General features: G+C 43.9%; 3 protein-coding genes across 5 annotated transcripts; 1 reads left to right on the top strand and 2 right to left on the bottom strand.

The window, feature by feature from the left end:
• Positions 1 to 81,574: 81,574 nt before the first annotated feature.
• Positions 81,575 to 128,731, bottom strand: L2HGDH (L-2-hydroxyglutarate dehydrogenase). Of its 2 annotated transcripts, XM_077267336.1 has the most exons (10): positions 128,551 to 128,731; positions 112,240 to 112,355; positions 111,765 to 111,916; positions 111,555 to 111,686; positions 95,891 to 96,053; positions 95,521 to 95,555; positions 85,049 to 85,216; positions 84,671 to 84,828; positions 84,009 to 84,140; positions 81,575 to 82,898 (listed from the first exon to the last, which is right to left on the bottom strand). In XM_077267336.1, exons 1-10 carry the CDS (start codon positions 128,640 to 128,642, stop codon positions 82,703 to 82,705), a joined length of 1,344 nt encoding a protein of 447 aa, XP_077123451.1. In that variant the 5' UTR covers positions 128,643 to 128,731; the 3' UTR covers positions 81,575 to 82,702. The 2 variants fall into 2 exon arrangements, with proteins under 2 accessions (XP_077123451.1, XP_077123452.1); XM_077267337.1 differs by lacking the exons at positions 95,521 to 95,555; positions 95,891 to 96,053.
• Positions 128,732 to 128,817: 86 nt separating this feature from the next.
• On the top strand, positions 128,818 to 172,121 carry DMAC2L (distal membrane arm assembly component 2 like). 2 transcript variants are annotated; one of them, XM_077267339.1, is made up of 5 exons: positions 128,818 to 128,947; positions 148,161 to 148,276; positions 169,902 to 170,110; positions 170,743 to 170,914; positions 171,202 to 172,121. In XM_077267339.1, exons 2-5 carry the CDS (start codon positions 148,173 to 148,175, stop codon positions 171,314 to 171,316), a joined length of 600 nt encoding a protein of 199 aa, XP_077123454.1. In that variant the 5' UTR covers positions 128,818 to 128,947; positions 148,161 to 148,172; the 3' UTR covers positions 171,317 to 172,121. The 2 variants fall into 2 exon arrangements, with proteins under 2 accessions (XP_077123454.1, XP_077123453.1); XM_077267338.1 differs by having other exon boundaries at positions 128,887 to 129,003.
• Positions 172,122 to 185,074: 12,953 nt separating this feature from the next.
• On the bottom strand, positions 185,075 to 277,687 carry CDKL1 (cyclin dependent kinase like 1). The gene is made up of 10 exons (XM_077267335.1): positions 277,594 to 277,687; positions 234,130 to 234,414; positions 209,018 to 209,139; positions 200,526 to 200,598; positions 198,662 to 198,752; positions 196,302 to 196,502; positions 195,230 to 195,312; positions 194,528 to 194,584; positions 188,351 to 188,506; positions 185,075 to 187,682 (listed from the first exon to the last, which is right to left on the bottom strand). The coding sequence occupies exons 2-10, from the start codon at positions 234,295 to 234,297 to the stop codon at positions 187,578 to 187,580; spliced, it is 1,056 nt and encodes a 351-aa protein (XP_077123450.1). The 5' UTR covers positions 234,298 to 234,414; positions 277,594 to 277,687; the 3' UTR covers positions 185,075 to 187,577.
• Positions 277,688 to 288,358: the final 10,671 nt, after the last annotated feature.

The raw sequence follows: 288,358 nt of genomic DNA, 5'->3' as shown, positions 1-288,358 counted from the left end.
TCCCCGGCTACTTCTAGTGTTGGCGTTAGGAGTAGATATATGGTCAACCCAGTTACCACTGCCCTATGAGCTGGATTTTTGTATTCTGCAGACTTCCACGTTCCTCTGAGACCCTCGCCATTGGGGTCATAACAGCCAACATTCCGAGAACAATGGGAGAGTTCAGCAGAGTAATTTAAATAACGCAAACATTCTGAGAACAAAGGAAGAGTTCCGCAGAGTGAGTTAAATAACACCAACATTCCGAGTACAATGGTAGAGTTCAGCAGAGTAATTTAAATAACTCCAACATTCCGAGAAGAAAGGGAGTTACGCAGAGTAATTTAAATAACCTCAACATTCCGAGAACAATGGGAGAGTTCCGCAAACTAATTTAAATAACGCCAACATTCCGAGAACAATGGGAAAGTTCCGCAAACTAATTTAAATAAGGCCAACATTCCGAGAACAATGCGAGAGTTCTGCAGAGTGATTTAAATAATGCCAACCTTCCGAGAACAAAGGGAGAGTTCCACAGAGTGATTTAAATAAGCAAACATTCCGAGTACAAAGGGAGAGTTCTGCAGAGTAATTTAAATAACGCCAACATTCCGAGAACAAAGGGAGAGTTCCGCAGAGTGATTTAAATAATGCCAACATTCCGAGAACAATGGGAGAGTTCCGCAGAGTAATTTAAATAATGGCAACATTCCAAGAACAATGGGAGAGTTCCGCAGAGTAATTTAAATAACGCTAACATTCCGAGAACAATGGGAGAGTTCCACAGAGTAATTTAAATAATGCAAACATTCCGAGAACAAAGGGAGAGTTCTGCAGTTTAATTTAAATAACACAAACATTCCGAGAACAAAGGGAGAGTTCTGCAGAGTAATTTAAATAACGGAAAAATTCCGAGAACAAAGGGAGAGTTCCGCAGAGTAATGTAAATGAAGCAAACATTCCAATAACAATGGGAGAGTTCCACAGAGTAATTTAAATAACGCCAACATTTCGATAACAAAGGGAGAGTTCCGCAGAAAGATTAAAATAACGCCAACTGTTATGAACTGGTGGTTTAGGAGCAACATGGGACATGCTCTGTAGGAGGTGGTACCTGTACTGACCGCAGTTCCTGAGCTTAACACAACACTAGAAGTAGCCGTGGGATGTTCCTGTCACTCCATAGACACCTCGTCACAGCTGGAGGACTAACTACCCCTAAAGATAGAAACAGGAAAGCTATCTTGCCTCAGAGAAAATTCCCAAAGGACAGACAGCCCCTCACAAATATTGACTGTGAGTGGAGAGGGGAATGACATACACAGAATGAAACCAGGATGTAGCGAAGGAGGCCAATCTCGCTAGATAGACAAGACAGAATACTGTGCGGTCAGTATTAAAAACTAGAAAAATCCACCACAGAGTTTACAAAAATCTCCACACCTGACTAAAGGTGCAGAGGGTAAATCTGCTTTCCAGAGCTTCCAGCTTAACTGAATAAAACCATACTGACAAGCTGGACTAGAGATAACATAGAATGTGCTGAACGATTAAGTCCACAACAAGTGAACTGCAAAAGAACAAAGCAAGGACTTATCTTTGCTGAACTGGACAGAATATCAGGGAAATCCAAGAGAGATGTAAATCCAATCAGGAACCATTTACAACTGGCACTGGCTGAAGGACAGAGCCAGGATAAATAGCCGAGCCAGAATAGACGATCAGTGGAAGCAGCTGCTGACTGCTAAATCCAAGAAGCAGCAGTTCCAATTAAATACACAGGAGGGAGCCGAAGAGCAGAACTCACAAAAGTGCCACTTACAACCACCGGAGGGAGCCAAAGAGCGGAATTCACAACAGCCAACATTCCGAAAACAATGGTAGAGTTCAGCAGAGTCATTTAAATAACTTCAACATTCCGAGAACAAAGGGAGAGTTCCACAGAGTAATTTAAATAACCCCGACATTCCGGGAACAATGGGAGAGTTCGGCAAACTAATTTAAATACCGCCAACATTCCGAGAGCAATGGGAGAGTTCTGCAGAGTAATTTAAATAACTCCAGCAATCTGAGAACAAAGGGAGAGTTCTGCAGAGTGATTTAAATAACCCCAATATTCCGAGAACAATGGGAGAGTTCCGCAAACTAATTTAAATAACGACAACATTCCGAGAACAATGCAAGAGTTCTGCAGAGTGATTTAAATAAAGCCAACCTTCCGAGAACAAAGGGAGAGTTCCGCATAGTGATTTCAATAACGCAAACATTCCGAGAACAAAGGGACAGTTCCGCAGAGTAATTTAAATAACCCCAACATTCCGAGAACAATGGGAGAGTTCCGCAGAGTAATTTAAATAACGCTAACATTCCGAAAACAATGGGAGAGTTCCACAGAGTAATGTATATAACGCCAACATTCTGAGAACAATGGGAGAGTTCCACAGAGTAATTTAAATAACCGCAACATTCCGAGAACAATGGGAGAGTTCCACAGAGTAATTTAAATAACGCCAACATTCCGAGAACAATGGCAGAGTTCACAATTGGAGAGTTCCGCAGAGTAATTTAAAAAATGCCAACATACCGAGAACAAAGGTAGAGTTCCGCAGAGTAATATAAATAATGCAAACATTCCGAGAACAAAGGTAGAGTTCCGCAGAGTAATATAAACAACCCCAACATTCCGAGAACAATAGGAGAGTTCTGCAAACTAATTTAAATAACGCCAACATTCCGAGAACAAAGGGAGAGTTCCGCAGAGTGATTTAAATAACACCAACATTCCGAGAACAATAGGAGAGTTCCGAAAACTAATTTAAATAACCCCAACATTCCGAGAACAATGGGAGAGTTCTGCAGAGTAATTTAAATAATGCAAACATTCCGAGAACAAAGGTAGAGTTCCGCAGAGTAATATAAACAACCCCAACATTCCGAGAACAATAGGAGAGTTCTGCAAACTAATTTAAATAACGCCAACATTCCGAGAACAAAGGGAGAGTTCCGCAGAGTGATTTAAATAACACCAACATTCCGAGAACAATGGTAGAGTTCAGCAGAGTAATTTAAATAACTCCAACATTCCGAGAACAAAGGGAGCGTTCCGCAGAGTAATTTAAATAATCCCAACATTCCGAGAACAATGGGAGAGTTCCGCAAACTAATTTAAATAACCCCAACATTCCGAGAACAATGGGAGAGTTCTGCAAAATAATTTAATTAACGCCAACATTCCGAGAAAAATGGGAGAGTTCTGCAGAGTGATTTAAATAACGCCAACCTTCCTAGAACAAAGGGAGAGTTCTGCAGAGTGATTTAAATAACGCCAACATTTTGAAAACAAAGGGAGAGTTCCGCAGAGTAATTTAAATAACGCAAACATTCCGAGAACAAAGGGAGAGGCCCGCAGAGTAACTTAAATAACCCCAACATTCCGAGAACAAAGGAAGTGTTCCGCAGAGTAATTTAAATAACCCTAACATTCCGAGAACAATGGGAGAGTTCCGCAAACTAATTTAAATAACGCCAACATTCCAAGAACAATGCGAGAGTTCTGCAGAGTGATTTAAATAACGCCAACCTTCCGAGAACAAAGGGAGTGTTCTGCAGAGTGATTTAAATAACGCCAACATTTTGAGAACAAAGGGAGAGTTCCGCAGAGTAATTTAAATAATGCAAACATTCCGAGAACAAAGGGAGAGGCTCGCAGAGTAATTTAAATAACCCCAACATTCCAAGAACAATGGGAGAGTTCCACAGAGTAATTTAAATAACTGCAACATTCCGAGAACAATGGGAGGGTTCCACAGAGTAATTTAAATAACGCCAACATTCCGAGAACAATGGCAGAGTTCTGCAAAGTGATTTAAATAAGGTCAACATTCCGACAACAATGGGAGAGTTCCACAGAGTAATGTATATAACGCCAACATTCTGAGAACAATTGGAGAGTTCCGCAGAGTAATTTAAAAAATGCCAACATACCGAGAACAAAGGTAGAGTTCCGCAGAGTAATATAAATAATGCAAACATTCCGAGAACAAAGGTAGAGTTCCGCAGAGTAATATAAACAACCCCAACATTCCGAGAACAATAGGAGAGTTCTGCAAACTAATTTAAATAACGCCAACATTCCGAGAACAAAGGGAGAGTTCCGCAGAGTGATTTAAATAACACCAACATTCCGAGAACAATAGGAGAGTTCCGAAAACTAATTTAAATAACCCCAACATTCCGAGAACAATGGGAGAGTTCTGCAGAGTAATTTAAATAATGCAAACATTCCGAGAACAAAGGTAGAGTTCTGCAGAGTAATATAAACAACCCCAACATTCCGAGAACAATAGGAGAGTTCTGCAAACTAATTTAAATAACGCCAACATTCCAAGAACAATGCGAGAGTTCTGCAGAGTGATTTAAATAACGCCAACCTTCCGAGAACAAAGGGAGTGTTCTGCAGAGTGATTTAAATAACGCCAACATTTTGAGAACAAAGGGAGAGTTCCACAGAGTAATTTAAATAATGCAAACATTCCGAGAACAAAGGGAGAGGCTCGCAGAGTAATTTAAATAACCCCAACATTCCAAGAACAATGGGAGAGTTCCACAGAGTAATTTAAATAACTGCAACATTCCGAGAACAATGGGAGAGTTCCACAGAGTAATTTAAATAACGCCAACATTCCGAGAACAATGGCAGAGTTCTGCAAAGTGATTTAAATAAGGTCAACATTCCGACAACAATGGGAGAGTTCCACAGAGTAATGTATATAACGCCAACATTCTGAGAACAATTGGAGAGTTCCGCAGAGTAATTTAAAAAATGCCAACATACCGAGAACAAAGGTAGAGTTCCGCAGAGTAATATAAATAATGCAAACATTCCGAGAACAAAGGTAGAGTTCCGCAGAGTAATATAAACAACCCCAACATTCCGAGAACAATAGGAGAGTTCTGCAAACTAATTTAAATAACGCCAACATTCCGAGAACAAAGGGAGAGTTCCGCAGAGTGATTTAAATAACACCAACATTCCGAGAACAATAGGAGAGTTCCGAAAACTAATTTAAATAACCCCAACATTCCGAGAACAATGGGAGAGTTCTGCAGAGTAATTTAAATAATGCAAACATTCCGAGAACAAAGGTAGAGTTCCGCAGAGTAATATAAACAACCCCAACATTCCGAGAACAATAGGAGGATTCTGCAAACTAATTTAAATAACGCCAACATTCCGAGAACAAAGGGAGAGTTCCGCAGAGTGATTTAAATAACACCAACATTCCGAGAACAATAGGAGAGTTCCGAAAACTAATTTAAATAACCCCAACATTCCGAGAACAATGGGAGAGTTCTGCAGAGTAATTTAAATAATGCAAACATTCCGAGAACAAAGGTAGAGTTCCGCAGAGTAATATAAACAACCCCAACATTCCGAGAACAATAGGAGAGTTCAGCAGAGTAATTTAAATAACTCCAACATTCCGAGAACAAAGGGAGCGTTCCGCAGAGTAATTTAAATAATCCCAACATTCCGAGAACAATGGGAGAGTTCCGCAAACTAAATTAAATAACCCCAACATTCCGAGAACAATGGGAGAGTTCTGCAAAATAATTTAATTAACCCCAACATTCCGAGAACAATCGGAGAGTTCTGCAAAATAATTTAATTAACGCCAACATTCCGAGAAAAATGGGAGAGTTCTGCAGAGTGATTTAAATAACGCCAACCTTCCTAGAACAAAGGGAGAGTTCTGCAGAGTGATTTAAATAACGCCAACATTTTGAAAACAAAGGGAGAGTTCCGCAGAGTAATTTAAATAACGCAAACATTCCGAGAACAAAGGGAGAGGCCCGCAGAGTAACTTAAATAACCCCAACATTCCGAGAACAAAGGAAGTGTTCCGCAGAGTAATTTAAATAACCCTAACATTCCGAGAACAATGGGAGAGTTCCGCAAACTAATTTAAATAACGCCAACATTCCAAGAACAATGCGAGAGTTCTGCAGAGTGATTTAAATAATGCCAACCTTCCGAGAACAAAGGGAGTGTTCTGCAGAGTGATTTAAATAACGCCAACATTTTGAGAACAAAGGGAGTGTTCCGCAGAGTAATTTAAATAATGCAAACATTCCGAGAACAAAGGGAGAGGCTCGCAGAGTAATTTAAATAACCCCAACATTCCAAGAACAATGGGAGAGTTCCACAGAGTAATTTAAATAACCGCAACATTCCGAGAACAATGGGAGAGTTCCACAGAGTAATTTAAATAACGCCAACATTCCGAGAACAATGGCAGAGTTCTGCAAAGTGATTTAAATAAGGTCAACATTCCGACAACAATGGGAGAGTTCCACAGAGTAATGTATATAACGCCAACATTCTGAGAACAATTGGAGAGTTCCGCAGAGTAATGTAAAAAATGCCAACATACCGAGAACAATGGGAGAGTTCCGGACAGTAATTTAAATAACGCAAACATTCCGAGAACAAAGAGAGAGGCCCGCAGAGTAATTTAAACAACCCCAACATTCTGAGAACAATGGGAGAGTTCCGCAGAGTAATTTAAATAATGCCAACATTCCGAGAACAATGGGAGAGTTCTGCAAAGTGATTTAAATAACCCCAACATTCCGAGAACAATGGGAGAGTTCCGCAGTGTAATTTAAATAACGCAAACATTCCGAGAACAAAGGGAGAGGCCCGCAGAGTAAATTAAAAAACCCCAACATTCCGAGAACAATGGGAGAGTTCCGCAAACTAATTTAAATAACGCCAACATTCCGAGAACAATGCGAGAGTTCTGCAGAGTGATTTAAATAACGCCAACCTTCCGAGAACAATAGGAGAGTTCTACAGAGTTACATAAATAATGCCAACATTTTGAGAACAAAGGGAGAGTTCCGCAGAGTAATTTAAATAACGCAAACATTCCGAGAACAATGGGAAAGTTCTGCAGAGTAATTTAAATAACCCCAACATTCCGAGAACAATGGGAGAGTTCCACAGGGTAATTTAAATAAGGCCAACATTCCGAGAACAATGGCAGAGTTTTGCAAAGTGATTTAAATAAGACCAACATTCCGAGAACAATGGGAGAGTTCCACAGAGTAATGTATATAACGCCAACATTCTAAGAACAATGGCAGAGTTCCGCAGAGTGATTTAAATAATGCCTACATTCCGAAAACAATGGTAGAGTTCAGCAGAGAAATTTAAATAATGACAACATTCTGATAACAATGGCAGAGTTCCGCAGAGTAATTTAAAAAACCCCAACATTCCGAGAACAATGGGAGAGTTCTGCAGAGTGATTTAAATAACACCAACATTCCGAGAACAATGGGAGAGTTCCACAGAGTAATTTAAATAACGCCAACATTCCGATAACAATGGGAGAGTTCCAAAGAGTAATGTATATAACGCCAACATACTGAGAACAATGGGAGAGTTCTGCAGAGTAATTTAAGTAATGTCAACATTCTGAGAACAATGGGAGAGTTCCGCAAAATAATATAAATAACGCCAACATTCCGAGAACAATGGGAGAGTTCAGCAGAGAAATTTAAATAACGCAAACATTCCGAGAACAAAGAAAGAGTTCCGCAGAGTGATTTAAATAACACCAACATTCCAAGAACAATGGTAGAGTTCAGCAGAGTAATTTAAATAACTCCATCATTCCGAGAACAAAGTTAGAGTTACGCAGAGTAATTTAAATAACCTCAACATTCCGAGAACAATGGGAGAGTTCCGCAAACTAATTTAAATAACGCCAACATTCCGAGAAAAATGGGAAATTTCTGAAGAGTAATTTAAATAACTACAACATTCTGAGAACAAAGGGAGAGTTCCGCAGAGTAATTTAAATAACCCCAACATTCCGAGAACAATGGGAAAGTTCCGCAAACTAATTTAAATAAGGCCAACATTCCGAGAACAATGCGAGAGTTCTGCAGAGTGATTTAAATAATGCCAACCTTCCGAGAACAAAGGGAGAGTTCTGCAGAGTGATTTAAATAACGCCAACATTCCGAGAACAATGGGAGAGTTCCACACAGTAATTTAAATGCCAACATTACAATGGCAGAGTTCTGCAAAGTGATTTAAATAACGCCAATATTCCGAGAACAATGGTAGAGTTCCTCAGAGTAATTTAAATAATGCTAACATTCCGAGAACAAATGGAGAGTACAGCAGAGTAATTTAAATAACCCCAACCTTCCGAGAACAATGGGAGAGTTCCGCAGAGTGATTTAAATAACACCAACATTCCAAGAACAATGGGAGTGTTAGGCAGAGTAATTTAAATAATGCCAACATTCCGAGAACAATGGGAGAGTAGCACAGAGTAATTTAAATTACGCCAACATTTCGAGAACAATGGGACAGTTCCGCAGAGTAATTTAAATAATGCCAACATTCCGAGAACAATGGGAGAGTTCAGCAGAGTAATTTAAATAACGCAAACATTCTGAGACCAAAGGAAGAGTTCCGCAGAGTGATTTAAATAACACCAACATTCCGAGAACAATGGGAAAGTTCAGCAAACTAATTTAAATAAGGCCAACATTCCGAGAAAAATGCGAGAGTTCTGCAGAGTGATTTAAATAATGCCAACCTTCCGAGAACAAAGGGAGAGTTCCACAGAGTGATTTAAATAACACAAACATTCCGAGAACAAAGGGAGAGTTCTGCAGAGTAATTTAAATAACGCCAACATTCCGAGAACAAAGGGAGAGTTCCGCAGAGTGATTTAAATAACGCCAACATTCCGAGAACAATGGGAGAGTTCCGCAGAGTAATTTAAATAATGGCAACATTCCAAGAACAATGGGAGAGTTCCGCAGAGTAATTTAAATAACGCTAACATTCCGAGAACAATGGGAGAGTTCCACAGAGTAATTTAAATAACGCAAACATTCCGAGAACAAAGGGAGAGTTCCGCAGTTTAATTTAAATAACACAAACATTCCGAGAACAAAGGGAGAGTTCTGCAGAGTAATTTAAATAACGGAAAAATTCTGAGACCAAAGGGAGAGTTCCGCAGAGTAATGTAAATGAAGCAAACATTCCAATAACAATGGGAGAGTTCCACAGAGTAATTTAAATAACGCCAACATTTTGAGAACAAAGGGAGAGTTCCGCAGAAAGATTAAAATAACGCCAACTGTTATCAACTGGTGGTTTAGGAGCAACATGGGACGTGCTCTGGAGGAGGTGGTACCTGTACTGACCGCAGTTCCTGAGCTTAACACAACACTAGAAGTAGCTGTGGGATATTCCTGTCACTCCCTAGACACCTCGTCACAGCCGGAGGACTAACTACCCCTAAAGATAGAAACAGGAAAGCTATCTTGCCTCAGAGAGAATTCCCAAAGGACAGACAGCCCCCCACAAATATTGACTGTGAGTGGAGAGGGGAATGACATACACAGAATAAAACTGGGATGTAGCAAAGGAGGCCAATCTCGCTAGATAGACAGGACAGGACAGAATACTGTGCGGTCAGTATTAAAAACTAAATTAAAACTCCGCAGAGTAATTTAAATAATCCCAACATTCCGAGAACAATGGGAGAGTTCCGCAAACTAATTTAAATAACGCCAACATTCCAAGAACAATGGGAGAGTTCTGAAGAGTCATTTAAACATCTCCAACATTCCGAGAACAAAGGAAGTGTTCCGCAGAGTAATTTAAATAACGCCAACATTCTGAGAACAATGGGAGAGTTCCAGAGTAAATTAAATAACGCAAACATTCCGAGAAAAAAGGGAGAGGCCCGCAGAGTAATTTAAATAACCCCAACATTCCAAGAACAAAGGAAGTGTTCCGCAGAGTAATATAAATAACCCCAACATTTCGAGAACAATGGGAGAGTTCCGCAAACTAATTTAAATAACGCCAACATTCCGCGAACAATGCGAGAGTTCTGCAGAGTGATTTAAATAACGACAACCTTCCGAGAACAAAGGGAGAGTTCCGCAGAGTAATTTAAATAATGCAAACATTCCGAAAACAAAGGGAGAGGCCCGCAGAGGAATTTAAATAACCCCAACATTCCGAGAACAATGGGAGAGTTCTGCAGAGTAATTTAAATAACCCCAACATTCCGAGAACAATGGGAGAGTTCCACAGAGTAATTTAAATAACGCCAACATTCCGAGAACAATGGCAGAGTTCCACAGAGTAATGTATATAACGCAAACATTCTGAGAACAATGGGAGAGTTCCGCAGAATAATTTAAAAAATGCCAACATACCGAGAACAATGGGATAGTTCCGCACAGTAATTTAAATAACCCCAACATTCTGAGAACAATGGGAGAGTTTCGCAGAGTAATTTGAATAACCCCAACATTCCAAGAACAATGGGAGAGTTCCACAGAGTAATTTAAATAACGCCAACATTACAATGGTAGAGTTCTGCAAAGTGATTTAAATAACGCAAACATTCCGAGAACAAAGGGAGAATTCCGCAGAGTGATTTAAATAACACCCACATTCCGAGAACAATGGTAGAATTAAGCAGAGTAATTTAAATGACTCCAACATTCTGAGAACAAAGGGAGCGTTCCGCAGAGTAATTTAAATAACCCCAACATTCCGAGAACAATGGGAGAGTTCCGCAAACTAATTTAAATAACGACAACATTCCAAGAACAATGGGAGATTTCTGAAGAGTATTTTAAACATCTCCAACATTCTGAGAACAAAGGAAGTGTTCCGCAGAGTAATTTAAGTAACCCCAACATTCCGAGAACAATGGGAGAATTCCACAGAGTATTGTATATAACGCAAACATTCTGAGAACAATGGGAGAGTTCCGCAGAATAATTTAAAAAATGCCAACATACTGAGAACAATGGGAGAGTTCCGCACAGCAATTTAAATAACGCCAACATTCCGAGAACAATGGGAGAGTTCCACAGAGTAATTTAAATAACGCAAACATTCCGAGAACAAAGGGAGAGGCCCGCAGAGTAATTTAAATAACCCCAACATTCTGAGAACAATGGGAGAGTTCCGCAGAGTAATTTAAATAATGCCAACATTCCGAGAACAATGGGAGAGTTCTGCAAAGTGATTTAAATAACCCCAAAATTCCGAGAACAATGGGAGAGTTCCGCAGAGTAATTTAAAAAATGCCAACATACCGAGAACAATGGGAGAGTTCCGCACAATAATTTAAATAATGCCAACATTCCGAGAACAATGGGTGAGTTCCAGAGTAATTTAAATAACGCAAACATTTCGAGAACAAAGGGAGAGGCCCGCAGAGTAATTTAAATAACCCCAACATTCCGAGAACAATGGGAGAGTTCCACAGAGTAATTTAAATAACACCAACATTCCGAGAACAATGGGAGAGTTCTGCAAAGTGATTTAAATAACCCCAACATTCCAAGAACAATGGGAGAGTTTCGCAGAGTAATTTGAATAACCCCAACATTCCAAGAAGAATGGGAGAGTTCCACAGAGTAATTTAAATAATGCCAACATTAAAATGGTAGAGTTCTGCAAAGTGATTTAAATAACGCAAACATTCCGAGAACAAAGGGAGAATTCCGCAGAGTGATTTAAATAACACCAACATTCCGAGAACAATGGTAGAATTAAGCAGAGTAATTTAAATGACTCCAACATTCTGAGAACAAAGGGAGCGTTCCGCAGAGTAATTTAAATAACCCCAACATTCCGAGAACAATGGGAGAGTTCCGCAAACTAATTTAAATAACGCCAACATTCCAAGAACAATGGGAGAATTCTGAACAGTATTTTAAACATCTCCAACATTCTGAGAACAAAGGAAGTGTTCCGCAGAGTAATTTAAGTAACCCCAACATTCCGAGAACAATGGGAGAGTTCCGCAAACTAATTTAAATAACGCCAACATTCCGAGAACAATGGGAGAGTTCTACAGAGTGATTGAAATAATGCCAACATTTTGAGAACAAAGGGAGAGTTCTGCAGAGTAATTTAAATAACGCAAACATTCCAAGAACAAAGGGAGAGGCCCGCAGAGTAATTTAAATAACCCCAACATTCCGAGAACAATGGGAGAGTTCTGCAGAATAATTTAAATAACCCCAACATTCCGAGAACAATGGGAGAGTTCCACAGAGTAATTTAAATAACGCCAACATTCCGAGAACAATGGCAGAGTTCTGCAAAGTGATTTAAATGAGGCCAACATTCCGAGAACAATAAGAGTTCCACAGAGTAATGTATATAACGCCAACATTCTGAGAACAATGGCAGAGTTCCACAGAGTGATTTAAATAATGCCTACATTCCGAGAACAATGGTAGAGTTCAGCAGAGAAATTTAAAAATCCCCAACATTCCGAGAACAATGGGAGAGTTTTGCAGAGTTATTTAAATAACACCAACATTCCGAGAACAATGGGAGAGTTCCACAGAGTAATTTGAATAACGCCAACATTCCAACAACAATGGGAGAGTTCCAAAGAGTAATGTATATAACGCCAACATTCTGAGAACAATGGGAGAGTTCCGCAGAGTAATTTAAGTAATGTCAACATTCCGAGAACAATGGGAGAGTTCCGCAGAATAATTTAAATAACGCCAACATTCCGAGAACATTGGGAGAGTTCAGCAGAGTAATTTAAATAACGCCAACATTCCGAGAACAAAGAAAGAGTTCCGCAGAGTGATTTAAATAACACCAACATTCCGAGAACAATGGTAGAGTTCAGCAGAGTAATTTAAATAACTCCAACATTCCGAGAACAATGGGAAAGTTCCGCAAACTAATTTAAATAAGGCCAACATTCCGAGAACAATGCGAGAGTTCTGCAGAGTGATTTAAATAATGCCAACCTTCCGAGAACAAAGGACAGTTTCGCAGAGTGATTTAAATAACGGCAACATTCCGAGAACAATAGGAGAGATCCGCAGAGTAATTTAAATAACGCAATCATTCCGAGAACAAAGGGAGAGGCCCGCAGAGTAATTTAAATAACCCCAACATTCTGAGAACAATGGGAGAGTTCCGCAGAGTAATTTAAATAATGCCAACATTCCGAGAACAATGGGAGAGTTCTGCAAAGTGATTTAAATAACCCCAACATTCCAAGAACAATGGGAGAGTTTCGCAGAGTAATTTGAATAACCCCAACATTCCAAGAACAATGGGAGAGTTCCACAGAGTAATTTAAATAACGCCAACATTACAATGGTAGAGTTCTGCAAAGTGATTTAAATAACGCAAACATTCCGAGAACAAAGGGAGAATTCCGCAGAGTGATTTAAATAACACCAACATTCCGAGAACAATGGTAGAATTAAGCAGAGTAATTTAAATGACTCCAACATTCTGAGAACAAAGGGAGCGTTCCACAGAGTAATTTAAATAACCCCAACATTCCGAGAACAATGGGAGAGTTCCGCAAACCAATTTAAATAACGCCAACATTCCAAGAACAATGGGAGATTTCTGAAGAGTATTTTAAACATCTCCAACATTCTGAGAACAAAGGAAGTGTTCCGCAGAGTAATGTATATAATGCAAACATTCGGAGAACAATGGGAGAGTTCCGCAGAATAATTTAAAAAATGCCAACATACCGAGAACAATGGGAGAGTTCCGCACAGTAATTTAAATAACGCCAACATTCCGAGAACAATGGGAGAGTTCCACAGAGTAATTTAAATAATGCAAACATTCCGAGAACAAAGGGAGAGGCCCACAGAGTAACTTAAATAACCCCAACATTCTGAGAACAATGGGAGAGTTCCGCAGAGTAATTTAAATAATGCCAACATACCGAGAACAATGGGAGAGTTCCGCACAATAATTTAAATAACGCCAACATTCCGAGAACAATGGGTGAGTTCCAGAGTAATTTAAATAACGCAAACATTTCGAGAACAAAGGGAGAGGCCCACAGAGTAATTTAAATAACCCCAACATTCTGAGAACAATGGGAGAGTTCCACAGAGTAATTTAAATAATGCCAACATTCCGAGAACAATGGGAGAGTTCTGCAAAGTGATTTAAATAACCCCTACATTCCAAGAACAATGGGAGAGTTTCGCAGAGTAATTTGAATAACCCCAACATTCCAAGAACAATGGGAGAGTTCCACAGAGTAATTTAAATAATGCCAACATTACAATGGTAGAGTTCTACAAAGTGATTTAAATAACGCAAACATTCCGAGAACAAAGGGAGAATTCCGCAGAGTGATTTAAATAACACCAACATTCCGAGAACAATGGTAGAATTAAGCAGAGTAATTTAAATGACTCCAACATTCTGAGAACAAAGGGAGCGTTCCGCAGAGTAATTTAAATAACCCCAACATTCCGAGAACAATGGGAGAGTTTCGCAAACTAATTTAAATAACGCCAACATTCCAAGAACAATGGGAGATTTCTGAAGAGTATTTTAAACATCTCCAACATTCTGAGAACAAAGTAAGTGTTCCGCAGAGTAATTTAAGTAACCCCAACATTCCGAGAACAATGGGAGAGTTCCGCAAACTAATTTAAATAACGCCAACATTCTGAGAACAATGCGAGAGTTCTGCAGAGTGATTTATTAATGGCAACCTTCCGAGAACAATGGGAGAGTTCTACAGAGTGATTGAAATAATGCCAACATTTTGAGAACAAAGGGGGAGTTCCGCAGAGTAATTTAAATAACCCCAACATTCCGAGAACAATGGGAGAGTTCTGCAGAATAATTTAAATAACCCCAACATTCCGAGAAGAATGGGAGAGTTCCACAGAGTAATTTAAATAATGCCAACATTCCGAGAACAATGGCAGAGTTCTGCAAAGTGATTTAAATAAGGCCAACATTCCGAGAACAATAAGAGAGTTCCACAGAGTAATGTGTATAACGCCAACATTCTGAGAACAATGGCAGAGTTCCACAGAGTGATTTAAATAATGCCTACATTCCGAGAACAATGGTAGAGTTCAGCAGAGAAATTTAAAAATCCCCAACATTCCGAGAACAATGGGAGAGTTTTGCAGAGTTATTTAAATAACACCAACATTCCGAGAACAATGGGAGAGTTCCACAGAGTAATTTAAATAACGCCAACATTCCAACAACAATGGGAGAGTTCCAAAGAGTAATGTATATAACGCCAACATTCTGAGAACAATGGGAGAGTTCCGCAGAGTAATTTAAGTAATGTCAACATTCCGAGAACAATGGGAGAGTTCCGCAGAATAATTTAAATAACGCCAACATTTCGACAACATTGGGAGAGTTCAGCAGAGTAATTTAAATAGCGCCAACATTCCGAGAACAAAGAAAGAGTTCTGCAGAGTGATTTAAATAACACCAACATTCCGAGAACAAAGTTAGAGTTACGCACAGAAATTTAAATAACCTCAACATTCCGAGAACAATGGGAGAGTTCCGCAAACTAATTTAAATAACGCCAACATTCCGAGAACAATGGGAAATTTTGGAAGAGTAATTTAAATAACTACAACATTATGAGAACAAAGGGAGAGTTCCGCAGAGTAATTTAAATAACCCCAACATTCCGAGAACAATGGGAAAGTTCCGCAAACTAATTTAAATAAGGCCAACATTCCGAGAACAATGCGAGAGTTCTGCAGAGTGATTTAAATAATGCCAACCTTCCGAGAACAAAGGAGAGTTTCACAGAGTGATTTAAATAACAGCAACATTCCGAGAACAATGGGAGAGTTCCGCAGAGTAATTTAAATAACGCAAACCTTCCGAGAACAAAGGGAGAGGCCCGCAGAGTAATTAAAATAACCCCAACATCCTGAGAACAATGGGAGAGTTCCGCAGAGTAATTAAAATAATGCCAACATTTCGAGAACAATGGGAGAGTTCTGCAAAGTGATTTAAATAACCCCAACATTCCGAGAACAATGGTAGAGTTCCGCAGAGTAATTTAAAAAATGCCAACATACTGAGAACAATGGGAGAGTTCCGCACAGTAATTTAAATAACGCCAACATTCCGAGAACAATGGGAGAGTTCCAGAGTAATTTAAATAACGCAAACATTCTGAGAACAAAGGGAGAGGCCCGCAGAGTAATTTAAATAACCCCAACATTCAGAGAACAATGGGAGAGTTCCACAGAGTAATTTAAATAACGCCAACATTTCGAGAACAATGGGAGAGTTCTGCAAAGTGATTTAAATAACCCCAACAGTCCAAGAACAATGGGAGAGTTTTGCAGAGTAATTTGAATAACTCCAACATTCCAAGAAGAATGGGAGAGTTCCACAGAGTAATTTAAATAATGCCAACATTACAATGGTAGAGTTCTGCAAAGTGATTTAAATAACGCAAACATTCCGAGAACAAAGGGAGAATTCCGCAGAGTGATTTAAATAACACCAACTTTCCAAGAACAATGCTAGAGTTAAGCAGAGTAATTTAAATGACTCCAACATTCCGAGAACAAAGGGAGCGTTCCGCAGAGTTATTTAAATAACCCCAACATTCCGAGAACAATGGGAGAGTTCCGCAAACTAATTTAAATAACGCCAACATTCCAAGAACAATGGGAGAGTTCTGAAGAGTATTTTAAACATCTCCAACATTCTGAGAACAAAGGAAGTGTTCCGCAGAGTAATTTAAGTAACCCCAACATTCCGAGAACAATGGGAGATTTCCGCAAACTAATTTAAATAACGCCAACATTCCGAGAACAATGCGAGAGTTCTGCAGAGTGATTTAAATAACATAAACCTTCCGAGAACAATGGGAGAGTTCTACAGAGTGATTTAAATAATGCCAACATTTTGAGAACAATGCGAGAGTTCTGCAGAGTGATTTAAATAACGCCAACCTTCCGAGAACAATGGGAGAGTTCTACAGAGTGATTTAAATAATGCCAACATTTTGAGAACAAAGGGAGAGTTCCGCAGAGTAATTTAAATAACGCAAACATTCCGAGAACAAAGGGAGAGGCCCGCAGAGTAAATTAAATAACCCCAACCTTCCGAGAACAATAGGAGAGTTCCGCAGAATAATTTAAATAACCCCAACATTCCGAGAACAATGGGAGAGTTCAGCAGAGTAATTTAAATAATGCCAACATTCCGAGAACAATGGGAGAGTTCCGCAGAGTGATTTAAATAACACCAACATTCCGTGAACAATGGGAGTGTTAGGCAGAGTAATTTAAATAATGCCAACATTCCGAGAACAATGGGAGAGTTCCACAGAGTAAATTCAATTACGCCAACATTCCGAGAACAATGGGAGAGTTCCGCAGAGTAATTAAAATAACGCAAACATTCCGAGAACAAAGGGAGAGTTCCGCAGAGTAATTTAAATAACCACAACATTCCAAGAACAATGGGAAAGTTCTGCAAACTAATTTAAATAACGCCAACATTCAGAGAACAATGGGAGAGTTCCTGAAAGTAATTTAAATAATGCCAACATTCCAAGAACAAAGGGAGAGTTCCGCAGAGTGATTTAAATAATGCCTACATTCCGAGAACAATGATAGAGTTCAGCAGAGAAATTTAAATAATGCCAACATTCTGAGAACAAAGGCTGAGTTCCGCAGAGTAATTTAAATGACCCCAACATTCCGAGAACAATGGGAGAGTTCCGCAGAGTGATTTAAATAACACCAACATTCCGAGAACAATGGGAGAGTTCCACAGAGTAATTTAAATAACGCCAACATTCCGATAATGGGAGAGTTCCAAAGAGTAATGAATATAACGCCAACATTCTGAGAACAATGGGAGAGTTCCGCAGAGTAATTTAAATAATGTCTACATTCCGAGAACAATGGGAGAGTTCCGCAGAATAATTTAAATAACGCCAACATTCCGAGAACAATGGGAGAGTTTAGCAGAGTAATTTAAATAACGCAAACATTCCGAGAAGAAAGGGAGAGTACCGCAGAGTGATTTAAATAACCTCAACATTCCGAGAACAATGGGAGAGTTCCGCAAACTAATATAAATAACGCCAACATTCCGAGAACAATGGGAGATTTCTGAAGAGTAATTTAAATAACTCCAACATTCTGAGAACAAAGGGAGAGTTCCGCAGAGTAATTTAAACAACCCCAACATTCCGAGAACAATAGGAGAGTTCTGCAATTTAATTTAAATAACGCCAACATTCCGGGAACAAAGGGAGAATTCCGCAGAGTGATTTAAATAACACCAACATTCCGAAAACAATGGTAGAGTTCAGCAGAGTAATTTAAATAACTCCAACATTCCGAGAACAAAGGGAGTGCTCTGCAGAGTAATTTAAATAACCCCAACATTCCGAGAACAATGGGAGAGTTCCGCAAACTAATTTAAATAACGCCAACATTCCAAGAACAATGGGAGAGTTCTGAAAAGTATTTTAAACATCTCCAACATGCCGAGAACAAAGGAAGTGTTCCGCAGAGTAATTTAAGTAACCCCAACATTCCGAGAACAATGGGAGAGTTCTGCAAACTAATTTAAATAACGCCAACATTCCGAGAACAATGCGAGAGTTCTGCAGAGTGATTTAAATAATGCCAACCTTCCGAGAACAAAGGGAGAGTTCTGCAGAGTGATTTAAATAACGCCAACATTTTGAGAACAAAGGGAGTGTTCCGCAGAGTAATTTAAATAACCCCAACATTCCAAGAACAATGGGAGAGTTCCGCAGAGTAATTTAAATAACCCCAACATTCCGAGAACAATGGGAGAGTTCCACAGAGTAACATAAATAACGCCAACATTCCGAGAACAATGGCAGAGTCCTGCAAAGTGATTTAAATAAGGCCAACATTCCGAGAACAATGGGAGAGTTCCACAGAGTAATGTATATAATGCCAACATTCTGAGAACAATGGGAGAGTTCCGCAGAGTAATTAAAAAAATGCCAACATACCGAGAACAATGCGAGAGTTCCGCACAGTAATTTAAATAACGCCAACATTCCGAGAACAATGGGAGAATTCCAGAGTAATTTAAATAACGCAAACATTCCGAGAACAAAGGGAGAGGCCCACAGAGTAATTTAAATAACCCCAACATTCCGAGAACAATGGGAGAGTTCCGCAGAGTAATTTAAATAACGCCAACATTCTGAGAACAATGGGAGAGTTCTGCAAAGTGATTTAAATAACCCAAACATTCCGAGAACAATGGAAGAGATCCTCAGAATAATTTAAATAACCCCAACATTCCAAGAACAATGGGAGAGTTCCACAGAGTAATTTAAATAACGCCAACATTACAATGGCAGAGTTCTGCAAAGTGATTTAAATAACGCCAACATTCCGAGAACAATGGTAGCATTCCTCAGAGTAATTTAAATAATGCTAACATTCCGAGAACAAATGGAGAATTCAGCAGAGTAATTTAAATAACCCCAACCTTCTGAGAACAATGGGAGAGTTCTGCAGAGTGATTTAAATAACACCAACATTCCGTGAACAATGGGAGTGTTAGGCAGAGTAATTTAAATAATGCCAACTGTTGTAAACACTGTGTGAGTTCTCCGTTTACTGTTGTGAACACTGTGTGAGTTCTCCGTTTTTTGTCTCCCTCTAGTGGCCTTTTTGTTATACCGCAGCTTGTGGCTGGAATCAGCTGTCTCGTCACTTGTTTGTCAGGTTTGCTATTTAAGCTCACCTGAACCATTATTCCTTGCCTGCTGTCGGTGTATTCAGTGCTTTTCTGAACTCTCCTGGCTTCACTGGTTCCTGCCTCGTCTAGAGAAGCTAAGTTTTCCTGCTAGTTTTTTGCTCATCTTAGATTGAAAATGTTCCTTTGTATATTATGAGTTTTTGTCCAGCTTGCAATATGTGATTCTCTGTTTGCTGGTAGCTCTGGGATTGCAGTGTTGCTCCCCCCGCATCGTTAGTTGGTGCGGGGGTTCTTGCAATCTCTGCGTGGATATTTTTAGGGTTTTCTACTGACTGCACAGACTCTTGCTATCCTCTGTGTATCTAGTGATTAGCGGGCCTCCTTTGCTGAATCTAATTTCATCTCTGTGTTTTGTATTTTCTCCTGAACTCACCGTTATTATTTGTGGGGGGCTTCTATATCTTTGGGGGTTACTTCTCTGAGGCAAGTGAGGCTTTTGCTCTCTCTTTAGGGGTAGTCAGTTTCTCAGGCCGTGAAGAGACGTCTAGGAATTTAGGTAACGTTCCACGGCTACTTATAGTCTGTGCGGTTAGGATCAGGTTTGCGGTCAGTCCAGTTCCCACATCCCAGAGCTGGTCCTGTATTTTACTTAGCTGGTCAGTTCAGCGATCCTATGCCACTAAGGATCATAACAGTACAGCAAGCCACAAAAGTGTTAATGCATCGCCGAAGCGGGATAAGAGAAGCCTTGTGTGTTTTTTTTTTCTTCTCTGTAGTTTGTCCAGCTTCTCTCCTCCCCTTAAAATCTGGGTGGCTCTGAACTCAGCTTTTGACATGGATATTCAGAATTTGGCTACTAGTGTGGAGCATCTTACTGCAAGGGTACAAAGCATTCAGGATTATGTCATACACAGTCCTATGTCAGAACCTAAGATTCCTATTCCTGAGCTGTTTTCTGGGGATAGGTCTAGGTTCTTAAATTTTAAGAATAATTGCAAATTATTCCTTTTTTTGAGACCTCGTTCCTCTGGTGATCCTGTTCAGCAAGTTAAAATAATTATTTCATTGTTACGTGGTGACCCTCAAGATTGGGCCTTCTCATTGGCGCCAGGAGATCCTGCATTGCTTAATGTGGATGCGTTTTTCCTGGCACTTGGATTGCTCTATGAAGAACCTAATCTTGAAGACCACGCAGAAAAGGCTTTGCTGGCTCTCTCCCAGGGTCTGGATGAAGCAGAGGTTTATTGCCAGAAGTTTAGGAAGTGGTCTGTGCTTACACAATGGAATGAGTGTGCCCTGGCCGCAATTTTCAGAAAGGGTCTTTCTGAAGCTCTTAAGAATGTTATGGTGGGATTCCCCACGCCTGCGAGTCTGAATGAGTCAATGGCCTTGGCCATTCAGATTGATCGGCGTTTGCGGGAGCGCAAACCTGTGCGCCATTTGGCGGTATTTTCTGAACAGAAGCCTGAGTCTATGCAATGTGACAGGATTCTGACCAGAATTGAACGACAAAATCATAGACGTCAGAATGGGTTGTGCTTTTACTGTGGTGATTCTGCTCATGTTATCTCAGCATGCTCTAAGCGGACAAAAAAGTTCACTAAATCTGTCACCATTGGTACTGTACAGCCTAAATTCATTTTGTCTGTTACTTTGATTTGCTCTCTGTCATCCTACTCTGTTATGGCTTTTGTAGATTCAGGTGCTGCCCTGAATCTGATGGATTTGTCATTTGCCAAGCGCTGTGGTTTTATCTTAGAGCCTTTACAGTTCCCTATTCCACTGAAGGGAATTGATGCTACGCCATTGGCCAAGAATAAACCTCAGTACTGGACTCAAGTGACTATGTGTATGACTCCTGCACATCATGAGGTGATTCGCTTCCTGGTGTTATATAATTTGCATGACGGTGTCGTGTTGGGTCTGCCGTTGCTACAGGCTCATAACCCAGTCCTGGACTGGAATGCAATGTCTGTGTTGAGTTGGGGTTGTCAGGGAATTCATGGCGATGCTCCTTTGGTGTCAATTGCTTCCTCTACTCCTTCTGAAGTCCCTGAATTTTTGTCAGACTACCAGGATGTATTTGATGAGCCCAAGTCCAGTGCCCTACCTGTTATGACCCCAATGGCAGAGGGTCTCAGAAATAATTACTAAGTCTGCAAACACAAAAAACCAGCTCATAGGGCAGTGGTAACTGAGCTGACCATATATCTAATCCTAGCACCACAAATAGCAGCAGCCGGGGAACGTGCCTACGTTGGTTCTAGACGTCTCGCGCCAGCCGGAGAACTAACTAACCCTAGTAGGGAAAAGAAAGACCTTTCTTGCCTCCAGAGAAAAGACCCCAAAAGTTGGATACAAGCCCCCAACAAATAATAACGGTGAGGTAAGAGGAAAAGACAAACGTAAGAATGAGCTAGGTATTTAGCAAAGAGAGGCCCACTAGCTAATAGCAGAATATAGTAAGATGACTTATATGGTCAGCAAAAACCCTATCAAAAAATATCCACGCTGGATATTCAAGAACCCCCGAACCGTCTAACGGCCCGGGGGGAGAACACCAGCCCCCTAGAGCTTCCAGCAAAGTCAGGAATCACATTTAGTACAAGCTGGACAAAAATAAGAGCCAAGCAAATAACCAAAAAACAAAGAAGCAGGACTTAGCTTAATTTTGCACGAACCAGGAACAGCAGACAGGAGCAAACAGAAAGGATCTGATTACAACGATGCCAGGCACCAGACTGAGAATTCAGGAAGTTTATATAGCAACACCCCTGGACTAACGACCCAGGTGGATGCCAAACAGAGGAAAGACAATCCCAGAGTCATATCACTAGTGACCACAAGAGGGAGCCAAAAAAGTCTAATTCACAACAGTACCCCCCCTTTAAGGAGGGGTCACCGAACCCTCACCAAGACCACCAGGGCGATCAGGATGAGCAGCGTGAAAGGCACGAACTAAATTGGCCGCATGCACATCAGAGGCAACCACCCAGGAATTATCCTCCTGACCATAGCCCTTCCACTTGACCAGATACTGAAGCCTCCGCCTGGAGAGACAAGAATCCAAGATCTTCTCCACCACGTACTCCAACTCGCCCTCAACCAACACCGGAGCAGGAGGCTCAACAGAAGGAACCACAGGAACAACGTACCGCCGCAACAAAGACCTATGGAACACGTTGTGAATGGCAAACGACACCGGAAGATCCAAGCGAAAGGACACAGGATTAAGGATTTCCAATATCTTGTAAGGACCGATAAAGCGAGGCTTAAATTTAGGAGAGGAGACCTTCATAGGAACAAATCGAGAAGACAGCCATACCAAATCCCCAATACGAAGTCGGGGACCCACACCGCGGCAGCGGTTGGCAAAACGCTGAGCCTTCTCCTGTGACAACTTTAAGTTGTCCACCACATGATTCCAGATCTGCTGCAACCTATCCACCACAGAATCTACCCCAGGACAGTCAGAAGGCTCCACATGTCCCGAGGAAAAACGAGGATGGAAACCAGAGTTGCAGAAAAATGGCGAAACCAAAGTAGCGGAACTAGCCCGATTATTAAGGGCAAACTCAGCCAACGGCAAGAAGGTCACCCAATCATCCTGATCTGCCGAAACAAAGCACCTCAAATAAGCCTCCAGAGTCTGATTAGTTCGCTCCGTTTGTCCATTAGTCTGAGGATGAAAGGCAGACGAAAACGACAAATCAATGCCCATCCTAGCACAAAAGGATCACCAGAACCTGGAAACAAACTGGGATCCTCTGTCAGACACAATATTCTCAGGAATGCCGTGTAAACAAACCACATTCTGAAAGAACACAGGAACCAGATCGGAAGAGGAAGGCAGCTTAGGCAAAGGCACCAAATGGACCATTTTAGAAAAGCGATCACATACCACCCAGATGACAAACATGCCCTGAGACACCGTGAGATCTGAAATGAAATCCATGGAAATGTGTGTCCAAGGCCTCTTCGGGGCAGGCAAGGGCAAGAGCAACCCGCTGGCACGAGAACAGCAAGGCTTAGCTCGAGCACAAGTCCCACAGGACTGCACAAATGACCGCACATCCCGTGACAAGGAAGGCCACAAAAAGGACCTAGCCACCAGATCTCTGGTGCCAAAAATTCCCGGATGCCCTGCCAACACCGAGGAATGAACCTCGGAAATGACTCTGCTGGTCCACTTATCAGGAACAAACAGTCTGTCAGGTGGACAAGAGTCAGGTCTACCAGCCTGAAATCTCTGCAACACACGTCGCAAATCAGGAGAAATGGCCGACAAGATAACTCCCTCTTTAAGAATACCAACTGGTTCTGCGACTCCAGGAGAGTCAGGCACAAAGCTCCTTGAAAGAGCATCAGCCTTCACATTCTTTGAACCTGGTAAATACGAGACCACAAAGTCAAAACGGGAGAAAAACAATGACCAGCGGGCCTGTCTAGGATTCAGGCGTTTAGCAGACTCGAGATACATCAAATTTTTGTGATCAGTCAAGACCACCACACGATGCTTAGCACCCTCGAGCCAATGACGCCACTCCTCAAATGCCCACTTCATGGCCAGCAGCTCCCGATTGCCAACATCATAATTCCGCTCGGCAGGCGAAAACTTCCTAGAGAAGAAAGCACATGGTCTCATTACCGAGCAACCAGGGCCTCTCTGTGACAAAACGGCCCCTGCCCCAATCTCAGAAGCATCCACTTCGACCTGAAAGGGAAGTGAGACATCAGGCTGGCACAAAACAGGCGCCGAAGTAAACCGGCGCTTCAACTCTTGGAACGCCTCCACGGCTGCAGGAGCCCAGTTAGCAACATCAGAACCTTTCTTGGTCATATCCGTCAAAGGTTTAACAACGCTAGAAAAATTAGCGATAAAACGACGGTAGAAGTTAGCAAAACCCAAGAACTTCTGAAGACTCTTAACTGACGTGGGTTGAGTCCAATCATGAATAGCTCGGACCTTGACTGGGTCCATCTCCACAGCAGAAGGGGAAAAAATAAACCCCAAAAAGGGAACCTTCTGTACTCCAAAGAGACACTTTGAGCCCTTAACAAACAAAGCATTCTCACGCAAAACCTGAAACACCATCCTGACCTGCTCCACATGTGAGTCCCAATCTTCAGAGAAAACCAGAATATCATCCAGATAAACAATCATAAATTTATCCAGATACTTCCGGAAAATATCATGCATAAAGGACTGAAACACTGAGGGAGCATTAGAGAGCCCAAAAGGCATCACCAAGTACTCAAAATGACCTTCGGGCGTATTAAATGCTGTCTTCCATTCATCTCCTTGCTTAATGCGCACAAGGTTGTACGCACCACGAAGATCTATCTTGGTGAACCACTTGGCACCTTTAATCTGGGCAAACAAGTCCGACAACAGAGGCAAAGGATACTGAAATTTAACAGTGATTTTATTCAGAAGCCGATAGTCAATACAAGGTCTCAAAGATCCGTCCTTCTTGGCCACAAAAAAGAATCCCGCACCAAGAGGGGAAGAGGATGGACGGATATGCCCCTTCTCCAGAGACTCCTTGATATATGAACGCATTGCGGCATGCTCAGGTACAGACAGATTAAATAGTCTTCCCTTAGGAAATTTACTACCTGGAATCAAATCTATGGCGCAGTCACAGTCCCTATGAGGAGGCAGAGCACTGGACCTGGACTCGCTGAATACATCCTGATAATCAGACAAATACTCAGGAACTTCCGAAGGAGTAGAGGAAGCAATAGACACCGGCGGGGAATCAGCATTAATTCCCTGACAGCCCCAACTTGACACAGACATTGCCTTCCAATCCAAGACTGGATTGTGGGTCTGTAACCATGGTAGACCCAAAACGACCAAATCATGCATCTTATGCAGAACAAGAAAACGAATCACCTCCCGATGTTCAGGAGTCATGCACATGGTTACCTGCGTCCAAAACTGCGGTTTATTTTCCGCCAATGGCGTAGCATCAATACCTCTAAGAGGAATAGGATTTACCAACGGTTCAAGAACAAAACCACAGCGCTTGGCAAATGACAGATCCATAAAACTCAGGGCAGCACCTGAATCCACAAACGCCATAACAGGGTAAGAAGACAATGAGCAAATTAAAGTCACAGACAAAATAAATTTAGGTTGCAAATTACCAATGGCGACAGGACTAACAACCCTTGTTAGGCGTTTAGAGCATGCTGATATAACATGTGTAGAATCACCACAGTAAAAACACAACCCATTCTGACGTCGATGATTTTTCCGCTCATTTCTAGTCTGAATTCTATCACATTGCATTAAATCAGGTGTTTGTTCAGACAACACCACCAGAGGATTAGCGGTTTTGCGCTCCCGCAAACGCCGGTCAATTTGAATAGCCAGCGCCATGGAATCATTCAGACTTGTAGGAATGGGGAAACCCACCATCACATTCTTAATGGCTTCAGAAAGGCCATTTCTGAAATTTGCGGCCAGAGCACACTCATTCCACTGAGTAAGCACGGACCATTTCCGAAATTTTTGGCAATACACTTCAGCTTCATCCTGGCCCTGAGAAATAGCCAGCAAGGCTTTTTCTGCCTGAACTTCAAGATTGGGTTCCTCGTAAAGCAATCCGAGCGCCAGAAAAAACGCATCAATATTTGCCAATGCCGGATCTCCTGGCGCTAGCGAGAAAGCCCAATCCTGAGGGTCGCCCCGTAAAAAAGAGATAACAATTTTAACTTGCTGAGCTGAATCTCCAGATGAACGGGGTCTCAGAGATAGAAACAATTTACAATTATTCCTGAAATTCCTAAACTTAAATCGGTCTCCAGAAAACAGTTCAGGAATAGGTATTTTAGGTTCAGACATTGGACTACTGGTAACAAAATCTTGTATGCTCTGCACACGAGCAGCAAGCTGGTCTACACTTGTAATCAAGGTCTGGACATTCATGTCTGCAGCAAGCACAAGCCACTCAGAGGTAAAGGGGAGGAAGAGAGGAAAAAAAAAAAAAAAAACTCAGAATTTCCTTTCTTATTATCCCACTTCTGCAATGCATTAAACATTCAATGTTGGCCTGGCATACTGTTATGACCCCAATGGCAGAGGGTCTCAGAAATAATTACTAAGTCTGCAAACACAAAAAACCAGCTCATAGGGCAGTGGTAACTGAGCTGACCATATATCTAATCCTAGCACCACAAATAGCAGCAGCCGGGGAACGTGCCTACGTTGGTTCTAGACGTCTCGCGCCAGCCGGAGAACTAACTAACCCTAGAAGGGAAAAGAAAGACCTTTCTTGCCTCCAGAGAAAAGACCCCAAAAGTTGGATACAAGCCCCCAACAAATAATAACGGTGAGGTAAGAGGAAAAGACAAACGTAAGAATGAGCTAGGTATTTAGCAAAGAGAGGCCCACTAGCTAATAGCAGAATATAGTAAGATGACTTATATGGTCAGCAAAAACCCTATCAAAAAATATCCACGCTGGATATTCAAGAACCCCCGAACCGTCTAACGGCCCGGGGGGAGAACACCAGCCCCCTAGAGCTTCCAGCAAAGTCAGGAATCACATTTAGTACAAGCTGGACAAAAATAAGAGCCAAGCAAATAACCAAAAAACAAAGAAGCAGGACTTAGCTTAATTTTGCACGAACCAGGAACAGCAGACAGGAGCAAACAGAAAGGATCTGATTACAACGATGCCAGGCACCAGACTGAGAATTCAGGAAGTTTATATAGCAACACCCCTGGACTAACGACCCAGGTGGATGCCAAACAGAGGAAAGACAATCCCAGAGTCATATCACTAGTGACCACAAGAGGGAGCCAAAAAAGTCTAATTCACAACACCTACCCCCTCATAGGGAATGTGATTGTGCTATAAATTTAATTCCGGGTAGCAAATTCCCTAAGGGACGACTTTTTAATTTGTCTGTACCAGAACATGCCGCTATGCGGAGTTATATAAAGGAGTCTTTGGAGAAAGGGCATATTCGCCCGTCCTCGTCCCCTTTGGGTGCGGGATTCTTTTTTGTGGCTAAGAAGGATGGTTCTCTGAGACCATGTATAGATTATCGCCTTCTGAATAAGATCACGGTCAAATTTCAGTATCCTTTGCCATTGTTGTCTGATCTGTTTGCTCGGATTAGGGGGGCTAGTTGGTTCACCAAGATAGATCTTCGTGGTGCGTATAATCTTGTGCGTATTAAGCAGGGCGATGAATGGAAAACAGCATTTAATACGCCCGAGGGCCATTTTGAGTACTTGGTGATGCCTTTTGGACTCTCTAATGCCCCTTCTGTGTTTCAGTCCTTCATGCATGACATCTTCCGAGAATATCTGGATAGATTTATGATTGGTCAGGATGGTGTTTCAGGTCCTGCGTGCCAATGCTTTGTTTGTAAAGGGCTCTAAATGTCTATTTGGAGTCCAGAAGGTTTCCTTTTTGGGTTATATTTTTTCTCCTTCTACTATTGAGATGGATCCAGTCAAGGTCCAGGCTATTCAGGACTGGACTCAACCTGCTTCGGTGAAGAGTCTTCAGAAGTTCTTGGGTTTTGCTAATTTTTACCGTCACTTTATCTCTAATTTTTCTAGTGTGGTTAAGCCTTTGACGGATTTAACCAAGAAAGGTTCTGATGTCACTAATTGGTCTCCTGCAGCCGTGGAGGCCTTTCAGGAGCTGAAGCGTCGGTTTCCTTCGGCTCCGGTCTTGTGTCAGCCAGATGTCTCTCTTCCCTTCCAGGTCGAGGTTGATGCTTCTGAGATTGGTGCAGGGGCTGTTTTATCGCAGAGAAGCTCTGATGGCACTGTGATGAAGCCATGTGCTTTCTTTTCAAGAAAGTTTTCGCCTGCCGAGCGAAATTATGGTGTTGGTAATCGGGAGTTGTTGGCAATGAAGTGGGCATTTGAGGAGTGGCGTCATTGGCTTGAGGGAGCTAAGCATCGTGTGGTGGTCTTGACTGATCACAAAAATCTGACTTACCTCGAGTCTGCCAAGCGGTTAAATCCTAGACAGGCTCGTTGGTCATTGTTTTTCTCCCGTTTTGATTTCGTGGTTTCGTACCTTCCTGGGTTGAAGAACGTGAAGGCTGATGCTCTTTCTAGGAGTTTTGTGCCTGACTCTCCTGGAGTTTCAGAGCCGGTTGGCGTCCTCCGAGAGGGGGTGATTTTGTCTGCCATCTCCCCAGATTTGCGACGGGTGTTACAGGAGTTTCAGGCTAATAGACCTGACCGTTGTCCACCAGAGAGACTGTTCGTCCCAGAGAGATGGACCAACAGAGTAATTTCCAAGGTTCATTCTTCGGTGTTGGCAGGTCATCCAGGAATTTTTGGTACCAGGGATTTGGTGGCTAGGTCCTTTTGGTGGCCTTCCTTGTCGCGGGATGTGCGTTCCTTTGTGCAGTCCTGTGGGATTTGTGCTCGGGCTAAGCCCTGTTGTTCTCGTGCCAGTGGATTGCTTTTGCCTTTGCATGTTCCAAAGAGACCCTGGATGCATATTTCCATGGATTTTATTTCAGATCTCCCAGTCTCGCAAAGAATGTCTGTCATTTGGGTGGTTTGTGATCGTTTCTCTAAGATGGTCCATTTAGTGCCCTTGCCTAAGTTGCCTTCCTCCTCCGATTTGGTTCCGCTATTTTTTCAGAATGTGGTTCGCTTGCACGGCATTCCTGAGAATATTGTGTCTGACAGAGGTTCCCAGTTTGTGTCCAGATTTTGGCGGTCCTTTTGTGCTAAGATGGGCATTGATTTGTCTTTTTCGTCGGCCTTCCATCCTCAGACGAATGGCCAAACCAAGCGAACTAATCATACCTTGGAGACTTATTTGAGATGTTTTGTTTCTGCTGATCAGGATGATTGGGTGACTTTTTTGCCATTGGCCGAGTTTGCCCTTAACAATCGGGCTAGTTCCGCTACTTTGGTTTCGCCTTTTTTCTGTAACTCTGGGTTTCATCCTCGTTTTTCCTCAGGTCAGGTTGAGCCTTCTGACTGTCCTGGGGTGGATTCTGTGGTAGATAGGTTGCAACAGATTTGGAACCATGTTGTGGACAATTTGATGTTGTCACAAGAGAAGGCTCAGCGCTTTGCTAACCGTCGTCGCTGTGTGGGTCCCCGACTTAGTGTGGGAGATTTGGTGTGGTTATCTTCTCGTTATGTCCCTATGAAGGTTTCCTCTCCAAAGTTCAAGCCTCGTTTTATCGGTCCTTATAAGATTTTGGAAATCCTCAAACCTGTGTCATTTCGTTTGGACCTCCCAGCATCGTTTGCCATTCATAATGTGTTCCATAGGTCTTTGTTGCGGAGATATGTGGTGCCTGTGGCTCCTTCTGTTGATCCTCCTGCTCCGGTGCTGGTTGAAGGAGAATTGGAATATGTGGTGGAGAAAATCTTGGATTCTCGTATTTCGAGACGGAGGCTGCAGTACTTGGTTAAGTGGAAGGGCTATGGTCAGGAGGATAATTCCTGGGTTGTCGCCTCTGATGTTCATGCGGCCGATTTGGTTCGTGCCTTCCATTTGGCTCGTCCTGATTGCCCCGGGGGCTCTGATGAGGGTTCGGTGACCCCTCCACAAGGGGGGGGGGTACTGTTGTAAACACTGTGTGAGTTCTCCGTTTACTGTTGTGAACACTGTGTGAGTTCTCCGTTTTTTGTCTCCCTCTAGTGGCCTTTTTGTTATACCGCAGCTTGTGGCTGGAATCAGCTGTCTCGTCACTTGTTTGTCAGGTTTGCTATTTAAGCTCACCTGAACCATTATTCCTTGCCTGCTGTCGGTGTATTCAGTGCTTTTCTGAACTCTCCTGGCTTCACTGGTTCCTGCCTCGTCTAGAGAAGCTAAGTTTTCCTGCTAGTTTTTTGCTCATCTTAGATTGAAAATGTTCCTTTGTATATTATGAGTTTTTGTCCAGCTTGCAATATGTGATTCTCTGTTTGCTGGTAGCTCTGGGATTGCAGTGTTGCTCCCCCCGCATCGTTAGTTGGTGCGGGGGTTCTTGCAATCTCTGCGTGGATATTTTTAGGGTTTTCTACTGACTGCACAGACTCTTGCTATCCTCTGTGTATCTAGTGATTAGCGGGCCTCCTTTGCTGAATCTAATTTCATCTCTGCGTTTTGTATTTTCTCCTGAACTCACCGTTATTATTTGTGGGGGGCTTCTATATCTTTGGGGGTTACTTCTCTGAGGCAAGTGAGGCTTTTGCTCTCTCTTTAGGGGTAGTCAGTTTCTCAGGCTGTGAAGAGACGTCTAGGAATTTAGGTAACGTTCCACGGCTACTTATAGTCTGTGCGGTTAGGATCAGGTTTGCGGTCAGTCCAGTTCCCACATCCCAGAGGAGGTCCTGTATTTTACTTAGCTGGTCAGTTCAGCGATCCTATGCCACTAAGGATCATAACAGCCAACATTCCGAGAACAATGGGAGAGTTACACAGAGTAATTTAAATTACGCCAACATTCCGAGAACAATGGGAGAGTTCTGCAGAGTAATTTAAATAACACAAACATTCCGAGAACAAAGGGAAAGTTCCGCAGAGTAATTTAAATAATGCCAACATTCAGAAAACAATGGGAGAGTTCCTCAGAGTAAGTTAAATAATGCCAACATTCTGAGAACAAAGGGAGAGTTCCGCAGAGTGATGTAAATAATGCCTACATTCCGAGAACAATGGTAGAGTTCAGTAGAGAAATTTAAATAACGCAAACATTCTGAGAACAAAGGCAGAGTTCCGCAGAGTAATTTAAATAACGCCAACATTCCGAGAACAATGGGAGAGTTCCGCAGAGTGATTTGAATAACACCAACATTCCGAGAACAATGGGAGAGTTCCACAGAGTAATTTAAATAACGCCAACATTCCGATAACAATGGGAGAGTTCCAAGGAGTAATGTATATAACGCCAACATTCTGAGAACAATGGGAGAGTTCCGCAGAGTAATTTAAATAATGTCAACATTCCGAGAACAATGGGAGAGTTCCGCAGAATAATTTAAATAACACCAACATTCCGAGAACAATGGGAGAGTTCAGCAGAGTAATTTAAATAACGCAAACATTCCGAGAACAAAGGAAGAGTTCCGCAGAGTGATTTAAATAACACCAACATTCCGAGAACAATGGTAGAGTTCAGCAGAGTAATTTAAATAACTCCAACATTCCGAGAACAAAGGGAGAGTTATGCATAGTAATTTAAATAACCTCAACATTCCGAGAACAATGGGAGAGTTCCGCAAACTAATTTAAATAACGCCAACATTCCGAGAACAATGGGAAAGTTCCGCAAACTAATTTAAATAAGGCCAACATTCCGAGAACAATGCGAGAGTTCTGCAGAGTGATTTAAATAATGCCAACCTTCCGAGAACAAAGGGAGAGTTCCGCAGAGTCATTTAAATAACGCAAACATTCCGAGAACAAAGGGAGAGTTCTGCAGAGTAATTTAAATAACGCCAACATTCTGAGAACAAAGGGAGAGTTCCGCAGAGTGATTTAAATAAAGCCAACATTCCGAGAACAATGGGAGAGTTCCGCAGAGTAATTTAAATAATGGCAACATTCCAAGAACAATGGGAGAGTTCCGCAGTGTAATTTAAATAACGCTAACATTCCGAGAACAATGGGAGAGTTCCACGGAGTAATTTAAATAACGCAAACATTCCGAGAACAAAGGGAGAGTTCCGCAGTTTAATTTAAATAACACAAACATTCTGAGAACAAAGGGAGAGTTCTGCAGAGTAATTTAAATAACGCCAACATTCCGAGAACAAAGGGAGAGTTATGCATAGTAATTTAAATAACCTCAACATTCCGAGAACAATGGGAGAGTTCCGCAAACTAATTTAAATAACGCCAACATTCCGAGAACAATGGGAAAGTTCCGCAAACTAATTTAAATAAGGCCAACATTCCGAGAACAATGCAAGAGTTCTGCAGAGTGATTTAAATAATGCCAACCTTCCGAGAACAAAGGGAGAGTTCCGCAGAGTCATTTAAATAACGCAAACATTCCGAGAACAATGCAAGAGTTCTGCAGAGTGATTTAAATAATGCCAACCTTCCGAGAACAAAGGGAGAGTTCCGCAGAGTCATTTAACTAACGCAAACATTCCGAGAACAAAGGGAGAGTTCTGCAGAGTAATTTAAATAACGCCAACATTCTGAGAACAAAGGGAGAGTTCCGCAGAGTGATTTAAATAAAGCCAACATTCCGAGAACAATGGGAGAGTTCCGCAGAGTAATTTAAATAATGGCAACATTCCAAGAACAATGGGAGAGTTCCGCAGTGTAATTTAAATAACGCTAACATTCCGAGAACAATGGGAGAGTTCCACGGAGTAATTTAAATAACGCAAACATTCCGAGAACAAAGGGAGAGTTCCGCAGTTTAATTTAAATAACACAAACATTCTGAGAACAAAGGGAGAGTTCTGCAGAGTAATTTAAATAACGCCAACATTCCGAGAACAATGGGAGAGTTCCGCAGAGTGATTTGAATAACATAGAAAACCAGCTAGAATATTGAAAGGATATATTAAATTGAATAACCAGAAAAAACGTACTATCCTTTAAAACGATATTTTATTACTATTAACTTATCTAAAATTCCAATAAATAAAACTCAATTGTATGCAATCAACATCAGCCAACTGGGTTGGGTAAGCTAGAAAAATAGGGAGAAATTAGCAAATATGCCTGACACAGTCCCTGTAGGTGGCCCTAAAGTGTCTTAAACCTACCTACCAGCGGAGGTTGGCACCCTAGAATTCGATATGGCGCCCCCGCTCACCGTCGACTGTCCCTTCTCACCCTAGTAGGGTCCTACTTGCTACCCACACCCAGGTACCCACAGACATACACACACAAATTGACCAATAGGTCACACTAACCAAAAAACGTGAAAAAGTGAAAAAAGAAAAAAGTGAACGAAAAATTCTAAAAACACTGCAGACATTGCTGCATAATTACACTAAATAGCATGTACCCCACAGTTACCTCAAAAAAGTTTTTTGAGAAAAAAAGAAAAAAATTTTTTGGGATAGTGCAGAGTTATGGGGTACAGCGGGGCACAGTTGGAGTGTGCTTAGTTAAATATTCAGAGGTCATGAGTAGTGAAGCCTCTAATAGATGTAACAGTAGGTCACTGTCTTAGTTAGTGGTTGATGACCTGAAAATCATAGACAGACCAATAAGACTAATGTACAGAGTGGATCCCTAGGCAAGATAGCACCCCTCCGAAAAGGTTAGCAGATATATGAGTACACTCAATGGATGTAAGTATTTTGTTGGGTGATATAGATATTACACCCTAAATTGTCCAAAAAATAAAACAAAATATTCAACAAAAACAAAAACAAAAAAAAACAAAAAATAGACCCAAATGAAAAAATTATCTGCCTTATAGGGTATCACATATAGTATTTCTCATTTAGTTTAAGGGCTAATGCACACCAGAATACAGAGATGACTGAGAACCATCCCTCATTACTCGCTCTATATTAGATGATCTGATAAGCTCATATTGCTATAAGTAGCATATTTGTCTGCACTCTAGATGCCATACGAGTTCCGCATCTTATAACATAGAAAAAATCAGCAAAACATTAAACAAAATCAAAAGAAAGAAAGAAACACAACACAAATTGGTATCACATATAGTGTCTCTCAATTGCGTTAGATTAGTGCATCTATAAGCCCAAAATATCTGAGGCCAATCCCTTATAGGATATCGCATATAGTATTTCTCATTTAGTTTAAGGGCTAATGCACATCAGAGTACAGAAACAGCTTAGAACCATCTCTCATTACCCTCTCTATAATAGATAGTCTGATACACTTTTATTGCTGTCAGTAACACATTAGTCTGCACTCTAGATGCCATACAAGTTCCGCATCTTATACCATAGAAACACAAAACAAATTGGTATCACACAAAGTGTCTCTCAGTTGCGTTGGATTAGTGCATCTATAAGCCCAAAATATCTGAGGCCAATCCCTTATAGGATATCGCATATAGTATTTCTCATTTGGTTTAGGGGCTAATGCACATCAGAATACAGAAACAGCTGAGAACCATCTCTCATTACTCTCTCTATAATAGATAGTCTGATACACTTTTATTGCTGTCAGTGACACATTAGTCTGCACTCTAGATGCCATACGAGTTCCGCATCTTGTACCATAGAAAAACTTAGCAAAATATTAAACAAAGTCAGAAAAAAGAAAGAAACACAAAACAAATAGGTATCACATAAAGTGTCTCTCAATAACGTTAGATTAGTGCATCTACAAGCCCAAAATGTCTGAGACCAATCCCTTATAGGATATCGCATATAGTATTTCTCATTTGGTTTAGGGGCTAATGCACATCAGAGTACAGAAACAACTGAGAACCATCTCTCATTACCCTCTCTATAATGGATAATCTGATACACTTTTATTGCTGTCAGTGACACATTAGTCTGCACTCTAGATGCCATACGAGTTCCGCATCTTATAGCAAAGAAAAAATTAACAAAATATTCAACAAAATCAGAAAAAAGGAAAAAACACAAAACAAATTGGTGTCACATAAATTGTCTCTCAATAACATTAGATTAGTGCATCTACAAGCCCAAAATGTCTGAGGCCAATCCCTCATTGCTATCCTATAAGCAAGTACTGTACTTGGTCTGTCTTGACAAAGAAACATAAAGAAAAAAACTTATCTGAGTAGGTGACATATTCAGTCCCATATCGCCATCCCTACGCGTTTCACCCCTTCCCAGTTTAGGGGCTCATCAGGGGATAAATTCGGATATAGCAACAATGGCTTCAGAGGTCTAGCAACAATGGCTACAGGAGTGGGTTTCGAGCAATAAAAGTGTATCAGACTATCTATTATAGAGAGGGTAATGAGAGATGGTTCTAAGCTGTTTCTGTACTCTGATGTGCATTAGCCCTTAAACTAAATGAGAAATACTCATTTAGTTTATTTAGAATATTTTGTTTTATTTTTTGGACAATTTAGGATGTAATATCTATATCACCCAACAAAATACGTACATCCATTGAGTGTACTCATATATCTGCTAACCTTTTCGGAGGGGTGCTATCTTGCCTAGGGATCCACTCTGTACATTAGTCTTATTGGTCTGTCTATGATTTTCAGGTCATCAACCACTAACTAAGACAGTGACCTACTGTTACATCTATTAGAGGCTTCACTACTCATGACCTCTGAATATTTAACTAAGCACACTCCAACTGTGCCCCGCTGTACCCCATAACTCTGCACTATCCAAAAAAATTTTTTTCTTTTTTTCTCAAAAAACTTTTTTGAGGTAACTGTGGGGTACATGCTATTTAGTGTAATTATGCAGCAATGTCTGCAGTGTTTTTAGAATTTTTCGTTCACTTTTTTCTTTTTTCACTTTTTCACGTTTTTTGGTTAGTGTGACCTATTGGTCAATTTGTGTGTGTGTATGTCTGTGGGTACCTGGGTGTGGGTAGCAAGTAGGACCCTACTAGGGTGAGAAGGGACAGTCGACGGTGAGCGGGGGCGCCATATCGAATTCTAGGGTGCCAACCTCCGCTGGTAGGTAGGTTTAAGACACTTTAGGGCCACCTACAGGGACTGTGTCAGGCATATTTGCTAATTTCTCCCTATTTTTCTAGCTTACCCAACCCAGTTGGCTGATGTTGATTGCATACAATTGAGTTTTATTTATTGGAATTTTAGATAAGTTAATAGTAATAAAATATCGTTTTAAAGGATAGTACGTTTTTTCTGGTTATTTGATTTGAATAACACCAACATTCCGAGAACAATGGGAGAGTTCCACAGAGTAATTTAAATAACGCCAACATTCCGATAACAATGGGAGAGTTCCAAGGAGTAATGTATATAACGCCAACATTCTGAGAACATTGGGAGAGTTCCGCAGAGTAATTTAAATAATGTCAACATTCCGAGAACAATGGGAGAGTTCCGCAGAATAATTTAAATAACACCAACATTCCGAGAACAATGGGAGAGTTCAGCAGAGTAATTTAAATAACGCAAACATTCCGAGAACAAAGGAAGAGTTCCGCAGAGTGATTTAAATAACACCAACATTCCGAGAACAATGGTAGAGTTCAGCAGAGTAATTTAAATAACTCCAACATTCCGAGAACAAAGGGAGAGTTATGCATAGTAATTTAAATAACCTCAACATTCCGAGAACAATGGGAGAGTTCCGCAAACTAATTTAAATAACGCCAACATTCCGAGAACAATGGGAAAGTTCCGCAAACTAATTTAAATAAGGCCAACATTCCGAGAACAATGCGAGAGTTCTGCAGAGTGATTTAAATAATGCCAACCTTCCGAGAACAAAGGGAGAGTTCCGCAGAGTCATTTAAATAACGCAAACATTCCGAGAACAAAGGGAGAGTTCTGCAGAGTAATTTAAATAACGCCAACATTCTGAGAACAAAGGGAGAGTTCCGCAGAGTGATTTAAATAAAGCCAACATTCCGAGAACAATGGGAGAGTTCCGCAGAGTAATTTAAATAATGGCAACATTCCAAGAACAATGGGAGAGTTCCGCAGAGTAATTTAAATAACACTAACATTCCGAGAACAATGGGAGAGTTCCACGGAGTAATTTAAATAACGCAAACATTCCGAGAACAAAGGGAGAGTTCCGCAGTTTAATTTAAATAACACAAACATTCTGAGAACAAAGGGAGAGTTCTGCAGAGTAATTTAAATAACGGAAAAATTCCGAGAACAAAGGGAGAGTTCCGCAGAGTAATGTAAATGAAGCAAACATTCCAATAACAATGGGAGACTTCCACAGAGTAATTTAAATAACGCCAACATTTTGAGAACAAAGGGAGAGTTCCGCAGAAAGATTAAAATAACGCCAACTGTTATGAACTGGTGGTTTAGGAGCAACATGGGATGTGCTCTGGAGGAGGTGGTACCTGTACTGACCGCAGTTCCTGAGCTTAACACAACACTAGAAGTAGCCGTGGGATGTTCCTGTCACTCCCTAGACACCTCGTCACAGCCGGAGGACTAACTACCCCTAAAGATAGAAACAGGAAAGCTATCTTGCCTCAGAGAAAATTCCCAAAGGACAGACAGCCCCCCACAAATATTGACTGTGAGTGGAGAGGGGAATGACATACACAGAATGAAACCAGGATGTAGCAAAGGAGGCCAATCTCGCTAGATAGACAGGACAGGACAGAATACTGTGCGGTCAGTATTAAAAACTAGAAAAATCCACCACAGAGTTTACAAAAATCTCCACACCTGACTAAAGGTGCAGAGGGTAAATCTGCTTTCCAGAGCTTCCAGCTTAACTGAATAAAACCATACTGACAAGCTGGACTAGAGAAAACATAGAATGTGCTGAATGATTAAGTCCACAACAAGTGAACTGCAAAAGAACAAAGCAAGGACTTATCTTTGCTGAACTGGATAGAATATCAGGGAAATCCAAGAGAGATGTAAATCCAACCAGGAACCATTGACAACTGGCACTGGCTGAAGGACAGAGCCAGGATAAATAGCCGAGCCAGAATAGACGATCAGTGGAAGCAGCTGCTGACTGCTAAATCCAAGAAGCAGCAGTTCCACTTAAATCCACCGGAGGGAGCCCAAGAGCAGAACTCACAAAAGTGCCACTTACAACCACCGGAGGGAGCCAAAGAGCGGAATTCACAACAGCCAACATTCCGAAAATAATGGTAGAGTTCAGCAGAGTAATTTAAATAACTTCAACATTCCGAGAAAAAAGGGAGAGTTCCGCAGAGTAATTTAAATAACCCCAACATTCCGAGAACAATGGGAGAGTTCCGCAAACTAATTTAAATAACGCCAACATTCCGAGAGCAATGGTAGAGTTCAGCAGAGTAATTTAAATAACTTCAACATTCCGAGAAAAAAGGGAGAGTTCCGCAGAGTAATTTAAATAACCCCAACATTCCGAGAACAATGGGAGAGTTCCGCAAACTAATTTAAATAACGCCAAGATTCCGAGAACAATGCGAGAGTTCTGCAGAGTGATTTAAATAACGCCAACCTTCCGAGAACAAAGGGAGAGTTCCGCAGAGTGATTTCAATAACGCAAACATTCCGAGAACAAAGGGAGAGTTCCGCACAGTAATTTAAATAACCCCAACATTCCGAGAACAATGGGAGAGTTCCGCAGAGTAATTTAAATAACGCCAACATTCCGAAAACAATGGGAGAGTTCTGCAAAGTGATTTAAATAAGGCCAACATTCCGATAACAATGGGAGAGTTCCACAGAGTAATTTAAATAACGCTAACATTCCGAAAACAATGGGAGAGTTCCACAGAGTAATGAACATAACGCCAACTTTCTGAGAACAATGGGAGAGTTCCGCAGAGTAATTTAAATAACGCCAACATTCTGAGAACAATGGGAGAGTTCAGCAGAGTAATTTAAATAACGCAAACATTCCAAGAACAAAGGGAGAGTTCCGCAGAGTAATTTAAACAACCACAACATTCCGAGAACAATAGGAGAGTTCTGCAAACTAATTTAAATAATGCCAACATTCCAAGAGCAAGGGGAGAGTTCCTCAGAGTAATTTAAATAACGCCAACATTCTGAGGACAAAGGGAGAGTTCCGCAGAGTGATTTAAATAACACCAACATTCCGAGAACAATGGTAGAGTTCAGCAGAGTAATTTAAATATCTCCAACATTCCGATAACAAAGGGAGCGTTCCGCAGAGTAACTTAAATAATCCCAACATTCCGAGAACAATGCTAGAGTTCCGCAAACTAATTTAAATAACGCCAACATTCCAAGAACAATGGGAGAGTTCCACAGAGTAATGAACATAATGCCAACTTTCTGAGAACAATGGGAGAGTTCCGCAGAGTGATTTAAATAACGCCAACCTTCCGAGAACAAAGGGAGAGTTCTGCAGAGTGATTTAAATAACGCCAACATTTTGAGAACAAAGGTAGAGTTCTGCAGAGTAATTTAAATAACGCAAACATTCCGAGAACAAAGGGAGAGGCCCGCAGAGTAATTTAAATAACCCCAACATTCCGAGAACAAAGGAAGTGTTCCGCAGAGTAATTTAAATAACCCCAACATTCCGAGAACAATGGGAGAGTTCCGCAAACTAATTTAAATAACGCCAACATTCTGAGAACAATGCGAGAGTTCTGCAGAGTGATTTAAATAACGCCAACCTTCCGAGAACAAAGGGAGAGTTCTGCAGAGTGATTTAAATAACGCCAACATTTTGAGAAAAAAGGGAGAGTTCCGCAGAGTAATTTAAATAACGCAAACATTCCAAGAACAAAGGGAGAAGCCCGCAGAGTAATTTAAATAACCCCAACATTCCGAGAACAATAGGAGAGTTCCACAGAGTAATTTAAATAACGCCAACATTCTGAGAACAATGGGAGAGTTCCACAGAGTAATTTAAATAACCCCAACATTCCGAGAACAATAGGAGATTTCCACAGAGTAATTTAAATAACGCCAACATTCCGAGAACAATGGCAGAGTTCTGCAAAGTGATTTAAATAAGGCAAACATTCCAAGAACAATGGGAGAGTTCCACAGAGTAATGTATATAACACCAACATTCTGAGAACAATGGGAGAGTTCCGCAGAGTAGTTTAAAAAATGCCAACATACCGAGAACAATGGGAGAGATCCGCACAGTAATTTAAATAACGCCAACAATCTGAGAACAATGGGAGAGTTCCACAGAGTAATTTAAATAACGCAAACATTCCGAGAACAAAGGGAGAGGCCCGCAGAGTAATTTAAATAACCCCAACATTCTGAGAACAATGGGGGAGTTCCGCAGAGTAATTTAAATAACGCCAACATTCCGAGAACAATGGGAGAGTTCTGCAGAGTGATTTAAATAACCCCAACATTCCGAGAACAATGGGAGAGTTCCACAGAGTAATTTAAATAACGCCAACATTACAATGGCAGAGTTCTGCAAAGTGATTTAAATAACGCCAACATTCCGAGAACAATGGTAGCATTCCTCAGAGTAATTTAAATAATGCCAACATTCCGAGAACAAATGGAGAGTTCAGCAGAGTAATTTAAATAACCCCAACCTTCCGAGAACAATGGGAGAGTTCTGCAGAGTGATTTAAATAACACCAACATTCCGTGAACAATGGGAGTGTTAGGCAGAGTAATTTAAATAATGCCAACATTCCGAGAACAAAGGGAAAGTTCCGCAGAGTAATTTAAATAACCCCAACATTCCGAGAACAAAGGGAGAGTTCCGCAAACTAATTTAAATAATGCCAACATTCAGAGAACAATGGGAGAGTTCCTCAGAGTAAGTTAAATAATGCCAACATTCCGAGAACAAAGGAAGAGTTCCGCAGAGTGATTTAAATAATGCCGACATTCCGAGAACAATGGTAGAGTTCAGCAGAGAAATTTAAATAACGCACACATTCTGAGAACAAAGGCAGAGTTCCGCAGAGTAATTTAAATAACGCCAACGTTCCGAGAACAATGGGAGAGTTCTGCAGAGTGATTTGAATAACACCAACATTCCGAGAACAATGGGAGAGTTCCACAGAGTAATTTAAATAACGCCAACATTCCGATAACAATGGGAGAGTTCCAAAGAGTAATGTATATAACGCCAACATTCTGAGAACAATGGGAGAGTTCCGCAGAGTAATTTAAATAATGTCAACATTCCGAGAACAATGGGAGAGTTCCGCAGAATAATTTAAATAACACCAACATTCCGAGAACAATGGGAGAGTTCAGCAGAGTAATTTAAATAAAGCAAACATTCCGAGAACAAAGGAAGAGTTCCGCAGAGTGATTTAAATAACACCAACATTCCGAGAACAATGGTAGAGTTCAGCAGAGTAATTTAAATAACTCCAACATTCCGAGAACAAAGGGAGAGTTATGCATAGTAATTTAAATAACCTCAACATTCCGAGAACATTGGAGAGTTCTGCAAACTAATTTAAATAACGCCAACATTCCGAGAACAATGGGAAAGTTCCGCAAACTAATTTAAATAAGGCCAACATTCCGAGAACAATGCGAGAGTTCTGCAGAGTGATTTAAATAATGCCAACCTTCCGAGAACAAAGGGAGAGTTCCGCAGCGTCATTTAAATAACGCAAACATTCCCAGAACAAAGGGAGAGTTCTGCAGAGTAATTTAAATAACGCCAACATTCCGAGAACAGATGGAGAGTTCCGCAGAGTGATTTAAATAATGCCAACATTCCGAGAACAATGGGAGAGTTCCGCAGAGTAATTTAAATAATGGCAACATTCCAAGAACAATGGGAGAGTTCCGCAGTGTAATTTAAATAACGCTAACATTCCGAGAACAATGGGAGAGTTCCACAGAGTAATTTAAATAACACAAACATTCCGAGAACAAAGGGAGAGTTCTGCAGAGTAATTTAAATAACGGAAAAATTCCGAGAACAAAGGGAGAGTTCCGCAGAGTAATGCAAATGAAGCAAACATTCCAATAACAATGGGAGAGTTCCACAGAGTAATTTAAATAACGCCAACATTTTGAGAACAAAGGGAGAGTTCCGCAGAAAGATTAAAATAACGCCAACTGTTATGAACTGGTGGTTTAGGAGCAACATGGGACGTGCTCTGGAGGAGGTGGTACCTGTACTGACCGCAGTTCCTGAGCTTAACACAACACTAGAAGTAGCCGTGGGATGTTCCTGTCACTCCCTAGACACCTCGTCACAGCCAGAGGACTAACTACCCCTAAAGATAGAAACAGGAAAGCTATCTTGCCTCAGAGAAAATTCCCAAAGGACAGACAGCCCCCCACAAATATTGACTGTGAGTGGAGAGGGGAATGACATACACAGAATGAAACCAGGATGTAGCAAAGGAGGCCAATCTCGCTAGATAGACAGGACAGGACAGAATACTGTGCGGTCAGTATTAAAAACTAGAAAAATCCACCACAGAGTTTACAAAAATCTCCACACCTGACTAAAGGTGCAGAGGGTAAATCTGCTTTCCAGAGCTTCCAGCTTAACTGAATAAAACCATACTGACAAGCTGGACTAGAGAAAACATAGAATGTGCTGAATGATTAAGTCCACAACAAGTGAACTGCAAAAGAACAAAGCAAGGACTTATCTTTGCTGAACTGGACAGGATATCAGGGAAATCCAAGAGAGATGTAAATCCAACCAGGAACCATTGACAACTGGCACTGGCTGAAGGACAGAGCCAGGATAAATAGCCGAGCCAGAATAGACGATCAGTGGAAGCAGCTGCTGACTGCTAAATCCAAGAAGCAGCAGTTCCACTTAAATCCACCGGAGGGAGCCCAAGAGCAGAACTCACAAAAGTGCCACTTACAACCACCGGAGGGAGCCAAAGAGCGGAATTCACAACAGCCAACATTCCGAAAATAATGGTAGAGTTCAGCAGAGTAATTTAAATAACTTCAACATTCCGAGAACAAAGGGAGAGTTCCGCAGAGTAATTTAAATATCCCCAACATTCCGAGAACAATGGGAGAGTTCCGCAAACTAATTTAAATAACGCCAACATTCCGAGAGCAATGGGAGAGTTCTGCAGAGTAATTTAAATAACTCCAGCATTCTGAGAACAAAGGGAGAGTTCCGCAGAGTAATTTAAATAACCCCAACATTCCGAGAACAATGGGAGAGTTCCGCAAACTAATTTAAATAACGCCAACCTTCCGAGAACAAAGGGAGAGTTCCGCAGAGTGATTTCAATAACGCAAACATTCCGAGAACAAAGGGAGAGTTCCGCAGAGTAATTTAAATAACCCCAACATTCCGAGAACAATGGGAGAGTTCCGCAGAGTAATTTAAATAACGCCAACATTCCGAAAACAATGAGAGAGTTCTGCAAAGTGATTTAAATAAGGCCAACATTCCGATAACAATGGGAGAGTTCCACAGATTAATTTAAATAACGCTAACATTCCGAAAACAATGGGAGAGTTCCACAGAGTAATGAATATAACGCCAACTTTCTGAGAACAATGGGAGAGTTCCTCAGAGTAATTTAAATAACGCCAATATTCCGAGAACAATGGGAGAGTTCCGCAGAGCAATTTAAATAACACAAACATTCCAAGAACAAAGGGAGAGTTCCGCAGAGTAATTTAAACAACCCCAACATTCCGAGAACAATAGGAGAGTTCTGCAAACTAATTTAAATAACGCCAACATTCCGAGAGCAATGGGAGAGTTCCTCAGAATAATTTTAATAACGCCAACATTCCGAGAACAAAGGGAGAGTTCCGCAGAGTGATTTAAATAACACCAACATTCCGAGAACAATGGTAGAGATCAGCAGAGTAATTTAAATAACTCCAACATTCCGAGAACAAACGAAGTGTTCCGCAGAGTAATTTAAATAACCCCAACATTCCGAGAAAAATGGGAGAGTTCCGCAAACTAATTTAAATTATGCCAACATTCCGAGAACAATGCAAGAGTTCTGCAGAGTGATTTAAATAACGCCAACATTTTGAGAACAAAGGTAGAGTTCCGCAGAGTAATTTAAATAACGCAAACATTCCGAGAACAAAGGGAGAGGCCCGTAGAGTAATTTAAATAACCCCAACATTCCGAGAACAAAGGAAGTGTTCCGCAGAGTAATTTAAATAACCCCAACATTCCAAGAACAATGGGAGAGTTCCGCAAACTAATTTAAATAACGCCAACATTCTGAGAACAATGCGAGAGTTCTGCAGAGTGATTTAAATAACGCCAACCTTCCGAGAACAAAGGGAGAGTTCTGCAGAGTGATTTAAATAACGCCAACATTTTGAGAAAAAAGGGAGAGTTCCGCAGAGTAATTTAAATAACGCAAACATTCCGAGAACAAAGGGAGAGGCCCGCAGAGTAATTTAAATAACCCCAACATTCCGAGAACAATAGGAGAGTTCCACAGAGTAATTTAAATAACGCCAACATTCTGAGAACAATGGGAGAGTTCCACAGAGTAATTTAAATAACCCCAACATTCCGAGAACAATAGGAGAGTTCCACAGAGTAATGTATATAACGCCAACATTCTGAGAACAATGGGAGAGTTCCGCAGAGTAATTTAAAAAATGCCAACATACCGAGAACAATGGGAGAGATCCGCACAGTAATTTAAATAACGCCAACAATCTGAGAACAATGGGAGAGTTCCACAGAGTAATTTAAATAACGCAAACATTCCGAGAACAAAGGGAGAGGCCCGCAGAGTAATTTAAATAACCCCAACATTCTGAGAACAATGGGAGAGTTCAGCAGAGTAATGTAAATAACCCCAACATTCCGAGAACAATGGGGGATTTCCGCAGAGTAATTTAAATAACGCCACCATTCCGAAAACAATGAGAGAGTTCTGTAAAGTGATTTAAATAAGGCCAACATTCTGATAACAACGGGAGAGTTCCACAGAGTAATTTAAATAACGCTAACATTCCGAAAACAATGGGAGAGTTCCACAGAGTAATGAATATAACGCCAACTTTCTGAGAACAATGGGAGAGTTCCGCAGAGTAATTTAAATAACGCCAACATTCCGAGAACAATGGGAGAGTTCAGCAGAGTAATTTAAATAACACAAACATTCCGAGAACAAAGGGAGAGTTCCGTAGATTAATTTAAACAACCCCAACATTCCGAGAACAATAGGAGAGTTCTGCAAACTAATTTAAATAACGACAACATTCCGAGAACAATGGGAGAGTTCCTCAGAGTAATTTAAATAAAGCCAACATTCCGAGAACAAAGGGAGAGTTCCGCAGAGTGATGTAAATAACACCAACATTCCGAGAACAATGGTAGAGTTCAGCAGAGTAATTAAAAAAATAACTCCAACATTCCGAGAACAAAGGGAGCGTTCCGCAGAGTAATTTAAATAATCCCAACATTCCGAGAACAATGGGAGAGTTCCGCAAACTAATTTAAATAACGTCAACATTCCAAGAACTATGGGAGAGTACTGAAGAGTAATTTAAATAACGCCAACATTCCGAGAACAAAGGGAGAGTTCTGCAGAGTGATGTAAATAACACCAACATTCCGAGAACAATGGTAGAGTTCAGCAGAGTAATTAAAAAAATAACTCCAACATTCCGAGAACAAAGGGAGCGTTCCGCAGAGTAATTTAAATAATCCCAACATTCCGAGAACAATGGGAGAGTTCCGCAAACTAATTTAAATAACGCCAACATTCCAAGAACTATCGGAGAGTTCTGAAGAGTAATTTAAACATCTCCAACATTTTGAGAACAAAGGGAGAGTTCCGCAGAGTAATTTAAATAACGCAAACATTCCGAGAACAAAGGGAGAGGCCCGCAGAGTAATTTAAATAACCCCAACATTCCGAGAACAAAGGAAGTGTTCCGCAGAGTAATTTAAATAACCCCAACATTCCGAGAACAATGGGAGAGTTCCACAAACTAATTTAAATAACGCCAACATTCCGAGAACAATGCGAGAGTTCTGCAGAGTGATTTAAATAAAGCCAACCTTCCGAGAACAAAGGGAGAGTTCTGCAGAGTGATTTAAATAACGCCAACATTTTGAGAACAAAGGGAGAGTTCCGCAGAGTAATTTAAATAACGCAAACATTCCGAGAACAATGGGAGAGTTCAGCAGAGTAATGTAAATAACCCCAACATTCCGAGAACAATGGGGGATTTCCGCAGAGTAATTTAAATAACGCCACCATTCCGAAAACAATGAGAGAGTTCTGTAAAGTGATTTAAATAAGGCCAACATTCCGAGAACAATGGGAGAGTTCCGCAGAGTAATTTAAATAACCCCAACATTCCGAGAACAATGGGAGAGTTCCACAGAGTAATGTATATAACGCCAACATTCTGAGAACAATGGGAGAGTTCCGCAGAGTAATTTAAAAAATGCCAACATACCGAGAACAATGGGAGAGTTCCGCACAGTAATTTAAATAACGCCAACATTCCGAGAACAATGCGAGAGTTCTGCAGAGTGATTTAAATAACGCCAACCTTCCGAGAACAAAGGGAGAGTTCTGCAGAGTGATTTAAATAACGCCAACATTTTGAGAACAAAGGGAGAGTTCCGCAGAGTAATTTAAATAACGCAAACATTCCGAGAACAATGGGAGAGTTCAGCAGAGTAATGTAAATAACCCCAACATTCCGAGAAAAATGGGGGATTTCCGCAGAGTAATTTAAATAACGCCACCATTCCGAAAACAATGAGAGAGTTCTGTAAAGTGATTTAAATAAGGCCAACATTCCGAGAACAATGGGAGAGTTCCGCAGAGTAATTTAAATAACCCCAACATTCCGAGAACAATGGGAGAGTTCCACAGAGTAATGTATATAACGCCAACATTCTGAGAACAATGGGAGAGTTCCGCAGAGTAATTTAAAAAATGCCAACATACCGAGAACAATGGGAGAGTTCTGCACAGTAATTTAAATAACGCCAACATTCCGAGAACAATGGGAGAGTTCTGCAAAGTGAATTAAATAACCCCAACATTCCGAGAACAATGGCAGAGTTCCGCAGAGTAATATAAATAACCCCAACATTCCGAGAACAATGGGAGAGTTCCACAGAGTAATTTAAATAACGCCAACATTACAATGGCAGAGTTCTGCAAAGTGATTTAACCCCTTTCTGACATCTAACGTACTATCCCGTCAAGGTGGGGTGGGCTCGTATAACCACCGACGGGATAGTACGTCATACACGATCGGACACGCTCACGGTGGGATCGCGGCCGATCACGGCCGGGTGTCAGCTGCATATCGCAGCTCACATCCGGCACTATGTGCCAGGAGCGGTCACGGACCGCCCCCGGCACATTAACCCCCAGCACACCGCGATCAAACATGATCGCGATGTACCGGCGGTATAGGGAAGCATCGCGCAGAGAGGGGGCTCCCTGTGGGCTTCCCTGAGACCCCCACAGCAATGCGATTTGATCGCGTTGCTCCGAGGGTCTCCTACCTCCCTCCTCGCCGCAGTTCCTGGATCCAAGATGGCCGTGGCATCCGGGTCCTGCAGGGAGGGAGGTGGCTTACCGAGTGCCTGCTCAGAGCAAGCGCTGATAAGCCTGCAGCCCTGCACAGCAGATCGCCGATCTGACAGATTGCTGTGCACACTGTCAGATCACCAATCTGTAATGTCCCCCCCTGGGACAAAGTAAAAAAGTAAAAAAAAAAATTTCCACATGTGTAAAAAAATAAATAAAAAATAAATTCCTAAATAAATAAAAAAATATATATATTATTCCCATAAATACATTTCTTTATCTAAATAAAAAAAAACAATAAAAGTACACATATTTAGTATCGCCGCGTCCGTAACGACCCAACCTATAAAACTGCCCCACTAGTTAACCCCTTCAGTAAACACCGTGAGAAAAAAAAAAAACGAGGCAAAAAACAACGCTTTATTACCATACCGCCGAACAAAAAGTGGAATAACACGCGATCAAAAAGACAGATATAAATAATCATGGTACTGCTGAAAACGTCATCTTGTCCCGCAAAAAACGAGCCACCATACAGCATCATCAGCAAAAAAATAAAAAAGTTATAATCCTGAGAATAAAGCAATACCAAAATAATTATTTTTTCAATAAAATAGCTTTTATCGTATAAAAGCGTCAAAACATAAAAAAATGATATAAATGAGGTATCGCTGTAATCATACTGACCCCGAAGAATAAAACTGCTTTATCAATTTCACCAAACGCGGAATGGTATAAACGCCTCCCCCAAAAGAAATTCATGAATAGCTGGTTTTTGATCATTCTGCCTCACAAAAATCGGAATAAAAAGCTATCAAAAAATGTCATGTGCCCGAAAATGTTACCAATAAAAACGTCAACTCGTCCCGCAAAAAACAAGACCTCACATGACTCTGTGGACTCAAATATGGAAAAATTATAGCTCTCAAAATGTGGTAACGCAAAAAATATTTTTTGCAATAAAAAGCGTCTTTCAGTGTGTGACGGCTGACAATCATAAAAATCCGCTAAATAACCCGCTATAAAAGTAAATCAAACCCCTCTTCATCACCCCCTTAGTTAGGGAAAAATAAAAAAATAAAAAAATGTATTTATTTCCATTTTCCCATTAGGGTTAGGGTTAGGGCTAGGGTTAGGGTTAGGGCTAGGGTTAGGGCTAGGGTTAGGGCTAGGGCTAGGGTTAGGGCTAGGGTTATTGCTAGGGTTATTGCTAGGGTTAGGGTTAGGGTTATTGCTAGGGTTAGGGCTAGGGTTATTGCTAGGGTTAGGGCTAGGGTTAGGGCTAGGGTTGGGGCTACAGTTAGGGTTGGGGCTACAGTTAGGGTTAGGGTTTGGATTACATTTACGGTTGGGAATAGGGTTGGGATTAGGGTTAGGGGTGTGTCAGGCTTAGGGGTGTGGTTAGGGTTACCATTGGGATTAGGGTAAGGGGTGTGTTTGGATTAGGATTTCAGTTATAATTGGGGGGTTTCCACTGTTTAGGCACATCAGGGGCTCTCCAAACGGGACATGGCATCCGATCTCAATTCCAGACAATTCTGCGTTGAAAAAGTAAAACAGTGCTCCTTCCCTTCAGAGCTCTCCCGTGTACCCAAACAGGGGTTTACCCCAACATATGGGGTATCGGCGTACTCAGGACAAATTGGACAACATCTTTTGGGGTCCAATTTCTTCTGTTATCCTTGGGAAAATACAAAACTGGGGACTAAAAAATAAGTTTTGTGGGAAAAAAAGATTTTTTATTTTCACGGCTCTGCGTTGTAAACTGTAGTGAAACACTTGGGGGTTCAAAGATTTCACAACAAATCTAGATAAGTTCCTTGGGGGGTCTAATTTCCAATATGGGGTCACTTGTGGGGGTTTGTACTGTTTGGGTACATCAGGGGCTCTGCAAATGCAACGTGACGCCTGCAGACCAATCCATCTAAGTCTGCATTCCAAACGGCGCTCCTTCCCTTCCGAGCTCTGCCATGCGCCCAAACAGTGGTTTACCCCCACATATGGGGTATCAGCGTACACAGAACAAATTGGACAACAACTTTTGGGGTCCAATTTATCCTGTTACCCTTGTGAAAATTCAAAACTGGGGGCTAAAAAATCATTTTTGTGAAAAAAAAATAATTTTTATTTTCACGGCTCTGCGTTATAAACTGTAGTGAAACACTTGGGGGTTCAAAGTTCTCACAACACATCTAGATAAGTTCCTTGGGAGGTCTAGTTTCCAATTTGGGGTCACTTGTGGGGGGTTTCTACTGTTTGGGTATATCAGGGGCTCTGCAAATGCAATGTGACGCCTGCAGACCAATCCATTTAAGTCTGCATTTCAAATGGCGCTCCTTCCCTTCCGAGCTCTGTCATGCGCCCAAACAGTGGTTCCCCCCCACATATGGGGTATCAGCGTATTCAGGACAAATTGGACAACAACGTTTGGGGTCCAATTTATTATGTTACCCTTGTAAAAATACAAAGCTGGGGGCTAAAAAATCATTTCTGTGAAAAAAAGAGGAATTTTTATTTTCACGGCTCTGCGTTATAAACTGTAGTGAAACACTTGGGGGTTCAAAGTTCTCACAACACATCTAGATAAGTTCCTTGGGAGGTCTAGTTTCCAATTTGGGGTCACTTGTGGGGGGTTTGTACTGTTTGGGTACATCAGCGGCTCTGCAAATGCAACGTGATGCCTGCAGACCAATCCATTTAAGTCTGCATTCCAAATGGCTCTCCTTCCCTTCCGAGCTCTGTCATGCGCCCAAACAGTGGTTCCCCCCCACATATGGGGAATCAGAGTACTCAGGACAAATTGGACAACAACTTTTGGGGTCCAATTTATTATGTTACCCTTGTAAAAATACAAAGCTGGGGGGCTAAAAAATCATTTCTGTGAAAAAAAAGAGGCATTTTTATTTTCACGGCTCTGCGTTATAAACTGTAGTGAAACACTTGGGGGTTCAAAGCTCTCAAAACACATCTAGATAAGTTCCTTAGGGGGTCTAATTTCCAAAATGGTGTCAGTTGTGGGGGGTTTTAATGTTTAGGCACATCAGGGGCTCTCCAAACGCAACATGGCGTCCCATCTCAATTCCAGTCAATTTTGCATCGAAAAGTCAAATGGCGCTCCTTCCCTTCCGAGCTCTGCCCTGCGCCCAAACACTGGTTTACCCCCACATATGGGGTATCAGCGTACTCAGGACAAATTGCACAACAACTTTTGTGGTCTAATATCTTCTCTTACCCTTGGGAAAATAAAAAAATGGGGGCGAAAAGATCATTTTTGTGAAAAAAATATGATTTTTTATTTTTACAGCTCTGCATTATAAACTTCTGTGAAGCACTTGTTGGGTCAAAGTGCTCAACACACATCTAGATAAGTTCCTTAAGGGGTCTACTTTCCAAAATGGTGTCACTTGTGGGGGGTTTCAATGTTTAGGCACATCAGGGGCTCTCCAAACGCAACATGGCGCCCCATCTCAATTCCAGTCAATTTTGCATCGAAAAGTCAAATGGCGCTCCTTCCCTTCCGAGCTCTGCCCTGCGCCCAAATAATGGTTTACACCCACATATGGGGTATCATCGTACTCAGGACAAATTGCACAACAACTTTTGTGGCCTAAAATCTTCTCTTACCCTTGGGAAAATAAAAAAATGGGGGCGAAAAGATCACTTTTGTGAAAAAATATGATTTTTTATTTTTACTGCTCTGCATTATAAACTTCTGTGAAGCACTTGTTGGGTCAAAGTGCTCATCACACATCTAGATAAGTTCCTTAGGGGGTCTACTTTCCAAAATGGTGTCACTTGTGGGGGGTTTCAATGTTCAGGCACATCAGGGGCTCTCAAAACGCAACATGGCGTCCCATGTCAATTCCAGTCAATTTTGCATTGAAACGTCAAATGGCGCTCCTTTCCTTCCGAGCTCTGCCATGCGCCCAAACACTGGTTTACCCCCACATATGGGGTATCAGCGTACTCAGGACAAATTGTACAACAACTTTTGGGGTCCATTTTCTCCTGTTACCCTTGGTAAAATAAAACAAATTGGAGCTGAAATAAATTTTGTGTGAAAAAAGTTAAATGTTCATTTTTATTTAAACATTCCAAAAATTCCTGTGAAACACCTGAAGGGTTAATACATTTCTTGAATGTGGTTTTGAGCACCTTGTGGGGTGCAGTTTTTAGAATGGTGTCACACTTGGGTATTTTCTGTCATATAGACCCCTCAAAATGAGTTCAAATGAGATGTGGTCCCTAAAAAAAAATGGTGTTGTAAAAATGAGAAATTTCTGGTCAACTTTTAACCCTTATAACTCCCTAACAAAAAAAAATTTGGTTCCAAAATTGTGCTGATGTAAAGTAGACATGTGGGAAATGTTACTTATTAAGTATTTTGCGTGACATATGTCTGTGATTTAAGGGCATAAAAATTCAAAGTTGGAAAATTGCGAAATTTTCAAAATTTTCGCCAAATATCCGTTTTTTTCACAAATAAACGCAAGTTATATCGGAGAAATTTTACCACTATCATGAAGAACAATATGTCAGGAGAAAACTTTGTCAGAATTGCCAAGATCCGTTGAAGCGTTCCAGAGTTATAACCTCATAAAGGGACAGTGGTCAGAATTGTAAAAATTGGCCCGGTCATTAACGTGCAAACCACCCTTGGGGGTGAAGGGGTTAAATAACGCCAACATTCCAAGAACAATGGTAGAGTTCCGCAGAGTGATTTAAATAACACCAACATTCCGTGAACAATGGGAGTGTTAGGCAGAGTAATTTAAATAATGCCAACATTCCGAGAACAATGGGAGAGTTCCACAGAGTAATTTAAATTATGCCAACATTCCGAGAACAATGGGAGAGTTCCGCAGAGTAATTTAAATAACGCAAACATTCCGAGAACAAAGGGAGAGTTCCGCAGAGTAATTTAAATAACCCCAACATTCCGAGAACAATGGGAGAGTTCCGCAAACTAATTTAAATAACGCCAACATTCAGAGAACAATGGAAGAGTTCCTCAGAGTAATTTAAATAATGCCAACATTCCGAGAACAAAGGGAGAGTTCCGCAGAGGGATTTAAATAATGCCTACATTCCGAGAACAATGGTAGAGTTCAGCAGAGAAATTTAAATAACGCCAACATTCTGAGAACAAAGGCTGAGTTCTGCAAAGAGTAATTTAAATAACCCCAACATTCCGAGAACAATGGGAGAGTTCCGCAGAGTGATTTAAATAACACCAACATTCCGAGAACAATGGGAGAGTTCCACAGAGTAATTTAAATAACGCCAACATTCCGATAATGGGAGAGTTCCAAAGAGTAATGTATATAACGCCAACATTCTGAGAACAATGGGAGAATTCCGCAGAGTAATTTAAATAATGTTAAAATTCCGAGAACAATGGGAGAGTTCCGCAGAATAATTTAAATAACGCCAACATTCCGAGAACAATGGGAGAGTTCAGCAGAGTAATTTAAATAACGCAAACATTCCGAGAACAAAGGGAGAGTTCCGCAGAGTGATTTAAATAACCTCAACATTCCGAGAACAATGGGAGAGTTCCGCAAACTAATTTAAATAACGCCAACATTCCAAGAACAATGGGAGAGTTCTGAAGAGTATTTTAAACATCTCCAACATTCCGAGAACAAAGGAAGTGTTCCGCAGAGTAATTTAAGTAACCTCAACATTCCGAGAACAATGGGAGAGTTCCGCAAACTAATTGTCAGCGAATTGTCAGAGAGATAGGTTTAGGGAGTCGGGACTAGTTGTAATATCAGCCCTTTTCAGGGTAGGTTACAGCAGTTCATAGCACTGTTTGCCAGGCAGGTCTGAGCCAGTGCTGTGCAAGTGTTTGTCACAGCATTTGGTGTAAACTAGCTCAGCCAATCCTTTTGGGCTAGTAGCATTGTCTGATAGTCATCTGAGTAGCCCGCCTGTGAAGCTAGCTACACCAAATGTGTTTCTCAATTTTTACTGCATCTAACCCAGTAAATCGTTTTGGGGTTTGGGGCTTAGTAGCAGTGTCTGCACGTCAGCAGAGTAGCCTGCCTGTGAAGCTAGCTACACCGCCTGTGTATCTCAATTTTTACTGCAACTAATCCAGTTGATAGTTTTGGGCCTAGGAGCAGTGTCTGCACGTCAGCAGAGTAGCCAGCCTGTGAAACACACTATACCGTCTGTGTATCTCAATTTTTACTGCATCTAATCCAGTTAATAGTTTTGGGCCTAGGAGCAGTCTCTGCACGTCAGCAGAGTAGCCCGCCTGTGGAACAAACTATACTGCCTGTGTATCTCAATTTTTACTGCATCAAATCCAGTTAATAGTTTAGGGCCTAGGAGCAGTGTCTGCACGTCAGCAGAGTAGCCAGCCTGTGAAACAAACTATACCACCTGTGTATCTCAATTTTTACTGCATCTAATCCAGTTAATAGTTTTGGGCCTAGGAGCAGTGTCTGCACGTCAGCAGAGTAGCCCGCCTCTGAAACTAACTATACCGCCTGTGTATCTCAATTTTTGCTGCATCTAATCCAGTTAATAGTTTTGGGCCTAGGAGCAGTGTCTGCACTGTCCGACGAGCCCTGGTGCAATACGTTATGACGCATAGCCTGGGCCAACGAGCTCAAGAGGTGGGACAAATCACGCTGCAGGAGTGGTCTCAGATCAGGGACCTATGCACCCTTCTGCACAGTTTTGAAATAGCAACGAAGAAGTTTAGTGCTGACGATGCCATTATCAGCATAACCATTCCGGTGATTTACATGCTGGAGCACACCTTACACAGTGTTCGGAGTCAGGTGGTGGAACAAGAGGAGGAGGAGGAAAAGGAGGAGTCGTATGCGGAAGGGATCATATCTCCAAGATCAAGAAGGTTGGCAGCACCAAGGCGGCTGGATGCCTAATTCTGCATTCAGGACCTGAAAATTACGTCACGGCTTGCTGTGATTGGTCGCGTCGCGGTCACATGGGCGGCACGCAACCAATCACAAGCCGTGACGTAATTTTAAAATGCGCGCGTTTCCTGCCTTCCGTGACGTCACGGCTTGTGATTGGTCACGTCGCCCATGTGACCGCGACGCGACCAATCACAAGCCGGAACGTAATTTTAAAATCCTGAATGCCTTGAATTAGGCATTCAGGACCTGAAAATTACGTCACGGCTTGCTGTGATTGGTCGCGTCGCGGCCACATGGGCGGCACGCGACCAATCACAAGCCGTGACGTCACGGGAGGCAGGAAACGCGCGCATTTTAAGCATAGAACGCTGCCGGTTCCCTCGGTGAGGTCCAGGCTGCGTCGGAGAGGTGAGTATAGCAATATTTTTTATTTTAAATTCTTTATTTTACACATTAATGTTGTTTCGATACCGATACCCGATACCACAAAAGTATCGGATCTCGGTATCGGAATTCCGATACCCGCAAGTATCGGCCGATACCCGATACTTGCGGTATCGGAATGCTCAACACTACTCATCAGATGAGGGAGACCTTGATCAAATTTCTGTTGTGCGAGGTTGGGGGAGAGGGCAGACGAAGGAAGCATGATTCTCACCTCGCCACCACCAAGACAACAAGGACTTGGTCCTCCTGGATGCGCAAGACACATGAGTGCCTTCTTGCTGCACTACCTGCATCATGACCCTCGGATTGTCAGAATCCGAAGTAATGCCGACTACTGGGTTGCCACACTCTTAGATCCCCGGTACAAAAGCAAATTTGGCGAAATAATTCCTGCCACAGAAAGGGATTCACGCATGCAGGAGTATCAGCAGAGACTGTTACAGAATCTAACATCTGCTTTTCCACAAAACACCAGTGGTGCACGTAGTAAATCTCTGAGTTCTAACTTGCCAACCGTGGGACTATCGAGTCATCACTCTAACCATAACAGTAACATCGTATCTGGTGGTAACAGCAATTTTTTCCAATCGTTTCAAGATTTTTTTAGACCATCCTTTGCAAGGCCACAGGAGACAAGTAGTCTGACGCACAGCCAACACCTAGAGAGGATGGTACAAGAGTATCTCCAAGTTAACATCGATGCCATGACTGTGGAACTGGACCCTTGCTCATTTTGGGCTTCCAATCTTGAAAAAGGGCCTGAGCTCGCCACTCATGCCTTGGAGATCTTGTTGTGGCCCCGCAGCCAGCGTTCTCTCTGAACATGTGTTCAGCGCTGCAGGTGGTGTGCTGACAGATAAGTGCACGTGACTGTCCAGTGACAATGTAGACAGACTAACGTTTATCAAGATGAACAAATCCTGGATCCGCAAGGACTTTTCTACCCCTGTGTCATCTTGGGGAGACTAAAAGCTTGATGATTTTTGAAAATCACCTCACCAACCATTTTAAAAAACTCTGGCGAAATTGATGCCACTTAAGTGGTGTCTGTGGCCGAATTTGTTTTAAAAACGGAGACTCTTTTATTTAGTCCCCTTGCTGAGTTTTACATGACGTTGCCATCATCAATTCCAGGTGGGTGGGGTCGTCTGCAGAGTTGTTTACTCATACTATGGCCTGGGATTCAGAGGTCTGCTCCAAAGCTTCAGTGTCTGCTAGTCAGCAGAGTAGCCCAGCCACCCACCGCCTGTTTACCTAAGTACTATTTTTAACGGCATCTGGCCCAGGAAATCCTTTTGGGCCTAGTAGAATTTGGTTCTACTCAGCAGCGTACCCCACCCATGAAGCAAGCTACACCGGCTGTTTACCTAACTACTATTTTGTAATGGCATCTAGCCCAGGAAATCCTTTTGGGCCTAGTAGAATTTGGTGCTACTCAGCAGCGTACCCCACCCATGAAGCAAGCTACACCGTCTGTTTACCTAAGTACTATTTTTTAACGGCATCTAGCCCAGGAAATCCTTTTGTGCCTAGTAGAATTTAGTGCTACTCAGCAGTGTACCCCACCCATGAAGCAAACTACACCGCCTGTTTACCTAACTACTATTTTCTAACGGCATCTGGCCCAGGAAATCCTTTTGGGCCTAGTAGCAATTTCTGCTACTAAGCAGAGTACCCCACCCATGAAGCAAGCTACACTGCCTTCTTTCTTTCTCAATCAAACCCCTCGGCTCTGGGGTGTCCACTCTGGCTCCAGCTCTCTCCTTCTCACAGGTGGACTACCGCGTGTTTTCACACTGTGGCGAATCTTTTGGGCCCAGGCATAAGAAGTCGTCGAGGTAATGGATAATACGTGCCGCCTGACAAACGTCTATGACGACACATTTGAGGAAGCAACTAAACGCTTCAAATAGTGAGCAGGATATGGAGCACCCCATTGGAAACAGCGATCTATGTAGTATGCTCCTTCACAGAAGCAGCCCAATGGGAGGACACTATTTGAAGGCACAGGTAGTAACCGGAACCGGAACGCCCCCTCAATGTCTGTTTTGGCCATTAGGGTGCCCCTTACCAACTTCTTGACCCGCCTGATTGCCTCTTCAAAGGAGGTACAGTACATAGTACTGTACTTGGTTCCGCATCGATGTTGTCATTTACTGACCTGCCCCTTGGATATGACAAATGGTGGATTAGTCTGAATGTATTGGGTTCATTTTTTGGCACAACTCCCAACGGGGGTACCACTACGTCTTCTAAGGAAAGTGTTCTGAATGGACCCGCCGCCATTTTACCTAAAGATATATATATTTTTTTTTTTCAAAACGTCTGGTTGTTGGTAGAGTGAATTTAGATTTTTACTCCAGCATTTCTTGATTTTAGAAGGGCATGACATGCCTATATCTGTGTCTCCCCCTCCTTTTACTCCTCCACCTCTTTTCTTTTTGTATGACTATATGTAGTTGTGACTTTTCCATGTGTTTGTTGTGTCCTCTGAGCAGTTTGTCAGCTTTTGGACACCTTTTAAGGTTTGTATATGTTTGTGTTTGCCTGCCATTGGTTTCAATGGGGTTCAACGGTGTTCGACGAACAGTTCTTCGAACATGTCCCTGTTCAACAAACCGAACCTGAACACTAGGGAGGTGGCTCATCTTTAGCAGTAACCCTATGCACAGAGTGAGACTGAGCAAGACGCTGGGACTGACATCTCCGCTGAGCAGACTCCACTGCGGCTGGAGAAGAATGGGAGACCGCAGCGGAGATGGTTCGAGATTCCCCCTGTGCAGAGCCGGGAACTCGACACCTAACACAGAGGTCATTATTTACTCATTTATCCTGTTTATGTATACATTAGTATTTCTCCTTTAATAAGTAGTGTGTTCTGATTAGAGTCGCTCCCTTAGTTTCCCAGGGGAAAAAAGAGCTCCAGCCCTCTTTTCATGGGCTTTTGAAGTGATACACGCGTGTTTCTGGCTCTCTCTTCCCTACAATCATTCCTCCTGTCCAGCAGATCCCAGTGAGAGTCTTATTGCAATTATGTGTTTTGAATATTGTCAAGTGAGGCAGCTGTGAGTTTTGTACAACAAGAAAAAAAAAAAAAAAAAGAGCATGAACCGCACCTCCAAAAATCATACGTTGATCTAAAGCCGCTAGGCAAAAATTATATTACTGAACATGAGGTTTTCAGTTTAACATTCTGATCAGACTGTATGAAGCCCACTGCTACTTCACGGCAAACCTCGTAGTGGGTCCTACCGCCCTAACGGAGCGGAGCCATGCGCCAACCACCGCCACAGCGGCAATGCACCAGCAGGGCGGACGGCCTGTTGCCCCACAGCACCCATGCTGCAAGACTGAGCCCCCATGACTCCAGACCGCGCCGCCCCACCAGCACAAAGCAACGGCAACAATGGCCGCCACACAGTCCCAGCACCAAAATGAAAGGAGCACTTAAACTCACCTTCCTCCAGCTCTTCAGTGAGAGCAAAAATGGGCTAGACCCCTTACTTTGCAGTCTCCTAATTAAAATCACCTGTGCCAAATGGGAGGAGTGCTGGTCCATGAAAGAGACAAGAACATGCTGTGTACAACAAGAAAAAAACAAAAGAGCATGAACCGCACCTCCAAAAATCATACGTTGATCTAAAGCCGCTAGGCAAAAATTATATTACTGAACATGAGGTTTTCAGTTTAACATTCTGATCAGACTGTATGAAGCCCACTCTCACTTCACGGCAAACCTCGTAGTGGGTCCTACCGCCCTAACGGAGCGGAGCCATGCGCCAACCACCGCCACAGCGGCAATGCACCAGCAGGGCGGACGGCCTGTTGCCCCACAGCACCCATGCTGCAAGACTGAGCCCCCATGACTCCAGACCGCGCCGCCCCACCAGCACAAAGCCACAGCAACAATGGCCGCCACACAGCACCAGCACCAGCACCAAAATGAAAGGAGCACTTAAACTCACCTTCCTCCAGCTCTTCAGTGAGAGCAAAAATGGGCTAGACCCCTTCGCTGTGAGTTTTGCCTGGCTGGTTATAGAAAACACAGGGGAACCCATGCCATTTTTTTCATTTATTTATAGCGCAGGCGGCGGCTGATGAATGCCCCCATTAGCCACTCTTGCTCTTTTAACACTTAAATGTAACTCACATCATTCTTCCCTGCTTGCACCGATCATCGGCAGAGCAGGGGAAAATGATGAGAGCCGTGTTCAGCACCCGGCGATGGGGAACAGCGCTTACTGCAATGCTTCTTCCCCGGCGCCGATGCATGTCACACAGATGACATCCATGTGTGTTATGCGTATGCACATGTGCGAGACATTTTGTGGACCGTGCTGAGATTAAAAAACAGACATATCAGAATATAAAATTAAATTTAAAAAATGGGTAGAGTTGGAACAAGAATGGTCCGATTTGCCTCTCCATTATCTACAGTGGATCCCAAAGCAATATGCTCTTAAACGGGGGAGATTTTCCTTCCTAACCTCAGAGGCTATGAGGGCATGGCACTGCAGTGGTGTGAAGGGGTCCGCTCCTCCTGAGGCCAGCCTTCTTACACCTATTTTTTGTAACCCGGCATTTCCTCCGGGCATTCACAGGAAAGTCTTTATGGGATGGAAATATGAGGATGACATACGGGTTGGTGATATCTTACAGCGTGGCGAGATTCCCACCCTCTGTTCCCTCCAAACCCAATCTCCCTCCACTAAACTTCTTTGGTGGGAGTATTTGCAGGTCCGGTCCTTCCTGGCCTCTTTGAATTTGCCAAGGGGTTCGAACTTTAGACTCTCTCCCTTGGAACTGTTGTTTGCCGGTGGAGACGCCCCGAGCAGGGGAATCTCTTCCCTCTACTTAATTTTTTCAACACCTGTCTCTGATGCAAGGCTCTATTTCCAGTCTGCTTGGGAGAGGGATTTGGGGCGGACTTTGTCGGATGAGGAATGGGAGCGTTGCTTCCTGATGAACCATAAACTCCCGAGTTCCAGTGAGGCCTCGGAGAAGGGGTATAAACTGCAATATAGGTGGTACCTCACACCTGACAGGTTACACAAATTTTCTCCCTCAATTTCAAGCTGCTGCTGGAGGTGTGGAAATGACATTGGCTCCCTTTTGCATATCTGGTGGGGCTGCCCCTTGATTAGAACATTCTGGGACCAAGTGTTCTGAAATTATGGTTTGATCACAGGCAAGCACATCACCGGTACTCCGGAGATGGCATTGCTATCCATGATTCCCGGTTCGGTGGGATCCCAAAAAAAGGACATCCTTAAATTTTGCCTAGCGGCTGCTAGGACGGTGATCCCCCGCCGATGGCGAGACCCGGTTCCCCCCGATATTGTGGAGTGGTTTTCAGAATTTGAAACCATCTTTAGGATGGAGGAAATTGATGCAGACCTTTCACAGACAAGGGTCTCCTTTTTAGGTATCTGGACTGAATGGATTCTATTTAAAGATTCTGCTCGTTTCCCTGACCTGTTTACCTGAATACACCTGTCTATTTTACAGTCGATTACTAAGCTACTCTTCTTTTCGTGTTCTAATTCTATATTTCTTTTCTTGAGCCCCACCTACTTGGGCTCCCCCCTCTATTTCCTCCTCTTTCTATCTCCCCCCTGGGTGAGCTGTTCACTTTCCACCAGTTCGGTGTGATAGGTCTGTACCATGATTTACCAGTTACTTATATAATGATACTATTTGCGTGCATGTCTCGCTCTAGGGGACATGGGCGAACTGATTTTAGGTATGCTTTCTTTTATTCACGGTAATGAAAGTCCTCGCCTGTTGCGAGGGCAAGGAGTTATTGCTTATATGTTAAAGTTACCGTGGTCATTCTAGAGGGTTTACTCCCTCTAATTTTTTCTTTTTTTTTTTCTTTTCATTCTCTCTTTTATGTAAGATTTATGCAAGGTTTGTGAACGAGTGTTTTTTGTGTTACTCTTCTCGAATTGTATATTATAAGAAAAAGTACTTTGATCATTGTCGTAGTTTTCAACTACTGTTTTTCTTGTAAAATTCTCTTCTCTTTAACCCCTTAACGACTGCCGATACGCCTTTTAACGGCGGCCGCTAAGGGTACTTAAACCACAGCGCCGTTAATTAACGGCGCTGTGGAAAAAGTGAATAGCGCCCCCCAGAGTCGGATTTTCTCTGGGGTCTCGGTTGCCGAGGGTAGCCGAGACCCCAGAGAACATGATTCAGGGGGTTTTTACCGACCCCCGAGTTGCGATCGCCGGTAATTAACCGTTTACCGGTGGTCGCAACAAAAAAAAAACACGATTTGCCATTTAATTTCTCTGTCCTCCGATGTGATCGCACATCGGAGGACAGAGAAATAGGGTCCCCGATGGCCCCCAATAGCCCCCCAATACTCACCTATCTCCCACGGTGCTCCTCGTGGCTCCCGATGGGCGCCGCCATCTTTTTTCCGGGGAAAAAATGGCGGGCGCATGCGCAGTGCGCCCGCCGCCCGGCACCCGGAAGATCTTTGGGGTCTCGGCTGCCGGGGGTAGCCGAGACCCCAAAGAACATGATCGGGGTCGGTTTTTACCGACCCCTGTTTTGCGATCGCCGGTAATTAACTGTTTACCGGCAACCTCAAAAAAAAAAAAAAGCGATCTGTAATTCTCTGTCCTCTGATGTGATCGCACATCAGAGGGCAGAGAAATAGGGGGATTCGGGGACCCTATCATACTCACCCGGTGTCCCTGGGTCCTCCTGCGTCTCCACTTGCCGGCCGGCTTCTTCCTCGGGAAAGATGGCGGGCGCATGCGCAGTGCGCCCGCCATCTGCTGCCATCTGCCGGCCGGCAGGGGAGACGAGTTGGGGCTAAAATTAGGGTTAGGGCTAGGGTTAGGGCTAGGGTTAGGGCTAGGGTTGGGGCTAAATTTAGGGTTAGGGCTAGGGTTAGGGTTAGGCTACTTTCACACTAGCGATTTTTGGCTTCCGTCGCAATGCGTCGTTGGAGAAAAAATGCATCCTGCAAAAGTGCTTGCAGGATGCGTTTTTTCTCCATTGACTTGCATTAGCGACACATTGCGACGGATTGCCACACGTCGCATCCGTCGTGCGACGGATGCGTCGTGCTTTGGCGGACCGTCGGCACAAAAAAGCGCTACATGTAACTTTTTTTTGTGCGACGTGTCCGCCATTTCCGACCGTGCATGCGCGGCCAGAACTCCGCCCCCGCCTCCCCGCACCTCACAATGGGGCAGCGGATGCGTTGAAAAAACAGCATCCGCTGCACCCGTTGTGCGGCGCTTACAACGCTAGCGTCGGTACGTCAGCCCGACACACTGCGATGGGACGAGTACGACGCTAGTGTGAAAGTAGCCTTAGGCTTCTTTCACACTTGCGTCGGTACGGGGCGGTCGCAATGCGTCACCCCAACGTACCGACGCACGTTGTGAAAATTGTGCACAACGTGGGCAGTGGATGCAGTTTTTCAATGCATCCGCTGCCCAGTCTATGTCCTGGGGAGGAGGGGGCAGAGTTACGGCCACGCATGGGCGGAAATGGCAGACGCGACGTACAAAAAAAAGGTTACATTGAACTTTTTTTGTGACAACGGTCCGCCAAAACACAACGGATCCAGTGCACGATGGATGCGACGTGTGGCCATCCGTCGGTAATACAAGTGTATGGGCAAAAAAGGCATCCTGTGGGCACATTTGCAGGATCCGTTTTTTGTCCAAAACGACGGATTGTGACGGATGCCACACGACGCAAGTGTGAAAGTAGCCTTAGGATTAGGGTTGGGGCTAAAGTTAGGGCTAGGGTTAGGGTTAAATTTAGGGTTAGGATTGGGGCTAAAGTTAGGGTTAGGGCTAGGGTTGGGGCTAAAATTAGGGTTAGGGTTGGGGCTAAAGTTATGGTTAGGGTTGGGGCTAAAGTTAGGGTTAGGGTTGGGGCTAAAGTTAGGGTTACATGTTATGGTTCTCAATGGCAAGAGAACATAGCCCAGCAAACATAAGTACTAGCTCTTGGAAGGATGGAAACTAAACTGACCATGAACTAAACCTGCCGCACAACTAACAGTAGCCGGGTAGCGTTGCCTACGTTTTTATCCCTAGACGCCCAGCGCCGGCCGGAGGACTAACTAATCCTGGCAGAGGAAAATATAGTCCTGGCTCACCTCTAGAGAAATTTCCCCGATAGGCAGACAGAGGCCCCCACATATATTGGCGGTGATTTTAGATGAAATGACAAACGTAGTATGAAAATAGGTTTAGCAAAATTGAGGTCCGCTTACTAGATAGCAGGAAGACAGAAAGGGCACTTTCATGGTCAGCTGAAAACCCTATCAAAATACCATCCTGAAATTACTTTAAGACTCTAGTATTAACTCATAGCATCAGAGTGGCAATTTCAGATCACAAGAGCTTTCCAGACACAGAAACGAAACTACAGCTGTGAACTGGAACAAAATGCAAAAACAAACGAGGACTAAAGTCCAACTTAGCTGGGAGTTGTCTAGCAGCAGGAACATGCACAGAAAGGCTTCTGATTACAATGTTGACCGGCATGGAAGTGACAGAGGAGCAAGGTTAAATAGCGACTCCCACATCCTGATGGAAACAGGTGAACAGAGGGGATGATGCACACCAGTTCAATTCCACCAGTGGCCACCGGGGGAGCCCAAAATCCAATTTCACAACAGTACCCCCCCTCAAGGAGGGGGCACCGAACCCTCACCAGAACCACCAGGGCGATCAGGATGAGCCCTATGAAAGGCACGGACCAGATCGGAGGCATGAACATCAGAGGCAGTCACCCAAGAATTATCCTCCTGACCGTATCCCTTCCATTTGACCAGATACTGGAGTTTCCGTCTGGAAACACGGGAGTCCAATATTTTTTCCACAACGTACTCCAACTCGCCCTCAACCAACACCGGAGCAGGAGGCTCAACGGAAGGCACAACCGGTACCTCATACCTGCGCAACAATGACCGATGAAAAACATTATGAATAGAAAAAGATGCAGGGAGGTCCAAACGGAAGGACACAGGGTTAAGAATCTCCAATATCTTGTACGGGCCGATGAACCGAGGCTTAAACTTAGGAGAAGAAACCCTCATAGGGACAAAACGAGAAGACAACCACACCAAGTCCCCAACACAAAGCCGAGGACCAACCCGACGCCGGCGGTTGGCAAAAAGCTGAGTCTTCTCCTGGGACAACTTCAAATTGTCCACTACCTGCCCCCAAATCTGATGCAACCTCTCCACCACCGCATCCACTCCAGGACAATCCGAAGATTCCACCTGACCAGAAGAAAATCGAGGATGAAACCCCGAATTACAGAAAAAAGGAGACACCAAGGTGGCAGAGCTGGCCCGATTATTGAGGGCAAACTCCGCTAAAGGCAAAAAAGCAACCCAATCATCCTGATCTGCAGACACAAAACACCTCAAATATGTCTCCAAGGTCTGATTCGTCCGCTCGGTCTGGCCATTTGTCTGAGGATGGAAAGCAGACTAGAAAGACAAATCTATGCCCATCCTAGCACAGAATGCTCGCCAAAATCTAGACACGAATTGGGTTCCTCTGTCAGAAACGATATTCTCCGGAATACCATGCAAACGGACCACATTTTGAAAAAACAGAGGAACCAACTCGGAAGAAGAAGGCAACTTAGGCAGGGGAACCAAATGGACCATCTTAGAGAAACGGTCACACACCACCCAGATGACAGACATCTTCTGAGAAACAGGAAGATCCGAAATAAAATCCATCGAGATGTGCGTCCAGGGCCTCTTCGGGATAGGCAAGGGCAACAACAATCCACTAGCCCGAGAACAACAAGGCTTGGCCCGAGCACAAACGTCACAAGACTGCACAAAGCCTCGCACATCTCGAGACAGGGAAGGCCACCAGAAGGACCTTGCCACCAAATCCCTGGTACCAAAGATTCCAGGATGACCTGTCAACGCAGAAGAATGAACCTCAGAAATGACTTTACTGGTCCAATCATCAGGAACAAACAGTCTACCAGGTGGGCAACGATCAGGTCTATCCGCCTGAAACTCCTGCAAGGCCCGCCGCAGGTCTGGAGAAACGGCAGACAATATCACTCCATCCTTAAGGATACCTGTAGGTTCAGAGTTACCAGGGGAGTCAGGCTCAAAACTCCTAGAAAGGGCATCCGCCTTAACATTCTTAGAACCCGGCAGGTAGGACACCACAAAATTAAACCGAGAGAAAAACAACGACCAGCGCGCCTGTCTAGGATTCAGGCGTCTGGCGGACTCAAGATAAATTAGATTTTTGTGGTCAGTCAATACCACCACCTGATGTCTAGCCCCCTCAAGCCAATGACGCCACTCCTCAAAAGCCCACTTCATGGCCAAAAGCTCCCGATTCCCAACATCATAATTCCGCTCGGCGGGCGAAAATTTACGCGAGAAAAAGGCACAAGGTCTCATCACGGAACAATCGGAACTTCTCTGCGACAAAACTGCCCCAGCTCCGATTTCAGAAGCGTCGACCTCAACCTGAAAAGGAAGAGCAACATCAGGCTGACGCAACACAGGGGCGGAAGAAAAGCGGCGCTTAAGCTCCCGAAAGGCCTCCACAGCAGCAGGGGACCAATCAGCAACATCAGCACCCTTCTTAGTCAAATCAGTCAATGGTTTAACAACATCAGAAAAACCAGCAATAAATCGACGATAAAAGTTAGCAAAGCCCAAAAATTTCTGAAGACTCTTAAGAGAAGAGGGTTGCGTCCAATCACAAATAGCCTGAACCTTGACAGGATCCATCTCGATGGAAGAGGGGGAAAAAATATATCCCAAAAAGGAAATCTTTTGAACCCCAAAAACGCACTTAGAACCCTTCACACACAAGGAATTAGACCGCAAAACCTGAAAAACCCTCCTGACCTGCTGGACATGAGAGTCCCAGTCATCCGAAAAAATCAAAATATCATCCAGATACACAATCATAAATTTATCCAAATAATCACGGAAAATGTCATGCATAAAGGACTGAAAGACTGAAGGTGCATTTGAAAGACCAAAAGGCATCACCAAATACTCAAAGTGGCCCTCGGGCGTATTAAATGCGGTCTTCCACTCATCCCCCTGCTTAATTCGCACCAAATTATACGCCCCACGGAGATCTATCTTAGAGAACCACTTGGCCCCCCCTTTATGCGAGCAAACAAATCAGTCAGCAGTGGCAACGGATATTGATATTTAACCGTGATTTTATTCAAAAGCCGATAATCAATACACGGTCTCAAAGAGCCATCTTTCTTAGCCACAAAGAAAAAACCGGCTCCTAAGGGAGATGACGAAGGACGAATATGTCCCTTTTCCAAGGACTCCTTTATATATTCTCGCATAGCAGCATGTTCAGGCACAGACAGATTAAATAAACGACCCTTAGGGTATTTACTACCCGGAATCAAATCTATGGCACAATCGCACTCCCGGTGCGGAGGTAATGAACCAAGCTTAGGTTCTTCAAAAACGTCACGATATTCAGTCAAGAATTCAGGAATCTCAGAGGGAATAGATGATGAAATGGAAACCACAGGTACGTCCCCATGCGTCCCCTTACATCCCCAGCTTAACACAGACATAGCTTTCCAGTCAAGGACTGGGTTATGAGATTGCAGCCATGGCAATCCAAGCACCAACACATCATGTAGGTTATACAGCACAAGAAAGCGAATAATCTCCTGATGATCCGGATTAATCCGCATAGTTACTTGTGTCCAGTATTGTGGTTTATTACTAGCCAATGGGGTGGAGTCAATCCCCTTCAGGGGTATAGGAGTTTCAAGAGGCTCCAAATCATACCCACAGCGTTTGGCAAAGGACCAATCCATAAGACTCAAAGCGGCGCCAGAGTCGACATAGGCATCCGCGGTAATAGATGATAAAGAACAAATCAGGGTCACAGATAGAATAAACTTAGACTGTAAAGTGCCAATTGAAACAGACTTATCAAGCTTCTTAGTACGCTTAGAGCATGCTGATATAACATGAGTTGAATCACCGCAATAGAAGCACAACCCATTTTTTCGTCTTAAATTCTGCCGTTCACTTCTGGACAGAATTCTATCACATTGCATATTCTCTGGCGTCTTCTCAGTAGACACCGCCAAATGGTGCACAGGTTTGCGCTCCCGCAGACGCCTATCGATCTGGATAGCCATTGTCATGGACTCATTCAGACCCGCAGGCACAGGGAACCCCACCATAACATCCTTAATGGCATCAGAGAGACCCTCTCTGAAATTCGCCGCCAGGGCGCACTCATTCCACTGAGTAAGCACAGCCCATTTACGGAATTTCTGGCAGTATATTTCAGCTTCGTCTTGCCCCTGAGATAGGGACATCAAGGCCTTTTCCGCCTGAAGCTCTAACTGAGGTTCCTCATAAAGCAACCCCAAGGCCAGAAAAAACGCATCCACATTGAGCAACGCAGGATCCCCTGGAGCCAATGCAAAAGCCCAATCCTGAGGGTCGCCCCGGAGCAAGGAAATCACAATCCTGACCTGCTGAGCAGGATCTCCAGCAGAGCGAGATTTCAGGGACAAAAACAACTTGCAATTATTTTTGAAATTTTGAAAGCAAGATCTATTCCCCGAGAAAAATTCAGGCAAAGGAATTCTAGGTTCAGATATAGGAACATGAACAACAAAATCTTGTAAATTTTGAACTTTCGTGGTGAGATTATTCAAACCTGCAGCTAAACTCTGAATATCCATTTTAAACAGGTGAACACAGAGCCATTCCAGGATTAGAAGGAGAGAGAGAGAGAGAAAGGCTGCAATATAGGCAGACTTGCAAGAGATTCAATTACAAGCACACTCAGAACTGAAGGGAAGGGGGAAAAAAAAAAAAAAAAAAAAAAAAATCTTCAGCAGACTTCTCTTTTCTCTCCTTTCTCTGTCAATTAATTTAACCCTTTTTGGGCCGGTCAAACTGTTATGGTTCTCAATGGCAAGAGAACATAGCCCAGCAAACATAAGTACTAGCTCTTGGAAGGATGGAAACTAAACTGACCATGAACTAAACCTGCCGCACAACTAACAGTAGCCGGGTAGCGTTGCCTACGTTTTTATCCCTAGACGCCCAGCGCCGGCCAGAGGACTAACTAATCCTGGCAGAGGAAAATATAGTCCTGGCTCACCTCTAGAGAAATTTCCCCGATAGGCAGACAGAGGCCCCCACATATATTGGCGGTGATTTTAGATGAAATGACAAACGTAGTATGAAAATAGGTTTAGCAAAATTGAGGTCCGCTTACTAGATAGCAGGAAGACAGAAAGGGTACTTTCATGGTCTGCTGAAAACCCTATCAAAATACCATCCTGAAATTACTTTAAGACTCTAGTATTAACTCATAGCATCAGAGTGGCAATTTCAGATCACAAGAGCTTTCCAGACACAGAAACGAAACTACAGCTGTGAACTGGAACAAAATGCAAAAACAAACGAGGACTAAAGTCCAACTTAGCTGGGAGTTGTCTAGCAGCAGGAACATGCACAGAAAGGCTTCTGATTACAATGTTGACCGGCATGGAAGTGACAGAGGAGCAAGGTTAAATAGCGACTCCCACATCCTGATGGAAACAGGTGAACAGAGGGGATGATGCACACCAGTTCAATTCCACCAGTGGCCACCGGGGGAGCCCAAAATCCAATTTCACAACAGTTACAGTTGGGATTAGGGTTAGGGTTTGGATTAGTATTAGGGTTACGTTTGGGATTAGGGTTGGGATTAGGGTTACGTTTGGGATTAGGGTTAAGGTTAGGGTTGGGATTAGGGTTAGGGGTGTATTGGGATTAGGGTTAGGTTTGAGGTTAGGGTTGAGATTAGGGTTAGGGGTGTGTTGGATTTAGGGTTTTGATTAGGGTTATGGTTAGGGTTGAGATTAGGGCTGTTTTGGGGTTAGGGTTGTGATTATCGTTAGGGTTGTGATTAGGATTATGGATCGGGTTGAGATTAGGGTTAGGGGTGTGTTGGAGTTAGGGTTGGAGTTAGAATTGGGGGGTTTCCACTGTTTAGGTACATCAGGGGGTCTCAAAACACGACAGCCAATTTTGCGAGTCAAATGGTGCTCCCTCCCTTCTGAGCTCTGCCGTGCGCCCAAACAGTGGTTTACCCCCACATATGGGGCATCAGCGTACTCGGAATAAATTGAACAACAACTTTTGGGGTCCAATTTCTCCTGTTACCCTTGTGAAAATAAATACTTGGGGGCTAAAAATCTATTTTGTGGGAAAAAAAATATTTTTTTTTTCACTACTCTGCATTATAAACTTCTGTGAAGCACTTGAGCATTCAAAGTTCTCACCACATATCTAGATAAGTTCCTTAGGGGGTCTAGTTTCCAAAATTTGGTCACTTGTGGGGGGTTTCTACTGTTTAGGTACATCAGGGGCTCTGCAAACGCAACATAACACACACAGACAATTCTATCAAAGTCTGAATTCCAAAATGGCACTCCTCTTCCGAGCTCTGCCGTGTGCCCAAACAGTGGTTTACCCCCACATATGGGGTACCAGCATATTCAGGACAAATTGGAGAACAAATATTGGCATCCAATTTCTCTTGTTACCCTTGTGAAAATAAAAACTTGGGGGCTAAAAATCTTTTTTGTGGAAAAATTTTTTTTTTTCTATTTTCACTACTCTGCATTATAAACTTCTGTGAAGCACTTGGGCATTCAAAGTTCTCACCACATATCTAGATAAGTTCCTTTGGGGGTCTAGTTTCCAAAATGGGGTCACTTGTGGGGGGTTTCCACTGTTTAGGTACATCAGTGGCTCTGCAAACGCAACATAACGCCCGCAGACCATTCTATCAAAGCCTGCATTCCAAAATGGCGCTCCTTCCCTTCCGAGCTCTGCCGTGCACCCAAACAGTGGTTTACCCCCACATATTGGGTACCAGCATACTCAGGACAAATTGGACAACAACTTTTGGGGTCCAATTTCTCTTGTTACCCTTGTGAAAATAAAAATTTGGGGGCTAAAAAATCTTTTTTGTTAAATAAACAAAGCCCCTCTTGTTTTGAAGAAGCCAAAAGGCGAAACGGCGCATCGTCGGGCACAGGAGGCGACCTGCCTTCCCAGTTCATCGTCACCCACCGCTACTCACCATCAACACCAGTTATGGCTCTGTCACTGTTTTCTTTTTTCCTTTGCTGCTGGTTTTTCCCCTTAGGAAACAATGTTTTCCTTCTTCACGCTTCACACTGCCACCTAGTGGCCAATTTCCTTTGTGGCTTCATCGCCATCATTCTTTCATGCATAGTAGTAATCATCAGTAGTAAATTACTACTTTTATCTCCATACTACCATAATGAAACCTACTATTACTACTGCCAGAGCCATTTCTTATCCCCTGATGTGAGGGTACTGTTCAATACATATATACATATTACTGTTTACTTATTTCTTTACTATACCCTTTAATTAGATATCAGACGGTTATGTGGGATTTTTAAAGAGACGTGTTCACGTCCATCCACATAGACAGCCTTGTTTCTTCTATAGGGATATTATTATCTTTAGTCTAGTAACACCCTATATGTATATCTATAAAATACCTTGCTACTGGGAATCGTGGGTCACCACCTGTTTACATTTTGGAGGTCCAATTATTTACATCATCCTGTCTTTTTAAGAATTGTAATTTTAAAACTATTTGTTTAATAAAGATCTTTTTTACTGTTATTCACTAATGTGTCACTTCATACCTTAATAGGTAATTTATTTCAGCATCTATTATCGAAGTGCTTATGTTCTGCCTATACTAAACCCCTCTTTTTTCGGATTATGGGATTAATGAAGTAGAATATGTCACGAAGAACAATGTCATAATCCCCGGGATCCATTGAAGCGTTCCAGAGTTATTCCCTCATAAAGGGACAGTGGTCAGAATTGTAAAAATTGGCTTGATCATTAACATGCAAACCACCCTCGGGAGCTAAGGGGTTAATGACCAAGCCAATTTTTACCATTCTGACCACTGTCACTTTATGTGGTTATAACTCTGGAACGCTTCAACGGATCCCACCGATTCAGAGAATGTTTTTTCGTGACATATTGTACTTCCTGTTAGTGGTAATCTTTCTTCGATATGACTTGTGTTTATTTACTAGAAAAACGGAAATATGGCAAAAATTTCACAATTTTCAAAATTGTAATTTTTCAGCCCTTAAATCAGAGAGTAGTGTCACACAAAGTACTTAATAAGTAACATTTCCCACATGTCTACTTTACATCTGCACAATTTTGGAAACAATTTTTTTTTTTGCTAGGAAGTTAAAGGGTTAAAAGTTGACCAGCAATTTCTTATTTTTACAACAAAATCATTTTTTTAGGGACCACCCCACATTTGAAGTGACTTGGGGGGTCCAATATAAGAGTAAATACCCAAAAGTGACACCATTCTAAAGACTGCATTGCTCAAAGTGCGCAAAACCACATTCACAAATTTGAATGACCCGTTGAAGCGCAATGTAAGCGAGAAAAGATCGTCTCCTGTATATGCTACATCGTTTTATCCGCCTGCTGTTGGTATTATGATGCCACAATAAGGGATTTTGTTGCACAGGACGGTATGTGCCTATCCGCTTTCTTTTTTATGGATATACACATTTAAAAGTTTATTAACCCTTCAGGTGCTTCACGAGAACTAAAGCAATGTGGAAGGAAAAAATGAACATTTTACTCTTTTCACAAGAAATGTTACTTTGGAACCAATTTTATTTTTATTTCACAAGGGTATCAGGGGAAAACAGACAACATTTGTTGTTCAATTTCTCCTGAGTACGCTGATGCCCCATATGTGGGGAAAAGACACTGTTTGGCTGCATGTCAGGGCTCAGAAGGGAGAGAGCACCGTTTGACTTTTTGAACGCAAAATTGGCTGGAATCAATGGTGGTGCCATGTCGCGTTTGGAGACCCCCTGTTGTACCTAAACAGTGGCAACCTTCCAATTCTAACTCCAATCCTAACCCCAACACACCCCTAACCCTAATCCCAATCCTAACACAAGCCCTAACCCTAGCCTTAGCCCAACTCATACCCTAATGGAAATAAAAAAAAAAAATATTTCATTATTTTTGCCTAAGGGGGTGATAAAAAAAACATTGTAAATAAAACCCACTTTTATTGAACCAATAGGAAAATGTTCCCATTGTTGCTGGGTGCCAGCCGGCAGATCTCGGTGGGTGCACTGCGCATGCACCCATCACTTTCTCCCGGAAGAAGATGCCAGCGGCCCGGGTGAATTCACAGGAACTTTAGCCCCAGCCCTAACCCTACCCCAACTCTAACCTTAACCCTAATGGGAAAATGGAAATAAATACATTTTTTTTTATTTTATTATTTTTCCCTAACTAAGGGGGTGAAGGGGAGTTTGATTTACTATTTATAGAGGTTTTTTAGCAGATTTTTATGATTGGAAGCGGTCACACACTAAAAGCATTAAGCTACTTACGGGTAGCGGCATTTTTCGGAGGCCCATGACAGCACTACGAGAGAGGGGATCCGCCCTTAAGGAACAGGAAACCTACAGATACAAAAGGGCGGCACCTCTCCCATGCATCAGTTGTATTTCAGAGCCTTGAGAGGACTACCGCGGTTAGTGGCATACAAATATACATTATATACATTTTGAAACAGAAATATTTTATTAACTTTATAACTAGACACCATACGTGAGATCTATATATCACACTATATACATATCAGGAAGTGCAACCCCCAAGTGAATAGGGCGGGAACTAAGGGTGCGGTCATGGGCCTCCGAAAAATGCCGCTACCCGTAAGTAGCTTAATGCTTTATTCGGACTCCCATGACAGCACTACGAGAGATTTACAGAGATGTAAGCTACCTTAGGGAGGGACTATAGCCTGCAGCACCCTTAACCCGAAGGTGAGATCAGAGGAGGACCCCAAATCCAACCGATAGTGCTTAAAGAACGTGGAAGGGGATGACCAAGTGGCCGCCTTACATATTTGTTCCACCGACACTCCAGATCTTTCTGCCCAGGATGACGCCATGGCTCGGGTGGAATGTGCCTTTAGATTCTGCGGAGCTGGTCCCCCACCCGCTGTATAAGCCATAGAAATAGTTTCCCTAATCCATCTAGCCAGTAAATATTTTGACACTCTACATCCTTTGTTTGGACCTTGGAAGGAAAGAAGCAGTGCCTCATCCTTCTTCCAACTATTGGTGACTGAAATATACTGTAGGAGAGATCTCCTAACGTCTAGCGTATGAAGCTCCTGCTCTTTAGGATTGGATGGATTAGGAACAAAAGATGGTAAAACTATTTCCTGCGACCTATGAAACCTCGTTGCTACCTTTGGTAGATATGCTGGGTCTGGTCTAAGGACTACTCTGTCAGACAGGAACTCTGTATATGGGGGAAGCCTGGAAAGTGCCTGGATATCCCCTACCCTGCGAGCTGAGGTTATGGCAATTAGGAAGGCAGTTTTAAGTGTCAGCATTTTAATCGAGGCCTCGTGTAGAGGTTCAAAGGGGGGTTTTGTTAGTGAGGATAGAACTAAATTTAAATCCCACGGAACTGACCTATCTTTATACACTGGTCTAGTTCTACAGACTGCCTTCATAAACCTCGCTATCCAATAGTTGTTAGCTACATTACAGGAAAACAGGGCACCCAGAGCTGAGACCTGTACTCTAAGGGTACTAGTAGAGAGTTTTAGCTCAAACCCCTTTTGTAGGAACTCTAAGATTTGTTGTATTGGCACCCCTTCTTGGATATTAAATTTAGAAACGGACAAGAACTTCCTCCAAGTTCTAGAGTAGATTTTGGTAGTTATTTGCTTTCTACTCTTTAGGAGCGTTTCTACCAGGTTCGGAGAGAAGCCTTTATCTATTAACAGTGACCGTTCAAACTCCACGCCGTTAAACGGAGCGCTGCCACTTGTGGATGGGAGATTGGTCCCTGAGAGAGTAAATTCGGGATGTCTGGCAGTACCCAGGGATCCGATACCGACATCGTCCTGAGCCAGGCAAACCAGGTTCTCCTGGGCCAAAAGGGGGCAATAAGGATGACTTTTGCTCAATCCTCTCTGATTTTTCTCACCACTAGAGGAATCAGATTCAGTGGTGGGAAGGCATAAGCCAGCGGAAAATCCCATTTTATTAGAAAAGCGTCCACCGCCAGGGGATTTTCCCTGGGATTCAGAGAGCAAAAGAGTTTTACTTTCCTGTTGTCTCTGGTGGCGAACAGGTCCACCACTGGTTGACCCCATCTGTGGCTGATACAGTTGAAAATATCCTTGTTGAGAGACCATTCTCCTTGTCTTAGCGTGTTTCGACTTAGGAAATCCGCTGTTATATTTTCCTTTCCTTTGATGTGGAGAGCTGTCAAAGATTGAAAATTGAGCTCTGCCACCTGGAACAAGCGATCCGTGATCTGCATTAAAGTCTCGGACCGTGTTCCCCCTTGCCGGTTTATGTAGGCGACTGCCACTCTGTTGTCCGACAGAATTCTGACGTGCTGGCCCTGTAGATATATGAGGAATTCTTTAACAGCCAATTCAATTGCCAACAATTCCCTCTGATTGGATGAGAATGTTGTGAAGGGTTCCCATTGTCCCTGAACCACCATGTCCCCCATATAAGCTCCCCACCCCGAAGAGCTGGCATCTGTGGTTATTACTTGGGTGACATTTACTATCCAGGGCACCCCTGCTGACAAATTCTGTATGTCTAACCACCACCTGAGGGAGTTCAGTGTTATAGGCCCCAACGTTAATTTCCCATTTAATACGCCGTTTAGGGCTCTGTCATGGAATAAAACTTCTTTTTGCAGGGATCTGGTGTGTAACTGAGCCCACTTAACAGCAGGGATGCAAGATGTGAGTGACCCCAGTAGGGACATTGCTTGCCTAAGTGTCATGGAGGGTGATTTAATTGCTTTTAACACGTAACTCTGGATTAGCGCTATTTTTTCCTCAGGTAGAAGACACTGCTGTGTTACTGAATTCAAAATTAACCCCAGGAATTTTTGCATATTTAGAGGCTGTAATTTAGATTTTTCGAAGTTTATGATCCAACCTAGACGTTCTAGTTTAGCTTTAGTAATTTCCCATTGTGACAGACAGTGATCCACTGAGTTCCCGACAATGAGAAAATCGTCTAAGTAGGGGATTATAAGGACATTTGACTCCCTTAAATGTGCCATGACCTCTGCGATTATTTTAGTGAACACTCTAGGAGCAGAGGTTATCCCAAAGGGGAGTGCCCTAAACTGAAAATGTTGAATCCTACTCTCCATTATCAGTGCTACTCTCCATTTTCAGTGCTACTCTCAGGTATTGTTGAAAATCAGTATGAATGGGTACATGATAGTAGGCATCTTTCAAATCCACCACTACCATAAAACAATTTTCAAAGAGCATTTTTATTGCAGAATTGATGGACTCCATTTTGAAAGTATGCTTTACCAGAAACTTATTGAGACCCTTAAGATTAATAATGGTTCTATAAGTATTATCTGGTTTTTGGATTAGGAAGAGGGGGGAGTAAAACCCCTTCCCTGTCTGAGAATATGGTACTTCCACCAACACATTTTTAGAACAAAGAGTCCTCACTTCCTCTTCCAGGGCAAATTGTTCAGTGGGAGATGAGCGCCAGGGTGTTAGCTTGAACTTGTCCCGTGGAGCCTGGACAAATTCAAGTTTGAGACCATGGGAAACAGTGTCTTTTATCCAAACGCTGTTTGTGATTTCTGACCATGCTGCTGAGAAATGCAGCAGTCTCCCTCCCACTGGGATTGCTAGTCATTGTTCTTGTTTCTTGTTTTCCGTCGGGTTACGGCGAAACATGAGACCTGTACCTCGTTTTCGCTTATCATCCCATCTGGACCGATCTCTGCCCGGTGAGAAGGCGCGCTTCCCTCCCCGATTGAACCTTCTTTTGTTGAAGGGACGACGGTATGCATTGAAGGTATTGGGAAACTTTTTCTTATCGTCTCCTGCCTTCTCCAGGAGTTCATCCAGGGTAGGCCCGAATAAATACTCCCCTTTACAAGGGATAGCGCAGAGCTTTGCTTTTGCCTGCATATCCCCAGGCCAGCATTTCAACCATAGGGCTCTCCTTGCAGCATTAGAAAGCCATGCTGCTCTAGCTGCCAACTTAACAGAATCAATTGAAGCGTCCGATAAAAAAGCTGCCCCCTCCTGGATTACCGGCAATGCTGCTAGAATAGAGTCTCTGGAGGCCCCCTGTTTTAATTGGGTCTCTAACTGGTCCAGCCAAACCATCATCGACCTTGCCGTGCAGGTTGACGCCACCGCAGGTCTTAAGGAGCCGGCTGCCATTTCCCAGGTCCCCTTTAGGAAGGTATCCACTTTCCTATCTAGGGGGTCCTTAAGTGTTCCCATGTCTTCAAACGGGAGAGAGGAACACTTTGCTACCTTGGCAATTGCCGCATCCAGTTTCGGGGCCTTTTCCCAGTTACCTACTGCTGGGTCATCAAAAGGGTATCTACGCTTTTGCGCAGGTGGTAAGGAGCCTTTCCTTTCTGGTTTTCTCCACTCCCTGTTGATAAGTTCCTGTATCTTTTCATTCAGGGGAAAAACTCTGCGCTTTCTCTGTTCTAAGCCGCTGAACATCATTTGTTCTTTAGAGAGTTGAGGCTTGGGTTCTACTATACCCATTGTGCCTCTGATTGTCTTTATTAATTTGTCTACTCTCTCCAAGGGTAAGCAAAACCGAGCAGCGTCTTCTTCCGAGGAGGAGGATGATGCTGCTGAATCGTCCGATTCTTCGCTTTCCTTATCCACAGATGAATCAGACGTCAACTGAGCTCTCTGCTTAGAGCCTCCTGTCTGTGAAAGGTTCTTAATGGACTGTCTGACCTCCATTCTAACCATCTCCTTTAGACTGGCCGCAATAGAAGAGGATTCTTCCGCTACCTAAGGGGATAAGTAAGGCAGACTAGTGTATAAGAACTACATGCCATACCCCCTCCCCTCCTTCCAGGACCTCACCGTCTGCTGGATACAGGGGTCACATAGTTTTTTAGGGTGTGAGTCGGGCAAGGGAACCGCGCAGATGGCACACTCCCTATGCTTCGTCTTACTGACATTTTTCCTTCCCTGCATAAAACATATGAGGGGACACTAGTCACTAAGTGAACTTTCTCGGAGATCACTTACCAGTGGCTGCCCACACCCAGAGAGATACCGAAGTACGAGGGGGATTCTTCTTGGCTGACACTCCAGACCCCTGTCTGGAGGAGCTTCTGCGGCCTGAAGTATCGCTCCTTTTTTTCGTGTTCCTTCTCCTTAGGCTTTTGGGATGCTTCTTCCAGCAGTTCAATCTGCTGATCCTGATCAGACGCCATCTTCAGTAACTGGAGCCAGAAGCCAGGAACACGCCGCTGGAGCTTCCTTATAAAAGCCCCTCCTTCGGACAGCACACCTGCTCAGCGTTAAAAAAATGATTTCCCCGCCTTGCCGCAGCTGTGGGGGATCCTCCGGCGTTCTGAGGGAGAGCGGCATGAAATCCCGGTGGGCGCCGCCATCTTGGAGCCCCCGCGCATGCGCAGGAGCTCCGCGACCCGGAAGTCGTCGCTGGCTCCGCCTACCGACATCACCACAGCTTACAGCGCTTCCTGTCAGCGCTGCAGCCATCGTGGGACGCCGAGGCCGGCCAGCTGAACTCCGGTCAGCGCCTCCAGGACACTGCCCCCGCCCCCACACGCAGGGAGACCCACAGCACACGAGGGGATTTATACTTACCATACGCTGGCACCTGGAGACCGGACACCCCCTGGCGACCGCTTCCCTGCTGTTTTAGTCACTGCCGTGCCGCCCTGCCAGGGCCACCGTGACCACATCAGGTACTCGCACCGGCCGAGGTAGGAGACCCCCTCGCTACCAGATTCGGTCCGGCCGGCCTGGAAACCGTAGAAAAAACTTCTGTAGGAATCCAGTCCCTTCAGGAACAGGAAACCAACTGATGCATGGGAGAGGTGCCGCCCTTTTGTATCTGTAGGTTTCCTGTTCCTTAAGGGCGGATCCCCTCTCTCGTAGTGCTGTCATGGGAGTCCGAATAAAGACGCTTTTTATTGTAAAACATTGTTTTTGCGTCTCCACATTTTGAGAGCTATAATTTAAAGGACGAGTAGACGTTTTTATTGGTACCATTTTCGGGCACATGACATTTTTTGATCGCTTTTTATTCTGATTTTTGTGAGGAAGAATGACCAAAAACCAGCAATTCATGAATTTCTTTTTTTTGTTGTTGGGGGGGGGGGGGGGGGGCATTTATACCGTTCCACGTTTGGTAAAATTGATAAAGCAGTTTTATTTTTCGGGTCAGTACGATTACAGCGATACCATATATTTATTTTTGCATCGCTTTATTCTGAGGACTATAACTTTTATTTTTTCGCTGATGACGCTGTACGGCAGCTCGTTTTTTGAGGTACAAGATGACGTTTTCAGCGGTGCCATGTTTTTTTATATCCCTCTTTTTGATCGCGTGTTATTCCACCTATTGCCTTTTTTTAAGGTGTTCACTAAAGGGGTTAACTAGTGCGACAGTTTTATAGGTCGGGTCATTACTAGGGGTGATGTAATTTACCCAAAAATCTTTATTATTAAAATGAAGGCAAACCATGCCACCAATAGTGACCAAAACAAAACCAAAAAGTGTTCAACCCAATTAAAATCTATGGGGTAATACTAGAAATCCCTAAATAGGAACCTGTGAACCCTGCAGCCACTGGTGGGACCCTCTACCCGCGGACTAAAGGACCTCTATGTCTAGACAAGCAGGTACTGTCCTAGGGAAAGCTAGCACCCAAAGAGACATGTAAAAACAACCTGAACACAAAAAGGACAAAGACCGGTGTAGTGGATAATAGATATCAGCAGATCTTGGTGACCACTTTAGGTGGCTGGTTATTAAACACACACCCCCACCATATCAAGGGTTAGATACACCCAACTAGGTTTACATACTAATTTTTTTTGTGCCTCGGGCCCTTCCAATCAAGGGTCTACTGAAATTACTAGACCGACACTCTAATTATTAGGCCACAAGTGTAGATACACACAAAAACCGGGTACCACATGTATCATAGCTGATAAAACCGGGGAGGAAATATTAATAATAATGATAAGCATCCAGCACAAATTTGATACACAGGTCACACACCCCAGCAGTTTTTACCACAGATATACCATATGGTCCAACTACATGTGTGCCCAGTAATAAAGTTTAGTAACCAAAAAGCACATGAAAACCATTGATACTCATCTGCATTATACGAGACTTCCTACACCATCTGTCCTTAAATATTAGCGCCTCAACGCGTTTCGCCTGCCTAGGCTCATCAGGAGGCTCGATATATTGATATTCTTGTGTCACAAAAGATATGGCTCAATGCCTACCGATACATTACTAGGGGTGAACCTAGCCACACTGCTGCCCGAGTCGAACTTCAAAACGGCGCCCCCCCCCCAAACACATATACAGTACAGCCCCCTATAGGGCTCCCATCTCATATACAGTCCCCCCCATACATTACATGAGTGATAACTATTGTACATTCTACAATAAGTCATAAATCAGACAGTATAGTCCTCCATACAGTATTCTGGGCACCACAGTGCTCCTTACAGAATAATGAGCCCCATATATTGCTCCATACAGTATGAGCCCCATATATTGCTCCATGCAGTATTGTGGGCACTGCACTGCACCCCATACAGAACAACATGCCCCACATATTGCTCCATAGAGTATAATGAGCCCCATATATTGCTCCATACAGTATGAGCCCCACATGATGCTCCATACTGTATAATGGCCACACAGTGCTCCATACTGTATAATGGCCACACATGATGCTCCATACTGTATAATGGCCACACAGTGCTCCATACTGTATAATGGCCACACATGATGCTCCATACTGTATAATGGCCACACATGATGCTCCATACTGTATAATGGCCATAGTGCTCCATACTGTATAATGGCCACACATGATGCTCCATACTGTATAATGGTCACATGATGCTCCATACTGTATAATGGCCAGTGCTCCATACTGTATAATGGGCCCACATGATGCTCCATACTGTATAATGGCCAGTTACTCCTACACACCCGGCTCCGCTCCATACACCTCATACACACCCGGCTCCGCTCCGTACACCTCATACACACCCGGCTCCGCTCCGTACACCTAGTACACAGCCGGCTCCGCTCCGTACACCTCATACACACCCGGCTCCGCTCCGTACACCTCGTACACACTCGGCTCCGCTCCATGCACCTCGTACACACGTGGCTCCGCTCCGTACACCTCGTACACACGCGGCTCCGCACACCTCGTAGACACACGGCTCCGCTCCATACAGCTCATACACATTCAGCTCCGCTCCATACACCTCGTGCACATTCAGCTCCGCTTCATACACCTCACACACGGCTCCGCTCCATACACCTCACACACGGCTCCGCTCCATGCACCTCATACACACACGGCTCCGCTCCATACACCTCATACACACACGGCTCCGCTCACCTCATACACACACGGCTCCGCTCCATACACCTCATACACACTTACCATGGCAACCAGCACAGCAGAGTCCTTCAATCCATGGAGGTCCCGATCATGTGACCCCTGACTCCTCCCCTCCTGTGACCTCATCACAGGTCCTGTTTGCACAGAGCAGCCTATATGTGGTGTGCTGCTCTGCGGGTGCAGGGATGACCGGCTGATATTGCACACCGTGGGTTGTGACTAACCTAACAGCTAGGTTGTGAGCAGGGGCGCGAGCACCGCACTAGTGACAGCAAATGTCAGGGATTATGGAGAGTCGGCACCCCGTGTTCTGACCGCCGCTCTGCCGCCCCCTGTCTTTCAGTGAGGACTGCCGCCTGAAGCAAAGGGCTCAATTTGCCCCATGATAGCGGCGCCCCAGGTCATTACGGACACGGCGATACTAAATATGTGTCCTTTCATTGTTTTTTTTATTATTTAGATAAAGAAATGTATTTATTGGAACAATATATATATATATATATATATTTTTCTTTATTTAGGATTTTTTTTTTTTTTTACACATGTAAATATTTTTTTTTTTTGCTTGTTTACTTTGTCCCAGGGGGGACATGACCATATAGTGTCAGATCGCTGACACTCTGCAGTGCACTGTGTCAGATCAGCGATCTGACAGGCACTGCAGGGAGGCTTGCCGGCGCCTGCTCTGAGCAGTCGCTTATAAGCCACCTCCCTGCAGGATGTAGAAGCAGCCCCACAGCCATTTTGGATCCGGGGCCTGCAGGGAGGAGGTAGGAGACCCTCGGAGCAACGCGATCACATCACATCACATCATGTTTGATCGCAGTGTTCCGGGGGTTAATGTGCCAGGAGCGGTCCTCGATAGTCAGCTGACACCCGGCCCCGATCGGCCGCGCTCCCCCCGTGAGCGCGGCTGATCGATGATGATGTACTATCCCATCGGTGGTCATATGGGCCAATACCTCCTCGACGGATAGTACGTCATATGTCAGAAAGGGGTTAAGAAAATCTTCTCTGCCCTCAGCAGCCAATCGCAGCACAGCATCCATTAATTTCTAACCAATCTAATGACACCAAAATAACCCACCAAAGGTCACGGAAAGAGGTCGAAGTATGGTGCAAGAAAAAGCCTACGGAGTCAGGGTTTTTATTTTTTCATGGAGGAGAGAAGGGTAACACAAAAAAAAACACAAAGCAAAGTACAACTGTGGCAGAAAGATGAATTGGACTTCTCAAATTGTTTAAAGCGTTTTTTGCTACATTTTGTTCTCCATGAGGTTTTCACACAGTCTTGGACTTAAACATAGAAATCAGCAGTAAAAAAAAACAAAACAAGCAAAAGACTGCTTTTCGCACACAATGAGCATCAGAAATCACTAAAACCACAAATAAAATTGAACTATTTAAACTGTGATTGCGACTGCGATTTTCCAAAGGGATATTGTGTTGCAACAAAAAATCCTGAAGGTCAATTCACACAATGTGTTTTTATGCATTTTACATATGAAAACCAGGGAGTAAATTCCACATTCATTATTGCTTTTTTGGATGTATTTTCTGTGCGTTTATTATTGTCCTTCCTGCTCCTGAGACATCACATTACCTCCCTTTATTTAAAAAATCGTATCTGCTTTTTGACTACGAGAATAAATGTAAAACTACAAAAAAAAAGGAAATATCTGTACATGCATTTTTTTCTTACATGGAAAATGAGCACCCATTCAAGTTTGAGAATAATTTAAAAAAAATGGACAAGCTGCGATTGTAAAAGCAGTACCACACGTCAATATATGGTTGTTAAAAAAAATGCGTAAATGAGACTTTAAACCTATTTAAAAAGACTATTTCCAAAAGGTGATGGGAAATAACTTGCTTATCGCTGGAACTCCCAAACTACTAAATTTTCTTCCTTTTGAGGGGAAATAATCCCTTAAATCCAAAACACATTGTGTGCATCGACCCTAGAAGAGCCGTACATCATCAGATCAGAGGATGGGGTCGCTGCTTATTGGCAGACATCCCTCCCTACAACCATTGCACCCAATGCACTGCGTTGTCTGTATGCAGTTCTATCCCTACCTACACGTACAGATCTATTCACACTAGACATGACTCTTCCCATCCAAACACATTATAAGCGAGTAGGATTCGGGGAATTCCTGATGTTCTGCAAAAGCTGCAGAACGTCCTAGTTCTTTCAGTGACTGTAGAAGTTCCTTCCTAAGCAGGTCTGATCAGTAGTCAGTGACACGGCGGCTCCGTCAGAGGTTAAACCGTTTTTCCACTTCGGAGGCGATCATCTCGGCTATCGCCATGGAAGAGGTAGCGGCCGGGGACGGGGCGTTTCTCACGTGCAGAATGCGGCTGGCGATGACTCCAGAACCTCCATCAAAAACAAAATCGTCTACCAGGTTCCCGTCACGATCCAGAGCCTGAGCACGGACTCCAGAGGGACCCCTACAAATAAAAGGTTTATGGGGGTTACTCAGGACCATTTCGTAGGTGCCATCATAATCAAACCAGCTGACTGCAGGGGCAGCTGCATACTCTTGGTGGTGGCCGTGCCAGGTACTGCCGCTCCCCCATGTATAGGCACTGCAGCGTGCAGATCCAGGTTTGTGTGTGATCCCCAGTAACATCTATGGAGTAACACCTAGAGCATGCTGGAGTGGTGGGGGGAGTCTGAACCATGCAGCAGGGTAGCAGCAGCCCTCCGTAATAACATTAATTATTTTTCTACACAAGTTGCGTTAGAAAGGGTACTGACATGTGCTCATATCACTCTCGCCCCATGTTCCCATACTAGAGGGAGCATATATGGCTAAAATGGGACGGCGGGGAAGAGGGGGTCCTAATTGACACCACCTATTTTGCCACCAGGTGACCTGCATGACATACCTCTACAGAGGAATAATAAAAAAGCACCATTAAGTCCATGTTCCCACAATGAGCTTTTGACAAGTTTTTGATGTTGCAGATTTTCTGCATCCATTAAAGTAATATAGGTTACGTGCATTTTTTTTTTTTTTTTTAAATATACAGAATAAAATAACTCACCAAAAGCGCAATGTGAAAACATAGCTTCAGGCTGTGCTCTTGGAGCGGTAGGAAAAATCTTCCTATTCATTTGCATGGGAAATCCCCTTTGCAGTTCATAAATGTGTACTTTGAGCTTTCTTTTTCCCGAAAGGAGAGGATCTGCCAGGGTCTGTCCGACTGGTCTCCCGTGCAGCTCGGACCCAGGTGACTTTTAAACGTATGTTTCACAGCGCTTCGGTGTCAAAAGTACCTGGCTGAAATTTAACAGCCGTGGATCAGGGGGAATGTATCAGTTGTCGGCTTCCCTTCAAATATTATTTTAAAGGATTCAGCGACTTATCTTTTTTTAATTTAGAAAGAAAGCAAAGAAAGGAGTAAACAAAATAGGTTTCACTGAATGTGTGCCAGTTCATCACATATTATGTGCCCATTTTGATGAATTTGATGCAAAGTCCATCAGCACAAAAAGGATGACAAAACAAAATTAATAAAAACTTTATAAAATTTTCTACCAGAACCGGATCTCACCTGAGAATATCGTTACTGGACAGCTCTGGGATGAATTTCTGCAATTCCTTCAGCTGTGCTTGTAGAAACAACGCTCGATACATCTCCCCCATCCCATAAACCAGATTCTTCAGGACCAATTTACGAAGGCCGCTGAAATATAAAAGACAAGAGTGGTACACAAGGTGGACAGAGCAATGGTTGCAAAACGCCGCTCACTAGCTAGAACTGCAAACTAGCTTCCTTGGTCAGCACCCTACAATATACTCATGGCTGAGAACGAGGATGCTGGAGGCTGTCTAGAACAGCGCAATAGTGGAATTGACAGTGACACTTCAGGGGTTAACTGCTGCTGTTAGAGGCGGTTGACGGCTGTATAACGCAGCTGTCATAGACCATTTGTGGAGTGAGTTTGGCTCCTGAGCTTGCTCCATACACAGGCATCTGATGTGTGGCGTACATGTACTTCACACTTCGGGAAGAGTTAAGAGTTAATTGAGCAGAGTTGCAATACCACACTTAACCTGTGGACAGGTGTGGCACTGTTTTTAGAAGAAAGCAGTCATGTTACTACACATCAGAAACTCCAAGTAAGCGCACCAGGAAAACCCAGATCAGAGTACTATATAATGGGCGCTCCACCGCTAAGATGCATAAATGATAGAAAATAATCAGAACTCAACCTGTACGTAACGGCTTCTCCAAAATCTCTAGCATTTAAGTCACACAGTCTGTAGCCTTCTCTTTTAAAAGCTAACACAGCATTTGGGCCGAGCCAGATGTTACCATCCATGCGTGGAGTGAAGTGGACCCCGAGAAATGGGAAACGTGGATCTGGAACCTGCAGCCCAATATGGAGAAACACATAAATATCTTACTGGCATCTTCTACTACCTGCAGACAATCTTTGCAGCTTTAGATGTGATTGGAGGAGAAAATACCATGCAAGAAAAAAATAGTTTTCAAGGGTGATGCAAGAAGACCTGTAAATGGTGAGTAAATGTAAGAACAGTAGAAATGATCTGCCAACAAGGGATGAAGATGATGATTGTGAGACCTACTGGGTAAATGTTCCCCTTAACCAGATAACACTTTTCTGGCTTTAGCACCAAATAATCTCCCCGGAAAGGAACGATGCGAGGTTCTGCGCTACAGCCGCTAATCTGGGACACACGATCGGAGAAAAGTCCGGCACAGGTCAGCACGTACTTACAATAAACCTCTTCACCCTGTAAGAAACAGACAGAGTTAGAGACCAGACATTTTCCTTTACTAGACTTCAGAATCCCGGGATTTTTTTTTTTTCTTTTAAAGATCTTCCCACCGTATAACAATCACTTTTTTTTAATCCTTTTTTGAAAAATTGTTCCAAAATAGCTGAATTTTTACGCCAAAATGATGCAGTATTGCGGCAGTTTCAGTAAAAGAACAGCAAAATGTGAATTGCAGAAACACGGCCGTAGACTAAGCGTCAGAAGTTGCATATTTGGTGGTGATTTTTCCGCAGCCTTTTCAGCAGATAAATCTGTGTGCGGATTTTCTCGGAGTTTTGGTGAAAATTTCTACGGAAAACGATGAGGTTTGCTGGAGTCTCATGTACTTAGCTGCGACTATATAACGCTGCAGATTTTCTGCATGCAAGTACGCACCAAATATCCTACGTGTGAACCTAGCCTTAGCACTGCTTCATATTCTAACTCGTCAATTGACAGGAGGAGACCCTTAGGACCCCTCTATTGGAAATAATTTTGGTAGACGCACTGCGACCAATCATTTGCTGACCATGAAGAAGACACGTGTGGCATTCAGTCAGATTACTTTTGACACTTTTAGGGACGATTGCTTGGATCTCACACAGCGATCTCTATGCACCTCACTGTGCAGCTATGGGAGGATATGGACAACTTTGGTGACATTATATATATTTATTAATCATTTTGCACCATTTGCATTTTACAGGTTTTTGTTTTCCCTGCACACTGCTGGTTGAAGAAGGAGTTGTCCGGTAATCCATCAGTGAGCTCATTATGACAGCGAGGCTGGAGTCACACTTACCGTATAAAAAAAAAAAAAAGGTCCGATTCTGACAGCTGAGAATCGCACAAATGTTCCCTGAACAGTGATCCGTATGTAAGCCGTTTGCAATGCGAGGATGCGATTTCCTTGCATCTAGTAACAGTGTGACATCCATATGCAATGCGATTTTAACATGAGCCTTTACATAAAATCATATTATAAAACACAACTGTGAACATCATTAATACCACAACTGATGGTCCCAGACCCATTTATAAGGCAATAAATCCCACTTATTAAACCTGACAGGGCACACCTGTGAAGCGAAAACCATTCCCGGTGACTACCTCTTGAAGCTCATCAAGAGAATGCCAAGAGTGTGCAAAGCAGTCATCAAAGCAAAAGGTGGCTACTTTGAAGAACCTAGAATATAAGACATTTCAGTTGTTTCACACTTTTTTGTTAAGTATATAATTCCACATGTGTTAATTCATAGTTTTGATGCCTTCAGTGTGAATGTACAATTTTCATAGTCATGAAAATACAGAAAAATCTTTAAATGAGAAGGTGTGTTAAAACTTTTGGTCTGTACTGTATATAGTCAAAATAAAAATGTACAATAATAATAAAAAAGACTCTTTACTGGCCCACGTGGCGACGTTTCGGTCCTGGATGCAGACCTTTCACAAGCAATTTACAAGGTGCATGTGCAAGATATTTATGGCAACCAAATTAATAAATCATTTAGCAGCAATATTGGTATTTAGAGTTTATATTATTATTATTATTATTATTATTTATTGTTATAGCGCCATTTATTCCATGGCGCTTTACAAGTGAGGAGGGGTATACATAATAAAAACAAGTACAATAATCTTAAACAATACAAGTCATAACTGGTACAGGAGGAGAGAGGACCCTGCCCGCGAAGGCTCACAATCTACAAGGGATGGGTGAGAATACAGTAGGTGAGGATAGAGCTGATCGTGCAGCGGTTGGTTGATCGGTGGTTACTGCAGGTTGTAGGCTTGTCGGAAGAGGTGGGTCTTCAGATTCTTTTTGAAGATTTTGATGGTGGGCGAGAGTCTGATGTGTTGTGGTAGAGGGTTCCAGAGTAGGGGTGATACGTGAGAGAAATCTTGTATACGATTGTGGGAAGAGGAGATAAGAGGGGAGTAGTAGTTTATACAGCAATAATATAAACAGGATATACAAAAATGCACATGTGAACATGATTATTTAACCCCTTCATGACCTTGGGATTTTCCATTTTTCCATGTTTGTTTTTTGCTCCCCTCCTTCCCAGAGCCATAACTTTTTATTTTTCCGTCAATTTGGCCATGTGAGGGCTTATTTTTTTGCGGGACGAGTTGTACTTTTGAACGACATCATTGGTTTTACCATGTCGTGTACTAGAAAACGGGAAAAAAATTCCAAGTGCGGTGAAATTGCAAAAAAAGTGCAATCCCACACTCGTTTTTTGTTTGGCTTTTTTGCTAGGTTCACTAAATGCTAAAACTGACCTGCCATTGTGATTCTGCCATTATGATTCTTCAGGTCAGTACGAGTTCATAGACAGAAAAAATAAGGTATATTTCAGCTCACCTTTAGTTCATCTGTGCGATGTGGTAAGTATCAATCCGAGCACGGAAACAAAGTGTTGCTGCCACAACACTGGTCAACGTGTAGAGAAAGAAGATGTGGATCCAGCTCCAGGAATAAAATGTAGAAACTTTATTAGTTCACATTAAAATGCTGCTGAGACATGACCGGCATGACTTCAGTCAGGTGCTGGTTGCTCTCTGTTACCCACCATGCCGGTCTTGTCTCAGCAGCATTTTAATGTGAACTAATAAAGTTTCTACATTTTATTCCTGGAGCTGGATCCACATCTTCTTTCTCTACACGAGTTCATAGACACCTAACATGACTAGGTTATTTTTTATCTAAGTGGTGAAAAAAAATTCCAAACTTTGCTAAAAAAAAACAATTGCGCCATTTTCTGATACCTGTAGCATCTATATTTTTCATGATCTGGGGTCAGTTGAGGGCTTATTTTTTGCGTGCCGAGCTGGCGTTTTTAATGATACCATTTTGGTGCAGAAACGTTCTTTTGATCGCCCGTTATTGCATTTTAATGCAATGTCGCGGCGACCAAAAAAAACTTAATTCTGGCGTTTCAAATTTTTTTCTCGCTACGCCGTTTAGCGATCAGGTTAATGCTTTTTTTTATTGGTAGATCGGGCGATTCTGAACGCGGCGATACCAAATATGTGTAGGTTTGATTTTTTTTTTATTGATTTATTTTGATTGGGCCGAAAGGGGGGTGATTTAAACTTTTATATTTTTTTCACATTTTTTTTTTTACTTTTGCCATGCTTCAGTAGCCTCCATGGGAGGCTAGAAGCTGGCACAACGCGATCGGCTCTGCTACATAGCAGCGATCATAAGATCGCTACTATGCAGCAGAAATGCAGATGTGCTGTGAGTGCCGACCACAGGGTGGCGCTCACAGCTACCGGCGATCAGTAACCATAGAGGTCTCAAGGACCTCTATGGTTACAATGCAGAAGCATCGCTGACCCCCGATCATGTGACGGGGGTCGGCGATGCGCTCATTTCCGGCCGCCTGGCCGGAAGCGCCGGTTAAATGCCGCTGTCTGCCTTTGACAGCGAAATTTAACTAGTTAATAGCGGCGGGTGAATCGCGATTTCACCCGCCGCTATTGCGGGCACATGTCAGCTGTTCAAAACAGCTGACATGTCCCGGCTTTGATGCGGGCTCACCGCCGGAGCCCTGTATCAAAGCGGGGATCTGACCTCAGACGAACTATCCCGTCCGAGGTCAGAAAGGGGTTAAAGTGCTATTGTGCTAAGTGATTCCATAGTGTTACATACAATATAGTAATTTAAACAAACATACATAATTGATCATTATCGCCAGCTGTTTGATTCCATAGTGTTATGCTGTGCTATGTTTGCACTTTGCACAATAGCACTTTATATAATCATGTTCACATGTGAATCTTTGCATATCATGTTTATATTATTGCCCTATGAACTCTAAATAACAAGATTGCTGCTAAATGATTAATTTGGTTGCCATAAATATCTTGCACATGCACCTTGTAAATTGCTTGTGAAAGGTCTGTATCCAGGACCGAAACGTCGCCACATGGGCCAATAAAGAGCACCTTATTACTGCCATATGGAGTGCTGTTTCAACCTTTTTGGACTCTACTTACAAGGTTTGGTATATGCCTATGAGACTCTGCACCCCAACTTTTTTTTCTTTTGCCGTGATGTGCTTTATCGTGTGTGTGTGTGTGTGTGTGTGTGTGTGTGTGTGTTACATATACACTCACTGGCCACTTTATTAGGTACACCTGTCCAACTTCTTGTTAACACTTAATTTCTAATCAGCCAATCACATGGCGGCAACTCAGTGCATTTAGGCATGTAGACATGGTCAAGACAATCTCCTGCAGTTCAAACCGAGCATCAGTATGGGGAAGAAAGGTGATTTGAGTGCCTTTGAACGTGGCATGGTTGTTGGTGCCAGAAGGGCTGGTCTGAGTATTTCAGAAACTGCTGATCTACTGGGATTTTCACGCACAACCATCTCTAGGGTTTACAGAGAATGGTCCGAAAAAGAAAAAAAATCCAGTGAGCGGCAGTTCTGTGGGCGGAAATGCCTTGTTGATGCCAGAGGAGAATGGGAAGACTGGTTCGAGCTGATAGAAAGGCAACAGTGACTCAAATCGCCACCCGATACAACCAAGGTAGGCCTAAGAGCATCTCTGAACGCACAGTGCGTCGAACTTTGAGGCAGATGGGCTACAGCAGCAGAAGACCACACCGGGTACCACTCCTTTCAGCTAAGAACAGGAAACTGAGGCTACAATTTGTACAAGCTCATCGAAATTGGACAGTAGAAGATTGGAAAAACGTTGCTTGGTCTGATGAGTCTCGATTTCTGCTGCGACATTCGGATGGTAGGGTCAGAATTTGGCGTAAACAACATGAAAGCATGGATTCATCCTGCCTTGTATGGAGCATCTTTGGGATGTGCAGCCGACAAATCTGCGGCAACTGTGTGATGCCATCATGTCAATATGGACCAAAATCTCTGAGGAATGCTTCCAGCACCTTGTTGAATCTATGCCACGAAGAATTGAGGCAGTTCTGAAGGCAAAAGGGGGTCCAACCCGTTACTAGCATGGTGTACCTAATAAAGTGGCCGGTGAGTGTATATATGTACAGCATATAACACAATAAACACAATAGCTGAAACAAAGCGAAGAAAGTTTAAAGGGGATTTGGCGGAATATAAAAACAACATGGTTTATGAGTGGAACAAAACCCCTCGTAACATTCTTAGAAAGCCGAGAAAAAATAAAAACAATAAGAAATATCCTCTTTCGGCTCAACCAAAAGTAACGTTCTCAACATCGGAGCAATCATCAGTGAATTTGTCAGATGAAGCTTCAGACACCTCAGTGAGGACAGGTGCTGAAACACGTAATCCTAATGCCAAACCTAATGTGAACAATGGAGATGTGGTCACAATGAGGTAAAAAAAAAAAATGGAGGAAAAGAGGGGGGCGCAAGAATCGAAGGAGGGGATTACCAGACAAGGGGGAAAAAACGGAGACTGTAAACATCCCAATTTGGAACCTATCCAGCTATGTGCTTTCCCAAGCCCAGATATCCCTGTTATCAAAGGGATTGGGCTTCTCCCCTACTACAGACTTCAATGTGTGCCAAACCATTATGGATATCAACAGGTTTGCACGGAACTTAAACTTTAAAATGCCACTATACTAAAGACAACAGCATTCTGGAAACTGCTGAAACTAAGGGCTCATACTCACCTGCGAGAAACTCGGATGAGTCTCTCATGTTAATACCCAGCGCTGCTGCCGGCACTCAGGAGCGGAGCCTGCGGCTTCATGTATTCCTATAGCATCGCTACTTCCAACAGATGGCGCTATAGAGGTTAAGCCCTCTTTTTCTCTGAAGAGGCAATGTGCATATGATACTTGAAAAACAGAGAACATTAAAAGATTGATATGATTTGGATGTGACTGATAAAAAAACCTGGGGATCAGTCGGTCAAGTTCCTAACATCTAATACGGATTATTATCCGCTGAAGTCAAGACCAGCAATCCTGCATAAATTCCAAGAGGTTGTTGAATTGGAACTGACTGAACTGAGTAAAAATACAACAAAAAAATACAAGGGCAATTTGAGTAGAAAAGAAAAAATAGCGTTAGATCAATTAACACAAAATAAAGATCTTCTAATTAAAAATGCGGACAAAGGTGAGGCGATTGTGGTGATTAATGCTGGATTGTATAAAATCCTAAACCATAGAGATCTAGAGAATCCGGATGTTTATTTGGAATTAAAAGAAACTCCTACTGTGAGATTTAACAGTGATCTCCTAAATTTACTCCAGGAAGGTGTAACAACTGGAGCTTTGAACGAAAAAATAAAAAAAACATTGCTATTTGGACTACCCTGTCATTCTAGTGTACCATTCCCTACCAAAAATTCATAAAAATATATGTCCACCTCCTATGAGGCCCATAGTGGTGGGGATTGGTGCACTGGGTGAAAGGCTGGGTGAGTGCTTGGATGCACATCTCCAGCCACTAGTTTCTTTGACTCCTAGCCATATACGTGACACGAAGGCAGTGCTTCATGTGATGCATGCTTTTAAGTGGGTGGCTGGTTTCACATGGTTTTCCTGTGATGTACCGTATATACTCGAGTATAAGCCGAGATTTTCAGCCCAACTTTTTGGGCTGAAAGTGCCCCTCTCGGCTTATACTCGAGTCATGGTCGGCAGTGGGGTCGGCAGGTGAGGGGGAGAGAGGTCCGTCGCATACTCACCTGGTCCAGGCGCACCTAACGCTGTCCCATGGTCTCCCTCGCTGCAGCTCTTCCTCTATTCAGCGGTCACGTGGTACCGCTCATTAAAGTAATGAATATGGACTCCACTCCCATAGGGGCGGAGCTGCATATTCATTACTGTAATGAGAGGTACCGGTGACCGCTGATTACAGGAAGAAGCTGCGGTACCATGGGACAGCGTCAGGAGCGCCGGGACCAGGTGAGTATTTCATATTCACATGTACGCGTTCCATAATCCGTCTTCCCGTCCTCTTGCAGTGACTGTGCAGGTCAGAAGGCGCGATGACGTAGTAGTGTGCGCGCCGCCCTCTGCCTGAACAGTCAGTGCAGAGAGATGGGACGCTGAGGAGCAGCAGGCAGCGACTAGAGGTATGTGATTTTTTTTTTTTTTTATTGCAGCAGCAGCATTACATGTGGCACAATACTATATGGGACATCTATGGGGCCATAAAGAACTGCATGGAGCATTATATGGAGCATCTATGGGGCCATAACTGCATGGAGCATTATATGGGGCCATAACTGCATGGAGCATTATATGGGGCCATAACTATATGGAGCATTATATGGGGCCATAACTGCAAGGAGCATTATATGGGGCATTATATGGGGCCATAACTGCATGGAGCATTATATTGGGCATTATATGGGGCAATAACTGCATGGAGCATTATATGGGGTCATAACTGCAAGGAGCATTATATGGGGCATTATATGGGGCCATAACTGCATGGAGCATTATATTGGGCATTATATGGGGCCATAACTATATGGAGCATTATATGGGGCCATAACTGTATGGAGCATTATATGGGGCATTATATGGGGCCATAACTGCATGGAGCATTCTATGGGGTCATAACTGCATGGAGCATTATATGGAGCATCTATGGGGCCATAACTGCAAGGAGCATTATATTAGGCATTATATGGGGCCATAACTGTATGGAGCATTATATGGGGCATTATATGGGGCCATAACTGCATGGAGCATTCTATGGGGCTATAACTGCATGGAGCATTATATGGGGCATTTATGGGGCCATAACTGCATGGAGAATTATATGGGGCATCTATGGGGCCATAACTGCATGGAGCATTATATGGGGCCATAACTGTATGGAGCATTATATGGGGCATCTATGGGGCCATAACTGCATGAAGCATTATATGGGGCATCTATGGGGCCATAACCGCATGGAGCATTATATGGGGCATCTATGCGGCCATAAAGAACTGCATGGAGCATTATATGGGGCTCCTGATTCAATATGGATATTCCAAAACACTTAACTGATGTCTCAATTAATTTTACTTTTATTGGTATCTATTTTTATTTTTTACATATACCGGTAGCTGCTGCATTTTCCACCCTAGGCTTATACTCGAGTCAATAAGTTTTCCCAGATTTTTGTTGCAAAATTAGGGGGGTCGGCTTATACTCGGGTCGGCTTATACTCGAGTATATACGGTAATTAGTCTGTATCCCTCTATTCCCCACAATGTAGCTTTCAAATGTTTATCCATCTATCTCAGGAACAATAGCAGTTATTCAGAGGTTTTATGTGATTTTTTACCTGAAGCAACTAAATTTCTCCCGAGTCATAATTATTGCATGTTTGACAATAGGTATTTTTTGCAGACTAGTGGTGTAAGCACGGAGGCAAAATTCTCCCCTTCACTCGCTAATATTGTAATGGCAACCTGGGAAGAGAATTTTATCTATATATCTTCAAATCCATTCAGAGAAAATCTGGTGTGGATGGGAAGATATATTGATGATCTGGTCTTTGTGCCAAAAGATATGGAGGATGATGCTCAATCTTTTCTCGAATATTTAAACAACAATGATTATAATCTCCAATTTACTGGTTTTCCTGAGAAGTCACAGATTGATTTTTTTTTTAGATGTAACGTTTGTTGCTAGTATTGAGGAGAACAGGGTATTGGTACTCCCTTACCGAAAATCAACTGCTTCAGATGTATACTGGCAGCTACATTTTGCCATCCCCCACATGTTATTAGAAACCTACCTGTGGGTGAACTCATCAGGACTAAACGCAATAGTTCTGATGGCTAAATATATATATATGTGTGAAAGTAAAAAAGTATGCAGATTACAAAATCGTGGTTACCCTAAATGGGGTTTGGAAAGAGCCCATTCAATTGTCAGGAATATTAGCAGAAACAGAAAAATATTAGCAGAAACTCAGGGGGTGACGAAGGAAACTCTACCGAAACGCGCGTCGGGGCGCGTTGTGCACACGGACATTAACCCCCAAAAAGTATCCTGTATGCTTTTCATTTTTTCCACTGGTTTTATTTTTGGCAGAGTAGTGCTCTGATACTTTGCTGGCCCTGATAAATTTTACTGGACCGGTGTATACACTTTATGCTTGCTGTGGCACTTGAGCACTTTAGTTACTGATACACATTATTAGATGTATATATATTTATATTTTATCATATCAGACATATTTTTCACCGTTTTTTTCACTTATTATTATATATTTTTTAGCATCAGGTTTTTCCCCCCTTTTTCTTACACTGTGGGTTATTTCTATATACCTATATAATAATATTATTAATATTATTATATGTCCTGTGATGCACATCTTTTTATATACCTTTTATCATGTTTTGTGATTTGACCATCTGCTATCGTAATAATAAAAATGAATATATGTATATCCTAGCCTAGTTACTCTCCTTCTTTTAGTCCCTGCTCTTGGGTTTTGGTGTAATATATATATATATATATATATATATATATATATATATATATATATATATATATATATATATATATATATATATATATATATACACACACACACACACATACAGACATACGTACACACACCTATACTATATGTATGCATCTATGTATTTCTCACAAGTCACACTGATGGTCCGTGTGGTGTGCGAGTTTTTCTCGCACCAATAGACTTGAATTGGCGAGTCTTGGTCGATATATTTTGCAAATCGCAGCATGCGATTTCACTCGAAAGTATAATATGGCCGAGATAAAAAAAAAAAAAAAAAAAAATACGGTGATGGGAGCAGCCCCATAGATTAACGTTGGGCCGAGTGCTATGCGATTTTCTTTCTCACATAGCATTCGTCCGTATTCCTCTCTAGTGTGATCCGGCCTGAGTTTGTAAGTCTTATCCATCTTTTTCTAAACTCCTTTGTGCTGATTTATCATCTCAACTTTTGTTGAACTTTGATGTACGGTAGTCAAAATTCAGCCGAGAGGAGCTCAGAAAAAAAAAAAAAAAAAACCACAGATAAAAGTTAGAAAATGAGCTCACTGATTGAGTTTTCTGAGATTCTTTCTGCATCCAGCAATGGGCAGGGAGATAAAGAGCCTGTAAAATACAAGCAGTGCAAAATTTTGTAATGAAACCAGATTGCAAAAATTATTGCCTGTATCCTTTAACAATGAACAATTAATGGACACTACGTTTTTAATAACCCATTTGAAAGTGATCTGTGTGGAACCCTACAGTTATTAAAAAAAACAAAACAGATTGTCTAAATTTTTACAACATGAAAATCCAGGTGCAGCCGTGAGTGAAATGAGAGTTACATTACCTGTGTGTTCCTGATCACGACTGGATATTCCAGATCTAGAGAAGCAGGAGATCAGTGTTATGGATGTGAATAATGATATTCTTTTATTTATGCCTGGGAAATGTATCCTTACATGGCTCTGTCCCCAGGATTATGGGACTTGTTCGGCCCATAGTTAGCCTCAGGTGTTACACTCGGCAGATCACCTAACTCGAGTGCTGATGGCGGCACATATCGATGAGCGTAGTGATCAGTGGCAAGTTCAGCCAGACCGCAGATCTCAAGACCCAAATTGCTGTTGGTCAGGAACTTGTGGCCGAAATGCAGAGGACAAAATATGCTGGCAACACAGGACACTGGGTGGTTCAGTGGTGGTTCAATGCTCACTCACCCTGCTCTGATCCCGTCGAGCTCTCATTCATCATTTTCACATCAGACACTTCATATCCCGTTAGGATGCTTCCTCCGGCATCACAGAAATCATCAGTGTACGACCGAGCTACCTGCCGGTAATCTACGATTCCTGTGTATGGAGAGTCCAGCGCCATTACACCCTGCAATGTAAAGAGTGAGGCACACAACCATCCTGCAGACAAACTAAAAGCTGTCAATCACTTCTTGTGGGAGGGAAAACCAAGACACACAGGCAGATAATGAAAGACGAAACAGATTACCGTCTAGTTACCATGGGTGACTGCACTCTGTTCATTAACTGAGTCTTGTCAGTACACATAGTCCCCCAACTCTGGGTTACCTTCCTGGAGCTCCTGCTCCACACGCTGACCTCCTGTCAGTCCCCTCTCCTAGGAAAGCTGCCAAACTGGGATCACCGTCCCTGTGACCAGTGCACTCCCGACAGTCCAGATCCTCATAGGGGCGATAGGTCCCACCAAACACAGTGCCATTACCGACTCTGCAAGCATGGCCTCTCTGTGTGCGGTTCAGCATGTCCGTCCCCACTTGGAACCGTCCAACACACAGGCCATCAGGTCCAAAGCCTCAGCACGTGCTCTTCAGGAAGTTAGCACCTCAAACTCATAGGCCTTCCAGGACTTTACACACGGACCAATCAGGTCCATACACTCTCTCCCCCATGTGACCAGCCCTCAGTCACATATCTGTAACCACTCCCACAGGAGGCAGGTGTGTTTGGTTAGTCAGGCCCGCCCAGCTCTCCGACTAACCCTGTAAGCCTCCCTTTAAAGCTACACAAATACTTGTGGGACTGCAGGTCCCAGAACAACATTACTTCAGGTGTACAGCGCAGACTCCCTCTGCGACACATAAAAGCCATTTATAATCACGCCGGATGTTTCACAATCATAGATATGCCTGCAACTGCCATGCATTCCCATGGCCTCAATGATCCTCTGTGTGTATTCTGAGGAGACCAAGCAGAACCCACTACCTGTAACAGGGGTAACTGCATCACTAACACTATATATATATATATATATATATATATAGTAATATAGTGACCCCTGTGGCAGCTAGGGGGCGCTGTGTGTGCTCCTTGGGATATGCATGGAGGCATATTTGTCATTATAATCGTGGTGAAACAGTGATTAGCAGTGTTGTGAATAACCGATATGTGTCGCAGAGGGAGTCTGTGTGGTAAGTCTGATGCAATGTTGTTGTTCTGGGACCTGTAGTCCCTCAAGAGTGTGTATATCTATGGTGTAGTTGTAAGGGAGACTTATTAGGCTAGTTGTGTGAGATGGGCGGGACAAACAGTGTGAATGAGTGTGAATGTCTGTAGGATGCCTCTAAGGAAGAGAGGTATCCGAGAACCTGTGCGGCACCAACAGGTAACGGGAAGGAACCGTGTTGTACTGATCGGGGTCAGAGTGGAAGAAGAGAGAGACATTGTGTCTGGGGCACCTCTGAGGCCAAGGGGTGTCCAGGAACCCGTGAAGGTTGCCAACGTGTAACGGTCTGAAAACCGTGTGTAATGCTGACCGGGGTCAGAGACGAACTGTGGTAAAGTTGAGTATGTCCAGATACTGTTCAAGCTGTTACGAAGTTCCTGTCGATGTGGTTTATGTTGTGCGAAATAAACCTAAGAGACTGTGTTTTGATAGAAAACCGTGCCTGAGTGCATTAATCCCGTGCCAAGTGAGTGTCCCCCAAGACACGTAGCAGGCGCTATGCTACTACACATATATATATATATATATATATATATATATATATATATATATATATATATATATATATATATATATATATATATATATATATATATATATATATATATATATATATACAGTCATGGCCAAAAGTATTGACACCCCTGCAATTCTGTCAGATTATACTCAGTTTCTTCCTGAAAATGATTGCAAACACAAATTCTTTGGTATTATTATCTTCATTTAATTTGTCTTAAATGAAAAAACACAAAAGAGAATGAAGCAAAAAGCAAAACATTGATCATTTCACACAAAACTCCAAAAATGGGCCAGACAAAAGTATTGGCACCCTTAGCCTAATACTTGGTTGCACAACCTTTAGCCAAAATAACTGCGACCAACCGCTTCCGGTAACAATCAATGAGTTTCTTACAATGCTCTGCTGGAATTTTAGACCATTCTTCTTTGGCAAACTGCTCCAGGTCCCTGATATTTGAAGGGTGCCTTCTCCAAACTGCCATTTTTAGATCTCTCCACAGGTGTTCTATGGGATTCAGGTCTGGACTCATTGCTGGCAACCTTAGAAGTCTCCAGTGCTTTCTCTCAAACCATTTTCTAGTAGTTTTTGAAGTGTGTTTTAGGTCATTGTCCTGCTGGAAGACCCATGACCTCTGAGGGAGATCCAGCTTTCTCACACTGGGCCCTACATTATGCTGCAAAATTTGTTGGTAGTCTTCAGACTTCATAATGCCATGCACATGGTCAAGCAGTCCAGTGCCAGAGGCAGCAAAGTAACCCCAAAACATCAAGGAACCTCCGCCATGTTTGACTGTAGGGACCATGTTCTTTTCTTTGAATGCCTCTTTTTTTCTCCTGTAAACTCTATGTTGATGCATTTGCCCAAAAAAGCTCTACTTTTGTCTCATCTGACCAGAGAACTTTCTTCCAAAACGTTTTAGGCTTTTTCAGGTAAGTTTTGGCAAACTCCAGCCTGGCTTTTTTATGTCTCGGGGTAAGAAGTGGGGTCTTCCTGGGTCTCCTACCATACAGTCCCTTTTCATTCAGATGCCGACGGATAGTACGGGTTGACACTGTTGTACCCTCGGACTGCAGGGCAGCTTGAACTTGTTTGGATGTTAGTCGAGGTTCTTTATCCAACATCCGCACAATCTTGTGTTGAAATCTCTTGTCAATTTTTCTTTTCCGTCCACATCTAGGGAGGTTAGCCACAGTGCCATGGGCATTAAACTTCTTGATGACACTGCGCACGGTAGACACAGGAACATTCAGGTCCTTGGAGATGGACTTGTAGCCTTGAGATTGCTCATGCTTCCTCACAATTTGGTTTCTCAAGTCCTCAGACAGTTCTTTGGTCTTCTTTCTTTTCTCCATGCTCAATGTGGTACACACAAGGACACAGGACAGAGGTTGAGTCAACTTTAATCTATGTCAACTGGCTGCAAGTGTGATTTAGTTATTGCCAACACCTGTTAGGTGCCACAGGTAAGTTACAGGTGCTGTTAATTACACAAATTAGAGAAGCATCACATGATTTTTCAAAAGGTGCCAATACTTTTGTCCACCCCCTTTTTTATGTTTGGTGTGGAATTATATCTAATTTGGCTTTAGGACAATTCTTTTTGTGTTTTTTCATTTAAGACAAATTGAATGAAGATAATACCAAAGAATTTGTGTTTGCAATCATTTTCAGGAAGAAACTGAGTATTATCTGACAGAATTGCAGGGGTGTCAATACTTTTGGCCATGACTGTATATATATACATACACACATACATATATATACACACATACATGTATACATACATATAGACATACACACACACAGTACAGACCACAAGTTCGGACACGCCTTCTTATTTAAAGATTTTTCTATATCTTCATGACTATGAAAATTGTACATTCACACTGAAGGCATCAAAACTATGAATTAACACATGTGGAATTATATACTTAACAAAATGTGAAAAATGTGGAAAAGTGTGAAACAACTGAAAATATGTCTTATATTCTAGGTTCTTCAAAGTAGCCACCTTTTGCTTTGATGACTTCTTTGTACACTGTTGGCATTCTCATGATGAGCTTCAACAGGTAGTCACCGGGAATGGTCTTCCAACAATCTTGAAGGAGTTCCCAGAGATGCTTAGCACTTGTCGGTCCTTTTGCCTTCACTCTGCGGTCCAGCTCACCCCAAACCATCTCGATTGGGTTCAGGTCTGGTGACTGTAGAGGCCAGGTCATCTGGCATAGCACCCCATCACTCTCCTTCTTGGTCAAATAGCCCTTACACAGCCTGGAGGTGTCTTTGGGGTCATTGTCCTGTTGAAAAATAAATGATGGTCCAACTAAACGCAAACCAGATGGAATAGCATGCCGCTGCAAGATGCTGTGGTAGCCATGCTGGTTCAGTATGCCTTCAATTTTGAATAAATCCCCAACAGTGTCACCAGCAACGCACCCCCACACCATCACACCTCCTCCTCCATGCTTCAGGGTGGGAACCAGGCATGTAGCATGTAGGGTCCACCCGTTCACTTTTTCTGCGTCGCACAAAGAAACGGTGGTTGGAACCAAAGATCTCAAATTTAGACTCATCAGACCAAAGCACAGATTTCCACTGGTTTAATGTCCATTCCTCGTGTTCTTTAGCCCAAACAAGTCTCTTCTGCTTGTTGCCTGTCCTTAGCAGTGGTTTCCTAGCAGCTATTTTACCATGAAGGCCTGCTGCACAAAGTCTCGTCTTAACAGTTGTTGTAGAGATGTGTCAGCTGCTAGAACTCTGTGTGGCATTGACCTGGTCTCTAATCTGAGCTGCTGTTAATCTGCGATTTCTAAGGTTGGTGACTCGGATAAACTTATCCTCAGAAGCAGAGGTGACTCTTGGTCTTCCTTTCCTGGGGCGGTCCTCATGTGAGCCAGTTTCTTTGTAGCGCTTGATGGTTTTTGCCACTGCACTTGGGGACACTTTCAAAGTTTAACCAATTTTTCGGACTGACTGACCTTCATTTCTTAAATTAATGATGGCCACTCATTTTTCTTTACTTAGAATTTGTATTATGGCAAGAAAAAAGCAGCTAACAGTCTATTCAGTAGGACTATCAGCTGTGTATCCACCAGACTTATGAACAACACAACTGATGGTCCCCACCCCATTTATAAGGCAAGAAATCCCACTTATTAAACCTGACAGGGCACACCTGTGAAGTGAAAACGATTCCCGGTGACTAACCTTTTGAAGCTCACCAAGAAAATGCAAAGAGTGTGCAAAGCAGTTATCAAAGCAAAAGGTGGCTACTTTGAAGAACCTAGAATATAAAACATTTTCAGTTGTTTCACACTTTTTTGTTAAGTATATAATTCCACATGTGTTAATTCATAGTTTTGATGCCTTCAGTGTGAATGTACAATCTTTAAATGAGAAGGCGTGTCCAAACTTTTGGTCTGTGCTGTATGTATATATATTGTGGTGTAGTGACCAATGTTACAGCCAGGGGGCGCTGTGTGTGCTCTTCAAGATGCACTTGGAGGCAGGGTTATGATGAAACAGTGACTGGTAGTGTGGTGAATGGCCGATATGTGTCGCAGAGGGAGTCTGCGTGGTAAGTCTGATGTAATGTGGTTGTTCTGGGACCTGTAGTCCCTCGAGTTTGTGTAATGGTGTATAGTTAGTATGGGAGACTTACTAGGCTAGTTGTGTGAGATGGGGGGGACAAACTAGCCACACATCCACACTCCCATCCAGGGGTGTGGTTTCAGGGTATATAATGTGACCAGGGTGTGGTAACGTGGTCTCTGAAGGTCCTGAAGTATGTGTTGGATTTCCTGGAAGTAGGATTCCTGAATAGCACATTGGGCTACCTGTGTTGGATTTCCTGGGAGTAGGAATCCTGAATAGCACAAGGCGAGACTTTCTTATTGGTGGCCTCGGTATTGGACGGTCCCAGCTGGGGATGGACGTCCTGAATAGTACCCGGACTGGCCACCTGTGTGATCCTGTCTAACCTGGGTGTTGGGAGGTCCTGGGAATAGGACCGGATCCCTGAATAGCACGAAGTGAGGACCGGGATCTGCAGAGCCAGTGATAGCTACTGTGTGGGGAAGCTACAGTCCTTCGGTGGGTCTGGACTGACTAATGTGTGCCGGCCAGGCAAGTTGGTGATCCCTGTGAGGCAGCTTACCCGGAGGAGAGGACTGACAAGGAGTCAGCAGGTGGAGCAGGAGCTCCCGTCAGGTACTATACAGTCTGTTAGTGCTTGTAATGTTCTATGAACTGTGTGGTCTCCCACGTTGACTGAACGGACTGTGGGTCGTGATAAGCTCATGAAATATAACGCAATGGACTGTACGTCATGTGGTTTATGATGTGTAATAAACCAAATAAGACTGCTCTGTGTGAGATATCGTGCCTGAAGTGTTTATCCTGCTGCCAAGCGAGTATTCCCCAACCCACTCAGGTAGCGTATTTCCAATATTTATATATATATATATATACACATATACACACACACACATATATACATACACACATGTACACACACACACACACATATACACACACACATATATATTTTTTATTTTTTTTCACAAAAAAATAAAGGGAACACTAACATACCACATCCCACATATCACTGAATGAAATATTCCAGTTGTAAATCTGTGTTCATTACATAGAGGAATGTGTTGAGAACAATGAAACCTAAAAACGATCAACGTCAATCACAACTAATATCCCACGGAGGTCTGGAGTTGGAATGATGCTCAAAAGTGGAAAATGAAGTTACAGGCTGATCCAACTTCAGTGGAAATGCCTCAAGACAAGGAAATGATGCTCAGCAGTGTGTGTGGCCTCCACATGCCTGTATGACCTCCCTACAATGCTTGGGCAGGCTCCTGATGAGGTGGTGGATGGTCTCCTGAGGGATTTCCTCCCAGACCTGGACTAAAGCATCTGCCAAATCCTGGACAGTCTGTGGTGCAACGTGACGTTGGTGGATGGTGCGACACATGATGTCCCAGATGTGTTCAATCGGATTCAGGTCTGGGGAACGGGCGGGCCAGTCCATAGCTTCAATGCCTTCATCTTGCATGAACTGCTGACACAGTCCAGCCACATGAGGTCTGGCATTGTCCTGCATTAGGAGGAACCCAGGGCCCACCGCACCAGCATATGGTCTCACAAGGGGTCTGAGGATCTCATCTCGGTACCTAATGGCATTCAGCCTGCCTCTGGCGAGCACATGGAGGGCTGTGCGGCCCTCCAAAGAAATGCCACCCCACACCATTACTGACCCACTGCCAAACAGGTCATGCTGAAGGATGTTGCAGGCAGCAGATTGCTCTCCACGGTGTCTCCAGACTCTATCACATGCTTTCATCTTGAAGAGCACAGGGAGCCAGTGGTGAATTTGCCAATCCTGGTGTTCTGTGGCAAATTCCAAGTGTCCTGCACAGTGTTGGGTTGTGAGCACAACCCCCATCTGTGGACGTCGGGCACTCAGACAATCCTCATGGAGTCCGGTTTCTAACCGTTTGTGCAGACACATGCACATTTGTGGCCTGCTGGAGGTCATTTTGCAGAGCTCTGGCAGTGCTCCTCCTTGCACAAAGGCTGTGGTAGCGGTCCTGCTGCTGCTTTGTTGCCCTCCTACGGCCCCCTCCACGTCTCCTGGTGTACTGACCTGTCTCCTGGTAGCGCCTCCAGCCTCCGGACACTACGCTGACAGACACAGCAAACCTTCTTGCCACAGCTGGCATTGATGTGCCATCCTGGATGAGCTGCACTACCTAATCCACTTCTGTGGGTTTTAGAGTCCGTCTCATGCTACCACGAGTGTGAAGGCACAACCAACATTCAAAAGTAACCAAAACATCAGCCAGAAAGCATTGGTACCGAGATGTGGTCCCCACCTGAAGAACCACTCCTTTATTGAGTGTGTCTTGATAATTGCCAATAATTTTCATCTTTTGTCTATTCCATTTGCACAACAGCATGTGAAATTGATTGTCAAACAGTGTTGCTTCCTAAGTGGACAGTTTCATCTCACAGAAGTTTGATTTACTTGGAGTTATATTCGGCTAAGTGTTCCCTTTATTTTTTTGAGCAGTGTATGTATGTATGTATATATATATACAGTGGGGCAAAAAAGTATTTAGTCAGTCAGCAATAGTGCAAGTTCCACCACTTAAAAAGATGAGAGGCGTCTGTAATTTACATCATAGGTAGACCTCAACTATGGGAGACAAACTGAGAAAAAAAAATCCAGAAAATCACATTGTCTGTTTTTTTATCATTTTATTTGCATATTATGGTGGAAAATAAGTATTTGGTCAGAAAAAAACAATCAAGATTTCTGGCTCTCACAGACCTGTAACTTCTTCTTTAAGAGTCTCCTCTTTCCTCCACTCATTACCTGTAGTAATGGCACCTGTTTAAACTTGTTATCAGTATAAAAAGACACCTGTGCACACCCTCAAACAGTCTGACTCCAAACTCCACTATGGTGAAGACCAAAGAGCTGTCAAAGGACACCAGAAACAAAATTGTAGCCCTGCACCAGGCTGGGAAGACTGAATCTGCAATAGCCAAGCAGCTTGGAGTGAAGAAATCAACAGTGGGAGCAATAATTAGAAAATGGAAGACATTCAAGACCACTGATAATCTCCCTCGATCTGGGGCTCCACGCAAAATCCCACCCCGTGGGGTCAGAATGATCACAAGAACGGTGAGCAAAAATCCCAGAACCACGCGGGTGACCTAGTGAATGAACTGCAGAGAGCTGGGACCAATGTAACAAGGCCTACCATAAGTAACACACTACGCCACCATGGACTCAGATCCTGCAGTGCCAGACGTGTCCCACTGCTTAAGCCAGTACATGTCCGGGCCCGTCTGAAGTTTGCTAGAGAGCATTTGGATGATCCAGAGGAGTTTTGGGAGAATGTCCTATGGTCTGATGAAACCAAACTGGAACTGTTTGGTAGAAACACAACTTGTCGTGTTTGGAGGAAAAAGAATACTGAGTTGCATCCATCCAACACCATACCTACTGTAAAGCATGGTGGTGGAAACATCATGCTTTGGGGCTGTTTCTCTGCAAAGGGGCCAGGACGACTGATCCGGGTACATGAAAGAATGAATGGGGCCATGTATCGTGAGATTTTGAGTGCAAACCTCCTTCCATCAGCAAGGGCATTGAAGATGAAACGTGGCTGGGTCTTTCAACATGACAATGATCCAAAGCACACCGCCAGGGCAACGAAGGAGTGGCTTCGTAAGAAGCATTTCAAGGTCCTGGAGTGGCCTAGCCAGTCTCCAGATCTCAACCCTATAGAAAACCTTTGGAGGGAGTTGAAAGTCCGTGTTGCCAAGCGAAAAGCCAAAAACATCACTGCTCTAGAGGAGATCTGCATGGAGGAATGGGCCAACATACCAACAACAGTGTGTGGCAACCTTGTGAAGACTTACAGAAAACGTTTGACCTCTGTCATTGCCAACAAAGGATATATTACAAAGTATTGAGATGAAATTTTGTTTCTGACCAAATACTTATTTTCCACCATAATATGCAAATAAAATGATTAAAAAAAACAGAAAATGTGATTTTCTGGATTTTTTTTTCTCAGTTTGTCTCCCATAGTTGAGGTCTACCTATGATGTAAATTACAGACGCCTCTCATCTTTTCAAGTGGTGGAACTTGCACTATTGCTGACTGACTAAATACTTTTTTGCCCCACTGTAACTGTATATATATATATATATATATATATATATATATATATATATATATATATATATATATATATATATATATATATATATATATACATATACATATACACACACATATACACACAGTATACATATATACACACAGTATACAGAAGTCCAAAATTCAGAGGCAGCACATCATTCTGGATAAAGTTATGAAGGTATTCAAATTTAATAGCCCATAATGGGGAAACGTTTCGGCCCGTGGAGAGCCTGTCTCAAGCCTATACAGTATACACACACAAAATGATCTGTATATCAGGGTCATTCTTGCACAGATTTTCAAAGTAAGCACAACCAGCTCATCAGGTCTACAAAGTCTATTTTAAAATGTATGCAGTTTACATTGCGAAATCTGACTGCAGGTCCAATTTATACAGATCCATAAATAAATGAAAATAATGTATCCCTGAGCTTGGCGTCTCGTCCGCTCACCTATACTGTCTTCTTCAGAGCAGCCCCATAACTAGCTGCTAGATTATTAGATGACCCATCTGCTCTCCTGACTTGTCCGTTATAAGAAATACTTGTATTTTCCATGAATAAACAATTCTAGAGCATTTTTTTATTAGAAATCTACATTGTACAGTTCCTCTGTTATTCTTTCTGGAAATCTATGAACTTATTGTCAACTGGCTGTTACTATTCCCATTGTTAGCAGGTTTTGTCCCTATGGAGTCTGATGACACTATTAGTACTGACTAAAAAGCATCGATGTATGTAGTATAAGCAGCTCCCAGTTAGCATGTTATGTTAGAAAATTTACTCTGAATTGTTATTTCATTGGAAATGAAAGTACTTAGTTGAGAGTAAATCCTATAAGGGCCAATAAACCGAGGCTTAAACTTAGGGGAAGAAACCTTCATAGGGACATGACGGGAAGACATCCAGACCAAATCCCCAACCTGAAGCCGGGAACCAACACACCGACGACGGTTAGCAAAACGCTGAGCCCCCTCCTGAGACAACACCAAATTGTCAACATGAGCCCAAATTTGCTGCAACCTGTCAACCACAGAGTCCACCCCAGGACAATCAGAAGGCTCAACCTGCCCCAAAGAAAAACGAGGATGAAAACCAGAGTTACAAAAGAAGGGTGAAACCAAGGTAGCAGAACTAGCCCGATTATTAAGGGCAAACTCGGCCAATGGCAAGAAAGCCACCCAATCATCCTGATCAGCAGACACAAAGCATCTCAAATAAGTTTCCAAAGTCTGATTAGTTCGCTCGGTTTGGCCATTTGTCTGAGGATGAAATGCGGAAGAAAAAGACAAATCAATGCCCAGCCTAACACAAAAGGCCCGCCAAAACCTAGAAACAAAATGGGAACCTCTATCGGACACAATATTCTCCGGAATGCCATGCAAACGAACCACATGCTGAAAAAACAACGGAACCAAATCAGAAGAGGAAGGCAACTTAGGCAAAGGTACCAAATGAACCATCTTAGAAAACCGGTCACAAACCACCCAGATAAGATCCGAAATAAAATCCATAGAAATATGCGTCCAAGGCCTCTCAGGGACCGGCAAAGGCAAAAGCAACCCACTAGTGTGGGAACAGCAAGGCTTGGCCCGCGCACAAGTCCCACAGGACTGCACAAAAGAACGCACATCCCGTGACAAAGAAGGCCACCAAAAGGACCTACCAACCAAATCTCTGGTACCAAAAATCCCAGGATGACCAGCTAACACAGAACAATGAACCTCCGAAATCACTTTACTAGTCCATCTGTCAGGAACAAACAATTTCCCCACTGGACAGCGGTCAGGTTTATCAGCCTGAAATTCCTGAAGAACCCGTCGTAAATCAGGGGAGATGGCAGAAAGAATCACCCCTTCCTTCAGAATACCGACCGGCTCAAGGACCCCAGGAGAATCAGGCAAAAAGCTCCTAGAGAGGGCATCAGCCTTAACATTCTTAGAACCCGGAAGATACGAGACCACAAAATCAAAACGGGAGAAAAACAGGGACCATCGGGCCTGTCTAGGATTCAGCCGTTTGGCAGACTCGAGATAAATCAGATTCTTATGATCGGTCAAGACCACAATACGGTGCTTGGCCCCCTCAAGCCAATGTCGCCACTCCTCAAATGCCCACTTCATAGCCAACAACTCACGATTGCCGACATCATAATTGCGTTCCGCAGGCGAAAACTTTTGAGAAAAGAAGGCACACTGTTTCATCAAGGAACCATCAGAATTCCTCTGAGACAAAACGGCCCCTGCCCCAATCTCAGAAGCGTCAACCTCAACCTGAAAAGGAAGAGAAACATCCGGCTGACGCAACACAGGGGCAGAAGTAAATCGGCGTTTAAGCTCCTGAAAGGCAGAAACAGCCGCAAAGGACCAATTCGTCACATCAGCGCCTTTCTTCGTCAAATCGGTCAGGGGCTTAACCACACTGGAGAAGTTGGCAATGAAACGGCGATAAAAATTAGCAAAGCCCAAAAATTTCTGAAGGCTCTTCACGGATGTGGGCTGGATCCAATCATGAATGGCCTGAACCTTAACCGGATCCATTTCTATAGATGAGGGAGAAAAAATGAAGCCCAAAAAAGAAATCTTCTGTACTCCAAAGAGGCACTTAGACCCCTTCACAAACAAGGCATTATCACGAAGGATCTGAAATACCATCCTGACTTGTTTCACATGAGACTCCCAATCATGTGAAAAAAATCAAAATATCATCCAAATATACAATCATGAATTTATCAAGATAATTCCGAAATATATCATGCATGAAGGACTGAAACACAGATGGAGCATTAGAGAGTCCGAATGGCATCACAAGATATTCAAAATGGCCTTCGGGCGTATTAAACGCAGTTTTCCATTCGTCACCCTGCTTAATACGAACAAGATTATATGCCCCTCGAAGGTCAATCTTAAGGTACCTTCACACTAAACGATATCGCTAGCGATCCGTGACGTTGCAGCGTCCTGGCTAGCGATATCGTTTAGTTTGTCACGCAGCAGCGATCAGGATCCTGCTGTGATATCGCTGGTCATTGAACAAAGTTCAGAACTTTATTTGGTCGTCAGATCGCCGTGTATCGTTGTGTTTGACACCAAAAGCAACGATACCAGCGATGTTTTACACTGGTAACCAGGGTAAACATCGGGTTACTAAGCGCAGGGCCGCGCTTAGTAACCCGATGTTTACCCTGGTTACCAGTGTAAAATGTAAAAAAAAACAAACAGTACATACTCACCTTCGCGTCCCCCGGCGTCCGCTTCCCACACTGAGCGTCGTAAAGTGAAAGTGAAAGTACAGCACAGCGGTGACGTCACCGCTCTGCTGTTAGGGCCGGGCTCAGTCAGTGCAGGAAGCGGACGCCGGGGGACGCGAATGTAAGTATGTACTGTTTGTTTTTTTTACATTATACGCTGGTAACCAGGGTAAACATCGGGTTACTAAGCGCGGCCCTGCGCTTAGTAACCCGATGTTTACCCTGGTTACCCCGGGACTTCGGCATCGTTGGTCGCTGGAGAGCTGTCTGTGTGACAGCTCTCCAGCGATCAAACAGCGACACTGCAGCGATCGGCATCGTTGTCGCTATCGCTGCAGCGTCGCTTAATGTGAAGGTACCTTTAGTAAACCAACTAGCCCCCTTAATCCTAGCAAACAGATCAGAAAGCAAAGGCAAAGGGTATTGGAATTTGACCGTGAACTTATTCAAGAGGCGATAATCAATACAGGGTCTCAAGGAGCCATCTTTTTTGGCAAAAAAAAAAAAAACTGCTCCCAATGGTGAAGAAGATGGCCGAATATGCCCCTTCTCCAAGGACTCCTTAACATAGCTCCGCATGGCGGTATGTTCTGGCACAGACAGGTTGAAAAGTCGGCCCTTAGGGAACTTACAGCCTGGAATCAAGTCAATAGCACAATCACAGTCCCTATGCGGTGGAAGGGAACTGGACTTGGGCTCATTGAATACATCCTGGAAATCTGACAAAAACTCAGAAATTTCAGAAGAGGGGGAGGAGGCAATTGACATCAAAGAAACGTCACCATGAACCCCCTGACAACCCCAACTAGTCACAGACATAGATTTCCAATCTAATACCGGATTATGCACCTGTAACCATGGGAAACCCAGCACAACAGCATCATGCAAATTATGCAACACCAGAAAACGACAATCTTCCTGATGGGCTGGCGCCATGCACATGGTCAGCTGTGTCCAAAACTGAGGTTTATTTTTAGCCAACGGTGTAGCATCAATGCCCCTTAAAGGAATAGGACTCTGCAAAGGCTGCAAGGGGAAACCACAACGTCTGGCAAATTCTAAGTCCATTAAGTTTAGAGCGGCGCCTGAATCCACAAATGCCATGACAGAAAATGACGATAATGAGCAGATCAGGGTCACAGATAACAGAAATTTAGGTTGTACAGTACTGATGGTAACAGAACTAGCGATTCTCTTGGTACGCAATCAGTTGGCAATCAGAAATAACATGAGCAGAATCGCCGCAGTAAAAACACAACCTATTCTGACGTCTGAATCCTTGTCGTTCAGCTCTAGACACAAATCCTATCACACTGCATAGGCTTAGGACTCCGCTCGGAAGACAATGCCATAGTGTGCACAACTCTGCGCTCGCGCAAGCGCCGATCAATCTGAATGGCCAGAGACATAGAATCACTCAGACCAGCAGGCGTGGGGAACCCCACCATAAAATCTTTAACGGATTCAGAAAGACCCTTTCTGAAGATTGCCGCCAAGGCATCCTCATTCCATTTAGTCAGCACAGACCATTTTCTAAATTTCTGGCAATATGATTCTGCCGCTTCTTGACCCTGAGACAGGGCCAACAAGGTCTTCTCAGCATGATCCACTGAATTAGGTTCGTCATACAATAACCCAAGCGCCTGAAAAAAGGTGTCTACATTAAGCAACGCCAGATTCCCAGGTTCCAGGGCAAATGCCCAATCCTGGGGGTCACCACGCAGCAGAGAAATAACAATTTTAACCTGCTGGATGGGATCACCAGAGGAACGGGGTTTCAGAGCAAAAAACAGTTTACAGTTATTTTTAAAGCTCAGAAATTGGGACCTATCTCCAAAACACAAATAAGGAGTTGGAATTCTAGGCTCTAAAACCGGAGTCTGAACGATATAATCGGAAATACCCTGTACTCTAGCAGCAAGTTGATCCACACGAGAAGCCAATCCCTGAACATCCATACCAGCGCCGAACTCCTGAGCCACCCAGAGGTAAAGAGGGAAGAAAAAAAAAAAAAAACACAACAGACTACAGAAAAAAAAATGGCTCAGCACTTTCCTTCCCTTCTTCTGAGATGCGGTTAACTCATTGTGGGCCAGTTGTACTGTTATGATCTGGTGGCCTAAGAGCAGCATGAGATGTACTCTGGAGAAGGTGGTACCTGTACTGACCGCAGACCCTGAACTTAACACCGCAACTAGAAGTAGCCGTGGAATGTACCTAGCACTCCTTGGACATCTCGACACAGCCGGAGGACTAATTACCCCTAGAGATAGAAAAGGGAAAACTATCTTACCTCAGAGAAAATTCCCAAAGGATAGGCAGCCCCCCACAAATATTGACTGTGAGAGGAGAGGGAAAAAACATACACAGACTGAAATGAGAATTTAGCAAAGGAGGCCACTTCTAGCTAAATAGAAAGGATAGGACAGAGCACTATGCAGTCAGTATTAAAACACTAGAAAATATCCACCACAGAAAATACAAAAACTCCACAGCTAACTAAAGATATGGAGGGTACATCTGCATCTCCAGAGATACCAGCTTGGCTAAACAAATCCTTATACAGACCAAGCTGGACAAGACAAAAAAACATGGAAAAGAACTGAACAATAAGGCCACAGCATGTGGACAGCAAAAAATCAAGGCCAGAACTTATCTTTGATGAAAAGAACTGCAAAGCAGGAGAGACCAGGCAGAGATGTGAATCCTCCAGGAACAATGGACAACTGGCACTGACTAAAGGGTGAAGCAAGACTAAATAGCCCAGTCATAATTGCAAAAAGTGAACACCCCTGATAAATGCTGTCATTCAGAGACAGCAGCGCTACCACTTACAACCACCGGAGGGAGCCCAAGAGCAGAATTCACAACACAGATGCAAGGAGCATTATTGATCCCACCGCTCACCTTGCAGTAGGGCTCTTTCTCTCGGATTCCTTTAGCATCGATGATTCGAAGCCCCGGCACACTGTTCTGCAGCCCTCTCTCGTACAAAGCCTGTAATCTGGGGATCTCCTGGTGCCGTACGGCTACTATGAGCTGCAAAAACCAGAACACCCTTTCACTACAGACACAAGGATACTGCATAAATCAGCTACTCTACGCCCCATCATATACCTTGCCACACTGCTTGTATGGGATTCTATTAAGGTCACAGTATCCATAGAGAAGGGAAGCCCCCCGCACACACAGCCTGGCCTTCAGAGATCCTGGAGTGTAATATATTCCACTGTGAATCACACCGCTGTTATGGCCACTCTGATGGGAAGCTGGAAGGTAAAAGACACATTCTTATTATGCTTTCTCATATAGCACCAACATGCTCCACAGCGCTGTACAGAAACTATGAGCCCCAATGGGGACAGTGATCTATCAGTATGGCTTTGGAGTGTGTGAAGAAACAAGCGTTTACAGGGAGACAGGGAGAACATGCAAACTCCTTGCAGATGTTGTCCTTGGTGGGATATCAATCCAGGACCCCTGCGTTGCAAATCAACAATGCTAACCACTGAGCCACCGTGCTGTAAAATCTTACAAGGAAAGTTTGGATCTAAAGCTGCCCATACTCATTACTAACCATTACTGAACTCACCAATCTCATTCTCTTTTTCCAAAATGGCAAATCGGAGATTCGGATGGCTCAGGATGAGCTGCCGAGCAGATGCAAGTCCTACGATTCCAGCGCCGACAATGACAATATCATAGGTACTGAAAGAATGAATGAAGTAGAAGTAAAGACATCTTAGTAACACTACACAAGGTGTCCAGGAAGCTGAGATACATGGATCTTTTTTTTTTTTCTTCTTCTTCTTCTTTCTGAGTCCCCATAACTCAGCTTCCTTGATCTGTCAAGGTTTCTTTTTGCTCTAACTGTGATTTATTACAGTTGTTTCATTATAGAAAATGAATCTTTCTATATAAGCAATGTAGTCACCGTTTGACCCCGGGGTGAATTCCTTACAAGGGTCGGGCAGCGTCATTCATACGTAGAGAAAATTCCTTTGAAGATAAAAGTAAAATTTTTGCTGCAAAACACACAACGAGCCAACAACATGGCGACTTCTGGCAAAAATATCCATTAAGTTTTGGAAGGCGTGATTTTTTTTTCCTACAAGGACAATAAAATATAGATAAAATAGGACTTTTATTGCAAAATTAATTAAAACGTGTAAGACGTAAGATGATCAAAGCTGATGAGCATACATGCAATAGGCACAGCATGATACAGGCTTGAGAGCAAACAGAGCTGTGGAGTTGGTAGGCTAAATCTCCGACTCCAACTCCGACTGCTCAATTTCCATGACACCCACTCCAACTCCACGACTCCCTCATACATGGCTCATATTTAAGTTTAAGTGACAAATTTACTGTGGTAAAATGGTAACATCAGGCTTTTAATCATTATTATGATACAATAATCAAGCCATTTAGATAGAACATAAAATATACTTATTGGAATACAACTTTAGAACAAAAAACTTTTTCATAGTTACAATTTATTATACACTATGCAGTAAGTGTGAAAAAAAATGTTTCAACAATAACGTACTGAATAGAATTTGTGGAGTCTATCAATTTGTTCTGAGAAATAGTATCGCCTCCATCAGATCCTCCTTTATAGATGACCTCAAATCTGACCTAATTATTTTAAGGCTAGAGAACAACCTCTCTACACTAACTTGGGTTGGTGGCAAAACAGTAGCCACATTGGGCAACAGATCTAACAATTTCAGGGTACAAAGGAATTGCCTCGTGCAGTCAGTTTTGATGAACGATTGAACTCTTCTACTTCATTGAGAGCAAGTGAAAAACGTTGCTGAAATATGGTCAATTTGTTTTCTATGGGAATGGAATCTTTTTCCCTGCAGCAGCGCTTTGCCTGCTCCATGTCATCCAAATACTTTCTGAAATCAAACTCCTCATCTGATGAGGATGAAGAAACGGAAGCAGCAGCACTGGCAGAACCAGAGTCCTCTTGCTCTTGGCCGTCCTGTAGCCCACGCATCCTAACTGCTACTTCAATCAGACCTTCTTTTCCTTTAGTAAACTGTTGATCATCCAGCAATATATAATCACTCAGGTCCACATAAACAGCTGCCAGAAGAATTTTATTTTCTAATAGCAGTGTGTTTCTCCGATTTATTGAAGCAGCAATGCCATCTGCGATTAATCCTCCTCTTTGGGACAGGCAAAACAACAAGTTCTTCCACCCCTTTATAAAAATGCCAGGATTTAAATCCTCTGCTTGTAACTTTTTAGTCACCGTAAATGGGTGATGAAGCAATTCCTTCAATTCAGCCACCTGTGTCCATTGACCTTCATGTAGTGTTACCTGAGGGTTGGCCATATCTACAAGGAAGGGTTTCATCTCAAGCAAATCATCGCTCGATCATTAAATAGGTGCTGCCCCACAGAGAGGCTTGATTCACAATTGCCCCTTTTCAGGCACGTCTCTTCAAGTTGGAATCAATTTTGTGTGGGGGGGTTCTGGCAGCAATAGCCAATTTCTTCACTTTGCCACAGGAAAGATATATATCTTTGTACCGTGTTAGGGAGTAGATAGAAAAATATTTAGACGTGAATCACATACAGGTCCTTCTCAAAAAATTAGCATATAGTGTTAAATTTCATTATTTACCATAATGTAATGATTACAATTAAACTTTCACATATTATAGATTCATTATCCACCAACTGAAATTTGTCAGGTCTTTTATTGTTTTAATACTGATGATTTTGGCATACAACTCCTGAAAACCCCAAAAACCTGTCTCAATAAATTAGCATATCAAGAAAAGGTTCTCTAAACGACCTATTACCCTAATCTTCTGAATCAACTAATTAACTCTAAACACATGCAAAAGATACCTGAGGCTTTTAAAAACTCCCTGCCTGGTTCATTACTCAAAACCCCCATCATGGGTAAGACTAGCGACCTGACAGATGTCAAGAAGGCCATCATTGACACCCTCAAGCAAGAGGGTAAGACCCAGAAAGAAATTTCTCAACAAATAGGCTGTTCCCAGAGTGCTGTATCAAGGCACCTCAATGGTAAGTCTGTTGGAAGGAAACAATGTGGCAGAAAACGCTGTACAACGAGAAGAGGTGACCGGACCCTGAGGAAGATTGTGGAGAAGGACCGATTCCAGACCTTGGGGAACCTGAGGAAGCAGTGGACTGAGTCTGGTGTGGAAACATCCAGAGCCACCATGCACAGGCGTGTGCAGGAAATGGAAATGGGCTACAGCGGCAGAAGCACCTGACCTGGGCTACAGAGAAGCAGCACTGGACTGTTGCTAAGTGGTCCCAAGTACTTTTTTCTGATGAAAGCAAATTTTGCATGTCATTCGGAAATCAAGGTGCCAGAGTCTGGAGGAAGACTGGGGAGAAGGAAATGCCAAAATGCCTGAAGTCCAGTGTCAAGTACCCACAGTCAGTGATGGTGTGGGGTGCCATGTCAGCTGCTGGTGTTGGTCCACTTTGTTTCATCAAGGGCAGGGTCAATGCAGCTAGCTATCAGGAGATTTTGGAGCACTTCATGCTTCCATCGGCTGAAATGCTTTATGGAGATGAAGATTTCATTTTCCAGCACGACCTGGCACCTGCTCACAGTGCCAAAACCACTGGTAAATGGTTTACTGACCATGGTATTACTGTGCTCAATTGGCCTGCCAACTCTCCTGACCTGAACCCCATAGAGAATCTGTGGGATATTGTGAAGAGAAAGTTGAGAGACGCAAGACCCAACACTCTGGATGAGCTTAAGGCCGCTATTGAAGCATCCTGGGCCTCCATAACATCTCAGCAGTGTCACAGGCTGATTGCCTCCATGCCACGCCGCATTGAAGCAGTCATTTCTGCCAAAGGATTCCCGACCAAGTATTGAGTGCATAACTGAACATTATTATTTGATGGTTTTTTTGTTTGTTATTAAAAAACACTTTTATTTGATTGGACGGGTGAAATATGCTAATTTATTGAGACAGGTTTTTTGGGTTTTCAGGAGTTGTATGCCAAAATCATCAGTATTAAAACAATAAAAGACCTGACAAATTTCAGTTGGTGGATAATGAATCTATAATATATGAAAGTTTAATTGTAATCATTACATTATGGTAAATAATGAAATTTAACACTATATGCTAATTTTTTGAGAAGGACCTGTACTTATACACAACACAGTACAAAGAGAAAGAAGACAATAGAGAAGACAAGTGTCAAGACATTATGTGAGAGGGATAGACATAGATATTGGAACAGTTCATAGATATGGCCAAATTCATGTCCTCACAACTACCAACCCTTATCCTGGGAGACTTCAACATCCCCATTACAGCCGCACTTCCACATCTGCATCCCAGCTTGTATCACTAACCACTTCTCTAGGCTTCTCACAGCTCTCAACCTCCGAAACACACAAAGACAATAAAGGTACCGTCACACTAAGCGACGCTGCAGCGATAGCGACAGCAATGCCGATCGCTGCAGCGTCGCTGTGTGGTCGCTGGAGAGCTGTCACACAGACCGCTCTCCAGCGACCAACGATGCCGAGGTCCCCGGGTAACCAGGGTAAACATCGGGTTGCTAAGCGCAGGGCCGCGCTTAGTAACCCGATGTTTACCCTGGTTACCAGCGTAAAAGTTAAAAAAACAAACAGTACATGCTCACCTGCGCGTCCCCCAGCCTCTGCATCCTGACGCTGACTGAGCTCCGGCCCTAACAGCAGAGCGGTGACGTCACCGCTGTTGCTTTCACTTTCAGTTTAGGGCCGGCGCTTTAGTGTCAGGAAGCAGAGGCTGGGGGACGCGCAGGTGAGCATGTACTGTTTGTTTTTTTAACTTTTACGCTGGTAACCAGGGTAAACATCGGGTTACTAAGCGCGGCCCTGCGCTTAGTAACCCGATGTTTACCCTGGTTACCAGTGTAAAATATCGCTGGTATCGTCGCTTTTGCTGTCAAACACGGCGATACACGGCGACCTAGCGACCAAATAATGTGCAGACCTTCTAGCAGCGACCAGCAATTTCACAGCGGGATCCAGATCGCTGCTGCGTGTCAAATACAGCGATATCGCCATCCAGGTCGCTGCAACGTCACGGATTGCTGGCGATATCGCCTAGTGTGACGGTACCTTAACACTCTTGACCTGCTCTTTGTCCGGCTCTGTTCAATCTCCTACCTAGATAACTCGCCGCTTCCCCTCTCTGACCACAACATTCTCTCCTTCACACTCACAATTCCTCCCCCACCCCAGCACACTCCTACCTACCATTCAGTCAGAAATCTACAAGCCATTAACCCTCATACACTTTCAGGCTCCCTACACTCATCACTGTCCCTAATCTCCTCTATTTCCTGTCCTGGTCTGGCTGTACACCACTACAATGACACTCTCAGAAACACTCTGGACCAAGTAGCACCCTTCACCCTTAGAACCTCCAAACAGCGTAAAACAGCCCTGGCTCACATCGCAAACCCAATTTCTCCAGCGGTGCTCTAGGTGTGCTGAATGTTTATGGAGGAAAACTCACACACCAGAAGACTTCATACACTTCAAATTTATGTTAAGAACTTATCATTCTGCCCTTCACCTCGCCAAACAGACCTACTTCACCACTCTGATCTCCTCACTATCCAACAACCCCAAGAAACTTTTTGACACCTTTCACTCCCTCCTCAGGCCAAATGCACAAGCCCCTATCACAGACATTTGCACTGATGACCTGGCCTCCCACTTTATAGAGAAAATAGATAATATCCATCAGGAAATCCGCTCCCAGCCACCAAGTGCAGTGACTCCCATCCCTCCCTGCATTTCTCCTGGCTCACTCTCCACATTCGATCCCATCACAGAAGTCTCCAAGCTCCTCTCTTCTTCTCATCCGACTACATGCACTACCGACCCCATTCCCGCTCATCTCCTCCAGTCTCTCTCCAGTCGTCACAACTCACTTAACTACAATCTTTAATCTCTCCCTCTCCTCTGGCATTTTCCCCTCCTCCTTCAAACACTCTCGTTACTCTATTACTAAAGAAACCCGCCCTCGACCCATCCCGCACAAATAACCACAGAACAGTCTCCAATCTGCCCTTCATCTCTAAACACTTGGAGCATCTGATCTACTCCCGCATTATCCATTCCCTCTCCACTCATTCCCTCCTAGACCCTTCACAGTCCGGTTTCCGCCCCCTACATTTGACAGAAACGGCACTCATCAAGGTGATCAACGACCTTCTGACAGCAAAATGTAAAGGTGACCACTCTCTGCTCATTCTTCTCGACCTTTCGACACTGTTGACCACCCTCTCCTACTCTCTAGGCTCCAGTCGCTAGGCATTAACGACACTGCTCTCTCCTGGTTCTCTTACTATCTTTCTGACGGCTCCTTCAGTGTTCTGTTTGCTGGCTCCACTTCATCTCCTCTTCCTCTCACTGTCAGGGCACCTCAGGGCTCAGTCCTTGGCCCCCTTCTCTTCTCCTTCTATTCGGCCCAAATTAGACAGACCATAAGCAGATTAGGCTTTCAATACCATCCTTATGCCGATGACACACAACTAGGTGCACGCATCTAGGAGCACGTGGGCTCCAGGTACTACCTACTGTATATTTACTTACTCCTACAGCGATCTATACGACGCTAAAAGTCCTATATTTGCTTCATACTAAAGGTACTACGTATTTACAATCAACCTTTGCTATTGAATATTACGTAACTGATGTATGTCGCCACAGACCGAAACGTTTTATTGGTTATGCTACAATAAAATTCACTGCAAAATATACTTAAGTTGAGTGCTGGGTTTACTATTTTTGACACAACTATACACGTCATCCCCTGACCTTACCTCCGCTGTACTACAGAACGTCACTGACTGTCTGCAGTCTACAACATCATGTCCGCTCTCTATCTGAAACTTAACCTCTCCAAAACTGAACTTCTGCTCCCACATCTACTAACCTCCCTAAATCTGACATTTCCCTCTCCGTGGGTGGCACCATAATAACACCCTGGCAGCAGGAGCGCTGTCTGGGTGTTATGTTTGACTTTGATCTCTCCTTCACATCCCATATACAGTCTCTTGCCCGCTCGTGCTGCTTACCCCTAAAGAACAGCTTTAGAATCCGCCCTTTTCTCACCATGGAAACAACAAAACCCCTCACTGTCGCCTTGATCCCCTCCCGCCTGGATTACTGTAACACTCTATTACTTGGCCTCCCCCTTACTCGACTTTCCCCTCTCCAGTCTCTCCATAATGCAGCAGCCAGGGTTGGCCATCTAGCTAATCAGTATTCAGACGAGTCCGCTCTTCGCCATTCGTTACACTGGCTGCCCATTCATTATAGAATCCAACTCCAAGTACTTGTTCTCACCCACAAAGCTCTCCACAGTGCGGCACCCCCTTTCATCTCCTCCCTCATTTCTGTCTATCGGCCTAACCAACCTCTGCGCTCTGCAAACAACTTTCGACTAACCTCAGCACTAATCCGTACCTCCCACTCCCGACTCCAAGTCTTCTCCCGTGCTGCGCCAATCCTCTGGAATGCTCTACCCCAACATATTAGGACCATCCACAGCTTGCATAGTTTTAGGCGCTCCCTCAAAACACATTTGTTCAGAGCGGCCTATCACATTCAATAATCAAAGTCATTTTATGCTTGTGTGTGTGTAGCCCATTCACTACTTCATCTATCCCCCACCCCCTGAAGATGGCTGGACCATCATTGTAAATACATCATTGTAAATACACACCTGTACTTTGTATCTCCCCCACCTCATTGTATATTGTAAGCTCTCACCAGCAGGGTCGTCTTATTTTGCTTTAATTACTGTATTGTTAATGTTGTTACTTATGACTGTTGTGTTTGAAACTGTTAAACTGTAAAGAACTGCGGAATATGTTGGCGCTATATAAAGATTATTATTATTAGATAAGGAAGTCTAAAGGTACCGTCACATTAAGCGACGCTGCAGCGATATCGACAACGATGCCGATCGCTGCAGCTGTCACACACACCGATCCAGCGATGTCAGCGGGTGATCCAGCGGCGAAATAAGGTGCTGGCCTTCTAGCTCCGACCAACGATATCACAGCAGGATCCTGATCGCTGCTGCGTGTCAAACACAACGATATCGCTATCCAGGACGCTGCAACGTCACGGATCGCTATCGTTATTAAGTTGTTCAGTGTGAAGGTACCTTTAATCCTGCTTTCCTGTTCACTCCAAAAGTTTGAGATAAATGCAGGCATTCCTTCCCTGTGTGTTTGTTATTTTTCCCCTTATCTGTAGAGGAGGAGCTTCACTACTTATCTATAGATATATAATTGTCTAAGGGGTACTTCCGTCTGTCTGTCTTTCTGTCTGTCTGTCAGCAACTTCCGTCACGGAAATCCCGCGTCGCTGATTGGTCTCGCCAGCTGCCTGTCATGGCTGCCGCAACCAATCTGCGACGGACACAGTCCGATTAGTCCCTCCCTACTCCCCTGCAGTCAGTGCCCGGCGCCCGCTCGCTCCATAATCCCCTCCGGTCACCGCTCACACAGGGTTAATGCCAGCGGTGACGGACCGCGCTATGCCGCTGGTAACTCACTCTGTTACCGCTGCTATTAACCCTGTGTGTCCCCAACGTTTTACTATTGGTGCTGCCTATGCCGCATCAATAGTAAAAAAATCTAATGTTAAAAATAATAATAAAAAAAAAAAAAACTGCTATACTCACCCTCCGTAGTCTGAGGAGACTGCTAAGTCATCTGGGTAATTTCGCAATGCATCCTGGGAACGGAAGATGGCGGCAGCCGCGCGCACATCGCCATCGTGCCGTTGGGTACCAGGAGGTGAGTATGTAACTATTTTTTATTTTAATAATTTTTTTTTAACAGGGATATGATGCCCACACTGCTGTATACTGCGTGGGCTGCGTTATATACTACATGGCTGCTATATACTACGTGGGCAGTACTATATACTACATGGCTGCTATATACTACGTGGGCAGTACTATATACTACATGGCTGCTATATACTACGTGGACAGTACTATATACTACATGGCTGCTATATACTACGTGGGCAGTACTATATATTACATGGCTGCTATATACTACGTGGGCAGTACTATATACTACATGGCTGCTATATACTACGTGGGCAGTGTTAGATACTACATGGCTGCTATATACTACGTGGCCAGTGTTACATACTATGTGACCTGTGCTTTGTACTGCGTGGGCTGTGTTATATACTACGTCGCCTGTGTTATATAGTACGTGGGCTGTGTTATATACTGTTTGGGCTGTGTTATATACTGCGTGGCCACTGTTATATATTGCATGGCCTGTATTAACGCATCGGGTATTCTACAATATGTATGTATATAGCAGCCACATACTATATAGCACAGGCCACGTACTATTTGTCTGCTATATACTACATGGCTCCTATATACTATGTGGCTACTATATACATACTGTACATATTCTAGAATACCCGATGCGTTAGAATCAGGCCACCATCCAGTCATGAACATAAACTGCAGCAGGAATAGTATATTTCATAACTTTCCCAAATTCTTATGATAAAAATATTACCCATAAACCGGAACTACTGTAACCAATTTATTATATATTTTAGGAGTCGGTCCATTTATGCCGACTCTGACTTCACCAAAATGGGCTCAAACTCCGACTCCACAGCCCTGAGAGCAAATATCTAAAATCATATACAATAGTGCAATAGAATATAGTCCCAGTATTGCAGGCGGATACTAGTGTATCGCAAATAATATAGGGTATATTTGGGAAAAAAAATGTCAGTAACTAGAAATATGGTATCATGAAGTGAGAGGAATATAATTACCATAAGTGGTATACACTGGTATCCATCTGCAATACTGGGATTATAGTCTATTACACTGTTGTATTTTTATTTCTTTGTATCTATATGTTCTCAAGCCTGTATCATGCTGTTCCTATTGCTTGTATGCTCATCAGCTTTGATCATCTTGCATCTAAGGCTACCTTCACACTAGCGTCGTGCACTGCATGTCGCTATGCGTCGTTTTGTAGAAAAAACGCATCCTGCAAAAGTGCTTGCAGGATGCCTTTTTTTTCTCCATTGACTTGCATTAGCGACGCATTGCCACACGTCGCAACCGTCGTGCGACGGTTGCGTCGGACCGTCGCCACCAAAAAACGTTGCATGTAACGTTTTTTGGTGCGTCGTGTCCAGCATTTCCGACCGCGCATGTGCGGCCGGAACTCCGCCCCCGCCTCCCCGCACCTCACAATGGGGCAGCGGATGCGTTGAAAAACAGCATCCGCTGCCCCCATTGTGCGGCGCTTGCACAGTATGCGTCGGTGCGCCGCAACGTCGCATTGTCGCATAACGCTACATTCTTCCGGACTCTGCAACAGAAACTGACATGCTGCGGCTTGTAAATCCATGCAGCAATAGAAGCACAGTGGGCATGGGATTTCTATAAATCCCATCCACTGTGCTTGTGCTGTACAATGCAGCGTTTTGAATGCAGCACAAGCGCGGTGAGTTCAAAACGCTGCAACTTCTGATGGTGGGCATTCATCCTTATACTTTTTACTTAATTTTTAAATAAAAATCTTATTTTATACATATTTCTACTGTCATGAATAAGTTAAAAAAAATCTGTAAAAATTTGCTTTAAAAAAATGAAAAATTGGAAATGAACATTACTGGAAATTCACATCTTGCTTGCATTTCTAATCCACATGAGAAGGTGAGCCATTTGTTTGTTTGTTTTTTGTCAGTCAGCAACTACTTTTATACAGTCACCAAGTCTGGGTCAAAATCCAGGATGTCTTGTTCATGTCAAAGGTCGACTAGGGAAAAGGAGCAGAGTAAAGTGAGACGGTTTGTGGTTATTATGCTTTCTTCCAGTAAAATAGTCTGCTAAAAATAACCTTGGAAAAAAAAGGTTAAAAGAAAAATAAATAAAAAAAAAAAATAAAAAAAAACAAAACACTATAATCAAAGCAAGGAAAAAAGGGGGAAAAAAATGAATCAAACCTATAAACCCCCCCAAAATAAACCTAAAAATTCAGGATCGGTGTGGGTTACTAAAGCTCGAACCTCTGGCAACACCCAACACTTTATATACCTCAGGTCAGGCTGAGAGGGAGAACAGTCACCGCTCGTTACTGAGTCTGCGCCCGCTCCGTCTCATTCATTCCCCTGCTGCTTACAGCCTGGAGCGGTCGCATTAACAGCGCTCCCGGTTGTAGGCTTTATCTCCCCCAGGATACTGCGTGGGACACTCGTTATATTGGACTCGACTGATCAGGAAGTACCGTATACTTTTGCTTTTTTATTTTATTTTTATTACAAAAGATCGAGGGCTTTGCTTTGGAATGGCAGAACAATAAAAAAATATGGTCAAAACTCTGGTGTTTTATTTCATTAAAAGACTTTTATGCATAGGTGTGTGTTTATTTAACCCTTTAATTACTATAGGATTAGTAATGGATTGGTGTCTTATTGACGCATCTCCATTACTAAGCCGGGTTGTTACCTTACAATAGCAAGGTGACATCAACCCCTCATTACCCCACATGCCACCGCTACAGGGCAAGTGGGAAGAGGCGGGCAAAGGGCCAGAATTGGCACATTTAATAGATGCACTTTTCTGGGCAGCTGCAGGCTGCTATTTTTAGGCTGGGGGGGGGGGGGGCATATCAATGGCCCCTTACCAGCCTGAGAATACCAGCCCCCAGCTGTGAGCTTTAGCAAGGCTGGTTGTCAAAAATGAGGGGGAACCCACACTGGTTTTTTTAAATTATTTATTTAAATATTTTTTTTTTTAAAGCGTGAGGACCCCTCTATTCTTGATAACTAGCCTTGCTGAAGCTGACAGCAGTGGGTTGCAGGCTGTCTGGCTGGTTATCAAAATTAGGGGGGAACCCACGCCTTTGTTTTTTAAATTATTTATTTATAGCGCGAAAGCAGCAGATGAAAACTCCCATCTGCCGCTCCTGTTGTCACTGTAATTAGCATGTGTCAGATGATGGGAGTAGTAGTCCCATCAGCTGACACCAGTGATTGGAGGAGAAATTTACACCTCCGAACATAGCTGAGCGCTCCCCGCTGGTCAGAAGCGGTGTTTGACACACTGTCATGCATATGACAGTGTGTCAAACACTGTAATGTCGGACCCCCCATTCAAGTGAATGGGAGGTCTGCTGCAGGATGACAGGCTGCATGGACGCATCTTGCAGTCTGCCATCTAGAGGTAGCAGAGCTGAGTGTGACATCACATCCAGCTCTCCTTGACTTTTCTGCAGCAAATACGCTGCAAGAAAAGTCAACCTTGCGTATTTACAGCGTTTATTCACCATCCATTCAAGTCAATGGGTGAAAAACGCTGAAAAAACACTGAAAGAAGCAACATGCCCTATGTCAAAAAAACGCTGCAAAGCACAAGATACTGATCACACAAAAACCCAATGTGTGTGCATGAGATTTCTGAAGTCTCATAGGCTTTGCTGGTACTGTAAAAAGCATCTGAAAATTAGCATAAAAAACGCAGCAAAAATGCTCTGTGTGAACTTACCCTAAAAAGTGATAGCTCTTGAAATACAGAGAGTGAGAACATTTGTTTTGTAAGGCTGGGTTCACATTGCGTTAATGCAGTACTTACACCACGGCATAATGCGGTGTAACGCAGTCCGTTTACGCTGCCATTAACCCCTATTATCGGGCGTATCGCCAACGCATGCCATAATCGGCATGTGCTAGCACTGTGCTGTCATTCAGTGACGGAGCCTCGGACGCGGGCTGCAGCGTCTGAGGCTCCGTCACCGCTAGCACAACTGAATCATCTGCGCTAGCGGTATAGCATAATGCGATGGCGTGTATGCTATAGCATTAACGCAGCCCGTCAACACTATGCGTTGAACGGACTGCATTAACGCAATGTGAACCTGGCCTAAGGTTTTTTGTTTGTTTTTTCTTGTAAATAAACAAAAAATAGACGCTATAAGCTTGGTATCACAAAAATAGACGCTACAAACTTGGTATCACCAGGACCAGACGGATCCGTAGCAAAGTTTCTGGGTCATTTTTACCACAATGTATAAGCAAAACCAAAGAAACAATGGTGAACAGACACCGGCCGTGAAATTCTGTTATTTTTCTCCTTTTGCAGTGAAGTTTACGAGGCTGAAGTTGGTTTCTTATTCAGCAATCTTTTCTTTTCTGTTTTTTATAGGTTTAACAACAAAAAATAATCATCACAATAATAAAATACAATGCAGTGAGGTGCCCTGATGTGAATACACTTAACAGCTACAAAAACAATAAAACTGGCAAAAAAATGGGCATCAAAGTGGACACCAAGAGCGTTGCAGAAAGGGTTAAATGACTTTGGGCCACTGATCTCACACTGCAGACATATAGAACAGGGCGCCCCACATCAGAACCAGGTATCTCCAGCCTGGCCCAAATGGGTTCTGGGTATCAAACTGGCATCAAAGTGGGCAAACATTTTCACAGATTTGAATAAGTAACTGGTGCTTTTAAGGGGTTAAATGACTTTGGGCCACTGATCTCACACTAAAGGTACCTTCACACTAAACGATATCGCTAGCGATCCGTGACGTTGCAGCGTCCTGGCTAGCGAGATCGTTGTGTTTGACACGCAGCAGCGATCGGGATCCTGCTGTGATATCGCTGGTCGTTGGTTAAAGTTCAGAACTTTATTTGGTCGTCAGACCGGCGTGTATCGTTGTGTTTGACAGCAAAAGCAACGATGCCAGCGATGTTTTACAATGGTAACCAGGGTAAATATAGGGTTACTAAGCGCAGGGCCGCGCTTAGTAACCCGATGTTTACCCTGGTTACCAGTGTAAAATGTAAAAAAACAAACAGTACATACTCACCTTCGCGTACCCCGGCATCCGCTTCCTGCACTGACTGAGCGCCGGCTGTAAAGTGAAAGCACAGCACAGCGGTGACGTCACCACTCTGCTGTTAGGGCCGGCACTCAGTCAGTGCAGGAAGCGGACGCCGGGGGACGCGAAGGTGAGTATGTACTGTTTTTTTACATTTTACACTGGTAACCAGGGTAAACATCGGGTTACTAAGCGCGGCCATGCGCTTAGCAACCCGATGTTTACCCTGGTTACCCGGGGACTTCGGCATCGTTGGTCGCTGGAGAGCTGTCTGTGTGACAGCTCTCCAGCGACCACACAGCGACGCTGCAGCGATCGGCATCGTTGTCTGTATCGCTGCAGCGTCGCTTAGTGTGAAGGTACCTTTAGAATACACAGATAGTGATGCCCTGCATCAAACCAAGGTCCCTCCAGCCTGGCCCAAATGGGTTCTGGGCACCAGAATTGGCATCAAAGTGGGCAAACGGCCTATTTTCACATATTTGAATAAGTAACTGATGCTTTTAAGGGGTTAAATTACTTTGGGCCACTGATCTCACACTAAGAATACAGATAGTGGTGGCCCGCATCAAGCCCACGTCACTCTAGCCTGGACCAAATGGGTTCTTGGCATCAGAATTGGCATCAAAGTGGGCATACAGCCCATTTTCACAGATTTGAATAAGTAACTGATGTTTTTAAGGGGTTAAATGACTTTGGGCCACTGATCTGACACTTAGAATACATAGATAGTGATGCCCTGCATGAAACACAGGTCCTGTTAGCCTGACCCAAATGGTAATGCTTTTCGGCTTTGACCGCAGTTGGGCAAAGCATACTGTGCGTGCGTGAGGCAAGATTTCATTGCACACACGCGAACTATGGAGGACACCTACTCAAATTCCCGAAAATATTGTGGACAGTGGGGAAGGATGGGGTGGAGGAAAGAAGATGAAACACCGCCCATCGGACCGGACACAGGGCATTTACATAGCCCACCAATTTGAGGTGACAAATTCCCTTTAACATCCCCGGCACTTGCGCTGTAAGTTGCTTTTTCGGGCATGCGCAGTTTGCGCTGCCCTTCGACTCACATCACATGATGGGAACTTACAGCGCAGGCACCGGGGACATTAATGAAGGCAGAGGAGGCGGCGCCCGGAGTACGGCGGGGCAGAGTGATGGCTGGGAGGCGTTTGGGTCTGGGGAAAAAAAGACATGCCCCCGCACAGAATACATGTATGGCGGGCAAATTATAAAAAGCAAGATTGCAGCGTTGGAAGAGACCCCCCAAAAAAGAGCCACCTTAACAGAGTGCAGCATTAGTGCTGCACAAGGTGACTCTTTTAGTTAAAAACACCTGGGGGGGGGGGGGGGAGAACCACTTAAAAGGAATCTGTCACCCCAAAATTCGCCTATAAGCTAAGGCCACCGCCATCAGGGGCTTATCTACAGCATTCTGTAATGCAGTAGATAAGCCCCCGATGTAACCTGAAAGATGAGAAAAACAGGTTATATTATATGCACCTGGGGGGCGGTCCGATGCGGTACGGTCCGATGGGCGTCACGGTCCTAGTCTGGCGCCTCCCATCTTCATACGATGACGTCCTCTTCTTTGCTTCCTGCCGTGGCTCCTGCGCAGGTGTACTTTATCTGTCCTGTTCAGGGCCGAGCGAAGTACTGCAGTGCGCAGGCATCGGGAAATGTCAGAGAGGGCAGACAAAGTACACCTGCGCCGGAGCTGCAGCGTGAAGACAAGAAGAGGACCTCATCATAAGAAGATGGGAGGCCCCGGACAGCGACGCCCATTGGACAGGACCGCCCCTGGGTGAGTATAATCTAACCTCTTTTTCTCATCTTTCAAGATACTTCGGGGGCTTATCTACAGCATTACAGAATGCTGTAGATAAGCCCCTGATGACGGTGGGCTTAGCTCATCTTCCATTTTGGGGTGACAGGTTCCCTTTAAAAACATCAGTTACTTATTCAAATCTGAGAAAATCGGCTGTTTGACCACTCTGATGCCAATTCTCATGCCCAGAACCCATTTGGGCAAGGCTAATGGGACCTGGGTTTGATGCAGGGCATCACTATCTGTGTATTCTAAGTGTCATTTAACCCCTTAAAAACATCAGTTACTTATTCAAATCTGTGAAAATGGGTTGTTTGCCCACTTTGATGCCAATTCTGATGCCCAGAACCCATTTGGGCCAGGCTGGAGAGACCTGGTTTTGATGTGGGGCTCCCTCTTCTATATATCTGCACTGTGACATCAGTGGCCCAAAGGCATTTAACCTCTTAAAAACAACAGTTACTGGTGGCAAAGTGGTTAGCACAGCAGCCTCGCAGCGCTGGAGTCCTGGGTTTAAATCCCACCAAGGACAACATCTGCAAGGAGTTTGTATGTTTCCCCCGTGTTTGTGTGGGTTTCCTCCTGGTTCTCCGGTTTCCTCCCACATTCCAAAGACATACTGATAAGGAATTTAGATTGTGAGCTTCATCGGGGACAGTGATGATAATGTGTGTAAAGCGCTGCGGAATATGTTAGCGCTATATAAAAATAAAGATTATTATTATTATTCAAATGGCCAAAATTGACTGTCTGCTCACTTGATGCCAGTTCTGATACCCAGAACCCATTTGGGCCAGGCTGGAGATACCTGGGATTTGATGTGGGGCGCCCTGTTCTATATGTCTGCAGGGTGAGATCAGTGGCCCAAAGTCATTTAACCCTTTCTGCAACGCTCTTTGGAGCCCACTTTGATGCCCATTTTTGTACCAATTTTATTGTTTTTGTAGATGTTTTTAAGCGTAGTCACATTAGGGCACCTCGCTGCAGTGTTTTATTATTGTGATGATTATTTTTTGTTGTTAAACCTATAAAAAACAGAAAAGAAAAAGTTGCCCACTAAGAAACCAACTTCAGCCCAGTGTAAAGTTTCTGGTAAAGCGAATGGTGTTGTTCACAACTCCAACTCGTCCCGCCATAAATACCAAGCGTTACCTGTGACAGCGGAGCCCAAGTCCGCACAGTCTGGAGCCCCCCAGCTGTAAAGCCCCGGCAGCCCTCGCACAGCACAGCCCGGCCATGGACATTCCCCCTCTGTATACACCAGATGACCAGAAGCAGCGGTCACTGGGAGTATCGGAGCGGCCGTTATCCAATCACAACGCAGATTTTACTAACCACGCCCACCATGACTTTCCAGCGAATAGGATATACGGTTTCTTAACCAATCACAGGATACTAGAGATAAGCACAGTCCTACCAATAGGAATAGGACTATGAAGGTTTGCTGGCCAATAGGATGTAACCAGGAAGAAGAACTCATCTAGCGAGCGATTGCAGGCCGGATGCTGGTGGAGGTGAAGATGTCATTTTCATTGGAACGTTACTAAAGGTTGGTGATGGCTGCTCCTCTGGTAGGAGGGATTCTCTATGCCGATAGGTGGCGCAGTAAGTGGGAAGAGCTTCATAAAACCCGGTGCAATCTATCAGATAACTGCTCGCTTTTTGTAACAACCTGTAAGAGTGAGAGCTGGAATCTGATTGGTTGCTGTTGTGAACTGCCTCTCCTCCCCTTTACACGATGTACATCTGTATAAAGATAAAAAAAGCAACCAATCACAGAGCAGCTCTCGCTATCCACTGCGCTCTTGTGAAACGAAAGCTGAATAGTGATTGGCTAATGTGGGAAACAAGTTTTTCTTCACAAATCCACTTAACCCCTTCCTGTCACAGCCATTTTTTCCTCCCTTTCCAAGAGCAGCAACTGTTTCATACTTTTCCATCCCCCATGGGCGAGATTGTTTTGTTTTGTTTTTGTGAGGGGAGTTGTAATTGTGAATGCCACCATTCATTTTACCATATAATGTGCTGAAAAATGCTAAATAACTCAAAGTGCAATGAAATGGTGAGAAATAACCCCAAACAACAGATTCTGACGTTGGCTTTTATGCCGGGAAACCTAATTCCTCAGATCAGGGTCTTCGCTGTTTTATTTTTAGGAGTAAAAATATTAAGAGTTTAGATTTTGCCCTCGTGTCGCCGTTTCCTGAGACCTGAAACCTTTTCTTTTGTCATTCTTTTAGTCTATGGATCAGTGTGAGGACTTGTTGTTATGTAAAGATCGGTTTACAGTTTCTAACTTTATTTTTTAAATATACAATATTTTTCATTTGTTTTTGGATATTTATGGTTGCAGTGATGCCAAATACACTATTTTATTTGTGAATTGGCAAAAAGTCATATTAAACTTGGATATTTATTTAATGTTTACACATCACTGTATTTTTTTTGTCCCCCCTAGAGCAGCGGTGGCGAACCTATGGCACGCATGCTAGAGGGGGCACACAGAGCCCTCCCTGTGGGCACGCGCGCCATCGCCATTCCGCATCTGCAGACCGGGGTCGGCGGGTGAGGAGCCCGGCAACATCAGCCCTTACTTAGCTGGATCTGCATCCTCAGACACGCATCCAGCTGAAGTGTACTGCAGCGCACAAAGTGGCCGGGTCTGTGCGCCGCAATACACACTAGTGGCCAATCAGAGTCCAGCAGCTGACGTCAGCGTACAACTGACTGGGCGCATGGCAGTGACATCATGCACCCCTTCCGTCGACTGGACGCTGAAATCAGCTGCCGGCTTCAGAACACGACATGGTGTTTTTTTCCTTGCTATGCGTTGAACAGCAGTGCCAGCACGATGGGAGATATATACAATGATGGGGTGACATATATACCAGGATTGGCAAGCATTTACCAGGATGGGGGACATATACATAAATTTGGGGGGTCATATACAAGGATTGGGGGAGAGTATGTCAGGATATCAAGCATATTCCTTTATATCTGCATTCTGGTACCGCCTGCTCCTGTCTGTGGCTGCTCTCTGCCGCCCCGCCTGCTCTTTGCTGCCCCCTGACTGCTCTCTGATTGAGTTGTGTTTTTTCTAAAGTAAAACCTCAGACTATATGCACATGTTGTGGACTAATATGCGGATCCGCAGCATTTTTGGATGCGTGACATTGCATCAAATCCACAGTGTAGTGCACAAGCATTATTAGTCAATGGGAAATTGAGAATTTTTGTGCATGTGCTGCGGGAAAAAAAACGCAGATTTGCAGCGTTTTATTTTCCGCAGCATATCAATTCTTTTTGCGGATCTGCAACGTTTCTGCACCCTTTAACTTCCATTGTGTCAGGCCAATCCGCAGCAAAACCGCAGGTTTAAAAAAGATCTGCGGTTTTGCTGCTGATGTGCCTGCGAGAAACGCTGCAGATCGGGAGGGGGAAGAGAGTGTGGGCGGAAACTATGTATTATGTGTGTGCGGGAGAGATGTGCTGGTGGCTGTGAGAGTCTGCGGGGCTGTGTGTGTGTTTGTTTGTTTGTAGGTAGGCATCGTCCGGTGGGACTACTAGTCCCATCCGGATATGCCTGCTACAGTGCCAGCTAGCCAGATGATGGGACAGTAGTAGTCCCATAATCTGGCTACTGTGTTCCAGTATAAAAAAAAAAAAAAAACATATACAGTACGTACTTATACAACATACAGGATATACTCACCATGCACCTAGTCCCCGAAGCCCTCGATTACCTGTAAAAAAATAAATAAATAAATAAACCGACAGTATACTTCCTGATCCGATGTAATCCATTTAAGAACGAGTGTCACACGACGATCTCCTGTGGAGAGCTGTCACATCGGCAGATGCGACCGCTATCCAGGGGCTCCGGTGATACAATGACGGAAGGTATCCTTCCGCACTGTATCCCTCCGCCGCTGTGAGTGCAGAGTTCATACTGTCACTTGCGGCACCGCTGCTTGGGAAAATTCTCACGCAGCAGTGCCGTAAAGTGAGAGGCCATTGAACCCTCAGTGATAACACTGCAGAAGCCATTGTCTCCTGTCAGTGTGTCACTAGAGGCCTATATAGCTGTCACATCTCCTGATGTGGCAGCTCTATAGGGGAGATAGTCGTGGGACACTGGTTTATTAAATGGACTGCTTTGGACCAGGGAGTATTTGTGTTGGTTTATTATTTTTTTCTTTTTTTTCCAGGAAATCGAGGGTGTCGCATGGATTGGCAGAACAATAAAGATGGCAAAACTGTGTGGTGTTTTATTTCATTAAAATACTTAATTCTGCATGTGTGTTTATTTAACCCATTAACAACTATAGGATTAGTAATGGATAGGTGTCTTATTGACGCCTCTCCATTACTAAGCTGGCTTGATGTCTCCTTACAATTCAAAGGTGACATTAACCCCATATTACCCCATATGCCACCGCTACAAGGCAGTGGGAAGGGAGAGGCTAAGTGCCAGAATTGGCGCATCTTACAGATGCGCCATTTCTGGGGCAGCTGTGAGCTGGTGTTTGTAGCCGGGGGGCCCCAATATCCATGGTCCCTTCCTAGGCTATGGATATCAGCCCGCAGCTGTCTGCATAGTCATTTCTGGCTATAAATTATAGAGGGACCCCATGTCGTTTTTTTTTTTTCGGGGGTGGGGGGGGGGTCCTCCTATTTTAATAGCCAGTAAAGACTAAATATTACAGCTGCGGGCTGATATTCATAGCCTGGGAAGATCCATGGGTATTAACCCCTTCCCAGAAAATAAACATTGGCCCCTAGTTGCTGGCTTTCCCTTTCTGGCACAGAAAATTGCACGGGAGCCCACGCATTTTTAAAAATTTTTTTTGTAGAAATTAGATATTGCGTTTAAGGCCGGGGTCACACTTGCGAAAAACTCGCACGAGTCTCTCGCATCAATACTCGGGACAGGAGCGTACTGCTGCATGTATTTCTATGCAGCTGAATGCTCCGGTCCCAAGTGCTGGCGGCAGTGCCGGGTATTGAAGTGCGAGACTTGTGCGAGTTTCTTGCATGTGTGACCTTGGCCTAACGCAGATTGTGTGTGTGTGTGTGTGTGTGTGTGTGTGTGTGTGTGTGTGTGTGTCTTTAACTCTTTATGTACCATTTTATTATGTTTATTACTAAACATTGGGCTTGGTGTTATCTATTTCTATTTATAGATATAGATCTAGCTATAGATATATCTATCTATCTAGCTATAGATATATCTATCTATCTATCTAGCTATAGATATATCTATCTATCTATAGATATATCTATCTATCTAGCTATAGATATATCTATCTATCTAGCTATAGATATATCTATCTATCTATCTAGCTATAGATATATCTATCTATCTAGCTATAGATATATCTATCTATCTATCTAGCTATAGATATATCTATCTATCTAGCTATAGATATATCTATCTATCTAGCTATAGATATATCTATCTATCTAGCTATAGATATATCTATCTATCTAGCTATAGATATATCTATCTATCTAGCTATAGATATATCTATCTATCTAGCTATAGATATATCTATCTATCTAGCTATAGATATATCTATCTATCTAGCTATAGATATATCTATCTATCTAGCTATAGATATATCTATCTATCTAGCTATAGATATATCTATCTATCTAGCTATAGATATATCTATCTATCTAGCTATAGATATATCTATCTATCTAGCTATAGATAGATGGATAGATATAAAAAAATGGAACAGCACATACAATTAAATGGGTGCACAGGCCTCCAAGCAACTAATCCATATACTTGCCAAATATACAGGGACCAAAAAAATGGAAGGCAGCACTCCAGGTTTTAGCAAAAATATAAGTGGACTTTACTGGGCCCACATAGCATGGTGCAACGTCTCAGCTTCCAAATGCCTTTCCCAAGCACTGGACTACAAGTGTGTGTATGTATGTATGTATGTATGTATGTATGTATGTATGTATGTATATATATATATATATATATATATATATATATATATATATATATATATATATATATATATATATATATATATATATATATACACAGTTAGGTCCATATATATTTGGACAGAGACAACATTTTTCTAATTTTGGTTATAGACATTACCACAATGAATTTTAAACAAAACAATTCAGATGCAGTTGAAGGTCAGACTTTCAGCTTTCATTTGAGGGTATCCACAATAAAATTGGATGAAGGGTTTAGGAGTTTCAGCTCCTTAACATGTGCGACCCTGTTTTTAAAGGGACTAAAAGTAATTGGACAATTGACTCCAAGGCTATTTCATGAACAGGTGTGGGCAATCCCTTCGTTATGTCACTCTCAATTAAGCAGATAATAGGCCTGGAGTTGATTTGAGATGTGGTGCTTGCATTTGGAAGGTTTTGCTGTGAAGTAAACATGCGGTCAAAGGAGCTCTCCATGCAAGTGAAACAAGCCATCCTTAAGCTGCGAAAACAGAAAAAAACAAGCCGAGAAATTGCTACAATATTAGGAGTGGCAAAATCTACAGTTTGGTACATCCTGAGAAAGAAAGAAAGCACTGGTGAACTCATCAATGCAAAAAGACCTGGGCGCCCACGGAAGACAACAGTGGTGGATGATCGCAGAATAATCTCCATGGTGAAGAGAAACCCCTTCACAACAGCCAACCAAGTGACCAACACTCTCCAGGAGGTCGGCGTATCAATATCCAAATCTACCATAAAGAGAAGACTGCATGAAAGTAAATACAGAGGGTTCACTGCACGGTGCAAGCCACTCATAAGCATCAAGAATAAAAAGGCTAGACTGGACTTTGCTATAAAACATCTAAAAAAGCCAGCACAGTTCTGGAAGAACATTCTTTGGACAGATGAAACCAAGATCAACCTCTACCAGAATGATGGAAAGAGAAATGTATGGCGAAGGCGTGGTACAGCTCATGATCCAAAGCATACCACATCATCTGTAAAACACGGCGGAGGCAATGTGATGGCTTGGGCATGCATGGCTGCCAGTGGCACTGGGTCACTAGTGTTTATTGATGATGTGACACAGGACAGAAGCAGCCGAATTAATTCTGAGGTATTCTGAGACATACTGTGTGCTCAGATCCAGCCAAATGCAGCCAAACTGATTGGTTGTTGTTTCATACTACAGATGGACAATGACCCAAAACATGAAGCCAAAGCAACCCAGGAGTTAATTAAATCAAAGAAGTGGAATATTCTTGAATGGCCAAGTCAGTCACCTGATCTCAACCCAATTGAGCATGCATTTCACTTGTTAAAGACTAAACTTCAGACAGAAAGGCCCACAAACAAACAGCAACTGAAAACCACCGCAGTGAAGGCCTGACAGAGCATCAAAAAGGAGGAAACACAGCGTCTGGTGATGTCCATGAGTTCAAGACTTCAGGCAGTCATTGCCAGCCAAGGGTTTTCAACCAAGTACTAAAAATGAACATTTTATTTAAAATTATTGAATCTGTCCAATTACTTTTGGTCTATTTAAAAACAGGGTGGCACATGTTAAGGAGCTGAAACTCTTAAACCCTTCATCCGATTTTAATGTGGATACCCTCAAATGAAAGCTGAAAGTCTGAACTTCAACTGCATCTGAATTGTTTTGTTTAAAATTCATTGTGGTATTGTCTATAACCAAAACTAGAAAAATGTTGTCTCTGTCCAAATATATATGGACCTAACTGTATATCTATCTATCCAATCAGCGACTGGCATAGTCCGGCCGTGAATTCTCCCCTTCCTACTCTCCTCAGGACAGTGCCCGCTCCATACTCCCCTCCAGTCAGCGCTCACACAGGGTTAATGGCTGCGTTACACCGCGTTATGCCGCGGTGTAACGCAGTCCATTAACGTTGCTATTAACCCTGTGTGACCAAAAAAATCATTATATACTCACCTTCCAGCACCTTTCCCGCTCCTCGCAACGCTCCGGTCCATGCATTGCGGTGTCACGAGATGATGACTTAGCGGTCTCGCGAGACCGCTACGTCATCACCTCGCGAGACCGCAATGCATTCTTGGGACCGGAGCGTCGCGAGGAGCATCGGTAAACGCCTGGGCTGGATCCGGGGGCTGACGGAAGGTGAGTATATAACTATTTTTTATTTTAATTCTTTTTTTTTTTTTATACAGGGATATGGTGCCCACATTGTTATATACTACGTGGGCTGTGTTATATACTACGTCTCTGCTATATACTACGTGGCTGTGGTATATATTACGTGGCTGGGCAATATACTACATAGCTGTGCTCTATACTACGTGGGCTGTGTTATATACTGCATGGGCTGTGTTATATACTACTTCTCTGCTATATACTACGTGGGCTGTGTTATATACTACGTGGGCTGTGCTATATACTACGTGGGCTGTATGCTACTTGGCTGTGCTATATTTCTCTGCTGTATCTGTGCATCATGAATCGTGGTATGTGTTAAAGAGGGGGCCCACTGAGACTCTTTTGCCCGGGGCCCTCAAAAACCTGGAGAAGGCCCTGGCTCCACTGATTGGTCACTCCCGGCCGCAAAAAATCAGCGACAGGCGCAGTCCGCCCGCGAATTGGCGCTGAATTTGAACCACGCTTCCCTAATTGGTCGCGCCCGGCCGGCCGAATCCTGTGTATAAATTGCATTATTCTGAAAACTTCATAAATAAACTACATACATATTCTAGAATACCCGATGCGTTAGGATCGTGCCACCATCTAATAGAGATATATATATATATATATATATCTCTATCTATCTATCTATCTATCTATAGATATCAATAAAGTGCAATTAACATTTTAGTCAAGCTATCTTTGTATACATAAGAAATCCTTTTCATTTCATACAATCAGTGTTATCTATACAATTAAGAATAGTGCATTTGCTTTAAAGTGCTCAGTGACAATTAGACATACAGTAAAGAGGCATATATAGCTTATTATAAATAAAGTGGTATCATGTGCATCACATTAATGTATTATCTCACTCACCCAGGTGTGCATTGCTATAATCGCTATTGTGTTTAGCATACACGCCATAGTCCGCGTGTTTAGGGTGTAACCGCATTCACAATGTGCATCATTCCCCTGTCACCAGCTGCATAGCCAATCAGAAAGTCGATTCCACAGGATATTTCCCATGCATGCTCACAAAGAATTGTATGCTTGTCAGCACCATGTTTAGTGTGGCATATTTCATTAGCAATACTGCGCATGCGCAGATCCCAATGGCTGTACTATACACGGCTGAAACCCTGTTACAATAACATCTGTTAATACTATAATGGCACAAAAAAACAGTATATACTTTAGAAAATTATCTTTATATCAAATATTAGTGCCAGATTATTACTTTAGTTCATTATAACTGAGTATTACGATTATGGGGTAGTGGGTAAAACACCATTACCTTGGTACCACTGACAGACCCCTATCAGGAGTTACTTCTGAAGACCAATGGTCTCAACGGGGGGGAAAGACACACCTCCGGGTATCCTCACCCCTACCACATTGGCTATATGGGCAATACATGGTGTATAATACCACTCTATACCCCTACCTAGTCCTCTGTATTTGTTTACAGCCAATCAAATATCGAATTTAAGACAATCTTTATTTGCCAGCAAGCTAAAGTGACATAACTATAAATGAAAAAATAGAATCTTTTCTTTTAACAAAAGAAAAAAATTATTTTATCAAGGGTGATATAGCAATGCAGTTACCCGGATGAGTAGATTTCTCTAGTCACCTTCCACGACGGCATACGGAGGTTGCCTCTTTGCCCTAATGGGGAACAGGAAATGGAGAGGTTAAAAGGCCCTCCCACCTCCCTCTCACCAGTGTCTTTCCTGTTCCCCATGGGACAGGAGAGGTTTACTTTCGTATGCAGTGGTGGCCGGTGACTGCTGCATCTGACAAGCGTCGGCTTGTGTGTAACCGGGCAGCATGGGGTCGTATCTTACCTCCCCTCCTATGCTGCTCCCGTCGCGCCGCGCTGCGGTGTCCTCGGGACCTGTGCCTAGCCTTCCCGCGCCCCCGTGAGGGCAAAGCAGGCTAGTGTTCCTGACCGGAGTCCTCCTGGAGCTCTCCGGTCTCCTTCCCCTCCAACATGCCGCTGGCAACCCGGAAGTGATCGCGCACGTCACTTCCGGTCCTTTCTGCGCTCCCTGGAGGCACTTCCGCCGGCGGTGTCTCGTGCAGGACGGCGTCCTCCACGCTGGACCATGGAGGGGAAGAGGTGTATCCACATCGCTGGGGGCAGGTGCATACCGCTGTGTATAAAACCTGCCAGAAAACGTCGCAGGTAAGACTGTTCCTGTCATGGAGAGCGGTACCTGCCCTGCGCTTGCAGAGCCCAGCGCTGCCCCTGCCACAGTAAGTGCCGCAGGGACAGGGGTCCTTAGGTAGTAACTTGGGGGTATCCTCTGGTCACTCTCTCTCCCCTCTCATTACAGGGAGAAAGGTCTGTCCCCAAAACTACAAAAATGAAGTGTGCCATCTGTACCATTAAGCTGCCACCTTCATGGGAGAAAAAACTCTGCAGGACCTGTACTGACAAAGTTGTCAGGGCAGAGCAACCTTCTTTACTAGAGGAAATCCGATCTCTGGTCAAGCAAGAAGTGCAATCCTCCCTAGCAGCCTTTACCCCCCCCACCCCCTCCGCCACCCCCTCCACCACCCTCTCCAGCCAAAAAACGGAAGATCCAGGAGGAGGATTCTGAATCTGAGTCAGACCTCTCCTATGCCTCATCCTCAGGTCGACAGGAGGAATCTACATCCTCTATAACATCTGAAGCCAGAAAATATCTCTTTTCTTCAGACTGGATTGAGGACTTAGTAGCTGCGGTACGCAGTACTATGGGGCTGGAGGAGGAGCCAGAACCACAGTCCATTCAGGACCAGATGTTTGGTGGCATAACTAAGGGTAAACGGGTGGGGTTTCCAATCCACCAGAATATATCTGATATGATTGACCAAGAGTGGGAATTACCTGAAAAACGTCTCAGTACTCCATCCGAGATGAAGCATAGATTCCCCTTGGAAGGCGAGTTGACCAAGTGGGATGTCCCTAAAGTTGACTCTCAGGTGGCTAGAGTGGCTAAAAGAACGGCTCTTCCATTCGAAGACTCGTCACAGTTAAAGGATCCGATGGACAGGAAGATAGAGTCTATTAAAGAAATCATGGGAGACCTTCTCGGTAGCCCTCAAAGCCAATATCGCATCAACATGCGTGGCTAGAGCTCTATTCCGCTGGATAGGTGAACTGGAGTCTCACATATCCCAGGGCACTTCAAGAGCTGAATTGTTAGACTCCCTTCCTAGTCTCCTTAGAGCCACGGGTTTCCTAGCGGATTCTTCTATGGAGACCATCAGAATTGCTGCGAGGTCATTAGTTCAGACTAACTCGGCCAGAAGGGCGCTGTGGTTAAAAATGTGGTCTGGTGATATCACCTCCAAAGCCAAGTTATGCGCCATACCATTTAAAGGTAACTACGTCTTCGGGCCTTCTCTTGATGACATCTTGGAGAAAGCAACCGATAAAAAGAAAGCCCTCCCAGAACAAAAAACTCCCAAAAAGAAGTTTTTTCGTCCCTTTCAGGCCCAAACCTCTCAGAGAGGGAAAGGCAAGTCCGGGAGGTGGAGTTACCCGAAGGGAGGGGGGAGAAACATCCTCATCCCTCAACAACAGCAGCAGCAGTCTCAACAGGAGAAATGGTGACTTCGATCCAGTGGGGGGGAGACTTTCAAATTTTTACTCCCAGTGGCAAAACATAACCTCTTGCCCCTGGATCCTCAATGTCATCAAAGAGGGTCTCCTAATAGAATTAGTTTCCCCCCCCCCCCCACGGGGTCTAAAAGCCACCTCCCTACCTTCCCTGAAAGATCAATCAAAATTGGCGTCCGGTCTCAGGGCCCTAAAGATGTCAGGTGCGATATCCCAGATACCGGAATCGGAGAGGGATCGAGGCCACTACTCTCGCTTATTCCTGGTTCCCAAGCCATCGGGCGAGTCCCGTGTCATTATAAATCTAAAGAATCTCAATCGACATATAAAGTACCGAAGATTCAAGATGGAATCAGTGAAGAATGCCATTCCCTTGATAGGTCCACACTCCTTCATGGCCACTCTCGATCTGAAAGATGCCTATTTTCACATCCCCATTCACCAAAGACATCGCCAATATCTCAAATTCGCTGTACAGAGAGGGCGTCTGATAGAGCACTATCAATTCAACGTCCTCCCATTTGGAATTTCCTTGGCTCCAAGGGTATTTTCCAAAATAATGGGGGAGGTAGTCTCCTTTATCCGGAAGCAAGGCGTCTGTATAGTGCCGTACCTAGACGACCTTCTGTTAATAGCTCCTTCCAAACAGGCCCTGGAGTCTCATGTATCCAAGACTCTCGAAATCCTGACATCTCTTGGATGGGTGCCGAATCTGGAAAAATCTCACCTACGACCCTCCAAATGCAGGAAATTCCTGGGAGTTCTCCTGGACTCTGCAAGTCAAATGTCCTTCCTCCCATTGGAACACCGTCTAACCCTTCTATCAAAGGTCAAAACGTTCAGGGACACCAGATCCCCCCACAATCAGAGAAGGCATGTCTCTTCTAGGCTCGATGACAGCCTGCATTCAATCGGTACCATGGGCCCAGGCCCATTCCAGAATTCTTCAGGCACATATCCTGCAGAATTGGGATGGTCATCCCAGTTCTCTGAACAAAAAACTGTACACACCAGGTCGTGTCAAAGCCTCCCTGGCATGGTGGATGTCCCCAAAAAATTTACAAAAAGGGGTCAGCTGGACGCAAGTCCCACTGACCACAGTTACAACAGACACCAGCAAAAGAGGCTGGGGGGCCATGATAAATCACAGCCCTTTCCAAGGCCTCTGGGACCAGTCAACAAGCAGGAAGTCTTCCAACTACAGAGAGCTAAAAGCTGTAGAAGAAGCCCTACTAGAAGGAGGTCATCTTGTCAAGGGACATCACGTTCGGATATATTCGGACAATGTGACCACGGTGGCCCACATCAGACATCAGGGCAGTTCAAAAAACAATTGCCTGAAGAACATATCTGCCCGACTATGCTCCTGGGCAGAAAGACATCTCTTATCTCTGACGGCGGTTCACCTGAAAGGTTCATCCAACATTCAGGCAGACTATCTAAGTCGCCAGGACATACATCCGGGGGAATGGTGCTTGAGCAACCAAAGTTTCGAGATGCTGGTGAACAGATGGGGTCTCCCAGAAATCGACCTCTTTGCATCCAGCCGAAATGCGAAAGTCGAAGCATTCTTCTCTCTGAACCCCAGGGACGGCTCCAAAGGAGTGGATGCGCTAGTCCAGAAGTGGAATTTTCGGCTGGCTTATGCGTTTCCACCGATTCCAATACTGGCGAAAGTCTTACAGAAAGTGCGAGAAGAACAAACACCTACCATATTGGTAGCTCCGCTGTGGCCCAAGAGAAGTTGGTACAACCTGATAGTGGACCTTCAGGTGGATGGGCCGCTCCACTTGCCGATGGAAGAAGACCTTCTTTCTCAAGGACCAATCCATCTCCTAGATGCCCACAAGTGGAATCTGGCGGCATGGCTACTGAAGCCCAAATATTAAGAGCCAGAGGACTATCAGAAGCAGTGGTTTCCACACTTCAAAAATCTAGGAAACCGGTAACCATTGCAATATACACTCACCGGCCACTTTATTAGGTACACCTGTCCAACTTCTTGTTAACACTTAATTTCTAATCAGCCAATCACATGGCGGCAACTCAGTGCATTTAGACATGTAGACATGGTCAAGACAATCTCCTGCAGTTCAAACCGAGCATCAGTATGGGGAAGAAAGGTGATTTGAGTGCCTTTGAACGTGGCATGGTTGTTGGTGCCAGAAGGGCTGGTCTGAGTATTTCAGAAACTGCTGATCTACTGGGATTTTCACGCACAACCATCTCTAGGGTTTACAGAGAATGGTCCGAAAAAAAGAAAAAAAATCCAGTGAGCGGCAGTTCTGTGGGCGGAAATGCCTTGTTGATGCCAGAGGTCAGAGGAGAATGGGCAGACTGGTTCGAGCTGATAGAAAGGCAACAGTGACTCAAATCGCCACCCGTTACAACCAAGGTAGGCCTAAGAGCATCTCTGAACGCACAGTGCGTCGAACTTTGAGGCAGATGGGCTACAGCAGCAGAAGACCACACCGGGTACCACTCCTTTCAGCTAAGAACAGGAAACTGAGGCTACAATTTGTACAAGCTCATCGAAATTGGACAGTAGAAGATTGGAAAAACGTTGCTTGGTCTGATGAGTCTCGATTTCTGCTGCGACATTCGGATGGTAGGGTCAGAATTTGGCGTAAACAACATGAAAGCATGGATCCATCCTGCCTTGTATGGAGCATCTTTGGGATGTGCAGCCGACAAATCTGCGGCAACTGTGTGATGCCATCATGTCAATATGGACCAAAATCTCTGAGGAATGCTTCCAGCACCTTGTTGAATCTATGCCACGAAGAATTGAGGCAGTTCTGAAGGCAAAAGGGGGTCCAACCCGTTACTAGCATGGTGTACCTAATAAAGTGGCCGGTGAGTGTATAATAAATCTGGAAGAAATTCTCATCCTTTTGTCTCCCTGAGGTGCCGGATCCCTTCAACCCGAATATTTCAAAAATTCTAGATTTTTTGCAAAAGGGCTATTTCTAATAGGCCTCAGGCCTAGCACCTTAAAAGTCCAGGTGTCCGCCCTCAGTTCAATATTTGATCAGGATCTGGCAAATCATCGCTGGATCAAGAGATTCATGATATCGGCTTCTAGAATGAACCCTAAGAAGCAAATAACAGTACCACTGTGGGATCTCAACCTAGTGTTACAGGGGCTCACAGGTCCCCCCTTCGAACCATTATCCTCCTGCTCCCAGAAAAACCTAATCTACAAAACAATTTTTCTAGTGGCTATTACATCAGCAAGGAGGGTGGGAGAATTACAAGCTCTCTCAATAAGAGAACCATACCTATCCATTCGAGATGACTCTATAGTACTGCGCCTAGACCCTTCCTTTCTTCCAAAAGTCGTATCGGACTTCCACCGCTCCCAGGAAATCATTCTACCTTCTTTTTGCCAAAATCCTGCAAATTCAAAAGAAGAGAGATTCCATATGCTGGATGTCAGGCGCACTGTACTGTTTTACTTAGAACAAACCAGTTCTTACAGAATTGACCACAATCTATTTATCCATCCATCAGGACAAAATAAGGGAAAAAAGGTAGCCAAAAGTACTATTGCCAACTGGATAAAGAAAGCAATAGCAGAAGCATACCTTGCTCAAGACAAAGCTCCTCCAGTGGGAATCAAGGCTCATTCGACTAGATCAACCTCAGTCTCCTGGGCAGAAAGAGCAGGTGCATCAGCAGAGCAAATCTGCAGGGCAGCCACATGGTCTTCATTGCATACTTTCTCCAGGCATTACAGATTGGATGTAATGCCCAACAAGGATTTAGCCTTCGGCCGGAAAGTACTCCAGGCCGTTGTCCCTCCCTAGCGCCAATCAGTTGGTATTTCTCCGTATGCCGTCGTGGAAGGTGACTAGAGAAAATAGAATTATTCTTACCGTTAATTCGGTTTCTAGGAACCTTCCACGACGGCGCTAGTTCCCTCCCTATACTCCTGGATTTAAATCTGGGATTCAAGGTAAACCGGTGCTATGGTTTTCAGTTATAAGTCACTGGTGAGAGGGAGGTGGGAGGGCCTTTTAACCTCTCCATTTCCTGTTCCCCATTAGGACAAAGAGGCAACCTCCGTATGCCGTCGTGGAAGGTTCCTAGAAACCGAATTAACGGTAAGAATAATTCTATTTTCTTCATCCGTGTTATTCATATAGTAGCAATAGATCTGTGAAGACAAAACACAGTAAAAAATCTTTTAAAATTATTTCAATAGAAATAAAAATACAAATACATAAATTGATACTAAATATAGCTAATATCCTTGGGAACCATATGGACCCCACTACACCACCAAAGACCGAATAAGCCGAATGAGGAGAAACCAAGGGGCAATACAACCTCTTCCAATCTCACAATATTGGATTTATTTAAATTCAACATTTAGACTTACTGGTTTAAGTGTATTTAATCTATAAATACACTCCAGTTCTTTCCGTTTTAAGAGACTGACTCTATCCCCCCTCTTCTCTGTGGAGGGACTGTGTCTATAATCCTGAATCTTAATGGTTTCTCAGAATGATTAATTTCTACAAAATGTTTAGAAACGGAGGTCCAATCTCATTTTTCTTATAGTATAACGATGATGATTTATGCAGGTCTTAAAATCACAGGTGGTTTCACCTACATAGAGTAGAGAACATGGACATTGCAATAAATAGACAACATATTCTGAATTACAGGTAAGATAGTGTTCTATTCTATATTTCTTTTGAGTAGCTGGATGAGTAAATTGGACCGTTCATCATTAGGTGGCAGTTCCCACAGGCCAGACATGGGGAAACAACCTTTCCCTTGTATTCCAGTTAAATATATTTGTGATTATTTTTTATTTATTTTTTTTTAAAAGGACCTATATCCGATTTAATCAGATGATCCCTTAGATTTTTACTTCGTCTGTATGAAAATAAAGGTGGATGTTTAAATTCTTCTACTACCCATGGAGCTTCCCAAGCTATGAATATCAGCTCACAGCTGTATATTTAGGCTATTAAAATAGGGTACCCCCCAAAAAAATGACGTGGGGTCCCCCTATAATTAATAGCCAGAAAAGACTATGCGGACAGCTGCAGGCTGATATTGATAGCCTAGAGAGGGGCCATGGATATTGGCCCGTCATCTAACCCCCCCCCCCCCCCCCCCGACTGCAAATACCAGCCACCCCAGAAATGGCACATCTGCAAAATGCGCCAATTCCAGCACTTAGCCTCTCTCTTCCCACTGCCCTGTAGCGGTGGCATATGGGGTAATAAGGGGTTAATGCCACCTTTGATTGTAAGGTGACATTAAGCCCAGTTAGTAATGGAGAGGCGTCAATAAGACACCTATCCGTTACTACTCCTATTGTAGTGAAAGAGTTAAATAAAGACACAGCCAGAAAAAAGTATTTTAATATTCTTAATTTCAACATACTTACAACCACACCTAATTCCCCGAAGCCATAGATTACCTGCAAAAATTAAAACCTTATAAACCAACAGTATACTCCCTGGTCCCACGCAGTCCAATTAATAACGAGTGTCCCACGATGATCTCCCCTATAGAGGTGTCACATCAGGAGATGTGACGGCTCTATAGGCCTCCAGTGACACACTGACAGGAGACAATGGCTCCTGCAGTGTTACCACTGAGGTTTCAATGGCCTCTCACCTTACGGCACTGCTGCGTGAGAATTTTCCCATGCAGCGGTGCCGCTAGTGACAGTATGAACTCTGCACTCACAGCGGCGGAGGGATACAGTGCGGAAGGATACCTTCCGTCATTGTATCATCGGAACCCCTGGAGAGCGGTCGCATTTGCCGATGTGACCGCTCTCCAAGGGAGATATTCATGGGACACTCGTTATTTCATGGATTACATCAGATCAGGGAGTATACTGTTGGTTTATTATTTTTAATTTTTTTACAGGTGATCGAGGGCTTCGGGGATTAGCTGTGTGGTGAGCAGGGTGGATTGATTTAAATCACGCCGATTTAAATCATGATTTAAATCACGATTTAAATCAAAAGATTTTTTTCTATTTAAATCGGATCGATTTAAATCATGATTTTAATCATGATTTAAATCACTGATTTAAATCAAAAGGTTTTTTTTAATATAAATCACGATTAAAATGAGAAGTGAGAGCAGTGCGCATGTGCGCCCATAGTTACACGGACGAAACTAGGGGCAACGATCTAACGCCAGGGTGAGGGGGGGACCCCAAAGTAAGTAAAAATCTTTTTTGTTTTACTATATGGCAATAGGTAGGTGTTTAAAAGCAGCATGTCTTAATTGTATAAACTATTGATAGCCTCCACATTTTGTTCATACTGCCCCTTTAATTCCACACTTCTAGCTTGGTTTCACTTTTGGTTTAGTTTCTTTTTCCATTCAGTTGACATGCCCAAACTTGTTGGATAGTCAGCATCCTACAGAAACCTCTGGAAGAGCATGGCATTGTGAATGTTACACATATACAGCCTTTATTCTACTGAGTTAAACAACTCCGCTTTATCTCATGATGGAAGAACCTTTGGATGGTAAAATATTTTCCTCAAAAAGCAGTTTATTGAAAAAAATCCGATTTAAATCAAAAAAATCCGATTTAAATAAAAAAAATCCGATTTTTTTTTGATGTTTTTTAAAAAACATTGATTTTTATCCACCCTGGTGGTGAGTATATACTGTATGTTGTATGGATTGTATGTCTATATGTATTTCTATATGTGTGTATGTGTTGTTTTTTTTGTTTTTTTTACACTTGAACACAGTAGCCAGATGATGGATCTACTGCTGTCCCATCATCCAGCTAGCTGTCACTGTAGCAGGCATAGCCAGATGGGACTAGTAGTCCCATCGGACGATGCCAGCCTACACACAGCCCCGCACACATACATACAGCCCCGCGCACACGCACAGATACAAACACCCGCACACACAGTATCCGCCCACACTCTCTTCCCCCTCCCGATCTGCAGCGTTTCTCGCAGGCACATCCGCAGCAAATCCGCAGATCTTTTTTTAACCAGCGGTTTTGGTGCGGATTGGCCTGACACAATGGAAGTCAAAGGGTGCAGAGACGGTGCAGATCTGCAAAAAGTATTGACATGCTGTGGAAAAAAAAACGCTGCAAATCCGCGCGTTTTTTTCCGCAGCATGTGCACACCAAATGTCAATTTCACATTGACTAACATTGCTTGTGCACTACACTGCGGATTTGATGCAATTTCGCGCATCCAAAAACGCGTATTCGCATCTAAATCCGCAACGTGTGCACATAGCCTAACTATTTCACCTCCTCTTTTGATGTGTTTCTGAATTACTTTTTTCGGCCACAAGATGGCACTACTTCACTTAGTGTACTAGCAGTAATCAGTGTGTGGATTGTCCACTCAGGATAATGACCGCCCAGGTTGCACCAATTGCAAACCCCTATTTCCTCGGGCTTTTTGGTTTCATTACCAAACATGCAAGAATATAGTAAGTAGCAATAAAAAAACATCTGAGTGATTTGCAGTAAGATCTCACGTCATCATGGTTATTAGCCGAGTAGCGGCTGCGGTGTTTGCTATAGGAAGAAATAAGCCACGTTTTTAAAATGTGATACTAAATTCTACATAGCGCAATGAAACCTATAAATTGACAAACACCCGAGTTTCATTAAAGGGGTGGTCCTCTCAAAGAAGATGGTCAGTCTGTACAATATATGGTGACACTGAAAATTCGGCACAGGAAATCTGGTTTGGGTGAGGGGTGGTCTTCGTACTCTGTAATTATGTTATGAAATGTTCTTCTGCTCTTTGTCCTGAGGTGGAAAACTCCTTTATAGCAAAGTTCACACAAGCAGGTTGCAGAATACTGTTAAAAATAGTTATCTTGTATATTTAATTATTCAGGACTCTTTACCACATGTGATACTCTAAAGAAAATGTCATGATATTTCTTATGAAAAATTTAGTGGTTTATTGGATTGTCCACCAAAAAGGATCATTGCAGCAAAACATAAAATAGGTGAAAGAGTTACAAAGAGATTTTCCATTTGTCCATATCAAAGTTTGTTCCCCATCTTTCCTGAGATTCTGAATGGTAAATGGCGTCTGTCTCTGTCATAAGCGTCTCTGGAAGCAACACGTGGTGATTAACTTACATACCAGCTGTCCATCTCTTCTGAAGTCTGTGTGCAATACGTGAAGACCCCCCCCCCCCCCCCCAAGTGACACCCCCTCCCTCCCGTGAGTCGTGGATATATATATGTCGCATAGAGCACGTGTTCTCTCTATATGGTGTTAACTTTTACTCTGAGCTAAATATGTAGGAATAGCACATGTAATGTCAGCCAAACCTTCCACGAGGCTCAGTACAGAATTGAGTGTAATAAGCATAAATCAATAACCAATAATTAATATTTAACAAATACTAACAGTGTGTGCTGCTTTCCAAAAGTTTGGCCCAGAGCAGAAAACTTTGCAATATCAAGATCTCTGCTTGCCAAGTGCTGTTTGCTCTGTAGAGATTTCTGCTTTCGCTGCAACGCACTGATAAAACCCACATCTCTGAGCAACAGGATCAAGATGGATTTTTAACTTTTGAATTTCCATTCAGTGATAGCAAATTTGGATCTTGGTGGTTAGAAATTGCTACAAAGTTATAAGTGCATTATACATTGATTAAAGATGTTTTCCATGATTTAATGTATGCCCGCTGGGGGTCTTAAGACCAATATCTATAGGACTGATGGATATGGCGTCCAGCGCTGGTCTCTGTCTGTCTTGACCACAGGACCCCTGTTCTCTTAATCCATCGTGGTCCCAATGGTGGACAGAGGCTCTGCCACATGCACAGTCTAGGAGAGCATCATGGCTCCTTTATTTTGCTGAGCGATGGGGTCCTGATGGTCTAACCCCCACTGATCAAACATTGATGGTCATCTACAGCTCTGAGCTTTCTCTGGTAGGTTATGTTTGGAGTTGTAGTTTTTTTAAGCTGGAGAACCAAAGGCTGTTGCCCTAAAAGATCTGACTCCTATTTTATTTTGTTGTCTGTTCCAAGATAAACACTAGGATGTTCCTTCAGATTGTGCGCCCGTCTCTCCGTAATAAGAAGCGGATACCTTCTCCGTCCGGTTGCAGATACTTCTGGGGGTGGCTGAATGCTGTATTTAACAGGTAGGCAATGTTATCCACCATTTTCAAGAATCACAACTTATCACCTATTCACCGGACACGACTGATCTCTCGGGGTCCCGCTTCTGGGTCTCCCACATTTACAGGTCTTGTGCACCCTGTCTGACGGAGTGTTGGTCCGTATGCACGCTGCCCCTCTAAGCAGTGTCTAGAGACTGCAGATTTATGAGTGCAGAGCTCGGCTGTTGCCCTCTAGTCCATAGACTTTGTTTAAAGCAGCAATGTGCCACCCCTGAATAATTCAAAAGGGGGACAAGGTGTTGGGGTACTACCATTTTAGACATTTATGGCATATACATAAACAAGAGTAATCCAGCAATACATATTAGTCAAGGCCAGGGGTATATCAATCAAGACCCCCCCCCCCCCAATATATCTCAAAGTGGCACATTGCCAGGTGAAAAAACTCCAAAACGATATTCTACACTAAAGAAAAAGGAGTATATATTACACCAACACAAGTTCAAAATAAACTTATTTTATTAAACATACATTTTAATGACCTATAAAACGCTACAATGAGCAAAAGGAGGAAGAAACAGCAACTGATACAAAAGGAGGAGCACTACTCCATTATAAGACTTGGGGGAGCATATGCATGTGTGTAACATAAAGCCCCAGAGCAGGTGATGAACAGACTAGATGTAAAATACACTCTAAGTAATATACCAGAGTCAGCACATATGTGCTATAACCACCCCGTTCTAAAGGCACACAGAGAGTATGTAAAGCATATATAAAAATAGCATTAATGCTCACCCATAGTAAGCCCGGAGAGTGCATTGGTCCTCCCTATAACCCCTGACGCGCGTTTCGCGTGATGGCTTTCTCAAAGGGGATATCCCCTTTATATCCCCTTTGAGAAAGCCATCACGCGAAATGCGCGTCAGGGGTTATAGGTAGGACCAATGCACTCTCCGGACTTACTATGGGTGAGCATTAATGCTATTTTTATATATGCTTTACATACTCTGTGTGCCTTTAGAACGGGGTGGTTATAGCACATATGTGCTGACTCTGGTATATTACTTAGGCCGGCCTCACACTGGGCGTAAGACAATACGCCACGTATTATACGTCCGTACTACGGCCGTAATACGGAGAAATGTTCCCAAAATATTGATCCGTAGTCAGGGTGTGTCAGCGTATTTTGCGCATGGCATCCTCCGTATGTAATCCGTATGGCATCCGTACTGCGAGATTTTCGCGCAGGCTTGCAAAACCGACATCTAATGGATTTATGTGCTCAAATGTTCGGGAAAACATATATACAGTATATATATATATATATATATATGTGTCATTGAGACACATATATATATATATTCTGTATTTAGATTTCATTCAGCGCGATATGTGTTAAAAGTCGGTAATTCAATTGCCGGCTTTTCATTTCTCCTGCACAAACCCGACATGATATGAGACATTGTTTACATACAGTAAACCATCTCATATCCCCTTTTTTTTTGCATATTCCACACTACTAATGTTAGTAGTGTGTACGTGCAAAATTTCAGCGCTGTAGCTGCTAAAATAAAGGGTTAAATGGCAGAAAAAATTGGCGTGGGCTCCCGCGCAATTTTCTCCGCCAGAATGGTAAAGCCAGTGACTGAGGGCAGATATTTATAGCCAGGAGAGGGTCCATGGTTATTGGCCCCCCCGTGGCTAAAAACATCTGCCCCCAGCCACCCCAGAAAAGGCACATCTGGAAGATGCGCCTATTCTGGCACTTGGCCACTCTCTTCCCACTCCCTGTAGCGGTGGGATATGGGGTAATGAAGGGTTAATGCCACCTTGCTATTGGAAGGTGACATTAAGCCAGATTAATGATGGAGAGGCGTCAATTATGACACCTATCCATTATTAATCCAATTGTTGGAAAGGGTTAAAAAACACACACACACATGATTTAAAAGTATTTTAATGAAATAAACACAGCGGTTGTTGTAATAATTTATTGTTCTCTCAATCCATCAGGAACACCCTCGCTTGGAAAAATAATAAACGCACAAGATACATACCTTCTGGTGAACCGTCTCGTCCCACGAAGTAATCCATCTGAAGGGGTTAACTAATATTACAGGCAGGAGCCCTGCTAAATGCAGCTGTGCTCCGTGCTTGTAATTCCCCAGCGAATGAATGAAATGTAGGTCATTGACCTACATTTCCTTCAGTCGCGGTGATGCGCCCCCTGGTGGATGTCCTCATATGACCTGGAGCGTGGGAAAAAGTTCCCAGGCTGCAGTTCATGAGAACATCCACCAGAGGGCGCATCACCGCAACTCAATGTAAGTATAGATCACTGCTTTCCTTTCAGCACCCGGGATTACAGGCACGAGCAAGTGGTTTATCGCAGCTCTGCCTGTAATATTAGTTAACCCCTTCAGATGGATTACTTCGTGGGACGTGACGGTTCAGCTGAGGGTATGTATCTTGTGCGTTTATTATTTTTCCAAGCGAAGGTGTTCCTGATGGATTGCGAGAGCAATAAATTATTACAACAACCGCTGTGTTTATTTCATTAAAATACTTTTCAATCATGTGTGTGTGTTTTTTAACCCTTTCCAACAATTGGATTAATAATGGATAGGTGTCATAATTGACACCTCTCCATCATTAATCTGGCTTAATGTCACCTTCCAATAGCAAGGTGGCATTAACCCTTCATTACCCCATATCCCACCGCTACAGGGAGTGGGAAGAGAGTGGCCAAGTGCCAGAATAGGCGCATCTTCCAGATGTGCCTTTTCTGGGGTGGCTGGGGGCAGATGTTTGTAGCCGGGGGGGCCAATAACCATGGACCCTCTCCTGGCTATTAATATCTGCCCTCGGTCACTGGCTTTACCATTCTGGCGGAGAAAATTGCGCGGGAGCCCACGCCAATTTTTTCCGCCATTTAACCCTTTATTTCAGCAGCTACAGCGCTGAAATTTTGCACATACACACTACTAACATTAGTAGTGTGGAATATGCAAAAAAAAGGGGATATGAGATGGTTTACTGTATGTAAACCATGTCTCATATCCTGTCGGGTTTGTGCAGGAGAAATGAAAAGCCGGCAATTGAATTACCGACTTTTCACTAACACCGCTGCGTATTTCTCGCAAGTCACACTGCTGGTCAGTGTGGAATCCGTATTTTTCTCGCCCCCATAGACTTTCATTGGCGATTTTTTTTTGCGCAATACGGTGACAAACGCAGCATGCTGCGATTTTGTACGGCCGTAGAAAGCCGTATAATACTGAACCGTAATATACGGCTAATAGGAGCAGCCCCATTGAGAATAATTGTGCCGTTTATTTTGCGAGTTTTACGGACGTAGTTTATGCGCTCATACGTCCGTAAAACTCGCTAGTGTGAGGCCGGCCTTAGAGTGTATTTTACATCTAGTCCGTTCATCACCTGCTCTGGGGCTTTATGTTACACACATGCATATGTTCCCCCAAGTCTTATAATGGAGTAGTGCTCCTCCTTTTGTATCAGTTGCTGTTTCTTCATCCTTTTGCTCATTGTAGCGTTTTATATGTCATTAAAATGTATGTTTAATAAAATAAGTTTATTTTGAACTTTTGTGTTGGTGTAATATATACTCCTTTTTCTTTAGTGTAGAATTTATGGCATATAATCAGGTGCCAGGAATTTCTACACCACCAGTAAGGGCATATTCCTGCATTCTCAGATTAAAGGGAGTCTGGAGTGATTGCCAGCTTAGTAAATCAGGTCTAGCCTAAATGCCATTAAATTAGAGGGGTTGTACTAAGACAATAAGTTATTCCCTACCGATAGGATAAAGAATAACTTATTGATTGCTGGGACCCCATCAAGGTAAGCACTGTACTAAACAGTCTCAGAGAGTGAATGGAGCGGAGGTGCCCCTGTGTGACCTATGCAGAGCCACATTTTCAGGATTAGTGCAGACCCCAGCATAAAATAGGGGATAACTTATTAATTTGGTACAATCTTTTTAATATCCACCGTACTTGCAGATTTCAGCAAGACGGAACAGCCATCTTGTGTGTATGAGGGTTCCTTTTTTACTCTTCCCTGTTGAATTCCAACACCCAATCCACTTGTTTCCATAAGAGATAAAAAGCTAACATGCACACTTAGCTGAAGTGAGCATGCATGTGTTAGGAGGGTCAGGAGACAGAACATTATAAGCACCTTTTAGACTTTAGTGCTCTGGGGGATAAAAGCTGTAAGTCAGAGCTAAAGTTGAATCTTCTGGTTCTGTTCCTAGTAGAAGAAACAGCGTAGTGGCAGAGTCGGTGTACGATGGACAAAATGGTGCCCGAAAAACCCATGTGGGCCTTGTGGTCTATCATTTAGCACGAATAAAAACCCTGTTTACAGCACCACAGTTCTAGCATTAGCTTTTCTGCATTTAAAGGGCTGTCTCATCTTATTAAATGGGTTCATTTGCAAAGTGCTTGTAAAAGCAAACCACTTTCAGGTTTACTTCTTACTAAATCCTCTCCATCCTCCTACAGAGAGATTCTTTAATTCCATGGTTTATAGCTTGTTGCCTATGTTATCAGCCACTTCTGCAGCCTTTGAAACATGTCCAGTCTTCTAGGCAAGGAGCGTGCACTAGCAAGCCCTGCTCTGAAGCTCCTGTGATAACTTGATCTTTTTACCCTCAGTGCCCTTGTGCTGCAGAGTCAAATCTACCTCAGCTACCAGCACTGGAGATGGCTCGGACATCGGCCCAGTGGCTTAGCTGTACTGCTGGTCTAAACCATCAATCATCAGGACCAAACTGCCGCTTAGCAAGTAAAAGGATTGTGGAGCGGTGCGCTCCTGAAGATGGGATCCCTATACAGCCCCTTTAATTAACATTTCTAGGAAGTGTAATGCATTATCTGCTGCTGGTGCAGCATGACACGGGTGTTTCTCCCTTCACCCATGACAGCACACACCCATGACAGCACACCTGAGAGAGGGATCTGCCCAGAAAGGACAGGAAACCTACTGAAATAAAAGGGCGGTACCTCTCCCCCGCATCAGTTGGTTTCCTGTCCTTGATGGGAACGGTCATACTGAAACTTGGGTGAAAGTTTATTTTGTTTTACTTACTCCTGTCCCGGTACTGGAAGAGCAGGCGGTATGCCTGAGGGCCGGCCTGAGGGAGATGGAAGTGCCGTCTATAGGTCCAGATGGAGCCTTGGTGCACGAGGAGGCTTTGGCACTTCATGTCTGGATCTGTAGCGCCGCTCTCCATCCTCCATCTTCCTGCTCGCAGACTACGTGGTGAGGTGCCCTTCTGGGGGCGCACTCCATAGATGTCACGGTCAAGGCATGCTGGAATCAGGCTTGCCCGAGTGACGACGAAGGTGGCATGCCGGAAGCAAGATGGCGGCGCCCTGGGCGAGAATAACGGCCGGGACGTGTGGGGACTGCGCCTCCTGGCTGAGATGGTGTAGAGGAGCGTTTTCGGGAGGAGAGGAGGCGGGACAGAGAAAAGCGCTGTGGATCCCCTTTAAAGGGAACCTGTCACCACGTTTTTGGAAGATGGGATAAAAATAGCGTTAAATAGCGGCAGAGGTAGGCGTTACATTAGTGTGTTTGTTATGCGTTTATTACCCACCTAAGTTGCCGAAATACCTTTGCAAAGTCTCCGTTTTCGCCTGTCAATCAGGCTGGTCTGGTCAAAAGGGCGTGTTGTCTTCCCCCAGATTTTGCGTAGTTTTCCGTTGGTGGCGTAGTGGTGTGCGCATGCCCAAGGTCCCGAATCCTCTGCCAGGGGATTTAAAAGAGCGCGCTGTTCGTTATTTCATTGGTGATCGGTGGGCGCGGCCATCTTCCTTTGGCCGCGCGTGCGCAGAAGCGGCGCTCTGCTGGCCGCGGCTTCAGGAAAATGGCCGCGGGATGCCGCGCGTGCGCTGATGGATATCGCGGCGGCCATTTTCCTGAAGCCGCGGCCAGCAGAGCGCCGCTTCAGCGCACGCGCGGCCAAAGGAAGATGGCCACGCCCACCGATCACCAATGAAATAACGAACAGCGCGCTCTTTTAAATCCCCTGGCAGAGGATTCGGGACCTTGGGCATGCGCACACCACTACGCCACCAACGGAAAACTACGCAAAATCTGGGGGAAGACAACACGCCCTTTTGACCAGACCAGCCTGATTGACAGGCGAAAACGGAGACTTTGCAAAGGTATTTCGGCAACTTAGGTGGGTAATAAACGCATAACAAACACACTAATGTAACGCCTACCTCTGCCCCTATTTAACGCTATTTTTATCCCATCTTCCAAAAACGTGGTGACAGGTTCCCTTTAAAAAGGGAAGGGAATACCCACACAATAGCGCTTATGTCAAGCTCACTCCATTTTGGAGGATTTGAGAAGACAACAGCAGCAGCATCTACTACTACCATTCCCAGCTCACCAGCGTGGGCATAGTAAAGGGAGCAGCCACTCAAGTGGCGGGAACTGCAGCCATCATAGTAAAAGGAGTGGAAGGTTGCGGAACTCCTCAGTATCCAGGAGGGTTGTACCCCTGAACAGCCTCCAAATCCGGTACCCTTATAGTGACAGCGGGCAGCGAGTGATCTTCATGAATGTCACCATTTTTAATAGGGCCATTTTCTTGCTTAAATCACTAGGAGCCCAGGAGAGCTAGAACAAAGAAGAAAAATAGAGATTGTGCCCTATGTAAGATTCTTCCCCCCCCCCCCCCCCCCCAGCAGTGCACTGGCAGAAGAGTCTCTGTTCAGACTGCATCCAGAAAACTGCCATGGATGAGACCCCAGACTTTGCCGCAAGCCTTAGTCCATGATCAAGGCTGAGGTGGAGGGTTCCCTAAAGACCCTGTTAAAGAAGGGAAAGAGAGCCAAGGAGGTCTTTACTGAGTAACGATTCTGAGGGCGAATGTCGCAGTGAGTCCTACGTCCTCCACGAACAGTGATATAGGGGGAAGACCATGCTTTGCAGCTGAGAATTCGGATAGACTAGTCAGAGCCGTTAGGTCGACAATGGGCCTGAAAGAGGAAAAAAAATCTAGGTCCCTGAAGAATGTAATTTTCAGAGGGTTGGAAGAGAGAAAAAATAGTGCACATTTCCAGTTAATAGCAAAATACAGCTCATAAATAAAGAATGGAAAAAAATCAGGATTGCGCTCATCCTCACAGAGGATATACCCCTTGGAGGAAAAGGACTCTGAGATCTGGGATAAAGTCCTTAAAATTGACGGGGCAGTGGCTAAATCATCAAAGAGGTCGGCTCTGCCCTTTGAGGATTCCAGGGATGCTTACGGATCTGCTAGACAAAAAAAAACAGATGGTTGTCTTAAGCACACCTGGGAGGCAGCTGCAGGTGGTCTGAATCCAGCAATAGCTAGAACCTTTACTGCCTGCTCCTTTATGATTTTATTGCAACAAATAGGGGAGCAGCTTGAGGACAAGAACCACCAAGCGTGAAAATTCTGGCCAATATGCCCCTGTTACATGGATTGCAGCTTTTCTTGCGGACACGTCGGCAAAGTTTGTGAGGCTAGCGGCTAGGTCAGCAGGCCTATCAAATGTGGCCAGATGGGCCCTATGGCTAAAGGGCTGTTCTGGGGATTTGCAATCTAAAAAAAGACTACTCCATACCATGCGATGGACAGTTTCCTTTTGGAAAAAGACGGTGACAAAAATAAGGGCTTTCCCAGATTGCCTACTGATGCTAGGAAATCTCTTTGAGGGAAAAAATTTAATATGGAACATTCTTCGGGAGAAAGAAGGAAGTTCAAGGGCAGAAAGGAGTCCGGTTTTATGTTTAGTGAGCCTTCTACATCTTCCAAAAAGCCCTCCCAATGATGACGGTTTCTCCTGCCTGGGTGAACATTTCCCCCAGTCGTTGGGCCTTGAGTATTGTGAAGGAGCATCTGAAGATAAGACTTTGTCCATCTGCCACGTCAAAAGTTCATAGTGACACCCCACAGGAGGTCACCGGAAGAACCTCTTGCCCTAGAAGCAGAGATTGTGGGACTCTTGGGGAAAACCAGATTTTATGTGAGATGCCAGAGGAAGAAAAGGGAAGGGCATTTTACTTCCTCCTCCCCCCACCTTTTGATTAAAAAAAAAAAAAAAATACTTATGGTTTCTTCAGAGCTGTTATCAATCTAAAGTAACACAAATAGGTAGATTGAAAATCGTTCCTTCAAGATGGAATTGGTGAACGCAGCTATAAAGCTGTTACATCACAACTGTTTCATGGCACTCATCGATTTGAAGGATACGTGTTCCCACATCTCAATCCATCCAGACCATCAAAAGTACCGTATTTGAGGGCAGCCCTGTATGTCCAGGGACAGGGAAAATATTACCAATACAGAGTTCTTCCATTCGGGCTGTTAGTGCCTCCGATGATTTTCACCAAGGTAATATCAGAGGTGACAGCCTACTTTCATACTCGGAACACTGTTATCGTCCCTTAACTGGATGACTTCCTTATAGTGGGAAGGTTAGAAGGCCACTGTGCAAAACAGCTAAAAGATGTAAGAATGGTCCTAGAGGAGCTCGGTTGGATAGTGAACTCCCTCAAGTCAATACTAAAACTATAAAAGATACAGTCCTTCCTAGGCCTGGTTCTGAACTCCAAGCGCCAAATCTGTCCTTTACCAGAGGACAAAATAGTGAACCTGGCCCTGTCAGCAATAGATCATCCAAGAATGACCCTAAAGAAAGCAATGTACCCTGACATCTTGCATTTCGGCAGTAAGATGGGCCCAATTCCATACGAATACCCAAAATTAAAGGCCAAAACAATAGTTTGGTAAACTTCCTAAAATAGATACATCCAGAGAAAAGGGGAAGTACAAGACCAAAAGTAAAATTAAGATATTTTATTCAAAATAGGTTAAAATTAAGGATTAACAGTATACATAAGGGAATCAAATCAAGGCAGAGTGAGCTCCAAGCAATCCACAAAATAAATAGTCCTCAAGATAGCCACATATAAAGTCAAAAGAACAATATGCCTCAAGTAGGTCAAAGTATTTAGTGGTTCTTAGACATAAAAGACAGGTGCAACAGCAAGCTCTGGATTGTTAAAATGTATCACAGAAAAAGGGTCCATATGGTGCTAAAGTGCAAGTGCATGACATGTGAACATATCCAGGTGCATAATGTCTGAAGGAGAATGTCTCACAGAGACTAGAGAATGCTTATACTAAGGTACATGTGCATGACTGTTTAAGTCAATCTGAGTACATCATGGTCCTATTCAATACCATAGTCAAAAATATAAAGGCGGTGACACCATGCTGTCTTTTACCTGCATTGTGGAAGTTGCTAGGAGGAGAAAACCCTGACGCGCGTTTCGCTTGTCGCTCCTTTCTGGGGTCGTGGTAGTCAGTGGGACATTTTGTATGCCCAGAGGTCGTTAAGAGACATTTAGGCTACGTTCACACTTGCGTACCGGGGCTTTGCGGTTCCTCCCTGAAGCTCCGCCCACTTCCGCACTTCTTCCGTTTAGGTCCGCCTACTTCTGCATGTGTCCTGCGTACCTATCTTTAACATTGGGTACACAGGACATGCAGATGTGTCATTTTGACGCGCCCGACCGCATGGGTACGGAACTTGTTGCGTGCCCGTGAGGTCGACTGGCGCATCAAAACTACGCATCTGCATACATTCGCATGTCCTGCGTACCCAATGTTAAAGATAGGTACGCAAGACGCATGCAGAAGTAGGCGGACCTAAACGGAAGAAGTGCGGAAGTGGGCAGAGTTTCAGGGAGAAAGTACGCAGCCGTCTGCAAAGCCCCGATACACTAGTGTGAACGTAGCCTTAGAGGAGAGTTAGATCTTTCTTCAACAGTTAGAAATTCCCTTTCTTGGTGGGTAGACAGGGAAAACTTGTTATCAGGGGTCCAGTGCAGGACATACTTACAACAGATGCGAGCAACTCCGGATGGGAAGCACACCTGAGGAATCACACAGTTCAGGGGACATGGTCTTCTCTAGAGAGAAGCAAGGGATCAACCCTGAAAAAGTTATAGGCCTTGGAAAGAGCTCGAAGAGACTTTCTTCCCTTCCTCTTGGGTCGCCATGTCTGGGTCATGTCGGACAACCGGGTGACTGTGGCCACCAAGAGGGAACAAGGTCCCATACCCTGATGATGGCAGCAGGCAAACTACTCCAGCAAAAGAACCACACCTGTTGTCCCTTACGGCACTTCACATAAGGGGAGTAGAGAATACAAAGGCAGACTTCCTGAGCCACGAAAGACTGAAACAGGGAGAATGGTCTTTAAATTCCCAGATTTTTCAGCAGATAGTTTGTGAATTGGGGCAGCCGACGATAATAAAATAATACTATTTGCCAATTTACAGAACAGGAAGGTGAGGAATTTCTATTTGCTAGACCCAAGTGCAAACCTGTTTGCGGTAGATGCCCCTTAGATTCCCTAGAACTTCGGGATTGCCTATGTCTTCCCTCCAATAGCAATGATTCCAACAGTCGTGAGGAAGATCAGGCGAGGGTGATTCTCATTGATCCATTCTGGCCAAAAAGACCATGGTTTTCAATCTTAAGGTTAACGTCTTTGTCAGATCTGTGGATCCTGCCGGAAATCTTGGACCTTCTCACACAGGGGCTAGTATAGGGCTTACATCTAGCAGCATGGACTTTGAGAGACAGAAGGGTTAGTCTCCACCCTATTAAAAACTAGAAAGCCAATAACATCAAAAATTTACTGCAGGACATAGAAGACATTTCTGGAATTTTCAGGGCAACCTCTAGGGGATAAGGCTCCAGTAGGATCCATTCTAAAGTTCCTGCAGTCAGGACTGGATCTGGGTTTAGTAGCTAATACCCTCAAAGTGCATGTCTTGGCCTTAGGGTACCGTCACACAGTACCATTTACATCGCTACGACGGCACGATTCGTGACGTCGTAGCATCGTATGATTATCGCTCCAGCGTCGTAGACTGCGGTCACACGTTGCAATCACGGCGCTGGAGCGATGCCGAAGTCCCCGGGTAACCAGGGTAAACATCGGGTTACTAAGCGCAGGGCCGCGCTTAGTAACCCGATGTTTACCGTGGTTACCAGCGTAAAAGTAAAAAAAAAACAAACCGTACATGCTCACCATCTGATGTCCGTCAGGTCCCTTGCCGTCTGCTTCCTGCTCTGACTGAGCCGCCGTACAGTGAGAGCAGAGTGCAGCAGTGACGTCACCGCTGTGATCTGCTCTCACTTTCCGGCCGGCAGACAGTCAGAGCGGGAAGCGGACGGCAAGGGACCTGACGGACATCAGATGGTGAGCATGTACGTTTTTTTTTTTTTTAACTTTTACGCTGGTAACCACGGTAAACATCGGGTTACTAAGCGCGGCCCTGTGCTTAGTTACCCGATGTTTACCCTGGTTACAAGCGAACACATCGCTGGATCGCTGTCACACACAACGATCCAGCGATGTCAGCGGGTGATCAAGCGACGAAAGAAAGTTCCATACGATCTGCTACGACGTACGATTCTCAGCAGGGTCCGTGATCGCTGCTGCGTGTCAGACACTGCGATATCGTATGGATATCGCTAGAACGTCACGAATCGTACCGTCGTAGCGATCAAAATGGCACTGTGTGACGGTACCCTTAGGCGCATTATATAACTTTAATCTGGTGACAAATAGATGGGATCTAAATCTGGTACTAGAGGCACTAACTAAAGAATCATTCAAGTCCCAACGGGATTTTTCTGCCAAATTCCTTACGCTTAAGACGATTATATTAATGGCTCTAACATCGGCACACAGGGTGAGCAATATACAGGCCCTGACTGTATGTCCTACCTATGTGCAGATATATGAAAATAGGGTTGTACTAAGACCTGACCTGGCTTTCCTTCCCAAAGTGGCTCTTAAGTTACATAGGAGCAAAGAAATTATTTAGCCCTCCTTTTGTGATAACCCTAGGAATCCAGGAGAGGAAAGATTCCATAGGTTAGATGTGAGGAGGTTGCTGTTAGAATATATATCCATGACCAGTCAGTGGAGGAAACACCAGTCCCTGTTTATAGCCTTTCAGGGTATCAGAAAGGGATATGGGGTATCCAAGGGTACCATTGCCAGATGGATTAGGGAGGCCATTGGTTTATCTTGCACTGCTAGTGGTGCTCCGGTTCCTGAAGGCATCAAGGCTCACTCCACCAGAGCCGTGGCAACCTCCTGGGCAGAAAGAGCGGAGGTATCAATTGATCAGATTTGTAAGGCCGCTACCTGGTCCTCATCATCTACCTTCTTTAAGCACTACAAACTGAATCTGACCTCCTCTGCTGACTTAACCTTTGATAAAAGGGTGCTGCAAGCGGTGGTTCCTCATTAAAGGCTAGGTTCACATTTGCGGTTGAGTCCGCAGCGTTTCGTACGCAACCGCAAAAACATGGCTAAACGCATGCAAACACATAACGTTGTTTTTTATCCACATCAACTTACGCATGACTGATTTTAAAAAAAAATTGCAACGTTTGCACGCGTTTTTGCATGCGTTCTTGTCGTTTATACACATACGTTTATGAAGAAAAATTTCAAGAATTTCCTTGACACAAGCCACGCCCACTGGGTGTGGCTCATGGGATTTCTGTATATAGACCCTTGTGCAAACGCAAGCGAACGCATGTCCTTGCGTTCCTATGCTTTCCCATAGACTGTAATGTAACTGTTGTTTTGACGCACTCCTTCCGCAAGGGTCTGTATGCATATGACGGCAGAAATTTGACGCCAAAAAAATTCTAACATGGTGCGTCAGCCGCGCCCAGCCACACACCGCGAAAATACGCATGCGTGGGCGAACGCATGGACCTGCGTCTACAATGTTAAAGATATGAAATCAAGACGCATGCGGATGTATGCATCAGAAACGCAGCAGACACAACCGCAAATGTGAAACCAGCCTAAGTTGTTTTAATTCTCCAAAAAGCTCTCAGGAGTGCTGTCATGGGTGAAGGGAAAATGCCAAATTTAGTTACCGGTTTTTCTGGAACACATGACAGCACCCATATATTCCCCCTTTTTTCACCTTATGGGTGTGCACTATAGTTTGGGTGTTTTTATAATGCGGTGTTGGTTATGTGTATAAATTAACCTGGAGGTCCACTCATGCTCTGTAACCCAACTGATGCCGGGAAGAGGTACCACCCTTTTATTTCAGTAGGTTTGATGGAATAGAAGATGGAATAGTTAGGGGCAGAAAGCATTTGTGGCGTTTGTTTTGTCCCGCTGATGCATGGAGGCAGATGGCAGCTTGTCATCACTGTAATATACACAAGGTCTAGATGAGTGCTGTGATAAAGCCTCAGTAACCGCCTGTTCTCCAGGCCCGATATGGAGCACGTGGCCGGATACAGTACAAGGATTGCGGCAGCGGCTCAGGCATAGGTTACGCCTGCTATCTTTTATTTGGAGTCACTCAGCTCTGGAGACAGCTGTACCTGCTCTGTGTCTTCAGTGCAATAAGACACCGGGGGAGATGGGGGGGCTCTTATCTGGAGCGCACAGGTAATCAAATCTGAGGCTTATTCAGACTAAGTCTATAATCACTAAATTTAATCCGGGATACAGAGCAACAGCAGATAAACACCGTTCCAGCTGAGAGCACACCTGGTAATTAGAAATATAGAGGATTATCTATGGGCATGCATCGCGGGAGCACCCTGCACCTAATCCTCAGGAACATGTAGGTGACCTGCACCTTAGGCCTCATGCAGACGAGCGAATAAACAAGATGGGTGATATTCGGGACAGGTATCTGTACAGGTGCTATTCAAATCTCCTCTTGGTCTGACTGTACATGAAAACATAATTGCAGCATGTGCTAAGGTCCGATGTAAGGACCAGAATTGTGCATGTAAACAGCACTTGTCCAATACAAGTCAGTCATGTCTGCGAATATGGAGGTGACCAACCCGAGCCTTTTCACGCTCGTCTGCATCCAGCTTTAGTTTTACTCCAAAATTGGGATATCATAGAATCATAGAATGGTAGAGTTGGAAGGGACCTCCTGGGTCATCTGGTCCAACCCCCTGCTCAAAGCAGGATTGACTAAATCATCCCAGACAGATGTCTGTCCAGCCTCTGTTTGAAGGAGAACTCGCCACCTCTCGTGGCAGCCTGTTCCACTCATTGATCACCCTGTCAAAAAGTTTTTTCTAATATCTAATCTGTGTCTCCTCCCATTCAGTTTCATCCCATTGCTTCTAGTCTTTCCTTGTGCAAATGAGAATAGAGATCATCCTCCTACAATGTGACAGCCCTTGAGATATTTGTAGACAGCTATTAAGTCTCCTCTCTGTCTTCTTTTTTGCAAGCTAAACATTCCGAAATCCTGTAACCGTTCCTCATAGGACATGGTTTGCAGACCGGTCACCATTCTGGTCGCTCTTCTCTGAACTTGCTCCAGTTTGATGATGTATTTTTTAAAATGTGGTGCCCAAAACTGGACACAGTATTCCAGATAAGGTCTGACCAAAGAGGAGTAGAGGGCAATAATGACTTCGCATGATCTAGACTGTACGATTCTGTTAATACAACCCAGAATTGCATTTGCCTTTTTTGCTGCTGCATCACACTGTTGACTCATGTTCAGTTTATGATCTATTAGTACACCCAAGTCTTTTTCACATGTGCTGTTGCTTAGCCCTATTCCTCCCATTCTGTATATGCTTTTTTCATTTTTATTGCCCAGATGTAGTACTTTGCATTTTTCCTTGTTACTTGTTCCTTGTTAAAGACCATTCTGTTAGTTGCTGCCCATTGCTCCAGTTTTTTGGGATATGTGTCAGGAAAGTTTACACCAAATAAGCCATAGGCCACTACTAATATGTACCACTAACCAGATGTGAACTGACCCATAGGCTACGTTCACGCAATGCGTCTTGGTGCATTGACACCTCTTCATTATTAACCAGGCTTAATGTCACCTTACAATAGCAAGGTGACATTAACCCCTTATTACCCCATATGCCAATGCTACAGGGCAGTGGGAAGAGAGACTAAGTGCCGGAATATGCACATCTTACAGATGTGCCTTTTCTAGGGTGGCTGGGGGCAGATGTTTAGCTAGGATGTGGCCAATAACCATGGTCCCTCTCTAGGCTATTAATATCTGCCCTCACTCACTGACTTTCCCTCTCTGGCGGAGAAAATTGCACGGGAGCCCACGCCAGTTTTTTCCATGAATTAATCCTTTAATTTAACACCTACAGCTCCAAAATTTTATACACACACACTACTAACATTATTAGGGAGGGATATATAAAAATCTAATGGATATGCAATGGTTTACTGTATGTAAACCATGTCTCATATCCTGTCGGGTTATGCAATGATTTTACAGAACCCGACAATTGAACTACCGGCTACTCTGCTATCTAGCTCTGTATGAAATATAAATAAATATATTTTCACGAATATTTGAGGCCATGGATCCATTATATATCCATTTTGCAAGCTGGCGAGAAAATCTAGCCATACGGATGTCACACGGAAGCTTGGATACGAGAAAATCGCATGCTTGTGTAGCGCCCCCACCGCCGCAGGGCCAAAGGGTACCCGGTCCCGGGCCTCTGAGTCTCTGCTCTGGGGTTGTCACGGTGGCTAGGCCCGGTCCGTGACCCTGCTGAGGGGCGTTACAGTGAAAGATATGATGGTGGTGGTGATGCCGTAGTGGTGCGGTGCGATAAATAACGAGGACACCAGGTTGCAGTCTCTTTACCTCTTTACTGAAGATCTCTGGGTCCTCAATCCGGAATACGGTTCACCAGGCTGCGTAAGTCTGGCCGGTCCAATGGCACCTCCAGAGTTCTCTTAGCAGGTGGAAATCTGTGCCTTCCTTCTAGCGCTATGTGTTGCGGTCCTTCCCTGCTGTGCTTACAGAAAGTCCCCACAACTGTTGTGTCTGTTTCTTAAGTTCCCTCACAACTCGATTAGATGATGTTCTGCTAATCCTCCGTCCCTCCCTGGTGTTCTGGTTGGACGGCACCCGTTTGACGGGTAGGCTCGGAGCTCTTCCGGGACCCTAGAGTCGCCCCTCTCCACAGGTTGCCCCCCAAGACTGCATAGGTGATTTAAGTTAGACAGCCCGCCTTAGACTGACTGCCCTGCCGCTGTTTAGAGTATTGCTTGAAGCTGGATGTTGAAATACTCTCTCGGCGTTCCGGCCACCGGTAGTGCGCCTCAGTAGGGTGTTGCTTCGGTCTTACAGCACGACCCCTACTGGTATTCTCCTATTGCTTGATCTCGTTTCTCACTCAGCACAATCTATCTCGCCTCTAGTCCTTCCTTGGGCACCGCCGCTATTTTGAGCAGGCACGGTCCCGTCACGTTCGTCCAAGTTGCCAAGCCTCTGTCAGGATCCCACCCCTGACAGAGACCCTACTGTATCTTCCCCCACAACACCCTCTGCCACAAGGTGTTGCCTGGTTCCAACCCAGTCAGCTTTCTGATCTAACTTCCTGCCTGACCCCCAGTTTACCCACTATGGTGGGGAGTGGCCTAGTGAATAGAACCCTTAGCTCCCCCCGGAGGCCCGACTGTGAAATGTATTGGTGTCTGTGATACCTGATCAGATGAACTCCTTCAGTGCCATCAGACGCACCATAGCTCCCCATAGTGGCGGAGCCACAGTACTGCAACGACCAGGACTCTGGGGCGCTGCACTCCCCCCTGGTTAACCCCTTCACCCCCGTAGCTTTTTCCGTTTTCGTTTTTCGCTCCCCTCCTTCCCAGAGCCATAACTTTTTTATTTTTCCGTCAATTTGGCCATGTGAGGGCTTATTTTTTGCGGGACGAGTTGTACTTTTGAACGACATCATTGGTTTTACCATGTCGTGTACTAGAAAACGGGAAAAAAATTCCAAGTGCAGTGAAATTGCAAAAAAAGTGCAATCCCACACTTGTTTTTTGCTTGCCTATTTTGCTAGGTTCACTAAATGCTAAAACTGACCTGCCATTATGATTCTCCAGGTCAGTACGAGTTCATAGACACCTAACATGACTAGGTTATTTTTCACCTAAGTGGTGAAAAAAAATTCCAAACTTTGCAAAAAACAAAACAAAACAAAATTGCGCCATTTTCCGATACTCGTAGCGTCTCCATTTTTCGTGATCTGGGGTCAGGTGAGGGCTTATTTTTTGCGTGCCGAGCTGGCATTTTAATGATTAATGATAGCATTTTGGTGCAGATACGTTCTTTTGATCGCCCGTTATTGTATTTTAATGCAATGTCGTGGCGACCAAAAAAACATAAATCTGGCGTTTCGATTTTTTTTCTCATTACGCCGTTTAGCGATCAGGTTAATGCTTTTTTTTTATTGATAGATCGGGCGATTCTGAACGCGGCGATACCAAATATGTGTAGGTTGGGGTTTTTTTTTTTATTTATTTTTATTTATTTTGATTGGGGCAAAAGGGGGGTGATTTAAACTTTTATATTTTTTTTATTTTTTTCACATTTTTTTTTACTCTTTTTTTTTACTTTTGCCATGCTTCTATAGCCTCCATGGGAGGCTAGAAGCAGGCACAACGCGATCGGCTCTGCTATGCAGCAGCGATCATAAGATCGCTGCTACACAGCAGAAATGCCGGTGTGCTGTGACCGCCGACCACAGGGTGGCGCTCACAGCCACCGGCGATCAGTAACCATAGAGGTCTCCAGGACCTCTATGGTTACAATGTACAAGCATCGCCGACCCCCGATCATGTGACGGGGGTCGGCGATGCGCTCATATCCGGCCGCACGGCCGGATGCGGTAGTTAAATGCCGCTGTCTGCGTTTGACAGCGGCATTTAACTAGTTAATAGCGGCGGGTGATCGCGATTTCACCCGCCGCTATTGCGCGCACATGTCAGCTGTAAAAAACAGCTGACATGTCGCGACTTTGATGTGCGCTCACCGCCGGAGCGCACATCAAAGCAGGGGACCCGACATCTGACGTACTATAACGTCAGATGTCGGGAAGGGGTTAAACACAGTACTCCGGGACTGAGAAGAAAACAACAATACAGGTTAGCAAAAAGACATACAATTTTGTTGAGTGCAATAACAATAAGTATACTTGAACAGAGCTTCCCTTTGTGGGAGGTGAGGACACTTGAACGTTACAAACATGGCTAGATATCATAGCAACATGCTATAAATAACTTTCTTTTACCCAACCAGGTATTCTACTAAGTGCAAAATTGTTTGAACAATAATTTAACATTGCCTTTAAGGACATACACTCTGAATCCACTAAAGACCTTCTTATAATCACATTATAAGGCAATTTAACTTTTTCATTCTCCTACTTTAAATCTGCAGGACCGCCTGTCCTAACGGCACCAGACCTTCTGCCTCTCCTTTCTATTACAGGACCGCCCTGTTCAGCCCGGGCCTACTGCCTTTTCAACTACTATACACAGTATAGAGCATAACATTACTTTCAGTTTAAGAGTACTGAGCCGCTCCTAGGAGGACTCAGGGTTCACCTTCTATCCTCATCGTCTATCGACATTATCAGCATTTCTTTACAATTAACTAGTCGAATACATATAACTTTCTCATGTAAACATTATCATCGCTTTCTTTCATCAAACATTATTGCCACCTGTCTTAAAGCAATATCACCATTTAAGTGCAACAAATGAACATCCCCTTTAAGAAGGGACCAAGTCTCTATGAGGTAGCATATCTTCTCAAGCTACCAGTCCATACTCGGCAAAGGTTCCAGTGTGGTATCTTCACAAAGAGTCCTTTTTGAAGTAAAACCAGTAGGAAGCACCTTTAATAAGGTGCAAACTATTTACAAAAAGTTTGTATCATGCACTGTTCATGATTGCGGCAGTTCTGGAAACTTGTGCAAAACTTAGAAGAACAAACAAAACAAAGGGAATCCCTTTAAAAGTTAACCCTGGACGGGTTTTAGCAGCAACATAATAGAACAGTAACTTTTTACATTCATAAGGCATTCATGCTTACTCATTTTTCGGCAGAGAAGGTGGTTTCCTTCCGGGCCTCACCAGACCAACGGGTCGTGCTGCCGATCCAGGAAGCGGTTCCGGTCCCAGCAATGACAGGATCCCTCGTAGCGATGCTCTTTTCACTGATGATCCGGCACGCCCCCAAGGTACATGGTGGGTCCGGGTTCCCCGCTGCTCCGCAGGGACAGGTTCCATTGCCTTTTCGGCAGGAGGTTCATCTTCGGATGTTTCAGCGGCGGCCTGGAGCGCGACACACCACTGGACGCCCCGCGCCATCCAGCCAGCTTCGCCTGTGGCCCTCCTCCACCTGGTGTAGGTTACAGCGTCACCGGGCTCCAGGTCGCGAGCGAACCTTCTTCCGCAGGGCTCTACCTCCTCCCGGTCTACGCGGACTTGTAGCGGCTCCCCGATCTCCTGTATAACCCCGCTTCCATGTCGGGGGTTAAAGGACACCACCACACCCCAGTGTGACGTCGGGATTTCTTCCACGCTGGTCAGGTCAATCCGGGCTGCAGGCTGGGGCCGGTTCCGCCACGCTGTCGTCAGGCGCCGCAGGTGTTCGGCCTCCGGCAGAAGTTTCATGCCCTGCGCCCGCAGCGTACCTTCAGCCGCGGCCGGGTTGAGAGGAGCAGGGGACACCGGAGACAAACGGACCTCCGTGGGCTGGCCCAGCCGAGCGAGCACGCGGGCATCGGCCTCCAAGCGGCGTGCTATCTGGCGGGCCTCGGCTGCAGCTACACACTCCTCAGACGGTGGCAAGGGGGGTCGGCCCATCGGTAGCTCCGTGAGGGTCAGTCCCCGCAACGTTGGCGCATCTGGGGCTGTGTCAGGTGGCGCCGCCTTAGGCTGGATCAGGTCAGTCCCACGCGGTGTTCCCGGCGTCGCCATCTTTTCTCCTTCTCCAGTGTCCTCTTCCCGCGGTCTCTTTCGTGGGTGGCCCCGTCTCCATGGTCTCCACCCTCCAAACAGGATCAGGAGGCGGACCTCAGCTGTTGATGGACACGTCCTCAGGACACAGAAATATTTAGACTGGGCGACCATTGTTGTTCGCGCTCTCCAGCTTGCCTACGCCCACTCCACGCCCCTCTTCTTCTCCTGCGCTCTCCTCAGCGCTATAATGGCGGCGGATTTTGGCGGTAAATGGCGCAGCACAGTCTTTGCAATAAAGTACAGTCCAAGCACAACAAATCACAGTTCCAAGGCACACATGACCTGATTCTTCAGGCTTAAGTAGATCCTGTTCGTGACGCCAACTTGTAGCGCCCCCACCGCCGCAGGGCCAAAGGGTACCCGGTCCTGGGCCTCTGAGTCTCTGCTCTGGGGTTGTCACGGTGGCTAGGCCCGGTCCGTGACCCTGCTGAGGGGCGTTACAGTGAAAGATATGATGGATGATGGTGGTGGTGATGCCGTAGTGGTGCGGTGCGATAAATAACGAGGACACCAGGTTGCAGTCTCTTTACCTCTTTACTGAAGATCTCTGGGTCCTCAATCCGGAATACGGTTCACCAGGCTGCGTAAGTCTGGCCGGTCCAATGGCACCTCCAGAGTTCTCTTAGCAGGTGGAAATCTGTGCCTTCCTTCTAGCGCTATGTGTTGCGGTCCTTCCCTGCTGTGCTTACAGAAAGTCCCCACAACTGTTGTGTCTGTTTCTTAAGTTCCCTCACAACTCGATTAGATGATGTTCTGCTAATCCTCCGTCCCTCCCTGGTGTTCTGGTTGGGACGGCACCCGTTTGACGGGTAGGCTCGGAGCTCTTCCGGGACCCTAGAGTCGCCCCTCTCCACAGGTTGCCCCCCAAGACTGCATAGGTGATTTAAGTTAGACAGCCCGCCTTAGACTGACTGCCCTGCCGCTGTTTAGAGTATTGCTTGAAGCTGGATGTTGAAATACTCTCTCGGCGTTCCGGCCACCGGTAGTGCGCCTCAGTAGGATGTTGCTTCGGTCTTACAGCACGACCCCTACTGGTATTCTCCTATTGCTTGATCTCGTTTCTCACTCAGCACAATCTATCTCGCCTCTAGTCCTTCCTTGGGCACCGCCGCTATCCTGAGCAGGCACGGTCCCGTTGCGTTCGTCCAAGTTGCCAAGCCTCTGTCAGGATCCCACCCCTGACAGAGACCCTACTGTATCTTCCCCCACAACACCCTCTGCCACAAGGTGTTGCCCGGTTCCAACCCAGTCAGCTTTCTGATCTAACTTCCTGCCTGACCCCCAGTTTACCCACTATGGTGGGGAGTGGCCTAGTGAATAGAACCCTTAGCTCCCCCCGGAGGCCCGACTGTAAAATGTATTGGTGTCTGTGATACCTGATCAGATGAACTCCTTCAGTGCCATCAGACGCACCATAGCTCCCCATAGTGGCGGAGCCACAGTACTGCAACGACCAGGACTCTGGGGCGCTGCACTTGCACTGCACACGGATGACATACGGATCACTGTTCAGGTAACATTTCTGCAATTCTCGTCCGTGTAGAACGGACCGATTTTTTTTTTATTTATTTATTTTGCTTGTTTTGTTTTTCTTTTAAATACGTTGTGTGTGACTCCAGCCTTACTCTTTATCTAGGATACAGTATATTAGTTACCTTAGGGTAAATGACCCCAGTGCGGAGTGATCACCCTTAAGTCGAGTTGGTGACGGTCACACAATGTTTTCTCATCAGGGTTGATTACGAGCGTATAAAGGAAGCCGGACCTGACCGCGCGGCATCGGAGTGGCTTTTACGCTGTGGCGCTAAAGTACGTTATAAGGGATTTGAGAAGTGGCAGCAGGATTATAACGGACTGCCAACCGGACCACTGGGACAATACAAGATTCAGGGCATCGATGCCACCGACTCCTGCATCATGTACAAGGGGTTTGACTACTTAGGTGAGGACATGGATTTAATAATTTTTTTTTAAATAACCAAACATGGCCAGATTATTGATAAAGATATATAGGTGTCTCACCAAATGGGATGGTGGCACTATTTGAACCAATATTCTGCTGCAATCAGTGCGATACGTTGACCATATTGGCAGCCATTCTATTAGCCATGGGGAACTGTTTAGGTCACCTGGTCATAGAAGCAGAATACTGTATATGTATGATGACACCACCCTCTGTCCATATCATATTTATGGGATAAACTAGTCAAAGCAGAGACGTGGTGAAGATTTTGGACACTTTGGGTGACTCTTATTTTCCTTAAATGTATGCTCGTTGTCATGTTCGATTATTTTTAGGTTCATTCAGATGTCAGTGATTTTTCTCATGTGCCAAAATAAATGACAGATTTTCATCTATCTTTGATGGAGGTGTCCGAATGAGACCTTACACATTTTAATTTTTTTTCTCCCCCTGAGCTCCTGTGTGCAAACTTATGACCACATCAAAGTTTAGCTCAACTTTGTTGTTGCCAGAAATCCACACCGAGGACCTCAGGGGAAAAAAAATGTATTCTCAGCCGACCTATAAATGGCGTATCTTGCGGTCAGAACCTTTATAATTGTTCCTTTCAGATGGTCTGGAGCATCTTGAGGAGGTAAAACTATGTAAGTGTATATACATCGAGGATGCTTGTCTGGAGAGAATAAGTAACACCGAGAACCTACAAAAGAGCCTGAAAAGACTGGAGATCATCACCTGCGGCAATGTGAGCGACAGAGGTGTCATATCGCTCCACTCCTTGAGGTGGGTTACTAGTATGGCTGGCCGGAGGATCTATAATGTCCTTTATACGTAGATTACAGTGAGATTTCTTTATGCAATGTGAACTAGAGTAAGGTGATTCTTTCGCCTTTCGCACGGGAATTATTCACATATTTCGGAAACCAGCAGCGTTTTTTTTTTTTTCTAATCCTGACTACGCCTTATTCATACTAAAAATCTACATAATGTAATTTAGGAGCTGAGATAACAAGGGGGAGGATATAATTTCTATGTAAATTCATTAAATTACCATGATCTCTGATTTCCAGGAATTTGCAGTATTTGTATCTGTGCGATTTGCCAGCGATCAAGCAAAAAGACCTGACGGTAGAGCTCCTGCAGAAATCCAACGCATCACTGCACATCAAATTGAATCTGGTGTAAGAGTTTTCAGGGTGTGGGGTTTTTTTTTTCTCTTCCCCATTTTTCTTCTTCAGTGCCTTTAACGCTTGTACTTATGACTTTGCTGTTGTAGGATTTTTTTTTTATTGTAAGGGGCCACACTGTCATATTTGTTATGTCTGGCGACCTAGTGGAAATGTCATAACACCCCTATATTTTATTTGCATTGTATATAGGGTCAATTATAGGCTTCCCACAGAGCCTTGTTCTAATTATTGCCCTCTCCTGGACAGGCAGACACATAGATTAAAGGGATTTTGCAGCTTGTTTGTCTCCTCCCATTTAATATGTCTGTTCCTGAATCACTTCTTCCACCCTCCTACTGTGCGGGGACCTACAACACAACCTCAGGCCTCATTCACATGTCTGTATTTAAACACGTAGGTGAAAAAATGGTATCTGTGTCATCAGTGTATCTGTTTTTACCATCAGTGTTTTTAAAGAAATAAATTACCAAGCTTCTCCTATACTTTGCAATGTTAAACGCAGATGCATTCTGTGTGCTGTGGTTTTCAAGGACCCTTTATTTATAGTCTCCTTTATTATGTACATTGGCGTCCCTTATTACACAGTGCCCTCTCTTGTTATATACAGCTCCGTCCCTTACATATCGGATTATATAGCGCCCCCCGTTTATTACATACCATCTTCTCTTGTTAGATAAATATTGCAATGACGGCTGATGCAGCATGGGAAAGCCTCTTTTCTAATTGAGGAGCTGATGGACTGGTCGTCTGGTCACCGGCTGCTCATCAGCAGTCATTTTATATCTAACGAGAGGTGACTATGTAATAAAAGAGGGCGCTGTGAATAACAAAAATACACTACGTAAGGGACAGCATTGTACATAACAGCAGAGAAAGCTATATAATAAGGAACGGCACCATATATGTAATGACACTGATAGTGTCACTGTGGAAAGCCTGGATGGTGCAAGCAGGGGGACCGAGAGTAAGGAGCAGGGCACGCAGTGCGCACAGGACCTGACACTAAGGCACACAATATGCACAGGACCTGAGACTAGACAGTCACGTGATCGCAGAGGAGCGGAGCCACCGCACAAGGACTAGTAATAAGCGTGGAGCACGGGGCAGAGAACAATAACGTAGTCAGTGGGGAGCTGGGGGTTAAAAGCCAGACGAGAGCGAGGTACCAGGGACAAAACAGACGAGTAAACCGAGACGAGCCAAGGGGTCAGAGAACCAGGAAGGACAGATCAGTACAGAGTAGAAAACAGAAGCAGAAGTTAAGGGACCGAACCGGGTCATACACAACAAAACTCACGCACAGCGGCACAACGATTACAGATGATTAACCTGGGTCAGCAACCACAAACCGAAGTATCACCGACACCTGACCCGGGAACCACCAGCATTAAATAGCTGCCCTAGAACCAGAGAGAGGCAACTCGCGTTAGCCCTGACCTAACCAGGAGAGAGGCTGGATCATCCCGTCCATATTCATGACCATATATAACTAGAGAGGATGGTACGTAATAAGGGATGGTCAGAAATTAAGGAGGAATTCACCGAGGAAATTTGTAAATATTTTTTTAAACTTAGTTTTTAATTAAGCCATATAAACAGCTCCATTTAAGAACCAGTAGACTATTAAACAGTACAAAAAAAAAGGTCACAGACCTACGCGTTTCAACGGAGTGTCTTAGGCTACTTTCACACTAGCGTCGTGCACTGCACGTCGCTATGCGTCGTTTTGTAAAAAAAACGCATCTTGCAAAAGTGCTTGCAGGATGCGTTTTTTTCTCCATTGACTTGCATTAGCGACACATTGCTACACGTCGCAACCGTCGTGCGACTGTTGCGTCGGACCGTCGCCACCAAAAAATGTTGCTTGTAACGTTTTTTTGGTGCGTCGTGTCTGCCATTTCCGACCGCGCATGCGCGGCTGGAACTCCGCCCCCTCCTCCCCGCACCTCACAATGGGGCAGCAGATGCGTTGAAAAACAGCATCCGCTGCCCCCGTTGTGCGGCGCTTCCACAGTATGCGTTGGTGCGCATAAAACGTCGCATTGCGACGTGCAGTGCACGACGCTAATGTGAAAGTAGCCTTAATCGTGGTCTGTTTGCTGTCTGACAAACAGGCATTTTATGTTAGTAAAAATCAAATATTAATAATCTTTATTTTTATATAGTGCTAACATATTCTGCAGCGCTTTACAGTTTGCACACATTATCATCACTGTCCCCGATGGGGCTCATGTTGTGAATTCGGTTTGTGGGCTCCCCCGGTGGTCTGTTATGGTAGTGTCTCTTATGTGCCTTCCTCCATCTCTGATTACCTGTCGCCACCCTCTTGGGGAGTTTCCTATTTAAGGCTGCTTGGCTGTTAGTCACATGCCGGCCATCAATGTGCTAGTAGCATTCTGTTGCATTCACCTGCCTCAAGTTCCAGTTCAGCTAAGTTGAATTTTGTTTCTTGTTTTGCTATTTTTGTCCAGCTATCTGCAATGTGACTCTTCAGTGCTGGAAGCTCTTGTGGACAGAAAATTACTACTCCAGTGGCATGAGTTGTCACTGGAGTTTAAAGTATTTTCTGGATGGTGTTTTTGAATAGTGATTTTTAGGTCGACCGTGAAGTAACACTTTCCTGTCCTTCTGCTATCTAGTAAGCGGACCTCACTGTGCTAAATCTGCTGTTCATCCTACGTATGTCATTTCCTCTGAACTCACCGTCAATATCTGTGGGGGTCTACTATCATCTTTTGGGGTTCCTCACTGGAGGTAAGGCAGGCCTGTATATTCCTCTTATAGGGGTAGTTAGATCTCCGGCTGGCGCGTGGTGTCTAGGGCATCGTAGGCACATCCCCCGGCTACTGTAAGTGTTGGGTCAGGTTCAGGTCACGGTCGACCTTAGTTTCCATCACCCGAGAGCTAGTCCGTTTTGTATTCTTTTTCCCATGGTCATTGGGGTAACCATAACAGTTTGGCCGGCCTATAAAAGATCTATGTGTTAAAATATGCACTAAAGTAGGAAGGAGAAGAAAAGGTTTTTTTTTTTTTTTTTTTTTTTCTGTGTTTGAAAGTGCACCTTAGTTTGATCATTTGTATTCCTTGCTTAAACTGCAGTCTTCAGACTTTTTTTTCTCTCCTCTCCTCTTAACCTCTGAATGCTTGGGTTACACCCATTTGAAACATGGATCCACAGAGTTTAGTTGCAGGTTTGAATAACCTTGCGACAAAAGTACAGAACCTACAAGAGTTTGTTATACGTGCTCCAATGTCTGAACCTAAGATTCCTCTGCCTGAATACTTTACCGGAGACAGATCCCGGTTTTTGAGTTTCAGAGAAAATTGCAAATTGTTTTTGTCTCTGAGATCTCACTCTGCTGGTGATCAGACTCAACAAGTTAAAATTGTTATCTCTCTACTGCGCGGCGACCCACAAAGTTGGGCATTTGCATTATCGCCAGGGGATCCTGCGTTGTTAAATGTAGATGCGTTTTTTCAGGCTTTGGGGTTGCTTTATGAAGAACCTAATTTGGAGATTTTGGCTGAGAAAGCCTTGATAGCTCTTTCCCAAGGGCAAGATGAAGCTGAGATATACTGCCAGAAATTCCGTAAATGGTCGGTGCTTACTAAATGGAATGAGTGCGCTTTAGCAGCTAATTTCAGAGAAGGTCTCTCTGATGCCGTGAAGGATGTCATGGTGGGGTTCCCTGTGCCTACAGGTCTGAATGATGCCATGAAATTGGCTATCCAGATTGATCGGCGTTTGCGGGAGCGCAAATCTGTGCACCATATGGCGGGGTCTTCTGAGGAAGAATCTGTGCACCATATGGCGGTATCTTCTGAGCAAAAACCTGTGCACCATATGGCGGTGTCTTCTGAGCAAAGACCTGTGCACCATTTGGCGGTGACCTCTGAAAAGGCATTGGAGCATATGCAATGCGATCGTGTTTTGTCTAGAGGCGAACGTCAAAATTACAGGCGCAAAAATGGATTGTGCTTCTACTGTGGAGATCCAGCTCATGTTATATCAGCATGCTCTAAACGTATAAATAAGGTTGATAAAAAGGTTGATAAATCTTTTTCTACAGGTACCTTGCAGTCAAAATTTCTTTTGTCCGTGACATTGATTTGTACCTTATCATCTGTGACTGTGAATGCTTATGTGGATTCTGGCGCCGCTCTGAGTCTCATGGATTGGTCCTTTGCCAAGCGTTGTGGGTTTGATTTGGAGCCGTTGGAAGTTTCTATTCCCCTGAAGGGTATTGATTCTACACCTTTGGCTAGCAATAAACCACAATATTGGACACAAGTGACTATGCGTCTTACCCCAGACCATCAGGAGATTATTCGTTTCCTTGTATTATATAACCTACATGATGTCTTAGTGCTTGGATTACCATGGTTACAGATTCATAATCCCGTCTTGGACTGGAAATCTATGTCTGTGTTGAGCTGGGGATGTCGGGGTATTCATGGGGATGCACCTTTGGTTCCTATTTCTTCATCTACTCCCTCTGAGATCCCAGCATTTCTGTCAGATTTTTATGATGTCTTTCAAGAGCCTAAAGTTGATTCTCTCCCTCCCCACAGAGAGTGTGACTGCGCTATTGAATTGATCCCCGGTAGTAAGTTTCCTAAGGGTCGCTTGTTTAATTTGTCTGTACCTGAACATACTGCTATGCGGGAGTATATCAGAGAATCCTTGGAAAAGGGTCATATTCGCCCCTCGTTGTCTCCACTAGGGGCAGGATTTTTCTTTGTAGGTAAAAAGGATGGTTCATTGAGACCTTGTATCGACTATCGACTTTTGAATAAGATTACAGTTAAATACCAGTACCCGTTACCTTTACTTACTGATCTGTTTGCTCGTATAAAGGGGGCTAAGTGGTTCACTAAGATCGATCTACGTGGTGCGTATAATTTGGTGCGGATTAAGCAGGGGGATGAGTGGAAGACCGCATTTAATACGCCTGAAGGCCATTTTGAGTATTTGGTAATGCCTTTCGGTCTCGCAAATGCCCCTTCCGTTTTTCAGTCCTTTATGCACGATATTTTCCGTGAATATCTGGATAAGTTTATGATTGTGTATTTGGATGATATTCTTGTTTTTTCGGAGGACTGGGAATCTCACGTTCAACAGGTCAGGAGAGTTTTTCAGGTTTTGCGAGCTAATTCTCTTTTTGTAAAGGGCTCAAAGTGTAGTTTTGGAGTTCAGAGAATTTCCTTTTTGGGATATATTTTTTCCCCTTCATCTATGGAGATGGACCCTGTCAAGGTTCAGGCTATTTGTGATTGGATGCAACCTACTTCTTTGAAGAGTCTGCAAAAGTTCTTGGGTTTTGCTAATTTCTATCGCCGATTTATAGCGGGTTTTTCTGCCATTGCTAAACCTTTGACTGATTTGACCAAAAAGGGTGCTGATGTTGCTAATTGGTCCTCTGCGGCTGTGGAGGCCTTTCAAGAGCTTAAGCGCCGCTTTTCTTCCGCCCCTGTGTTGCGCCAACCTGATGTGTTACTTCCGTTCCAGGTTGAGGTGGATGCTTCGGAGATCGGAGCAGGTGCAGTTTTGTCGCAGAAAGATCCTGACTGCTCAGTAATGAGACCATGTGCGTTTTTCTCCCGAAAGTTTTCGCCCGCTGAGCGAAATTATGATGTGGGAAATCGGGAACTTCTGGCCATGAAGTGGGCGTTTGAGGAGTGGCGTCATTGGCTTGAGGGTGCTAGACACCAGGTGGTGGTCCTCACTGACCACAAGAATCTAATTTATCTTGAGTCGGCCAGGCGTCTGAATCCTAGACAGGCGCGCTGGTCGTTGTTTTTCTCCCGATTTAACTTTGTGGTGTCATATCTGCCTGGGTCCAAGAATGTGAAGGCGGATGCCCTCTCTAGGAGTTTTGAGCCTGACTCGCCTGGTGATTCCGAACCTACCGGCATCCTGAAGGATGGGGTGATATTGTCAGCTGTCTCCCCAGACCTGCGGCGTTCTTTGCAGGAGTTTCAGGTGGATAGGCCTGATCGCTGTCCGCCTGGTAGACTGTTTGTCCCTGATGATTGGACCAGTAGAGTTATCTCGGAGGTTCATTCTTCCGCGTTGACAGGTCATCCTGGAATTTTTGGCACCAGGGATTTGGTGTCTAGGTCCTTCTGGTGGCCTTCTTTGTCTCGAGATGTGCGCATGTTTGTGCAGTCTTGTGATGTTTGTGCTCGGGCCAAGCCCTGCTGTTCTAGGGCCAGTGGGTTGTTGTTGCCCTTGCCTATTCCTAAGAGGCCTTGGACGCACATTTCTATGGACTTTATTTCTGACCTTCCGGTTTCTCGTAGGATGTCTGTCATCTGGGTGATTTGTGACCGTTTTTCCAAGATGGTTCATTTGGTACCTTTGCCCAAATTGCCCTCCTCCTCTGAGTTGGTTCCTCTATTTTTTCAGAATGTGGTGCGTTTGCATGGTATTCCTGAGAATATAGTGTCTGACAGGGGTACTCAGTTTGTGTCTAGATTTTGGCGGACGTTCTGTGCCAGGATGGGTATCGATTTGTCTTTTTCGTCTGCATTCCATCCTCAGACTAATGGCCAGACTGAGCGTACTAATCAGACCTTGGAGGCTTACTTGAGGTGTTTTGTGTCCGCTGATCAGGATGATTGGCTTGACTTTTTGCCATTGGCAGAGTTTGCCCTTAACAATCGGGCTAGTTCTGCCACTTTGGTTTCTCCATTTTTTTGTAATTCAGGGTTTCACCCTCGGTTTTCGTCCGGTCAATTGGAGTCTTCGGATTGTCCTGGAGTGGATGCTGTGGTTGATAGGATGCATCAGATTTGGGGACAGGTTGTGGACAATCTGAAGTTGTCCCAGGAGAAGACTCAACAGTTCACTAATCGTCATCGGCGTATTGGTCCTCGTCTTGGTGTTGGGGACCTGGTGTGGCTGTCTTCTCGATTTGTTCCTATGAAGGTCTCGTCTCCTAAGTTTAAGCCTCGGTTTATCGGCCCTTATAGGATTCTGGAGGTTCTTAATTCTGTGTCCTTTCGTTTGGACCTCCCAGCATCTTTTAATATCCATAATGTTTTCCATCGGTCATTATTGCGGAGGTATGAGGTACCGGTTGTTCCTTCTGCTGATCCACCTGCTCCTGTGTTGGTTGAGGGTGAATTGGAGTATGTGGTGGAAAAGATCTTGGACTCCCGTGTTTCCAGACGGAGACTTCAGTATCTGGTTAAGTGGAAAGGTTATGGCCAGGAGGATAATTCTTGGGTGACAGCATCCGATGTTCATGCTCCCGATTTGGTTCGTGCATTTCATAGTGCTCATCCAGGTCGCCCTGGTGGTTCTGGTGAGGGTTCGGTGCCCCCTCCTTAAGGGGGGGGTACTGTTGTGAATTCGGTTTGTGGGCTCCCCCGGTGGTCTGTTATGGTAGTGTCTCTTATGTGCCTTCCTCCATCTCTGATTACCTGTCGCCACCCTCTTGGGGAGTTTCCTATTTAAGGCTGCTTGGCTGTTAGTCACATGCCGGCCATCAATGTGCTAGTAGCATTCTGTTGCATTCACCTGCCTCAAGTTCCAGTTCAGCTAAGTTGAATTTTGTTTCTTGTTTTGCTATTTTTGTCCAGCTATCTGCAATGTGACTCTTCAGTGCTGGAAGCTCTTGTGGACAGAAAATTACTACTCCAGTGGCATGAGTTGTCACTGGAGTTTAAAGTATTTTCTGGATGGTGTTTTTGAATAGTGATTTTTAGGTCGACCGTGAAGTAACACTTTCCTGTCCTTCTGCTATCTAGTAAGCGGATCTCACTGTGCTAAATCTGCTGTTCATCCTACGTATGTCATTTCCTCTGAACTCACCGTCAATATCTGTGGGGGTCTACTATCATCTTTTGGGGTTCCTCACTGGAGGTAAGGCAGGCCTGTATATTCCTCTTATAGGGGTAGTTAGATCTCCGGCTGGCGCGTGGTGTCTAGGGCATCGTAGGCACATCCCCCGGCTACTGTAAGTGTTGGGTCAGGTTCAGGTCACGGTCGACCTTAGTTTCCATCACCCGAGAGCTAGTCCGTTTTGTATTCTTTTTCCCATGGTCATTGGGGTAACCATAACAGGCTCACAATCTAAATTCCCTATCAGTATATCTTTGGAATGTGGGAGGAAACCGGAGGAAACCCAAATAGTGGCTGTGCCCTTCCTAATGTTCATGCTGCCGCTGCTCTGGCTTCATTCATGTGAGGAACTCCATGCTCCACACTCTGTCAGGTGAACTGAGTAACCGTGGTGTTTTTTCGTTAATAAGGGACGGTGTTAAGGTGACGTCTCTTTAATGTTCAACTCAAAAAACACCACACACGATATCCTCCAGATTGCAGCCAGGAGTACAGTCACTAAACACGCCGGTCCTCCTTTGACCGGTTACCGTGGGAGACTGTACCGCTGTGTTAATGTCTCTTTACTCACAGCAATACACAGTACACAATATCCTCCAGTTAAGTCACTAAACACGCCAGTCCTCCTTTGGGAACAAGACACTCCACCATGGGTGACTGCACCGCTGTGCACGCTGTGAGTGCCAAGCTATTTAGCTGCCTTGGCTTTTTGGCTCCGCTGGCCCGTGTTGCCTCACACAGGTGGAGCAATGCAGAGCCTCCTGCTCTGTACTCTTCCAAACACCAGACTGTCCCTGACACACCCAAACCCTATACTGCATGGCTTTTAACTGGGATCTGTGGCCTTCAGCCACGTGGAAAACACGGGCCGGGAATGAAACGGACTGCACCACTACCATACTGCAGTCTGTTTCAAACACAAAAACCCAGAGCAGGTTTTCCCTAAATCTATCCTGGACAATCAGCATGTCCAAGACATATACTCACGTTATTCCCATAATCCTGTTTAGCAGCGGCTAGGTCACTTCAATAGTATATCAATAACATATTCTAATATGGTATGGTGCCAAAAAAAGAAGTGAATGAGGGTACAGTTAAAAAATAATATATTTATTTATAAATAATTAAAATAGTATATTCATATAATAGACAAAAAGGGACCTCCAAATACAGGGGAAGGTTACCCAGCACCAATCCATCCACATATTAGAATTATAAATAATCAGACTACAATATAGCTATGAATAGCCATTGCAATAAATAAGTAAGGTGCACAGTAACGGTGTGCATGTCAGCAGGAAGAGACAATTAGAGTATAGATTGTCACAATTTTCTATATTCCCTATAAGGAAAGGCGGATGAGTGTATGCTCAGCAATGCAAACCTTGTTGCTATTTTATACTGGGAAGTGATTCAAGCACTAAACAGTCTAAATATCGCCTTAAGAGCAAAGAGGGAATGAGAAGGGCGTTATACAATAAAGTCAATTACCTGCTGTGAAGCTGTCACAAGTCCATGCTCTGCATATGGAGTGCTGGCAGTGGGGGAGTAGCTATATTGTAGTCTGATTATTTATAATATGTGGATGGATTAGTGCTGGGTAACCTCCCCCTGTATTTGGAGGTCCCTTTTTGTCTTTTATATGAATATACTATTTTAATTATTTATAAATAAAATATATACTCACTTTAGTCCGCATTGCAACCATAGCTACGCCTGTGACTGCAATGCCCTCTTATGTTCTCAATACACCTCCGTGTGCATCCTGTGGGAGCATGCAGTGACCCTCACATGTAACACCAGTCACTGCCTCAAAGACGCAATGAGCATTTCCTATTCTGATCCTCAAAATCGGATCAGAACAGCACATTCTTTGACCCTCACTGATCTAATTTTCAGATCTGTGATTTTCACGGATGTGTGAATGAACCTACATAACTCCAAGAGTCCATGTGCCATCTGATAAAAAAAAACCTGGAAGCACACAGACCTCTCACACAAATGTGAGAATGTAGAATAAGGGATTTTACAAAAAACATTATCACTCCACGTCACACAGTGCAGATACAGAATAATATCGACATCTAAGCACTTACCGCTGATGTCTCGTCTGATTAGTCATTTTCTGGTGTTTGTTCTCCATCTGATCAGACCTTCATGTCGATATCTCCCAGCCGCGACTCGTCTTGTCATGATGATCGTCGCAGCCCTGAACATAGCAAGGTCACATACATTGTATACATACTTGTGTCCCCCCCGATTACAGGTATGTACCCCACCATTAATATACTATTAGCCACGCACTATTAAAAATATAAAGTGATAAGCAGCACTTTGCCCCCATTAACTACACTGCTCAAAAAAATAAAGGGAACACTTAAACAACAGAATATAACTCCAAGTAAATCAAACTGTCCACTTAGGAAGCAACACTGACAATCAATTTCACATGCTGTTGTGCAAATGGAATAGACAACAGATAGAAGTTATCAAGACGCACTCAATAAAGGAGTGGTTCTGCAGGTGGGGACCACAGACCACATCTCTGTACCAATGCTTTCTGGCTGATGTTTTGGTCACTTTTGAATGTTGGTTGTGCTTTCACACTCGTGGTAGCATGAGACGGACTCTACAACCCACACAAGTGGCTCAGATAGTGCAGCTCATCCAGGATTGCACAACAATGCGAGCTGTGGCAAGAAGGATTGCTGTGTCTGTCAGCGTAGTATCCAGAGGCTTGAGGCGCTACCAGGAGACAGGCCTGTACACCAGGAGCCGTGGAGGGGGACGTAGGAGGGCAACAACCCAGCAGCAGGACCGCTACCTCATCCTTTGTGCAAGGAGGAACAGGAGGAGCACTGCCAGAGCCCTGCCAAATGACCTCCAGCAGGCCACAAATGTGTATGTGTCTGCACAAACGGTTAGAAACCGACTCCATGAGGATGGTCTGAGTGCCCAACATCCACAGATGAGGGTTGTGCGCACAGTCCCAACATCATGCAGGACGCTTGCCATTTGCCACTGAACACCAGGATTGGCAAATTCGCCACTGCTGCCCTCTGCTCTTCACAGATGAAAGCAGGTTCACACTGAGCACATGTGACAGAGTCTGGAGACGCCGTGGAGAGCGATCTGCTGCGTGCAACATCCTTCAGCATGACCGGTTTGGCAGTGGGTCAGTAATGGTGTGGGGTGGCATTTCTTTGGAGGGCTGCACAGCCCTCCATGTGCTCGACAGAGGTAGCCTGACTGCCATTAGGTACCAAGATGAGATCCTCAGACCCCTTGTGAGAACATATGCTGGTGCGGTTGGCCCTGGATACCTCCTAATGCAGGACAATGCCAGACCTCGTGGCTGGAGTGTGTCAGCAGTTCCTCCAAGATGAAGGCATTGAAGCTATGGACTGACCCACCCGTTCCCCAGACCTGAATCCGATTGAACACATCTGGGACATCATGTCTCACACCATCCACCATCACATTGCACCACAGACTGTCTAGGAGTTGGCAGATGCTTTATTCCAGGTCTGGGAGGAGATCCCTCAGGAGGCCATCCGCCGCCTCATCAGGAGCATGCCCAGGCGTTGTAGGGAGATCATACAGGCACGTGGAGGCTACACACACTACTGAGCATCATTTCCTTGTCTTGAGGCATTTCCACTGAAGTTGGATCAGCCTGTAACTTCATTTTCCACTTTGATTTTGAGCATCATTCCAACTCCAGACCGCCGTGGGATTTTAGTTGTGATTTACGTTGATCATTTTTAGGTTTTGTTATTCTCAACACATTCCACTATGTAATGAATAAAGATTTACAACTGGAATATTTCATTCAGTGATATCTAGGCTGTTGGATTTTAGTGTTCCCTTTATTTTTTTGAGCAGTGTATAATCTCTGACTCCCAATAATATAAATTATTCAGTCTGTCACTCTCCTCAATTAACTGTAAGGCTATGCAAGGTTTTACAGTACAAGCAAAGTGAAAGAGATCCCTGGAGTCTTCTGCACACGTTGCTTATTCTTTCCTTGCATATTTGCAGCAGAATCAAATCTGCATAATGTCAATTATTACAGCTTATTTCACCTGTAATAATGAGTGGGGGAAAACAAGCAACATAAGAATGTGAAAAACGTTTAAAAAAAAAAAAGTTTACGCAATGTTCTTCCTGCCAACACATTAGGACATGCAGCAGAGATTTATCCTGCAAATCCTGAACGTGTACACATAGCGTTCGTCCCTGTCCTGTGTCCCCTCTATTTATTATAAGTCCTTGATAGCATCATAATGAATTTGGGGGTGGGAGAAGATGCTATCAGGTACTCAGCATCCTCCGCCACCTTTCAATTCATTACAAGTCCCTGATAGCATCTTCTCCAACCTATCAGTTCATTATAAAGTGTCCGATGCACCTTAGGGTACCGTCACACATTGAAATTTCCATCGCTACGACGTTACGATTCGTGACGTTCTAGCGATATCGTTACGATATCGCTGTGTCTGACACGCTACTGCGATCAGACACCCTGCTGAGAATCGTACGTCGTAGCAGATCGTTTGGAACTTTCTTTCGTTGCTTGATCACCCGCTGACATCGCTGGATCGTTGTGTGTGACAGCGATCCAGCGATGTCTTCGCTTGTAACCAGGGTAAACATCGGGTAACTAAGCGCAGGGCCGCGCTTAGTAACCCGATGTTTACCCTGGTTACAAGCGTAAACGTAAAAAAACAAACCGTACATACTCACCCGTCGGTGTCCTTCAGGTCCCTTGCCGTCTGCTTCCTGCTCTGAGCGCCGTCCGGAAAGTGAGAGCAGATCACAGCGGTGCTGCGCTCTGCTCTCACTGTACGGCTGCACTCAGAGCAGGAAGCAGACGGCAAGGGACCTGAAGGACACCGACGGGTGAGTATGTACTGTTTGTTTTTTTACATTTACGCTGGTAACCAGGGTAAACATCGGGTTACTAAGCGCGGCCCTGCGCTTAGTTACCCGATGTTTACCCTGGTTACCCGGGGACTTCGGCATCGCTCCAGCACCGTGATTGCAACGTGTGACTGCAGTCTACGACGCTGGAGCGATGATCATACGACGCTGCGACGTCACGAATCGTGCCGTCGCAGCGATGAAAATTTCAATGTGTGACGGTACCCTTACCCTCTCCTCTCCTCAATAAATTTTAAGTCCCTGATAGTGTCCTCCTCCATCTCACAATTCATTGTGATGCTATCAGGGGCTTAGCACCCTCCCCCACCACCCAATTCATTTTACATCCATATCCAACGTCCTCCCCCTAAATCCATTATAAGTCCCCCTTCCTCCCATCCCAATCCCCTACATCCCTCACTGCCGTCTCCCACCACCTCCCCAATGTATTGTTAAAAAAAAAAAAACAACAAACCATTGACCACCACATAAAACTACAGTGAATAGCCCAGTAAGGCCGGGTCCCATTAGCGTATGGCATCTGATGATGGGTTTCCACCACTATTTCATGCTGCCCTCAGATTAGGAAGCATAAATTTGGTGAAAGAGTCTCTTAATTGTTATGGTATATCACTTAGGACAGTTACATTGTAAGAATGTGTTCACAATTCATTTTATGCTTCTGTGGAGCATATGGCGACATTGTGTGTGCATGAGAAGCTTTTCCAAAATACAGTATAGTCGAATGTGTAAAAAAATAAAATAAACAGATCCTAAGATAGCAAAATGTAAGAAATCCCAAGATGTTCTTTAGAAGAAGACAACATGATATCTACATAGATCATAACATAAGGGGGATTTTCTGTCTTGGGTGCTTGAAACGTCCCCTAAACCTAGACTGATCAGCGGGTGAGCCCAGCGGTCAGCTGTGATCTACAGGGGTACCTAACAAGTTTGATAAAAGATATGTTTGACAGGTGCTGTATGGATCAAGTACAGTTTATTAACACAATCGTCCAAGTAAAAATATAATCAGGTTTGTGCATACAGTGTTCACGTTTACATATATGTATATCATGTCCCTAATGTGCGGACCATCGTCATTATTCTGGTAATATACATAACTATAAAAAAAGTTACAATACAACCCTATGTGCGTCCATAATTTGTTCTATGCTTTTGTAACACGGTCAGATGTAATCCTTTTAATGAATGATCAAAATCGCCTCTGGATAACATAATGCCAACAAGTCAAGGTCAGATCATGGCAGATTAAAGCGGATTTTCAGAAAGCTGGAGGATCAGACATTCGTTACACGGGTAATCTGGCGCTCAAAATGGCTGTATTAACCCCACAGTCACCATCTCAGTCACAGGGTGAGCACCATTGTCATAAATGGTGGATCAGTAGAGGACTGTCCAAAAAAATTGAACACTGTGAATCCTCTATTGGACAGATTTGGTATTTAGAAGTTTCTGTTAAATTAATATTATTAGGATAAAAATGTTTAGCGATTATAGAAATGTTCATGGTCATGCATGGTGGTTCATCCTTCCACTAGTTAAAGGGATATTCCCATCTTGCAAAGCGATGTCCTCACTTTATGATCAGTGGGGTCCAATCACTGGTACCAGAAGCCATCCTGAGAATGAAGGTTTTCAGTGACTTAGGCTGGTTTCACATTTGCGTCTGTGCGCGCAGCGTATCAACCGCACAGATCCGCATGCATCATGCGTACCTATCTTTAACATGGTGTACACAGGGACATGCGTTTTCATCAGTTGGCATGCGTACGCATGCGCCGTTTCTCGGTGTGTGGCGGGTCCGGCGAGCGCAACATGTTGCATTTTTGGAAACGTCAAATATGTGCAGGCATGCGCATGTGGATGAGTGCATAAAAAAAATGCATTACTGTCTATGGGAACGCATTCGTGCGCAAGGACATGCATATGCATGCGTTTGATGCGCTTGCGTACTTCGGACTGCGCATGTCCAGGAACCAATTGAGACACGCCCTTTAAGAAACGCCCACGTGGAAATATGTGCATAAACAACGCAAATGCAGGCAAAAACGCATGAACACGCAGCGTTTTTTTTGCCCTCATGCATAAGATGATGCGGATAAAAAACGCTGCGTATGAATGTGTTTGCATGCGTTTTTGTATGCGTTTGTGTATGCGGATGATACACTGCGAACTGAAACGCTAAAGTCAACCTAGCCTTAGCGAGGCCTGTTTGTCATCCTGGAGGGTAACAATATTGTATCGTACAGTTATTAGGTTCTTTAGAAGGACGTAGATCGGAGGATTTATTCTGAGGAATTTAAGCTGAACTGAATGGACAAATTGTCTTTTTTCAGCCTTGCTAACTATGTTACTATGTTAGTTTTTCCAGCACAACCCCAGGCAAGCTGAAAAGAGAATTGCAGCAAAGGCCCAGTTATACAAAGGTGCCTCGCTGCATTTCTATACATCTGGCTTCCGCAGAGGTGGGAGCCCCATCGATCAAGAAGTGATGCCATAGCTTAGTGGTGTACGAGAAATCATTTCATTCAAACAAAAAATAGCACTACTTTGAAATTGATAATAATTAGATTGCTTTTTGTAAAAAGGGTCTGGAGCATCTTTATCTTGTCCAGCAATGTGACACATATTGGAGAGATCCAGAGTTCACAGCACCGCGACTGCCCCTCTAATCTTCCAGTGTCACACATCTGACACTCACGGTCCAAGCACTAACCGGCCACGGGTCTCCTGACTTTATCTCTACAAGCCCATAGGAATATGAGGTTGTTGCGTTTTGGTCAGAAGACCCATGGCCGGTCCAATCACACATTTACTCGGACCCTAAATGTTGGACATATGAAACCGGCCCAATAAGCAAAGAAATTCAATATGACACATGGTGGCCTGTGACATCATTATTCTTACATTACCATGCACAAGCAATATGGTCAGTCACCCATCCGAAGATGTAAATCAGTTGACAGATGGACTCATTGCTATCAGGCACATATTAAGGCATCATGTAAATGGAGCCCTTGCGGTGTGTACAGATGAATGTATAGGTATGTGCCCAGAAGGGCTGGTGGGGTTGGCTGTGGGAATAGTATATTTGACCCACATAGATAGCAGGAAAATCGGATCACTATTTATAGACCGCATACTGCAAGGACCGAAGAAATAGCTGCCAAGTGCTTGAATAACTACTGGTATATGATGCTATAAAGTAATACACTAAGCAGTAGCGCTGAATACAGCCTGTTCACTGCCTGATATTGTGAGATACGATCAGCTGTGTCCTCTGCTGCAGGACACTCTGCCAATGTGCAGTTTATTAGCATTTTAACGGCCAGATTCTATGAATAAGTGAGAGGCCATGCCCGCTGGTTACCGGAATACGTGCCACGTCTGATTTTCCCCCACAAGTTCCTCATGCTTTGTTCCTGGAATAATAAATATTTAACAAGTCTCTTTCCCCTGATTATATGTTGGGGAAGCGATAGTTGAACTTTCTGGTGTTGTAGTATTTCTTGCTCTCCAGCGCTGGTAGGAGATTACTGTTGGTTAGCTGCGGCAGGTGCTGGAGCTGTGAAGAGAAGGAAAATAGCAATAGGAAGATTCGGGATCAGTCACGTAAGTACCGCAAAGTATTTACAATTAATAAACTTTGTTAGAACTGGTGCAAAATCAATTTGCACAATCAGATAAATTGGCTACGTCAGTAATCTGGAGTTGCCAGACAGGAACCCTGAGACCAGCCTCATACTTGCCGGCATCAGATCTGGCACAACATCATCGTTGCAAAGTGGAGCACATGTGAATCGGCGCCAGGCTGGCTAATCAAAAGAAGAGAGCCCAAACGATAAAGGAAGCTAATGCAGCTAAGTAATACAATAGTAAATTTGTATTACTTCATTATTATGAACAATTAAAAAAATCTTTTTAAAAATGGGGAGGACAATGACAAAGACGTTTGGGGTCTGATACTTTTTGGAAGTGCTGCTTTCTAACTGACCGCCATTTTATTTCGGGTTTCTTAATCAAAAGAGTTGTGGATGCCGGGAGGTAAGAAGCGATTCTCAGGGCTCACGTCCAGTGACCACAGATTAGTATAGTGGCCAATGAACTGGGATCGGCATATCAACTCGTACCAACTCTTTTTTTGGTCTAATTGTTATCTGGACATTATTAAAAGGGAAAGTCTGGTTACAAGAGCTTACAATCTAGAGAGGTTATTCAGGATAATGTACATACCCCAGGGAAATACTTTCTATGGAGTCTGGTCTGTTTTCTGCTGACTCTTTCTGGATCTTTTGCAGCATCGGCCTCCTCTCGAATGCTGTCGAAGTAGGGGTGTTCTATAAGCTGCTGACACGTGAGCCTCTCGGAGGGGTCCATGTGCAGGCAGCCCTGTGTGTGCAGATACAGGTAAGGAAGGAGTGCTACATCTGTCTGGATCACACTTGTCTACAACAACCATTTTCCCAGAAAAGCATTAGCATTTGTGCCATCATAAGCCATGAGCTTGCAGGAGGTGTGCAGACTTGATCATTTTTTTTATCACTCAGAATTAGTGTTGAGCATTCCGATACTGCAAATTTCGGGAATCGGACGATATTTGCTGTATCGGAATTCTGATACCGAGTTCCGATATTTTTGTGATATCGGAAGTTCCCAGTGTGTGGTTCCCAGGGTCTGGAGGAGAGGAGACTCTCCTTCAGGCCCTGGGATCCATATTCATGTAAAAAATAAAGGATAAAAATAAAAAATATGGATATACTCACCCCTCCGGCAGACCCTGGACCTTATCGGTGTAACCGGCAGCCTCCGTTCCTAAGAATGCAGTGAGTGTAGGACCTGCGATGACGTCGCGGCTTGTGATTGGTCGCGTGAGCGGTCAGATGAGCGGTCACGCGACCAATTACAAGCCGCGACGTCATCGAAGGTCCTTCACTCTGCATTCTTAGGAACGGAGGCAGACGCTTGCAGCGGTGACAGCCGGGGCTCGTCCGAGGTTGAGTATATCCATATTTTTTATTTTTATTCTTTATTTTTTACATGAATATGGATCCCAGGGCCTGAAGGAGAGTTTCCTCTCCTTCAGACCCTGGGAACCATCCAGGATACCTTCCGATATTTGTCTCCCATTGACTTGTATTGGTATCGGGTATCGGTATAGGCGAGATCCGATATTTTGCCGGTATCGGCCGATCCAATCCGATACCGATACTTTCGAATATCGGAAGGTATCGCTCAACACTACTCAGAATGCTTCAAAATAATCCTATAGATAATACTCGCCTTACCAAACCTCCATCGATTCTGGTCAGACACTGCCTGGATTCTACGGCACTTTCTATACTATGGCTGGCATGTGACCGCTGTAGCCAGTCACTGCCCACAGTAGTGACCGACACATCACCCTCTGAGGCCAAAAGCTGTAGCCAATCACTGCCCACAGTAGCGACCAATACCTCACCCTCTGAGGCCAGTACTTAGCATAGCCGCCATCAGGGCATTACTGCCCCAAGTACTGTATGGGGCCCAATCAGCAGCGGCACACAGCGGGGACCCAAGGGCCCGCCTCTTGTGCTTCTGCTCACCGGGCCCCATCGTGCACTAATGCGCTGTGGGCCTGCAGCGCACACGTCGGTGCAGGGGCCTGGGAGATTTCTCAGAGCTGTGCACGGTCGTCTTACCTTGACGGAAACGCAGCTTCGACTCCCTCCGCCCTCTCTGGACTTCTGGTCAGGTGTCGGCGCATACGCGATATCGTCATCGCGTACGCACCGACATGTACGAGGACATTGTGACCAGAAGCGGAGCTGCGCCTGCTCGGGATCGCTTATGAGGTAAGTATGTAAAACTTTTTTTTCTTTATAAAATTAATTAAATGGGTGAGGAGGGGGCACTGCACATGATTGAAAGGGGGCTGCAAATGAATGAAGGGCTGCAAATGATGTGAGGGAGGGGACTGCACATGATGAAGTGTGGGGAGGGGGGCTGCACATGATGAAAGCACAGGGACAGCGAATGATGAAGTGAGGGTGGAAGGAGGACTGCAAATGATGAAGTGAGGGGGAGGAAGAGAGCAAATGAAGTGAGGGGCCGATGCGGGACTGCAAATGATGAATTGAGGGTGAGGGACAGCAAATGAATTGAAGGTGGGGGATGGGGAGAGCAAATGAGGACCTGGGTGAGAACAAATAATGATGAATTTTGAGGGTGGAGGAAGTAAATGATATTTTGAATGTGGGGGGAGAGCAGTTGATAATGAATAGAGGGTGGGGGTGGGAGAGAGAAGACATGACAATGAATTGGGGCGGAAGGGGCATGTAAATATAATGAATCGGTGGAGCGGGAGGCACAGTGGGGTCTTTGAGGAAGCAGTGACTGGTAATGAATTGGGGGAAAGAGTACATTGGCTAATGTATATACTAGGTGGGGAAAATGGCTATTTCTAGTTAGTGGGGGAGCAGTGCTGGATTATAATTTATATTTGGAATGGGGGATTGTATAATACCTAATTATATATTAATGGTTGGTGCATGTCTGTACTCAGCTGTGTAGTGTAGAAGACAGGGAAGAAGTGGGTGATGTGCTCTGGAAGCAGTGCTCTAAGTAACTATGTCTTATTTTATGCAGAGATGAGTTATGGCTGGAAGAAATGATGGCGGTCTGCGCTGCATGAAAAAGAAAAGCAAAGATGAAGGACTTCATCTAGAGGCGTCACTGGTGAGTCAGTGTGTTACCTGTACACTGACACTATATACTGTACACTATATACAGAGCTCCTGTGTATAATGTCATTGGTGATCACTGTATTGTCTGTACACTATATACCGAGCTCCTATGTATAATGTCACTGGTGATCACTGTATTGTCTTTACACTGACACAATATACATAGCTCCTGTGTATAATGGCATTAGTATTGTATTTGTTTTATTAATGATCAGTATTGTAGTATTAAATTACCAGGTGGTGGTAATATATGGTGTGGAGGTATATATATATATATATATATATATATATACCTAAAAGGGGTATTGGATATTTTAACAAATGTTTAATAGGTTAGAGTAGAATAGGGCCCTGCCAAAAGAGTCTACCTTGTCATGGTGGCAGCCTAAAAATTCTTTAGGTCAAAGCAAAAGCTGCTGGCTATGTAGGTGATCTGGTGTTTGATGGGAACTGTTAGGCCATGTTCACACTTTGCGGTTTATCCCGCAGCGGAATTGATAAATCTGCAGGGCAAAACCGCTGCGGTTATCCCTGCAGATTTATCGCGGTTTCTTCCGCGGTTTCCGCTGCGGGATTACTCCTGTACTATTGATGCTGCATATGCAGCAATATGCAGCATCAATAGTAATGATAAAAATAATAAAAAATTGGTTATACTCACCCTCTGATGTCCGGATCTCCTGGGCGCTGCACCCGGCGCTCCGGTTCCAAAGATGCTGTGCCGAGAAGGACCTTCGTGACGTCACGGTCATGTGACCGCGGCGTCACCACAGGTCCTGCTCGCACAGCAAACCGAAGACCGGACGGCCGCGGGCAGCGCTGAGAGGTGAGTATAACATCATTTTTTATTTTAATTCTTTTTTTTTTTACACTATTTATGGTTCCCAGGGCCTGGAGGAGAGTCTCCTCTCCTCCACCCCGGGTACCACCCGCACATTAACCGCTTACTTCCCGCAACGTGGGCACAGCCCCATGCGGGAAGTAAGCGGTTCAATGCATTCCTATGGGTGCAGAATCGCAGCGATTCTGCACAAAGAAGTGACATGCTGCGGGTTTTAAACCGCTGCGTTTCTGCGTGGTTTTTCCTGCAGCATGTGCACAGCGGTTTGCGGATTCCATAGGGTTTACATGTTAATGTAAACGCTATGGAAACTGCTGCGGACCCGCAGCATCAAAATCGCTGCGGATCCGCAGTAAAAACTGCAAAGTGTGAACATGGCCTTAGGCTGGGGTCAGACTAGCGTATGGTATCCGATGTGAGAGCATCAGATGCGATATGCTAATGACCCTCGGCTGCTGCTAGCTGGAGCCGAGTGACCTGTGTCTGTGCTCAGAGAGGATCAGAGCACAGCTGCAGGACGCGGCAGAGAAATACATTTCTCCATCTCCTCCATTGCCGGGGTCAGCGTATATCGCACATCACTCGGATGATATCCGAGTGATGTGCGTCGTCTCACTCGCAGCCATAGGCTAATATGGGTGCGAGCCGAGACTCTGCTGAATGTCGGTGACAATCGCAGCATGCTGCGATTTCACTCGCACGTTGAAAACGACCGAGAAAAAAATCGCTGATGTGAGCTGCCCCATAGATGAATACTGGTCCAAGTGCTATGCAATGTTTTATCGCATAGCACTCGTCCATATTCATCACTAGTGTGACTCCCGGCCTTAATATCAGATTGGTGAGGACGTGGTAAAGATGATGAGTTTTTCCAACAGTGGACGGTGGGACTGTGGAAGGTTCGAGTTGTGGAGCTGGGGTGGAGCCTGGGCGAAGTCTCAAGGGGGCCTGAAAATTTTGCCAGTATAGGGCCCTGAAATTCTTAGTGGCAGTCCTGCTTTTCGGTAGGCAAACAATGCCCTTCAATCACATATACAGTTAGGTCCATATATATTTGGACAGAGACAACCTTTTTCTAATTTTGGTTATAGACATTACCACAATGAATTTTAAACAAAACAATTCAGATGCAGTTGAAGTTCAGACTTTCAGCTTTCATTTGAGGGTATCCACATTAAAATTGGATGAAGGGTTTAGGAGCTTCCGCTCCTTAACATGTGCCACCCTGTTTTTAAAGGGACCAAAAGTAATTGGACAATTGACTCCAAGGCTATTTCATGGACAGTTGTGGGCAATCCCTTCATTATGTCATTCTGAATTAAGCAGATAAAAGGCCTGGAGTTGATTTGAGGTGTGGTGCTTGCATTTGGAAGGTTTTGCTGTGAAGTAAACATGCGGTCAAAGGAGCTCTCCATGCAGGTGAAACAAGCCATCCTTAAGCTGCGAAAACAGAAAAAAACCCATCTGAAAAATTGCTACAATATTAGGAGTGGCAAAATCTACAGTTTGGTACATCCTGAGAAAGAAAGAAAGCACTGGTGAACTCATCAATGCAAAAAGACCTGGGCGCCCACGGAAGACAACAGTGGTGGATGATCGCAGAATAATCTCCATGATGAAGAGAAACCCCTTCACAACAGCCAACCAAGTGACCAACACTCTCCAGGAGGTCGGCGTATCAATATCCAAATCTAACATAAAGAGAAGACTGCATGAAAGTAAATACAGAGGGTTCACTGCACGGTGCAAGCCACTCATAAGCATCAAGAATAAAAAGGCTAGACTGGACTTTGCTATAAAACATCTAAAAAAGCCAGCACAGTTCTGGAAGAACATTCTTTGGACAGATGAAACCAAGATCAACCTCTACCAGAATGATGGAAAGAGAAAAGTATGGCGACGGCGTGGTACAGCTCATGATCCAAAGCATACCACATCATCTGTAAAACACTGCAGAGGCAATGTGATGGCTTGGGCATGCATGGCTGCCAGTGGCACTGGGTCACTAGTGTTTATTGATGATGTGACATCGGACAGAAGCAGCCGAATGAATTCTGAGGTATTCAGAGCCATACTGTGTGCTCAGATCCAGCCAAATGCAGCCAAACTGATTGGTCGTCGTTTCATACTACAGATGGACAATGACCCAAAACATAAAGCCAAAGCAACTCAGGAGTTTATTAAAGCAAAGAAGTAGAATATTCTTGAATGGCCAAGTCGGTCACCTGATCTCAACCCAATTGAGCATGCATTTCACTTGTTATAGACTAAACTTCAGACAGAAAGGCCCATAAACAAACAGCAACTGAAAACCACCGCAGTGAAGGCCTGGCAGAGCATCAAAAAGGGGGAAACACAGCGTCTGGTGATGTCCATGAGTTCAAGACTTCAGGCAGTCATTGCCAACAAAGGATTTTCAACCAAGTACTAGAAATGAACATTTTATTTACAATTATTTAATCTGTCCAATTACTTTTGGTCCCTTTAAAAACAGGGTGGCACATATTAAGGAGCTGAAACTCCTAAACCCTTCATCCAATTTTAATGTGGATACCCTCAAATGAAAGCTGAAAGTCTGAACTTCAACTGCATCTGAATTGTTTTGTTTAAAATTTATTGTGGTAATGTCTAGAACCATAATTAGAATAATGTTGTCTCTGTCCAAATATATATGGACCTAACTGTACATAGAACCAGGAGGATAATCCTCATTTACTTTGAATAGTGGGCAGATTCATCCAGATGATTGATTTTCACACGTTTGTGCCCGTACCTATGTCTAGAACCATTGGTTCATTGCACGGATAAACCCAATAATTCACTCTGTCAGAGATCTGTCGTTTTTACCTTCAATAGTCGTAAGGCGTGAGATGAGATACTTGGAAATCTCTGTTCCAGGGGCTCCTGCAAATAAAAATGAAGGACTCGTAAATCAGAAGCATCTCTATTTAGAATGAGAAAATACATTGTACAGTGTTAGTACAGCCTAATATTGACTGCTGGAAGTTTAGTTTTATAGGCCCAACATAAGATTAAAATATTAAAAAGATAGATGAGAAGCTTACAGCCAGCCATGGGATGGCTGGGAGGCGTTTGTGTCCGTGGGAAAAAGACATGCCCCCCCGGACAGACTACAGGTATGAGGGGCAAATTATAAAAACGAATATTTCAGCGTTGGAAGGGACCCCAAATAAAAGAGCCACCTGGACACGATGCAGCATTAGTGCTGCACAAGGTGGCTCTTTTAGTAAAAAATGCTTGGGGGAGGGTGACATATTCCCTTTAAGTGCAATTTTTTATGGCTACAATGCATTTTTTTTTATATAGTTCCATTAAAAATGTTGGACCATTTGTCTTCTACAGCATGTATGAACCACAGTACATAGACTGCAAAATGATTTACCAGCCAATCTGTCATTTCTGACCATTTTATAAATTACCATATTAAAATATACAGGGCAGGACCCTATCCAAACACCATGCCTTTTTTCCTAGTGTGTATGGCCACATTCAATCAGTAATTATTTCCAATGTATCTGATTTACTTACCATATTTTCAGGATCCGGTATGCTGACCCCACTGAAGAACTGGTTTGTGCTAAAAACTTGTTGATGTCGAGGGATCAGGTCACCTACATGAATGGGAAAGTCAGTGATATATGTGTACAAGTACATAGGACAAGTGCATATAACTATAGCTGCTCAGACATGATGGACGCCACTTTTTTTGATCAGATACATTTTTATAAAACATAACAGAAATTAAGACAGATATTACATGACAATACTTGTTTTACAATATTATTGTAAATCCCCCCTTCCCTTACCCCCCCATGGAGACCTTTCCCAGTGCAATAAACACTTCGTCCATTATTAACAATATCCACAATATTACAGTTTACCGTGATTTTTACTCTACAATAGTATATACAGGTGTTACTCTAATTAATCCTATCCAACCATGGCTGCCATCATTTATGGAATTATTCCTGTTTATTCCTCTTGGTGTAAATACTTCTTTCAAGTTGAATTATATAGTTCGTTTGGGCAATAAATTCACGTCTGGACGGGGGCTCCTCTCTAATCCAAAATTTTGCAATCAATTTTCTGGCAATAAACAATAATCTCGCAATTGTTATTTTGATCATGTTGTCTGTTTTTATTTCCTCAACGTGCCCTAATATGCATGTCAGTGAGTCCCTAGGAACAATGCACCTATACACCATTCCAATATGGTTTAACACTACGATCCAAAAGGAGGACAATCTGGGACGATGCCAAAGCATATGCAGTATGTCTGCCTGAGATTGCGAGCACCTTGGGCAGTCGGAGTTAGACTTCAACCCTACTTTAAATAACATATCAAGGGTTCTATACACCCTGTGGATCACATACAGCTGTGACATTCTCCCAGGCTCGCTCATGGATATCTTGGGCACATATTCTTGAATAGACTTTCACCTATCGTCCTTTATTTCTCCCAAGTCTGTTTACCACTTCCTTCTAGCTTTGATAGGGTGTCCTCCCAGAAAGGCGTCCAGCAGGTCTCTATCGCCCCTTTCGTTCCACTGTTAAGTATAAAATTTAACGTGAGGTCTATTTGGTGATGGACGCCACTTACCTAAACTTTTCCTGATCTGATAAAGCTGATCCACATCAGATTTGCCCGGCCAAAGTGGAACTCCAGAAAGAAGCTCAGCAAAAACACAGCCAATGGCCCATACATCCACTGGGGGTCCATACTGTGTGTCTCCTACCAAAAGTTCAGGGGCACGGTACCATCTTGTCGCCACGTAATCTGTGTAGTAGTCACAGGGACCAGCTATTCGTGTAAAGAGAGAGTCATATATTCACATTCTGAAGCTTGCAGAACATTTTAAAGAGAATCTGTCACCAGGTTTTTGTTACCCCCATCTGAGAGCTAATGCCATCAGCAATCTTTGACACCGGCAATTTAAGCGTTGGTGTTATGATACTATAGCAACTCACTAGGGAAAATAGGTAACCCACTAAAAACTGCAACTGACCCTGTTGGTTTCTGTACAGACTAAAGGTCTTGAACCTGCAATCCCTAGTGCTTCTTGTGTGAGCAGATAGCCCCTAACCACAGACTAGACTATGGCAACTCGTACCTATACTACCTGAAAGGCCGTCAAACACTTCATGTTCCTCCTAAATAATCAGGATGGCAGAGCAAAGAGTAAAATTACCTACAGAAGGAAATGTTTGTTCTTAAAAAAAAACAGAAGATAGGTGCAGGAAAAGAACAAACGCCAGAGAGATAAACCCTAGCTGGTCTTTCATTGACTTGCTTAAACTACAACAGCATGGCTGGACATCCAAATGAGACTATCGCCAGCAGAAAAGTATAAATGAAAAGTATAAATGATACACTGGAAAGGTGATAGGACAAATAAGTTACTGAAAACACCTGTAACCCTAAAAAGACTGAAGCAAGGATAACAGAAACTAAACACCTGGAGAAAAGGTGTATCTGCTGTGGCTCGGCAGACACAGAAGCCGACCAAAAAGTACAGGCTCAAGGGTTTGAACCCAGACATGACTTTGGGTGCATAGGACTCTATGGATAACATGGCAATTGCCTAATTGCCATGTTGCTAGGCCATGATAATCATTATAGGACTGTAATGAGAGACAGTAATAAAAATAAAAGTAATTTAGCGCTCTACTGAAATACATACAGTTGTGATAGTTTAAGTCCGCTAAAATAATAATACAATAAACCCTGAAAGTTTGAATCACTCCCATTTTCCAACATTAAAAAAGACATGAAAAATAAACATTCAATATTGCCAAGTACATTTAAAGGGAACCTGTCACCCCCAAAATCGAAGGTGAGCTAAGCCCACCGGCATCAGGGGCTTATCTACAGCATTTTGGAATGCTGTAGATAACCCCCCGATGTAACCTGAAAGATGAGAAAAAGAGATTAGATTATACTCACCCAGGGGCGGTCCGATCCGATGGGTGCCGCGGTCTGTAGGCGCCGGGAAAGGTCAGAGAGGCCCGGCGCCTGCGCACTGCAGTACTTTGCTCTGCCCTCAACAGGTCAGACAAAGTACACCTGAGCCGCAGTGTGAAGACAAGATGAGGACATCATCGTAAGAAGATGGGAGCCCCCGGACCGGACGCGACACCTATCAGACCAGACCGCACCGGACCGCCCCTGGGTGAGTATAATCTAACCTCTTTTTCTCATCTTTCAGGATACATCGGGGGCTTATCTACAGCATTCCAGAATGCTGTAGATAAGCCCCTGATGTCGGTGGGCTTAGCTCACCTTCGATTTTGGGGGTGACACGTTCCATTTAAGTCCCATATATTAAAGTTAGAAATTAATTAACCCATACAGTAAATAAGGAAACTAAAACACCAGAATTGACATTTTTCTGCTGTCAAACCTCCCCTAAAAAATGCAATTTAAAGCGATCAAAGCATTTTATGTATCCAAAAATTAAATCAATAAAAATTCCACCTCGCCACACAAAAAGACAAGCCTTCACACAGCTCCATGAATGGAATAATGATTATTAAATAAAAAAAAAAAAAAAGTCTCGGAAAATGGTGACACAAATGTTATTCTTCTACAAATTAATGATCCACGATAATCCATGATAAACGTGCATCTTTGGTATCGCCATTATTGTGCTGACCTGGAAAATCATGTTGCTGGGTTATTTTTTTTTTTTAACATGGTGAACACTTAAAACGAAACTCAAAAAACCATGGCGGAATTTAATTTTCTTTGCAATTTCATCAGTTGGATTTTTTTTTCTTTATATACGGTAAAGTGAATCGTGTCATGCAAAACTACATCTTAAAAAAAACAACAAACAGCCTCTCATACGGCAATGTCGAGTAAAACATAAACAATTATGGCTCTTGGAAGAAGTGCAAGAACAAAAATTGGCCCGGCAGGTAGTGGGTGATTGAAAATGGAAATTAAGTAAGTGTACTCACTTAATATCCTTGCAAATCCAAAGTCACACAGCTTGATGACAGAGTGCTTGGTAAGAAGAATATTCTCTGGTTTGACATCTCGGTGAATACACTATTGAAATACAAAATTAATCAATTCCAAATAAAAAAAAATTATTTTTTTTTATAATTTTTTTTTTTTATTGAAATACATGTCCAAAAGCATTTTTTTGCAACAGCGTTTCATAACAGTTGGACAGTTTTTTTTTGCTTTTACATCCTGTATTTAACTGTACATAATTAATAAGAGCCACAGTTTACATTATATTTTGCATCCCTGGCAACTGAAGGGTTAATTACGTAATGAAAAAAAATATATATACAAGAACAATTAGCTAAAACATGACGCTGGCGACTTAAATGATCAAAGAAGGAGAGCTGGTGTCACAGGAGAGATTAGTGCAAGACGAGACACAAAAGTGCTGGTGTAATCTAGCTAGAAATGCTAATTGTTTCTATATTTGGCCCTGTATAGTCTTCGGGAAGGGAGATGGCGAGAAGATCACAGGGTGGCACAGGCAATGAGGCCTGTGGGGGTGTAAAGTGCAGGACAACCATGACATTACTGTGAAAGCCTGGCTGCAGAACAGGATTTGGAAAGATGATAATACAGGTTAATTACTAAAGACGTGAAGGCGTCAATGTACAAAGAGCACGGTGATGTAATATAGGGCTACAATACAAATGATCAAAGGGTTATTCCCCCAAAAAAACAAGAATGAGAGATAACATGCTGAGGGACGGGACCACTGGGACCCCCAACAATCAGGAGATCAAAGCACTAGAATGCAGTGGGTGTGATCATGGTTGGTCTCTACTATTTTCATTGTCAATGGGGCTGTAAAGTACAGTAAAACCACATCCTCACAGCTGCAATTTTGGGATCACTGGGGGTCCCAGCAGGCTAACTCCCATCGTTAAGCCAGTTAAACCTGAATCTCTCTGTCCCATGAATTAATTTCATTTTTTTTTTTCAATTATCCCCCATGGTGTTAACAAAATCAGCCCCCTTCCCCCTCTAGCAGCAGCCAATGTATTACTTCCCTTACAGGAGGAGTGTTCTTCTCTGATATAAGCAGGAAGGAAGCCATTTCTATTGGTTATTCTGCAGTGATCAGAGGATCACTATGTATAGATCTGGCTGTGAAGATGGACTGACCATGTGTGACCACTAGCACTGCGGCTAGTGGCGGCTGCTGCTAACAGTGTGCCTGCTATCAAAGAAGATGAATATTCACTGCTCTCCACTCCCATAGTCCCAGGCTTAGGGAGCAGTGAGCATTCAGACACCTGACCTTGGCGTGTGGGGATGCATGGCAGTGACATCATGCACTGCTTACAAGCTAAAATCAGCTGCTGGTATCAACACAGGATGCCGCGCTGCGAGGGAGTGGAGGGAAGTTAAGTAGAATAGTTTATTTTTTATGTGTATAGCGTGATGGGGGCCATGTACACTAGAATGGGGATGAGGGGACCATGCATACCAGGATGAGGATGAGGGGGCCAAGAATACCAGGATGGGGATGAGGGGGCTATGTATACCAGGATGGGGTGAGGGGGCCATGTATACCAGGATGAGGAAGTGGTCTATATATACCAGGATGGGGTATATTGGTACAGAATTTTTGGACACTACCCCTATAACAGTGTCAGCAGCAGATACACCCCCATAACAGTATATCATGACCACATTTTTTGCTTCAATGTTTTTTCTACTTTCCTCCTCTTAAACCTTGGTTTGTCTTATAGTCTGGTGCGTCTTATAGTGTGTAAAATACGGTAAGTAAATGGCATAATGTTGCATAATCTATACAACAGACATTGCACATCCAGTCATAATACTCACATTGTGCTTGTGGCAGAAATTTACAGCATGTAGTGTTTGCCATGTGATACTTTTGACAAGATGTTCAGGAACTCTGCAAATAAAAAAAACTATGCAGTACAGGTGTATGACCAAGAAATTAAAATATGAACTCCAAGGCCAAAAAAAGGAGCAATCTCCAGAATGGTTCTACCAACCACAATGCTTGCACTGTATGATGAGAGATAAAAGCCCCTTATAGATTATGTTAACATGGACCAACCTTGCTGATTTCGGCAGGAGTGGACAGCCAACTAAGGCAGTGCGCTACGCTCAGTTCGATTGATGTGTTACAGGAATGGACTCCAAGACATACCCATAGAGAATGTACATTGCGAGCACAATGGGGACAGGGATGACACAAATAATGAATTAACGGGGGGTTTTCTGACCTTTTTAAAAAATTACAGTGGGAACCAAGCTGATAAAAGAAGACAAGAAGCTATCGTGACCCCAAAATCTGCTCCAGCAAAGCTGCTCCGATGGTCTCCACTGGCGCAAAAATCGATGATGTCCAGGACACAAGTCTCCTGACCCTTCAAACATGTACTGCCAGCATCGATTAGGTGAGTGCTGGTCGTGATCTTATCACATGCAGTCTGGCAATCTTGTGGTAGAAGGACAAAGATAGATATCGATAGAAATCTAATTGTCCTGAGCAAGCCTGTGATTGAGAATTTATGACAAATAATTATTAGAAGCAGTTAAAGGGGTACAATGCAGGATACTACCAGAACTATTGAAGTTTATGAGGGAGACAGTTGGTTTTTGATCAATCTCACAGAGGATTCCCAAAATAGACATATACACAAATAATTTTGTAGACATAAATTTTTCTTTTAAGATTTCAGCATGTAAATGGCTAGCTGATGGTAAATTAGACCCCGACAGAGATGATACAATAGCCATTGGCTAAACACTGTGTCACCCATTCTTGACCTTAAAACACTTGATAAATTGCGCTGCCACAGAAACTGACAAAAGAATGCGCTCACAAGAATTCTTCCATCATAAAACCTGAGTCTACACACAGGACAAGTTGTAAAGCAGGGTCAATGCTAGCCTGCCCCATAAAGGCTCCCACACTGGGCTCTATTCACTACTACCAGGGCCCACATTCCCACTCTTGAATTTAACCCCACATCCTGGCTGCAGAGGAAGACTGACATTTAGCTAAAAAATGTAAAGTTGTATTTGCTTATGAAAACTTCCTAAATTCAATTAAACAACAAAAATTCCCTAACACCAAGTAATCATCGTCTTCATTGGTGTATGCAGGAGATCTCTCTACAAGGGACCAGTATGTCCCCTTGGCCCCAAGATATTGGCTAATATGCCCTTATGATATCCGGAAATACTAGTGAAGTGCACACATTGACTGCTCACAAGACCGTCTGAATTTGTTTTTCTTATCAAAAGGGTGTTGGGAAAAGGCCATTTATATAACACCAAAATATTCCATAATATTATTATCGTCTTCAAACCTTTCATAACTAGCGATTTTCTATTTTTGCACTTTTGATTTTTCCTCCATTTCTTCCAAGAGCCATAAAAAGAGAGCTTTAGCGACAGAAAGCCAAAGAGAGACAGCGAGCAAGAGAGTCACAAAAAGAGAGCGAAGAGAGCTACAGAGTCACAAAAAGAGAGCGAAAAGAGCTACAGAGAGATCGAGAGACAGCCACAGAGAGCGAGTGAGACCGCAAGCGAGAGCCACAGCAAGAGAGAGCAAGAGAGTTACAGAGAGAGAACGAATGAAAGACAGTGAGAAAGCAAGGGACAGCGACAGAGACAGCCACAGAGAGAACGAGCGAGAGAGAGCAAGAGACCTTGAGGAAGACGCTACAGGCGTCGATACGCGTGGGTCTCAACAACTGCACAGCCTGCCAGAACCCCGCTAAACCCACCCTGCCAGGAGCCCTATTACTGCCTATCCGTTAGGTAGGGTAAGAACTCAGGACCTGAATATTAGGGTCTAGGGATCCGGATGGTGCTTAGCACCTCTTAAGCACACCATTCATCACATTTTTTCTTTTGGATCCTTCTCCATAGGGCGCAGTATTGTGTGCCTGGCTTAATTTAAGGGTATACAATCTGGGTTGATGCTTGTGGATCACATTGCATTATATTATGTCCACATGTGAAGGACACTGGTTTTTGTGACTTGTGTATTTATGCATATTGGCTGTACAATGTTGTATGCTGTGTTATGGTATTTACCTGTGATTGGTATGGACCCGTTACCCCAGGTCTTATTGTGGGGTTTTTAAATGTTTTTATGTTTTTTGTGTGGTGTTCCCTTAATAAAGATGTTTTTTGTATAGTTTCTAAATTGTTGTGGTGATCCCAATTTGTATGCATACACTTTGCTCTCTTTGGTTCGACTTATATATAGTATGCAGGTGGTGATCCCCTCAAATACACTATATATGCAGATGGTGCCCACTCAATAAGTGTTTTTTAGCAAGAGAGAGAGAGCGCAACAGATAAAGAGAGATTGTGAGTGAGAGAGACAAAGAGCGAGAGACTGTGAGAGGGAGTGCTTTATTGGAACTTTGTATAAGAAAAATGTGCTGCCATTTCAACCCATCGGTTTGCAATGATCTCATTGCAGAACAGAAGGATGGTTGCCAGAATTGGGCTATTTAAAAGCTACTGTCAGAATATGACAGTGGCATTTCCATAGTCAAAAAAAGCAGCGATCGGAGCTCACAGCCAAGAAGATAAAATTGGAGTTATTATGGCGTAAGTGCAAACACTCTGCTCAATTGTACGTCACTGCATGCAACTATCTGCATTAGATAATGGATTGAATGGCGTGGCGGCGTATGGTGTAAATGTTACGTGTTCACCCTGATGCTGCTCGTTTCCTCATGGGAATGAATAGCATACAATGGACCCCCATTCTGGCGACCACAGCGGACCCCGTTCTGGCGACCACAGCGGACCCCGTTCTGGCGACCACAGCGGACCCCGTTCTGGGGACCACAGCGGACACCGTTCTGGCGACCACAGCGGACCCCGTTCTGGCGACCACAGCGGACCCCGTTCTGGCGACCACAGCGGACCCTGTTCCGGTGATCAGTGCTGATTCCCAGCAGCAGGAGTCACTCATCACAATCCTCTCTCCTGACTCCCCCATATCCATGCCTACTTGGCCATGTGTTTTCAATGGGCAGATGTGAAGCCGCTGCCAAATGCCTCTTACATCGGGTTATGTCACACTGAAAACCAAAGGATCAGGCATTCAAGTTATTCTTATCTCGCCCTGACATCATGATAAGGGTATTAATAAATCACATGATACAAAACTTGGTCAATATACAATTGTCTATTAAAATGCTCGGGTACAGTATCGGTTCCCCATTTCCAGGGTCATTGTGGTCCCATTTCCAGGGTCATTGTGGTTCTCCAATGAGACCTCTAGCAGATAATTTTCCATAAATGACCCTTATACAAATTTATTCAGGAATTGTCATACAAGCAATTCACCATATATAAGATTGATAGCACTGCTGAGCCTATAAACATGCATCACACCCCATCAAACCCATACGCAGACCTGCTATTTGGAAAGCTCAATAATGTGGGTGACATTGGCAGACATGCCTAATTAATATACACAAGGGAGGGGACGAGTGATGCAATTGTTTAATATGACCAAATTAGAACAACGTGCAGCGAGCTCCCCGCATTATATAAGCTTTTGTTTGTTTTGGCGACTGTTTCTTTATCTATGAGATTAGTGTGACTTGTTTAGCAAAGTACAAGCACTTAACCTGCACTTAGGTGTACGCCGTCTACTTTCGCCTTTTTATAAGCGTGTTGTAGTACCTACAATATACCTGGTGGGAAAACATGTAATTAACATGATGGGAGTCAGCGCCTGCAGGATATTTATGGACATGAGCTACTAATTGGCCTCACAAAACCACTGATGTGATGATTAAGACATTGTACTTGTGGCTACAAACATCCTGACACATTCAAAGCAAATCTCTGCCCTCCATAACCTCAGTATAGATGGGGCGACTGTCTGACTACCTCACATCGCTAGTGGTGTAGAGTCTCATCCACACTCTGCAAGAAATACGGATAAGTGCAATCAGATTTAAAAAAAAATAATAATAAAATAGAATTGCACTCTGACCAATGTTAATCTACGAGTTCCTGCTCATTTGCGAATATATTTATATACTAGTTGAAGAGCCCGGCATTGCCCGGGCACAGGAACTAACTGTGGTTAGTTATAGCAACTCACTTCTCTCATTTTCCCATCACGCCTCTCATTTTCACCCTCACATCTCTCATTTTCCCCCTCACATCTGTCATTTTGACATCACACCTGTCATCTCCGCTGTATATAGTATATACCTGTGTCATCTGCTCCTGCATATAGTGTATACCTGTATGTCATCTCCCCTGTATATAGTATATACCTGTATGTCATCTCCCCTGTATATAGCATATACCTGTATGTCATCTCCTCCTGTATATAGTATGTACCTGTGTGTCATCTCCCCTGTATATAGTATATACATGTATGTCATCTCCTCCTGTATATAGTGTATACCTGTGTGTCATCTGCTCCTGTATATAGTATGTACCTGTGTGTCATCTCCCCTGTATATAGTATATACATGTATGTCATCTCCTCCTGTATATAGTACTAGATGATGGCCCGATTCTAACGCATCGGGTATTCAGGAATATGTATGTATGTACGTCGCGCTTACCACAGCCACGTAGTATATAACACAGCCACGTAGTATATAGCACAGCCACGTAGTATATAACACAGCCACATAGTATATAGCAGCCACATAGTATATAGCAGCCACATAGTATATAGCAGCCACATAGTATATAGCAGCCACATAGTATATAGCAGCCACATAGTATATAGCAGCCACATAGTATATAGCACATCCCATGTAACACAGACAGCCACGTAGTATATAGCACAGCCACGTAGTATATAGCAGCCACGTAGAATATAACACAGCCCACGTAATATATAGCACGGCCCACGCAATATATAGCACAGTCCACATAGTATAACACAGCCCACGTAGTATATAACACAGCCCAGGCAGTATATAAGACAGGCCACATAGTATATAACACAGCCCACGTAGTGTATAGCACAGCCCATGTAACACAGACAGCCAAGTAGTATATAGCACAGCCACGTAGTATATAGCAGCCACGTAGTATATAGCAGCCACGTAGTATATAACACTGCCCACCACGCAGTATATATCACAGGCCACGTAGTATATAACACAGCCCACGTAGTATATAGCCCAGCCACGTAGTATATAGCACAGCCCACGTAATATATAGCACAGCCCACGTAATATTTAGCACAGCCCACGTAATATATAGCACAGCCCACACAGTATATAACACAGTATATGACCGCTAAGTCATCTGGGTAATTTCGCAATGCAACACTGGGAATGGAAGCTGGCGGCAGCATCGCGCGCATCGGTGGACATCGGAAGGTGAGAATAGCACAATTTTTTATTATTTCTAACATTATATCTTTTTACTATTGATGCTGCATAGGCAGCATCAATAGTAAAAAGTAAAAAGTTGGTCTGGGATGGGGCGACACACTGGCGCTGACTGGAGGGGAGTAGGGAGGGAGCACTGACTGGAGGAGAGTAGGGAGGGGTCCGGAGCGTTCCCCGTCGCTGATTGGTCGCGGCCAGCCGGCCGCGACCAATCAGCGACGCGGGATTTCCGTGACAAACAGCCGGAAGTACCGCTTATACGATTATATAGACAGATAGACTGTGTGTCATCTGCTCCTGTATATAGTTTATACCTCTATGTCATCTCCTCCTGTATATAGTATATACCTGTATGTCATCGCCCCTGTATAAGACTTCGTTCACACGTTATTTGGTCAGTATTTTTACCTAAGGATTTGTAAGCTAAAACTTGGCGTAAAACAATCAGAGGAAAAGTATATTAGAAACACGTCACCACTTCTGTATTTTTCTCCCAGTCGTGGTTTTCGCTTATAAATACTGAGGTAAAATACTGACCAAATACTGAACGTGTGAAATGTGGCCTTATACACAGCCTCCACCTGCAGCGCCTCATACTGCAGCAGCACCTCACTTTTCTCATTTTCCCCCTGACATCTCTACCCATGAGGCTCCTCCCTTTCCTTTGACATCATGCCTCACAGAAGCAACTCCATTCTAGACATACGGAGCTACATGTGGCCTGTGCCTGCTATGCGGAGTGGGTGGGGCTATATGGAGGGGGCGTGGCCCGATACACCACACACACACACATACACTCAAGTATATATATTAGATATATAAATATATATAAATCAATAAATCAGCATGCTGCAATCGTCCTTGTATATCGAACGAGACTGGCCAATGCAAGTCAATGGGTGCGATAAAAAAAATTGCACGGCACTTGGACCATGTGAGTGTAACGATTTTTACGCACAACACATGCAGGGATTGCTTGTATTGAGGCTGTCTAACAGCAGCAAATCATACAACAGCAGGGACTCACACATAATACATGAGCACACCCAGATGCTTGGATAACACCCGATCGTGCTCTGAAAAGACGTTAACCGTACATGTTTGCTCATCACTAGTTCCCTTAAAAATCGCATTCGCATGTCAATCGGATGACAGGTGATAAAAAAAAAAATTGCATTGTACTCGCACGACACTTGTCCCACTTTTCAGGAACAATATTGGACCATTTGTGTGATTTTTCAGCATAGCAACATTTCTCCAACAGAATATAGAATTTCAGATTTGTATGTGACTAGAGGAAAGGTATGTAATTAGGCACAAATCCTAGGAATGGCATGTCAAAAGGAAGCCAAACAAAATTTTAAGTTTCTGGTTTAATCCCTATATAAGCAGCCGGTGGACAATGCAGATTAAATGTCATTCAGCAACTTCTTATCATCCCCATCAATTACCCTCCTACTGTAAGTCAACACTATGGAGGAGCTTCTGTGTACAGGAGACCTCAATTAATCAGGAAAATGCAAACCCTTCACCCAATTCACGACCTGCTCCGGAGATTTATCAGATATTACCATAGCACCAAGTCACCGCGCCGAACTCTGGCCAATATATGAGAATGAAGTATCGTTTGCACAATGCTAAAGCAAACAGCGACAGCCGGGACGACTAATACCTCCATACGTAACCAGGGGAGTGTCGCGTGGTGTCAGGGCCAGGAATCCAGTGACTGTAACACAGGAATATTACTCCGGAGAGTCAAAGCTTATTTCCATATTCACAGAATTTCCCATGACTTATTGTCCTCTATTAACTATTCACTCCGTCCATTTCTGAAAAGGACGGGAGATAAACTTCATGCCTGCAGCTGTATCGCACACAGGTTTCTATATTTCAGGCTATGTGCACACGTAGATGGAACCGCTGCGGATTTTTCCGCACCTGTTTTGAGAAATCCGCAGGTAAAAAGCACTGCGTTTTACCTGCGGATTTACCGCGGATTCCACCTGCGGTTTTACACCTGCGGATTCCTATAATGGAGCAGGTGTAAACCGCTGCGGAATCCGCACAAAGAATGAACATGCTGCGGAATAAACAACGCAACGTTTAACCATGTTTTTTTCTGCTGCATGTGCACTACGGATTTTGTTTTCCATAGCTTTACATGTTACTGTAAACTTATGGAAAACAGCTGCGAATCTGCAACGTCAAAACCGCTGCGGATCCACAGCAAAATACCCTGTTCTCAGATTATACAGAAAAAGAACTGCTGACAAAGGAAGGTCACATTTATAAATGTACTCATTTCAGACATCATTGCGTGCAGACCAAGTGTGAAAAAAGTTACCACCACATAATACAATAGGAAATGACCAAGGAAAGACTGCATTTGATCAATGAGTCACGGGTAATGCATATTTATGAATAGCAACCCTGCAATCCGATCACATTTCTATGGTCTCTCTCCGTGACTCCTAGAAGTCTATGGCCCATCTTCAGGGGTTCAGCCGAGCTGAGCACTTCACCCCCTTTATTTTAGTGGTTTAAGAAATTTGTGTTCATGTCATGTTCATTTTGGTGATATAATAAGTTTGATAATTAATGTAATAAATATACAAAATTAGGAAAAAAGGACAAGTGCTGTTTTAGAAAAACAAAAAATAAGTCCCTTGGATGTGTCTAGTACACATGGATCATGCAGCATTACGGTCCATATTCAGAGCATGAAATATGCTCACCTGAAATGAACAGAAAGCTTGGGTATACCAGTCCCGCAGGGTGTGTCCACAGTTTTTTTCCTGGAGTTTATGGATCATAAACTCTCCAAAAACTTACGGAAAAAAAACCCCTACACCCTCACACGTGAACCCAAAGTTTTTTTCAGGCAATTTCTACCTGTCTATAAGCCCAGATAGGATTTTAATGTTTGCATAGTCCCGTCTGCACTCATTTAGCACTTACCCTCGTGGATGTCGGTCCAGTTCGTGGAGGACTGTGTGGTCACAGTATTCAAAGACTAAATGTAACTTCCTCTTCCGTCTAAAAACCTCCAGGAGGTTCACCAGGTTGGGGTGCTTTAATTGCTGCAAAAGGAACAAAAAAAAATCTCTATATATATATATAGCATATGTATATATAATTTATTGCATTTGCAACAAATGTGAAAAAGTAGCGAATCAGAGAAAAAGCCGTGGAGCTTCCGCTGGGATCCTGGACTCAAAGACTAATCGTTACCATTACATTTGGGACTTAAAAGATACAGAACAAGCATATTCTCATCAGTTAGATGATAACTTTTTCCGGTTAATATTTAGCACATTTTTTTTCTTAAAGTGATTCCACCAGAACTGAAAAGCAACGGACCATCCTGGGCCTATCACACTAATAACATTGGTCTACCGAACATAGGAAACCCTTCACAATGACAACTAGGTTTGGACTGGCCCACAGGAGAACAGGAAAATCCTCCGGTGGGCCCCTGTGCAAGAGTGGGCCACCAACCTCTTATACGAGCAGTACTTGGCACTATATACTTGAATTACTATGTACAACAAAGGCAGCATCTTATTCATTTATCAATCTACCCAGTTCATTGTTATATTCATTTGTGATTGAGGATAATGTCACATTTGCATATAGCTGAAAAGGGGGGCCTTGGAGATGGTTACTGGAGGGCCCTTGGCACCCCAGTCTGACACTGATTATTGCCAACTAACCAAAAGCAACAAGATGGCCAGCAATTTAAAAGGGAATCAGTCATATGGTTTTCCATATGTAAACTAGCGTCACCATGATTTTACCTCGTTACAATCCTCATACATCACTCCTGCTGCCCTAAAGGGGTGAAATTGTCTCATGCTCAGCACTTACTCCCTTATTGACGCCTACATGAACCACATAGCGATTGGACAGGAGACTGGTACATAAGTAAGGGTACCGTCTCACAGTGGCACTTTGATCACTACGATGGTACGATCCGTGACGTTCCAGCGATATCCATACGATATCGCTGTGTCTGACACGCAGCAGCGATGAGGGACCCCGCTGAGAATCGTACGTGGTAGCAAATCGTTTGGAACTTTCTTTCGTCGCTGGATCTCCCGCTGTCATCGCTGGATCGGTGTGTGTGACACCGATCCAGCGATGCGTTCGCTTGTAACCAGGGTAAACATCGGGTTACTAAGCGCAGGGCCGCGCTTAGTAACCCGATGTTTACCCTGGTTACCATCGTAAATGTAAAAAAAAGAAAACAGTACATACTCACATTCCGGTGTCCGTCAGGTCCCCTGCCGTCTGCTTCCCGCACTGACTGTGAGCGCCAGCCGGAAAGCAGGGCACAGCGGTGACGTCACCGCTGTGCTCTGCTTTTACTTTACGGCCGGCCGGCGCTCACAGTCAGTGCGGGAAGCAGACGGCAGGGGACCTGACGGACACCGGAATGTGAGTATGTACTGTTTTTTTTTTTTTACATTTACGATGGTAACCAGGGTAAACATCGGGTTACTAAGCGCGGCCCTGCGCTTAGTAACCCGATGTTTACCCTGGTTACCCGGGGACCTCGGCATCGTTGGTCGCTGGAGAGCTGTCTGTGTGACAGCTCTCCAGCGACCACACAACGACTTACCAACGATCACGGCCAGGTCGTATCGCTGGTCGTGATCGTTGGTAAATCGTTTTGTGTAACGGTACCCTAAAGAATGACTTTCCAATGTCCTGAATAGGGCAAAGTGAATCCCGAGTGAGCCGATTTTCTGATCATTGTGCCAGCTCAACAAACACGCTGTGAATAATATAGCAGACATCAGAGGTGCGGGAGCCATATTAGCAGGCACAGAGGAGGAGCCGAGCATGGTCTGGACATGCCTATTGGATGACTCGGCGCTCATTATTATACCATGAGAGACAATTTTTAGCTGTTTATTTTTGTTCTTATTTGTTTTTTTAATATTGAAAGCAGAGTAGCAGTGGCGCTACACAGTGGTTTAGAGGATAATAAAGAAATGGCGCCTGATGATGGGTTTCCTTAAAGCCCTTTGTAGGCAGCTTACCGACATATTTCTCTTGACAGATACCATGGATGAGCAAGAAATGCTCTGCACGCCAAAATCTTGTCATCTCCCAGTTTGCTTTTCTATTAAAAACATCCTACATTAAACGTCATAAAAGGACAGGATAATAGGCTCGCCCATGTCCTGGAGGCAATATCAAAGCACTGGTTAATACCACGAAGATCAAAACACAAACACGGCCATAGAAAACGCGGCTCACAGGACACACACAAATAGGATTGCTGTCCATCTATCGCAGCGCCGGGTATTGTTGGTTACAATTCAGCGTTCACTAAATATTTGCTTTTTGGCTGCGCTGTATAGGGAGGATCAGGGCAGCTTAACTACATAAACACGTTGCCAGATAGTGCCTGGCATTCCAGCCATCAATAAACAGAGGTTGTTACTATTGACTAAGAGCCGGAAAAACACTCCTCAAGCAGGTCTCCACTTGTATGGCTGATAACAAGCCACCGGCAACAAGACGACACTTTCTGGCCAGAAATGACAAAAGAAATCCCGTGAAAATGTTACGAGCACTACCGATGTCTATAAATTCCTTCGGATGTGACGTCCTGCCGTGACGGGCTCATCTTTATATCATCTTGTTGCCATCTTTTTTTATTACCAAAACAGTCATTGCTTTGTAACAAGTTTGGATTGCTCAAAGTTCCCCGGACAACAGGCTGATGATAAAGTATCTCCCTTGTGATCATTTTTTTGTTACATTTTGTTACATTGTGTATGTTTTTTTCCTGTGGTGTTTGAAGTCGTAGCAGTAAAGCTACTTTCACACAAACGTCGGGCTAGGCCCGTCACGGTGCGTCGGGCCGAGGTTCCCGACGCTAGCGTTGTCTCCGCCGCACAACGGGGGCAGCGGATGCATTTTTCCAGCGCATCCGCTGCCCCATTGTGAGGTGCGGGGAAGTGCGGGGAGGTGGGGGCGGAGTTCCGGCCGCGCATGTGCGGTCGGAAAAAGCGGACCGTCGGGAGCAAAAAACGTTACATGTAACGTTTTTTGCTCCCGACGGTCCGCCACAGCACGGCGCAACCGTCGCACGACGGTTGCGACGTGTGTCATTGCGTCGCAAATGCGTCGCTAATGTTAGTCAATGCAGAAAAAACGCATCCTGCAAGCACTTTTGCAGGATGCGTTTTTTCTGCAAAACGACGCATTGCGACGTAATGCAGTTAACGCCAGTGTGAAAGTAGCCTAAGATTATTAAAAAAAAAACAAAAGGCATAGGAAACAAAGACACCTAGTGCATGCAAAAGTCCACATATCCCAAAAAATTCAGAATCCATCAGATCAGAATTAAATTGCCGAAACAATAAAAAAAACTTAAACAAAAGTTTACTTACTCTTGAAATAGCAAGAAGAACACACCTGGATCATGTGGCTACTTTAACAGACAATTATTTTTGGGAACTCGTTTTACTTGTACTGGAGTAAAGACCAGTGAGGGCTTATTAATACATCAATCCTACCACACTTTGTTTTCTACATTATCTACTAGATACATTACTGCCTCTATCTTTAACGCTACATGCATGCATCTCTGCTTGTAAAATGTAAAATGGAAAATACAGTCGCTACAGTGGATTCCAGCAAGTTCATTTGCACAATTGAACAGTGAAATAACTTATTATTATCGGATTGGGAAAGACTCTTGAGGAATAGACGTCTATGAATTAACTGTCTTGATTTACCAAAGAGATGTAAGCTGCTTCCTATGACGAGCAATTCATAGGGAATTGGTAACCAGAGCTGCGCATCTCATGCCTGTTGTGGAGATACAGATTCCTATTAAACTGGAAAAACGATTAATAACTGGATGCACAAATGGAGACGACTCTTAGGGTATGTGTCCACGGTCAGGATGGCCGGCGGTATCGTCGGAGCGGCAAAGCCGCTCGGCGCTAAGCCCCGCCCCCTTCTGGGACGCGATGATGCCGGATGTGTTAACTGTACACATCCGGGATCATCGCACTCCTCGCATAGGGCCCTGTGATATTCCTTGCGGCGACGCTGCGGCGGAACACGGACATGCTGCGATCTGAAAAGACGCGCAGCATGTCCGGAGTCGCAGGGCCGCCGCGTGCGTGTTTCCACGCATAGTGGACACGGGATTTCAAAAAATCCCCTCCACTATGCTGGAACATCTGGACGCTGCGTGTTTGACGCTGCGGCCCCACGCAGCGTCAAACACGCAGCGTTAACTGACCGTGGACACATACCCTTACAGCGCTTGCTGTGGTCCTTCTTAATTCCCTGCTCATACCGAAAATACGTGTGGGATACTGCAAATTACTTGCACATTTTGTTTTTCAGGGAGACTCATCTGGTGGTAGCTTATCTGCCTCAATAACAAAAAAAAATTGCTGCAGTTTTTATCACCTGCATGTGGTGGACTTCTAAGCCGCCTCCAAATGTGGTGTTCTACAATCTGCAGACTATGAGCTATCAATTTAACTTTAAAAAAAAAAAAAAAAAAGGAAACCAGTCAATAGGTTTTCCTAATATATATGACTTGAATGATGTCTCCTCTGTCTCCAACACGGTCAGCACAATTTGCTCTACCCTGTCAATCACAGACAGAGGAGCAGGCGGGCATATCAGGGCTGTGTGAGGGCTTGTTTTTTTGCATGATGACCTGATGTTTTTATAGATACAATGCTTTGATCGCTTCTTACTGCAACCAATAACCCACAATTCTGGCTTTTTTTCTTCTCTTTATAGATCGGGATAATTAGTTTTATATTTAGGTAGATTGGACTTTCCTGAAGACGTTGCTACCAAATAAGAGTATTTTTTTATATTTCTTAATTGTTAATTGGGGAAAATTAGGCCAATTTGAATTTTCTATCTTTAAAAAAAAAACATTTTCTTTACTTTGTTAGTTTCCTCAGGGGAGTTGAACCTGAAATCGCCTGATTGCTTCTAGTACATACAGCAATTATATAGTAAAAATCACAGTCTTCTATGCTGCCCAACCAGAGGTTGGACATCACAGAGGAGATCAGACAGGTGACATTCAGCTTGCCCCCAGCTTTCATAGCAACAAATCGTCTCCCTGCGTTCGCGTTGCAGGGAAGTCGATGGCAGCCAGAATTAATATCTGGGTGGGATCTAGAAGCTTAACCCCTTCACCCCCAAGGGTGGTTTGCATGTTAATGACCGGGCCAATTTTTGTAATTCTGACTACTGTCTCTTTATGAGGTTATAACTCTGGAACGCTTCAACGGATCTTGGCGATTCTGACATTGTTTTCTCGAGACATATTGTACTTCATGATAGTGGTAAAATTTCTTCGATATAACTTGCGTTTATTTGTGAAAAAAACGAATATTTGGCGAAAATTTTGAAAATTTCGCAATTTTCCAACTTTGAATTTTTATGCCCTTAAATCACAGACATATGTCACGCAAAATACTTAATAAGTAACATTTCCCACATGTCTACTTTACATCAGCACAATTTTGGAACCAAAATTTTTTTTTTGTGACGGAGTTATAAGGGTTAAAAGTTGACCAGCAATTTCTCATTTTTACAACACCATTTTTTTTTAGGGACCAGATCTCATTTGAAGTCATTTTGAGGGGTCTATATGATAGAAAATACCCAAGTGTGACACCATTCTAAAAACTGCACCCCTCAAGGTACTCAAAACCACTTTCAAGAAGTTTATTAACCCTTCAGGTGTTTCACAGGAATTTTTGGAATGTTTAAATAAAAATGAACATTTAACTTTTTTTCACACAAAATTTATTTCAGCTCCAATTTGTTTTATTTTACCAAGGGTAACAGGAGAAAATAGACCCCAAAATTTGTTGTACAATTTGTCTTGAGTACGCTGATACCCCATATGTGGGTGTAAACCATTGTTTGGGCGCAGGGCAGAGCTCGGAAGGGAAGGAGCGCCATTTGACTTTTCAATGCAAAATTGACTGGAATTGAGATGGGACGCCATGTTGCATTTGGAGAGCCCCTGATGTGCCTAAACATTGAAACCCCCCACAAGTTACACCATTTTGGAAAGTAGACCCCTTAAGGAACTTATCTAGATGTGTTTTGAGAGCTTTGAACCCCCAAGTGTTTCACTACAGTTTATAACGCAGAGCCGTGAAAATAAAAATTCTTTTTTTTTTCACAAAAATGATTTTTTAGCCCCCAGTTTTGTATTTTCACAAGGGTATCAGGATAAATTGGACCCCAAAAGTTGTTGTCCAATTTGTCCTGAGTACGCTGATACCCCATATGTGGGGGGGGACCACTGTTTGGGCGCATGACAGAGCTCGGAAGGGAAGGAGCGCCATTTGGAATGCAGACTTAAATGGATTGGTCTGCAGGCGTCACGTTGCATTTGCAGAGCCCCTGACAGGGGCTGGCTGGCAATTTTCAGCCTGGGGGGCAAACACAAGGCAGTGGCCCTCGAGTTGTGGTGGCCCTCCTTTTCCCTGCTTATTTCTGGCCACTGCATTAAAGTAGCAGAGATAACAGGATTTAAAAACAGGCTGGTACACAGATATGGGAACTGAACGGAGCTTGCTGCATAGATATGGGAGCAGAATCGAGCTTACTGCAAGGATATGGGAGCAGAACCGAGCTTACTGCAGAGATATGGGAGCAGAACGGGGCTTACTACAGAGATATGGCAGCAGAAACTAGCTTACTACAGAGATAAGGGAGCAGAACCAAGCTTACTACAGAGATAGGGGAACAGAACCGAGCTTACTACAGAGATATGGGAGCAGAAGCGAGCTTACTACAGAGATATGGGAACAGAACCGAGCTTACTACAGAGATATGGGAGCAGAACCGAGCTTACTGCAAAGATATGGGAGCAGAACCAAGCTTACTACAGAGATATGGGAGCAGAACCGAGCTTAGTGCAGAGAAATGGGGGCAGAACCGAGCTTACTACAGAGATAAGGGAGCAGACCCGAGCTTAAAAAGTCTACTACATGGAACCAAGTCTGCTACATAGAAACTGGAGCAGAACTGAGATTACGACATACATACAGTACTATAATCTAGATTACTACATTGATAGAGTACCAGAACCAAGCTTATTGCTTAGATATGGCTTAGATATGGTGCCATAACGGAGCTTACTTACAAACATACACACAACAATACAGCTACACAGTGCCTAGTATTATCATCACTACACAGAGAATACATAATATTATAATATCACCATTACCTCTACATGAAACTACATTCTATACAAAGACCAATGATGCCACCATACACTCCCTGACAGAAGTTATGTCGCTTATCCATGTTATGTAAATAAAAGCTTATAACCTGACGTTAAATTCATCCATTGGTTGTATAAGTTATTCTTTTGAAAGCTGAAACCCTCCAAAATGTGGTTTAGGTTAAGAAAATAAATTGTTATCAAAGCAGAAATATTGATCAGTTAATGGACACAGAATGGTCAGATTTTGGCAAGACAAAATTTTTATTTTGTCCTTATCTTCCTATCTTTCTGAACGCTCCTTCAGTGTTCTGTTCTCCGGCTCCACTTCATCTCCTCTTCCTCTCACTGTCGGGGTACCTCAGGGCTCAGTCCTTGGCCCCCTTCTCTTCTCCCTCTACACGGCCCCAATTGGACAGACCATCAGCAGATTTGGCTTTCAGTACCACCTTTATGCTGATGACACACAACTATACACGTCAGCCCCTGACCTTACCCCCGCTGTACTACAGAACACCACTGACTGTCTGTCCGCAGTCTCTGACATAATGTCCGCTCTCTATCTGAAACTCAACCTCTCCAAAACTGAACTTCTTCTGCTCCCGCCTTCTACTAACCTCCCTAAATCTGACATTTCCCTCTCCGTGGGTGGCACCATAATAACTCCCCGGCAGCAGGCACGCTGTCTGGGTGTTATGTTTGACTCCGATCTCTCCTTCACCTCCCACATACAATCTCTTGCCCGCTCGTGCCGCTTACACCTAAAGAACATCTCTAGAATCCGCCCTTTTCTCACCATGGAAACAACAAAAACCCTCACTGTCGCCCTGATCCACTCCCGCCTGGACTACTGTAACGCTCTATTACTTGGCCTCCCGCTCACACGACTTTCCCCTCTCCAGTCCATCCTTAATGCGGCAGCCAGGGTCGTCCATCTGTCTAATCGTTACTCGGACGTGTCAGCTCTTCGCCAGTCGTTACACTGGCTGCCCATTCATTACAGGATACAATTCAAAGTACTTGTTCTCACCCACAAAGCTCTTCACAGTGCGGCACCCCCTTACATCTCCTCCCTCATTTCTGTCTATCGGCCTAGCCGACCACTGCGCTCTGCAAACGACTTTCAACTAACCTCTGCACTAATCCGTACCTCCCACTCCCGACTCCAAGACTTCTCCCGTGCTGCGCCAATCCTCTGGAATGCTCTACCCCAAGATATTAGGACCATCCACAATTTGCATAGTTTTAGGCGCTCGCTCAAAACACATTTGTTCAGAGCGGCCTATCACATTCCCTAATCAAACTCATTTTATGTTTGTGTGTGTAGCCCATTCACTATCTCCATCTACCCCCCACTCCCTGAAGATGGCTGGACTATCATTGTAAATACACACCTGTACTTTGTATCTCCCCACCTTATTGTAGATTGTAAGCTCTCACGAGCAGGGTCCTCGTATTTTATTTAATTCTGCTTTATTACTGTATTGTTAACATTGTTACCTATGACTGTTGTGTTTGAAACTGTTAAACTGTAAAGCGCTGCGGAATATGTTGGCGCTATATAAATAAAGATTATTATTATTATTATTGCCCACAGACAAATAATTAACTTAAAATACAAATATATGTTGCATAACTTTGGTGAATGAAGTTGTGGTGCTCTTCTAGATTCTTTGGTTTTGTCTTCCAAGCTTCCTCTTTCATCCTTCCCCAAACATGCTCAATGATGTTCATGTCTGGTGACCGGGCTGGCCAGTCCTTGAGCACCTTGTTCTTTTTTGCCTGGAGGAACTTTGTTGTAGAGATGGATGTATGAGATGGAGCACCATCCTGCTGCAGAATTTGACCTATTTTATGATTTGGAATATAAGAGGTAGCTAATAATTCTTGATATTTTAGGCTATTGATATTGTCTTCCACCTTGCAAATGTTTCGCACACCCCATACTGAATGTAACCCCAGACCATGATCTTTCCACCACCAAATTTAACTGTCTTCTGGGTGTATTTTGGATCCATACGGGCTCCAGTAAGTCTCCTGCAGTGTTTGTGGCAGGCAGCTGTGGTGTAATTTTACTGAAGAGAAATCCACCTTCTGCCACTTTTCCAGTGTCCATCTATTTAGCAGGCTGTGGGAGTTTGAAAATGCCACACGGTTTTTTATTTGCCTTTTGTTTAGTGCTGGCTTCTGGGCACTGATTCGACCATGGAGGCCATTTTGAGACAGAATCCTACAAACTGTTCTAGTTGACACAGGGACTTGAGGTGACCAGACCTGTTGTAGCTCTGCTGCTGTGGAAGAGGAGCTTGCTTTGGATTTTCTAACCAACAAACATTCCTCCTGAGCAGTTGTCTTGCGGGGTCTGCCGGACCTGGGCTAGTCAAACACATCTCCAGTCTCTTCAAATCTTTTTTTTAATTCTTTGTACTTGACACTGAGACACATTAAAGGTGCCCGCCACCTCTGCACTGGATCTGGTCTTCAGCCTCTTGATAATCCAGGCTTTGGTCGCAGGGTGGATTTTTGGCATGTTGTCAGAGCTTAAGTTGCAGTTCAAGTGAAGGTATGGGGTGCTGGGTTTCTTTTTATACACACACACACACACTAAATAACCGATCATTTACTGAGCACAGGTGAGGATGTAAACTAGGATTGGGTGCATTATACGACCAGGCGACAAAACTTTTGTCTTGCTAAAATCTGACCATTCTGTGTTCATTAAATGATCAATATTTCTGCATTGATGTCAATTTATTTTCTTAACCTAAATCACATTTTGGAAGGTTTCAGCTTTCAAAAGTATAATTTATACAACCAATGGATGAATTTAACATCAGGTTATAAGCTTTTCTTTACATAACATGGATAAGCGACATTACTTCTGTCAGGGAGTGTACACCTTTTACTACTTGTATACTACAATACTGATCATTTTAAAAAAGCACAATACCAAATGACATTGTATACAGGAACTCTGTATTTACGGTCAGTGTAAAGATACTACAGTGATCACTGGTGACATTATACACAAGAGATCTGTATAAGGTGTCAGTGTACAGGTAATACAGTGATCACCACTGCCAGTGACATTATACACAGGAGCTTTGTATAAAGTATACAGTGTATAGTGTCAGTGTACAGGCAATACACTGACTCACTAGTGATGTCTCTAGCTGAAGTCCTTCATCTTTGCTTTTCATTTTCATCCAGCACAGACTGCCATCATTTCTTCCAGCCAGGACTCATCTCTGCATAAAATAACACAGTTACCTAGAGCACGGCTTCCAGACCACATTCCCCACTTTTTCCCTTTCTTCTACACCATGTTCCAAATTATTATGCAAATTATATTTTTCTCGGATTTTCCTAATTGGTTGGTGCAAATGACAGTCAGTCTAATAAAAGTCATCACCCGTTAGAGTATACATCGAATTTTATTGAAGAAACCTCCCAATGATAACAGTATAATCTCCAAAATGAATAAAAACTCAAAATGCACTGTTCCAAATTATTAGGCACAGTAGAATTTATAAACATTTGATCTGTTTTAAAGAACTGAAAATGCTCATTTGTGGAATTTGCAGCATTAGGAGGTCACATTCACTGAACAAAAAAGCTAAGCTAAACATCCTAACAGGCCAAGTCACATGTTACCATAGGAACCCTTCTTTGTTATCACCTTCACAATTCTCGCCTCAATTGAACTTGTGAGTATTTGGAGAGTTTCTGCTTGTATTTCTTTGCATGAAGTAAGAATCGCCTCCCAGAGCTGCTGTTTTGATGTGAACTGCCTCCCACCCTCATAGATCTTTTGCTTGATGATACTCCAAAGGTTCTCTATAGGGTTGAGGTCAGGGGAAGATGGTGGCCACACCATGAGTTTATCTCCTTTTATGCCCATAGCAGCCAATGATTCAGAGGTATTCTTTGCAGCATGAGATGGTGCATTGACATGCATGAAGATGATTTTGCTCCTGGAAGGCACAATTCTGATTTTTATACCATGGAAGAAAGTTGTCAGTCAGAAACTCTATATACTTTGCCGAGGTCAATTTCACACATTCAGGAACCTTAAAGGGCCCAACAAGCTTTTTCCCCATGATTCCGGCCCAAAACATGACTCCTCCATCTCCTTGCTGACGTTGCAGCCTTGTTGGGACATGGTGGCCATCCACCAACCATCCACTACTCCATCCATCTGGACCACCCAGGGTTGCTCGACACTCATCAGTAAACAAGACTGTTTGGAAATCTGTCTTCATGTGTGTCTGGGCCCACTGCAACCATTTCTGCTTGTGAACACTGTTTAGGGGTGGCAGAATAGTAGGTTTATGCACCACAGCAAGCCTTTGAAGGATCCTACACCTTGAGGTTTGAGGGACTCCAGAGGCACCAGCAGCTTCAAATAACTGTTTGCTGCTTTGCAATGGTATTTTGGCAGCTGCTCTCTTTATCCAATGAATTTGTCTGGCAGAAACCTTCCTCATTATGCCTTTATCTGCATGAACTCTGTCTTTGCTCTGTTTCAGTCACAAATCTCTTCACAGTATGATGATCACTCTTAAGTTTTCGTGAAATATCTAATGTTTTCCTACCTTGACCAAGGCATTGCACTATTTAATGCTTTTCAACAGCAGAGAGATCCTTTTTATTTCCCATATTGCTTGAAACCTGTGGTCTGCTTAATAATGTGGAACATCATTTTTAAGTAGTTTTCCTTTAATTAGAATCACCTGGAAAACTAATGATCACATGTGTTTAAGATTGATTTTAGTGATCCATTGAGCCCTGAGACACATGTTGTGAAATTGGATTCTGGGCTCCCCCGGTGGCCACTTGTGGAATTGAACTTGTGTGCATCATCCCCTCTGTTCACCTGCTCCTATCAGGATGTGGGAGTCGCTATATAACCTTGCTCCTCTGTCAGTTTCTTGCCGGTCAACAATGTAATCAGAAGCCTTCTGTGCTTGTTCCTGCTACTAGACAACTCCCAGCTAAGTTGGACTTTTGTCCTTGTGTGTTTTTGCATTTTGTTCCTGTTCACAGCTGCTGTTTCGTTACTGTGTCTGGAAAGCTCTTGTGATCGGAAATTGCCACTCTGGTGTTATGAGTTAATGCTAGAGTCTTAAAGGAATTTCTGGATGGTGTTTTGATAGGGTTTTCTGCTGACCATGAAAGTGTCCTTTCTGTCTTCCTGCTATCTAGAAAGCGGACCTCGATTTTGCTAAACCTATTTTCATACTACGTTTGTCATTTCATCTAAAATCACCGCCAATATATGTGGGGGCCTCTGTCTGCCTTTTGGGAAAATTTCTCTAGAGGTGAGCCAGGACTGTCTTTTCCTCTGCTAGGATTAGGTAGTTCTCCGGCTGGCGCTGGGCATCTAGGGTTAAAAAACGTAGGCATGCTACCCGGCCACTTCTAGTTGTGCGGCAGGTTTAGTTCATGGTCAGTATAGTTTCCATCTTCCAAGAGCTAGTTCTCATATATGCTGGGCTATGTTCTCTCGCCATTGAGAATCATGACAGTTTGACCGGCCGCAAAAAAGGGTTAAATTACTGGCTGAGAAAGGAGAGAAAAAAGAAGTCTGCTACAGTTTTTTTTTTTTTTTTTTTTTCCCTCTAGTTCTGAGTGTGCTCTTGATTGGATCACTTGCTGGTCTGCCTGTACTGCAGCCTTCCTCTCTTTCTCTCCTTCTAATCCTTGAATGGCTCTGTGTTCACCTGTTTCAAATGGATCTTCAGAGTGTAGCTACAGGTTTGATTAATCTCGCCACAAAGGTACAAAATTTGCAAGATTTTGTTGTTCATGCACCTATGTCTGAGCCTAGAATTCCTTTGCCTGAATTCTTCTCGGGGAATAGATCTCACTTTCAAAATTTTAAAAATAATTGCAAATTGTTTTTGTCCCTGAAGTCTCGCTCTGCCGGAGACCCTGCACAGCAGGTCAGGATTGTAATTTCCTTGCTCCGGGGCGACCCTCAAGACTGGGCTTTTGCATTGGCACCAGGGGATCCTGCGTTGCTCAATGTGGATGCGTTTTTTCTGGCCTTGGGGTTGCTTTATGAGGAACCTCATTTAGAGCTTCAGGCGGAAAAGGCCTTGATGTCCTTGTCTCAGGGGCAAGATGAAGCTGAAATATACTGCCAAAAATTCCGCAAATGGTCTGTGCTTACTCAGTGGAATGAGTGCGCCCTGGCGGCGATTTTCAGAGAAGGTCTCTCTGATGCCATTAAGGATGTTATGGTGGGGTTCCCTGTGCCTGCGAGTCTGAATGAGTCCATGACGATGGCTATTCAGATCGATAGGCGTCTGCGGGAGCGCAAACCTGTGCACCATTTGGCGGTGTCTACTGAGAAAACGCCAGAAAATATGCAATGTGATAGAATTCTGTCCAGAAGCGAGCGGCAGAATTTTAGACGAAAAAATGGGTTGTGCTTCTATTGTGGTGATTCAACTCATGTTATATCAGCATGCTTTAAGCGTACTAAGAAGCCTGACAAGTCTGTTTCAATTAGCACTTTACAGTCTAAGTTTATTCTATCTGTGACCCTGATTTGTTCTTTGTCATCTATTACCGCGGACGCCTATGTCGACTCTGGCGCTGCTTTGAGTCTTATGGATTGGTCCTTTGCCAAACGCTGTGGGTATGATTTGGAGCCACTGGAGGCTCCGATACCTCTGAAAGGGATTGACTCCACCCCATTGGCTAGTAATAAACCACAATACTGGACACAAGTGCCTATGCGTGTTAATCCGGATCGCCAGGAGGTTATTCGCTTTCTGGTGCTGTATAATCTACATGATGTTTTGGTGCTGGGATTGCCATGGCTGCAATCTCATAACCCAGTCCTCGACTGGAGAGCTATGTCTGTGTTAAGCTGGGGATGTAAGGGGACTCATGGGGACGTACCTTTGGTTTCCATTTCATCATCTATTCCCTCTGAGATTCCTGAATTCTTGTCTGACTTTCGTGACGTTTTTGAAGAACCCAAGGTTGGTTCACTACCTCCGCACCGGGAGTGCGATTGTGCCATAGACTTGATTCCGGGTAGTAAATACCCTAAGGGTCGTTTATTTAATCTGTCTGTGCCTGAACACGCTGCTATGCGAGAATATATAAAGGAGTCCTTGGAAAAGGGACATATTCGTCCTTCGTCATCTCCCTTAGGAGCCGGTTTTTTCTTTGTGTCTAAGAAAGACGGCTCTTTGAGGCCGTGTATTGATTATCGACTTTTGAATAAAATCACGGTTAAATATCAATATCCGTTACCACTGCTTACTGATTTGTTTGCTCGTATAAAGGGGGCCAAGTGGTTCTCTAAGATTGATCTCCGTGGGGCGTATAATTTGGTGAGAATCAAGCAGGGGGATGAGTGGAAAACCGCATTTAATACGCCCGAGGGCCATTTTGAGTATTTGGTGATGCCTTTTGGTCTTTCAAATGCCCCTTCAGTCTTCCAGTCCTTTATGCATGACATTTTCCGCGATTATTTGGATAAATTTATGATTGTTTATCTGGATGATATTCTGATTTTTTCGGATGACTGGGACTCTCATGTCCAGCAGGTCAGGAGGGTTTTTCAGGTTTTGCGGTCTAATTCCTTGTGTGTGAAGGGTTCTAAGTGTGTTTTTGGGGTTCAAAAGATTTCTTTCTTGGGATACATTTTTTCCCCCTCTTCCATCGAGATGGATCCTGTCAAGGTTCAGGCTATTGGTGATTGGACGCAACCCTCTTCTCTTAAGAGTCTTCAGAAATTTTTGGGCTTTGCTAACTTTTATCGTCGATTTATTGCTGGTTTTTCTGATGTTGTAAAACCATTGACTGATTTGACTAAGAAGGGTGCTGATGTTGCTGATTGGTCCCCTGATGCTGTGGAGGCCTTTCGGGAGCTCAAGCGCCGCTTTTCTTCCGCCCCAGTGTTGCGTCAGCCTGATGTTGCTCTTCCTTTTCAGGTTGAGGTCGACGCTTCTGAAATCGGAGCTGGGGCGGTGTTGTCGCAGAGAAGTTCCGACTGCTCCGTGATGAGACCTTGTGCTTTTTTTTCCCGTAAATTTTCGCCCGCCGAGCGGAATTATGATATTGGGAATCGGGAGCTTTTGGCCATGAAGTGGGCTTTTGAGGAGTGGCGTCACTGGCTTGAGGGGGCCAGACATCAGGTGGTGGTATTGACTGACCACAAAAATTTAATTTACCTTGAGTCTGCCAGGCGCCTGAATCCTAGACAGGCGCGCTGGTCGTTGTTTTTCTCTCGGTTTAATTTTGTGGTGTCGTACCTACCGGGTTCTAAGAATGTTAAGGCGGATGCCCTTTCTAGGAGTTTTGAGCCTGACTCCCCTGGTAATTCTGAGCCCACAGGTATCCTTAAAGATGGAGTGATATTGTCTGCCGTTTCTCCAGACCTGCGGCGGGCCTTGCAGGAGTTTCAGGCGGATAGACCTGATCGTTGCCCACCTGGTAGACTGTTTGTTCCTGATGATTGGACCAGTAGAGTCATCTCTGAGGTTCATTCTTCTGCGTTGGCAGGTCATCCTGGAATCTTTGGTACCAGGGATTTGGTGGCAAGGTCCTTCTGGTGGCTTTCCCTGTCACGAGATGTGCGAGGCTTTGTGCAGTCTTGTGACGTTTGTGCTCGGGCCAAGCCTTGTTGTTCTCGGGCTAGTGGATTGTTGTTGCCCTTGCCTATCCCGAAGAGGCCTTGGACGCACATCTCGATGGATTTTATTTCGGATCTGCCTGTTTCTCAGAAGATGTCTGTCATCTGGGTGGTGTGTGACCGTTTCTCTAAGATGGTCCATCTGGTTCCCTTGCCTAAGTTGCCTTCTTCTTCCGAGTTGGTTCCTCTGTTTTTTCAAAATGTTGTCGTTTGCATGGTATTCCTGAGAATATCGTTTCTGACAGAGGGACCCAATTCGTGTCTAGATTTTGGCGGGCATTCTGTGCTAGGATGGGCATAGATTTGTCTTTTTCGTCTCCTTTCCATCCTCAGACTAATGGCCAGACCGAGCGGACTAATCAGACCTTGGAGACATATTTGAGGTGTTTTGTGTCTGCGGATCAGGATGATTGGGTTGCTTTTTTGCCTTTGGCGGAGTTCGCCCTCAATAATCGGGCCAGCTCTGCCACCTTGGTGTCCCCGTTTTTCTGTAATTTGGGGTTTCATCCTCGATTTTCCTCCGGTCAAGTGGAATCTTCGGATTGTCCTGGAGTGGATGCTGTGGTGGAGAGGTTGCATCAGATTTGGGGGCAGGTGGTGGACAATTTGAAGTTGTCCCAGGAGAAGACTCAGCTTTTTGCCAACCGCCGTCGTCGTGTTGGTCCTCGGCTTTGTGTTGGGGACTTGGTGTGGTTGTCTTCTCGTTTTGTCCCTATGAGGGTTTCTTCTCCTAAGTTTAAGCCTCGGTTCATCGGCCCGTACAAGATATTGGAGATTCTTAACCCTGTGTCCTTCCGTTTGGACCTCCCTGCATCCTTTTCGATTCATAATGTTTTTCATCGGTCATTGTTGCGCAGGTATGAGGTACCGGTTGTGCCTTCCGTTGAGCCTCCTGCTCCGGTGTTGGTTGAGGGTGAGTTGGAGTACGTTGTGGAAAAGATCTTAGACTCTCGTGTTTCCAGACGGAGACTCCAGTATCTGGTCAAATGGAAGGGATACGGTCAGGAGGATAATTCTTGGGTCACTGCCTCTGATGTTCATGCCTCCGATCTTGTCCGTGCCTTTCATAGGGCTCATCCTGATCGCCCTGGTGGTTCTGGTGAGGGTTCGGTGCCCCCTCCTTGAGGGGGGGGTACTGTTGTGAAATTGGATTCTGGGCTCCCCCGGTGGCCACTTGTGGAATTGAACTTGTGTGCATCATCCCCTCTGTTCACCTGCTCCTATCAGGATGTGGGAGTCGCTATATAACCTTGCTCCTCTGTCAGTTTCTTGCCGGTCAACAATGTAATCAGAAGCCTTCTGTGCTTGTTCCTGCTACTAGACAACTCCCAGCTAAGTTGGACTTTTGTCCTTGTGTGTTTTTGCATTTTGTTCCTGTTCACAGCTGCTGTTTCGTTACTGTGTCTGGAAAGCTCTTGTGATCGGAAATTGCCACTCTGGTGTTATGAGTTAATGCTAGAGTCTTAAAGGAATTTCTGGATGGTGTTTTGATAGGGTTTTCTGCTGACCATGAAAGTGTCCTTTCTGTCTTCCTGCTATCTAGAAAGCGGACCTCGATTTTGCTAAACCTATTTTCATACTACGTTTGTCATTTCATCTAAAATCACCGCCAATATATGTGGGGGCCTCTGTCTGCCTTTTGGGAAAATTTCTCTAGAGGTGAGCCAGGACTGTCTTTTCCTCTGCTAGGATTAGGTAGTTCTCCGGCTGGCGCTGGGCATCTAGGGTTAAAAAACGTAGGCATGCTACCCGGCCACTTCTAGTTGTGCGGCAGGTTTAGTTCATGGTCAGTATAGTTTCCATCTTCCAAGAGCTAGTTCTCATATATGCTGGGCTATGTTCTCTCGCCATTGAGAATCATGACAGACACAATACCATCCACGAGTTTATTTGAAAAACAAAACAATTAAATCTTTATGACACTTAAATCCAATTTGCATAATAATTTGGAACATGGTGTACACTAGACATCTGAATACAGAGGTGCACCCACAAACAATATATAATTGGTTATTATGCATCCTCATAGATTGTAAGCTTGCGAGCAGGGCCCTCATTCCTTTTGGTATCTGTTGATCTATGTGTTTATTATTATGCTTATTGTCCATTGTCTGTACAAGTCCCCTCTAAAATGTAAAGTGTTGGCACTATAGAAATAAAATTATTATAATTATTATTATTAACCGACCATTCCAAATATAAATTATAATCCACCACTGTGCACCCACTAACTATAAATAGCCACTTTCCCCATTTAATATATAAATTAATTAGCACCTGTACTCTTTCCCCCAATTCATTACCAGTCACTTCATCCTCAACGCCCCCCACTATGCACCTACCACTCTAACCCTAACCCCGATTCATTATAGTTACATGCCCCTCCCACCCCAATTCATTGTCATGTCTTTCTCTCTCACCCTCTATTCATTATCAACTGCTCTACCCCACATTCAATACATCATTTACTCCCCCACCCTTAAAATTCATTATTTGTTCTTCCCCTAGATCATCATTTGCTCTCCCCACCCCCTCTTCAATTGATCATTTGCTCTCCCCACCCCCACCTTCAATTAAATTGCTGTCCCTCACACTGAATGTATCATTTTGCAGTCCCCCACTTTAATTTGAAGTCCCCTTACTTCATTCATTGCAGTCCCCTATCACCCCCTCACTTCATCTGCAGTGCCCCTTCATCATTTGCAGCCCCCTATCCCCCTTCCATTTCATCATGAGCAGTCCCACATCAGACACACTTCATCACGTGCAGTCCTGCAGTTCCCTTCTCCCACTTCATCATGTGCAGTCCCCTTACCCCCCCACTTCATCATGTGCAGTCCCCTTACCCCCCCACTTCATCATGTGCAGTCCCCTTACCCCCCCACTTCATCATGTGCAGTCACCCTTACCCCCCACTTCATGTGCAGTCCATCTTACACTCCACTTTATCATGTGCAGTCCCCATTACCCCCCACTTCATGTGCAGATCACCTTACCCCCCACTTCATCATGTGCAGTCCCCTTTAACCCCCAATTCATCATGTGCTGTCCCCCTTACCCCCCACTTCATCATGTGCAGTCCCCTTACCCCCCACTTCATGTGCAGCTCCACTCCCCCTTCATCATGCGCAATCCCCCTTACCCCCACATCATGTGCAGCCCCATTCCATCATGTACAACCCCACTCTCCCCACTTCATCATGTGCAGTCTCCTTTATCCACTAAACTATCATGTGCAGCCCCACTCCCCCTTCAACATGTGCAGCCCCACTCCATCATGTACAGCCCCACTCAACCTTCATCATTTCAGCCCCACTTACCCCCTCAAATTCCATCATGTGCGGTCTCCTTTAACCCCCCACTTCATCACTTGCAGTTACCCACCATAAAATTTCTTGTATAAAGAAAACAAAAAAGTTCTTCATACTTACCTCACCAGTCGCTCCCCTGCAGTGCCTCTCTGCTTCTAGAATCTGGGTCATGTTGGCGTGTGCGTGAGGACGCCATCGCACATGCCCAACACCTAACCTGGAAGTATAGAGAACATGAAGGGAGCAGTAGCTGCGCAGCCGTCAAGGTGACAGCCAAGCATAGCTCCTGGCCCCAGCGCAGACGTGTGTGCTAACTGTGATGCGGCTGTGTCTGCTGCCGGCCACGTCACAGTACAGCAGACATGGCTGCGTACAATTTGCTGTGTGGCTGTAGCCACCACCAGGCAGCCGGCCCTGAACAGCTGCTGGGGGAGCGGCCCGGGGGGCATTTGCCTCTTTGCCACCTGGGCCAGTCAGCCCCTGGCCCCTGATGTACCCAAACAGTACAAACCCCCCACAAGTGACCCCATATCGGAAACTAGACCCCCCAAGGAACTTATCTAGATGTGTTGTGAGAACTTTGAACCCCCAAGTGTCTCACTACAGTTTACAACGCAGAGCCGTGAAAATAAAAAAATCCTTTTTTTCCCACAAAACTTATTTTTTGGCCCCCAGTTTTGTATTTTCCCAAGGGTAGCAGGAGAAATTGGACCCCAACAGATGATGTCCAATTTGTCCTGAGTACGCTGATACCCCATATGTTGGGGTAAACCCCTGTTTGGGCACACGGGAGAGCTCTGAAGGGAAGGAGCACTGTTTTCCTTTTTCAACACAGAATTGGCTGGAATTCAGATCGGATGCCATGTCCCGTTTGGAGAGCCCCTGATGTGCCTAAACAATGGAAACCCCCCAATTATAACTGAAACCCTAATCCAAACACACCCCTTACCCTAAACCCAACAGTAACCCTAACCACTCCTCTAACCCAGACACACCCAACCCTATTCCCAACCGTAAATGTAATCCAAACCCTAACCCTATCTTTAGCCCCAACCCTAACTGTAGCCCCAACCCTAGCCCTAACCCTAGCCCTAACCCTAGCAATAACCCTATCACTAGCCCTATTACTAGCCGTAACACTAGCCCTAACCCTAACCCTAGCCCTAACCCTAGCCCCAACCCTAGCCCTAACCCTAGCCCCAACCCTAGCCCCAACCCTAGCCCCAACCCTAGCCCCAACCCTAACCCTAGCCCTAGCCCTAACCCTAACCCTTGCCCTAACCCTAACCCTAGCCCTAACTCTAGTCCTAACTCTAGCCCTAACCCTAACCCTAATGGGAAAATGGAAATAAATACATTTTTTAATTTTTTTATTTTTCCCTAACTAAGGGGGTGATGAAGGGGGGTTTGATTTACTTTTATAGCGGGTTATTTAGCGGATTTTTATGATTGGCAGCCGTCACACACTGAAAGACGCTTTTCATTGCAAAAAATATTTTTTGCGTTACCACATTTTGAGAGCTGTAATTTTTCCATATTTGAGTCCACAGAGTCATGTGAGATCTTGTTTTTTGCGGGACGAGTTGACGTTTTTATTGGTAACATGTTCGGGCACGGGAGATTTTTTGATCGCTTTTTATTCCGATTTTTGTGAGGCAGAGTGATCAAAAACCAGCTATTCATTAATTTCTTTGGCGTTTATACCGTTCCGCGTTTGGTAAAATTGATAAAGCAGTTTTATTCGTCGGGTCAGTACGATTACAGCGATATCTCATTTATATCATTTTTTTATGTTTTGGCGCTTTTATACGATAAAAACTATTTTATAGAAAAAATAATTATTTTGGTATCGCTTCATTCTCAGGACTATAACTTTTTAATTTTTTTGCTGATGATGCTGTATGGCGGCTCGTTTTTTGCGGGACAAGATGACGTTTTCAGCGGTACCATGTTTATTTATATCAGTCTTTTTTATCGCGTGTTATTCCACTTTTTGTTCGGCGGTATGATAATAAAGCGTTGTTTTTTGACTCGTTTTTTTTTTTTTTCTTACGTGTTTACTGAAGGGGTTAACTAGTGGGGCAGTTTTATAGGTTGGGTCGTTACGGACGCGGCGATACTAAATCTGTGTACTTTTATTGTTTTTTTTATTTTATTTAGCTAAAGAAATGTATTTATGGGAATAATATATATTTTTTTTTCTTTATTTAGGATTTTTTTTTTTTTTTTTTTTTTTTTTTACACACACATGTGGGGAATTTTTTTTTTACTTTTTTACTTTGTCCCAGGGGGGACATTACAGATCATTGATCTGACAGTGTGCACAGCACTCTGTCAGATCTGCGATCTGCTGTGCAGGGCTGCAGGCTTACCAGCGTCTGCACTGAGCAGGCACTCGGTAAGCCACCTCCCTCCCTGCAGGACCCGGATGCCGCGGCCATCTTGGATCCGGGACCTGCGGCGAGGAGGGAGGTAGGAGACCCTCGGAGCAACGCGATCACATCGCGTTGCTCCGGGGGTCTCAGGGAAGCCCGCAGGGAGCCCCCTCCCTGCGCGATGCTTCCCTATACCGCCGGTACACCGCGATCATGTTTGATCGCGGGTGTGCCGGGGGTTAATGTGCCGGGGGCGGTCTGTGACCGCTCCTGGCACATAGTGCCGGATGTGAGCTGCGATATGCAGCTGACACCCGGCCGCGATCGGCCGCGGTCCCCCCGTGAGCGCCGCTGATCGGTGATGACGTACTATCCCGTCGGTGGTCATACGGGCCCACCTCAACGGGATAGTACGTCAGATGTCAGAAAGGGGTTAAACACTGCTTTCAGCTAGTGACAGTGGCATTTAAGGCTATGTCCACACGTTGCGGATTTTCTGTGGATCCGCGGCGTTTTTTACCATGCAGAAACGCTGCAGATCCACAAGTAATTTACAGTACAATGTAAATCAATGAAAAAAAAAAATGCTGTGCTAATGGTGCGGAAAATTCCGCGCGGAAACCCTGTGGATTAAAAGTAGCATGTCACTTCTTTTGTGCGGATCTACAGCGTTTTTGTACCCATTCCATTATAGAAATCCGCAGGGGTAAAAAAAGCAAGAAATCCGCAGCAAATCCACACAAAATCTGCATAAAAAACGCATCAAATCCGCATCTGGGTTTTCTGACAAGAGATGCAGAATCTGCACAAAAAATTCCAGAGGCTAATCGGCAACGTGTGCACATAGCCTAAGAGGTTGACAACAGCAATCAGCGGGCATGCCAATCTCTGCTGTTTGAGACAGATGACAGCATTATAAGGGTACGTGTCCACCTTCAGGATGGCCGGCGGTTTGGACGGAGCAGCAAACCCACTCCGCCCTAAGCTCCGCCCCCTTCTGTGACGCGATGATGCCGGATGTGTTCATTGCACATATCCGGAATCATCGCACCCCACACATAGGGCCCTGTGTTTTACCTAGCGGCGGCGCAGCGTCACCGCAAGGTAAACGGACATGCTGCGATCTTTAAAGACGCGCCGCATGTCCGGAATCGCAGGGCCGCCGGGTACGTGTTACCACGCATAGTGGAGACGGGATTTGATAAAATCCCCTCCACTATGCTGTAACATCTGGACCCTGGGTGTTTGACGCTGCGGCTCTGCGCAGCGTCAAACACACAGCGTTTCCTGAACGTGGAAACATACCTTAATAGAGGCAGAATCTGCTGTGTGTGGAGCACACTCTGCTTCCAATTCCGCTACAAAGTCCCTGACCCTTTCCATGATTGTCTTTTTTTTAACTGACTGGGGCTTGCAAAAATTCATGCACCCCATAGTTGCACAATATTCCACATTCTGACTGCTCTTACTGTAAAGAACCCTTTCCTATTTAGCTGCTGGAATCGCCTTTCCTCGATTCATTCCACACGTCTGATATTCACGGTCTGAGTTTGTGACTGTGATACCTACAGGTCTATGAGGCTGTTCAGTTTGGGTAGGGATCCACTGTCAGTCAGAATATTGCAGCCAGTCCTTGGACTTTGAATTTCGGACGAGTGAAATTGGTTTCAAATGTACTTTCTCATGGGGAAAAAAAATATGCAGAGGATTTTCCGCTGCAAAATTACATACAAGAATGACCACTGTATATTGCAGGTGGAATAGATTTAAAAAAAATTCCCATTTATATACAGTGTATCATTATTATTATACATTTTTAAAGTCAAAGAAAAAATGATGTGCACTCACCGGTCCTATAAAGTGATTTCCTTTATTTGGACATAAAAACGGTTACAAACGGGGAGAAAACGTGCAGGAAAAAAGGACGACAGCTGTTTCGCGCGAATGCGCTTCTGTCCTGTAGAAGCGCATTCGCGCGAAACAGCTGTCGTCCTTTTTTCCTGCACGTTTTCTCCCCGTTTGTAACCGCTTTTATGTCCAAATAAAGGAAATCACTTTATAGGACCGGTGAGTGCACATCATTTTTTCTTTGACTATGGATTTCACACTATATTCATGGATGTAGCACCCGAGGTGGTCCGATTACCGAGGCATTGGAGTGACAGCACTATGGACAGTATGAATATATGAGGAGTAAGTGTGCAGCAGCAGTGCGGATTTTTTCTTTCTTGGTTGTTGGATTATACATTTTTAAAGCACCATTTATTCCATGACGCTTTACATGTGAAAAGGGGCAAATATAGACAAGTACAATAAACATGAGCAAAAACAAGGTACTAACAGGTACAGAAGGAGGGAGGACCCTGCCCGCAAGGGCTCAAAGTCTACAGGGGATGGGTGAAGATACACTAGGAGAGGGTAGAGCTGGTTGTGCTGCGGTTCAGTGGATTGAGGATCGCTGCAGGCTTGTCGGAAGAGGTGGGTCTTCAGGTTCCTTTTGAAGGTTTCCGTGGTAGGGGAGAGTCTGATGTGTTGGGGTAGAGAGTTCCACAGTATGGGGAAAGCACAGGAGAAGTCTTGTATACGGTTGTGGGTAGAAGAGATAAGAGGGGAGTAGAGAAGGAAATCTTGAGAGGATCAAAGGTTGCGTGTAGGTAAGTACCAGGAGACCATGTCACAGATGTATGGAGGAGACAGGTTGTGGATGGCTTTGTATGTCATAGCAAGGGTTTGGAACTGGAGTCTCTGGACGATAGGAAGACAGTGAAGAGCTTGGCATAGGGGAGAGGCTGGGGAATAGCGGGGAGACAGTTAGATTAGTCAGGCAGCAGAGTGTAGGATGGATTGGAGTGGTGCCAGAGTGCTAGAGCAGAGGCCAGAGAGTAGGAGGTTGCAGTAGTCGAGGATGGAGATGATAAGGACGTGCACTAGTGTTTTTGTGGTGTCTTGGTCAAGGAATGCGCGGATCCGGGAAATATTTTAGAGTTTGAGGAGGCAAGAGGAGGCAAGGGCTTGGATATGTGGCTTGAAAGAGAGAGCATAGTCAATGATCACCCTGAGGCACCGAGCGTGTGGAACTGGGGAAAGAGAGCAGCCATTGACATTGATGGATAGGACTGGTGGAGGGGTAGAGTGTGTTTTCAAATCTGCGTAGACTAAAAATACACTTAGTATGTGAGGAAACTGAGCGTTTTTCTTTATAGTTATCAGCCCTGCTCTACATTACGTATCCCGTTCTGAAAGGCAATGTAAATATACATCATTCACCTTTGATGGCTCAGTGTAAAACTCATATCATCATATCTCATATCATAATTTCAGCAAAATCGATACAAGAGTTTCAAGGAAAATACAGAAGGACTCATTTTCCTGGTGTAACACATGCACTAAACAATAATCAATAAAATGTGATTATCTATATACGGCAATGCCTCATAAAAAAAACATTATGTGACTATATCTGGGTAATTGATTGCTACCTTAAGCATGCGGATTTCCCGTAAGGCAATTTTCTTAATCACTGGATCATCTTCCGACTCTAAGAACTTCTTTATTGCCACAATTTGTCCCGTGTCTCTATTCCGGCATTTAAAGACAACTCCATAAGAACCTTCTCCTATTTTACCGATCTTCTCGTACTTCTCCATGAGTCGAGGCGAGCTCGGTCTCAAAATGCAATCCTGTGGGGCTCAGTCGTGGGCATAAAGGGCAGAATCTTTATTTATTTTTTTTTTAAAGTGGCTGTGTCTTCCCTTGGGCAGTACCTGGAAACAGAACAAAGGAGCTAGTAAGAGCATAATTTATTCTGAATGGTCGATACAGAAGTAGATAGAGCATGACATAAGAGGATAATTTATGTCTCTAGCTCTATATTCACTGCAGCTATTGTTGAGCTGAATAGCCAAAATCGTGGAGAAAATGACCCATATTAGTGCAGAAATATACAAGAGAAGCAAGGCACAAACTTGAATTTGATGTTTAATTTGTGATTAATGTCATTTCAATCCTAAGGGTATGTACCATATGAGAGAAAAAAAGTTCTGATATCTGGATCGAAAAAACAGACGAGTGCCATGCAAGTATCATGTGATTTTCACACCTAGCATCCGATTTACATCCGAGTGCATTGCGATTTTAACATGAGCTTTTACATACAGCTGTTCTCCATGTTATTTGCACATCGTTTTCAAAGGAAATATTTGTCAAAACACACACACACACACACACACACATGAACACTGCTCAAAAAAATAAAGGGAAAACTAAAATCCCACATCCTAGATATCACTGAATAAAATATTCCAGTTGTAAATCTTTATTCATTACATAGTGGAATGTGTTGAGAACAATAAAACCTAAAAATGATCAACGTAAATCACAACTAATAACCCACAGAGATCTGGAGTTGGAATGATGCTCAAAATCAAAGTGGAAAATGAAGTTACAGGCTGATCCAACTTCAGTGGAAATGCCTCAAGACAAGGAAATGATGCTCAGTAGTGTGTGTGGCCTCCATGTGCCTGTATGACCTCCCTACAACGCTTGGGCATGCTCCTGATGAGGCGGCAGATGGGACTCCTGAGGGATCTCCTCCCAGACCTGGACTAAAACATCCGCCAACTCCTGGACAGTCTGTGGTACAACGTGACGTTGGTGGATGGTGCGAGACATGATGCCCCAAATGTGTTCAATCTGATTCAGGTCTGGGGAACGAGCGGGCCAGTCCATAGCTTCAATGCCTTCATCTTGCAGGAACTGCTGACACACTCCAACCACATGAGGTCTGGAATTGTACTGCATTAAGAGGAAGCTAGGGCCAATCGCACCAGCATATAGTCTCACAAGGGGTCTGAGGATCTCATCTCGCTATCTAATGGCAATCAGGCTACCTCTGGCGAGCACATGGAGGGCTGTGCGGCCCTCCAAAGAAATGCCACCCCACACCATTACTGACCCAGATCGCTCTCCACGGTGTCTCCAGACTCTGTCACATGTGCTCAGTGTGAACCTGCTTTCATCTGTGAAGAGAACAGGGCGCCAGTGGTGAATTTGGAAATCCTGGTGTTCTGTGGCAAATGCCAAGCGTCCTACACGGTGTTGGGCTGTGAGCACAACCCCATCTGTGGACATCAAGCACTCAGACCATCGTCATGGAGTCAGTTTCTAACCGTTTGTGCAGACACATGCACATTTATGGCCTGCTGAAGGTCATTTGGCAGGGCTCTGGCAGTGCTCCTCCTGTTCCTCCTTGCACAAAGGCTGAGGTAGCGGCCCTGCTGCTGGGTTGTTGCCCTCCTACGGCCCCCTCCACGGCTCCTGGTGTACTGGCCTGTCTCCTAGTGCCTCCAGCCTCTGGACACTACGCTGACAGACACAGGAAACCTTCTTGCCACAGCTTGCATTGATGTGGGGCATCTTCACAGGCTCCCACACTCTATGGCCACATCATTAGTGTTTTGCCGGGTCTGCATCTAATATATAGTACTAGTAACACCAGGGTATTTTACCTGCTTACCTCTTTTGGGTCATGGATCTATTTGCTTACCTATGTTCTATTCTGAGTATGGGTTCCCTTATATGGTGAGTTCTCACTGTCAATAGGTCTACGGCAGAACAGGATTTTTTGGTTCAGTAGCATTATACTTCTCTTTATATGTATGTTAATTATCTATCGTTTGTCTCAGTTATTGTTACATTCGTGCTCTTCATCCATACATGCATACTCTCCGTAGTTGGTATTCAGTGGGGCAAAATAATCTATCCATTAGACAGTATAATATGCATGATATGGATGGAGATATGGTTTAATACATTTGTATTTAATCTTTAGCCACCTGTACTTGTGTATTTTGGCTTTTTGAGGGGGAGCTTGTGGCTTCATTATGAGCCACTAGGGTTTTCTATATGTCATGTTTATGACTTTTTAAATGTTTTGTACTCAATAAAAATTATTTGTATTTTGCGGTGATCCCGGTTATGGTCTGTAGCTTTTTGTTTGTGGTATATAAGATGCTTTTGTACTGACTACAGGTGTATCCCCATATGTATTGTGTGGTGCCCTCCAAAAATATATTAGCTTTACAGCTTCTGGACACTACGCTGACAGACACAGCAAACCTTCTTGCTACAGCTCGCAATACACTATGTTCCAAATTATTATGCAAATGACGTTTTTCTCAGATTTTCCTAAATGGTCGGTGCAAATGACAGTCAGTCTAATAAAAGTCATCACCTGTTAGAGTATACATCGAATTTTATTGAAGAAATCTCCCAAAGATAACAGTATAATCTCCAAAACGAATAAAAACTCAGAATGCACTGTTCCAAATTATTAGGCACAGTAGAATTTCTAAACATTTGATATGTTTTAAAGAAATTTAAATGCTCATTTGTGGAATTTGCAGCATTAGGAGGTCACATTCACTGAACAAAAAAGCTATTTAACTCCAAAACATCCTAACAGGCCAAGTTACATGTTAATATAGGACCCCTTCTTTGATATCACCTTCACAATTCTTGCATCCATTGAACTTGTGAGTTTTTGGAGAGCTTCTGCTTGTATTTCTTTGCATGAAGTCAGAATAGCCTCCCAGAGCTGCTGTTTTGATGTGAACTGCCTCCCACCCTCATAGATCTTTTGCTTGATGATACTCCAAAGGTTCTCTATAGGGTTGAGGTCAGGGGAAGACGGTGGCCACACCATAAGTTTCTCCTTTTATGCCCATAGCAGTCAATGACTCAGAGGTATTCTTCGCCGCATAAGATGGTGCATTGTCATGCATGAAGATGATTTAGCTCCTGAAGGCACATTTCTGCTTTTTATACCATGGAAGAAAGTTGTCAGTCAGAAACTATATACTTTGCAGAGGTCATTTTCACATTTTCAGGAACCTTAAAGGGCCCTACCAGCTGTTTCCCCATGATTCTGGACCAAAACATGACTCCTCCACCTCCTTGCTGATGTTGCAGCCTTGTTAGGACATGGTGGCCATCCACCAACCATCCATTACTCCATCCATCTGGACCCATCCAGGGTTGCTCGACACTCATCAGTAAACAAGACTGTTTGAAAATTAGTCTTCACGTATGTCTGGGCCCACTGCAACCGTTTCTGCTTGTGAACACTGTTTAGGGGTGGCCGAATAGTAGGTTTATGCACCACAGCAAGCCTTTGAAGGATCCTACACCTTGAGATTTGAGGGACTCCAGAGGCACCAGCAGCTTCAAATAATTGTTTGCTGCTTTGTAATGGTATTTTGGCAGCTGCTCTCTTAATCCAATGAATTTGTCTGGCAGAAACCTTCCTCATTATGCTGTTATCTGCATGAACTCTATCTGCGCTCTGTTTCAGTCACAAATCTCTTCACAGTATGATTATCACGCTTAAGTTTTCGTGAAATATCTAAAGTTTTCATGCCTTGTCCAAGGCCTTGCACTATTTAACACTTTTCAGCAGCAGAAAGATCCTCTTTATTTTCCATATTGTTTGAAACCTGTGGCCTGCTTAATAATGTGGAACATCATTTTTAAGTAGTTTTCCTTTAATTTGACTCACCTGAAAAAATAATTATCACATGTGTTTAAGATTGATTTCAGTGATCCATTGAGCCCTGAGACACAATACCATCCACAAGTTTATTTGAAAAGCAAAAGAATTAAATCTTTATGACACTTAAATCCAATTTGCATAATAATTTGGAACACAGTGTAATGTGCCATCCTGGATAAGCTGCACTTCCTGAGCCACTTGTTTGGGTTGTAGAGTCCGTCTCATGCTATCATGAGTGTGAAAGCAAAACCAACATTCAAAAGTGACCAAAACATCAGCCAGAAAGCATTGGTACTGAGATGGGGTCTGTGGTCCCCACCTGCAGAACCACTCCTTTATTGAGTGTGTCTTGATAATTGCCAATAATTTCCATCTGTTGTCTATTCCATTTGTACAACAGCATGTGAAATTGATTGTCAAACAGTGTTGCTTCCTAAGTGGACAGTTTCACAGAAGTTTGATTTACTTAGAGTTATATTCTGTTGTTTAAGTGTTCCCTTTATTTTTTGGAGCAGTGTATATTAGATAGAAGAAAAGCCAGCAATTCCTTTGCGCATACAGTAAAATCACACTGACAGGTTGGAATAGAATAGGTATATACAGTATATGTGTGTATTCTATCTGTGTCGGGTTCTGTAAAATCACTGCAGGAGCCGACAGGATGGAAAAGATGGATTACATACAGTAAATACATATAGAATAGGTAGATATATAGATGGCTGTGACAAATACAAGTAGTACAGTGTGTGTGCAAATTACTGGACATATATTTAAAGGTTTTTTTTTCAGGAAAAAATGGCTTGGGCTCACGCACAATTTTCAAAACCAGCAGAGGGAAAGTCAGCGACTGGGGGCAGATGTTTATAGCCTTGGAAGGGGGTAATACCCATGGAGCTTCCCAGGCTATTAATATCAGCTCACAACTGTAAACTTAGCCTTTACTGGCTATTAAAATGGGGGACCCCAAAAAAAAAATGATGTGAGGTCCCCCCATAATTAATAACCAGCAAAGGCTATGGAGACAGCTGCGGGCTGATATTAATAGCCTAGGAAGGAGCCATGGATATTGGGAACCCCTGGCTAAAAACATCAGCACTCAGCCGCCCCAGAAGAGGTGCATCTCTAAGATGCACAAATTCTGGCACTTAGCCTCGCTCTTCCCACTTGTCCTATAGTGGTGGCAAGTGGGGTAATAGTTGTGGGGGTTGATGTCACCGTCAGGTGACATCAAGCCCCGAGGTTAGTAATGGAGAGGCGTCAATAAGATGCCCCTATTACTAACACCATAGTCAAATTGTTAAGAAAACACACCCAGTAAAAAACCTTTAATTGAAAAAATGACAGACTCCTTTAACCCCTTTCTGCCATCGGACAGAATAGTAGGTCCTATGGCAGATCTCCTGCTTTGATGCGGGCTCCGGCGGTGAGACTGCATCAGAGCCGGAACATGTCAGGTGATTGAATTGCGATCCACCTGCCGCTATTAACTAGTTAAATGCCGCTGTCAAACGCTGACCGAGGGTCATCGGTGCATTGGCATACCAACCAGAGGTCTCCTGGAGACCTCTATGGTTGTTGATGCCAGATTGCTGTGAGCGCCACCCTTTGGTCGGCCCTCATAGCAATGCTGTAATTTAGCTACATGTGAGCGATATGAGCATCACTCCTATGTAGCAGAGTCGATCAGCCTATGCCAGGTATTGAAGTATGGCAAGAGTAAAAAAAAAATGTTTTGAAAAATATGAAAAAAATAAAAAAAAATATATAAAAGTTCAAATCACCCCCCCCTTCACCCCATTCAAAATAAAATTTAAAAAAATATCGTCGCGTTCAGAATCGCCTGATCAATAAAAAAAAAAGAATTAACCTGATCGCTAAACGGCGTAGTAAGAAAAAATTCCAAACGCCAGAATTATGGTTTTTTGGTCGCTTTACATTGAATTAAAATGCAATAAGGGGTGATCAAAAGAGCGTATCTTCACCAAAATGGTATCATTAAAAACGTTAGCTGGGCACGCAAAAAATAAGCCCTCACCTGACTCAAGATCTCAAAAAATGGAGAAACTACAGGTCTCGGAAAATTGCGCAATTTATTTTTTTTTTTTAGCAAAGATTGGAATTTTTTTCACCACTTACATAAAAAAATAACCTAGACATGTTTGGTGTCTATGAACTCGTAGTGACCAGGAGGTCATTAATGGCAGGTCAGTTTTAACATTTAGTGAACCTAGCAAAAAAGCCAAACAAAAAACAAGTGTGGGATTGCACTTTTTTTGCAATTTCACCACACTTGGAATTTTTTTCCCCGTTTTCTAGTACACAACATGGCAAAACCAATGGTGTGGTTCAAAAGTACAACTTGTCCCGCAAAAAATAAGCCCTCCCATGGCCATATTGATAGAAAAGTAAAAAAGTTATGGCTCTGGGAAGCAGGGGAGCGAAAAACGAAAATGGAAAACCGAAAACAGCTGTGGTCATTAAGGGGTTAATATTCTTACTTAAACTATACTTACAACCACACCTAATTGCTGCAAAGCCCTCGATCTCCTGTAATAAAAGTAAAATAATAAACTAACAATATACCCATACCTGTTTGTCGTTGTGTCCCACGCAGTAATCCATCTGGGGGATATACAGTTTTCAACCTGGACGGTGCCAAGATGCAACTGTCACGGCTGAAAACCACTGGTGAATGAGCTGCTGAGAGCGGAGCGTCAGTGACTAGCTGTGACGACTCTGAAGCTGCATTCCCTCACAGCCTGAACTGCGGTGAACTATGGACTGTGGGAAAAAGCACTGTCAGTAAAGGCTAAGTATACAGCTGTGAGCTGATATTAATAGCCTGGGAAGCTCCATGGGGGTTAGCCTTCCTAAGCTATATACATCTGCCCCCAGATATTTGCTTTCCCTCTGCTAGTTGCGAAAATTGCACGGGAGCCCACACCCTTTTTTCCATGAAATAATCTTTTATTGTTTAAATACATGTCCAGTAATTTGAACACACTGTACTAATTGTATTTTTCACTGACATCTATATATCTACCTATTCTATTTGTATTTACTTCATGTAAGTCATCTCTTCTATCCTGTCGGCTCCTGCAGAGATTTTACAGAAGTCGGCAGATGAATTGCCGGCTTTTCTTCTTTCTGTGCAATATAAATACATATATATGTGTGTGTGTGTTCGCTCAAAAAAAAATAAAGGGAACACTTAAACAACAGAATATAACTCCAAGTAAACTTCTGTGAAAGGAAACTGTTCACTTAGGAAGCAACACTGTTTGACAATCAATTTCACATGCTGTTGTGCAAATAGAATAGACAACAGAAGGAAATTATTGGCAATTATCAAGACACACTCAATAAAGGAGAGGTTCTGCAGGTGGGGACCACAGACCACATCTCAGTACCAATTCTTTCTGGCTGATGTTTTGGTCACTTTTGAATGTTGGTTGTGCTTTCACACTCGTGGTAGCATGAGACGGACTCTACAACCCCACACAAGTGTCTCAGGTAGTGCAGCTCATCCAGGATGGCACATAAATGCGAGCTGTGGCAAGGATTGCTGTGTCTGTCAGCATAGTGTCCAGAGGCTGGATGCACTACCAGGAGAAAGGCCAGTACACCAGGAGACGCGGAGGAGGCCGATGGAGGGCAACAACCCAGCAGCAGGACCGCTACCTCAGCCTTTGTGCAAGGAGGAACAGGAGGAGCACTGCCAGAGCCCTGCCAAATGACCTCCAGCAGGGCACAAATGTGCATGTGTCTGCACAAACGGTTAGAAATCGACTTCATGAGGATGGTCTGAGTGCACTTAGTCCACAGCTGGGGGTTGTGCCCACAGCCCAACACCACGGAGGACGCTTGGCATTTGCCACAGAACACCACGATTGGCAAATTCGTCACTGGCGCCCGTGCTATTCAGATGAAAGCAGGTTCTCACTGAGCACATGTGACAGACATGACCAGGGCCGGCTCCAGGTTTTTGAGGGCCCTGGGCGAAAGAGTCTCAGTGCGCCCCCCCTTTAACACATACCACGATTCATGATCGCATATAACACAGTCCACGTAGTATATAACACAGCCACGTAGCATATAACACAGCCATGTAGTATATAACAGCCCATGTAGCATATAACACAGCCACGTAGTATATAGCACAGCCCAAGTAGCATATAACAACCCATATAGTATATAGCACAGCCACATATTATATAACACAGCCCACGTAGTATATAAAACAGCCATGTAGTATATAGCATAGCCCACGTAGCATATAACAGCCCACGTAGTATATAACACGGCCCACGTAGTATATAGAATAGCCATGTAGTATATAGCACAGCCCACGTAGCATATGACAGACCATATAGTATATAGCACAGCCACATATTATATAACACAGCCCACGTAGTATATAGAACAGCCATGTAGTATATAGCACAGCCCACGTAGCATATAACAGCCCACGAAGTATATAACACGGCCCACGTAGTATATAGAACAGCCATGTAGTATACATCACAGACATGTAGTATACAGCACAGCACCCCTCCCCCCAAGAATGGCCCCATAGTCCAGTACTCACTGTTATAGTTAAAAAAACAAAAAAAACACTCCTCACCTCTCAACGAGCCCACGCTGCTCCCTGCTCCGGTCTCGGCGGCTGCCGCTGCACTGCCTGATACACAACGTGTGCGCGATGACGTCATCGCGCACCCGCAGTGGCAGTGTCAGAGGCAGAGTGGGGAATGATGGGAGAGGGAGCGTCAGGTGACGCTCTCTCCTCCATCATTTGCTTTGAACCGGTATAGTTCAATGCGGTGGTGGGGGAGTTGGCGCTTGCGACAGGCGGGCCACTCTGCCTCACAGGGGCCCCATAGCGGCTGCGTGATGTGCCGCTAGATGAGGGCCCCTGAGGGAGTGGGGGTCATAGACACTGGCAGCTGCCTGCCCCTAACGCCAGCCCTGAATGGGCCCCCGTCTCGCCAGGGCCCCGGCACTTGCCCGGGTACGCTGGGTGCTGACGCTGGCCCTGGACATGACAGAGTCTGGAAGCGCCGTGGAGAGCAATCTGTTGCCTGCAACATCCTTCAGCATGACCAGTTTGGCAGTGGGTCAGTAATGGTGTGGGGTGGCATTTCTTTGGAGGGCCGCACAGAGGTAGCCTGACTGCTAGGTCCCGAGATCAGATCCTCTGACCCCTTGTGAGACCATATGCTGGTGCGGTCGGCCCTGGGTTCCTCCTAATACAGGACAATGTCAGACCTCATTTGGCTGGAGTGTGTCAGCAGTTCCTCCAAGATGAAGGCATTGAAGCTATGGACTGGCCCGCCCATTCCCCAAACCTGAATCCGATTTAACACATCTGGGACATCATGTCTCGCACCATCCACCAACGTCATGTTGCACCACAGACTATCCAGAAGTTGGCGGATGCTTTAGTCCAGGTCTGGGAGGAGATCCCTCAGTAGGCATCCGCTGCCTCATCAGGAGCATGCCCAGGCGTTGTAGGCAGGTCATACAGGCACGTGGAGGCCACACACACTACTGAGCATCATTTCCTTGTCTTAAAGGGAACCTGTCACCCCGTTTTTCCGTATGAGATAAAAATACTGTTAAATAGGGCCTGAGCTGTGCATTACAATAGTGTATTTTGTGGACCCCGATTCCCCACCTATGCTGCCGAAATACGTTACCAAAGTCGCCGTTTTCATCTGTCAATCAGGCTGGTCTGGTCAGATGGGCGTGGTGACATCGCTGTTTCTTCCCCCAGATCTTGCTTAGTTTTCCGTTGGTGGCGTAGTGGTTTGCGCATGCCCAAGTCCCGAATCCACTGCACAGGGGAGGGAAAAGAGCGCGATCTGCGCTATTCCCCTGGTGATCGGTGGGGGCGGCCATCTTCCTGAGGCCGCGCGTGTGCAGATGGAGCGCTCTGCTGCCCGGGGCTTCAGGAAAATGGTCGCGGGATGCCGCGCGTGCGCAGATGGAGATTGTGGCGGCCATTTTCCTGAAGCAGAGTTCGCATCTCTGGGTGGTTCAGGACACAGGTGTAGATATGGACATTCAAGATCTGTCCTCTTGTGTGGACCAACTCACTGCAAGGGTACAAAGCATTCATGATTATGTAGTTCAGAACCCGATGTTAGAACCCAGAATTCCAATTCCTGATTTGTTTTCTGGGGATAGATCTAAGTTCCTGAATTTCAAAAATAATTGTAGACTGTTTTTTGCTTTGAAACCCCGCTCCTCTGGTGACCCCATTCAGCAAGTAAAAATCGTTATTTCTTTGCTACGTGGCGACCCTCAAGACTGGGCATTTTCCCTTGCGCCAGGAGATCCTGCATTGCGTAATGTTGATGCGTTTTTTCTGGCGCTTGGATTGCTTTATGATGAACCAGATTCAGTGGATCAGGCAGAGAAAATTGTGCTGGCTTTGTGTCAGGGTCAGGATGAAGCGGAGGTATATTGTCAGAAGTTTAGAAAGTGGTCTGTGCTTACTCAGTGGAATGAGTGTGCCCTGGCGGCAATTTTCAGAAAGGGTCTGTCTGAAGCCCTTAAGGATGTAATGGTGGGATTCCCCACGCCTGCTGGTCTGAATGAGTCCATGTCCTTGGCCATTCAGATCGATCGACGCTTACGTGAGCGTAAAAATGTGCACCATTTGGCGGTATTTTCTGAGCAGAAGCCTGAGCCTATGCAATGTGATAGGACCTTGACCAGAGCTGAACGGCAAGAATACAGACGTCAGAATGGGCTGTGTTTTTACTGTGGTGACTCCACTCATGCTATCTCTGATTGTCCTAAGCGCACTAAGCGGTTCGCTAGGTCTGCCACCATTGGTACGGTACAGCCAAAATTTCTTTTGTTTGTTACTCTGATTTGCTCTTTGTCGTCCTATTCTGTTATGGCATTTGTGGATTCAGGCGCTGCCCTGAATTTGATGGACTTGGAGTTTGCCAGGCGCTGTGGTTTTTTCTTGGAGCCCTTACAGTATCCTATTCCATTGAGAAGAATTGATGCTACACCTTTTGCCAAGAATAAGCCTCAGTACTGGACTCAATTGACCATGTGCATGGCTCCTGCACATCAGGAGGATATTCGCTTTTTGGTGTTGCATAATCTGCATGATGTGGTCGTTTTGGGTTTGCCATGGCTACAGCTCCATAATCCAGTATTGGATTGGAAATCAATGTCTGTATCCAGTTGGGGTTGTCAAGGGGTACATGGGGATGTCCAATTGTTGTCTATTTCGTCTTCCCATCCTTCTGAAGTCCCTGAGTTCTTGTCAGATTACCGGGATGTATTTGATGAGCCCAAATCCAGTGCCCTACCTCCTCATAGGGATTGTGATTGTGCTATTAATTTGATTCCTGGTAGTAAGTTTCCAAAGGGCCGACTATTCAATTTATCTGTGCCAGAACACGCCGCAATGCGGAGTTATATAAAGGAGTCCTTGGAGAAAGGGTATATTCGCCCGTCGTCGTCACCGTTGGGAGCAGGGTTCTTTTTTGTGGCCAAGAAGGATGGTTCTCTGAGACCTTGTATAGATTACCGCCTTCTCAATAAAATCACCGTCAAATTTCAGTACCCTTTGCCGTTACTGTCTGATTTGTTTGCTCGGATTAAGGGGGCTAGCTGGTTCACCAAGATAGATCTTCGAGGGGCGTATAATCTTGTGCGTATTAAACGGGGCGACGAATGGAAAACAGCATTTAATACGCCCGAGGGCCATTTTGAGTACTTGGTGATGCCATTCGGGCTTTCTAATGCTCCATCTGTGTTTCAGTCCTTTATGCATGACATCTTCCGAAAGTACCTGGATAGATTCATGATTGTATATTTGGATGATATTTTGGTCTTTTCGGACGATTGGGAGTCTCATGTGAAGCAGGTCAGAATGGTGTTCCAGGTCCTTCGTGCTAATTCCTTGTTTGTGAAGGGGTCTAAATGTCTCTTTGAAGTCCAGAAGGTTTCATTTTTGGGCTTCATTTTTTCCCCTTCTACTATCGAGATGGACCCTGTTAAAGTTCAGGCCATTTATGATTGGACTCAGCCTACTTCTGTGAAGAGCTTTCAGAAATTTCTGGGCTTTGCTAATTTTTACCGTCGCTTCATCGCTAATTTTTCTAGTGTTGTTAAACCATTGACTGATTTGACCAAGAAAAGTGCTGATGTGGTCAATTGGTCCTCTGTGGCCGTTGAGGCTTTTCAGGAGCTGAAGCGTCGTTTTTCTTCTGCCCCTGTGTTGTGTCAGCCAGATGTTTCGCTCCCGTTTCAGGTCAAAGTGGATGCTTCTGAGATTGGAGCAGGGGCTGTTTTGTCTCAAAGAGGTTCTGATGGCTCTGTGATGAAACCATGTGCTTTCTTTTCTAGAAAGTTTTCGCCTGCTGAGCGCAATTATGATGTGGGCAATCGAGAGTTGTTGGCTATGAAGTGGGCGTTTGAGGAGTGGCGACATTGGCTTCAAGGAGCCAAACATCGCGTGGTGGTCTTGACGGATCACAAGAATCTGACTTATCTCGAGTCTGCCAAGCGGTTGAATCCTAGACAGGCTCGATGGTCGCTGTTTTTCTCCCGCTTCAATTTTGTGGTTTCGTACCTTCCGGGCTCTAAGAATGTGAAGGCTGATGCCCTTTCAAGGAGTTTTGTGCCTGATTCTCCGGGAGTTCCTGAGCCGGCTGGTATTCTCAAAGAAGGGGTAATTTTGTCTGCCATCTTCCCTGATTTGCGGCGGGTGCTGCAGGAGTTTCAGGCTGATAGACCTGACCGTTGTCCAGCGGAGAAGCTGTTTGTCTCTGATAGATGGACTAGTAGAGTTATCTCTGAGGTTCATTGTTCGGTGTTGGCTGGTCATCCTGGAATCTTTGGTACCAGAGATTTGGTGGCTAGATCCTTTTGGTGGCCTTCCTTGTCACGAGATGTGCGTTCTTTTGTGCAGTCCTGTGGGACTTGTGCTCGGGCTAAGCCCTGCTGTTCTTGTGCCAGTGGGTTGCTTTTGCCCTTGCCGGTCCCGAAAAGGCCCTGGACGCATATTTCCATGGATTTTATTTCTGATCTCCCTGTCTCTCAGAGGATGTCGGTTATCTGGGTGGTTTGTGATCGCTTCTCTAAGATGGTCCATTTGGTACCTTTGCCTAAATTGCCTTCCTCCTCTGATTTGGTTCCATTGTTTTTCCAGCATGTGGTTCGTTTGCATGGCATTCCGGAGAACATCGTGTCGGACAGAGGTTCCCAGTTTGTTTCAAGATTTTGGCGGTCCTTTTGTGCCAAGATGGGCATTGATTTGTCTTTTTCTTCAGCTTTCCACCCTCAGACAAATGGCCAAACCGAACGAACCAATCAGACTTTGAAAACATATCTGAGATGCTTCGTTTCTGCTGATCAGGATGATTGGGTGTCCTTCTTGCCTTTGGCTGAGTTCGCCCTTAATAATCGGGCCAGCTCGGCCACTTTGGTTTCGCCTTTTTTCTGTAATTCTGGTTTCCACCCTCGTTTTTCTTCAGGGCAGGTTGAGCCTTCGGACTGTCCTGGTGTGGATTCTGTGGTGGACAGGTTGCAGCAAATTTGGACTCACGTAGTGGACAATTTGACATTGTCCCAGGAGAAGGCTCAACGTTTCGCTAACCGCCGTCGCTGTGTTGGTCCCCGACTTCGTGTTGGGGATTTGGTTTGGTTGTCGTCTCATTATGTTCCTATGAAGGTTTCGTCTCCTAAGTTTAAGCCTCGTTTCATTGGTCCTTATAAGATTTCTGAAATTCTTAATCCTGTGTCATTTCATTTGGACCTTCCAGCTTCTTTTGCCATCCATAATGTGTTCCATAGGTCGTTGTTGCGGAGATATGTGGCTCCTGTGGTTCCCTCCGTTGATCCTCCGGCCCCGGTGTTGGTTGAGGGGGAGTTGGAGTATGTGGTGGAGAAGATTTTGGATTCTCGTATTTCGAGACGGAAACTTCAGTACCTAGTCAAGTGGAAAGGTTATGGTCAGGAGGATAATTCCTGGGTGGTTGCCTCTGATGTTCATGCTGCCGATCTTGTTCGTGCCTTTCATTTTTCTCGTCCGGATCGGCCTGGAGGCTCTGGTGAGGGTTCGGTGACCCCTCCTCAAGGGGGGGGTACTGTTGTGAATTCTGTTCTCGAACTCCCTCCTGTGGTTATGAATGGTACTTTGGCGAGTTCTGTTCATGGACTCCCTCTGGTGGCTGAGAGTGGAGCTGCTGGGTCTGAGGTTCCTTCTCCAGCTGATCTCGTTTAGACCTTGGCTGGCTGCTCTATTTAACTCCACTCAGATCGTTACTGGATGCCAGCTGTCAATGTCCTAGTACTGGTTCAGTTCACTTGGATCTTTCAGATGACCTGTCTATTTCAGCAAAAGCTAAGTCTCTGCTAGCTTATTTGTTATCATTGTTTTGTCCAGCTAGCTATCATGATTTTGTTCTGTGAGCTGGAAGCTCTGGGATGCAGAGTGGCACCACCGCGCCGTGAGTCGGTGCGGTGGTTTCTTTTGCACACTCTGCGTGGTTTTTTGTTAGTGTTTTATGCTGACCGCAAAGATACCTTTTCTATCCTCAGTCTGTTTAGTTAAGTCTGGCCTCCTATGCTGAAACCTGTTTCATTTCTGTGTTTGTGACTTCCATCTTAACTCACAGTCATTATATGTGGGGGCTGCCTATTTCTTTGGGGAATTTCTCTGAGGCAAGGTAGGCTGTATTTTCTATCTTTAGGGGTAGTTAGCTCTTAGGCTGTGAAGAGGCGTCTAGACAGAGTCAGGAACGCTCCACGGCTATTTCTAGTTGTTGTTGATAGGATTAGGGCTTGCGGTCAGCAGAGCTCCCACTTCCCAGAGCTCGTCCTTTATTACTAGTTTGCCCATCTGGTCATTTCTAGTGCTCCTAACCACCAGTTCAATCATAACACGTTTGATACGCATGTGTACTGCATACTGCGCATGTCCAGGAAATTATTTCACCACCTCCACCATGCACATAAACAATGCAAAAGCATGCCAAAACGTATGCACACGCAGCGGGATTTTTGGCATCATGCGTAAGATGATGCGGAGTAAAACTGCTGCGTAAGCACACGTTTGGCATGCGTTTATGCATGCAGATGATATGCTGTGCACAGAAATGCTAATGTGAACCTAGCCTTAGAGATGCTGGTCACCCGACCTCAGAGACACTCACTAAGGCCAGGATCACACATCCGCGAGATACGGCAGAGTCTCGCAGGTTAAAACCCAGCTCTGGCGCCGGCACTCCAGAGCGGAGCGTGTGGCCGCACAGCAATACATGGAGCTGCACGCTCCGCTCCGGAGTGCCGGCGCCAGAGCTTGGTTTTAACTTGCGAGACTCAGCCGTATCTCGCGTATGTGTGATCCCGGCCTAATACCGAGAATGAAGTGTAGCCCAGTGTCCTCTCTGGGGTGTTCCCAGTATGCAGTGGTTAATATCTATCAAAAGGGGCTGAAGAGGACAACCAGTAAACCACTGACAGGGTCATGGCCTCAAAAAGACTTGCTGATGTATGAGGGGGTGAAAGCCAACACGTCTGATCTGATCCCACAAGCAGAGTATCGCCACTTGCCATGTTTGGCGATCGCAGACTACCAAGAGTCCCACGCTGACTCCACGTCTCCTGAAAGTGACTGCAAGGGACATGTAAACTTCAAGTCTGGCCAAAGGAGCAATGAAAGAAGGCAGCCTGGTCTGATCTATCACTTTTATATCATGTGGACGGCCGAGCACCTGTGCATCACTTACCTGGGGAAGATATAGCATCAGAGTACACTATAGGAAAAGGACAAGCTGGAGGAGGTAGTGCGATGGGGCAAGGTTCTGGTGAAAACCTCACTAATCTGATATTGATGACTTATTCTAATTCTGGTCATCAACAGATGAAGCCAAACACTTTAAAAATGACTTGAGGCGCGCTTTAAGGGCTCTTTTCCATTTGCGAGAAATAAGTCAGTGTCACGCATGTGAAAACCAAGCTCTGGCGCCGGCACTCCGGAGCGGAGAGTGCAGCTCCATGTATTGCTATGCAGCCGCACTCTCCGCTCCGGAGTGCCGGCGCCAGAGCTTGGTTTTCACATGGGAGACACGGACGTATTTATTGCAAAAATGGAAAAGAGCCCTAACGTCAAATTACAGCTTGAGGTTGAATTTCACAACTTGAGATGTGCAACAATATTGCAATAGTCTGGATTTATACAAGTTTATCAATGCAATATCATGTATGCATACAGTGACGGGTATACATCTAACAAAATATAAAACAGACTGCATTGCAACAAAATAAAAAAGGAAATAAACAGAACATCAAAGTCTTGGCCACAAAAAATTTAAGTGACGTATATGCAGGGTTTTACTTTTTTTTTTTCTTTCTCTTTTTTAAAGGAATGATTCAGGATATTATACAGCAAAGTAAAAGGACTTTTGGTGGCTGGCTCAGGATTTCATGGTTACTTTCCCTGGGGCAGACCTCAGCATATAAAGTCGTATCTCTTTTCCAGAGTTATTGGCTCATTGTCAAAGTGTGAAGTTGAGGTGTAATTTAATGCTTCAGAACAAACAGAGGCCTTGAGGCTCATGCAAACTGCAGACCATCCGGCTCCAGCAGTGACATTAGATGCTCCATCTCTGGTGAACCGATACGCCCCGACTTTGTACACTGGGCTTCCAGTTTCCTCTCTCGCTTTCTTTTCTTTTTATTTTACCTTTATAATCTCTTAAACACAACGTAACCATAAGTCACAGCTGTCAGGGAGAGACTAGGTGAGCGAGAGCCAATAACCCGGGTCCCTGCAGTTTCCCTCAGACTAGGGAAATCCTGACTGACCCTCTACCTGGAGTTTACACTGAAGGTGTGCATGTCCAGGCCTCGAACCTCACCCTGTCTCCTGAGCTCAGCCCTAGGCTGAAACCTCCGCCCACCACCCAGTGAAGATGTTATTCCCCAATACCCACAGTTAGCATAGACAAGGATAAAGGAAAATATACACCATGCCGCAGTCACTCAGGAATACACTATAAATGTGCAGGGCAAAATAAATACAAATATAGGAAGGAGTAAATAAGACAAAGGAAAATACACCACCAGCAACGAATCTCCAACCACCAGCTCTCCTCACCAGACCGAGATAACAACGCACAAGACAGAAGCTATAATCGGTGACGCCCAAAGATCAGGAGAACTATTTAAAGGCAGTGGGCATGGCCAAGCTTCCAATCCAAGGATTAGGTAAATTAACCCCGGAACAGCTAGATAAAATCTAGCAGATGCCAATGAGCAAATAGTGGTCAAAAGCGGAATTACCGCTGTCTGTCGGACGACCTGGTCTGAACAGCGTCCGACATGACAACAGCACATCATTTTGCACACAGACAAGCTGTGTATGTGTGATTAATAAAAAAAGTAGATATTTTGGATGCATATCTATAGGAAGGAATTTTGCAAGTTACAACTGCGGCACATCTTGGGAGTTGCAATTTTGTAACAGCCGAAGAGCCACAAGCAAGCAGAAGTTTTTAGCTAGCTGGACAAAACCCCCTAGCCAAGTAGCCAAAACAACTTATGCTGGTGCTAGATGGCGACTTTGACCATCAGAGTCAAAACAAAAGAAAGTCAAAACCGCACCCTTTTATATAAAGATTGAAGGTCTCAGCGGACACAATGGCGCACGTCCAAAACCAGGGAGCCCATCCCGGACAGTACCAGGACCACAAGAAACAAAGAGACAGCGCCACAATGGATGGTGAAAAAATGGGAGCATACATTTATTCTGCCTCCTGCAGCGACGTTTCGGTCAACAGACCTTTATCAAGCTGCTTGATAAAGTTCTGTTGACCGATACGTGGCTACAGGAGGCAGAATAAATGTAAGCTATTTTTTCACCATCCATTGTGGCGCTGTCTCTTTGTTTCTTGTGGTCCTGGCGACTTTGACCATGACACAAGTCACACACCACAAGATCTCTCCATGCAGCTGCTACATTGAAACGTAATGCACAAATGGGTTGCACTGTGAGCCACAAAGTACTGCGACCGTGACAAGTCACAAAAAAATCCAACTGACTCAAACGTTTTGCATCTTGACTGTCACAGTATTCAGCGAGTTGCAATGCAACCCCATTCACCTGCATTATGCTGTGATGTAGCAACTGCACAGAGCGATCTCAGGCCAAAGTCACTGTATCACCCCAGCCTTAGTTATGCTGGGAATGGTTAGTGATTTTAGGCAGCATTTTTGCCCATCTGACATCTGTAACAGTATAGACAGCTGATGTTATCCAACATCTGCATTTCAGCATCAGGAGGTGACGCCCTGCTTACCAGTAAAGCTATGTTCATACGTTGCGTTTTTGCAGCATTTTTTAATGTAAATTTTAAGCTGCGTTTTACAGTACCAGCAAAGTCTGAGATTTCAGATATCTCATGCACACACAGGTTTTTATTCCCTGACTTGTTTGGAAAACTGAAAAACTAACATGAGGACACAGAGTGCAAAACAGGTCTCATAAAACATCACATTTTATTTCAATATTTTTTAAAAATGAAATGTATACGATCAGATATAAGATGCAAACAGAGTATTTCTAAAAAAGGGTGATGCCAGTACATGCGTACAAATTTTTTTTAAAATGTTCAAATATATATATAGCAATAGGGTCATTCCATGTCAAGTGGACCAGTGGTCCCCATTCGACCTTCTCCGATTTTGCTGAAAATTTATAAGGATGTACATGTATGTTTGAAAAGAGGTTCTGTAATATTTTAGGGCCAGATCTCAAATACATTGGGCACTGTTGACCTTTCACTGGAGGTTCCACCAAGCCTGCGGCTTCAGCTAAGAGGATTTTGCAAACTTTGGCACATAGCCATTAGAGTTCTATACTGGCTATGATGCTGAAATTTGGCATACTAGCTCAACTTTTGCTGCTAAACACGATAAAATTATTACCGGCTATGACAAAACAATATTTCGGCCGCAATTTTGTGTCAAAGTAGCTTGAAAAACGCATCGCATAAAATTTATGCCAAACTTTGCCCATATATAACTCAAGACCAAAAACCAATAGTAACTGGTGCTGTGCCCTGTACACCAAACATCTACATGACTTTGCATTGCTGCAATATCACGGTCAAAGCATATGTATTTGTGGAAATATTCACACCCACATGATGAAAAACTTAAAAAAACGAATTTTACCTATTTTTAGGTCAAATTTCTCAAAAAGGGTACCCCTAAAATATATTAATTCTGATATCATTAGAAAGAGCACATTTTTCTCTACAAGGATCATTGGGGGTTTTTTTGGAGTCTCTCAGTTTAAGAAATGAAAAATGCCACTGAACATGGTGTTATTTATTAATACGCAATGAATGGTAACTGCACTATTCAAACCCTTGCGTTGGTCCATGGTGGTTATACCACAACCAATTCCCTAAGAATTGGTATTATAATCCTATTAAGAATTGTAATAATGCTGTCTATCGAGAATTGGCAGCCCCATCGCCTAGGAGCCATGGCCGATAGCCGTGCAAGGCGAGCCTCGGGCGGTTTCTTTATCGCAGGTTCCGAAGCCTGAGGGTGGGTGTCTTTACCTAGGATCCCAAGCCTAATATTGAGTATCTTTTGTTGGTTCCCAAGCCATAATGTTCAGTCTAAGTGGTCTGGAATCGTTGCTGAATTTGCAACATAATCGGTTCAGAGAAGCTGTATTGTCGGCCCACTGCTGTTGCAGCTGTGCTGAAATTATTGCAATGATTGACTGCTCGGGAATCCAGCATGTATCATTTCTCACAGGCCAGTAAAAGAAGTTAGCTGGTCCATGAGGATGCATAAAATTTATTAATGCATCATGCTTGTCGACTGAAATTTCAGAAATATTTCCAATCCACCAGTTCCTATCGTAAATGCAGGCAATGTATTGCCCTGGCTGGAGGTTAGCAATTGGCACAAAAGGCATTTCTGATCTGACAGATCTATCTACATGGGCAATGAAAGATGATGGGTCATTTGACACCCTTGAAATGCAAATCTTTTTGTCATCAATTGGCACAAACTGGTGATTTTCTCTTGTTCCAGCAATCGTATGTCCATCTTTGAACCTTTCCTCTTGAACTACCCGTATTTCATCAATTTTTTCTTTTGGAACAAAAAAAAACTTGATTCCATGCAGTTGCTTGTTGCAAAAGTTGAATAAATCCTCCGGGGTCAGTATTTGGTTTTCAGTTGGGTGTTGAAGACTGGCACGAGCTGCCAGCCTCTTTGCTGTCCTTCCAATCCCATCACAGGGCGACTTTCCATGACTGGTACCAAAAAAATTCCATTCAGCGCTGATATTGAAATCAGCATTGTGTTGGCACAAGTAGAGAAAATTTTTGAAATTTTTGTACTGGGCTGCAGATCCATCGCTGAAGTAGTGGATATGACGAATCCCATAGATGAGTCTTGAGATACTCCACAATTACTGTTAAGAAAGTGTGAACTGCAACTGTGTCATGTCGTGAGCAATCACTGATTATGCACAAGCTGATGTTCTGCGCAGCTTCACCATTTAACTCCTTGAAGTAAATTACAAATGGGTGTACTGTAGCTTGACTATATTCCCAGTGGAAACCTTGAATGGCATCTTGAACAATAAATGAGTAATTTTCAGCAAAGTCCATAAGGATCACAAGCTCTCCAGGTCTCAGATTTTCCTTCAACGATTTCAGATGTCAACTTTGATGCTTGGCGATGTAGTGATGGCTACAAAGTTTAGAAATTTTCAAAACCAATTCTTCAATGAAATCTTCTATAGTCAGTTGTTTCGTATCAAGCGTGTCTCGATCAGTGTGAATCCATTGTTTGAACTCAATAATATCTTCAGGGTCACTGTTGACAAACACATTGACTAGAAATTCTTTTAAAACTTCAGGACCCGGGCATTTATCACAACGGCCAAGCATACAGTCCTTGGATTCAATTCCACAGACCATTTTGCATATGAGCTCTTTGCAGTCATCATTGATTGGGCATGCTGCAAGCATTAGTTTGACATTTTGGTGAATGGTACACACAAACGGAATGTGTTCCAGCAGATCCAACGGTTACGCACCACTTTGGCCCAAGCTCACACAACTTGGAAAATCCAATTTCAGGGCCATTCCGATCCCGATAGGCAACAAACATTTCCCTCATATTGCTCAGTAATAGTCGCTTTTGCATCTGCTTTTTTTCTCCTGCTATTCGCACTGATACATAGTCTTTTTTACCAGGGCACATTCGACTGAATTCATCATCCTCAAAAAATGCCTGCACCTTTTTCTTCACTTCCTCGGAAACTTTCTTGCCACACTTGATTCTAGGTAAGGCTAAGATCCCATGTTCACATTTAAGCTTTCGAGCTTGTTTGACCATTCGTTCAGAGACACCGAATTCGTCTGATATAGCCTTAATGGACCAACTTTTAGGTGCCAATGTCAAGATTTGGACCTTTTTGGACAGCAATGGGCCGACAATACAGCTTCTCTGAACCGATTATGTTGCAAATTCAGCAACAATTCCAGACCACTTAGACTGAACATTATGGCTTGGGAACCAACAAAAGATACCCAATATTAGGCTTGGGATCCTAGGCAAAGACACTCACCCTCAGGCTTCGGAACCTGCGATAAAGAGACCGCCCGAGGCTCGCCTTGCACGGCCATCGGCCATGGCTCCTAGGCGATGGGGCTGCCAATTCTCGAAAGACAGCATTATTACAATTCTTAATAGGATTATAATACCAATTCTTAGGGAATTGGTTGTGGTATAACCACCATGGACCAACGCAAGGGTTTGAATAGTGCAGTTACCATTCATTGCGTATTAATAAATAACACCATGTTCAGTGGCATTTTTCATTTCTTAAACTGAGAGACTCCAAAAAAAACTCCAATGATCCTTGTAGAGAAAATGTGCTCATTCTAATGATATCAGAATTAATATATTTTAGGGGTACCCTTTTTGAGAAATTTGACCTAAAAATAGGTAAAATTCGTTTTTTTTTTTAAGTTTTTCATCATATGTGGGTGTGAATATTTCCACAAATACATATGCTTTGACCGTGATATTGCAGCAATGCAAAGTCATGTAGATGTTTGGTGTACAAGGCAAAGCACCAGTTACTATTGGTTTTTGGTCTTGAGTTATATATGGGCAAAGTTTGGCATAAATTTTATGCGACGCGTTTTTCAAGCTACTTTGACACAAAATTGCGGCCGAAATATTGTTTTGTCATAGCCGGTAATAATTTTATCGTGTTTAGCAGCAAAAGTTGAGCTAGTATGCCAAATTTCAGCATCATAGCCAGTATAGAACTCTAATGGCTATGTGCCAAAGTTTGCAAAATCCTCTTAGCTGAAGCCGCAGGCTTGGTGGAACCTCCAGTGAAAGGTCAACAGTGCCCAATGTATTTGAGATCTGGCCCTAAAAATTTACAGAACCTCTTTTCAAACATATATGTACATCCTTATAAATTTTCAGCAAAATCGGAGAAGGTCGAGTGGGGACGATTTTTAAAACTGGTCCACTTGATGTGGAATGACCCAATATATGAATAGCTGGGCCTAAAAACAAGAGACCCTAAAAATATACCCCTAGTCAAGGACAATTGCTATGACTATTGCTAAATCCATTTTAGCCAAGAAAAAAGATCAAGTAAAGTACTTACATCAAGCTGGTATGTAGATATGTAGGGGTAAAGTACATATGTTTTGGCCCACCCGCCCCAATGCACGTTTCACCCAAGGCTTCATCTGACAAACACTTAGGCTGCACGCAGCGTCCAATCTGCAGCGAATACTGACTGTGGACACATACCCTTAGAATGATGGGAGAAGTGCTCTGCCAAATACGGAGGCAGTTACCACCTCCAAATGAATGCTAGACAGAAGCAAATGTAATCAACACCTCCTAATACCCTGAGGTCAAGTTCCCATGAGTGCATTTACGGACCGTATGCCATCCGTGGAAAAATACATTTTGCAACAATCACTAGTTTCTTCCTTAGGACCTATGAGAGTCACCCATACAAGTTTATGGGCGAGCAAAGAATTAAAAAATTGGAGCCACCGTATAACTGCTACTATGTAAAAATGGATGCATTTGGATGACAAATGAGAAGAAAAAAAAGTTTTGTCCAGAAAACTTGGATTTTTTATTTTTTAGACGCTTAAACTAATAGCCTAATAGAATGAAGCAAGTGTGAACAGGTACAAGCCGCTATGGCTGCATTAAAGGGAATCTGTCACCTAATTTTGGCCCTATAAGCTGCGGCCAGCGCCATCAGGGGCTTATCTACTGTACAGCATTCTGTAATGCTGTAGATAAGCCCCCGATGTCACCTGAAAGATAAGAAAAACAAGTTAGATTATACTCACCCAGGGGCGGTTCGGTTCGGGTCCGATGGGCGTCGCAGGTCCGGGTCCGGCGCCTCCCATCTTCATACAATGTCGTCATCCTCCTTGCTTCTGTTGCGGCTCCTGTGCAGGTGTAAAGATTTGCCCTGTTGAGGGCAGCGTAAAGTACTGCAGTGCGCAGGCCTCTCTGACATTTCCCAATGCCTGCGCACTGCAGTTCTTTGCTCTGCCCTCAACAGGGCAGAGAATTACACCTGCGCAGGAGCCGCGACAAAAGCAAGGAAGAGGACATCGTATGAAGATAGGAGGCGCTAGACCCGGACCGCGTCACCCATCGGACCGGACCGCCCCTGGGTGAGAATAATCTAAAGGTACCTTCACACTGAACAACTTAACGATAACGATAGCGATCCGTGACGTTGCAGCGTCCTGGATAGCGATATCGTTGTGTTTGACACGCAGCAGCGATCAGGATCCTGCTGTGACATCGTTGGTCGGAGCTAGAAGGCCAGCACCTTATTTCGTCGCTGGATCACCCGCTGACATCGCTGAGTCGGCGTGTGTGACGCTGAATCAGCGATGTCTTCACTGGTAACCAGGGTAAACATCGGGTTACTAAGCGCAGGGCCGCGCTTAGTAACCCAATATTTACCCTGGTTACCATTGTAAATGTAAAAAAAAACAAACACTACATACTTACATTCTGGTGTCTGTCGCGTCCCCTGGCATCCGCTTCCCTGCACTGTGTCAGCGCCGGCCGGCCGTAAAGCAGGGCACAGCGGTGACGTCACCGCTCTGCTTTACGGACGGCGCTTACACAGCGGCCCTGCGCTTAGTAACCCGATGTTTACCCTGGTTACCCGGGGACTTCGGCATCGTTGGTCGCTGGAGAGCTGTCTGTGTGACAGCTCTCCAGCGACCACACGACGAAACAGCGACGCTGCAGCGATCGGCATCGTTGTCTATATCGCTGCAGCGTCGCTTAATGTGACGGTACCTTTACTTGTTTTTCTTATCTTTCAGTTTACATCGGGGACTTATCTACAGTATTACAGAATGCTGTAGATAAGCCCATGATGGCGGTGGCCGCAGTTTATAGGGCCAAAATAAAGTGACAGATTCCCTTTAAGTAACTAAATATTAAAGTGTATTCTATATGGAAGTAATGCAGATCATATTTATTTAATGTTTGCATTATCTTGGCTTATAATAACAGTCTGATTCTGTAATTTTTGGTGTGTATTTGATGAAGCAACATCAGCTTGCACCTGTTCACATTTGCTTCCTTCTGCCATTTATATTTTCAGGCTTAAGTACCTTAATGTTATCCATAGAGCTAGTATTTAAGTAAATTTCATATATTCAAGGACTGTACTGGTCTTGACACACACAGTTTGCTGCAGATGCAAATTTTCCGTGTGTGTTTAATGCAGTCACAGCAGCTTACACCTGCCCTACGGGGGCAATAGAAGCCTTTCGGAAGCAATCTATTGGTAACACAGACGTATGACTTCTGCAAATTTTCATATTTAAATTGATTAAAAATTAAATATAAAAGTTACAGAAAATTCCTAAAAAAATGTACATATAATATTGTCAAATGTAAACACCATGAAAGCAGAGTGAACATATGGCAGCAAGCAAGTTTTAGAGTTTTGATCCACACAGGATCCATTGTCGGCGAAAGTAAACGGATAAGTATATGGGTGATTAAATGTGCCGTTTACAACCCCTATACTCCGAAGGCAATGGATTTGGCTATTAAGCCAGGACACTTGTCAGACATTAGATGCATAGTGCCTGCTCCTGCCAAGCAACCAGATCTTAGACTCTCAGCGGCCTCTGTCAACATGACCATATTATATCGTCTCCACAGGACGAATGAAAGGGAGACTGCAATGAACTGAGAGAACGGGACATTTTCCTGGACCACTTGTCTTATAAATCGAAGATGTTCAGCAAGCAAGATAATTATACTGAAGCTACAACTACAGTATAATCTCCAGTATTAACCTAGTTATGCATCTTTCCATGTGGACAGATCTACAGGTAACTCCCTAAGGATATATTCACATGATGGATTAAAACCCAAAGAGTATTTTTAGTGGTAGGAATCTGGTCGTAGCCTTGGATTTCCACTGCTGATGTGCAGAGGATCTGCACATCAATCAACAGGGCTAATCCTCACGTTTTCCATGTGCAATCTGCAGTAAAATAAGCAGCAAGCTACATATTTCTAAGGCCTCTTTCACACTTCCGTCGGGAGTGTAATGTCCTAATGCGTCGGCGAGACGTACCGACACTGTACCGAAAATATTGGTAAAACGTATGCAACGTATGCAGGCGTCTCCAGAATTTGCATAGTGGAGAAGTAGGATTTTCTATTCCGGGAAGAGAGAGAGAGACTACAAAGACGAGGCCTTAGGCCTCTTTGACACTTCAGTCTGGTGGCGGGCGTCGTAATGCGTTGTGACATATCGACGGACATCGTGCAAATAATGAAAAACGTGTGTGACGCATCCAGTGTTTTGACGGATGAGAGAGAGAGAGAGAGAGAGAGAGAGAGAGAGAGAGAGAGAGAGAGAGAGAGAGAGAGAGAGAGAGAGAGAGAGAGAGAGAGAGAGAGAGAGAGAGAGAGAGAGAGAGAGAGAGAGAGAGAGAGAGAGAGAGAGAGAGAGAGAGAGAGAGAGAGACTTTTCCCCGGATCGGAATATGCTTCCAGGCATGCTCAGATGTAAAAACTGCATTCGTCACTGGATTCCTGCGTTCCATGAAACGTTTTTTGCCTGCAGTGGAAAAACGTTGCCCGACGCCTCCTGCGGCATACGTTGTTCCACAGAATGGGAGCCTATGGAAACTGGATCCTACGCACACTGTGAAAAGCAGGAATCCAGTGACGGATGCAGTTTTTACTTCTGAGCATGCCTGGAAGCATATTCCAACCCGAGGAAAAGAGAGTCTCTCTCTAAACACTGGATGCGTTACACATGTTTTTCACTATTTGCACAACGTCCGTCAATACGTCACAACAACGCATTACGACGAGCGCCAGCAGACGAAAGTGTTTAAGAGGCAGATGAATTTGAAACACAGTCCAAACAATTATTTGATAAAACAAAAAAATACCTCCAAATATATGTCATATTATAACACATCCCCACATAAGTCAATATTTAGGAAAAGAGAGGGTCCATTGCAATGAAATTTAAAATAAAATTTCTGAATATTTTCCCACGCTACAGAATTCATATGAGTTCATGCAGCCAGGAGGCGCAGCTTCAGTGACGGCACCGCTAGTAAAAGAAGCTCCGCCCCCTGCATTTCATTCATTCCCCAGTCGTTTACAACCGGGAGCGGCCGCATTAGCAGTGCTCCCGGTTGTAAGCTATTTAACCCCTTGAGATGGATTTACAGCATGGGACTTGACTGTACGGTAGACAGGTATGGGATATTGTTGCTTTTTTATTTTGGATTTTTTTTACAGAACGAGGGCTTCGCTTGGATTGAGAGTACAATAAAGAAATGAAAAACCTGTGTGTTTCAATATTTAATTAAAATACTTCTTTCTAGTGTGTGTGTGTGTGTGTGTGTGTGTGTGTGTGTTTTATTAACTCGTTCACAACTGTGCAATTAGTAATGGATAGGTGTCTTATTGAAACCTCTTCATTACTAAGCCGGCTTAATGTCACCTTACAATAGCAAGGTGACATTAACCCCTTATTACCCCATATGCCAATTCCACAGGGCAGTGGGAAGAACTGAGCAAAGCTCCAGAATTGGGGCATCTAATAGATGCGCCTTTTCTGGGCAGCTGTGATCTGCTTTTTTAAGACTGGGGGGGCCCATATACATGGCCCCTTACCAGCCTGAGAATAGCAGCCAGCACCTGTGAGTTTTGCCGGGTTGGTTGGAAAATATAGGGGGGGACCACACGTCAGGTTTTCTTTCATCCCTTCTCCCCTGCTCACGCTGCTTTTGGCCGAGCAGGGGAGAGCGGATGACAGCCGGCTTCAGCACCACATGCAGGGGAACAGTGCTTACAGTAGCGCTGTTTCTTCCACGGCCGTCCGTGCGCATGGAGGAGAGTGTACACTGTTATCCATGTGCATGTGTGAGGGACGTATTGCGGTACGTGCTGCCGGTAAAAAACGGACATGTCTCCGTGTTTTGCATACGGAAACACAGTCCATAAAAACACGCTGACATGCGCATTGACCCATTCATTTGAATGGGTCTACATGTGTCAGTGTCTCCGGTACGTGAGAAAACTGTCACTACACATACCGGAGGCACTGACATGTGAAACCGGCCTAAGGCTGTGTGCCCACGTTGCGTTTCTTAAGCGTTTCGCCGTGTTTTTCCCACTGTGGAAATGCTTATAAAACGCTAACAAAACGCATCCCATTAATTTTAATTGCATTCCGCAATTGCTGTGCCAATGCTGCGTATTTTTCCGCAGCGGAATCGCATCGCGGTAAAATACACAGCATGTTCATCTATTTTGTGAAATTATGGTGATTCCGCAGCCATAGACGTGTATTGGAAAAAACGCTTGAAAACCGCATGAAAAACACGTCCAAACCGCATCAAAAACACATCAAAATCCGCATGTGTTTTCCTGGCAAGGGTAAGCGGATTTAATGAGGAAAAATCTAATTCTATTCTGCAATGTGGGCACATAGCCTAATAGAGGTGGCTCCTGCCAGCATGTATCTCAAGAACAAGGCTCTGTTATAAGGCTACTTTCACACTAGCGTCGTGCGCTGCACGTCGCTATGCGACGTGGCGGCGCACCGACGCTAGCTGTGGAAGCGCCGCACAACGGGGGCAGCGGATGCTGTTTTTCAACGCATCCGCTGCCCCATTGTGAGGTGCGGGGAGGCGGGGCGGAGTTCCGGACGCGTATGCGCGGTCGGAAAAGACGGGAACGACGCACCAAAAAACGTTACAAGCAACGTTTTTTGGTGGCGACAGTCCGACGCAACATGACGCAACCGTCGCACGACGGTTGCGACGTGTGGCCATGCGTCGCACTGCGTCGTTAATAAAAGTCTATGGAGAAAAAACGCATCCTGCAAGCACTTTTGCAGGATGCGTTTTTTCACCAAAACGACGCATAGCGACGTGCAGTGCACGACGCTAGTGTGAAAGTAGCCTTAGGTGTTATCTGAGCGTGCTAGGGTGCTAGCCGAGTGTCTTCAGTGTGCTAAAAAAACTGTTCGAGTCAACGCGGTTGTTCGACAGCTGCAACACATGCAGGGATTGCCTGTCTAGTGTCTATCCTGATAGTGTCCACTGTCCACCATGAAGCGCATATTTCCTAAGATTATGCACAAGACAATGGCCACAAACATAGCGCGCACCTAACCCAAGTACATGCATGTACAAGTCATTTCAGTACCAGCCGTAATCTGCATAGGAAGTACACCGCTTTGCAGGAGCCTGAACAAAATAAAAATACATTCTGCAATGAGGCCTGCCTGCTAACTTCATGACGGTTTCGTTTTTCACTCCCCTCCTTCCCAGAGCCATAACTTTTTTATTTTTCCATCAATATGGCCATGTGAGGGCTTATTTTTTTGTGGAACGAGTTGTACATTTGAACAACACCATTGGTTTTGCCATGTTCTGTACTAGAAAATGGGAAAAAAAATCCAAGTGCGATGAAATTGCAAAAAAGTGCAATCCCACTCTTGTTTTTTCTTTGGCTTTTTTGCTAGGTTAAATGATAAAACTAACCTGCCATTATGATTCTCCAGGTCATTACAAGTTCATAGACACCAAACATGTCTAGGTTCTTATTTAGTGGTGGTGGAAGTGGTGAAAAAAAAATTCCAAACTTTGCTTTAAAAAAAATGTGCAATTTTACGATACCCGTGGCGTCTCCATTTTTCGTGATCTCTGGTTGGGTGGTTCTTATTTTTTGCGCGCCGAGCTGACGTTTTTAATGATACCATTTTGGTGCAGATACGATATTTTGATCGCCCCTTATTGCATTTTAATGCAGTGTCACAGCAACCAAAAAAAACGTCATTTTGTTGTTTTTACTTTTTTTCTCGCTACGTCCTTTAGCGATCAGGTTAATTCTTTTTTTTTTATTGATAGATCGGGCAATTCTGAAAGCGGCGATACCACATATGTGTATGTTTGATTTTATTTTTATTGTTTTATTTTGAACTAGCTGTACTACCCGGCTTCGCCCGGGGTAATAACTGCTGTTAGCAAAATAGAATGTGTTAACAAAAATTTATTCTGCACAAAAAAAACACAAAACAAATAGATAGAAATGTAATTATTAAAAGGCAAAAAGTAAGCTAATAGAAGCATTTTACAACATATATTTCAACACCAGAGATATTCCACACAGATTTAACTAAATTGGCCAAGTAATGTGAAGTAATCTCCTACTACTTATTCGAGAGCCTTTTGATAAACGACATTCTTAGTTTTTCCTTCAGGTGCAAAGACAAACAGATTTTTGGCTGTTCCAACTCTTGAACAGGCCACATAAAGTTGACCATGAGAAAAGCATGGAGATTGTAAATCTAAGCTAGCTGAAGAGCCCGGCGTTGCCTGGGCATAGTAAATATCTGTGGTTAGTTATAGCACCTCACTTCTCTTATTTTCCCATCACGCCTCTCATTTTCCCCATCACATCTTTCATTTTCCCCCTCACATCTCTCATTTTCTCCCTCACACCTCTCATTTTCCCCCTCACTCCTCTCATTCCCCCCTAACACTTGTCATTTCGACCTCACATCTGTCATTTTCCGATCACTCCACTATTTTCCCTCACTCCTCTCATTTTGCACTCACACCTTTTCATTTTCACCTCACACCTCTCATTTTCACCTCAGTATATACATGTTTGTCATCTCCCTTATATATAGTATACACCTGTATGTCATCTCCTGTATATAGTATATACCTGTATGTCATCTCCCCTGTATATAGTATATACCTGCTGTGTGTCATCTCCCCTGTATATACCTGTATGTCATCTCCTCCTATATATAGTATATACCTGTATGTAATCTCCTCCTGTATATAGTATATACCTGTGTCATCTCACCTATATATAGTATATATCTGTGTGTCATTTCCTGTATATAGTATATACCTGTATGTCATCTCCTCATGTATATACTATATACCTGTAGGTAATCTGCTCCTGTATATAGTATATACCTGTGTGTCATCTCCTTCTGTATATAGTATATACCTGTATGTCATCTCCTGCTGTATGTAGTATGTACCTGTATGTCATCTCCTCCTCTATATAGTATATACCTGTGTGTCATCTCTCCTGTATATAGTATATATCTGTGTGTCATCTCCTCCTGCATATAGTATATACCTGTGTGTCATCTCCCCTGTAAATAGTATATACCTGTGTGTCATCTCCTCCTGTATATAGTATATATCTGTATGTCATCTCCTCCTGTATTAGACCTCGTTCACACGTTATTTGGTCAGTATTTTTACCTCAGTATTTGTAAGCTAAATTGGCAGCCTGATAAATCCCCAGCCAACAGTAAGCCCACCCCCTGGCAGTATATATTAGCTCACACATACACATAATAGACTGGTCATGTGACTGACAGCTGCCGGATTCCTATATGGTACATTTGTTGCTCTTGTAGTTTGTCAGCTTATTAATCAGATTTTTATTTTTGAAGGATAATACCAGACTTGTGTGTGTTTTAGGGCGAGTTTCGTGTGTCAAGTTGTGTGTGTTGAGTTGCGTGTGGCGACATGCATGTAGCGACTTTTGTGAGATGAGTTTTGTGTGGCGACATGCGTGTAGCAACTTTTTGTGTGTCGAGTTGCATGTGACAGGTTAGTGTAGCAAGTTGTGTGCAGCAAGTTTTGCGCATGGCGAGTTTTGCACGTGGCGAGTTTTATGTGTGGTGCCTTTTGAGTATGTGCAAGTTTTGTGTGAGACAACTTTTGCATGTGTTGCAACTTTTGTGCATGTGGCAATTTTTCCGCGTGTGCAAGTTTTGCGTGTGGCGAGTTTTCCATGAGGTGAGTTTTGCACGTGTGGCGAGTTTTGAGCGGCGACTTTTGTGTTTCAACTTTTATGTGGCGAGGTTGGTGTATGTGTGGTGAAATATGCGCTGAGGGTGGTATATGTGTTCGAGCACGTGGTAGTGTGTGGCGCATTTTGTGTGTGTTCATATCCCCGTGAAGGTGTGGTGATTATCCCATGTCGGGGCCCCACCTTAGCAACTGTACAGTATATACTCTTTGGCACCATCGCTCTCATTCTTTAAGTCCCCCTTGTTCACATCTGGCAGCTGTTAATTTGCCTCCAACACTTTTCCTTTCACTTTTTCCCCATTATGTAGATAGAGGCTATATTGTTTGGTGAATTGGAAAGCGCGGGGTTAAAATTTCACCTCACAACATAGCCTATGACGCTCTCGGGGTCCAGACGTGTGACTGTGCAAAATTTTGTGGCTGTAGCTGCGACGGTTCAGATGCCAATCCCGGACATACATACACACATACATACACACATTCAGCTTTATATATTAGATGGGGCGAAAGGGGGGTGAACTGAACTTTTGTATTTTTTTTTATATTTTTAAACACTTTTTTTTTACTTTTGCCATGCTTCAATAGTCTCCATAGGGGACTAGAAGCTGACACAACTCGATTGGCTCTGCTACACAGATGCGATGGTCGAATCGCCTCTATGTAGTAGAATTGCTGAGTTGCTATGAGTGCCGACCACTGGGTGGCACTCACAGCAATCCGGCACTGACAACCTTAGAGGTCTCAAGGAGACCTCTGGTTGTCATGCTGATGAGCTGATGACCCCCGATCACGTGACGCAGGACAGAGGTGCAAGTATTTCCGGCCTGGTGGCTGGAAGCGCAATTTAAATACCACTATCAGAGTTTGACAGCGGCATTTAACTACTTAATAGGCGCGGGTGGATCGCGATTCTACCTGCGCCAATTGCGGGCACATGTCAGCTGTTCAAAAATGCTGACATGTCCTGGCTTTGAGGTGGGCTCACCGCTGGAGCCGACTTCAAAGCGTGGAATACTGACATCAGCGTATTAGTACGTCCGATGTCAGTAAGGGTTAAAAACCAATAGAAGGTGTAGCAGGATCAATGGGTCCATACACTGCTGCAATCTACAGTAGGTTGTTCACCACAACAATCCAGTTTAGGAAGCCACTAAGAGCCAAGCCATAAACCTTTTGTTACATTTGTCTTTATGGTAGAATCTACGTATTGCATCTTCATTCACACTTTTTAATAATTTACTTAAAAGTCTAATTAATATCTGTGGGACTCAATGGATTACAAATTATCAGATTGTATCCATCTTCATCAGGACTGATGTAAAGAATAAATAGCTACACATTTAGTCAGTCACATTGGATAAACTACAATAAAAAAAAAGCATAGACTTATTGTATATGAACAAGACAAAGGGGCCACATAGCAAAATCAGGAAAGATGCCCTAGTACTACAGCAACATGGGCCTGACATTAACCCCCTGATGGTCCAAATGGAAAAAAGATTTAAACTGAGTGGAACCAGAGCTGCCACAAATCCAAAAATGGATCGAGACAAACAGATTATAAGAAATGTGGGAGAGCCTTTGTATAATATAATAATATTATACAATAATAATATTACATGCCCCACTTTTCAGTTTTTGAATTTCCCAAAAAATTTAAAATAACCAATCAATTTTGCTCAACTTCACAATTGTGTTCCACTTGTTGATGATTCTTCACCAAAATATTACATTTGGTATCTTTATTTTTGAAGTGTGATATGTTGGAAAAGGTTGAAAAGTTCCAGGGAGCCGAATACTTTCACAAGGCACTGTACTTTTGGCAGTATGGAAAGGTGCCAAGTCCTGTTGGAGAAGGAAAATTCCATTTAAAAAAAGTTTGTCTGCAGAGGGAAACATGAAGTGCTCTAAAATTTCCTGTTAGACGGCTGCACTGACTCTGGTCTTGATAAAATACAGTGGACCTACACCAGCAGATGACATGGCTCCCCAAACCATCACAGATTGTGGAAACTTCACACTAGACCTCAAGCAGCTTGGATTGTGGCCTCTCCACTCTTCCTCCAGACTCTGGGACCTTGATTTCCAAATGAAATGCAAAATGTATTTAATCTGAAAACAACCCCTTGGACCACTGAGCAACAGTCCAGTTCTTTTTCTCCTTGGCCAAGGTAAGACGCTTCTGGCATTGTCTATTGGTCATGAGTAGCTTGACACAACAAATGCGACACTTGTTGCCCATGTCCTGGATACGTCTGTGTGTGGTGGCTCTTGAAGCAATGACTCCAGCAGCAGTGAATCTCCCAGCAAATTTTGAATGGCCTTTTCTTAACAATCCTTTCAAGGCTGTGGTTATCCCGATTGCTTGTGCATCTATTTCTACCACACTTTTTCCTTCCACTCAACTTTCCATTAATATGCTTGGATACAGCACTCTGTGAACAGCCAGCTTCTTTAGCCATGACCTTTTGTGGCTTACCCTCCTTGTGGAGTGTGTCAATGACTGCCTTCTGGATATCTGTCAAGTCAGTAGTCTTCCCCATGATTGTGGTGCCTACTGAAACAGACTAAGCCCGATTTCACACGTCCTGATATTTCCAGCATCAGAAAAAAACAGTACCGGAGATGTCAGTGTCGGTGTATGTAATACTTGTGGCACAAGTGTGGCAACCGTGTACCACATCATTACCACACGGACAGGCGCCAGAAAAGAAGTGCTAAAGCGCTGTTCCCCGGTGCCGGGTGTTGAACACGGCTCTCATCATTCTCCCCTGTTCTGCCGGCGATCAGCAGGGGAGAATGATAATTGTTATATTCAAGTGATAACAAAAACAGCACAAGCGGCTGATGGGAGTAATCTCACTCGCCGCCTGCGTTATAAATAAATGAAAAAAAGGGTTCCCCTCTATTTTCTATAACCAGCCAGGCAAAACTCACAGCTGGCGCTGCAACCTTCAGCTGTCAACTTCAGCAAGGCTGGTTATCAAGAAAAGACGGGTCCCCCTTATTTTTAAAAAACGGCGTGGGGTCCCCCCATTTTTGACAACCAGCCTTCCTAAAGCTGACAGCTGGAGGCTGGTATAGGGCCATGGATATTGACCCCCCCCCCAGCATAAAATTAGAAGCCCGCAGCTGCCCAGAAAAGGCGCATCTATTAGATGTGCCAATTCTGGCCTTTTGCCTGGCTCTTCCCATTTGCCCTGTAGCGGTGGAAAGTGTGGTTCATATTTGTGGGGTTGATGTCACCGCTGTATTGTCAGGTGACATCAAGCTCGCAGCTTAGTAATGGAAAGGCGTCTAGGAGACACCATCCAAATACTAATCCTATAGTTGAATTGTAAATAAAGACACAGCCAGAAAAAAGTTCTTTAGTTTAGTAGAAATAAAACAAAACATAGTTTTACTTAAAAACTATCTGAAAAGCCCGGCGTTGCCCAGGCATAGTAACTAACTACACAGCTTTTCTCCATGGCTTGATACATACATATAAATATGTACAAACCCCTTTTCACATGTAAAGCGCCATGCAGTAAATGCAGCAATAAGAATTATAATAAATGCTAATAAACAATGAAATGGTCACATTAAAAAAGTGTTCAAAAATATATAAATGTATTTAAAAGCATTTTAAACACAACCGAGCTCAACGTGATTTTGGTGTAATTTTCAAAAAAAAGTTCCAGAAATAGAGTTACTGTGTGCCAAACCCCTCTCCTGTACTACTTATTGCATGCCAAAAGGGGGTGCTGCTGTGTATTAGGCCACTTTCACACATCAGTTTTTTGCCGTCAGGCTCAATCCGGCGAATTCAGAAAAAAACGGATCCATCGCAAATTGTGGAAAACTGAGGCGACGGATCCGTTGTTTTGTCGGATCCAACTAGATGATCCGGGTAAGTGTTTCTAGCTGATGAGAGAGAGAGCAAGAGCGAGAGAGACCCCGGAATGGAAAATGCAAAAATCAGTGCATGTTCAGTTTAAAAAAACGGAATCCGTTGCAAGATTCCATCAGATGACGGATCCGGCGCCATAGGCTTCCATTCTAGCAAATGCCGGATGGCGCCGGATCCGGCGCTGTCCGTTTTTTCGACGGACACAAAAACGTTACTATGTCCGTTTTCTCTGGCCGCCGGAAAACACATTTTCAACGGATCCGGCGAAAAACGGATGAAACGTGAGGCCATCTGTCGCAATCCATTGCTAATACAAGTCTATGAGAAAAAAAAACAGATCCGGCGGCAACTTTTGCTGGATCTGTTTTTTTCAAAATTCGCTTGATTGTGCCTGACGGCAAAAAACTGATGTGTGAATGCAGCCTTACTCGGTGCAGCACAGACTCCTGTTTTCCTGCTTGTCCAGGCACATATGACATGGATGTCCCTCGCCATGGCCTCTCCCTGCCTCGTACCTGAGTGCACACCTACCACCTCCAGCCTCATTATTTCCTCTTCCTCCCTGCACTTCTCTGGCTGGCTGACTGACTGCTGGTTTCCTGGCGCGGAGAGCTGGGGCAGGGAGTACACATTTACATTTGTGTTGTCACAGAGAGCCGGTGGTACGGAGCTGGGCGCCGAGGACGCTGGCCGACATGAGTGCTGCGGACTGTCGTGACAGAAGTGCGGCCATTGGGGGAAATAGGCGGCATGTAAGAGATTCAGAAGCCGTGTGACCCCTCTCCTATGCACTGTGTGCTCCCCCTCCTCAGCACTGTCTGACCCTGCCCCCCCTCAGCACTGTTAACCCCCCTTCAGCACTGTGTGGTGAGCGGGGCTATGTGGAGTGGGCGTGGCTTGATACACACACTAAGATTATATATATATATATATATATATATCACAGTTATACTCACCTAATGCCTAATTCCACCGAAGCCCTCGTCTTCTGTAATAAAAGTATAAAAGTAAAATAGAAAACAACAATATCCCTCACCTCTTCGTCGTTTTGTCCCACGCCGTAATCCATGTGTGGGGGATAAATAGTTTTCAACCTGGACGATGATAAGATGAAACAATCCAGGCTGAGAATCACTGATGAATGAGCTGCTGTGAGTGCAGCATCAGTGACCAGCGGTGACATCATCGTGGTTACCGCCGGTCAGTGAGGCTGGGTTCACAGCAGGGCTGAACGGCAGTGACCACAGCACCATGGGAAAAAGTTAATGATGAGGTCACTGAAGTTCAAGCTCAGTGTCTTCAGTGGCTTACTGTAAGCGATTTTTCCCTGGCGCCGGTGCGTGTCATACAGAGGACATCCATGTGTATCATTTGAGTGAATGTGTGCGGGATGGTCCGCGGTCCGTGCTGACGGAAAAAAACAGACATGTCTTCATGTGGGTCACACGGACACACGGTCTGTGGAAACACGCTTACAAGTGAATTGGTTTATGTGTGTCTCTAGTACCTTTTTAAAGGCTTAGGAAGCTTTTGCAGGTGTTTTTGTTAATTATTCTAATTTAGTGAGATAATGACTTTCAGCTTTTCATTGGCTGTAAGCCATCATCATCAACATTAACAGAAATAGACACTTGAAATAGATCACTCTGTTTGCAATGACTCTCTATAATATGAGTTTCACTTTTTGTATTGAAGAACTGAATTAAACTAACTTTTTGATGATATTCTAATTTTGTGACAAGCACGTGTATAATGTTGTCAGAATGCTATTGAAGAGCAACCTCACACTCAAGTAATAGAGTAGGTGATTCAAGATAGTACCTGGATACATTAGACTGATATGTATAGCAAAAGTAATTTTTAATTGGTGTAAGGGATGAGGACAAAAATTGTGACTTTATACCATTTTACGTTGGCATTAGCCCTTTTAAAGGCAAGTGGGACAACAAATTTACTATTACTTGAGTACATTGTAGCCTAAATCTAAATTTTCGAGAGTACGGTATATAAAGTCCAAAAGATGCACCAAAATTATTTAGAGGTGTTCATCTTTTAATAATTTTGGTGTACATTGAAATGCCAAGCCTTCAAGACGGACATGTGAAATGCCAGTCATGATAAATTCCCTCTGTTGTGTAATAGGACAAGTGCTTTTTACAGCATCCTCTAGTGCTTTAGAATAAAAAAAAAAGCAATTCCAGCTACTGCATAATATATCACAAATAATAAGTTATAAAAATTAATAAAAAATATTTTCCAATAAATATAGTAGAATTTGTATATTTTCTACTCAGCAATAACAAAGAGCCCCATCTACCCATAATGATGATTGTAATTCGCAGAGCCTCACCTAGCCAAACAGTGGAGAAAAATAAGTATTTGACACATTGCACACATTTTATTGTATGAAATAAGTATTTGATAACCTACAAACAAGCATGAATTCTGTCTTTCATGTACCTGTTATTTTTTTATCTAAGAAGCCTCCTACTCTGCACTCATTACCTGTGTTAATTGTTTAAACTCATTACCTGTATAAAAGACACCTGTCCCAGGGCTGCCACTAGAAATTTCGGGGCCCCATACTGGCAAATTTTTCGGGGCCCCCTTGAGACTCTGCCCAGGCTCCACCCCAGCCCCGCCTCCACGCTCCACCCCTCGAACTGTCCACAGTCCCACCGCTCTCTCTTGGAAAAACTCCACTTCTCACCTATCACACATTAACAGTTCTCATCACCAGATCACACATATAGCCGGCAGCTTTTGTTTTGGCCAAAAGATTTTTTAAGCCGCCACCATAACACGGTAGACACTTTAGGCCGGGCCCTACTCTGCTGTAACCTATTAAATATTTGTTAAAATATGCAATACAATTTAGGAATTTTTTTATTTTTCAATTTTTAAAATGACCAATAATATCACATACAAGGAACAAATACCGCTACACCATGTCAAGACCACATATTACCGCCATAGTGATCGAATAACATCACATACAAGGAACAAATACCACAACACCATGACCAGACACCATATTAATACCACATAGTGACCAAATAGCACATACAAGGTTGAAATACCACCGCACCATGACCAGACCACATATTATCACCAATAACCGAATAATATCACATACAAGGAACAACTACCACCGCACCATGACCAGACCACATACTGTATTACCACCAGTGACCGAATAATATCACATACAAGGAACAAATACCACCGCACCATGACCAGACCACATATTACCACCACAAGGTGACCGAATACTACAATACTGATCAGTAATAAAAAAAAACACAATACCATCACCATAAGTGCCATTATACACAGGAGCTCTGTATATAGTATACAGTGTATAGTGTCAGTGTACAGGTAACACACTGACTCACCAGTGATGTCTCTAGGTAAAGTCCGTCATCTTTCAACTTTCATCCAGCACAGACAGCCGTCACTTCTTCCAGCCAGGACTTGTCTCTGCTGGAAATAACAGTTATCTCGAGCTCCGCTTGCAGAACACATTAATTAATTTTTCCCAACTTCTACCTTACACCACATGAAGAAAAAAAGGCGACATAGTATCACTCTACACAGTAACAGGACCGCCCCCCCATTTAAAACAGTATACTCAAAAAATAAAATACGTCACTGCAGTAATAATATCCCTTAATTAGCCCCTATGGTAATAATATCCCCCATCCTGGCCCTCGTGTGTCTCATTCCTGGCTCCAGCCATATGTTCTCGCATCCTGCCCTCATGAGTATCCATTCTGCCCCATATAATCTCCCCATCCTGCCCCTTATTATCGCCCCATATGATCTCTCCATCCTGGCCAATATGATCTCCCCATCCTGCCCCATATGATCGCCCCATATGATCTCCCCATCCTGCCCCATCTGTCTCCATCGTATCCATCCTGCCCCATGATCCTGCACGATCTGTCTCCAATCCTGCCCCCATGTCTTTCATTCTGCCCCGTGTCTCCAATCATGCCGGTATCTCCATTCTGCCCCCAGTGTCTCCAGCATTTCTGCCCCCAGTGTCTCCAGCATCTCTGCCCCAGCGTGTCCAGCATCTCTGCCCCAGCGTGTCCAGCATCTCTGCCCCAGCGTGTCCAGCATCTCTGCCCCAGCGTGTCCAGCATTCTGGCCCGGGCCCCCCCCCCCCCCCCCCCCCCCGGATCGTCTCTCTCTCAAAAAAAAAAAAACACGAGTTCTTACCTGGCAGCGCTCCTGCGGCGGGCGAAGCTCACTCACTACACAAAGGTGAAGCACGCACTCGCTGGCAGCTGACAATGACGTCAGACGCCGGCGAAGTGGGAGCTGCGGCTTAAGTCAGCTGCCAGCCTCCGATTGGCTGGTGGCTGTTAACTATTGACGTGCGGGCTCGGGCCCGCACGTCAATAGCGTGCCGCAGCGCCTGTAGGGAGGGCCTGGTGAGCAGTTGAGACGGGGGCCCGATGCGGGCCCCCTTTGCTCACCGGGCCCCATACGCCAGTCAGAGCAGTAATGCCCTGATGGCGGCCCTGACCTGTCCACACAATCAATCACACTCTAACCTCTCCATCATGGCCAAGACCAAAGAGCGGTCTAAAGACACCAGGGACAAAATTGTAGACCTGCACAAGGCTGGGATGGGCTATAGGACAATAAACAAGCACCTAGTTGAGAAACCAACAAGTGTTGACACAATTATTAGAAAATGGAAGAAACACTAGATGGCAGTCAGTCTTCCTCAGTCTGGGGCTCCATGCAAGGTCTCAACACTGGGACCACAGTGTCGAACATTACCATTATTAACACTCTACGCTATCATGGATCAAAATCCTGCAGGGCACACAAGGTTCCCCTTCTCATGCCAGCACATGTTGAGGCCCGATTGAAGTTCATCAATGAACATCTTGATGATCCAGAGAAGGCATGGGAGAAGATCATGTGGTCAAATTAGATAAAAATAGAACTTTTTAATAGAAATTTAACTCGCCATGTTTGAAAGAAGAAGATGGATGAGTAAAACCACAAGAATACCATCCCAACCCTGAAGCATGGTGGGGGAAACATCATACTTTGGGGGTGCTTTTCTGCAAAGGGGACAGGATGACTGCACCGTATTGAAGGAAGGATGGGGTCATGCATCGCAAGATTTTGGCCAGCAACTTAGTTACCTCAGCAAGAGTATTGAAGATGAGACGTGACTGGGTCTTCCAGCATGACAATGACCCGAAACACACAACCAGGGCAACTTAGGAGTCGCTAAGTAAGAAGCATTTCAAGGTCCTGGAATGGCTTAGCCAGTCTCCAGACCTGAATCCAATAATAGCAAATCTTTGGAGAGAGCTAAAACTCAATGTTGCCCAGCCACAACCCTGAAACCTGAAAGATCTGGGCAAGAGTGGGCCAAAATCCCTGCTGCAGTGTGTGCACACTGGGTCAAGAACTAAAGTTAATGTCTGGCATCTGTAATTGCAAACAAAGGTTTCTGCACCAAATATTAAGCTCTTTTTTTTCTACTGTATCAAATACTTATCTCTTGCAATAAAATGCAAATTAATTATATAAAAAAATCATACAATGTAATTTTCTGGTTTATATTTTTAGATTATGTCTCTCACAGGTGAAGTGTACCTGCAATAAAAATTACAGACCTCTCCATTCTTTGTAGATAAGAAAACTTGCAAAATCGCGAGTGTGTTAAATACTTATTTTCCCCACTGTATAATTAAACAGTCACTGGATTGCGCCATTAAAATTTCACCATCTTATTTCATTACACAAACAAATCTCCAAAACTTCTCCACCAAGAAATGGTTTACTAATGTCATGGCAAATACAAGACACGTCCTTCTTTGTGCAAGATCACAGCGCTCAGAGAAATGTCAATTTTTAACCGATGTTTATTTCTTTCCAGCTTCTTAAGTGGAAATTTTACAGCCTTCGTCAGAATCACTTACTTGCAGTGAACAACCCTGCCAGGAAGCAAATCAGTCGGTGTGTGTGTGTATACATTTCCATCGTTTTTTTGCCACATACCAGGTTTCTATTTTGTCGCTTGTGCTTTATTATTTCTGATGTTTTTAGATAGGATTTATCAATTGTGACTTTTAATAAAGTTGCCAAATAACTTCAGTAAGGAGTGTAGGAGGGGAATGGGTGCATAATAAGCAAAGTAACAGGTCAACACAAAAGTGTTTTGTTACAAATTTAGCAAACATCATGTGATATTTAATAAAGATGAGAAAAACCTGATAATTTTATACTTAACTGACTTAAAAAATTGCTGTGGCTTGACAAAAGCTCTGCTGAGCCAAAACATTCCACCTGTTCACATTGGCCAATAAAATGGTTGCCCTGATTTGGAATCCAACGTCAAAGGAAGCAAAAGAAGAAGGAAGGTAGGAAGGAAGGAAGGAAGGAAGGAAAGAAAGAAGGAAAAGAAACAGAGGAAGGAAGGAAGGAAAAGAAAGAGAGGAAGGAAGGAAGGAAGGAAGGAAGGAAGGAAGGAAGGAAGGAAGGAAAAGAAAGAGAGGAAGAAAGAAAGAAAGAGAGGAAGAAAGAAAGAAAGAGAGGAAGAAAGAAAGAAAGAAAGAAAGAAAGAAAGAAAGAAAGAAAGAAAGAAAGAGAGGAAGAAAGAAAGAAAGAGAGGAAGAAAGAAAGAAAGAGAGGAAGAAAGAAAGAAAGAGAGGAAGAAAGAAAGAAAGAGAGGAAGAAAGAAAGAAAGAGAGGAAGAAAGAAAAAGAGGAAGAAAGAAAGAAAGGAAGAAAGAAAGAAAGAAAGAAAGGAAGAAAGAAAGAAAGAAAGAAAGGAAGAAAGAAAGAAAGGAAGAAAGAAAGAAAGAAAGAAAGGAAGAAAGAAAGAAAGAAAGAGAGGAAGAAAGAAAGAAAGAGAGGAAGAAAGAAAGAAAGAAAGAGAGGAAGAAAGAAAGAGAGGAAGAAAGAAAGAAAGAGAGGAAGAAAGAAAGAAAGAAAGAAAGAGAGGAAGAAAGAAAGAAAGAGAGGAAGAAAGAAAGAAAGAAAGAAAGAAAGAAAGAAAGAAAGAAAGAAAGAAAGAAAGAGAGGAAGAAAGAAAGAGAGGAAGAAAGAAAGAAAGAAAGAAAGAAAGAGAGGAAGAAAGAAAGAAAGAAAGAGAGGAAGAAAGAAAGAGAGGAAGAAAGAAAGAAAGAGAGGAAGAAAGAAAGAAAGAAAGAGAGGAAGAAAGAAAGAAAGAGAGGAAGAAAGAAAGAAAGAGAGGAAGAAAGAAAGAAAGAGAGGAAGAAAGAAAGAAAGAGAGGACGGAAGAAAGAGGACGAAAGAAAGAAAGAAAGAAAGAAAGAAAGAAAGAAAGAAAGAAAGAAAGAAAGAAAGAAAGAAAAAAGGAAGAGATAGAAAACGGGAAAAGAAGGAAAGAATAGAAAGAGGGAAATAAAATAAAAAGGAAAGAAAAGAGCTAAAAGGGTAAAGAGGAAATGTAGATAGATGACATGTGAGTAAAAATAAAATAAGACAGAATACAGATGAGATCGATAAAAGGAAGGAAGATGAAATGGAAGAAACAGTAATATATTTGCTAAATATGAAAGATATACAATACATATATATATATATATATATATATATATATATATATATATATATATATATATATATATATATATATATAGCGGTAGCACTCAAATATTTTCTGCAGAAAAAAAGTGGACTTTTTACCATTCCATGTGGCAACGTTCAAGTCCTTTCACAGAACCTTTCTCCAGCCATAGATAGATGAGCTGTGGCTGGCCTTTCCTGTTATCTCCGGTACATGCATAGCTATAGCATTATTACATGACAGTCTGTACAATAACACACCACTATTAGCACATGCCCTAATGCCAGCGACCTCCGCATAAACATCACTGTCACCACAGGAGAGAGAGCCCGGAGTTCTGCCCTCCTCTGCACTGAGGCAGAGCACCGAGTGCACACTGTACATGAGGGCAGATTGCAGGAAGGACTGGTCAGTGTGTAAACAATACGCCCGGGCCCTGGTGCAGAGCTCAGGGCCGCACGTTACAGGCTCGAGGTGGGAGCGGGTATGACAGGACAGCACTCACCTGCACACTGCGCAGCTCCGGGGACCCTACTGAACTGAGCGCTACTGAGTGACAGCAGCAGTACTCTGCACTGCCGTGTCCATAGCAACACGAGCTCCGCCCCTTGCAGCTCTGCCAATCAGCGTCTCTCCCGCCACATGGGACACGTTCGTCAGTGTTCTCATCTTTGGTGTTTGGTCGCTCGGACAAAAACCTAAGATGTTGGCCCCTGTTTACTGCGGGTCAATGGCTGCCAACACACCTGTAACCTGAGGTGATGGCCCCCAGATTACTGCAGAGCAATGGCTGCCAACACACCTGTAACCTGAGGTGATGGCCTCTGTGTACTGCGGAGCAATGACTGCCAACACACCTGTAATCTGAGGCAATGACCCCTGTGTACTGTGGGGCAATGGCTCCAAACATACCTGTGACCTGAGGTAATGGCCCCTGTGTATTGCGGGGTAATGGCTGCCAACACACCAGTAACCTGAGGTGATGGCCCCTGTGTACTGCGGGTCAATGGCTTTCAACACACCTGTAACCTGAGGTGATGGCCCCCAGATTACCGCAGAGCAATGGCTGCCAACACACCTGTAACCTGAGGTGATGGCCCCTGTGTACTGCGGAGCAATGACTGCCAACACACCTGTAATCTGAGGTGATGGCCCCTCTGTACTACGGGACAATGGCTGCTAACACACCTGTAATCTGAGGCAATGACCCCTGTGTACTGTGGGGCAATGGCTCCAAACACACCTGTGACCTGAGGTAATGGCCCCTGTGTATTGCAGGGTAATGGCTGCCAACACACCAGTAACCTGAGGTGATGGCCCCTGTGTACTGCGGGTCAATGGCTTTCAACACACCTGTAACCTGAGGTGATGGCCCCCAGATTACTGCAGAGCAATGGCTGCTAACACACCTGTAATCTGAAGTGATGGCCCGTGTGTACAGCAGGGCAATGGCTGCCAATACACCTGTAACCTGAGGAAATGGCCCCTGTGTACTGCGGGACAATGGCTGCTAACACACCTGTAATCTAAGGCAATGACCCCTGTGTACTGCGGGGCAATGGCTCCTAACACACCTGTAACCTGAGGTAATGGCCTCTGTGTATTGCCAGGCAATTGCTGCCAATACACCACCAGTAACTTGAGGTGATGCCCCCTGTATACTGCAGGGCAATGGCTGCCAACACACCAGTAATCTGAGGTGAAGGCCCCTGCTTACTGCGGGGCAATGGCTGCCAACACACCTGTAACCTGAGGTGATGGCACCTGTGTACACCGGGGCAATGACTGCCAACACACATGTAATCTGAGGCGATGGCCCCTGTGTACAGCGGGGCAATGGCTGCCAACATACCTGTAACCTGAGGTGATGGGCCCTGTGTTTTGCGGGGCTATGGCTGCTAACACACCTGTAACCTTAGGGGATGGCCCCTGTGTACTGTGCAGCAATGGCTGCCAACACACCTGTAACCTGAGGCGTCGGATCAGGGGGTGTAGCGGCGGTGTGGGGCGCGAGCCTGCGCATGCGTGGGTGGTCTGATTCGGCGGCCGAGCGGCGCCACTATACCAGCACTATATTAACATAGAACAAGTTTACGTAGATACCCGCTCTTCGTTTATTTATATGTCTCTCCCTGGCGGTGATCACTCTCTATGTTATAACATCGCGCTGCCATAACAACGCACCCATGACGTCGCAAACCCCACCCCCTGTCCTGATGACTCGGACAGGGGGAAGTGACGTAGGACGCTGGTTTGGGCATGCGCAATTAGTGATTTCAACGCTGCAACCACATTAAGCATTCAATTAACATATCACTATATAAAGCCTTACTTTGGACACATTAACATACATACCCCCGGACGAAGCTAACGCGAAACGCGCGTTGGGGCTTAGGATCGCACTAAACAGGTCATGTAACAGAACTTGTGTTATTTATTAAGCTATGTAATATATGTGTATGCTGATTTAAGGGACCAAAAAGGCTATAGGCATTAATAGAATGCCCCTTTGGTGAGTGTGATGTTGCTGTGGAGGTGAGGTGTGGACAAAAGTTTAGCACAATGCACTAAGCACTTTACTTTATATATATCACTTCCTCTCACTCACAGGAACAATCACCTTCACTATATAGTGGGGCAGCTCCATATATGTGAACTAGGCATTGTAAAAGGTTTAGCCAGACAATAAAGGAGCATTAATACTGTTTCAAGGGGGTCCCTATATGCATGTATACACCCAAGAGATATATATAACATGTGTTGCATGTGTAGTTTATGTGCGGTTTTGTAAATGCTGTCTCCATTTTTTAACTCATGTTTCATGGTAGTTTTTAACATTTAATAAAGTATACTTGATTTTGAAAGAAATAGGACGTTTTACTTCCGTTTTTTCTTGCTTTGGATTTATTGACCTTTTTGGAAGTGTCATTTATATAGGCCTACAGTTTTCTATATATGCAAATATTGAATTGTTTCTGTACTTTGTTACAGTGTATGAGGCCAGAAAATGGATATTAAAGCTAGGGATACAGCCTGGCTTTCAACTATTGATACTATTTTTAATGGAGACTCATTGCAAATGGATATGGATGAAAATGGGCAAAAAAAGGAGTTAAAAAGCTCCATAAAATATTTATTGAAAAAACGTACCCGTATGTGGTGGAATAAAATCTCTCTGGAGAAATATTTGGTTAAAGGTTTAATCCCAAGAGGTCTAAGGGTGAGAATCATGCCCTCATTTCCCATAGAAGATAGTGTGTTTAAGAATAAGTGGGAGGAGATATGTAACCAGTGCTCAAAGGCCCTTATTGAATTGCTGATAAGTAATAATAAGAAGAGTTTAGAGAAATTTGATATGGATATTGAAAACACACAGAAAAAACTGACTGAAACCCTGTCAACACTTGAATTAGACGGATTGAATAAAGACATAGACACCCAATTTCAAGTATGGGAGAAAGAGATTAAAGAAATAAAGACGAAGAAATTTCAAAGAGATCTAAACGATTTCAAAAGTGGTACAGTCTATAGATGGCGTGTAGGGACAATCAGAGAACAGAGATCCAGATCCTCATCATTCTCATCAATGTCATCTAGAGATGATGAAGGAGATATAGGAACCAGATATCGCCCATATAACCTGAGGAGAAATAATTACAACAGGAAAGGAAACAATCAAAAGAAAAAAGGTGAAAAGAGAAATGAAAACCCTCCATCAAAGTTACAGGTAATTAATCTGTCAGAAATTAAACTATCTGAGGCTCAGGTGGAAATACTAAGTTTGGGTCTAACGTTCTCCCCCACCTCCCCTTTTGATTCCTTCATAGCCATAAAGGATTTGCATCTGTTTGCACGGAAATTGGTCCTCAAAAAATTACATTATAAATCAGAGCGTGGTGAGGAGTGGAGTGCAGACGAAATGGAAGCTATAAAAATATTGGAAGAACTAAGTGGTGAACAGAATGAACCAACAATGGAAAGTAAGTTTACAGTACCAACCCCAAAGAAATTCCCGTCATTAAATATCTACCCCAATATTGAAATTTTTGTAAAACTGGTCACCAAGGAATTTGAAAAGATTAAGGGGGGCATATCCAATGACAACATGACTGAAAGTCAGAGAAAGGCATTAAAAGAACTTAAAAGTTTGAAGGAGGTAGTTATAAAACCCTCTGACAAAGGGGGCAATGTTGTGGTGTGGCCACGGAGGCAATATGAGAAGGAGGCCTTCAGACAGCTTAGAGACATTAAGTGTTATAAGAGACTAACTTACAACCCAACATCTGCCTTTCAGAGTGAACTCTTCAATATACTGGATAAAGCCTTCCAAGAAGGGATAATAACGAAAGAATTAAGGGACAATATGATACCTACCTACCCAAGAACCGCATGCATATACTTTATACCCAAGATACACAAGAACTTATCTAACCCTCCAGGTCGTCCAATTGTATCAGGGAATGGTAGCTTATGTGAGGTCACATGTAAGTATTTAGATCACCATTTGAAACCCATTGTTCAGAATTTACCATCACATATTAAGGACACCGGTGACGTGCTGGGCAAAATTGAGGGTATCCCAATGGAGGAGGACATGTGGCTCGTCACACTTGACGTAGAGTCGTTGTACACTTCCATCCAACATAGGGATGGTATGCATGCGGTACAAACATTTTTGACAATGTCCGACTATAGTGTGGAACTGATTGACCTCCTCATGTCCCTATTGGGATTTGCACTTGAACACAATTATTTTATTTTTAAAAACACTATTTATTTACAAAAGCAAGGTACTGCAATGGGGGCGGCTTTCGCCCCCTCATATGCAAATCTTTTTTTGGGGGCATGGGAGAGGAAAATCTTTTTCACTAATCCTATAGCGGACATTGAAAAGGTCCTATTTTGGGCCAGATTCATAGATGATATTCTTATGATCTGGCAAGGTACTGAACAAGAACTCATCTCTTTTGTAGGTATCTTAAACAATAACAATATTAATGTGAGATTAACATGCAAACATAGTCAACAAAGCATCGAGTTCCTAGATATTCGTATATTCAAAGGACAGTCAAATATGTTGGAAACTGACGTATTCCGCAAAGAGACTGCTGTAAATTCCCTCTTACATGCCTCTTCCTCTCACCCTCAACAGGTGGTCAAAGCTATACCAACTGGCCAGTTTCTACGGATCAAAATAATCTGTTCAAATGATCATTTATTCAATAAACAAGCTGATGATTTAACCATAAGATTTAAAAATCGGGGTTATTCTAACAGGAATATAAAACGGGCCCGTAAGAGAGCGGAAAGGGAAAATCGAATGGATCTACTTCAACCGAAGACAAAATCAACTAAGCAAAACAATGTAACCAGATTCATATCAACGTATAATGACAAATGGGATGATATGAGGAGAGCCCTAAACAAATATTGGGCAATTTTGAAAACTGATCAGGTACTGACAAAATTTGTTGGCAACACCTCATCTATTACATACAGGAGATCACAAAACTTGAAAGATATGCTGGTACACAGTTACTATCGTGATGAAGAACCAAGTAAAGTATTCGGCTCAAGGGGACCCAAATGGGGTTTTTTCCCTTGTAATAATTGCATAGCATGTCCTAACATGCAGAAGGCCTCAACATTTGAATCAAGTAATGGAATTAGGATCTTTACCATTACGCAACATATAACATGCAACACGGTAGGTGTTATATACTATGCAACCTGTCCATGTAAAAAGATCTACGTGGGCCTCACTTCCAGACCACTACAGATCCGTGTGAGAGAGCATTACAGAGACATCATTAATGCAAAAGAAATAACGGACATGTCAATCCTCAAGCCGATACCTAGGCACTTTAAAAGAGTCCATGATTGTAATGCGGGACAGCTAAAGGTGTCAGGGATTGACAGGGTCTTCATTGACCAAAGAGGTGGGAATTGGAGGAAAACACTAGCCCAATTAGAAACAAAGTGGATTAAAAAAATTGATTGTGTTCACCCGAGAGGATTAAATGAAAAATTAAGTTTTGCCCCTTTTCTCTAATTTTATTTAATTTTTTTTATGTGTGTTTTTGTTGTATTGTTTATGTATACATTTGGTTTTTAACTCTGGTCTTTTTTAGTTTTATATAGTGATTACTTACCTCTTGGCAAAGATTTGGTCGGCTGTGTGGTTTGCAGTGGATTGGAGAGGTGTGCATCGTGGTGGGAGACGTCTCTTCATCTGAGGCCTTATATTGAAGGATGGGAGCTTTTTCCTAGAGCTGACAAAGAACTAAAAGAAAAAGAAGAAATAACACCACTATGAATTGAGGATAACCTATACTATTTATTGAAAATGGACATTAAGTTATGGACACTATTGGACAATATTTTGAAACCTGAACTTCACCCACTATGGGATTTGAATTGTGAGCAATAACATGCAACAATAATATATATATTGCGTGGAAATGCCCATATGGTATTTCAATTAGTTGGTATGCGTCACGTTTAGTGACTTGTAATAGATTACTATATATATGATTTAGGCATGGAATGTATGTAGGTCAGTACTTATTGTTGTTTGTTTAGTTAGGCTAAAGTAAACCAGCACACATGGCCTATCTAGGTACTGTATATGGGCTACCCTGCAGTTATATTCAGCATTTGGTAAAGAAACTCTTTTAAAAGAGATGACTAATTTTGGGATATAATTTACACAGTGCATTTATTTAATAGGTAATTGGTTGCACTTTTAATAATTGCACATCACCATTGGGGTTTATTGAATATATTTTGTTATTATTTGTTATTTATATTTTCACTTTTTAAGGGTCACTGGCTGCCCAATATGGGCTTCTGTTCACTTATAATATATTTCATTCAATAGAGAGGTAATAGTAGTTTATTGCTTATCTATGGATTATAATTTTTGTTGATTTAATATATAATTAATATGACACTGATGTGTTACACTGGAGCTATGTTTGCTTATTTTTACGGTTTTGGCTAATCTATTATTTAAGGCCATTTACAACGAGGGTGCACTGTACTTATTGGTATCAATGCACTCATGATAATACACTGTGTATATAATTTAGATATCCCAATGTATAAATATGCTCTGTATCTGCAGTGAGGCTCATGGAACCTGCCTTTATGGTCTGTGTATCCTCTGTACATGTCCTGCTAGGTGGTGGCTTCTTGGCTACGGATCGGACTGCCGCGTAGCTATGGCAACGCGTCCGTGACGCCGCCGACTCCGCCCCCGGTCCTGACGCGTCGGATCAGGGGGTGTAGCGGCGGTGTGGGGCGCGAGCCTGCGCATGCGTGGGTGGTCTGATTCGGCGGCCGAGCGGCGCCACTATACCAGCACTATATTAACATAGAACAAGTTTACGTAGATACCCGCTCTTCGTTTATTTATATGTCTCTCCCTGGCGGTGATCACTCTCTATGTTATAACATCGCGCTGCCATAACAACGCACCCATGACGTCGCAAACCCCACCCCCTGTCCTGATGACTCGGACAGGGGGAAGTGACGTAGGACGCTGGTTTGGGCATGCGCAATTAGTGATTTCAACGCTGCAACCACATTAAGCATTCAATTAACATATCACTATATAAAGCCTTACTTTGGACACATTAACATACATACCCCCGGACGAAGCTAACGCGAAACGCGCGTTGGGGCTTAGGATCGCACTAAACAGGTCATGTAACAGAACTTGTGTTATTTATTAAGCTATGTAATATATGTGTATGCTGATTTAAGGGACCAAAAAGGCTATAGGCATTAATAGAATGCCCCTTTGGTGAGTGTGATGTTGCTGTGGAGGTGAGGTGTGGACAAAAGTTTAGCACAATGCACTAAGCACTTTACTTTATATATATCACTTCCTCTCACTCACAGGAACAATCACCTTCACTATATAGTGGGGCAGCTCCATATATGTGAACTAGGCATTGTAAAAGGTTTAGCCAGACAATAAAGGAGCATTAATACTGTTTCAAGGGGGTCCCTATATGCATGTATACACCCAAGAGATATATATAACATGTGTTGCATGTGTAGTTTATGTGCGGTTTTGTAAATGCTGTCTCCATTTTTTAACTCATGTTTCATGGTAGTTTTTAACATTTAATAAAGTATACTTGATTTTGAAAGAAATAGGACGTTTTACTTCCGTTTTTTCTTGCTTTGGATTTATTGACCTTTTTGGAAGTGTCATTTATATAGGCCTACAGTTTTCTATATATGCAAATATTGAATTGTTTCTGTACTTTGTTACAGTGTATGAGGCCAGAAAATGGATATTAAAGCTAGGGATACAGCCTGGCTTTCAACTATTGATACTATTTTTAATGGAGACTCATTGCAAATGGATATGGATGAAAATGGGCAAAAAAAGGAGTTAAAAAGCTCCATAAAATATTTATTGAAAAAACGTACCCGTATGTGGTGGAATAAAATCTCTCTGGAGAAATATTTGGTTAAAGGTTTAATCCCAAGAGGTCTAAGGGTGAGAATCATGCCCTCATTTCCCATAGAAGATAGTGTGTTTAAGAATAAGTGGGAGGAGATATGTAACCAGTGCTCAAAGGCCCTTATTGAATTGCTGATAAGTAATAATAAGAAGAGTTTAGAGAAATTTGATATGGATATTGAAAACACACAGAAAAAACTGACTGAAACCCTGTCAACACTTGAATTAGACGGATTGAATAAAGACATAGACACCCAATTTCAAGTATGGGAGAAAGAGATTAAAGAAATAAAGACGAAGAAATTTCAAAGAGATCTAAACGATTTCAAAAGTGGTACAGTCTATAGATGGCGTGTAGGGACAATCAGAGAACAGAGATCCAGATCCTCATCATTCTCATCAATGTCATCTAGAGATGATGAAGGAGATATAGGAACCAGATATCGCCCATATAACCTGAGGAGAAATAATTACAACAGGAAAGGAAACAATCAAAAGAAAAAAGGTGAAAAGAGAAATGAAAACCCTCCATCAAAGTTACAGGTAATTAATCTGTCAGAAATTAAACTATCTGAGGCTCAGGTGGAAATACTAAGTTTGGGTCTAACGTTCTCCCCCACCTCCCCTTTTGATTCCTTCATAGCCATAAAGGATTTGCATCTGTTTGCACGGAAATTGGTCCTCAAAAAATTACATTATAAATCAGAGCGTGGTGAGGAGTGGAGTGCAGACGAAATGGAAGCTATAAAAATATTGGAAGAACTAAGTGGTGAACAGAATGAACCAACAATGGAAAGTAAGTTTACAGTACCAACCCCAAAGAAATTCCCGTCATTAAATATCTACCCCAATATTGAAATTTTTGTAAAACTGGTCACCAAGGAATTTGAAAAGATTAAGGGGGGCATATCCAATGACAACATGACTGAAAGTCAGAGAAAGGCATTAAAAGAACTTAAAAGTTTGAAGGAGGTAGTTATAAAACCCTCTGACAAAGGGGGCAATGTTGTGGTGTGGCCACGGAGGCAATATGAGAAGGAGGCCTTCAGACAGCTTAGAGACATTAAGTGTTATAAGAGACTAACTTACAACCCAACATCTGCCTTTCAGAGTGAACTCTTCAATATACTGGATAAAGCCTTCCAAGAAGGGATAATAACGAAAGAATTAAGGGACAATATGATACCTACCTACCCAAGAACCGCATGCATATACTTTATACCCAAGATACACAAGAACTTATCTAACCCTCCAGGTCGTCCAATTGTATCAGGGAATGGTAGCTTATGTGAGGTCACATGTAAGTATTTAGATCACCATTTGAAACCCATTGTTCAGAATTTACCATCACATATTAAGGACACCGGTGACGTGCTGGGCAAAATTGAGGGTATCCCAATGGAGGAGGACATGTGGCTCGTCACACTTGACGTAGAGTCGTTGTACACTTCCATCCAACATAGGGATGGTATGCATGCGGTACAAACATTTTTGACAATGTCCGACTATAGTGTGGAACTGATTGACCTCCTCATGTCCCTATTGGGATTTGCACTTGAACACAATTATTTTATTTTTAAAAACACTATTTATTTACAAAAGCAAGGTACTGCAATGGGGGCGGCTTTCGCCCCCTCATATGCAAATCTTTTTTTGGGGGCATGGGAGAGGAAAATCTTTTTCACTAATCCTATAGCGGACATTGAAAAGGTCCTATTTTGGGCCAGATTCATAGATGATATTCTTATGATCTGGCAAGGTACTGAACAAGAACTCATCTCTTTTGTAGGTATCTTAAACAATAACAATATTAATGTGAGATTAACATGCAAACATAGTCAACAAAGCATCGAGTTCCTAGATATTCGTATATTCAAAGGACAGTCAAATATGTTGGAAACTGACGTATTCCGCAAAGAGACTGCTGTAAATTCCCTCTTACATGCCTCTTCCTCTCACCCTCAACAGGTGGTCAAAGCTATACCAACTGGCCAGTTTCTACGGATCAAAAGAATCTGTTCAAATGATCATTTATTCAATAAACAAGCTGATGATTTAACCATAAGATTTAAAAATCGGGGTTATTCTAACAGGAATATAAAACGGGCCCGTAAGAGAGCGGAAAGGGAAAATCGAATGGATCTACTTCAACCGAAGACAAAATCAACTAAGCAAAACAATGTAACCAGATTCATATCAACGTATAATGACAAATGGGATGATATGAGGAGAGCCCTAAACAAATATTGGGCAATTTTGAAAACTGATCAGGTACTGACAAAATTTGTTGGCAACACCTCATCTATTACATACAGGAGATCACAAAACTTGAAAGATATGCTGGTACACAGTTACTATCGTGATGAAGAACCAAGTAAAGTATTCGGCTCAAGGGGACCCAAATGGGGTTTTTTCCCTTGTAATAATTGCATAGCATGTCCTAACATGCAGAAGGCCTCAACATTTGAATCAAGTAATGGAATTAGGATCTTTACCATTACGCAACATATAACATGCAACACGGTAGGTGTTATATACTATGCAACCTGTCCATGTAAAAAGATCTACGTGGGCCTCACTTCCAGACCACTACAGATCCGTGTGAGAGAGCATTACAGAGACATCATTAATGCAAAAGAAATAACGGACATGTCAATCCTCAAGCCGATACCTAGGCACTTTAAAAGAGTCCATGATTGTAATGCGGGACAGCTAAAGGTGTCAGGGATTGACAGGGTCTTCATTGACCAAAGAGGTGGGAATTGGAGGAAAACACTAGCCCAATTAGAAA

The sequence above is a fragment of the Ranitomeya variabilis genome, chromosome 1 (genome assembly GCF_051348905.1).
Source record: "Ranitomeya variabilis isolate aRanVar5 chromosome 1, aRanVar5.hap1, whole genome shotgun sequence".
Lineage (NCBI taxonomy): Eukaryota > Metazoa > Chordata > Amphibia > Anura > Dendrobatidae > Ranitomeya > Ranitomeya variabilis.
This window is presented reverse-complemented; position numbering and strand designations above follow the sequence as displayed.

What these genes read in the sequence shown, in the direction of transcription:
- CDKL1 (XM_077267335.1), bottom strand. Translation starts at nt 234,297, where the DNA reads ATGGAGAAGTACGAGAAGATCGGTAAAATAGGAGAAGGTTCTTATGGA. An exon ending in CTGGACCGACATCCACGAGG is followed by an intron (nt 200,599 to 209,017) that starts GTAAGTGCTAAA and finishes TTTTATTTGCAG; the next exon opens with AGTTCCTGAACATCTTGTCA. An exon ending in ATAGAAAGTATTTCCCTGGG is followed by an intron (nt 187,683 to 188,350) that starts GTATGTACATTA and finishes TTCTCTTCACAG; the next exon opens with CTCCAGCACCTGCCGCAGCT.
- L2HGDH (XM_077267336.1), bottom strand. Translation starts at nt 128,642, where the DNA reads ATGTCCATGGCCGGGCTGTGCTGTGCGAGGGCTGCCGGGGCTTTACAG. An exon ending in CTTGGGCTCCGCTGTCACAG is followed by an intron (nt 112,356 to 128,550) that starts GTAACGCTTGGT and finishes TCATTCTTTCAG; the next exon opens with TACCTATGATATTGTCATTG. An exon ending in CTCGACGGGATCAGAGCAGG is followed by an intron (nt 95,556 to 95,890) that starts GTGAGTGAGCAT and finishes CTGCTTCTCTAG; the next exon opens with ATCTGGAATATCCAGTCGTG.
- DMAC2L (XM_077267338.1), top strand. An exon ending in CAAGGGGTTTGACTACTTAG is followed by an intron (nt 170,111 to 170,742) that starts GTGAGGACATGG and finishes TGTTCCTTTCAG; the next exon opens with ATGGTCTGGAGCATCTTGAG. An exon ending in ATATCGCTCCACTCCTTGAG is followed by an intron (nt 170,915 to 171,201) that starts GTGGGTTACTAG and finishes TCTGATTTCCAG; the next exon opens with GAATTTGCAGTATTTGTATC.